Source organism: Falco peregrinus, chromosome 5 (genome assembly GCF_023634155.1).
Source record: "Falco peregrinus isolate bFalPer1 chromosome 5, bFalPer1.pri, whole genome shotgun sequence".
In the NCBI taxonomy this organism is placed as follows: domain Eukaryota; kingdom Metazoa; phylum Chordata; class Aves; order Falconiformes; family Falconidae; genus Falco; species Falco peregrinus.
The window spans coordinates 109,385,061-109,595,893 of record NC_073725.1 but is presented as its reverse complement, the minus strand read 5'-3'; the positions used below and the strand labels follow the sequence as shown (position 1 = coordinate 109,595,893).

Sequence of the window (210,833 nt, the reverse complement as noted above, 5' to 3'; positions counted from 1 at the left end):
CCCATGCGGCCACCCACGGGGCAGGACCCGTGCCCCACCGGCCCGGGCACGGTGCAGCCACCCTGGGACAGGACTCTGCACCCCCCCGCATCGCCCCGCAGGGTGCAGCCACCCACGGGACAGGATGCCTGCCGGACTGCCCAGCAGGAGAAGGGAGACGTCGTGGCGAGTTCCGCTGTCAGAAATGGCTGTAGGCACGACTTGGGCTATCACAGCCGCACAAAGGATTTGCCAGTCTGGCAGGAACACGTGCTGGGCTGTAGCAACAGGTTATGCCATTGGGCAAGTACAGTGGCAAAGGCACAGCGACTGGGATACTCATTTCTCTACCATGGGTAGAATTAATTATAAAACAACAAAGGCCGAACAGGGCAGACGCCTCTCTTGTTGGAGCACTGCAATTCCTAAGCAGCGCTGTACAGGCGGCATGACCGTGCCCCTGCGTTACCCCCATCGGCAGTTACATCCATCGGCAGGAGGGCATGCCTGGCTCCCCAGCTGCTTCGCCCTCCTTCGGTGCTGCAAACGCAGCCCAGGGTTTCTTCCAGTGTCAGAAATAATTGGCAATAAACCGATAAGCAAATGCCAAACATAATAAAACAATTATGTGTGTTGGAGCGCTCCACGAGGTTTAGAACATAGAGCAACATCTTTGCTCACAGCTGCAGGGTTTTTTGAAGCTACTTTCAACTTCTGCCAGTGTTTCTCGAGTTGTCCTGGTGCATATAACCCGTCATCTCTTTCATAAATTGTATCATGTCTGAATACTGCCTCTTACTCATGAAACTGCCTTAGCCATTTTTTTTTTTCAGGGTTCTGACACCGGAGCCACTCATGCCTGAGGTGCTGGGATGTATTTGTCCCACAAGCATCGATATGACACAGTCACCTGAATCTAAGAAGCAGCGAGTCAATGTCCTCAGCCGATGGTATTTATGTGAAATTCCTTTGGCTTTTTATTTTCAGAATTCCTCAGGAAAGTTTTTTTGTTGACAGCAAATAAATACCTGGTTGGCCTAAGCCAGAAAATACCCACACGGCCATTCCATAATCAGCATATCAGCACTGGTGCAGCATCAGGGTTTTATGTTCCTCTGAAGCCATGTCAGCTGCATGTGCTGAAGCTCATTTAAAATCTGCATCTGTCGTTTTTAGGTCCTACTCAGGGCTGCCTGTGATCTTAACATTGTTTTCAACTGGTGCAAAACACACCATTGTCCTCAGTAGATTTGGACCATGCAGCCTCAGGATTAAAACCTCCAAGCAACCTCATTTAGTGTGAAATACACTTCCCCTCTGTTACCTGCTAACATAGATAAGTGGTAGGCTGGCAGCAGCTAAGGACACAGAGGAGAGCATCTCTGCTTCATACTGGCCCAGCCATGGACTGGTGGAGCAGAGGAGAGCTGGCAGGCACAACTGCCGCATTGGCTTTCCCTTTTCATTTCCAACTTCTACCTGAAACCTGAGAGTTTAGCTGGTTTTTTTTCAGGAATGTGCTACACTGGCAAATTCTAGTATTACACCCCAAAGGGTTCATTAAAATTCAGGTAGTTACTTCATGATGAATTGTGCAGACACTGAGAGGTGCCGCTGACAGGTGTCCTCAGTGGAAGAAGGTACATCTGATGAAGAACAGAGTAAAGAGGTTGGCAGTGTCACTGATAGTCACTTGAAGTCAGTAATATTTCCTCAGAGTTACTTTTAATCCCTCAGCTCAGGTGTCCCTGGGAGTTAATGTGCTGTAGCCAGTGCACTAGGAAGGCAGAAAAATAGATCATAAATGAGGGATGAATTAACCAAATCCTCTTCCAACTCAAACCGTACTACAGCTCTATGGTGGGAATCTTGCATCAGCTCAGAATACCTTGAAACCCAGCAGGGGGTGAGTTGATGCAGAAGTAGCGTGTCCCCCCCAGGCCTGCCAGGGGGGCTTCCCTGGACCTCACCCTCAGGCACGCTCTGCTGAGGTAGCAGAGCTGTCTCCTGCTCCTGGTCTCCTCAGGCTCTGGTGGCCTTCAAAACAGTGCCTCCCCAATGAATTTATTGAGAAAGTCCACATTAAAATGACAGTAGCTGCAGCCCACCATTTCCAGATGAAATGAATGTGAAAACAAAAATTCAGGGCTGTTTCCATAAAGCTGAATTCTCACGTAGCGGTGTCTTTACTCTTGCACTGGATTTACACTGCTGCACCGCCACGACCATCTCTGTGTGACCTGGAACATTTTTAGGGCATTTAAACATCCTGATTCTTTTTAAAACCCAAGTGAGGAAAATAAAAGCATTGTCTCTCAGATTCTCCACCACACTATGTTTTTAAGTATTAGTATTTCTTCTCAAATCTGTTGCCTTTTGCCTTTTTTTTTTTTTTTCTTTTGTCTCCCCCTGTTAGGTACTATTGCTAAAGCCATCCATTTACAACTGATTCATCAAGAAGGTATTTTTAATACTAAATACTGGCATGTTTTCTTTCACCTCACACTTTCTGAGCCTTCATTGTGCTCAGGTTTTTCTCTGCAGCTCCGGACTTGAACAAATTAGCTACTCTTTGGTGCTCCTCCCTTTCCAAAGCTGAAATCTGCATGTAAAGACTTGCTCTGAGGACATGGAGCTTCAGTCCACATTCTGAATATTGCTGGGCTTACAAGTAAATTGTGAGACCTGACCAGTTTGGGAGATTAACAGAGATGAGCTGATAAACTTGGCATAGTGCAAGTGACTTCATCGGGTAATTATTTGTTTTCTAGGTCATTCTTAAAATGAAGATGTGTTGCTAGGTTTCACACTTTGTTGTTTGGAAAAACTGCTCAAGATGCAAAGGCAAATACCCAGCAGCCCTTATAACTATCGCAATAGCTATTTCAAAAGCATTTCTGCACAGTTCCAGAAAACTGGCATGGCTTGTCAAAGCTAAGGTTCCCGTCATCATTCAAGGTAATGATGCAGCATAATAAAAGCTTGTAGTGAGTGAGGAGTGCAACCTGGCCCATGCCCATCGCCTCCTCCTGAGCACAACCAGAGGCCACTGCCCACTTCGGGCACTGCTCACTGTCCCCAAACACCAGCAGTGCAAAGGCTTATCTGTTACCCCACTGATTTGAGGTGTCACAGCCAAGTGCGTTTATAGTGCTATATACTTTTCACAATAGATGGAGAAGACATCTTGGTCTCTTTTTTCCTGCTGAGACGTTAAAGCTAACTGGTGAGCACAGGGTGGTAGGACTACACGGGAGCCATCTTGAATACTAAATAGAGTTGGATAGTGTTTCTGCTTGTGGGAGTTAACCCACAGACAAATTTTCCCCAGTGCAAAAATCACAGCAAAGGCAAAGCTCTCCAGCGCTAGTTTTTTTCTAACCTGAGTCCAGACCCCAAAGTACATAGGCACTCTATCCAATGCTGCAAAATGTTCAGGTATCTGAAGGCATAGTCCGATTCCAACAAGCTGAATTTTTCTGAAAATCCCAGCTGAATGAGTGTGGAAAGCCAACCTAACCTGTGCCTAAAATTCAATGACTACAGACATAAGAATCCTTAGAAATGCCTTTCTTTTTATATCTTATTTAGATTAGTTCAAGTGTACAAAAATAAGCTGGTACAGCACACCATTGTTTCATTCTCTTTTTATCCACTGCATTTGTGTACAGCTCAGCTATAGCAAACATCAGAACAACAACAAAAAAATCTTTAAACTGGCCCTGAAACAGCCATAAGAAACCCTAGCGAGCAGTCCCCAAATCTTTCTTCGTTTTCTAATTAAGAAAAAAGAAAAATTACTTCAGAGGCAAGAACACTTTGGGACTGGCTAGATGTTTGAGTAAGTTACGGTAATGACTGTTCTTAAACAAAACATGCTTCAAAAAAAGAACCTGAAAGGCTCGAGTGGCTTGAAAATACTTATTTTCAAGAGTTTGGCGAGTTCCTGGCAGAAAGCTGTTGGAGGTAACATCTGCATGCAAGAAAGAAATGAGCAGAGGAATTAAGAGATGTCTGTCACAAAACCAAATTCTTAAGATGACTAAGCATCAGGAGAAAGAGGTGACTTAACTTTAGACATTTGATGGAATGCCTGGGCTGGATTTGGGAGAGCATACAACAACCACAAGGATTGCTCCTTGACCCAAGTGGTTGGTTACCCAGGCTGATAAACACTTGGCCCACTGCCAGGAGCTGCAAAGAAGGAGTGGTTGGAGGGTCGAAGTAATAGCATGTGTGGCACATCATCTGCCAGGCATACCTGGGAGCAGATGCTCAGGATATTTCCTTACTGTGCCAGGAGGGAGCAACTCAGAGAGGAAGGGAGGATTTTTTGCCCCCCTCAAACATCTTCTTTTTCCCCCTCCCCCCTGCACTGCAAGCACAGCACCTCCCTAAGAGCCATCTACAGCTTCTCTAGACCGTGCTGTGCCCTCTCGCTTTTCAACATTTTTCTTCCTTGGTCTCATTCACCGGAGGAAGCTGCTCCTGTGCGGCTGCAGAAAGGGCCAGGTCATCCCAAGTGGCTGACCTCTTCCCAACTGAACTGCAGTGAAGGACCATGTTTATGCTTCATGCTGCTGAAAATGTTCCCTTTTAAATCATCTGATTTTAAATCTGATTGACAAGCAGTACATGAGCTACCATTACTCACTCTCTTTTGATGAGGTAAGCACACCCTCATTTGGATTTAAACCAAGTCTGTTTCATTTTAAGTAAATCATTTAGGCACATGTTCAAATTGGAAAAAAACCCAAGAGCCTGCACAGCAGGGTGTACCAGTAGAACCAAGCAGATCCTTGCAATGCCATTTCTCTCTCTGTCCGTACGCTGCCCCCCTCCCCCCACCTTCTTCACTTTCCTGCTATAACTCAAAGGGTCCCAGATGCCAAAGATCACCTGCAGGGCAGTAATATAGTTATGCAGACACACAGAAATGCGGCGTATACTTTAGCTGGGACTGATTTTGCTTTTCTCTGTACAAGTAAGAAATATGTCTACATACTTCCACCAGTCTGAGAAAAGAAGTTTGTGTATTTTCCCTCTTATAAGCTCTGAAGTGAGACACAGACAGCCACAGCCTGCTTTTGGCTGCACTGTTACGTGCAGCAGGAATTTCACGGAAGTCATTGAGTTACTCCAAATTCACGTGACATGGGTGAAATCAGTGGGTCAGAGTTTTGGCCCCAGAGAGGATGCTCTTCTGACACCAATGGGACACACAGCAGCTTCGGTGTCTCTCTGCAATACCCTGCAACGTGCCAGCATCCCAGGATGCTGCTGGCACCTCCTCTTCCATCATTTTTGCTGAAGAGCTAATCTGGGAGAAACGGTGAGGCAGCATGTCTGCATTCAGATGATTTCCTCACTGCTAGAACACCTTCCTGGCAATGCCAGTTTCCCTAACAGGAAGCAAGCCTCTGGGAAGTACGTCAGATTTTCTTTCACTTCAAGGCAAGGCTCATGTAAAAGTCACTTTCAAAAGTTTCTTTCTACTTCCAAGGAAGCACACTTCTGTGGCATCTCACATCTGAGCCAGAATTTGATCTATTTTGAGTGACTTAATGTCACTTGATAGATGATGCACAAGTTTAAAATAGAGCATTTTCCCCACATCAGAGAAGCCAAACTGTAAATTACACCTCTTGCTGATGCGATCACATGCCCATTGTGCTGCTAAGTAGCTCAACAAGGTGGGAAATGGCTGTTAGTCCTTCTCCACTCATTTTGCCCTGTTCTAAACATAGTATTCCTCAGTGCCAATTTTCTAGATCAGATTAAGGAAAAACTTAAAAAAAACCCAACCCAACCCAAAATCTAACTGTAGCATTATTGTCATTAATTTAAAAGCTAATCAACTAAATAATTCACAGTAGCTCTGAGCTCGTTGTTATTTTCCTCTGTTACATAAATCTAAGAGCCCCCAGTGGCAAAAGCATCAGATTTAAATAAAGGAAAGGCGGCTGGTGAAGCTGTGTAAACTGGTGGCAAAGCAAAATGACAACATTTGGAAGAGGTGGAAGCGCACAGAGAGGTCACAGCATGCAGGGACAGAGCTGCCAGCCAGCTCACTGACAGTGGTATTGTAAACGGTGTGATCCAGAACCCAGCTGAATTAGTCTGTGCTATGAGCTCTGAACTAATGAGTTATGGAACAGTAAGATATGGGGTTTGGAGAATGTTATTTCAATTTATGTCGTTTGGGAATTGACAGATTACACTGTCATCTGCTATAATTCCTGTATTAATTACTAATATCTTGAATTCCCATTAAATTTGTATTATTCCTAATTAAAACGTTTTATGAAAGTAAAACGTAGTATGGTGGTCAATGTCAGCAGCTGGTAACTGAGACAGGGCTCTGCTTTAGCACTTGGAAATGTTACTGTGTGGATTTCAGATTGTAAGAGCACGTTCCTATTTTATACATCTGGTTAGAAATAAATAGACTTATACCTTAGTCTTTGTCCTTTGATGCCTGTCCCTCTGCTCTAGCCTTCAAATAACGCTGCCTTTCCAGAACTGATTAAAAACACCTGCTATAAAAAAAACCCAACGCAACAACCGAAACCCAAAGAAGACAACTCTAGGCAACTAAAAGAACTTAAGTTGTTTCAAAAGGGATAACTCTAATTTGTTGATATGGGCAGCATTTTCCTTGGATGTTATAAAATCCACAATTAAAATATAATAAAATGCCTCACCGCTCAGTTCAGAGCCCCCATGGGAGGGTTCAGGAAAACAAGGAAAGAGAGTGCCAAGTTAATTGCACCTTGTTGAATGTAACCATTTCAACAAATAGACCTTAATGGGGTACTTTCTGTAGCTACTGCAGTTTTATATGTCAATTATTTTCCAAAGTGCCTTTTGTGTATCTGCAAAGCAGACGCAGGAGTGTATTCATGCAGGGTGTACACTCACGAGCTGCGTAGCAGGCATCTATTCATACTAGTTATAGACAAATATAACTGTATTGTCTGCACTGGAGATACTACTGGTGCACAGCAAGTCCAATCTCTGGACTTGTTATTAATTTAAAAGAGACCTACTTAAAAAGCAAGAATGAGCCTACATTTACACTGATAAAAAAACAGAGATGCAGTACTTCAGAAGCACATGCTTTGCTGCTATAAACATAATTAATCCCCTAGAAAGATAAAAGCAGACATGCCACAGCTTTCCCTAAGCAATGTCTGTGGGACCAGATGCCTCCATCCATAGTGTCAGCCCGCCAGACTGGCCGCTAGGACCGTGCAAAGGAAGAGGTGCACTTTCTTCTTAGAACATGCCCCATTTCTTTTGGTAGATAACTAGGGCTCCCCATATGAAGGGGGGGCCATCAAGAACACTTAAAAAACAAAAGGCATTGGCAAAAATACAAACAAAAACAGAATTAGGGTTTTGCTTTTTTTTTCTGTCAGGAAAGACTACAAGCTGGCCAAAGCATAAGCTACATTTTTCATCACCATATCTGGAAAAAAACTTGTAGATGGAAGGGAAGAGCTGGAAGCCAGAGATAGCCTGATGTGAAACCACATCCAAGGAACTGCAGCCCTCTATCGTCCTGTCATGAAGAAATTCACACTACTGTACAGGTAACATCATTCAACATGTAGCACAAATAAAAGAAATGTTAATGGTCCTGTTCTTGACTGGAATACCTACAATTCCTATAGGCCGTAATGAATGCAAATTATATGGCAATTATAGCCCATCGTTACGATGAGAAGGTCCAGTGACAAAGTGCTACCATAAATGAAAACCCATATCACGTATGATGCCAAGAACATCACCAGCATTCTCCATTTCCATCTAAGCATACCTTCCAGGCAGATATCCCATATATATCCCAGATCTGTTTTTAAAAAGATGCTCCACTTATCTGTCACTTCACTGAAACCAGCTCTATTTTTTACATCATTTTGACTATTAGTTTTTAAGAGTACAGCATTTATCAGTGTTTCACCCATATGTTTTGCTCTTGCAACCTCTGTTTCTTTCCCGTCTTCCCAAGCTCTTCTTGCTTCCCAGCTTCCCATGCTCAGCTCAGCACAAGGGACCAGGTTTTAGTCATCTGGAAAGCGTCTCTTTGTCCCGGAGATGTATGCTCCCAGGCACGCTGCAGTGCCACTCACAACATTTCTAAATCAGTCATCAGCCTCATCTTTACCTGTTAGCGCTGAATATTGAACTTTTACTGCTGTAGGCCTTTTGCAGAGGGGCAATGTCACATTGCTTCCTGAAGACACTCTTATGGAGAGAAGAGAAAACCAAATGTTTTACTTGGCCAGCTGATTATGTACTGCTATGTAACATCTTTAAAATGATAGTTTATTCTAAGTATAGAATCATATAATCGTTTAGGTTGGAAAAGACCCTTAAGATCATCAAGTCCAACGGTAAATCTAACACTGCCAAGTCCACCACTAAACCACGTGCCCAAGTGCCACGTCTACACATCTTTTAAATATCTCCAGGGATGGTGACTCAACCATCTGACATCAACTTCCCTGGGCAGCTTGTTCTAGTGTTTGACAGTATAATTCAGTACAAAGAAATAAACATTAAGGAAAATTAAATTAAACTAACTGGAATCATCAAGCTGGGCTTTGAACATGTGTTTATGAATAAGATGTCAGAAATTAGGACCAAAGAAAGCAGAGTTTTGACCAGAAGTATCTGTCTCAAACTGCAACACTGATTAGGCAAACCACAGGCCAATTTCTGCAAACAGTTCTGTATTTGAATGACTTCAAAGATCTTATTGACATGAGTAAAATTTCTTACCTAAGTGTCTGCAAGATCATGCAGGAGCCAGCATGGCTGGAGAAGTGTTTTATTTTGCCTCTTAACTATTGCTAGTCCAGTAACAAAGGGGATACCGTCTCCTAGTTTGACATAACCAGATAACAAACACATTAATTTGACATTTGTCATGGCATTTAACTTTAACACCTGTCTCACGGAAGCTTATATTCATTCCTGGGAATGGCTCTGGATTGTGGGTGCTTTGTGTTTTGAATTTCCACTCCGGCTCTGGATGTTTAGTAGTGCTGAAGCCAGTGGGAGCTGCAGGTATACAGTACATCCAATGAATGTAGGGACACACACCCATAAGCCAGGTATGAAGAATATGCTCTGAAATGGCTTTTTGGCAGGTCGTTGCAATGCACTCAAATAGGAGGAGGTCCAAGAAAATCATAATTTCCTATTCTATGCTCTAGAATATTCTTCTCAGCAATAGATGTATTAAAAAAACAATTGTGTGAGTTATTTCGGAGACAGGACTAGATTTCAATTTCATGGAACCCTTCAAATAATATACCCCGTATCCTCTCTAGTAGTTGGATGACTATATGCTTTCTGGAGAAGGAAAAGTACCTTCTTTCCCTTCTCTACAGCTCAACACATTTCCCAAGCAAAGATTTTTTTTACCTACCGTGGTTTTGGTCTGGTGTAAAGAGTCAAGCAGTAGTAACTCAAGGTGGTGCTCACCAACAACTCACCCACTCAGGCATCGCAGCCCAGTTATCTGAGGGGAAAGTTGGCCAAAGCCAAGACCTTGCTGTTATCTGTACGGGGTGACCCAGCCACCTCTGGAGCCTGTACAGTTAGAGAGAAAGATCTCAAAAGTAGAGGGGGAAATCAGACCTCGGTGCAGTACCTTTGAAAATCTCTCCCCAAAGGCGTAACTCTAAAAGCCGTTAATGGGGTAAAGAACTTTCACTATTTGAAGTATCTTTATTGCATCACTTTCCCTTGAGAAAAATAGCACCCAGCTGTGAAATGGAAGACAGTTAATGGACTGCAGCAGCAGGAGCAGAAATCAAATATATTTTCTTCTGTAAGTACAAAAGGAAGCAGAAAAGGGCCAGCACAGGCACTACCCATGGAGGCTAACTGCTGCTCCAGTTCCTCAGACAACACATCAGTTTTACAGCTTCTCATGGAGCTTGGCCTGTGACCCATGCAGGTGCTGTCCCCTTGGAGAAGGATTATTCCTCCCTGAATAACTTGCCTGAAAGACTCACACCAAATGGCTGTGCACAAAGATACCTGAACAGGCTGGAGGGGACTTACTGGTACAGGGATAGAGGACCGATGGACAGAGTCTCTGGGGCGCAGGCTGCCCCTCCAGCCTCCCCCGTGGTCACAGACCTGTGCCCAGCCCTGGGTCACTGAAGGGCCGGTTGGAAGGATGCACCTGGGGGACACAGTGCAACATCCCACTGGACTATCAGGTTTCCCAGAGCTTGGCTCAGCTACTCCCGGACTCTCTGGGTAACATCTCCCACTTTGCTACTTCCCCAGCCAGTTCAGGCAGAATTGCTAGTGTGCAATGGCCTCTCCACCCACTGCCCGCCTGTGATAACGTCTCTGTTAAAGGCACCCTCGGGCAGCACATTTCTTCTACTTGCACCACGTTGAAACCTGCTGCCCCACCGCCCCAAACCAGCCCCTAAGATAAGGAAACCTGTACAACAGCTGAGCTCTGGCCATTAGCAAAGAGGCACACCAGGCTGGAGGACCACAACTGACCTTGCTTCAACAGCTCTTGTCAGCCAACTCCACTGCCGGTTGATCTAACAGGAAAGAGAGCATTACCCTGAACGTGGCACATACAACTTTTATATCTTGTTCTCCACAGCTTCTTTCCAGCAGAATAAAGCCAGGATAACTGACTGAATTACTCAAGCGGCTGTGGCTGTTACCTTGATGCTGCAGTGCAAGCAAACAGAAAGGAAATACTCCAGTGGCAGTGTAGGAAGGAGAGAAGAGAATGAGTTTCCCACCCAAGTCTTGGAAGGTGAGGCAAAGCCAGGAGGATTCCTGCTTTTAGAAGATTCATACACATTTTTAACGAACTAGCATATACAGGAACTGTAATAGGTATCTTGAGATCTTCTGCTGACTTAGAAGATACGGACCAGAAGATTGCAATTTGCATGGAGGTGCTTGTATTTATTCCCTTTAGAAAAGAGCTGAGATTGAATCATCGGTATCTTCAGCCTGGGAACAAATGTCACTCTGGAGGAAATGACGGATGATGAGAAAGAAGGAGACAGACTGATGGAAAAAATATAAACCCCATGGCTTTTATATGCAAAATAGAAAAATGGGAATATAAGCTGTATTTATTACATGGTCCAAACACCTACCATGTGCCAAAATTCTCCACACAAATGAAATTAAGAGTCTTTTTTTACTGTTTCTGTAAACAAGCAAATACATTGTCAGCTCCAAGCTCCCTAGAGTATATGTGCTAGCTATAGACAGCTGTGTCTGCACATCACTGTTACAGATTTTTCTATGCCAGTGATTCAACTGAAACTTCCACATTATCCCAGATACTGGTAAAATACACAGGAAAAGGGATGGCTTTTCCCAGCTTTCCTACCTAGTTCTGCAGCAGAGTCTGGTTACAGAGTAATTTCCCGATGAGAACAACTGAGGTGAGAGTGAGAAGTAAGACAGTTAATTAGAAAACAGAATTTGTGACATACCCTTGGAGACATCTCAATGAGACTTCATACCGTGGCCTCCTCACTTCCCTACTTCAAGAGTTTGTACTCTACTAAACTATTTACAGTTTACGTAAACTAAGAACAAGTGGAACCAGACTGTTTTGAGACAGAGATGCTGAGGTTGCCCTGTCCTCCCTCTCCACATCATAGATGATGTTTCTGGTGACGCTTGATCCCATGCAGTTATCCTTGAGGAGCTGAATTTTTCTTCTATTCCCTTTTTTTCCTGCTGTTCCCTCATGCTGCTTGCCTGTCCAGTACACCTTTAAAAGGCCCAACCCCACCTTTAAACTTGCATGTGACCATAAGTAGAGCTTTCATAGTTCAACTTCTGCCATAATTCTTTCTCCAGCGTGTTTACATTCCTCATATTCCCACTCCAAACGCCTCACGGCATGACCCCTGCTCTGTGACCATACCTAGGCTATAAAAACATCTCAGGGCACACTTCTTTCTTAGAGATTTTCTGTCTCCCTGCCACGGGATCAGCAGGAGTGGCTGGGCTTGCCTGCCCCAGCACGCTTTCCTGCAGAATCACCACAGCCACACAGCACCGTGAGATTTTGAATTATATCCTGAGCCCTTTGCTTGGGCAGCACAGGGGGAATTGCCACTTTGTGCTACAAGCAGTCAAACCTTGTGGACTTGTGCGTGCGGACAAAGCTTCTGCGCTCCTGGGAGCTGGATTGTCTCTCTGTGTGACATGCAGCCATTTACCACTCCCCTCTCTGTCCCCTCTTTTCATTATGCTGATGTTACAGGAGGAAAAAAAAAAAAAAAAAAGAGGGAAAAAGAGAGAGAAGACAACAGGTTTTGTGCAAATTGGGTGGCTCAAGAATTTGGGCAGTAATTAGGAAATCTGCAAAATGCAGCAGTTGGTGGTGGGAACTCACCTATTTCCCTTATAGGTTACCCATAACTGGGTGCCTTGCACATGCTCCAAACCCCCTTTTGCTGTTGTTAACATTCTTGTTGCCAGTAGCAGAGCTTCTCTGTTTCACTGTTATTCCAGCAAAACTCCACTCACCCACCACCTTGGATTTGTTACGCTATATATTGGGAGGTATGGATGGGGCAAGGGCGGTTCCCGTCGCCCTGAGACCAGCCAGCCCCAGCTGCCGGGACAGGTCTCCCTTAAGCTACCAGGTAATCTAAAGTACTGGAAGGTGGGAAAGCAAACAGAGGACAACCCCTGGTCGCTGCACGCCAGGAGAGGGAAGCTGCAGCTGCCAAGGAAGACCTGTCATCACAGAGGGAATGCAGATGAAAAGACAGAGCTCAGCAGAGTGGAGAAGTGGGAGGACCTGACCAGTGAGCCACAGCTGCGTTGGAACAGAGATGCCTCCACACCTACTTTGTTGAAAGCCAGTAGGTCTTGCATCACTATAAATGGGTTTAATCATATATTCAATTGCCAAATGATTCCTCCAAATGTTTGGTTGTTAAAAAAAGAAAAAAAAACAACTCCAAGGAAAAAAGGTTTGTGGGTGCAAGGTATTTCAGAGCAAAGTCACTGAAGTTAATCCTCACCACCTGTGATGAGGACAAGCCTTTTTTACCAGTATATTGTGAGCCTTCCAAGTGCTTTGCTGACATTTTTGACCTATTGCTTAACGCTCCTCTCTCAGGCAGTTGCATCTGTCCTGCCAGTAACTAAGGAAATAGCATCTGTAATAAGAAGGCTGCCTTACATCGATGATGGTGTCAATTGTGGCAGCTCACCACAAGGAGGGATTTTTTAATTTATTTTTTTTTTAGAATAGGGACAGCATAAGATTAATAAGGGATTTATCCAGGTTTTGGACAAAAATAAGCTTTATTTGAGACTGATTTTGTAAAGGCAAAAGTGTCAGGTAGTAGTTCTTCCCTCTCCTTATAGCATCATTGATTCAATACACATTCGCCTGGCTTCTTAAGAACATTATGAACTGTAATTTCTTCAGAGTAATGAGATTTAACCATCCCTTTCATAATTACACATACTCCCTTGCCTCAGGGCATTTCCAATTGAAGGTAAACATGATCAGACCTGAGACAAGAGTGCAGGAAAAGGAGGGTGTGGAAATTATTAACAAGGAGACAAAAGTAAGAGCAAGTGCTCAAAGAGCCCAGCTTTTCTAGAAGGATTATCAAAAACAAAAAAATAATTTAAGTGTGGGAACACAGAACATGCCAGGAGAGTGCAGGGCAGTTATGACAGAAGGAGCAACTGTGCAGTTCCCACAGGTGGCTGTAATAATGAAGACAATTTTTATACACTAGTTGATCTTTTGAAAGACAAGAAAAAGAGGACATGAATAAAGGAACAATGGGGGAGATGATGTCAGAAAGAGACAAAAGGGAAAAAAAATGTCTCTTGGATTTCAAGTAATGACTGTAGCAGGAAAAGCTTGAAAAAATACCATCATCTGTTTGGTTTTCACCAATGGTTGCCATTCCCTGCTGGCACCGGTCCCAGAGCACTACCTGAGTCTCTGGGTAGGTCCTAGTAACATAATAACTGGGACAAAGCGCCCTACGGTGCCAATTGTGGGGAAATGAGTGCCCTAAGTGCAGCGTGGGATCCTCCCCGCACTCTGCTCCAACTGGAGCCGATTGTGCTGGTGGCAGAGGACAGTGGACAGTAAGAGACTTCAAGATGCATTTCTGTGGCCTCTCAAGTCCCTGTGACACACGTGTCCTGCAAAGGGCCAGCCTGTCCATCCCTGCACAGGAGCTGGGTAACACTTCCATCTGGTGGGCAGCCTGGCAGACCAATGCTATTTTGTACCAAGGTCTGGGCCACAGGCTGCCTTTGACTTCTCACCATTTCGTGAGAAGTTCCTTAAAATGTTGGTATCCAATTCTTCTGTGTAAGTATGGTGGGGATCAGCTCATCTGGGAGAAAAGCTCTCAGGTTTCTACCTAGGTATCCAAATTCGAAAAGTTTTATTTGATAGCGTCTATCATAATGGATGCGATTCCTTGGAACTCAGATACATCACCCAGGAATGCTAAAGTGGGGTTTAGGTAGGTCTCATTGGCTTGGATGGGTTTTAGATCTAAGCCAGATTGTTTCCTAATTCCAGTAATCTAATCCAAATTTCAGATGAAAGATGATCAGGGAAAATTCATGACCTACAAGCTACGTAAAAATGACCTTAAACTTTCTGTGCTATAGTATACTCAGTATACATAGCCTACATCAGAGAAAAGAGCCACTCTTTTTCAAAGTGTTGAAACTCATCCTGGAGAAAAAAAGGAACTGTGTGATTGCTTTGGAAATACCCAAAGAGGGTTGTAGGAGAAGAGGTTTCTCCCATCTCTTCTACACAACAGCCACAATAAATCATGGAGGAACAGTCTGTCAACGTCAACACAATACAGATTGCAAGAATGAGCTGGACGCTCTTTCCCTGTTTGTCACAGCCGTGAGCATTAAAATTTAACTTGTTATTGCTGGGTACAGTATGTATGTCTCAAGTCCTCTTCTGCTTCAAGCCTCTATACCTAGATTGTCAAAAGAAATACCCCCCCCTCACCCACAAACCAAAAAGCAAATACCCAAGTCCCAGTGCAAGAACAAGATTAAATACCCAAATCCCAGTCCCTGAAGGGAGCTAATGTCTTCATCCACTGGTTTCCAAACAGCCTTTTAACAGAGTGAATCTGGCAGTTGACTTAAGGCGACCTCTATCATCTGCAAGGAAAATTCCCAAAGAGCTGTATCAGCTGATGAACTAGCACAAACGCTCGGGTTACCCTGGCTTGGGGGGAGGGAGAGGGTTAAGGGCAGGAAGGAAGAGAGATACATCTTCAGATTTCAGATTTACTCTGTTATTCAAATCCACCTTCTGTGTAGCCCTCAAAATTACAGTTGCCAGAGCTGCTACCCCTTTCATTTTGACCACTGCCATTTTAAATGCTGCTCTTTCCTTTCCAGACAACCCTTGCTCTTTCCAGCAGAATGTGAAAGGCAGAAAGTGCTACCACAAAGGAAAAGCAACTTCCAGGTGGCAAGCTGCCACCCCCAGTGAGGAGACCTTGGTCCCAGGCTTCCACAGCAAAGCTGCTGCTCTTCAATGCTCCGCCTGTATGGTGCCATCCCACATGCCCCACACAATGCTGCCACGAGGTCTGAGGGAGCAAACCTTTAAACTAGCAGGCACAGCCGACTTGCAAAAGCACAGATGCATAGGAACTGCAGTGCTAGCAGGGACAGCAGTGAGTGGGTAGCAAAGGTGAAACTGAAATAAGCTGTAAATGCAGAAACTTGCTTCTGAGCAAGCTGTATGGACCATGTTTATTGGTGAGCCCGCAGAGGGCAATGTAGTGCATGGGGCTGAGCAGTTCCAGCTGCCAGATTGCTACAAGCTAAAATAAACATACCAGTGTTTCAGACGGGTGGGCTGGTACCATCTAGGGATTAAACCAAAAAAAGGGCTAATCTTGAGGTAAATAGCAATGGCAAAGGATTAATAGGCACTGCATGGATTCCTGATCCTTCTTTCTCTGGTAAGTATCAAGATTGTCCTGAAAGTTGCTGTGTCCTTGAACACAGAGTTTTAGGAGCATCTTGTTCTACCCTCAACACAAGCCAAGAAAGCCCAAGAGGATCATGCTGGCTGGAATAACTTGCTGGGTGTTTTGAGCATGTTTACCCCCGTTTCTATGCTGGTGGGAGAAATAGGAATAGTGTGTATTTATCTTTAACAGAGAAACTCTCTCATCAAATTTTGAGTTGATTATTAAAATTTGAATGCTGTTTAGAAAAGCAAAAGTCTATAACAAGTCATTTTAAAGCATGATTAAAACAGTCTTTGCATCCCTTTCCAGCACTTCAGCTCCTGGACCGTGCTTCAGACAGCCCATGCAAGGAGCGTCAGCTCAGCAGCTCTCAGAGATTTCAAGAAGACCAGAAAGTAATGAAATAGAGAAGGCAAAAAAAAAAAAAATGTGATTTGGCCAGCATGGATAAGCTTCCAAAATCCAGGCCAGAATTAAGCACATTCAGCTCATTTGTAGGAGTCAAATGACACAAAGATAGCTCGCCTCCTTCTCTATGTACATTTGCTCCAGACAGTAAGTAGCTCAGAGAGATGCAATTTATGCATCTCTGTCATTAATTGTGGAGGCAAACAGCACTTCCCACTCTGATGAGCGACTGTGGTAAGCGTAGGAAGGAGGCTGATTACTTGTTTTTGCAGACCAGGAATAAGCCAGGCACTGCAGAAGAGATGTTGCAGAAATTGCCTAAGACAGAAAAGTTTAATGAAGGTCTGCAGAAGCTGGCACCAGGTGAAAAGCGTAAGACCTTGCTCGCAGAGGTGCATGGGGTGTCCCCCCCTATATGAGGAGCAATGGGAGGGTCACCTACATCCCACTACATGTTCTGAAAAATCTGCTCAGAGATTGTTTGACCTGGGCACCCAAAATGAGGAAGGATTAAAATCTCCCTCTTTGCTTTAGCTCCTTCTCTCTAAAATGGGTGTCAAAAGACCCCTTCCTTCCACAGGGATGAAAATAAGCTGTTGAGAAACACCAGTGCATTTACTGTGTGCCTTAGCCCGAAGGATTTGGTAGTTGTCCACAGTCACAATGGATGCAGGAGGTATCACTCAAGTCACCCACTGCTCCTGCAGAGAAAAAAAATACTAACTGCTTAGCCAGGGTTGTTCATTGCTGCTCTGGTTGGTTCAGTGATAGCCGCCATTCTCACAAATCCTGTAAAGTCATATGATGCACAACAGCTGAAGGAAGTCCTGGGAAAATGTATATTGCAAGAAAAGTTACAATCTGGAATGCATACACAGTCCTGGGATCAGCCAGTTATTAACAGCTAATGCATTTCCTGCAGCTGCACAACACGTCATCTGACATATCCATATTTCACAGGGATCTTTTTCCCTGGTAATTGCAGTGTCATTGAAAGGCTACAGTCTGCTGTGCCTCTTGGAAAGCATATACATTGATTGAGAAGTATCAGGGTCTTCTATACATTTCAGGGGGAACAGGAAACCTGTAGCTATTGCATGGGGTGTTGCCATTATGGGGTTAATTGGGCATTAACAACTGAGGCACAGCAGCATTTTCTGGGGATTAATGACCATCTGGGAGAAACTGATGGCCTAGAAAACCTATGTTTAGGACTTGTTCTTTCTCAAGGTCATTAATATGGCTGCAAGGTAGAGCTGGATCAGAGCCCAAATACCCCTTCAAAAGCCTCCTCTGACCCCCAAGGAGTCAGTGCTTGGCTCTGTGGCTTGTGGTTTGCAGCCATCTGCTGATAAACTGATACTGGTGAGAGTTCCAAAAGCATTCAGAAGCCATTGTTTGACTAAGGGGTAAAGGGTTCATGCATCAGGTACATTTTGATCTTTTCAATTTATTACATCCATCAGTTAATTTGTTTTACAATAAAGGTTTTTCCCTTGAGGTCATAAGCAGCTATGTTGCTGGTGTCAGTCCCCAAATGTGCCAGTACCATGGTGTCTCAGAGTTCTGTCTGCTGTACCTGCCAGCAAGAGATGCTTCACAAAAAAAGTGGAAGTTGCAGGATAAACCTTCTAATTTCATACCAAAGCAAGAAAATATTTCTGTTTGGGTAAGTTATGTTTTCAATATTTTTATACACATACATATATGCATACAGAAAGAAAGAGGAAGAGAGAAATGATGCAATGATGATGAGGTCCACAGATGTCTGATCATTCTGTACCTTGCAAAATGTTTAGATTACGTTATGTCTCTACAGCTTCCCAAGACAGGTGATGCAGCATGGCTCTGTTTTCAAATAGGCTTGACAGTTACAAACACCTTCTTGCTCCCTTTGAAACAAAACTCCACCACTTCCTTTCTGAAGTTACTTCTGTCATGCATGTATTTCAAAGCTTACCTATAAATCATTTTGCCTCTCCATCTCTGGAGGTCTTCTACACATTTGGCTGTAGGAAGCAAAGAGTTTCATGGGGGTATGGAAGCGAAGGCCCATGCCTTTTCCTATGGGCCTGTTGGCACAGAAACTCTCAACAGGCACATCAGTATTGTCCTCCTAACCTACACTAAGAACTATTCATCAGATGGAAGCACTCTGCCACCAAGTGCCCAGTTAACATAGCTCTGTCTCTCTTCCATTCTTATCTCAGCTTTACATCATTTTATGTCACCATCCTCAGCTCTTGTCTGATCCATGTGAGAGGACCTCTGCTCAGCACACAGACACATGGTGCAAAGCTGCTGATGCTTTCCCTCTGGTCCTGAGTGCCTCTGCTACGTTAGGCTGCCCCAAAAAAGTTCTGGAGGTATTTATAGGGGCAGAGGAGTTCCCCTAGCTGCCCTCCCTGTCCTGCTGGAGATTAGGCCTCTTGTTCACCTTTCTGTAATAGTATTAGCTGAAATGAATACGCTCTAGCTTTTCAGCTGCCTCTGTTCATCGCCTGCTGCATTAACTGAGACAGTGAATTAGTTTATCCCAGCAGGACTCTCCAGAGATTACCTGAAATTGCTTTTTACTTGACTACTTTATGACTCTCAATTGCTTCCAGTCAGGCAATTTTCCAAGCTCTTTTTTTTTAAAATCAGAACACACTTTATTATTCCTTTGCCCTTTATCTCCTATTTTGTCATTCAGAATTTTATTTCTGAAGTGTTTCACCTTGCTCTCCTGACAGGCAGGGCTGCTGTTGGACACTGCCATCCATGCTGCATGGTGGAGTCCTAAACCAGTAAGAAGTCCTGAACTGGGGGTAAGAAACTTGACAATTGCCAAGATGGTTATCAGCATTTAAACACTATTAATTCCCGTCTGCTAGTAGCCTGACAAAAACTGCACGTGTAGATTGAACAAATCCACTTCCCATACCAGTGAAGAAAGCACAGTTGAGCAAAGTGAATAATAAGGCTTCCCAAAATTTTAAACTTAGTTTTGTTCAAGTTATAAGCAGCTGGGTAGTATGACACATTTAGAGCCCATTTCTGCTTGATCAGAAGCAGCAGTTGTTTGGAAGATAATAATGGATCATATCAAAAGCAATCCCCCTAAACCAATTTTTTTCCCCAGAAGTGATCAGTTAGGTTTGAATAGCTCCAGACTTTAGAAAAGTATGTATTTGTCCATTATTTGGCCTTAGCCTCTAGGTACAGGCAAGTCTGGCCTTAAGCCCAAATGATGCATTCAGCTAGCACCCTGCTCCATCATTATTCACTCTAGCTTCTCCCTTGCTCACCAGCATTCGCCCAGACATCGAAAAATTTTATGATTATGAGCAAAAATACATGACTTCCAACATTTTAAACCTGGGACCTTTTAGTATATTCCAGCTACTGACAATACTGTTGAACACAGCTATCTTCTGCACGGTAACTCCCAGTGTGGGCAAGCTGTGCTTTGAGAGTGAGGACCAGCATCTTTTGCTGATAACAAGTTTTGTTATCAAATAATCTGAGTGTTTGCCATACACCCATAGGGCAATTTAAGTATTGTCTCCTGTAATGTATAGCCTATGTCCTAAGACCCTTATAGGCTTAACCAAAACCCTACGTGCTCATGCTCTGTTCCTCTGAAGCTGAACAGAGATAGCATTGTTATTAATTACAAATCTGTTAAACCAAGTAAACCAGTATTTTCAGTGTTATATTAACTCTTTTCTTACATTTATTTTGATTGCTAAAAATCTTTAGCAGTAAAAACAGGAGGAGAAAGTGGAAACAGCAATGCAAATAACCAAAACATCTCCCCATCCCTCCACCCCAGGGAAGCATCCTGGCCCCCGTGAAACACACATCAAAAATTCTCATTTTTCAAGTGGATGCTTTTCCAGCCTTAGTCTTTATGGGCTGAATTAAATTGTAACTATTCAACTAAGCAGAGAATATTACAGCATGTTCTGACTATTTTTGAATGTCTGATACTAAATTTCATTGTCTCTTTTTAAAAAAAAATATCAAGAAATAGATTTAAGAACATAAGCTAACATTTCTCAGATACTGGGAAAATAAAAATTTTCTACCTTGTCTCTTTATACCTTGTCTACTATGTCAAGGTCTTGGTCATCCCTGCCAGCCTACATTTTTTCCAGAGAGCCCTGTTTTCCTATAATGTCCTAAATTGCATTGACAATCTGTTTAGAGCAACCAAATTAATCTGTGACAAATGCAATTCCTCCAAGTGAAAAAAACAACTTAATGTTCTGGAGCTTATTTATGTTATTTCTTTATACTGAGCACATTCAAATAATAGCAAAAGTCTTTGTGTTATCATAACATAAGTAAGAATAGTAAACAATCTCTCTTTTTCTACCCATTTAGTCCTCGCTATCCATTTGTGGTCAAAGCATCTACCTGTAGGCATAGCTGTCAAAACATACAGCAACTTGCCTTTGCTCACATGGATGGCTGGAGTAAAGGGGAGGAGGACTGGATTAATCCTAAACAGCACTAGTTACAGAGCAGATGTGCTGCTGTGCCAGGGCACAGGATGGAGCAGCTCAAGCCCCGATTTTAGCTTTGTGCTTGTTAGCTATTCTCAAGTTGGGCAGACATAACTAAGCAAGAATATTCAAGATGACAATTACAGATGACCCATCATGATTAACTCGATGGCTTTTAACCATTGCTTGAATTAACATGATTACTTCTATTCAAGCTTTTGTGGCTAGTCTAAACCACTTCTTTAGGATATGCAAAGCTGATATTTAAGCCTTGCTGTTGCTTTGCAAGGTTATTTGCAAGTTTTATAGAGACTGTGACTCACAAAGGGCAACAGCACTTTATAATAAGCACGTGCCCTTTGACAAGCTTATTCTGTGGCTGTTGTGTTGTTCTAATTAGATTTTGTTGAGGTTAGTAGTCCAGGAACTGTGGTCAAAGGGAAGCATCAGTGATTTAACTACACAGTGCAGAAGATTCTCTTTGTAATCATCATGTGGCACGCACCTTTCTTTAGCTAGCTGGCCACCAGTTCTGTTCAAAGCCATGCATGCATAAACACGAGTAACAAAATAGTTACCCCTTTTACCAGTTGCAAAACTGCCTATCCATTAAATTTGCTGGGTTTATATTAAGGATTTGGTATTTTGAAAGAGAGCATCTTATCAAGGACAGGTAAGCAAGGAACTGAAACATCTAGCAGATATGCCTAGTTACATCTGCCTGACAAAGCCACAGTTCTGTCAAATTGACTAGTGCCTACTGAATAGCACACTATCGGTGGCCCTTCATTCAGTTTTCACGTAACACGTGTGTTACTGTTTCCCCTTGGGTATTTCAGGCCTCTCTCCTGAAGCATAAGGAGGTGATGAACAAGCCACTTCCCTGCTGCAGATCTCCGCTTCAGGATCTGTGCTGCGTTTGCTTGCATGTACACTTTTAGTAGCAGACGAGGGGAACTCCTGCATATGCTGATTTATGTTTCTGTCTTTGGTAAGACATTATTGCAGAGGAGATTGGAACCCAGCTCTAGCCCCATCAGTGTGTCGCTTATGCCCTCTTAAAGCTCATGTTTCTCTCAACTCAGTTGGAATTTGATCGTTTTGACCTTTTCCAACCCTAAAATGCAGCGCTCCACAAAAAACCTAGAAGTTACAGACATTGAGAAAAACAGAACAAGGGACAGATTATTTGGGCTCCTGTTTCAGTCACACTGATTTGCCTTATAGTAGTTGAAAAAATTGAAGTCTGTGTTGAAGCAAAAATAGCTTTTTATAGTTCCTATTATCATCCCATTTTTAATAAATGGTCTGAACAAGGATTCACAGCTACACCCAGTGCTTTGACACAGCAGCAGCCTGCAGCTCTTTTCTCAGGTCTCCACTAGCCCTGCTGGCATCAGTGCTTTGCCTGGGGGAAGGTTACAGCCTCACCCCAGGGCTGTGTGAAAAGACAGGCAGAAACACACAGAATCATACAATAATTTTGTTTGGAAGGGACCTTTAACGGTCATCTGGTCCAACTCTTCCTAGGAGCACACCACCATACCACCTCTCTGGGCAACCTGTTCCAACATTTCACCACCCTCAGCGTAAAAAGTTTTGTCCTTGTATCTAGTCTAAATCTACTGTCTTTTAGTTTAAAACCATCACCCCTTGTCCTATCACTACAGGCCCCACTAAAAAAAGTATCTCTCCCCATCTTTCTATAAGCCCCCTCTAAGTACTGAAAGGCCACAATAAGGTCTCCCTAGAGTCTGCTCTTCTCCAGGCTGAACAGCCCCAACCTTCTAAGCCTGTACTCATAGGAGAGTGTTCCATCCCTCTGATCATTTTTGTGGCCTTCTTTTGGACCTGCTTTAGCAGGTCCATGTCTTTCCTGTACTGGGGGCTCCAGAGCTGGATGCAGAACTGGTGGGGCTCACCAGAGCAGAGTAGAGGGAATCACCTCTCTTGACCTGCCAAGCACACTTCTTTTGATGCAGCCCAGGACACGGTTGGCTTTCTGGCCTGCGAGCGCACATTGCTGGTTCATGCCCAGCTGTTCATCCACCAGTACCCCCAAGCCCTTCCTGGCAGGGCAGCTCTCAGTCCCTTCCTCCCCCAGCCTGTACTGATACTGGGCATTGCCCTGACCCTGATGCAGAACCTTGCACTTGGCCTTCTCAAACCTCATGAGGTTCACATGGGCCGCTTCTCCAACTTGACCAGGTCCCCCTGGATAGCACTCAGTCCCTCAGGCACATCAGCTGCACCACTCAGTTTAATGTTGTCTGCAAACTTGCTGAGAGTGCACTCGATTCCACTATCTTAGGTTATTGATGAAGCTATTAAACAGTACTGCTCCCAAGAGGGGCCCCTGAGGGACACCACTTGTCACTGATCTCCATCCAAACAGAGCTGTTGACCACTACCTTCTGGATACAGCCATCTGACCAATTCCCCGTCTAACAGTCCTCCCATCAGATCCATATCTGTCTAATGTAGAGAGAAGGATGTTGTGTCAAAGGCCTTACAGGAGGCCAGATATGTGACATCTGTAGCTCTTCCCTTGTCTACTGACATAGTCACTCTGCTATAGAAGGCCACTAACTTGGTCATGCAAGACTTGCCCTTGGTGAAGCCATGCTGGCAGTCTTGAGTCGCCTCCCTGTCCCCCACATGCCTTAGAATAGCTTCTAGGAGCTTTCCAGGCACAGAGGAAAGGCTGAAAGATCAGTAGCTCCCAAGATCCTCCTACCTACACCTTTTAAAAATTTAGTGACCTCCACACCTAAAAAGGTGTGACAGATTGATTCATTACAACTGCAGCTGCAGAGACTCTGTATCTTAAGGACCTATTACTGATAGATGATAAGGAGCATAATAGGTTACAACATCTCTAAACAAGGACATGTAACACTGTAATACTTTCAAAATTACAAAGTTGAATGATATTAGAGCATCTTACCGAGTGATATGATCCATGTCAAACAACCAAGTTATACTGGTCCCATTGTGTCACAGCCCTCTCAAAACTAGCCGGCTGCAACAAGGCTTTTACCATCAGCTTACCAGATTAACTTCAGTAAGTAGTTGTCACACTTTGCTCCACCACAGCCATCAATTCCCCACAAGGTTTCAACAGTTTGTCTACTGTTTGTGCTGTTTCTTCATACTCTTCAGGCCAGCCCCTCCGTTTATTGCCTCTGTTGCATCCTCCTCCTTGTCTCCTACATCCAGGGCACACACACTCTCTCCTCCTTCTACTTTTTCCAGGTCTCTCTTCCTTGAGGGCTTTTCTTCTATCCCCCTTAGAGCTATTTAACTACTTAGCAGGAACCAGCCACAGCTGCACATTATCCATCCACATCAGCCAGCCCACCGCCCCTGAAGCCAGCCCACAGCTGTGTAATATCAATGTTAATTAACCCAGCTTCATTTCTCTGCAATTCCCCCCCTCCCTTTTTTTTTTTAACATTTCATACCTTATGTTTTTAACAATCATCACAACGTTTTCACAAATAAACTTTTCATACAGTTCGGACAACTTGTTCCTGAACTCTTTTTTTCTTCTTAACATTTCATGCCTTATGTATTTAACAATCAGCACAACCTTTTCACAAATAAACTTCTCATACAGTCCAGACAATTTGTCCCTGAACTCATACACATATTTCTTCTTCACTTTTATCTTGGGCTTTTCAGCTTCTGTGGGCTGATCACCTTTCTTCTCATCTGCTTTCTTGACATCTGGGATTTTGTTTTCTTCAGAGGGAAGTTCTAATGAGCTTATAGTATGTCGTCCTTTCACCTCCTGGGTCACACCGGACAGTAACCTGAATGAGCTTTCAACAGCAGCAGATCTAGAATACAGCACTAATACATTATTCTGTGTCCTGAAAAACTTTTCAACATCCTTGTGGTCACCCATTTCTTCTACAAGTGGAGACACCTTCAACAAGCACATAAACACCGGCAAGAATACCACCAGGCCAAGGAGCAGCAGCAGCAATGGCAGGAGCCGCCCGCGGCACCGTGCTGCTTCCACGCCTTCCCCCAGCACAGCCATCACCGCTGTCTGGCCGGACCCGTCTCTGGACTCACCGCTGCTGCGGGCCGCTGCCATGTCTGGCCGTGTACTCTGCCGCTATCGCCCGTTACCCTCAGCCTCTTAACTCCACGGCAGTCAGGCTTCCTTCTTGATCCCAACGGCTCACCTTTACCGGCGTCTGATCCAGATCCCCAGGCTCTTCCCGCCTATCTCAACGTGATCTGGATTGCAGGCTATCCCTGCCTGTCTCCGCTACGTTGGGCACCGCCGTCACTGTTCAAAACTTCAGATGTCCCCCGGCACAGCCGTCACCACTGTCATCGCTCACTACACTCAGTCTCATAATCTGATGGTCCCGAGGTCGATCCTCACGCGGGGCACCAATTGTCGCAGCGCTCTCAAAACCAGCCGGCTGCAACAAGGCTTTTACCATCCCATCCCAGGTTAACTTCAGTAAGTAGCTGTCACGCCTTGCCCCGGCACAGCCATCATCATTGTATAAGCTGGTAAAAGCAAATGCAGGAAGCATTTTTAAAAAGCCAAACCCCTGAATGTTACTTGGCAGCTGTCACGGACTAATCTCACCAGCGTGTTTTAATGGACACAACGACTGACAAACCACTGCGTGCAGTTGGATGGATCCCAGCACAAACACCCCCGATGTATAACCCCGTGCAAGAGGGGTCATAAGAACTGAGGAAGGATTCTCCCCAAAGCTGGTTTAATCTTGATGATTTGTATACGTGGTTGATAGTGGCACAGCATTGAGGGAAGGGGGGGGAGAAAAAACAACAGGTAACCAGGGCTCATGCTTGCTTTCCTCATAGAATTAGAAGGCTTGCTGTGATTTACCATGGTATTGGCAAATCCAAGCGACAGGACCCCTGAGCTGACGTGGTGGATGGTATACAAGAGCAGTGTCGCGAGGCAGAGGAGATACAGTCTGGCAACTCCTCTGCTCCTTTGTAATTTCTATTAACTGAAACAGCTCCCGTCAGCAGGCCATTACCAATAGTGCCAAAATAGAAAAGTCTAGCTCTAATGGGACAAAACTTAGATACGTGGTCTGAGCACATGCACGGTGAAATAGACAACACTAGAAAGTATTTAGGGGCCATAATACTTTGTTGTTTTACTGTGCTGCACTAGGTACCACAAAGTTAAGAGGTGTCTGAGGTAAGCCTTGGCAAATCACAATTTGATTAATGTGTACAGAGAAAGGAAGAGCCCACCAAAGATACTGCTTGTGACAGTTTCTTATAAAAGGCTTATGTCTCTTGCAGAAGATTTCCTGAGAGAGGGAAAATTGCCTGCAGAAAGTAGAGCTTTATCAGATCTTTCTTTTCAGTACACCCAACTTACACAGGGCTTCCAATCAAGGCTTGATTAATGCAGCACATCCCACTTTCTACTTAAGGACACAAAAAGATAAGAGGCTTATTTTTATTTTTAGTCAATAACTCATTCTTACCTTGCATCTATTTAGAAATATAGAAAGAGAAACAAACTGCTCAGATGTCTTTTTGGAGTTTTCAAAACCAGAAATAAATTATATTGAACCATCATGCTGATTCACACTTGGTCTTACTTTTGTTCCCTTTTGATGGAATGGGTCTGATGAACTGCATTTCACATGCCCTGAGAGCATCTATGCCTTTTTTCCATTTGATTTGATTTGTTTATCTGGAAATAAACACTTTAGTGCATTGTGTGTTTGCTAACTGGGGTTTGTGCTGCTTCTTCTCCGCCCTAGAACTTGGTGCGCTGGAGGGGAGGCTCCAACTCTACAACATCGCAGTAAATCCATGTTAGGGAACAAGAAGCCGAGAGCAAAAATGGACTCCTAAAATCCTCCCATGGAGAAAACAAAACAGCACACATTTTGCCACTTCAAGAACATCCCGCTCTTGGGTTAGATTAGCACTGCTAGCTCTGTTTTCACTGCACTATTCCTAAAATGCCTCCTGGCTCATTGCAGAATCATTGCAAACAGGGGAGCAAGGAGGGGCAGGGGCAAAAGCCCACAAAGTGTTGGTAATTGCAGATTCCTTGCTGAGGGGCACTGAGGCACCCTTTGGCTGTCTAGAAAGTTTTTGCAGAGAAATTTGCTGCCCACCAGCTCTCATTGGCAATGCCAAGCCTGGTGAACCCTACAGATTATCCTACTATTCCATGTAAGGTTTAATGACACTGCAACAAGGCAACTTAGAACCATCAAAAGAAACTTTATGTCCGTGTAGTGGTGCTCTCCCTCCCCCTGCTATCCCGACCTAACCATCAATGACTGTATTCAGCTCTAAGTGGAGTCAGGAGTTTGTCTTGAGCAGCACGTCTGTCTCACAAAACAGATAATAGATGCAGTGCAACAAGCAGACCCAACTGAGTGATGCCCAGGGTGAAGTGGGAGTCTCGTAGCCTGGTGTTGCTTCAGCGGAGGCAGGAAGACTCCCGCACATCTGTGCCCCTAAATCTGTATCTGTACCGAATCCTCCCCACTCTGTGCTGAACAGTTGGGCCCAACTGATCTTCCTGAATGGACACCTTGTTAAGTGCCAATTGACACACAATAATTGACTTAGTTCCACCTCACCGCATGTGTAAAATCAGAGGAGGGACAGGTGGGGCTGGGGAAGGGGAGCAGGGAATGGGGCCAGCAGCAGGGCTGGGGATGTGCGAGGAGAGGGAGGGACGTTGAAGGTGGGGGAAGGGGCCGGGGATGGGATAGGGACACAGTGGGAAGGGGGATGAAGAAGGGTGTGAGGGCACACACCTGGGTGGGCAGGTAAAGGAGAGCCCCTTGCCTGTGGGGTGACACAGGAGGACAGGAAGGTTGTGCCGCGGCACCATGGCTTGTGGCCTCAAGTGCTGGGAGAATTTGGGCAGGAGCAAGGCCATACCCTGGCTGCAGGTGGGGTTGCCCATGGTCACGATGGCACCTTGACACCTGGGGCAGTGCCACCCCTCTTTTCTACCCCTGATGCAGGGGGGAGTGCTGCCTGGCTGTGGGCTGCACCCGCTGTCCCTGATGGGAATATCCTTTGCTGTCACTTGTGCCCATTCCTGAAGGACTGCACTCCATGGGAAGGACCCACACTGGAGAAGTTAATGAAGGACTGTCTCCTATGAGTGGGCCCCCATGCCAGAGCAGGGTGAGGAGGAAGGAGTGACAGAGAAAATGTGTAATAAACTGATGGCAATCCCCATTCCGCATCCTACTGTGCTACTTGGGAGGAGAAGGTATAGAAGTCAAAATGAAGTTAAGCTTGGGAAGAAGGGAGGGGTGGGGGGAAGGTGTTTTTAATATTTGTTCTTATTTCTTATTATCCTATTCTGATTTTGATTGGCGATAGATGATTTCCCCAAGCTGGGTGACCTCCCTGTCCTTACCTCAACCCACGAGTCTTTTGTTGTCTTTTCTCCCCCTTGTCCATTTGAGGAGGGGGAGAGATGGAGTGGCTTGGTGGGCACTTGGTAGCTAGCCAAGGTCAACCCACCACACCACCCTTCTTGGGAGCATGTTTCTCAAAGACACAGTCCTCCCAGAACCTCAGTGTAGCTCTTTTATGGCTGCCAGATATATTGGGAGGGTGACTGTCCCCAACCCCTCCAGCTTTTGCAGGGTCAGGAGTCAGGAGTGGAGGAGATCCTGACCCAAAACAATCCCAAGAGTGAGGTCAGCACTGGAGCCAGAGTGACTTCACACCCACTTGAAACACCTCCCCATGTCAGGGGATCAGAGGTGTCACTTGGGTCCTTCCTTTCCCTTCTCTCCCCAGCAAAACAGCTCAGATCCCTCCATTTCTCCCTGGTTTGTGGCGTGCTCCATCCTTCATCCCACTCAGCAGCCCCATGCTGGTCTGTTCCAGGCTGTCACTGCCCTTCTGCCAGGGACAGACCCTGGCCACAGACATGCTGACATGTGGGAGAGGTTGGCGAAGGAATTGCTTCTCCTGACACACCAGGAGAGATTGGCCAGTGCCCAGGAAAAGGGATAGTCTTCTTGGACGCTATATGGGGTCTTTGCAGTGCATTGGGGTGTTTCCTGGGAGGACCTCGTGATGAGGAAGGAAGGTGAGAGCCACATGCAGCTGGGAAAGTTTGTAGCTATTTAATGTAGTGGTTTTCCAGAGTAAACCCTTGTTGGTGCTGATAGGTCCAGGATGGGACATGAGATGAGCAGGGAGACTTGGCAGCGATGGATCTTGTTGCTGTGTGGGCAGCCAGGCCTCAAATGATGGATTCCTGGGTCTCCCATGTGGCTTCGTTACCTTTCCTGTAACGGGGGGCTGCCATGAGCCACGCTAGGGGCTGGGGAGTTCATCTTTGCAGAGCTGCTGCTGCTGCGACCCCTGGGCCTGACCCATCTGCCCATAAAGCTCAGAACTGTTGGTGGGAGGGAGACCTCACCTGCGCTTCCACCACCAAAACCCCACAGCAGAGGCTGTGGCCACAAGAACCAGCACTACGATGGCAATGCCAACAGTTGGAGCTGCGCTGTGATTTACTGGGACAGGGAGAGAACAGGGCAGCTCTGTGAGTGTGGCAGCACCAGGCAGGAGCTACCCCTTGCAGGGCCAGTGGCTGTTACCTGCACCCTGTGCCCTGTCCCTGTCCCCATGGGTGGCACCTACCCCATGGGATAAGGAGGCTGCGGCTGCCCAGGCTGCTGTGGCGCACACGGCAGGCATAGCTGTGCCCATCATGGGGGGTCACAGCCAGGATGCTGCGGAGCTGGTAGGTGAGGTCAGCGTTGGGCAGGATGGCGCTGGTGTTGAGTGCTGGGCCTGGTGGCACCTCCTGGCCATCCCGCAGCCAGGCCACACTGATGGGCCGTGGATAAAAGCCGGTGACGCGGCAAACCAGAAGGAGCTGGGCTGGGCTGGGTGTGCGGGCGAAGACCACGGCCACGGGTGGCACTGGTGGGTGAGAGTCAAATGATGGGGGGAGCCCCAGTGGGGCACCACTTGTCCCCAGTGTGCAGGGGGCTTTGGGGTGGCCATGCCAGGGTCAGGGTTGTCTCACCTTGTCTCTCCAGATCAGCTCTCCCATACCTGCACAAGCTGAGGATATGGCTCTGGCAGGAAATGGAGAGGATGTGCTCCAGGAGCCCTATGATGGCCTTGTTGGTGAGGGACTTGCTGACCAACTCTGCTAGCAGGGATGACTGCTGGGGCTTCCAGCGCTGCCTCTCCATCTCGAAAGTTATAAGGTCTCTGCCGCTCTCCCCGACATCCATGAAGCTCCAGCTTGTCCTATTGGGGTACAGCCCACAGCCCCCACGGACCTGGACCACAAATGGATCTGCCAAGAGTAGAGCCAGTGGAGAGGTCCCATGACTGTGTGGAACATGTGTGGCATGAGGTCGGGTGTGGCTGGAGACACATGCAGGCGTGCAATGGGCAGCAAGGTGCAGTGGGAAGCAGGACATGGGGCCATGCTTCAGGAAGCCCTGGGACACCCTGCAAGCCCTTAGTCCCCCTGAAAGGCTGGAGTGCATATGGGGCCAGTTAGCACAGGCTGGCTCAAACAGAATGTTGTCCCCCAAAATATTTGCCCCAGACTTTCTCTTTCCTTGATTTGTGCTATGTGGGTCCTGCAGTCCCAGTAAATGTAGTGGCAGGTCCCCGGTGTGCAGAGGGGGTCTCCTGTGGCAGATGTCAGGAGTCTTGAGGGGTGTTTTTAGTGTGTTACCCCCGCCCCCCTGCTCGCCGTGTGCCCTGGCAGCTGCAGCGTTTCCCAATACCCATTCAGGAGCTGTTGCACCCTCTGAGACCCCGCAAAGGCCACCCCAGTGGGGAGGAGGGCACAACCAGAATCCTGGGAAAAGGGCTGAAGCTCTGGCTGGGGTCATCCCTGTACTTACAGTCCAGTTGCGCCTGCTGGGCTGTTTCATGCACGAATCGGACCATACTGCGCAGAAAGAGTTTGGAGTGGGATTTGATCTTCCCTACATCACCTTCAGCTGCAGCCTGGCTGGCCCAGGGCCAGTAGAAATGGATGCTCCAGTTGGCAGGATCCAGTGTATAGATGGGCACGTCCCCCAGGAAGGCCACCCCGGACACCTCAGCAGAGCTGATGTTGGTGAAGGAGCTGGTCTGGAGCAGCTGGAAAACTTGTGTCTGCGCTGGGAAAGAGGATTGAGGTGGGAAAGGCTGCAGGAAAGATGATATGGGGGTGGGAGGGTACTGGAGGGGAAATGGGATTCAAATTACATATAAGGCAGTAATTTTTTACAGTGTGGGTGGTGAAACACTGGCACAGGTTGCCCAAAGATGTGGTAGATGCCCCATCCTTGGAAACATTCAAGGTCAGGTCGGATGGGGCTCTGAGCAACCTGATCTAGTTGAAGATGTCCCTGCCCATTGCAAGGGTGTTGGACTAGTTGACCTTTAAGGTCCCTTCCAACTCAAACTGTTCTCTGATTCTGTGCCCTTCAGCCCGCTCAGGGTTGCTTTGCTGTTTGAATTTCCTCTCCCTCTGCTGCTCTTTTTCCTTCTCCATTTTACTTTCAAGATGTTTATCTCCCTCACAGTAGTTCAGGCACCTCATCCCCTCACTGCCTCCTTCCTGCCCAGCACCTGCTGTCTGGCCGTGCAGAGCAGCTGGGGGGGCACCTCAGTGCTCGTTTGGGGTGATGCTTCCCCCAGAAGAAGCACCCACGCCAGGACCTGAATCTGCTAGAGACCTGCACGTGGGCACAGAGGATGTGGAGGCTGGAGGAGGGGAAAGGGCATTTCATCCAGGTTTGAGGGCTCCTGGGCATCAGGAGCTCAAGGAGACTGGACCCAGCCAGAGGCAGCAGAGTAGCGCAGCCCAGAGATCAGTCCTGTGTTCCTATGTTATCTGCTTCTGCCCAACCCTGCCCCCCCTACTCCCCCCCCCCCGGAAATGTGAAGTCTTATGGGGTTGGGGTGAAATGTTCTGTGTGACGGCAGCACCCGAAACACACTCTCACAGGTGCAGCTCCTCAACGAACAAGGAGCTGCTGGAAGGGGCCTACAGTACCACGTGGGGCTCAGACACCCCTGGCACCCATGGGCTCCCTGCAGCAGGAAGGAACCTTTGGGGGAACCCCAACACCCCGGGCCTGGCTGGGGTCCCCTGGCCTCACTTATGCTTGGGTACGCGAGCCCCTGTGCTGGAGCTGGTGGGGCATGAAGCCCCAAGCTGGAGGCAGGAACAGAGAGGGTGAGCAGGGCAGGACACCTTTGGGTGCTGTGTGGTGAGGGGTGACCCTTTGATGCTAGGGATCACACATCACCCGCCCCTCCTCCCCCCCCCCCCCCCGCCCGGCTCCCAGCAGGTGACAGTGGCCTGGCTGTTTCTCCCCTGAGGAACCTGTGGGGTCCTCTAATGGGGGGGAGAGGCTGGGGTGCATCAGGGCTCCCACTTACCCTCTGGGTCTCCCTGCATCCCAGGGAGGAGGAGAGGGAGAAAGAGGAAGAGGAGGAGATGAGGGGGCTGCATGGTGCATGTGGCAAGGCTGAAGCAGAAGCAGCAGTGACTGTGGGGGAGGAGGAACCTCAAGCGTCCCACGCTTCAGCCCAGCCCAGCAGTCGTGACGGTGGCTCTCCACCAATGGGACTGGTGCAGATGTGTTGGGGAGGCACCCAGAGGTCCTGAGCTGGGGGCACGTGGGATGGAGGAAAGCTGAAATAAGGTCTTGAGCATGAAGTGCCATGACAGGCTAGGGCTGGAGAGAGCCTGGCCAGGAGGAGAGGCAGGTAAAGGGAGGCCCAGGAGATTAAACTAGGAGAAAATGGGTGCTCAAGGACCCGAGCTGGGTCTACCTGCTCCCTCTCCCCACTGATGGTACCTTGCCCCTATCCATTTTCTTATGGCATGCATCAGCTCTGATTGACGTGATGATGGCTTTTGAGTTTCAGCCCTGACTGGAGAAAGATGGCTGATGTCCTTACAGACCTTGCACAGGGAGAAAGGCTACTTTGGATCCTCCACAGCACCTCCAGCTCAGGTTCCTCCTGCACCACCTGCCTAACCCTGGGGACGGGGCTTCCCAGGGAGGGGGTGATAAGCAGGTCCCATCGGGCCATGGCTGCAGGAACAGTGCTGGAGAGTTCCAGCTCACCCATAAATGCCCCCAGGAGAGGGCCTGGGGCTGGGCTGTAGCCTGGCACTTCCCTTTTCTTCCCACCATCTTTGATGGGGAACCATGTCCCCCTCCCCAAGTGCCCCCTGGGTGTGGGAACAGGAATGGTGAGGGCCATCCCCCTGCTCTGTCCCCATTGTCACCAGTGCCCGGTGCTGCTGGAGGGACCATGGGGTGACCAGAGCCAGCCTGACACCCACAATATCTCCTACCCACTGCTCGTGCCTGGCTGTCCCCTGGGGCCTCCCCTCACCCTGCAGTTTCTCTTCTCCTTTCCAGGGGATGTCCACGTTGGGGGTGAAGGCAGAACTGAAACAACAGCTGAGGGGAAGTTTGAGGGGGTGTGATCTGGTACCTTCCAAACACTGAACCCCTTCCCTTCCATGGAGCTGTCTCATGGAGAAGTAGGGATGCTGTGGTGTCCTGGCAGGCCCAGAAATAGCACCAACGGTCCCAGTTCCCTGGCAGCTCTACTCAGCATCACCCAGGGGATGCCCAGCCGTGCCGTTACAGTACCCACACTCTTGCCGGCAGGACCACCAACGCTGGGGTCAGAGGAGAGTGGCTGGTGGGATGGCAAAGTGCAGCCATGGGGTGGCCAGTGAGGGAAGGGGCAGGGGCGCTTTTGTCCACACAGTCCTAGGAGGTGACCATTTGTCCTCTTGGGCCCCTCTAAGGTGACCGTTGGCCACTTCTTGCTGAGCAGCTGGTAGGCCATTAGCAGGCCTTTGGCTTGTGCAGGTGCATGTGAGGTCACTGGAGGCTGAGTAGCTGTTGGGACTGGTGCAGGAACCTGGCTGTGTGGGTGTCATGATGTGTTAAGCCCTCTCTGAGTTTTCTCCAGATGTCTCCCACTCTTGCAGTGGACCAGAATTTCTGCTTTAGCTCTTCCTCATTGTCTTGGTTTCAGCTGGGATAGATTTAGTTTTCTTCTTAGAGCTAGTACAGTGTGGTGGTTTGGCTCTGATGTGAGAACAATGTTGATAGGACACTGATGTTTTTAGTTGTTGCTGGGTCATGTTTATACTAAGTCAAGGACTTTTTGGTTTCTTGGGCCCTGCTAGAGAGAAGGCTGGAGGGGCATGGGTAAACGGGGAGGGGACGCAGCCAGGACAGCTGACCCAAACTAGCCAAAGGGATATGCCATACCATATGATGTCATGCTGAGTACATAAACTGAGGGAAGAAGAAAGAAGTGGGGGACATTCAGCATTACGACTTTTGCCTTCCCGAGTAACCGTTATGCATGATGGAGCCCTGCTTTCCTGGGGATGGCTGAGCAGCTGCCTGCCGATGGGAAGTAGTGAATGAATTCCTTGTTTTGCTTTGCTTGCATATGCAGCTTTTGCTTTACCTATTAAATTGTTCTTATCTCAATCCTCGAGTTTTACATTCCTTTCTAATTCTCCTCCCCATCCCTCTGGGTGAGGGGGAGTGAGCAAGTGGCTGCGTGGGGCTGGGTTGTCAGCCAGGGTTAAACCGCGACACTCAACTCTATTAAATGTACTTGTCCTCATGTTTTTCTTGTTTTATTTTCATTTTCTTAGTTGCTGTAGAAGTCATAACGTCTTCCTCCTCGATATTGTTACTTCCTTTGGTCAGCAAGAGACCAAAGAGGTCTGGGGGCTGTTTGTCCATACAGACCATTGGTCTCTACAGTCCCCTCATGTGACTCTTGGTCCTCAGAGTCTGCCCCCAGGTCACCATTGGGCCCCACAGTTCCCTCAGGTGACATTGGTTCTTACAGTCCTCCCAGGTGACCACTGATTCTCACTGTCCACCCCCCAGGTGACTGTATGACTTTGCAGTTCTACTACATGTGATCATTGGTCCTCCCAGACCATGCAGGTAATACTGGTCCTTGCAGTCCCCCCTCAGGTGAGGGCTGTAACCCCCTTGAGCCCAGAGCTGCACCTGGGTGGGTTGGAGTGGTATGGGCAGGGCTGCAGTGCCTCTGGGTGCTGCGCTGGGTGTGTGGGCATCAGCACCCACTGGGCTGGGCTGGAATGTCTGAAAAGACCTCTTGAGATGTCTGTTTGTGTGTGTGTTATTGTAGGGTCTCAGGGGCTGTGAACACACACTTGCAGACACCTCCCTGGTACTGGGTGTTTGGGTGTGTGCAATTTTAGTGTCTCTTAGGAGGTCATGCACTTGACCACCTTTTCTTACCAAATTTGCCCACCAGTGGCATCTGTTCTCCAGATTTAGTGGATGAGCTTCATCCTGCCATATCCTGTGAATGCTGCAGGGTGTTTCACTCCGTTTGGGAGATGAATTGCCCCCTGTGCCCTGTTGGTGCTGAGTCTGTGGGCTCCCAGCCCTGCCCACAGCTGAGTTTCATCTGTCTGTCCTAGCTCAGCAAAGGGCTGGGAGAGACTCAGCATCACTCCTCCTGCAGCAAGATCCTTGAGCCCCACAGAGGTGGCTGGTGACTGGCTGTCAGGGAAGTTCAGTTCTGCCCACAGCGCTGTGGTTCACAGGGTTTGGCCAGGGGAGAGCAAACCCTGGTGGAGTTATAGTGGATGTGGCCACAGGCCAACTGGGTTTCCTTCTGACTCATCTGATAGTTGGCTCGCACATGGCTGATGAAACTTTGCCAGGAAGTTGTTCTGAGAAACCAAATCTTTTGAAGCCGTGCGTTCAAGTGTGGGGTTGGTTGGGAGCACAAACTAAATCCCTTCCTGTGCCTGTCTGAACTCCACTGTCTCCAAAGGGAGCTGGCTTTCTTCTCCTTAATCAGGAGGCTTGGGGCCACTTTGCCCCTTTGTGCACAGTTGCTTATTTCCACAAAATATGTAAGAACATGTTTGTACATACGCAAACTCACTTTTACTTTTTTTTTTTTCTTGCTTTGGTGTTTCATGCAATTAGCACCAATAATTCAGTGGTGCTCCAGCTTCATTTGCAGCTGGTAAAAACCTCCCCAAGCCCATGCAAATCCCGAGAAAAGACGTGTACTTAGTGAAAACACGAACATTTTAATTTCATTTTATACACATCTTCAGCTCCCATAGATTACATCAGCGTTTCAGTGTTACTCAGCACTTCGTAAAATGGTTTGTGGCCAGGTGCTGTTAGTCTGGGTGGAACAGTTCTATCTATGCACACGTTTCTGGAATATGGTTAATAAAGGCAGCTTTTAGGAAAAATTACTAGAAAGCGACAGTAGAAGGGCACAGCTTACCGCTTACTGATAAATGTGTTATTGTACCAGAACTGGAAGAAACTGCCACTGGACATTGGGGTGCCCTAAAGATCCTCAGCGGGTGCGTGAGGCAGTGCCATGAGGTAAAAAGAGGTGATTGTGTGTAACGAGCGAGGAGGTCTCAGACTTGCATCCTTGTCTGCTTAGCAAATTGAAGTGGACCAGAAGCCCCCCCAGGTTTCCCTGCTGCATCTCCATGTTGAGTTGATCTCACTCTTGTCTTTGCCCAGAATTTTGTCAAAGCAGAAAAAGGCAGAGTTTTTGTCGCTGTGAAGGTGGTGGAAGGAACCGGGGACTGTTGGCTCCCTACCGAGCTAAGCTTCCTTGTTCAGGATGGAGTTCCTGGACTCTGATTCTGCCATCTGCCGGTGCTTTCTGAAACGAGATGGGGACGGCTCATGGGTATTCCATGGGAAAGACTGTAGGGATGCAGACAGCAGCCGGCAGGGCCGGCGGAGGAGCTTTGTTGCTAAAGTGCATCAATGCCCTGGGGCATTTCCTTCCCCCCTCTCCCAGTGTTGCTTTGGAGAAGAAGAGGTCTCACCTGCATCTCCTCACCCAAAGCACCGTGATGACAGCCACAGCCAGGGCTGCCAGCAACCCGGCTCCAAGCCCTGCAATCAGCACCACCTGTGAGTTACCTGAGAAACAAGAGCAGAGGCTGCCATGAGCTTTCCTGGCTTTGTTCCATCCTGTGAGGCAGAGTGGCTCAGGACCCCCATCCCTGTCCCCATGGGTGGCACCTACCCCATGGGATAAGGAGGCTGCGGCTGCCCAGGCTGCTGTGGCGCACACGGCAGGCATAGCTGTGCCCATCATGGGGGGTCACAGCCAGGATGCTGCGGAGCTGGTAGGTGAGGTCAGCGTTGGGCAGGATGGCGCTGGTGTTGAGTGCTGGGCCTGGTGGCACCTCCTGGCCATCCCGCAGCCAGGCCACACTGATGGGCCGTGGATAAAAGCCGGTGACGCGGCAAACCAGAAGGAGCTGGGCTGGGCTGGGTGTGCGGGCGAAGACCACGGCCACGGGTGGCACTGGTGGGTGAGAGTCAAATGATGGGGGGAGCCCCAGTGGGGCACCACTTGTCCCCAGTGTGCAGGGGGCTTTGGGGTGGCCATGCCAGGGTCAGGGTTGTCTCACCTTGTCTCTCCAGAGCTGCCTTCCCATACTGCACTAACATCTCCATGTCGTCGACACAAGTATCGTTGAAGAAGACTTCCAGCAGCTCACTGAAGGCGGTGTAGTTCTGGAGAATGGCCAGGACGTATCGTGACAGGTCAGTGTCTTGGGAGAGGACCCAGGTGCCATTGTCTGTGTTGAAGCTGAGGAAGTCCTGGCCGTTGTAACCCACATAGGTGAAGGCCTGGGAGGTCCTGTTTGGGTAGAGCTTGCAGCCCGCCATGCATTGGGCCACAAACGGGTCTGGAGGGGCAGAGGAGAGAAAGGTTGCATGAACTGAAAGGGCTAGAACTGCTGTCCTGTGGATGTGGTCAGCGTATCCTATGCAGCACCAGCACTCCTGGGTCCTTCCCCACTTCCCAGATGCTGCTGGGGGGGGGGCACGGGCACAGAGAAAGCCGGCTACTCACAGGGCACGTCCTTCTGCATAGCACCTTCATTGATCAGGTGGCTGAACCGCTGCAAATAGATCTTGATCATGTTCTGAATGGTGTCCCAGTCACTGCGGCGCAGGGCTGGGCGCACCCAGGGCTGGTAGAAGCGGATGGCCCAAGTGTGCTTATCCAGAGAACCAAGCTCGATGTCTTCCAGGAAGCCCAGCCCCTCTGTGTCCACAAAGGAGGTATTTTGGAAGGTGGAGGTCTGGAGCAGCCGGACAGTGAAAGTCCCTAAATAAGACAGGGGAGATGGGAGTGGGAGGAGAGGACTGGGGAAAACGGAGGGGCTGAGGGATGGGCCCTCAGGGCTGCAGTGACCTGTAAGCCCCCCATAAGCACCCTGCATCCTTAGAAGCTGCAGCTCCCACCCCCTGCACTCACCTGGGGTGGCTGCATCCCTGCCAGGGAGATGTGGAGCCAAGGGACAAGGAGGGGTGAGGAGTCAAGTGCCCAAGGTGAGTGGGTGGCAGGAAGCTCCTCAGCCACGGGGTCCCTTGGGGGCTTGGGAGCAGGTGTGGATGAGTCAGGGCTCCCACTTACCCTCCAGGTCTGCCCATGTCCCAGAGAGGAGAAGGAGGTATAGGAGAAGGAGGCCGTGGCGAAGGGGCTGCATGGTGCCAGCAGCAAAGTCCTGAGTGTGCAGTAGTGGGTGCAGGGGCAGGACGAAGGTGCTGTGGCAGACGTGGCTGCACACTTTTCAGGGTGGCTCTGGCTGGGCAGTTCTGCTCGTGCCCCTTGCAGCCAATGGGGCTGGCACTGAGGTTTTGGGCAGGGCCCTGAGGTTCCCACTCGGAGTGGGCTGCTCTGGAGCATCCTGAATATGGCTGTGAGTGCTGGGGGAATTTGGGTGTGAGTGAGGCCATCCCACTGGCGGCAGGAGGGGTCCCTCATGGCTGCAGCAGCACCTTGACGATCACGGCACTGCAGGTGACCCAACCCCTCTTTTCTATCCCCATTACAGGTGGAGGTGCCACCTGGCAGTGGGCTGCATCCACTGTCCCTGACAGGAATGTCCCTCACTGCCACTTTTGCCCAGCATGTCAGACACTGCGTAGCACAGACACCTCCATCTGCTCTGTGCTGCCTACTTAACTGGGTAGGTTTGCCCAACATGGCTGTCTTCCCTGCCTTCCTTGCAACAAGCCAAACCCTGTTACCACAGCCCAGCCTGGCCACATGCCTGAGTTCCCCATGCCACCAGGTTGTGCACTGGCCCCATGCTTCTCTATCACCTGGTCATCCCAGCCAGGCCATGCTGATGGGCCACAAGTAGTAGCCCGTGATGTGGCAAACCAACAGGAGCAGAGCTGGGCCAGGCATGCAGGTGAAGACCACGACAATGGACAGCTCTAGAGGCCAAGAGTGAGGAGAGCTGGTGATATCTGGCCCCTCAGGACTGATGTCCTGATCCTGGGGAAGGGGATTCCTAGGGAGGAGGTGATGAGCAGTTCCAGTGTGGCCCACAGCTGTGGGGTCAGGGATGGGTGCAGGCAGGGCTGGAGGAAGCAGCTCCTCCAGGAGCTCCTTTCAGGGTGCAGGAAGCGGGTGGTTCGGAGCAGCTGTAGTCTGATGGTCCCCACGGGGAGACATGGGCTGTGGGGCCTGGAAGGGATGGTTTCCCACAGACGTCATCAGACACTTGGAACTGTGGCATTTGGCCAGGCAGGATTCTCAAGCTGGAATAGGGATGAGACGATGGCCCCCACCCCAAGGCTCATTCCAGCAGGGTGTAGTGGATGAATAGCTTCTCTATTTCCATGGAACTCCATCCATACCATGTGTCCTGGGATCTGTTCCTCTGCTTCCCTGCACCCCACAGTGCTGGAGAGTTCCTCCCCCAGGAGAGGGCCTGGGGCTGGGCTGTAGCCTGGCACTTCCCTTTTCTTCCCACCATCTTTGATGGGGAACCATGTCCCCCTCCCCAAGTGCCCCCTGGGTGTGGGAACAGGAATGGTGAGGGCCACCCCCCTGCTCTGTCCCCATTGTCACCAGTGCCCGGTGCTGCTGGAGGGACCATGGGGTGACCAGAGCCAGCCTGACACCCACAATATCTCCTACCCACTGCTCGTGCCTGGCTGTCCCCTGGGGCCTCCCCTCACCCTGCAGTTTCTCTTCTCCTTTCCAGGGGATGTCCACGTTGGGGGTGAAGGCAGAACTGAAACAATAGCTGAGAGGAAATTTGAGCTGGGGTGCCCTGATAACCTCCAAACATAACCAGGTTGGCCGTGTCCCCTCTGCAATGCGACAGGGTGCCATGTGAGCCCTCCAAGCATAACTGGAACCAAGTGTCCCCGCTCCATGTCTCCATATTGGCTGTCCTGATCTCTGGTGGGGACATGGGGAAGGCCCATATGGAGCTGCTATGGGCTGAGCTCCAATACCCCATGACACTGGGTTAAGTATGGGGAGACAAGGACACTGAACCCCTTCCCTTCCATGGAGCTGTCTCATGGAGAAGTAGGGATGCTGTGGTGTCCTGGCAGGCCCAGAAATAGCACCAACGGTCCCAGTTCCCTGGCAGCTCTACTCAGCATCACCCAGGGGATGCCCAGCCGTGCCGTTACAGTACCCACACTCTTGCCGGCAGGACCACCAACGCTGGGGTCAGAGGAGAGTGGCTGGTGGGATGGCAAAGTGCAGCCATGGGGTGGCCAGTGAGGGAAGGGGCAGGGGCGCTTTTGTCCACACAGTCCTAGGAGGTGACCATTTGTCCTCTTGGGCCCCTCTAAGGTAACCGTTGGCCACTTCTTGCTGAGCAGCTGGTAGGCCATTAGCAGGCCTTTGGCTTGTGCAGGTGCATGTGAGGTCACTGGAGGCTGAGTAGCTGTTGGGACTGGTGCAGGAACCTGGCTGTGTGGGTACCTGTGGTGTCACTGGTACCTCTCCTCCCACTTTCCAGTCTTCTCTCCTCAGGTTACGGTTGTTTCCTTTGATGCAGCGGCATCAGCATGAGAGGTTGTGCTCAGAGCACAGTTGTTTCTTTTGGCCTCTCCTGATTCCTTAAACTTTTCTTCTGCTGATTCTTCCTTCTTGCTTGTTTTTTTTGCTTCAGGATGGGTCCCCTTACCATTCACAGCCCCTTTGGGGAAGTACCTTTTCTGGCATGGTCTTACAGGCCACAGTTCCTTTGGGGTGTACCTGCTGTTCCATGGAGTACCTCCTGCTGCTCTGACCTGGCTGTTGCTTATTCTGGGTGTTTACTTCCTATTCCTAAATATGTTGTCACAGAACTCCTACAACCTCCTCTTCTTTAATGGAGGTGAACTGACTGGAATCGGCCATCATCAGCACTGGGCCCTTAATGATCTCCTTCCTCAGAGGTCACCCTGGTAGCCCTCCCCCTACCCGCAAAGCCTTGCCAATTAACACCAAATAAAATTCCTTACAGCAGTACAGCTACAATGGCTTGAACTGGATGACTATTTGGCTGAAATTTTATTGGGGTTATTACATATTCACCATAGTAGGATAAAAGTTACATTTTTTGAGGAACTGCAGTGCATTTCTGCCTTTCTAATTTAGCTGAAAGATAGCTTGGTGATAACAGCTGTCACTAATAAACCTCATCCTAACCCCACCTCCTCTTGGGAATTGCTTTTAACTGAGACTCTTGGCCTTAGCTCCCATTTGTGCTACACAGGAGCTATGTCACAGCTCTGTCTGTGGCCAGGCTTGTACTTTTTAATTCCTGAAGCCGGTCCTGTTACATCAGCTTGACTGGATCAGAATTGTCACCTCAGATTGGCTGGGCTGTCGCTGTACTCCTGGCTGATGCTGATTAATCTCCAGTGCTGATTCTTACTCTGAATTTGCTGATTTGACTTCCTGGCTTGTTCTTGGTGATGTAGCAACATTCCTTCCTTGCCGTGATCCTCAGTTCCTCGCTCACCTCCCTTTGTTAAGCAGTCTGTCCTTGACACCATAACTGTCAATGTAATACCTGGGTTTACTCTAGGACTGCTTAAAGAGCTTTTGTACCTCAACAGTGATTTATTCATAGATCTTGGCCATTTGGTCGGTGCTGGAGCTACATCAGCTTAACAACAGATGGAAACCTGATTCTTTGTCCTCAGTGATGCTAAGCTATTTTGTCCTTTTTGTGAAATGAGACATTTCTCCCAGGGGTTTAAGTGATCCAAACTATAAACTGGTTTTATATCACGTTAAGTACGCTGTCCAACTAGTCAAATTGGCTTTAAATCACTGATAGGTTGAGAAGTCTTGCACTTTCAAAATTATTTTTCCCAAGAATGGGAGGAATCGTACCGAAGAGCTGCCTGCCTCTCTCCACTAAGCGTTGATGGAGCCTTCACAGATACAACTTGCTGTGTTTCTCTTATTAGCACATACAAAACTTTGAATGGGTTTGGTAGTACAGAACACTTAATTGCTTCCCTCATATTTCTTGGTTAAAGTTTGCTGAAGAAACACAGAAACTTAATTATTCTAAGTTGGATGTTTCACAGTTGATTAAGACACCTCAAGGGGGAAACTAGCATCAGAGAGCAGTATAGACTATTTGCCTCCTCTGTACTCATAGAATCATAGAATTGTTTAGTTTGGAAAAGACCTTTAAGATCATTGAGTCCAACCATTAACCCAGCACTGCCAAGTCCATCACCAAACCATGTCCCTAAGTGCTACATCTACATGTCCTTTAAATAACCCTTTCAGTGAAGATTTTTTTTTCCCTAACATCCAATCTAAACCTCCCCCAGCACAACTTGAGGCCATTTCCTCTCATTCTATCACTTGAGACTTGGGACAAGACACCAACCCCCACCTAACTGCAACATCCTTTCAGGTAGTTGTAGAGAATGAGAAGGTCTCCCCCAACCTCCTTTTCTCCAGACTAAACACCCCTAGTTCCCTCAGGCACTCCTCGCAGGACTTGTTCTTTAGACCCTTCACCAGCTTTTGTTGCCCTTCTCTGGACATGCTCCAGCACCTCTACTTCCCTCTTGTAGTGAGGCTCTCCAAACCAAACACAGTATTTGAGGTACAGCCTCACCAGTACTGAGTATAGGGGGGAAAATCACTTCCCTAGTCCTGCTAGCCACGTTATTTGTGACACAAGCCAGGATGCTGTTGGCCTTCTTGGCTGTCTGCACACACTGTTGGATCATATTCAGCCAACACTCCCAGGTCCTTTTCCACTGGGCAACTTTTTAGCCACTCTGTAGAGGAATGGAGGCAGTGGGTTGGTTAGCACTGATAACACGCAGCTGTGGCCTTGCTTCAAAGGCAGTGGGTTGATTGACATGGATGATGTGCAGCTGTAGCTCGTTCTGCAAAGTGGTTAAATAGCTCCGGGGGGGGGGGGGGGGGGGGGGGGGGGGGGGAGAAGGAGTCTGGAGAAGGATCAGTGTGGTCTGGCTTCTGGAGGATGGAGAAACAGCATGGATGGCAGAATCTGACCAATGATATAAGCCTTATTGCAGCTTGCTAGTTTGTCTGTGCTACAACAACTGGTGCTGGGTGTGAGGCAAACTGATTTGGACCCAGACAGCAATGCCGCTCTTCCCTGAGCCTGTAGTGCTGCGTGGGGTTGTTGTGATCCAAGTGCAGGACCTGGCACTTCTCCTTACTGAACTCCATATGGGTGGCCTTGGCTCATTGGTCCAGGCTGCCCAGACCCCTCTGCAGAGCCTTTCTACCCTCAAGCAGATCTACACTCCCCCCCAGCTTGCTGTCATCTACACAGTTACTGAGGGTGCACTTGATTCCCCTCATCCATGTGACTGATAAAGATATTAAACAGGACTGTTGCTGACACTGAGCCCTGGGGAACGCCACGTGTGCCCAGCTGCCAACCAAATTTAATTCCATTCACCACCGCTCCCTGGGTCCAGCTATCCAGCCAGTTTTTAACCTAGTGAAGTTTATGTCCATCCATAAGCCATGATCAGCCAGTTTCTCTAGGGGAATGCTGTGGGAAATGGTGTCAAAGGCTTTACTAAAGTCCAGGTGAACAATATCCACAGCCTTTCCCTCATCCACTAGGCAGCTCGTTGTGTCATAGAAGGAGATCAGGTTAGTCAAGCAGGACCTGCTTGACTTATGTTTTGTTTCATTGACTTTATGTTTTGACTTATTGTAGAGGACTTCTAGAGGAATGAAGGCAGGTTAATTAACATTGATATTACACAGCTGTGGGCTGGCTTCAGGGGCGGTGGGCTGGCTGATGTGGATAATGTGCAGCTGTGGCTGGTTCCTGCTAAGCAGTTAAATAGCTCTAAGGGGGATGAAGAGGAGCGTTAGAGGAAGAGGGACCTGGAAGAAGTAGAGGGAGGAGAGAGTGTGCCTTGGATATAGGAAGGATAAGGAGAGCCCCCAGGAGAAGCGGGGGGCCCAGATGAGGAGAGGCTGGTTGGGAGAGAGCTGGAGAAGGAAGAACTCAGATGCAGCAGAGACAAGAAGCAGGGTGGGCTGACCTGAAGAGAACTGAGAAACAGCACGGCAAGTAGATGAACTTTTGAAACCTTGTGGGGGATTGGTGGCTGTGCGGGGGCAAGGTGTGGGAGTTACTTATTGAAGTTAGCCTGGGATGGGGTGGTAAAAGCCTTGTTGCAGCCGCCTAGTTTTGAGAGTGCTGTGATAACTTATGACTTGTGTTTCATAAGCTCATGCTTACGGGGCCTGATCACCTGATTGCCCTGTACCTGCTGTGTGATGGTGCTCAGGATGATCTGCTCCATCACCTTCCCTGGCACCCAGGTCAGACAAACAAGCCTGTAGTTCCCCAGATCCTCCTTCCAGCCCTTCTTGTAGGTGAGCATCACATTTGCTAACCTCCAATCAACCAGGACCTCCCTGGTTAGCCAGGACAGTTGATAAATATTTGATGAGTGCTCGAGCACTGGTTGCTGTAGAAATGGGAGCTTAGTGCAGAAGTCAGGGGCAAACAAATGCCAGTCACGAAGCCTTCAAAGTGAGAAAAGCAAGATGTATAATTAGCAGATTATTCAGATAATTAAAATCCCCCCAAAAGCTTCAGTGCTGAAGCATCCAGTTTAGACGTGCATGTCATCCGTTTTGTACCTCATTGATCTGGTTTTAGGCAAGGCAGAAGTGTAGAATGAAGGCAGGTGGAGTGACTGTCACCACTGTCGGGAGCTGCTGGGCTCTGTGCGTGCCCCAGGAGCAGCCAAAAGCCTTGGCCACAGATGGAACTGGGACTTGAGATTCAGGGTATGTACATACAGATACGCATTATCTATATGTACACACGCACATGCATGCAGTTTGCATCACGGGTGATGCATTGTGGAAGCTGCGCTGCTGCAGCAGCTGTGCTGGCATTGCATGTCGGCTGCGCCCTGCGGTAAAGATACAGGTAGAGATGCTGCTTTTGTTACGCTGTTTCCTCAGACAGCTCAACTCAGCTGGTAGAAGTGTATCTGTACCTCCTCTAGGGGTTCCACTGGCAGAGCTAAGCTGGCTTTGAGATACAATTTGTATTTATCTATTTATTTAACATTCATGATGAACATAGCTGCTCCAGCAAAGCTTTACAGGGTAGCCTTGACCTTGATAACAATATGACCGCTGTACCGCTAACCTTTGCGCAGTGCCATATTTTAGGCAGGGCTCACCCCGTTTTTAATGGAACGTATTCAATGTAACGTAGTATTGCAATCTGTCAGTCAGTAAAAATGCTATTTTCTCCACAGGCTATATGGGTGCTCACCTGTTACGACAATATTGAAATGATGCCAGTTGCATTATGTTTGTAAACAGTGCCAGATTGGGACTGCATGCCCCTTTCTGTAGGATCATGTCTGTTGAGGGATGTGAGCATCATTCAATTAACCAGCTCCCTTTGTTTTCCCTAAATTTCTCCTTGGCATTTACTCCTGGGGAAGCAGATCCTGCAGGCAGCTTTATTTGTAGCTCAGGAAAAAGACACACTTTAATATGCTTATGGATTATTTATCATCAACTTGCCTGCCTCTAGAAGGAAGCTGCAGACGTTGTGATGGGTGGAGGATGACTGCCAGATTTGCTGCGGTTTCTGTAAGTGGCATTCTCCATCTCTGGACAGAGAGACACGGTGTAATTTCTTGTGGCTGTGCCATGCAGCGGAGCTCTGATCTCTCGCTCCTTAATCTCTCTGCAGATAACCGTTGCCTTTTAAAGGAGGTTTTGCATGATCACGTACTGGAGTTGCTGTACCGTGGTACTTAGCAATGGTTCAGATGAGACCCAGGTCCGCAGCCTCCCGCGCCTGGTTCTCTGGGGGTAAAAGCACTGCAGCATCAGGTCGGGGCTGTGTCTAGCAAAAAGCCCCCAAATAATTTAGTTGCAAATTATGTATACACATCCAGGGATGAGGATACTAATGAATTCACATTAATAGAGAGCTTTGACATTTAAACTGACCTCTGGTAACAGCTACCCCTTATTTATACTAATATGGTTTTGAATTGATTCCAGTGTATTATCACTAAAGGGACATCTTGTTAGATAAGAATATTAACCTGCTCCCTGGAGAACAGAGCTCAGCATTGTCGTCTTGTTTGTTAACCTAGTTCACTTCTCACCGTGGACTTACACTGTCCCCATCTGCCTCGTGTTCCTTTTAAACAAAGCTCCAGATAAATGACTCCAGATAGACGTAATTTTCCTCCGGCTTGTCGGTGCCGATGTCTCCTCGGTGCCCGTGGCGAGGAGGGCTTCCTCAGCCCCTGGCTGCCTCCTGGCTCTGCGGGAGCAGCGCTGGCTGTGGGGCCAGGGGAGCTGGCAGGGGCTGCGGGTGGTGGCACCACGATGGCTGGGGTGCAGCGGTGGGGCCATGCCGTCACCTCGCTGCTTGGAGGACTGCGGGGAGACTGATGGGGGGTGGGTGAGGGCCTGATGGCTGAGACCCTGCTAATCTGGCTAATCCCCCGCTGGGTGTGTGGCAATAGGAAATGACTTTTTCTCCGTAATCAGATGAATGAACACAAAATGTGACTGTTCCCTACTGGCTATGTTGTATTAAGTGCTGAAAAAACCCCGGCACTTAAATAACAGCTCCAGAAATCAATCTCAGTAGCTACTTTACTGGGCTTCCCCGCCCGCCCCCCCCCCCCCCCCCCCCCCCAGTATACAGTGAAGATATAGAAGCTTAAAACTGCAGTAAAATAAGTCAGAGGATGAATATTCTGCTTTCAGACATTGACTTCTATTATTTTTTTTTAGGAGAAGGAGGAAATTTCTGTATGTAATTTAAAGCATTGTGTATTATAAAGTGACAAGTAACTTTGGCAGTAGAAAAATAACTGGTGTGTGTTTAATTTGTTCTTTAATATTTCTGGCTAAGGAATGAATCTTCTCTTTGCACCATGAGGCTCAACTATAGGTTTTAACAAACATAATTTGGGATCAGTTCAGAAAAAGCAATGTCTGCTTGCAGTAAGGAACGATCTCCTAATCAAGAGACAGAGCCGTGGAGGAAATCCTGCTCTTTCCGAGCTAGCAGCTTTATGAAACTTGCCGTTCAAGATGCTTGATAGAATTGATAAGTCTATGGAATTAGCTAAAGAAGATTATGGATTTTGGGTTAGGATAGCTTCCAAGATTGGTCCAACCTGAACCTGCACCAGAACTGGGCACAGCCACTTTCTTCCCCAGAGTGGGCTGCATCGCCAGGCCTTTGTGTCTCTGTGCCCTGGTGCGCCAGGTGGATCAGGCGTGGTGGGGAAATGGAAGCCAAGCTTTCTGCCACCCCTAGTGAAAGGTTACTGCCCACCCCCACCACTAAACATGTTGCCAGATGTAACTGGTGGTTGTCAATTCAGAGTTACTTTTACTTCCCACCCCCTCAAAAAAAAAAAAGTAAACCTCCAGGCTTATCAGAAGAAAAGCAGAAAAATGTCAGTTTTACTGTGCTGAGAGTGATGGTGGAGAGATGCACTGCTCGGTCGATGTGTCCCACTACGGACAGCCAGGCTTATGGCTGCGTGCAGGCACTGGCCTCATCCGGGCAGGGATCAGTCAGGTTCAGCTGCTCCATGCGGACATAAACGCGAGTGCTCTCAACAGAGGCTTTGCGGAACGGTGGGACTTTATTAATTTAATCTGGTAATTGGTATTTTAAGATGTGGTCCACACTCTCAAAGCTCCGCTGCTCTTACACTGTCTTCCAAATGCTGCTGCTTACTGGAAATAAACAGCAAAATGCTGCCCTCTAGTACAAATCCGCACGTATAGGTTAGGTAGGGGACAGTACATTTGCAGGCGTACTTGTTCTGAAGAATAAGGACACAATTAATTACTACTTTGTGGTTTAGAACTGTGTACTTGCATTTTCATGTCTTGCTGATCACTGTGTACCCTCAGGTGGTAACCATTTGTATCTGCTGGGTGGAAGGAGGGGGGGTTTGTTTTCAGCTCTACTGTGTGTTCGTGGGAGAGGTGATCTGTTTTAGAGCTTTTAGACTGCTTTCTGGACAAGAGTCTGCCATGCTGCCATCTCCCAGTTGAACGAGGATGGCTCAGACTGCAATGCTTGAGCGAGCCTGTCTGCTCTCTGCCAGCGCCGTGGGAGTGCCACAGAGCTGTATGACCCACGGAGCTTTTGCTGCTGGTTGTTCTAATGAGGTAATATCCCTGGCAGGGCAGTTCCCCGTCCAGGTGGTGCAGTTAATGTAACGCCCATGGCCAAAGAGACCGGCGCTGCTGAGGAGGGGCGATCCCCTATCTCTGCTGGTGCCGAGCACAGCGGGGCTGTTGGGAGGTGTGCGTGTGGCAGCAGGAGATGCCTCAGGTAGGTCAGTCACATGCCAGCTGAAAGAGTGGCTGTGTGAAGCCCGAGGTCCCTCTTGAGCAGGTTTGGCACCTGTTACTCTGCAGCAAAACAGCCACGTGCAGTGAGCAAATGCTCCTGCAAGCAACAATTACTACTTTCTGTAATTATAACAGCTTCTTGCTGTCCAAATACCCAGTGCTGCTGGCAACCACGTTTATAACTTCTTCCATAGAACAGCATTTCTGCTTGGGTAGGAGCATCCCACGCTGGCCTTTGAGAGCAGTATAACCTCCTGGTGAGAAACGGCAAACCAGGAATGACTTGGCAGGGTACCTGAAGGGGAGAACAGCCACGTTTGCTGCTCTCCCTGGCAGCAGCTGGCAGGACACTGTCTGTTCCCCCTCTGATAGGGGCTTGTCTAAGAGTGTGTGGTGGTAACTAAGCAAACCCCGTCTGTGTTCTGACTATTCCAGCCTCAAGCTGCTGCGTGCTTAGATGGCATTACTTGAGCTATAAGGTACAATAATACAATAAGCTATAGCTGTTCTCTAGAAGAATTACAAAGGCAGCATTTTTTTTTTTTGTCTCTATGACATCTCACTGGGGGTAGGTGGCTGGTGTGTGACAGCTTTCTCCTGCTCTTTCAGCAGGATTAAGTCTGAAACTACCCAAAAGCTATAGGGGGCTGAGAGTTCTGTAGCCATGTGTAACTGTTGGACAAACTGACACTCACCAGTACATTTTTTTTTTTTGATTGCTCAGTGATTGAGAAAAAAAAATACTTTGCAATAGTGTTACAAGATGCAGAAAGCTTTTGAAGAAGCAATTGCTATTATAGGAGCCTTGCAGTAATTACATTGGGTTTTCTTTCTCGTTAATGGTTAAAAATCAAAATTCAGAAGTATGTATTGCAACAAAGCAGGATCTAGTTTTGAGCCCTTTTTACAGCAAGTAGAAGCTGTCACAGGTGCTGCATTAAAAACAAATGAAACCAGAAGAAAGATTTTGTGTGGGGCAGCTAAGCATGCTTCCTCTGGGGTGGACCAGGCAAGTGGCACTAGTGCTCCCTGGGGTTGTTACCTGATGGTTTTCTCCTGGTAAGCTGCTGTGATCATGCTGCGTATTTCTATTACCAACATCCCCAGGCAGTGTGCTGCGGCTGCTGCAGGTCAGTCAGCCTCTACCTTATGCTTATACTGCTTCAGGATGAAGGTGCAGCGTGACCAGTGAAGCCTGACTGCTGAGAAAGACGGGCTTTATAAAAGGAAAGCAGTAAGAACAGCACTGAGTGGTTCCCCACAACAGCTACTGTTACACTATGAATCTGCTTTTGCCTAACTCTTCATTTTGTTTAATCCTCCTAAATTATTTGTGTTATTTTTGTAAATGATCAAGGCTTACAGGATTTTTTTTACTGTAGTGTTTAATTGTATGTTACCAGAAAAAAAAAAAATCATAAAGCCATGAATGAAAGTTTAACGTAACTTTCTTTTAATTGAAGACAAATAAAAGAACCAAGGGCTCAAACACTGTTTTAAAAAGACATCATCTGTTCCCCAATGTCTTCTCTCAAGCAAAATATACAGCATATATATATATAAACATAACTACAATTCAAGTACCAGACAGAATTTACATTTTCCCAAATAGAGAAAATAATGCACAGGATTCACACACCTTAAACCCAACCATGCAGAAAGGAACACTGCCAATCAGTCAGCAGTTGGACATAATTAATCACACTACGGTGTAGTATTCTGAAGTATCGACGTAGTTGCAATGCAGAACACATAGCACTTGTGAGTTTTCGGTTTATAACATTTAACCCTGCTTTGAAGTCCAACTCTGTTCAGAGGCTTATTTGTCTAAGATCTGTTCAAATTTAGGGTTAATAAAAGAAAATCCATCAAATGCAGACTGATCCATGGACTCAATCAGGTTTTTGTCACTGTAAGACAATTTTGGCTTCTCACTCAGGAATTCTCTGTCAAAGTTGTTGTAGTCGCTTGCTGACTTCTGTTAAACAGAGGGAAGATAGAGAAAAACTTTGTCATTTCTTCTAGAACAAATTGCTAGACACAAAAGCTGAGGAAGTTACTTCTTGAGCTCCCGCTGTCCCTCCCCCTTACAGAATGATATAGGGTTTGCCTATTTTAACACCACTCTAAGATGAGAACTGGAGAATTGCTTATTGTTAGTTGAAAACAAATAGCACCAGGTCAGGTTTCGCAGAATTACCCAAAGACTGGCTACTGACAGAAGCAATGCAGCAGTTACATGTAAGCCCAACGTTTCTTGCTGTTAACCAAGGATTTCTAATTCCTGAAAGCATTTTCTGGTCTGTACTTGTTCAGAGAAGGAAGCGATGCTCTATTGCAGGTGCTTTGTGTCTGGATAAAATATTTGTGCGTGTTTCATAAAAATTCATGTTACTAAAGACCATATTTTACACTCTGAACCTCCAGAGGTTACTGTCTGTAGGATCATTATGTTTCCAGAGTTCCCATTTCTATGGGAACATGAAGCCTTCTCTTCCTGAAAGGGACAGCTCTCCTCCATCAAGTACATAAGTACCTTTGTAAAGAGGCTGTGTTGCCTCCTGATCATTTTACTTGTACCGGTAACAGGGTGGAGGAAAACTGGTTTGGATTTTTAACCAGGTGAGACAAAGCAGCAGCAGCCCACGATGATACAGACCGTGAGTAAACAGTCTGCTCTTCAGGTGTTTTTTTCAGGTAACATTAGGCATGAACATTATAAATAGTTGTAAGGTCAGTAGTGTAGAGAATGTATCTCTTTGCCTACTTGGAGACTCTCGGATGAGTTTGAAACCGCACAGATTTAATGCTTGTACAGAAAGCCTGCAGGCATGGCGTTACAGAAGAGGAAAAATGCAAGAAACTATCAACATTTGTAATGCTGAGGAGAATGAGTACCAGAACTGATTTTCCTGAAGATTGTATTAGTAAAGAAGCTCCTTGAGAGCCTATAGGAACACAGTCTTAATAGGAAGACTTCAGGGCAGCTGGAGGAACACAGTGCCCCTTTTTATAACTGAACCATGAACCATCCAAGAACAATGGGGTTTGAGACATTTTATAAATGTGAAACATAACTGTGAGGAGAAAATTACAGTAGGGTAGTTTGAGCAAGTTGGAGAAATCGCCCCTTGCCCCTAGGCTGACATCTGCGATACTGCCTCAGAACAAGGAATAACCCACGTACCACTTTCGGCCTGAAAGGAGGGTCCACCTCCCTCTTCTCTAGCGCCGTCCAGTTGATGGTTTTGAAGAAAGGGTGGTCTCTGATATTCCCAGTGACCCCAAGTCGTCTTGTTGGATCCCTTTCAAATAGCTGCAAGAGAAGATACTGGTAAGGCCTTACACCTGCTCAGAAGGTAGGTGGCAGTGGAAGAATGAGGGGTGTACTGCTGAAAGTACAGCTACAACAAGTTCTTACCAGTAACAACTTGAATAAAGTTGCTAACGGTAAACGGACCATTAGTAATTCATCTTATCTGGCTTTCCCTTTGGAAAAACAATTTTCTTGCTGAAAACCAGCTCCTTTTAAAAGCCCAGGTTTCTCCCTTCCTGGACACACACAGTGCCATGACCCACTGGTTGATCAGTCCTACCTTTTCTAATACATCTTTTGATTCCTTGGTAATCCAGCGTGGGTAGTGAGGGGTGTCCACTCGGATTGACTCAAACAATTCATCTTCATCATCCCCATGGAAAGGGGATTGTCCAATAAGCATCTCGTACAGCAGGACCCCAAATGACCACCAGTCCACAGAGAACGTGTACCGCAAACCTTGCAGGATCTTGTTCCACAGAAGAAAGAAATACAAGTAATTAGGAAAAGGCAGCAATGTATACCAAAAAAACAGAGAAGGGATTTTAAGAGAGAAGAGAATCTTTAATAACTAGGGTATGGGGGGTGGTGGAAGGTGGGGGGATGTGGAAATCCAGTTATTTGAAAAGTTGTTGGCACCGATGCACATCTGTAGTGTTATCCTTGGCTGCTGTTTGTGGAAATGGGGACAGGTCTTCACTTTCCCGCAGACATTTTCTCCATTAACTTTAAATAACCATATACTTGCAAAACATCTTTTCTAGTCACTTTACAAGATGCAGGGAGAAACGAGTAGCAATGAAAAGCAGAGAACTACCAAACAGACTTTGACATTGTTTATAGCTTTAGAAACTAACTACCTTAGCTGGACTGTTTTGCAAACCAGATTAAAAAACCCAACTATACAACACTGGGACTTTAACTTAGTGAGATTCTCCTTAGAAGCTGCTTTTGCTTGGAATTTTGGTGGTTTGCATGGACACAAGTCTGTTCACCATCTGCACACAGATCTGTTTTGCAGGAGCCCCACGTGTCTGAGCTGTAAAGGCATAAGGGACAAATAGCTGTTCAAAACCTGAACGTTTTAACATTTGAAAAAAGAGGATTTTTTAAACTTGCAGTTATAGAATAGTTACAGATCTCAAGTACCTTCTACGGAGAACTCTGATTTAACGGATATTTTTTCTGTGCTACTTAAGACTTCTGAATTTCTGAGCTGTTAGTCTACTAAGGGTGATTAATCACAACAGCCGTTCCAACATCAGTGTATTCAATCCATCGCAGCGGTAGGTGGCAGTGGCATACTGACCTCGGGAGCGATGTAGTCTGGGGTCCCACAGAAAGTGCTTGCCTTGTTCTCACCGACAACGTTTTCTTTGCACATTCCAAAATCGGCTATTTTGATGTGGCCTTCTTTATCAAGCATCACATTGTCCAGTTTTAGGTCTCTGCAAAGTGTTTAAAAAACAAAAGTTATGTTTCGAGGACAAGTGAGTCATTTTCGCATTCACATGCATACTGACAAACACCTACCCTAATCATACAAAGAGGCTTTTCAAGAAAATAATTATCCATCAAAACGATATGTACAAAAGAGTACTTTTGTGCTTTGAAGGTGGTAGGGAGAAGGGAAAAATTCTCCGTTGTCAGAGTAAATGAGAGGCTGAGGTATATATATAGCGTGTGACCTTATAATCCTCAACATTTGCTTTCAGATCCAAAAGCACGCCCAGTGCTTCTGTTGCTTCTGGAAGGAGGTGTGAGCTAATGCCCCACCAGCTGACACAGCACTGGTGCACCAGCTCCGTAGCTCAAAGGAAGGATTGTTGGCTTCTTGGAGCCTTTGGCAGGAGCGTGAGTGTTTGAAGCCTGCCTGACTTCCACGCTACCTGTTCCTAGTTACAGCGCAAGGGGGTTCATGTGCTGTGGCCACGGTCTGTGAGGTGTTCTGTTACATCTTTTTTTCAGAGCAACACTATTCAATTGAGTAGGAACTTTTTAACAGCAGTTTCCAAAAGCTACATTCCCTCCCTTTGACTGTTATGCAGTTTTTGTCCATCTGGCTGCAAAAGCACATACCAGGGAGGGCAGGCTGAAGAGAAACTAAAAAGCCCTTCTGCTTACCAATAACAACTTGAATAGAGCAGATAATTTTATGTGAGAACAGGGCAGTCTTCTCCTTGGTAACTTAAGTCCCCAGTATTGGCTTCTTACACTGCTCAAGGGTAAGCTGAAGCTCAAACCACGAGTCCCTGATCTAACGGAGCACACCCGGAGAGAGAAGGAAACTCGAGGGGGACACACACCTTATTGTGCTCCACAGCTGCCTGACAGGGGCTGTAGGCAGGTGGGGGTGGGTCTCTTCTCCCCAGTAACAAGCAACAGGACAAGAGGAAACAGCCTCAGGTTACGCCAGGTGAGGTTTAGATTGGATATTAGGAGAAAAATTTTCATGGAAAGGGTGGTCAAGCACTGGCACAGGCTGCCCAGGGAGGCGGTGGAGTCACCATCCCTGGAGGTGTTGAAAAAACCACGTAGACACAGTGCTTAGGGACACAGTTCAGTGGTGGGCTTGGCAGTGCTGGGGTTAACGGCTGGACTTGATCTCAAAGGTCCTTTCTAACCTAAATGATTCTGTAGTAAATCCTTCTGTGTTTGCACAGCAGGTGCTGTTCACCTGAGTAAACTGAGTATATTTGAGATGGGAAATACTCACGGTAATGGCGCACTGCACTTACCTAGCTACAACAGGTTCTAAAATCTGTTGTAGGGATATGCACTTACATACAATGCCTACCTAAAACTGCTCCAGGTGAGGTTCTGTGGGTATACTGGTAATTATCCTGTGTGAGATGGGGGGAAAAAAAATGTACCTTTGGTTTTGCTGGTGTCTTGTTGGAAAACGGTCACTGTTTCTCTGAAAGTATTTCATACTGTGAAATCTCCCTCCAGGAACATTTTAATTTAATGTAGGGAAACTTAACAGCAAGCCTAAAAATGGTCTAGAAACTCTGGGATGGAAGGATTTTGTGCTGATGGCAACATATCCTGAAGTTTGATCCTTTCCTGTACAAGAACTGGCAGGAGGCAGTGGGAATACGGTTGGGCTCACAGAGTACCTTCCTGGCGTATGGCTGTCTGCTCCGAGAGGCAGCCAGGCTTGTAGGAATCAGCTTTCTTCACCAAGGAGGATTCCTGTAACGTTCTTTCTCTTTACAGACACTATTTTACTCATCTTTTAACTTCAGAAAATTGCTTTAAAGGACAGATGCCCCAACCGGTGTTTCCTGTTTCTTTCTATAAAGGGAGATGGACAATACCAGATATTTTGGGGCACGTTTACCTAAGGCCTTGCGTGACTCGTGCTGAAGCACACAGCCGTTACTCTTTGTACCTGTTTGTTACAGAGGTAAGAGCTACCTGAGCAAGTAGTTACACTAAATGGTGCTGTGAAGATGAGGGTGGGGTGAAAAGGCTGGAGAAAGGAAATTGAGAGTACTACTGCATTACAATAAACTCATCTCTTGCAGTGTGGGTATTTACAGCAAGAACCACTTGATCAGGATCTGGCCACTGATGTTTCAACCTGGTGAGGCAGAAGCATCAATGCTGTGGTTTCAGCAGAAGGCAAAAGCAGACAACTGTTACCTCAGTGGTTTTTACACGGCCAGTAGGAACAGAGAGCCTCAAGGACCCTCTCCCTTGCTTCCAAACTAAATAGACCCACGATCTGAAGGCAGTGTTTAAAAATAACTGAAACAAAACTGCTTTTGTGTAACATAAATAACTTTTCACCATTCTAGTTGCCAAGGAAAAGACACCGATATAGATGTCTCTCAGGCATGTTAATGCCCTTGGAATTACATCGCATCTCTGACAGCTTGCACTTGTTACATCAATCAGTAATTCAGAGATGCACAAAGGGCTGAGAGAACTCACAGGTCCCACACTGGAGCTAGCTGGTACTCACCTATAAATAATGCCTTTGCTGTGAAGAAACTGTAGACCACATAAAATTTCAGCTCCGTAAAACCTGAAAAGACCAAAACATTTTTTTAAGCTGTCTTGCTCAGTTAAAACATAGTCAATGCAGCTGGCCAAAAGAGCTGCTGTAAGCATCTCTTCATGGAGTGAGAAGTACTGTATGCTTCCTTAAATATATTGGTATTTATATAGCTGGATGCTGCGATCTACAAGTTGATCCCCTCACCAAGCATCTGTAGTATCTAATACCAAACAGCAGAGGGGACAGACAGCAACTTGCCTTAACGGCTTCATTCCACTTCCACGAGGAATGCTGTCTGTCCCTTTGTCTTTGCACATTTCTAGTGATATACACATGCTTTTTGCAGGGCAGCTATTGGGAGCTCGGTGCTCACAGGACTGCTTTAGGAGGGACTGGGCACACACCTTGCCTATCTCTCTCTGCATCTGCCCAGCTGCAGCAGACAGACTGCAAATTTAGCATCTCTTCAAGGGCATTCTCCTCAAAAAAGGGAGGTGATAATCCAGAGGATAGGAAGGAAAATGCTGTAAGAATGTTTCTCCCCACCTGTGAAATGTATTTTTAATTGAGCAAATACAAAACTATTTCCACTTCTGTACAGCAAAATGAATGTTGACCCAAAACTTCAGAAATAGGTACAGAGGCTGCCAGATGCACAGATTTTTGGTAGAATGCAGGTAAGCTGGAGGGGCTTTGTCCAGATTTTTGCTGGGGAGAGTGGGAAGGGAGCTTGCCCTCACCTAGGACCCTGGCTGCTACCTAGCCATTATTTATGCCAGACCCCTTGATCCAATCCCACCCAGTGCTCCCTAGTGCGCAGGAACAGCAGTAGTTTTCCAGCCTGGTTATACAATAGCACTGGTGCTTACAGGTAGGTCCGCTACCCTGCGCTGTTACTTTTAGGGTCTTGCATGCACCCATTCAATGACACAATTAAAACCCTTGTGCTTTTTGGTTAAAGAGGTAGAAACTGACCTAAACCTAAAAATACTACGATAGGTAAAGTAACAATAATACAGTATTTTTGCATCTTTTAAGTCTTCAGCTCCAGTGATCTTTAAGCTGTAGGTAACTGACACAATCGCACTTGCTAAACAAAGTGCTGACCCGCTTTATTAGTCTCTTGGGGAACGTACAGGTTATCCTTCCATACTATCATGTCAACTTAGCAATACTAGTAAATAATGTGTTGGGGTTTTTTTCCCCCCCCTCATGCTGTTTTCCAATTTTGCCACAAAAATACTGTCCCAAAGGGCACGGAAGATGTACTACTTGCTTTTCATTGCTGAATCATGTTGCAGTTTACTTGGCATCTCTAGGTACAAGCATCCCATAAAGTAAAGTAAAACACCACACTGCTATGTAAGTTAAGAAAACCTAACTCCACACATCATTAAGTGAGCTTCTTCATTGTATTCAACCAGTGCCTAGAAATACCTTCTCAATCATCAGCCACTGAAACTTGAGTGCGGGTAAGTGGTGCAGAACTAGAAGTAGTAAAACCACAGAGACCGAAATAATTAATGGAGATAAGGAATGAAGGGTTGTGGACTTACGTTGCTCTGTAGAGATCAAAACGCCCCTTGTCTTGTATGTGGAACATCAGGTCTCCCCCATTCAGGAACTCCATAACAAAGAACAAATGATCCTGTTTGCAAGTAACCAGAGAATGGAAAAGTTACGGATGTTATTGCAGCCACGTATGAAGTAGCGACGTGCCTGCTGGGGACCGAGCAGCTATTTTGCTCTGCTCCTGAAGTATTTATCTATTTCATGCACCCCTAGGAGTGTATGAGGCTCCCACAGAGTCAAGTACCCTGGTCTTGTATTGTAAAGCTAAATAGCTGGTCTTGCACTCTATGGGTTTCTAGACTTTATAAAAATACACGTTTAAATAGACTTACTGACTTCTACCTGTGAGAGTCACCCTTTTTCCCCCTCACCGAGGGTAAAGCACAGATCAAGGATTTAAATTAAACTGCCCTTTATTCCAGATGGCATAGATGTTTTTCTGATCTTATTCTGTTCTCATCAATGTATGTGGGGGGTCACGCTCATATTTACTTTCCACAAGGCCTGTGAACTATTGCACAGAGCGCAAGAAAAGGAAATTTAATTCTTGCAGCACTATGTTACTTTCACTTGACTGCTGTTAACAACATCCATTAGAGGAGTAAATCTGTTGTGTTGATTACACCAATGGGCTTTTTCTTACCTTTGTCTGAAATGTGCAGTAAAGATGTGTGAGAAATGGATTTTCCCACGCAAGTGCGAGTACCCGCTTTTCCACCATGGTACATTCCACATCGTCATCAATTAGCACCACATCTTTTTTCAGAGCTTTGATAGCAAAGAATTCATTCTTCCCTTTCAGCTCAGCAAGCAGAACCTACAGAAAAACAGAAGATGAGATTACACCACACATAGGGAAGAGTGTTGCTGATGGCATCAGTAAAGGATAGCCAAAGGTGTTTATTGCAGGTGCAATGACAATTAGGAAAAACGTTTAAATGGGAAAGATAAGTGAGTTTTGGGAAGGTGAAGTTGTTAGGCACAGAGGTGAGGAGACAGGGCTCAAGGACCACAGAACACAGGCACAGTAGCTTCCAGGGCAGTTTTTCTGTCAATGTTTTGTGAGCATATAAACAGAAGGCACGTAAAGCCTGTTCCTTCACTACAGCTGTAGTTTCACAGACAGTCGTGGACAGGCTCTGTGGAGGTCATGCTGCTCCCCCACGTCTCCCCCTGCCGCTGTGCTGGAGCACGGAGGTGCTCTCTACACAGAGCATGCAAGAAACCCCAACCCTTTGCACTGTGGTGCCTGAGGGGCCACTCCTCTGCCTCGACACTAAATCCTGAAAAGTTGTTCTGCATTATGAATCACTTGAGTTTAGATAAGATTCAGGCAATGAATTTCTAGTTTCTTTGACAAAGAAGGCTATATTTGATTCTGTTAAAAGATTATAGAATCATGGAATCATTTAGGTTGGAAAAGACCTTTAAGATCACAAGGGCAACCGTTCACCCAGCACTGCTGAGCCCACCACTGAACCATGTCCCTAAGCACCGCATCTATGCGTTTCTTCAATACCTCCAGGGATGGTGACTCCACCGCCTCCCTGGGCAGCCTGTGCCAGTGCTTGACCACCCTTTCCATGAAAATTTTTCTCCTAATATCCAATCTAAACCTCACCTGGCATAACCTGAGGCTGTTTCCTCTTGTCCTGTTGCTTGTTACTGGGGAGAAGAGACCCACCCACCCCCGCCTACAGCCCCTGTCAGGCAGCTGTAGAGCACAATAAGGTTCCCCCTGAGCCTCCTTTTCTCCAGGCTGAAAAACCCCAGTGCCCTCGGCTGCTCCTCAAAGGTTTGTGCATCAGACCCTTAACCAGCCCCGTTGCCCTTCTCTGGGCACGCTCCAGCACCTACATGTCCCTCTTGAAGTGAGTGGCCCGAAACTGAACACAGGATCGAGGTGCAGCAACCTCTACCCAAGCCACTGTAAGACCTTTACGGTTAATCGAAATAGCCCATCACATTGCAAAGATCAAGCAAGGCAGTCACCTTAAGGTCTATTAAGTTTGTTACATACCTTTCCAAAACTTCCTTTCCCTAGTACTTTATGGAAGACAAAGCTGTCTATGTTGAATTTCCTCCTGCTTGCAATTCGCGATGCTGTCTTGGCTGTGCTTCCCTCCCAGAGTTTATCGTACTCACTGTTATCTGCTAATCGAAACAGGGAGTTTAAAGTTCAATATACACAGAAATACTGCATGACTCAGATCCCCCGCTAAGAATTAAGTACTGACATGCTATTTCAATGCATCCGCTGCTGGAACACTGGTGAATCTAAACATAAGGGTCAACTCCTGTAGTTTATAATACAGTTTAAATTACTCAAGCATACTTGGTAGTGTTGGATTTGAATTTAATCTGATTTTTATAATGCCTAAGTATTGCTTAAACCCCGTATCAGAAACAATCAAAGGACCTTACTTTCCCCTATGACTAAGATATAGGGCATAATTTGGAGAGAAAGATACTTGACAAGGATTGCTTGTAAACAAATTATTTATCTTCCTTTAGCAGAAGAGGATAGTCCCTCAGCCTAAGCAGAGAGGCCATAATAAAAACATGATTTATGCCCAATGCTGCCTCAGCAGCGTGATCATACAGGTTAATCCCAATTATATCCTAAAATTATTAACTGTACTTTTTTTTGACCTCCACTGCATAGATCTGCTGGGTCACTAACAAGACACTGATGATAATCATGAGATGATACCGTGCATGCCCCATAAGCTGCCCAGCATCTGTGATGACCCAGGGAGGAATCACAGCAGCTGCTCCCTGACTTAGTACTAACCCAAACCACCTCTGCAAGAGTAGTTTGATTTTTTCCCCCCCTCTGCCTAGCAAACTGGATCAAGTACGATAAATAATACAAAAATAATTTTCTTACTGGGCATTTGAACAGAATTAGTTCAACGTATGGATGAATATAGAAAATCCTGTACCACTCCAAACCCACACATCATCTCTTACTGAGCCTGGTGATTTCCATCCGGTAAAAAGTTACTTGTACTGTTGCATTTATTTCTGCATAAATTATCACAGGTTAGCCGTTACAAAAATAAGGCTTATACGATGCCAGAATTCTTTAGCAATAGTAAAAAACAAATACAAAACCTTAGTCTGAACCTGTGGAGATAGGATTCCAGGCACTACTTAAACTATCTCAGCCATTTAATCTCAAGTAGTATTTTGGCTACTTACATCCTCAAACAGATAGCACTTGTCATTGGTTTCTAATGGTTTGTGAACAAATTGATGGAATTAACAACGCGCACGGCATTTCAGTTACAGGAGGGAGGGAAGCGTGTAGCGCACGTCTGGTTAGCGAGGCATGCCCCGGTCCCATTGTGGGGAACTGCACTGCGGTGAGCAAGGCAAGCATTTTGCAGAAAGGTGAGCAGGCTCATGGACTACAAACAACAGGTATTTGTAACGTAAGCATTTTGTGTGGCTGGGAGAAGGTAAAAAGAAATACGTGCTTTTTTTTTTTTTTTTTTTTTTAAACAGTGCTTATTACAAAAAAAATTGCCTAATACAAGGTAAGAATGAATAAATACTTCGATTGTTAGCTTGTGTAGTCCCATAGGTAGATGGCCAAATTAAAACACTGTAGTTTTTCTCACCTGTTGTGTCTCCTCCTGGAGCCCTAGGTTTCTTATCAAAATCTTGATAAATACCGACACTTTCTACAGATCCAGAATCAGACCTTCGTGTAGATTTCTGAGGAGGAGAGGAACAGCAGAAATTATATTTGCGTTATTACTTCAGAAATACTGGTAACAATAGCTGTTAAATGTAACATGATGACAGGACATACTTTTCTATTTGACTATTAACCCCTAGTACATATCTTTTCTCAAGAAGTCTGGTTCATAGACTATTTAGCCATATTCTTTACAGCTCCAGATCAGCCCATTGCTCTTCCTTCACTGCAAGAAAATAAGTCATTGAAATTCCTGAACCGTCTATGCTGTATTTGTTTGTTGCAAAATTATTAAAGGTATAATGGTTTGAATCCACAGCGGGAAGAACTTGAACTGTGGGAAATGTACCCTTGGACACGTGTTCATTTGAAAGAGGAGATAGAAATCACTGTCATGTTAGACATGCTGAAGTCATATCTGTGTGTGACATCCGCCTTGAGCACAAGGAAACAAATTATATGTATGGAAGACCCCTGAGATCAAATTTTAGTAATGAAAAGATCCAAGCTTTTCTGTGTTATAAGAGCTGGCGCAACAGCTCTCACTGTTTTCAAAGTAAATAGCCTGTGAAAGCTTAGGAACACCCAGCTCAGAGGAAGTACTGTTGGCTTTTGTGATACATTTTCCTATTTTATTTCAGAGCTTGTGTCTGAATCTTTATTTGCAAGTCAGAAGTCGACCACAACAGACAGCCAGGCTGCAGCAGGAGACGAACAATGTAAAACTATGGGGCCAGTGTCAATTCCAGGGGTGTTTTCTGTGTGTATATCCCAGATTAACAAAAATTGAGGATATCTGGTATATTGCTTATTTATTTAATTTTAGCATTCAAGTGGAATTCTAAAGTTGAAGCATGGAAAAACAGACTTCAGTGTTATGATACCACAGTTTAAACAAACAGAAAGGGAAAGAATAACCTTGGCACCACAGAACAAAGCTGGATTTCAGGAAACCACACACACCTTTTTTTTAAAAAAATCTCTGTTAGGTGGGATTTCCACCACACCCCTGCACTCCCTCATTTCAACTTTAGGCTACTGACTTGTTAGTCTCTTTATGGGTCACATTAAAAAGAGAAAACCTTTTCAAATTCAGTTTCCCATAAAAGTGATATGGAAAAGACGAAGTAGAAGCCCCAAAAGCCTGGAAACAACTAATTACCTGACAAACGGCAACAAAGCATACCTGGCTAACTTGATTTAAAGCTTCAGCTAGCAACTTCTGGTTTATTCCACATAAGTTTGCCACCTTCTTCTGGCATTTATGATGCACATTCATGCCACATTCTAAAAGAAACGTAAAGATGATTATACAACCACCAGGAAAATACTGTCCAACTTTAAGACAAAAAGGGCTCTTTCTCTGGGCAGCTCAGAAACCTTGTTAAAAGCCCAGACTGGACGTGGATCTGTCATTGTTAATAAAACTGCAATTTTAATCTTCAACTCAATGGAATCTACAAAAATTGTTCGAAAGGAAAAAACCTGAAAATGTTACTTTATTCTCAAAATCTGTTACAATAATCTTGTCTTTTTGTGGGATAATTAGAAAAGCAGTATTTAGAGTAAACACTTTAAATACACTTTAGGTGCTACCTTGACTCAGAGTCACCAAATTTCAGCTATTCCCAAAGTAGTGATTCTGATTATACTCAGGATTACACCTCCGCAGCATGTTTTCTGACTCCATTAGAAGCTCATCACCTTGGCTGAGCTGTCACGCAAGCCAGGTGCTTATTTGACTCTCTCTAGGACAAAAGCTTTTTTCAACCACGCACGGATGAGATGAATCCCATTCTATATAGCACATCCAGAAATGCACAGTGTGTAGCAGGGGGTGGAACGCTGGAAAAGCATGGAGAGGTCCCAGCTGCCCTCCCTGCTCCTCCATACCTTCACATTTGAGTCCTTGTTTGACCAGCCCCCAGAGCAGGCTGCCGCAGTGGTCACAGAAGGTAGGGCTCATGTAGTTGTAAACTTTGAAGCGATGAGGCATGTCTATGTTGAAACGTTCCTTCTGAAACTGAGGACGGGGACAGGGGTTGAGGCACTCTACCCAAACCACAAGCAGCTTCTTACAGAAAACTGCTTAGGTGTTACAAAGCTACAACAATTTTATCTCGCACACCCCAGAATTAACATCCCTCATCCAGCAGGGAAGGAATCTGCCCATCAAAAATGACCCCCTTGCAGGGCTTTGAACTGCTACTCTTGCTTGAGAGTTTCATCCACCACAGGTTACATGCAGTCTTCAAGAGAAGACAGTACCTTGGGTTGCATAGCCAAGCACCTCCCAAACGGACTTGGCTATTTCTATACAAGGTTTTGTTAGTTCAGGAGTGTTTCATTATATAATTACACTCTAAAGATATCGTGCCAGCTCTTACCATTGTGTCTCTGCTGTTGGCTGCAGTACCAGTACACCTCCCAATGATTTTATCAATACATTTCTTATGAATAGCAGCATTGCATTCTTCAAGACAAGCACAAAAAAAAAAAGAAAATATTTCTTCAGATAATAAATACACAGGATGAGGTGTTCATAGCATGAGGCTTTTCATAGCATAATGTGAAAGCCACGCTCGTTTCTATCATACTATATACACCAAAATGTTTCTTTTCTATCGAGATGATTATCTTTTTTAAGCTGATTGCCTCCATTTTCTTTTATCATAAACTCTGTTTCTAAACTAAATCTGCCCCTATTAGGTAAGGCCACCAGCTTTTGATAACAGAGGGACAATATTAAGCTTTTTAGTTTTACCCTTTGATATCTCCCCTACTGTTAGGAGTAATGCAGAGACCTGTGCTAAGTCAAAAGTGACTTTCAATTCAGCTGAAACCCCTCAATAGTTGTAATACATTTTAGAAAAGGTTTCACAAAAAAACTGCTGTCATAAATAAGTGCCAGTTTTCAACAGCGTTACACACTTAAGAGAATAGCAAAGTCTAGATCTTGATACTGAAAACTCAGCTAGGAATCATAATCAGATGGCCTTAGGTTATCATGCAAAACTGATGTTTGACATCTACTACTACCTGTGGTGATGGTGCACTGTGCCATGCATATTTACAGAAGATTTTTTCAACAGTAACTATTAGACCTACAGTTTCACGTGAAAAGTAGTACAAGAAAAAGGTAAGAATCAACTTACGTCTACATTTGTATCCCTGCTTGTTGAGTCCCCTGAAAAACAAATTATAAAGAAGGAGATTAAAAATGTATGTTTGCTGGAATAAAAGGTGTGCATGGTTTTTTCATTTTTTATTTTTACAATGTAAACCAATCGATCCTTTGTCTATGGGAATATTTGTTCCAATTAATCAATTGGTCTAAATTCTGCTATTCAGAATCCTCTGTCTTAGGAAAGCAGGGTGTTTTGATAGACCAGCATATTAGGAGGGAAACGCAGAAAAGACAAGGTTTCAATCACATGGGAAATCCTCCTGATCCGACTTACTATGAAAATGGCCTTACCGTGAGAGGGATCCAGCTTCTTGCTCTCTATGGGTCTCTACTCTGCTGTCAGCTGCTTCACATCTCAAAGTTTGAGCATTATTTTCTCAGATCCACCCATCTCATTCTCTTGTGAAAAGAGCTGCTGTTGATTACGGGTCAGCTCTCACTTGATGCTAGTGAATTTTTGCCCATAATTTCAGGGGCAAAAATGTTCAAGTTCTATTTTTAACGTGAAAGAGACAACACAATTGAAATTATGTATTTACTAAGAGTATTGTCTTAGGTATTACTCTTAGTAAATACATAATTTCAATTTCCCAACACAGATGAATTTACAGGAAGCGAATTTTGCAATTATTTGGCTCCTGGCAGAACAAGGGGAAGCTTAAGGTTTCCTTCTTACCACACAAAGTCTTTGCAGACGGAGCAAAAGGTAGGTTGTCCAAAGAAGGTAGCAATAAACTCATGATTTTTGATGTAGTGGATTTTGGCTTGCTTGATAGCTCCTCTCCTGTTGATAGTTACTGTCCCCTCCTCTTCCCTCATTGACTGTTTGCAGTCTAGGGGGGAGACAAGATGACACACTTTAATATTTGCTTCTCCAAAAAGTTCAGTTTGTTTTCCCGTTTCAGACTTGTCTTGCTCTTTATTTTACATTTGCACTCTGCAGACTTTCAGTCCAGCCAGGATGGAAGACAGGCACGCACTGCTCCGAAGGTGGTCCCTGTCCCGGTCTGCAAGCGCCACCCTCTCCTGCTCCTTCAGCAGAAGCCTTCAGCAAGTGAGCTGGGAGGCAGAAGCAGGAATGGAGTACAGTCTTGCTAAAGAAATGACAGCCACAGTTGTTTCTGGAAAAAATATAAGCTCCTCTACATCATGTGATTTATGTGCAAGAGAAATAAACATTTTTATCAGAAGCAGGAGGGTCTGCTTCAGCAGGAGCCTTTTCATGATGCTACCTCATGTGCCCTCCTGAACCAGGACTACAGCAGAGAGGCAGGTGAAGCGCTGCAGGGACCTCCTGAGTTACCACAGGACCACACCACTGTAAGATGTGTCTCTTCATGCCTCCAGGATCATTAAGCATAGAGGACAAATGAGATTTTCAACTTTTCCGTTAAGCTATCTCAAAATGTTGATGCTCTATCTCAAACATGTCTCAGTCTCATTCCTCTCCCCTCCTAGCCCCCACGTGGTTACAGTATATAGTACTGTATAATACTACAGTAATAGTAGTACATACTATAGTATACACTGAAGCATCTAATACTATGTTACATAGAAATTACATATAGCATTAGCCAAGAAATAACAAAAAAATTCTCAAGCTCTGAGTCCAGCTGGCTCAATATAGGTCCTTCATTAGAGGTTACAGTTATTTCCACTCATTTCCAAGGAAGCTTCAGAGTTTCTCTTACAAAAATTAGTATTTTGTGTCTCCATCTTTCAGCCACAACTCGAACTACATAGTCTTTTACATTTTGAAAATAATAGGAGTATGTAACAGAGGTAACTCCATGAAGGTATATCAAGAGAGACTGGGTAACTGGTAATTAAACCCAAGGAAACATTTCTTGTCAATAGAGAGGAGCTGCTGAGGGACAATCCCATCCAGCAGGAAAAGATAAAACATTTGAATCAGCAACAAGGAGCTGATCAACTGCTGAGTGTATCAGCTCTGGCCAGCAGCTTGTCAGTCCCTGTCTGGAATGATGACATGGAAGAAACACGGACATGGTTGAGAGGTTGAAAGTGCTGCGAAGTTTAAGGTAGCAGGAGATTGCTGTTTGCAGGGGGGAGTTTCCACAACAACGGAGTAAGGAAAAATGCAGAGGGGCACTTTTCCCACTGTCAGTACAATCGGGTTTTAGTTGCTGTATTGCATTGCTGCCTTTTGTCAATGTCAGTGGGAGCTTTGCTTTTTATACTGATAGAAACAGATTTATTTCCTTTGCCAAGTCACACTAACCTCAATGCCTGAGCTTACTACAAAGCTACCCGGGAGCTCTGTTTTTCTTGTTGCTAGCTGCGCTTGGGTTTTGTCATTTTATTAGCTGGCTGCCGTCACTGCTATTCCAACAGACTGCTGAACCTGGAACACAATCTATCATTAGATACCATTTTGAGTATCCTGGACTGATTTATCAGTCACAGCCAACAGCAGCCAGACTGCAGCAGCATGTACTGTCTTCGAAAAGAAAGGACAACATTAGCTCAGATACTAAGGAAAGATTAAGCATATTAGTGAAAAGAAAGATCAAAAAAGGTCCCTGGGTTTTACCACTAGGTATTAATGCACTTTTCTGAGAAACTGGCCATCTGGTTCAGAGAAAAACCCATCCTGCCTCCCCCTGAAAAGAGCTTGCAACGTGCACTGTGACACCCTGGCACTACGTATGCCACTGAGTTACCTTTTCTCCTCCAGGAACAGGATTCATTTCTGCTGGCCAAACAAGCTACTGAGTTCACCCAACAAAAACTCCCATCAGCTGCTGCACCTCAGCCCCTCAGTCTGCAAATAGTACTATCTCTTTGTTCAATCCTGCTGAGCAAATACACAGACCTCACCCACTGGTCCTTAAATGCTTCAGGGAAACCGCACACTGAAATGTGCGTGCAAGGAAAACAAGGTTGTTGAGAGTCAGTAATACTTCATATTGTTTGCTGATGAAAAGGACGTGTTCATAAGGGTGATTTAATCAGTAACAACAACAAAGCAGAGAAGGCGTGTTGCTTTATAGCATGTATACTGAGGACATAACCTGTGATGGAGCAGATTAAGGGACGAAAGCCTACCCAAAGTCTGCAACACAAGCAAAGCGAGTGTTCGGTGAGGAACTAACAGGATTCACCAGGTGAACAAGACGTGGCTTCTCCTCATGCTGAAATACTTGTAGCAAGTTAGTGTCACTGATATTGTGCGCAAAAGCCTGACAAAACTTGATCAGGATATGGGAAACTGTGGGGTTTCCTCCCTGTCTGGAACACCGATATCAAAATAGATATATGTGAGACTGGCTTCTACTTTTTTGAGAGGATAGTTAATAAACTAATCAACCAGTTTGCACAAAGAAAAAGGGAAAACCCCACTCTCCTTAAACATACCTTAACTGTGAAGAATCCTTGAGCACAGCAAAACTTAAACTCTGCCTGTGAGAACACAGTGTCTTCACAGCCAGCTGCCTTATTTAATACCTTTGCCAAAACCAACCAATACATCAAAGTTTAGCTAAAAATATTTTTGTATGCTTCAGAAGAAGCTGAGAGGTTTGGACAGCAGCTGTAAGTCAAGTGCACCTGAAGCAGAGATGGCTCTGAAACGATAGTATAGTTCCTTTCAATTTACTATGGGCATGTTTAACAAGTTCTCTTTAACGTGTAAATTACCTTTACATGTGTATTGCTCCAGAAAAGTTTTAAGAAGTTCAGCCAACCATGGACTCAACTGGGGAATAAAGGCTTTACTTCCAAGATGCAAAGAGAATTAACAGTTGTCCCAACAACTGTATGGATGCAGGGTGGGGATGGGGCGGGAAGGAAGAAACACAAAGGGAAAGCCTTTGCTTCCCCTTCCGAGCAAGCCAGGTTTTCCACAGATGAAACGCTTGTTCTGGGCCAGCACACGATCAGGAAGAGTCATGTACAAAACAGCTGAATTAGCAACTAGAATCCAGGCAATCTCTGCAGCCCGGACCTGAAAGCAACCATTTTGGACCCAGCACACACCACTAAACACAATTTATTTCCTCTGTTGAGAACTGTGGTTAATATTTATCACTGACACTGTTCACGTATTTCAAGGTCCCAAAACCTGCAGCTGGCCTGACAAAAGCACCCAGAACTCCTCGGTGCCATATATTCGTTAAGAAACCATTAAGCATGCCTGTGAATCGGCAGGGCAGTTCTCCAGAAGTGCTGTAAACACACCGCCGTAGACACTATTTAATTGCAGCACCAGGCCCTCAGAATATTTCACAGTCCTTATAGCCACTTAACATAACATGCAATCCATAGCCTGGAAAACATTTGCTAAAACAATATTGCTAGGACTGTGCTGAAGCGTAATAAACCCCAAGGTGAGATTCAAATTGTCTCAACTGAACCTCCAAAGTTCAAGGACAAAAGGAAACAGCCTTCAGAATAACCCCACTAGATTTTTTAAAAGGAAGAACAGAAAAATTATTTACCATCTTCAGAGTTCATTTTTCATTTTAACTTGCTCATTTCACAGTTCTGTTTGTGAACAGAGGAAAGATAACAGTACTACTGTCAGAAACTGAGAACCGGGACAGGCAAAGTATTTTCTGAGCTAACTGGCTGCTCAAGTTGAGATTTGCCTGAAACTTTATAATAAATTACAAAACCCACAAACACTTCTACTCAGTGTCTCCTTCTGCCATTCTACAGCCTTGCACTTGGCTTTGTTTGAAAGTTAAGCGCACCTTCACGTCAGGAAAAATATTAATCTCATTGAGCAATCATTAAAAAGGAAAGCTTATTTCTCACAAAGGACGCTTTCCTGGTATGAACTGTCTCAAGGGAAAATTGCTCTTTAACCTGGTCCTGGAGGGGATTGCTTACAGATCATCTGTCCAAAAAAACCCACAAAAACAAACAAAAAATCCTCCAACCAAAACCCCACCAACAAACAATTTACAGAAATACAATTTTCCTGAAAATCTAGGTTTCTGTGTCATGAACTTGCCATGTTAAATAATTTTTGGTTTTGTGATCATCACGATGTTTCATCTACAGGCAGAGTACCAATATTGCTATGTACTTCTCACTCTTTTTCTTTAAACCATTTCCTCCGTTCTCAATAATTGCAGATTTTACACTGCTGGCGTTTAAGTAGCAATACCAATAATTTGCTGTTGTAGAAGCCAATACCACTTGCTCTCAAAGCTGGCACAGTCTAAAATTACCTGCCTTGGCCCCAAGCAGTTATACTACAGGCTTTAGCACCAGCGATCAGAAACAGCGCTATAAACTTAGCGACATCTTTACAAAAAGGTCTGTACGCTACCTGCGATAGCGTACGCATTCCTACTGTATGAAAAACTAGAAGTACGTCACGCTCTGTTCTGCACAGAGACTGGGACACCCACGGGATACAGGCTCCTCGCCTGATCCTCTAAATGAATGAATGAATGAAGTTGTGCCTTGGCCACCGAGCCGGCATCTACTTCTGTTTTGACCGACACGTAGCAGAGCACTGAGGTGGACTGCTCTGCAGCTACTTTTTAGCACGACTCTACTGAACTAGTCTTTCACAGGCATTGACGAAATCAATGGTCTTTTAGAAAAGTGCTAAAACAAAACACCAGTTTTAACAAGCCTTGCCTTTCAATCCAGGAGAGAAAAAACGCCTGTTCACACTGCAGTCTTTGTAGCACTTCCACCATCTGCAAAGCTGCTGTGCCAGCACAGGCTGTGCTCAGCCATACAGAGCGTCTTTTATATTAAATTTCAGTGTTCTGGTTAACGCTTCTGCGATACCTGGTATCTCATTTGTTGTGGTAAAACAGAGAATAAACCAGAAAACAGAGTTTCTCTTTTTTAAATCACAAAGACAGTAAAACCAACCTTTAAGAATACAGCATCTAAGTCAAATTGCTCGTGAGCATATAAACTAAATCAAACTCTCTCTGTTCTACACAACACGTTAACTACCTTACCAACCAAATACACTGCCAACTTTGTGTTTATGAAATTAGAACATCTGCAAATCTTTGATTTGTTTTTAAGAAAATTAAGCTGGAAAATGTTTTTATTAAAGTCATGCAATCACACTTCTAGATGCAGATTAAAGCAGATGCTAGGTGTCACTGATTAACTATCTCATCTGCCAAATTTCTAGAAATGGTATTTTCTCAGTTAAATGATTAAATCACACCAACTTCTCCATTCATAATTAAAAGGCCCACTTTGGGCTTTTCAGCCCTCATCATTATCATTTACTAATAATGTGACAACCCTTCTGCAACACACCTCATCCATAGAAAAACTTTCTTCAAATCTTAATTTAGACCCATACACTATGCACACCATGATAGCAAATCTGTTATTTACAGATTATTTTTCACAGATGCCTCAGAAAAAAATGTAAAGTCCCATGCTTCCCCAACACTAATCTCGACATGCACAGAGAAAAACATCCTCAAAATAGATGCAGCGCTCTGGTTAGCGTTCCTTTCCCAGAAGTCAGAGACTTGAGCTATCAGAAGTTTACGTGCAAATTACTCACCTCCTGATACGTCTAATAGCATTTTAAGGAAAGTGTTCACTAACCCTTTTGCCGGGAAGCTGAAGCCAGCGAAACAGCAATTCCAAATTCAAACCCAAGACACAAACGTACTTCCAAAAGCCTCCAAAGCTGCTAACCCTGCACAGGACACTCAGCAGTACAGCAAGCCACCCCTGTGATCATGGGTTTTCTTACTCGCTAAGGTCATTAAGGACATTTGAATAAACAATGATCAAGCAAAGCATTAAAGGTATTGCAACTCCCACCTATTAAAACTAAAGCTGCTTTACAGAATTATAACCTAGTTTCAATACTGCAATAAGAGAAGGAGGGGCAGAAAGAAAAGATTCTGAAATGAAAATGGAGGTCGATACCCTGTTCTCATGTTTCACACATCAGATAAAAAACTTTTAAATTTCCAGCACAAACTTATTTTCTAATCACAGGACAGAAGACAAAAAAGTTCTTTGACAGCTCTAAGTCAGGGCTCTGTGGTCCCTGTTTTACAGGGTCTAGAAATAAAAAGAAAAACCTCTAAGACTGGGAAGAATTTTCATATATAGCCCCAAATTAACTGCCCAGGCCCCAATAAAAAAAAAAAAAAACCAACAAAAAAGGTCTCAGTGTAGCCTATCATGGAGCAAATTTTAATACCAGTTTATTCTGTGAAAATATTTCTCTAATAATAAACCAGATAATGGAGCAATAACACATTCACTTCTCCATACTGCTGCCTACCATTGAAGCAGAGCAGAGGAAAGCAGTTTCCTCTGAAGAGGGCAAAATGCTTGCTACTTGGAAGGAAGGTTTGAAAAACAACAGATTTAGTTTGCAAAACAGGCCAAAGAAAGAATTAGTCACCTCTGCAAAGTGCTTGGAGGTTTTCAAACAAAAGGTAGCACCTATAACTCAAAGATACTAACAGTGTTAGCAATACCTTCAAATAAACTAGGGAATGACTGAAATACCAGTTTCAGAACAAGCTTTTTTTAGTATTTTAGAAACACAGCTACCATACAGCTCTGTATGGAAAGACGTGTCGGACAGAAAACAAAATGGCACGTGCATAGGAAGGAATGTGAACTGTCTCTGAGCTTTCAACTATTAATTAAGGGTTTTAGCAATGTGAAGAATGGAAGCTAATACAAGCATCCTTGTAACTCACTAACAAAATTCTCTGCTCTACGACTGCTAACTCCTAATTTAACTAAAGAAAACATTTACAGCAGCGCAATGACGAGCCAAAAATCCTGCCATGTTTGCCTATTTAGCAGTATAACAGATAGGGACGTGAGGGAGGCCTATAATTTTGAGGAGGGCATGACAGAATGTAGTGATGTTTGATGCGAATACTGCAAATATCAGATTGAATTACTTTCCTTTACAAAATGTAGATGTATAAATGTCTTGAAAGGGAGTTTCCACTGCCTCTGTGGTTCAGTTACCGGCGACTGTTTTTCTATACAGTAGAAGGTAAATAGGAATCTGTTGCAAAGAAGGTCTAACAAGTGCATTAACATGCCAATCTTAACTCACCAATTAAAGTATGATTGCAAGACTTAATGATCTGTTTGGTATTTAGGCTTCATTCACTACCATCTGCATTCCCTAATAAAGGCAATGAAAAGAATTTCAAGAACAATGTAGCTATCTTTCGATCAATAACTAGGTACAATTATTTCAGGACTTCCAACACACAAGTATATTATTCTTCTATTAACAGCTAATAGCAAATTATGGAAGTTTTCCACTTGCACCATCTCTACTGTTCCTCATGTCTGTGTGGAGAGGAGAAAATATGCTTCAGTCTCATCAAATAATAACAGGGAATATTGAAATTGGGTTTATACGGTTTTGGATGAGAAACTTCTACATTTCCTGGACAAATGGACTGATGTATGTCTCATTAAACAGGTAAGATTGTCACAGTACCACTGCCCCAGGAAACTGCCTTGCACAGGAAAACCACGACAAAGTCCAAGACAAAGGTTTTCTAATATAATGGCTCACAGCAGTCTGAATGCCAACCAGAGGATTACTGGTACATAAACAGTGAGCAGTTAATCTTTGGAGAAATGCTCTTACTTACACGCTCTTCAGAGTCACACAATCTTTTGAGATTTTGCTTTAAAAAGTTAACTTTTCTAAAGGAGACCAAAATAATAAGCATATAGGCTGGTTTTTTTGCCATTGCAAAGATAAAATGTCAGCTCTGAAATGTCACCTACTGCCTATCACACCCTATCTTTAGTAGCTTTTCTAGTAACTGCTACACAGACTGCACATATGGTACAAAAATGTACGGTACCTTCACAATTAATTTATTCTATGAGAGCAGAACTATGTTCCCTCTATATACCTGTGGGGAAAAACATCCCAGCAATGCTTTAAAATTCACTGCTTATGCTTTCCACTTACTGTTTACAAACACACAGTATTAAACCATGTAAGACCACTAATACAGGCTAATACAGCAGACCAGTTCAATTCCCAAGAAATAATGGTTTTATGACTTCTAGTATGGTTTTATGACTTCTAGTACAGGAAAGTTTTAACCACTAGCTAAGCAAGTTGTGAGGTTTACATAATTTCTTTAGGAAAGGATTCCCCAGATACACAAATCCCAGCCAAAATATTTGTTTTTATTACTGTACTTAAAGCTTTCCCCCTCATAATTAATTATCTTCTCTTACCTCCTAGTTTCTTTTGCAGGTAGTGTATGTAGATTTCTGACATACAGGTTGTTCACTTTTTAAACTGATATGGCAGAACATTAACTATTCACTCATTGCTACTATCAGTTTCCATGATTAGTGAGTATGGCATCTGAATCCCAGGAAACTCAGACCCAGTTCTCCAATCCACAAGAAGTTTTCCACATAAGCTAGAAGAAGAGGTTTTACTTCTTTGCACCTAAAAAGGAACTCAGTATCTTTTCTATCACATCAAAACACGAGGACAGACACATCACAAACCCCGAAGTGGCTAAATGCAACAGCAATACAAGGCACAAAGGCATTTAGAAATAAGCAAATCCAGCCACAACTCCACATAACAAAAAGTACCTACAAAACAAGCTAATAAAATTAGAAAATTTCACTCAGTACACCAGGTGATTTTTTGTGAGCTATATCCTGTGTCCTACAAAAGTAATGTGAAAAGAAGTTTTATTTTCATATAACAGTTGGTATTACCTGCGTCTTCCAAAAAATACTGCACAGCCATCAGCACCTTCCCCTGAGGCTGCAGGTCAAGCTATGGAAAAAAAGATACAAACAGTGAAGTATGCATTTGACTGAAACTCTCAGGAATTTAAATAGCTCCTTCTAGGGAATCAAAGTATAACATTCAATAACTATTTGATTACAAACTGCTTCCATATCTCACTGCTGCAGCTGACTCAGGGGCTTTTTTTCTATTGTTTTTACTAATGTGCTGGCTGCATTGCTTTGATACCTACCCAAAAGTTCAGTGCAGTCAAAGTTCATACTGGTTTTGCATGTCCCTTTCCCATTTCTGCAAAGACGTTTGTTGGCTTCTGTTTTTACTATTAGTAAACTCAACTTGCACAGGAACCCAGTTTTAAAAGAAAACGTCTATACAATCCTTTATATGTTTATTGAGAGTACAAACCATACAGATATCAAATACTGTTGCCTGTAATCACAAAAACAGTAGTAATCATCAATGTTTATTTTCCTTTCCCCCTCAAACCATTACATATGGTTTCTGTGGCAAGTTCTACAGACCAGCAAAACCAAATGCCTTTTAAGCCAACAGCTGAGGTCAGTCCCTGTGCTCAGAAAGTAGTCGCTAATTCTTAAAATGCTGCCTTAATAAAAAGCAAGAAGCTATTAAGCATGAAGGAGTCTGATTCAGTCTTCACTTCAGCACGGAGCAAAGTATCCCTGGGTTAACAGTAAATACAACTTGGGAGAAAAAGAAACCCAAACCAATCACAATTACATTAGAACACCCGTGCACATATCCCCACAAATCCCATTATCCTACTGGGTTTATGACTAAGTTTTCATTTTTAAGGCAAGGTCTGACACTCAAAACATTTGTCCGACAATGCTTACAGAAGGCAAAGACCCCAGTTACAGCTACTACTGATGGGCTGTTTCCCCACACACAAAATTAACCTTATGGGCTATAGTAAGCAAACTAACGTCTCTTTGCCGGGCATGATGGTCTGGCTGTCCAAGTCATGACTGAGGTCATACAGAGGAAGTTTAACGCTGATGGATGTCTACGTGGTTCCTGTTCTACAGATAATAAGCAGAGGAATTCAGACCACTGAACTGGCTAAATTTGATCACTAAAACTAGAACTGATCAGTATTAGTTTTAACTACTCTTCTGAACTATTGCTTTTGTCTCAGAATTCAAGTTAAGGTGTGGAATAAAAAGCGCATGACTTCAGAATGTAACAGGTGAATACCAACCACTGAGATCCTACTGACCTAACAAAATCTGTAAGCCTCTTCAATATCAAGCACCCCTTTAAGAAAGGTGTTTTCCGAGATCTGCTCGGTGAGATAGATTTGCACATACTCTGAGCAAAATCCTGCCATTTCCAGCAAAAAAATGGACTTAAGAGAGAACAGGAGGGTTTTTTTACAAAGTATTTCCATACTAAGCTAAGCAACAACTGGGCACCCCCTGCTATTCTCCTATTCATATCCAGCATTCAAGAAAAGCATTCATAGATCCCAAAGAGAGTTCATGTATGCATCCCCCACCAAGGAAGAACCACCATTGCCAGCCATGTGAGAAACAAGATGCTCATCAAACTGGACGTAACCAGGAACTCTGTTAGTACCTGCTCACCTTGCTTTAGCCCTCCCAGTGACAATGTTTTCTCCTGTAAGGTTCATGTTCTGGGCATGTTCAACAACACTCTAGTCCAGAAGGCTTTGAATACAAGACTATGTGTGAGATCTTAAGGAAATCTGCTCACATTTAGCAAATACTTCCTTAAGAAGCACTAACTATACTCCAAAAACAGTGATGGGCAGTTCCTGTATTAGCAAACACATGCCGTTTCTGGATAAGCCATCTGGAGTACAGCTTTACACACAACTGAATGATGGGCAAGATGATATTTATAGCACCTTTGCACCTAGCTAGACAGCTCTTACCCAAATTATAGGATATCCTGATATTTTTCCCTGAATCTTATTTCTGCATATGCAGAAACGTTGAGTATCAGGACACTAGAGTTGCTTCAGGATTTTATAGAGCTCTGAGACAATAATGCCTCATCACATTCTCACAACCCTTTTCGTTGGGCCAGGATCTCAGCAACTTCAGTTGGGTCTGAAAGTTGAAAGCTAGAGAATAGGATTTTGTAAAGATGACATCATTAAACCCTTAATTCATTAAAAGCTCTTCACAACACATCACTAAATGAATGAAACAGCATTTGGCATTTCAGATTGCTGGGCTCAGGGTTTTGATCCTCCCTGCTTCTGTACTTTCCCCTCTCTCTAGACGTACAAAATAAAAAATATTCTGTATTTTAAATTTTCTATTTATTTGAGGTTTATAGTGCTAATTGAAATTCATTGATACATGATTATTTAAAAGCTGTTGTGTGGGTTTATGTAGTTCGACAACTAATAATAACTATTGGCATTTAGACTAAACGTATATTTCTAAATTTAAAGCTACCTTAAGCCCTAACTTTACCTCCCCTGTTACATTTCTGAGATTGTCATTTGCTCCTGATTCACACTGAGTACGATTGTGAGTATCACTCTGCAAGATGCCATACACCTTGACTTTGTGTATGAACAATTGTTTGAGATCCAGAAGCAAGAAAAGATACCAGGATAACAAAAATGGGTATTAAAGGATCCCCATTATAGCAGAATAAGCCAACTAAAATTTATTGTAAAAATAAATAAAATAAAATTCCAAGTTTATATGCCTTAGAATAAGGTTCACCTTTCCTTTTCTCTGGATGAATTGCAATGATCAGATCCAGATTAAACATCTGCTATTTGCCATGACAACTGCTAAGCTTTATAAAATAGGCACTCAACGTGATATATGCCATTCTTTCAACACTAATGCATGGATTTTATTGTCCATTTCCTGAACTTTGATTGTATATTATCTGCTTTAAAAATCCTGCTAAAATAATTGTCTTACAAGTGCTGCCACACATGCTGAAGGGATCGAACACTCATAGTCTAAAAGGCACAAGGCACCCATTCAGCTTGAAAGAAACGTAACTAGGTCAGCAAGTTCAAGGACTTAACCTTCTTCCTTACCCAGAATTCTGCTTTGCCATTGCCTTTCTTGCACCGCTCTGCCAGGACGGACACACCTACAGTCACTTCAGATAATGGCTCTTCTGCTGCTTTCATGAGAACAATCTGAATCACCCGTCCTTCATAGATGTGGGCGTCAAAAGTTGATTTCCATTCTGGATACATGGTAGGTTTCTTCTGAACTAGAGTTTTTCCTCTCTCTGAAAGCCATAAAAACAGGACAGAAGCTGTAAAATCAAATAATGTAGATCTAGAATTTAAACTTAACAAAACGTAACAAAAGAGAGATTCCCTCTACTGAAACCAAAAGCAGACTTACTACTTCCTGCACTGTGGTCAGGACAAAGTTTAAATATTCAGTTCAAACATTCATGACTTGGAAGACAAAGCTCACCCTGACAAACAGGGTATGCAAAGGCAGTGAAAATGTTAAAATGCAGCCAAGAGAGACCTGGAGGAACAAATCCCACTCTGGAATTCAGAAGCTGGTTTAGTCAGTCACAATTTGACAGGGAATATATATATGCATGGCTCCTTCCTGGTGTAAATCTCCATGATGTGCTGTCTGATCAGAGTGAATACTACTACTATAAGATAAATTAAGGTAAGTCTTACACTGACCAATTTTAAATTGAAACCAGTAGCTGGGAGATTAAAGGCTCCACATTTCATTAATCTGCTTCCAAGTTATTCCAACATATCACTTCTATTCATAAGTCACTCTCCTTGGCATTGTACTCTGTCTCTGCCACGAGTGCTATTTTTGAAAAGATATTACAAGGCCTTATCTGTCCTCTCTAGCACATGCAGACCTTGTGTAGTTAAAGAATAAGGAAAAGGCTGACAGGACCTGAAAAACATTTTTTTTTTTTTGTAACGTTTACCCAGCCTCCCATAAAAGCATCTCTTCAGACTGCTTTCTTAGGAGTTTTACAGTACTTCACAATTCTTATTTGATGTTTTTTTTTCCTTCTTGCCAAGAAAGGTTGGGCCAGATGATCCTTAAGGTCCCTTGCAACCTGGTAGTCTATGATTCTAACACACAGCTTCAGTCTTCGTTGTTACCAGTTAAGCTAATTTCTTCCTGCCCTTACCTGAGGCACAGAAAACAGCCGGTGATTGCACCATCTATAACAAGCACTAGCGTATTTCCAGATCTGGGACTCTTAGTATTCTCATCAACACATCCAGAATGATACTGCCTCCTAAGCAATCACATCCAGCTCTTCAGAGTGACTCTGGCACACCGTGCCTCCTCCCCATGTTTTCCTCTGCGATTTGCTGCTAAGCCAATTATTTCCTCTTTGTGCTCAGGCAGCTGAACATAATTTTCTATATTCTGCAAAATTTCTGCTATTTTTCAAGATCACGTGCTGCAAGAAAAGTGCTTTATAAGTGCCTCTCCAGCTCTGAATGATCCATTTTTCCCCTAAGTGTGTAATATGTTCTTATAATATCAAAGCAGTAGCAAAGCAGATTAAATATTTGGACCCTTCCCCAAGAAGCTGCAGTGTGGCCTGTCTCCAAAAATTAGCACCGGAATTGACATTCACTTCAACAAAGGAAGAAATAAATACTTAGTATTTAAAAATCTTCCTGGAAACTCAAGGCAAAGTTTACGTTCATTCATTAATAAGTAACTTGATGCACTCCACTGAGTTGTGCTGAGCTATCCAAACAGGAGTAGCAAGCAGTGTCCTTGCACTTCTTTATTAGGGAATGCCTGCCAGCAGCAGCATTACAAATCACAACTTTGACAAGCCAACCTAAGCCTGCTTGCCAAAAGGCATCCTGAAATGCTCAGAAACAGCCACCTGAGGACCTCCTCCATTTCAAAGCAAACATGCACATTCCTCCTCTACTCGATCAAAAGCTTTTATCTCGAATTTGGTAAATTCTGCAGACAGGGAAACACAAGTTCTTAGTGCAAACCTACTCCCAGAGCCCTGTACTTGATATACTTAACTATGAAAAAAATTGGAAATATCGTGGTGAAAATACATAGGGAAAGCTCAAAGGAAACAGAATTTAGAGATTATTAGGACAGGCAAAGGCGCAGGGGGATTAAAAGTAGGCTGTCTGCACAGCAAGGCTTTTACACTATCCTATTTTTTGGGTTGCTAAAGCCAGATCCTTTCATCAAAAAGACACGCTGCAGGAGGCATCCTTGGGACTATGAGAAATTGCCCCTATCTGCAGAACTTTTGACAATAATTTAGGGTTTGCAGAAACAGCAGCAGTTTATAGAAGAGTTGGTAATACCCTTTGTAGGATTCTTAGAGGGGGAGAGAACTATTTCAGTCTGTTTGCCTGACTCTCCCTATTCTGATGTCCCAATTAACATATTCTTTGATCAGTTACTATACACATTTTTAGCTCATGTAAAATATAAAGAAGTCTGGCAACAACTTCCAGCTTGCCATGCTGCTTTTGTAATTAAAACCACACTAATCAAGATTTGTCACGGATCACACTGCCTGCCTGCACATGAATACTCAAGAGTCAGCAAAGAACAGACTTTAGGCAGGAGCACTGTTCTTACCCCTCCTGGATTTGAGCCTCCTTTGTTTCTCCACTAACGCTACTGCCTTCAAAACATTTGATGTTTGCAGATTGGCTTAATGCCTTATCATTAAGCAAAACGGCTCCCTGTACAATAAGCTTCTCCTTGATGATGTTTCAGCATGCAAATCTAACAAAAAGTTATTCCAGATCTTGTCAACCTGATAACAGAAGCATCAATTTGTTTTCCTGATTACCCCAATCCGTCACTGCTCCAAGGTTCACTGCACGCTCCTCCCCCATTTTTTAGTACTTCAAAAAGACACATGCAAACAAAGAGGAGAAATGTTGGTACAATGTACAATTCTAGTTTTCAAAAGCAGACAACTGAGGAAAAAAAAAAAAAAGTGGATTTATTTAGACCACTTCCACCTCTCCACATTTTCTGGCAGTTGCAACACTCTCAACACCATTTCTTCAGAGGTTCTCCCAACAGACCAGGAAACTGCTTCTTTGGAGCTTAACCCATCTGCTTAATGACAACATTTTCTGGAAGGGGCACTGCAACCCGGTGTTTAAAGTCTAAATGCAGCTTTTAGTTCAGTGATAAGGGGAAAGCCCAATCATGTTGTGAGGAAGAAGAAAATTCACCCTTTCTTGCATTCTTCGATGTTTTGTGAAGTATTGAGCCATGATGCAGGATTAGAGGGCGGCAGTCTAACCCAGCACAGCAACTCCCTCTCATCCTGTTTGGCTGCAGTGGTATATTCCAGCTCAATGTCACAAATTGTTATAAACCTTCGGGCCATTTTCTGTAAAGTAGTGGTCTTTGACGGCTGAGGGCCTGCTGAACAGGGAGGTGTTAACAAGACCTTGGGTGCAGTCATTCCAAGCAAATAATTCTGCCAAAACGCCTCAGTTACTACAACAACAACTACACTTGTTATTATCACCTGTCCTCATAAAGTTCACTAATTACTCTGTGCTTGAGGATGGTTCCCTCAAACCTGCTGCGGTTCAGATTGCTCTCAGGGCACCCCGCTGCACCACCCTCTCCCCTGCAGAGCCTCTGCAAGCAGTTCTGTCGCTGGGACCAGAGAACAATGCTCTAACACCGACCTTTGTCATGCAGAATTCACAACTGGCCTTCACCCATGAAAAAGTGACATTTCAGCTGTTTCACCCTGTATTTCATGAATAGCTTTGTGATGGTGGTGAAGTGAGAAACCAGAAGCTTAGACTTCAACCTATCAAGTGCTGAGCGCTCTGGCCACAAGACAAGAAAGCGCTGATAAAGAAGTTGTGTTTTAAGGCGGGGGTAGAGACAGTCACCATTATTTCTCCTGTTCTAAAAGAAAAGCTCCCACTGAAGTGCTTGGCATGACAGGAGCAGCAGGACCCGCTACCATTTGCAGACTAAGGACTGCAGTACTTCTCAAAAGCTTACTCATACTCAGAAAAGCATCACCATTCGTAACCTCACCTGTAGTCAACGCTTCCTTCATCTTGATAGCACAGAAAGGCTGCAGTTGTTCCCCATGATTCTGCATAGGTCCCAGCTCAAACGAGTTGAAAGAGATCCGTAAGAAGGGGGCCATTGCTCCCAACGATGCACGACCTAAGTGGAAAGAAGTAAATAAAAATCACACAATAAAAGACCTGGTCTGGGACTTGTAAGAAAGCGATACACATCTCAGCAGCCATCATAGCTGACAGAACCCAGGCTCTAAAGTTTGCAAGTCTTGAATGTGGCTTTGAGACCACAAGCCTGATGTAAAACTGGCACATATTGAAACAAAAAAGGTGACACGTACAATCAAAGACTGAATCTAAGACACCCTTTTAACCATATCCTCTTAAAAGTAAGTAGCAGTGATGCTTTTAACTTCCATCTTGCTCAATTTTGAAACACAGGGGCCCTATTCATTAACACAGAAGTATACAGGCATTCTTATCAAATAAGTAGTTCACAAACTAACAGAGATATTTTTTTTTAAACAGTTTTTCCCCCTCACACCTTAAATGAAGGGTGCGTCGGGGAAAAAAAGGGAGGAAGAAAAGTGTTGTCTTTTCCACATGTTCCTTTCCCAGTATTTCTTGCAATGCAAGGAGGGAGAACTAGAAGCAAAATTCATCATTTTAAGTTCACAGTATTCTGTTGCTCTTTGGGTATACATTATTTTCCTCTTTAATTGCTTCTCAGCCTCAAAAAATCCCCAACAGAATTCTAGGTGTCTTAATAAGTAATCAAATGATAAAAGGAACGATTTTGGTTAGTTTTATTTTTAAATATTATCTGAGAAACTACTGAACCAACATACCATTTCTGGACACCGCAGCAAAACCCACTACTAGATGTACAGTAAGAGGAACCAACCCTCAAGCATGTTCAAGTAATTGCACTGCATATGAGCACTTGGATCAACATTAACAACCTGAGTAATTGGTCCACACACGAGTTTACACTTAGTTCCTCACTTAGATAAATGCACACTTAGAGAAATTTCTGAAACCTAGAGAATTCACTGGATAAATCGAGTGCATTTTATTTTTCATACTTAACATGGAAAACAATGTGTGTTCCAAATCCCACCACCAAACTGAAACAAGTATGATAACACATGCTACTCCAGCACTGCTTTCAGGTGGCAGTGTACTAATCCTAGAAGCATCGCAGAGCTCGTGGTTCAAACTGTGAGTCTCCACACCTGCACGTACCAGGCAAAGGGAAGAGGGAGAGGTAGAAAAAACTCCAGCGCTACTGTGTCACCTGGCCTAAACCATCAGGAATTGCAAGAATCCAACACAGCTGTAATTTCTAAGTCAGCAAAGTGATGTTTCACTACAGTCTTCCCTCATTCTTAAGAGCTCCTGAACTTAGAGCAGATTTCTGTTTACAGTTCGCAGCACCTTCAGCAATGGAGCTAATCAGTCCCGTAGCTTTTATGTCAATATTGTTTTGCGATGCAAAAATTACTTATTCGAAGGGTAAGAGAAAACAAGGGAATGCTAGTGCAATCAGAGAATGAGGGATGCAGGGAAGGAGGGAGCAGGAGAAAAGAGTTAAAGTAACAGGAAGAGATGATGAAAAACAATAAAGAATTGAAACGGGGCTGAGATGGCATTTTGACTGTGGATTGTTAACCAGCTCAGTCAAGCAGCACTAGGAAGAACACTTCAAGCAAACCTGCATATGCTTGCATTTTTTTTAATGTAAAGACATCGACCTGAGAAGCAATTAACATTCCTGTTACACCTCTTAAGGCCCAGAGCAGCCATTTGGATAAAAGTCTGTGAAATCAGTCTTTGCAGCAAGACAGCATATGGCTCCTGACACCATTATTTGCACATCACGCAATCTCCCTGCGTGGAGACCTAGAAAAATTTTATGACTCTAACATTTATTGAGCTAGTTTTTATTAACTGACTGTTCCCCTACCTTCTTTTCTGTATGGTAAGACAAAGTCAGAAAGCAGGTTTAGGATTACTTGGCACCACTGCCTATCCCAGTGAAGAACTGAAAGCCACGACTATAATTCACATTCGCACAGATGGTCACCCAGGCTCACGATAAAGTAACAGCCCTCCCCCATTAATCCACTGGGTATTGCAGCTTGGAGCACCGTATGATGAGGCTGGAAATTAGGATGACCTCCCAAAGACAGAAAAAGAGACAGCTTTTGTAAAAATTAACAAATACCATCAGATACCTCACTTTCACAAACGCAACGTAAATGCAACGTTCATCAAGAGTTTTAATAGGGAATGTATTTTAGCTGCCAAAGAGACCTTTTGCTCACTACATTCAGAACTACCGCCAAGTGACCAGCTACATGAATTGCCAACACCAGATCACATATCATCTGTACTCAATACGGATGTAAAAGAAAGCAGATTGCATCATCAGTCACCCCTGGGGAAACAGCTTTAAGACCCAATTAGGCCATAGGTGGAAACAAGCTGGGTCACTCAGCATGCAGCTCCCACTGGAAAGTTTATTTGACAGAATCACAGGACTGCAGGATGATTCTGGCTGGAAGGAACAGCCCCAGCTAGGAGTCACAATTTCCAGTAAGTCTGGGACTACACTAACAGAAAATTGGAAAGCACAAAGCTAAACTAACAATTGCACTGATTTCACTCACAGCATCTGACTCAAGCCAACGTTAGTCCTGAAACAGAACACAAGGCTTTGGCATTTACTACTTTAACTCCAAATTAACAGATGTAATAGACACAGGTACACTGCATATGCATTTTGAATAATTCCACAATCTTCCTCATTTCTGATGGCCAAATACATTTGAAGGCCCCGTTTTCAACTCTGCTTCTTAGTTTTAAATATGGTTATTTGTTTTAGTTTCATTGTACTTGGCTTCAGTGCAATCACAAACACTCACTCAGAAATGCTACACAGAAGCAATTAAACAGTTGGGAGAAAACACCATTATCCCAGAATTTCTGATGGTGTTCAAATATGCTTAGTCCAAGGTCACTGTGAAAACCAGAAGATATCTTTTTGCCTTTCCATTTAATAGCTTAAAAAAAGCCCACAACAAACTCAACAGCTTACCTTCACAGAACAAACCACCTGTTCTCGCCAAGTTTCTCTACCCTTATACATTATGTTTTTTTCACAGAAGTAGAGATTTTAAATGGCTTCATGCAAAATCTCACTATACATTGTAGACTATTCTGTCATGCAGGGAGGTTAATTGAGAAAGGAGGGTTTGGATTTGCTCCTCAGATACATTTTCCAGTCCTTGTCTATGCTATGAGGTACAGTGAGGTAGCTGACAAGAATCAGCTGTACTACTGTAAATAAAACCATACCCCACTAAAACTGGTTTTGGCAGGGAAACTTGATGAAAGTGATTAATTTAATTCAACAAAGTGCCTCAAAATCCCTGCTTAATACATCCATCCAAAATTTTGTCACATTTGAAAAGTAAAAACACTGAAAGCAACACATATGTTTTACTTGTTGCATTTCAGACGAGTCCCTCTCTGGTGTCCACGACTATTTCAGCAGCGATGAAACGAGTGCCGACTCTAGTTTTAAAAGCAGTATCTGTCAAGAACTAAAACTGCTATAAAACACCAGCTAAGAATTGCAGGCGATTTTACAATCTACTCATACAATCTGTATTGCTGCTATGAAGTATTAAAGCCAAACTGCTTTCCCTAAAGGGTGTGATTTTATCCAAACCAAATGGTGGAAAAACTGAGAAACGAACTCCAAAAATCCTGCAAGTCTAAATTACAGGTTCAGCATTTCAAACAGTTTCAAAGTTATGTGTTATCTAAAAAAAAGCTAGGGGAAAAAATCTTCTAGTAACATTATTCTATACGAAGTACGTGGTGATAGCCACACTGATTCAGAGTTGACCATCAGATGCTGTCCAGCACAACATTTCTTTTGTCAAGGATCCCCGATCTGCCCTGTTGCAAGATAAAACCACGATCTATGCTACCTGAGATAGATTCTGCAAAATCCACAGTAATTTCCATGAAGCTTCAAAATTTAGAGCTTTTGACTATTTAATACGGAAAGAAAATAAACAGTGTTACTATCAACTATAATACACATGGAGCAAGAGGCAGGGGAAAATTGAAACATCTTCATTCACATCATCATTGTCAACATCTGCTGGATGAACAAATATCAGATGTCACATGGACGTGTTTGAAATCTTCAAAATAAATTAGAATCTTAAACATTCCTAAGAGGACTTTATCAAGATTTGCTAGCACAAAATTCAACTAGATTAAAAATCTTCACACAGATACGAGGGACAAAGAGTAAATCCCGTCGTTTCTCTCCTTCCAACAGCGCACAGCAGCTGTCGGGGGCTCACGCTGCAACCAAGGTGTTCCTTGTCTGGGTTCCTTTGTAGCTGCAATTCTGCCTTCTTACAAACAGTGAGGGCAAGTCACCCTAACACCATCCAGAAACAAAGACACAGTTGTGACTTTTACACAAAGCGGGAAGTAACATCAAAGCAGTGGATCATCTGGAGGAAACACTGACGCTGGCCAACAACAGAGCTCTGAAGAGACTGAAAAATGAACGGGCCCAAACAGAGCACAGACTGTTCCATCGCTGATACAGGATGATATAGCCAAGAGAAATACAAACGAGAAAACTCCCCTGCTGATTTGAGCCTCTGATTTCCTTGTAGTAGCCTGTAAAACATTTTGCAAAGGGACATAAAGCTGCACACGCAGCTCACAGCTTTTCGGCACTGTCTCACAGAAATGCCCTGGTTGGCATGCAGCGCCTGCTTTCTGCTTAGCTCCTTGCTGCAGCTGCTCCCAGGACCACACAAATGCTTTGGGGAACACCAGCGCTGGTAGCCAGCACCACATGCAGCTGACCAATCGGTGTTCTTGCCTAAAAGATGCAGCCGTAAATTTTTTTCAAGATGCAAAAATATAGATGATTTCCAACTTGCAGGTATCTTTTTTGACACGAGGGTTTCCTGTCCTCCATTCTGGCAATGGACAAGGCATTCAAGAAAGACAGCAACAAACTATTGCCCAACTTATTGCCCCCAGAGCACTTTCACAGACATGAACAGGGACTTCCTTCCTCTTTGTATATGGCCTACAAAGGTGATTATGCTACTTTTGTGGCGATAATACAAGAAATCCTGCAAGTAGAAATACTGGAAGTGTGATTAGCATCCTTCTGTGCACATTGTTCTAATCTAAACACAATCTAAATTGCTCATGTGCATGTTGTGTTTTTATTGTTCCCAAGTATGCTGCTTCATGCTTATGTTACAGAAAAACTCACACGAAGTGGACAGGTTGGCTATGGTTCTTGAAGAACTCCCTTTACAGGTATTCTTTCAGCTGATGATCAAAATAATCCCATCTGCAAGAAAGAAGAAACAATACCTATGCTGCAGGACATTTTACTGGACCGCAGTAATAATGACGCTAACTACTGTCTAACACTGCACACTGACAACTCTACAGAGAATTTTAGCAGGTTCTGTTGCAATCCCATGCCTCTATTTGATGTTCTGTAGGAAGAAGTCAGTCTAAAAATGAAGTCAAGTTTAGAAGAGGCTTATGATAATTTTCTGTTATCAACCTTATCAAGAACATACACCACAGCATTTTTTATCAGCTGGACTGCCCTAGGCACTACTGACTATTGCACTATGGCTACCCAGCTAAAGCCTGAAAAACGTACTTAAAACCAACAGCACATCGCTACACATCACGATGCTCAATGCTCACAGCTGCCAGAGATGGCAAGAAACATTATCTGCAGGTGCTGCCTGGAAAGCTTAAAATCCACAGAGGGTTTGAAAGTGTTGTCAAAAAAAATTAAAAAAAAAAAAAAAAATGGGCTAGACTCATGCATTGCATGTAGGTCCCTGCAGGAAAAGGAGAATTCTCCAAAAGTACTGCTCCTGCATCAGCGTCACTCTCACTTTTATTTAGGTTTAGCCATTTGTCATTTAGGTTTAGCCATTAATGTGCAACTATTTCCTATGAATAATTTAATTTAATCCAGTTATTAATTTGATTCATCTCTGTATAGAATCCAAGAATGGTAATAAGAAACATGAAGCTTCTCAGCAACATACGCTATTTTATGGAGAAGATTTCACAAACAAAGTAAAAATAAACCTTAATATTACAACTGCAGGACTATATGCTTATGAAAGAAAAATATATTCATTAGGTAATACTTAACAGAACAGTTATTTTCAGGAAGTCAAGCGTGAAAAGAGCATCTTTAAAACAGTCCAACAGCCCAATCACCTGCAACTTCTGCGGTAAATTTTCTAAACCAGTGTTATCTTCATAAATTGCTTTTAAATAATTACACAACAGGACTATGAAAAGTGAGAAAAGATGACAAGAAATTTAGCACCCCAATTCAACTTACTTGCTGTTAAAATTTATTGTCAAATGAAATTTTTTTCCAGTTCATGATTTCAAAATGACATTTCTATACATTAAATTCTAGTATAAATGATTGTGAGTTTAGGGGTTTACTTTGTCTTTTTTTAAATAGTACATGTAGAGTCGTTCACAGAGTCCTACAAACCTAACTTGGAAAAAGTGTAGTTACCATTTCCTTCTTTCCCTACCCAGTATTTTCTTTCAGATACTTCTGCTTTTGTTGGGTTAGGACAAGGCTAGAAACAGAAACAATGACATAATAAGATCTGTTGCTGTTTGTGTTGCAATAGTCTGGAGAAAATCCATCTAGATAAGCCATGTAGCAAGAGATGTTCCTTGGTTTCATCCCACTCGGCCAGAAACACAGATAATTCCGAGTTTCCATGCCTTTTTTGCATGCTCAGCAGTCTCAAAACTGCCTGAATTTATGGCTGCTGTATAAATTGTTGACATTTCCCCATCACTCTCAATCAAAATTACTGATGCTTTCCCTATCATTATGATGAGAAACTTTTCAAAATACAAGCATCAGAAACCTTTTCCTGAACAGGCCATCTCTTTCCATCTTGGCAGTGCAACCTCCCGAGAAGCTTGAGGGGAATGCAGATAGCAGGCAAGCCAGAACTCAGGCAGACCTGATTTTATGGGTTTTTCAGAAGACATGCAGCCCACTTTATTTGAGGATACGATAACATATGATTAGCTCAATAACAACAGTTGACTGTTCTTAAAGTTGTTTCAAGAGCATCGCGGAAGACAAATCTGGGTTTTACGCTAAAAGATCAGTAAGTTGAGGAAATTTTGGACTCTGAAATAGACAGGCTGTTACGCAGCATATGCTGCATGATAAAAAAAAATTACACTGAATGTCCTTTTTTTGGAAAGGGAAAAAGAACATTTGGAGCAACAAAGTTAGCTTCTTTGATATTCCACAGCTACTACTTGGGGAGGAAAGGGGGGAAGTACTGTCAGCTGCTTTTTCTTTAGAAGTGCATAAGAAATAGCCATTTAAATACTTTTTTTTTTTTTTTTTTAAGCTCTTGAGTTCTCCTTCCTCTTTGAATGCACAGGACTAAAGAGTATATAAAAGCACTGTAGGCACACTGTTTTTCACCATTACCAAAATCAAGTTTGAAACAAAAGCACAGATGAATCCTCTTCATTAATGTCAAACTCAAACATCAGACTTTAAAAACATACAAGAGAAGAAACACTGCCTGAAGCCCAGAGGCTTTGTTCATTATTTCTAATAGCATAAGCTGATATAATTTGCTAAGTAGCAACTGCAACAACATGGAAGGATTAATAAATAGGGCTGGCTAGCCAGATCCTTATGAAGCTCTAGGTGAGTAAACAATTCATTAAATATCAAATCACATTATGAAATGGAAGCATGTCCAAAATACTAGATAGGAGGCAAACCATGTTTTTACTCTACGCATGCATGCTTTAAGACTAATTAGGAAGCTTTTTTATTGTTGTTGTTGTTGTTGACATGGGGGAGTAAGTAGGGGTTCCTGCCCCCCCTCCGCAATTTAATAACAATCCCCTCTATGTGAGAGGAAAAAAAATATTAGGTGAAAGGGATGAAACTACACCTCTTCTTGCCTGGGGTAATACACCCTGGAGCCAAGCCATACACCAGTTCTGGCTCTGTGTCACTATACAGAGCACTGGATGCCTTCTGCACGTCTGAGCCCCCGACTAGCCCTCAGCTCCCACTTCCTCAACAACGTTCAAGGAATTTGCCAGTATTTAGTCAGCATGACTAAATTGCAAAACTGTACTTCAAGTTTATCATGTGAATACAAGTTCTCCAAAGGAAGCACAAGATTCTGCAAGAGAGTTCACAGACATTTTTGGAACAACCAGTACACTAGGAAAGCTGAGCTACTCACACAGCTTTCAGGATTACCAAACCAGAGAAAAACTGCCAAAGAAAATCCAGTATTTTGTACATTATCTGTTTAGGTATGACCATAATCAAGTGGGCAGGGATCCACATTCAGGCATACTCCATTAGCATCCTTTACCAAGGAGTTAGATACCAAGCAAGCCCACACTTCACCTCACTCCTGCTGGGCACTTTCCTCTGGGATTCTGTATAACATTTGAGATTTTCTTTCTGATATATGATCACACACACAAAGCTGCTTATTCTCTGTGCGATTATATGTTTCCTGGAAATTGAGATGTATTTCCCAAAAAGAACAGCACAAAATGCCAACAACATATTTTCCAACCAAACAGAAAACAACATAATACTTCAGCTAAACTTTTACAACACAATATATATCCTTTCTCCTCAAAAGACTGAGTTTTTGGTTTTGTTTTTATTTCCACTGAAGAGGAAAAGTTCTTTCCCTCTAATGCTGTTAACAGCCAAATGCCATAAAGACATATGTTAATTACAGTTTAATAAAAAAAGGAAATTGGAAATTTGTCTTATTTCAAATGTACTGTGTTAACGTCTCTATATGAACAATGAAGAAGCAAAAAAGGAAATGGAGAAACTTGGCATTCAACAGAAATACAAAAAATGCCTCCTAAAACATTCCCCATTAGAGAATAATTTTACATTGCACTTTTGAACACATCAGCAGATTATGCAAGCTAAGTGCCTCTCAAAGAGCACAAGCCTCCAAGCCAGAAATTTATACTACTGCCAGCACTATGACTTAATCCTCCAAGTATCTGGAAAGCTAGAATATTCATTAGCTGAGAGAACTGTATCATCATTCATATATGCTGGAAATCTGCTGCTCAGATAACCTCCTCAGAGGAAACACAGTTCAGTTCATGGATGCATGATTTTGATCAAGGCTTTTAAAGTAAAAGGACACAAGAGTTGCAAATCCAAAGTTTTGCTCATTAACTGCGTATTGAGTTGTAGGAATAGATCCAGTCCTCCCTCCTGACTGCATCTGACGTTACTGGGGTTGTTCTGTGTGAGTTATTTGTGAAGCCATTTTTACCCTCCCTGAGGGCCACAAACATACTTAGTCACTTCAGTCAGACATTAGACAGCAAAACGGGCTGAATCTACCTTGCTGAGCATGATGCTCCCCCTCCTTGCTATTTCCTGGTACTCAAATGCTGCTCAGGATAGGCAGGAATCATCCTTTTATCCTGGTTTTGGTTTTTTGTTTGTTTGTTTTTTGTTTTTTGTTTTTTTTTTAAATACCTAGAATGTGAAGGCCAAAAACCACAGAAGAAATACAAATAACCAATAAAAGTCAAATTAATCAAGATTTTTTCTGTGATTTAATAACTGAAACAGACATGGCTCATTAACAGCAACTTGAATTAAAGAATACAGGGATCTTAAGAGAGATTTGGGTTATTTAAAGGTAGCAAAAATTCTACAGTACGAGTTGTACTGTAAACGCAGCATGAGATGTACTATTTAATACGATTTTTAATTCCTTCCTTTTAAATCCTCCAGATAAGAAATTAACAGCAAACCTTGATTTTTTCACCTTGTCCTGAATTCTGTGATTTGAACATATAAACTCCACACGCTGTGATGACATGGCTGCCGTCTTTATCTAAACACTCAGATACGTGTCTGCTAATAGCCACTTAAAGTAATTTTCCCACTAAATTAATAAAACCGTACCATTTTAGTACATTTATTAGGGAGGAAAACCTTAAGCATTGAGCTTTAGATGAGCCAGAATCTTGTTTGTAGACATAATCACAGCAGGACATGCTCAACTATTTTAGGTTTTGAGAGAGTAAGAAGTCCTGTGGACTGGGTGCTGTCAAGAACACCCTCTGGTCACCTTCCGAAATGCTCTTCCTACTACCTGAAAGGCTCAGGTTTCAGGAGGAGGAGTGCAGATCAAATTATTAGATGCGCATTGTCTGTCATGGCTTTTTCCAGCTTCCACTTCGGTGGTCGTCCTACTAAAAACTGGAGAATCGTTTAAAAATGAGATGTTTGGTTTGCATATATACCCACTAACTTTGCTTAACAACACTGCAGGTCAGCATCTGTTCTGTTTCTTCACTGGGTCATTGCACTAATAAATAAAAGTGCAAGATAAAGAAGACTCAAAGTTTATCACTTATCTAAAAAAATACATTCAGGAAGAGAAAACGTATGCAACTGACTTGAAAGAGTACCTGTAGATTACCCCAAAAAGTAACTGCACACAAACTCTTTGATTACAGTGGTACCCTCATGTCCCAGCAGTTAGCCCACAGAAGCAATGGAGTATTCAGTGATTTTCCTACGGAGAAGCTCTCCTGGCTCATTACAGCCTGTTATTTCCTCCATCACTAAATGGGTAAATGGTTGGTAAATGGTCTTGGTTACTTCCCTGCACCTTCCAATTATTTCTGACTTTTTGCTGTACATTTCTTTGCCCATAAAAATGCTTCTTTACGATAATTTTTATAGCAATCTTTTGACAGAAAAAAATCACAAACTTCTGTCACTGAATAGTACCTGCAGTATCATGTCATGGTTGGGAAGCATACCATTAGGACATGTTATTTCTGTTCTATCATTAAGTGGTGCTATATCATTAAGATGGTGTACGGCTGCTAACTGGCACAGAAAAACTCAAGAGAAAAACCAACCAGCTGTAAACCACACCACTCCTACAGCAACAGCATACACTGTGTGTACAATATTCTTCCCAATCTTCACAGCACAGTCGTACTTTTAAAAGGGACGGGCAGGTAACGGACTTAAGTACAGCAGCGAAGCACACGGGGACCAAAATGCTCCTAGTAGTTCCAAATGCAAACGTTCCCACTTGCAAGCAGAGAAGATCCCTTTCTTAACTCTCGGCATGGAAAGACTGCATGTCCCCAGGCAGCCGAGTGGGAAATTCTCTTTCCACATGGTGTAATTTGTTTGAGTAGATCTACCCTTAATGTTCTGCCCAGTGCTGCCTCCGAATCTTTCCTCTGTGTATTAGCTCCATCCACACTGCCTTGATTCTTTCCCTCCTTGAATGCCAAGTAGCTCTTTCATACTATTTACTATGCAGCTTGCTTAATCGCGGCGTACTTGATTACCCCAGCGTTTTGTGTATCTGAAATACCTTGCACTTCCACGCAGCAGTGGCCGTATCCTGCGTCTCACACAAACACAGCTCCAACAAGCGAGCAAGTGGGTGCTGGCAAGGAGCTCTCCTGTTAAGCCACATCCCTAGCACAAGTTTAGCCCAAAAGGTTTCTGCCTGACAGTTTACAGCGCTCCGCACTCCACAGGAGGTTGGCTTTTCCCCACAGGTCTGGATATTTGCTCCCACCACAGCACTTTAAGTGCAAAAATCCTCTTCTAATACTGCTTTTTCCACGTTACCAACTACTGCTGAACCCACAGACATGTTATATGACCAGGACTGAGAGGCTGAAGAATTGCTAAAAAACCTAAAAAGAGGTAAGCAGATGCCCGCAACCCACTTCTTATGAAAAGTTAGTCCACATCATGGATAATTTGAGAGTCCCCTGTACTGAGTAAACAAAAGTTAAATCAGCTTTGGCCCAATTCATTTTAACTCTGTGGGAAAGCTGCAGGCAGCTACATTTCCACCCTTTAACAGACAAACCCATTCTGCCTCCGTGGGACTATTAAAAAAAATAATATTTACTAATACACAGCTGTATCGAAAAATGTATTTGCTTGTATTGTGAAAAACCTTAATTAAAAAGCAGTTTTGCAAATACAGGTTTTATGCCTCTGTAATATATCTCCTTGTCCAAGATGCAGTTCTCCAATTAGAGCATTAGGGGTTTCTTAACTGTTCTAAAACTAATCCATCTCTAAAATATCTCTAAAAATCATGTCTAAAAATAAAGCTATGAAACCTATTTCTGACAGAAAATGTCAGAATTATAAAAACCATCACTTACAATTCATCTGAGGAAATGTGAAGGGAGAAAAGAACCTCACGTTATTCTCTTGCAGCTGTCAGTGCCCTCTGCTCACCTAAGATGTGTGCTGAGAAACAATGGTTATTGGTGAGATATGCAAATACATATCATATGAATAAAGATCAGGTATCCCAAGGAAGAACAATTATTTTCATAATTATCTCCCCTCACTAGCATTTTGTTCCACTGAAGGTCCAAGGGTTTTTCAGCTTTAAAGATAAGAGAAAAATATTTGCAGAAAGCAATCATGATATTCAGCATATATTCATTGAATATATTAAAAATGTGATACAATCTTGACTAACAAACATATATAAATAAGTATAGCAGCTCCTTGGACAAAAGGCAAAGCTGACCTTCCGTATGAACTTGTGTGTAGGTGAAACTGAGGAAAATGTCTCCAATATTACTGATGAAACATGCAGTAATTGCTCAGTGGTTTTATAGAAATATTTCCCTTATTTTGTTAGAATTATGGATTATACTGGGTATTAAAAAAAATACACGTAGTAACAACTTACACATCTCAAACAAATGATACAGACTCTTTAAGCTGCTTTCACTTCCTCTTCCCAAGGAACAGTGGAAAAGGAAAATGGAGAATAAACACTGTGTTGCTGACTTCAGGCATTACCCGCAAAAACTACGCCTAAACTTCTAGAACGTCTGTATCTGCCTTACCATTCTTTACAGGTCAAAAGGGTACTTACAAAATAAAAAAACCCAAGTGCTTCTCAAGGAAGAAACAGGAAAAATTGGTTAATACTGATTCTTTCCTGCCACCACAAATCAACACATTTTTCTAGCAATAGCATTCATTTACAATGGCAGATAGACAGTGCAAGACACCCAACTAGCATAAGCAAATTAAGAGAACGTGAAATAGTTCCTTTAAAGAAAATGGTGCTAATTCTTATCAGCCTGCATTAATGCATTGTATTAATCACACAGTAAACTGGATTTATATACTGACCTTTCTTAAAATGCTTAACGTTAACCAAAAGGCTCAGTGTAGTGTAGATAAACATTAGTAGGCTTGTATAAATTGGCGTATTAGGAGTTAGATAAGTTTACATCCCTAGCTATTCCAGACTCTTAAAATTTCCCAAGGTTGTTACTTTGGAAAGAGTCAGATACAACAAGTAAAAAATACCCCAAGTATTTAGTACTGTTCTGGAGCAACGATGCATAGTGTCAGTACTGCCTAAGAAACAGATTCTTCATCCACCTTGAATCAAGTCTTTGAACAAGAAATGAAAGTAGAAACATTCTAAGCATTAATCTGTAATGTTGCAGAAAACAAACGCTGTTTAGGAGACCTGACCAGTGCTAGGGTAGAGTAGTTCCCACAGTCACTGCTTATAACTTCCAACTACAGGCTGAAATTTAGGACAAGCAAGTAAAATAAACTCTGCCTACAGAAGAGAACACACTCTTTGGTTTGGTTTTTTTTTTTCTGTTTTTGGGCTCTTGCATAATATTAAATAAACCTTCAGTAGCTATGCAATGGAAATATTTTATTTCTGCTCTCCCAGCAGAAAATTGTGAGATTCTCTAACCAATTTGCAGTAGCAAGTTTAAAAGATAAAGTTAAAATTCTTCCAGCATCACCTAGTGAAGTTACAACAGCTACACAAAGAAACAGTTATTCCAGACACTTACGCAGACTCAGAGCTCAGTGGAACACAGTATTAACGTTTATGATCTTGGCATCAGAGTCAAAAGAACAAGGTTCAGACTTATAAACCATTTACTGCTATCCTCCACGCCTCCATTCCTGTTTACTATCACCATACACCTACCCAAAATGAAGCTGACCAAATGGATAGCAAAAGGCTTGTCCAGTAGCAGCAAGATAACATCATATCCAAGTCTTACCAGTCAGACTTTTACAATTTCCTTCAAAATCAATCAACAGGAATAGTCAATATTACACTTTAAGCAAGGTGTCAGGGTGGCCAGTTAGAGGTTCCCAACAGCAATCCTACTTGCTTTTTGAGGCAACGCATCACTGAACTTACACTCAGTAGTAACTCATCCTGTCTCCTACAGCAAGCGGAACCAATTCTTGCTGTAATCTTGGGAAGATGCATTACTCATGCAGGTTAATTCCACGATCCACAATCAGATGGGGGAAAAGCGTATTAGGAGTCCTCCTCGATATGAGTCATTTGTGCAGAAACTCCCAACTTCCTCACTTACTCATAAACCAAGGACCAAGAGTGCTGAGTAAGTATATAGCTCAGAATTGCAGGGACAGGTAATCTGCCATTACAAATACTTATTAAAAGTTCCAAAGTTCTCTTTCAAAGCACTTTTTTCAAATCTGAAACAAAAGAAGCAAACGATTTCCAAGGGGCATCTCAAGCAGCTTGTAGACTGTCTACTCAGCTTGGAAATAGTTATTTCTAAAATTATTAGCAAGAATAATATACATGGTTTGTTTTTTGTTTTTTTTTTTTTCAAAAAGCTGTTCCTCTCCAGGGCCTTGCAATAAGTTTGTTCCAAATGGCCTAAAACCAAAAAGTGATTTTATGATTACGGCACAAGTTAAAAAATCCTCCTTACCAAGCCAAGAGCTGTTCAAGATATTTAGGGCTCGGTATGTTTCATACTGTAAGGATTATCTAAAACTTTATAGCAGCCAGCAATATATAGCACAAATTACTGTAAGATCATTTTTAATATGGTATCATACCAAATGCACATACTAGGTCCGCTTCAATTTCTTGCACAGATTTTAAATGCAATTACAAGCACTTTGTAATAATGCTGTTGGGAACTACTGTGGCTCCAAACGCTTCCTACAAAAGATCACGAACAATGTCCTGAAGGTCAGGAGCTGCACGAGGGCTCATGGGGTGCTGGATGTTGGAACAAACCAAAACGACAACCTGTTAAAGAACTGAAGGGCAGATGAATGTAACTACATGTTAGTTTTGCATGCAAAGACTGTAGGCCAAGCTTGATGAGATGTTAATAGCGCTTCAGTTGACAAGTTCTCCATTTATATCTTACACAGTGTTAAGTAAAACCTATTTATCCTACAAAACTGCCACCCCACAAAACCCCAAGCTTCCCCTCCCAGTACCTTCGCAATAAATAATACTAAGTAAAACCACCTAAATATAAGGAATGATAGTGTGGAAATACCCAGGGAAGTGGAAAAAGAGAACTTAAAATACAAATTTATTTTATTATATTTTCTTCCTGGTGTATTACCAGCATTAGGCAAAGTACATTTTAGCAGAGTTTCTTACGTTATCTGCTCAACTACCTGGCTAGAAGGTATCCGAAGATAGTCATAATTCAGAACAGACAAATGGCAAGACCAGGCTTAAAACATGCTCATTCTTTTATCCATTTCCTTACATACAAGAGAGGAATTCTTTTGATAGAAGTTTCACAACACCTCATCCAGATCCTTTACCTTGAGGGACAGTACAACTAAGGTTCTTTGTTTTCCATCCTGGTACAAATGCCTAGCTTGCCTTAGGTTCAGCAGGCATCTCTCAGTAGGAAACAAGAGCAGCATTCTTTCAGGTTTCAACATTCCTTGGACTTGTTACAAACAATGACTGAAACCTCATTTTCATGTCCAAACATAAACAAGAACAGGGAGAGATTAGATTACAGAGGAGCAATCAGTGACTTCTGCTACTACAGAGCAGAGGGTTAGTATACATAAAGTAGACAAGGTCCCAAGTGAAATTGTACTGCTTTCCTTTGAGTTTGACCTTGAATGCACCATGACCTTGAGAAATCCTTTAATATGTCTGTTTCTTAGTTTGCTCTAATAAAACAATATACATATATACACATATTTGCAGAGTGCTTTAATTATAAAGACTAGCAAAACTGTAATATTAAATTAAAACTGTAATATTAAAACCAGAATTTGTTAACACCAACTCTCAGCTCAGTTTGGAATGAGGAGATGAATTTATGGCTCATACTTAGAGATGAAGGCAAAATTACTGGGGTTGATTCAATCCCACAAATAACAGCTACATGGAAGAGCCCGTATTTTAAAAATCCAGCTTGTCAGTCACAGCCATGTCTGCAGAACATCACAAGTCATCTAACTGGTGAAGGAATCGCAGCTAGAGAGCAGTAGCCATGGGGTGTGTGTGTGGGGGGGGGGTCGTTGCAGCATTAACCAGCTGTCAAAATACAGTTCAGCTCTATGGGAACCCACCAAACGTTCCCAGACATTCTGCCTGTAAGTTTACAAACATTCCATAAATTATGTTTAAGCATCTAACAGGAGAGAGATGCTCAGACACCACATTGAGGGCCAACAGTATATGCAACACAAAATATGACTTAAGATCACCTAACAGAGATAACCAGCTTCCCAAGAACTCTATTGTTTCTTCATTGCCATCTAGTAGGTGAAGTAAATGTTTTGGACCACATGTGTTCAGTGCGAAGTCAGTAACAGCCAACCCACAGAGCAAAGAGGGGAGATGTAGATGCACAACAAATGACACAAACACGTTCGGAAGCCAAAAGCATTGAGAGAGTTCAGAAAACTGCATGACAATGGTATCTAGCAAGGGACTGGGGGGAAGGCAACAGGTGGGATAGAAAGATGGAGAGGAACTTCAAAATTACTCCTTTTGCTGCTAGCTTTCACCTATGTATTAATCATCCAGGGGACAAACCTTGATGGCCTGGATTTCAGGATACAGACAGCACATGTAAGAGTTTTCCATCTCCAGCAAACTAGCAGATTGTAGATACGGAGTTCTGAATTATCAGAGATTTTGGTCTTGCTTATCTTTTTCAAGTAACAAGCCATCATTAAATATATTTAGAAGAATTACTTTCAGCACAGCTCAGTTAGCTCCTATCACTTCTGGAGTGGTTTAACCACTCCTTTTGGCACTGGACATAAATATTCCTGCTCAAGCAAGCTGTGGGAGTTCATGGGAACACACAGTTTATTAAAAAAACAGTAAAGAACAAGGAGCAACAACACCATGAGTGGACTAAAATGATACCAAAATTTTTTATCAGACAATTCCTAATTTCAAAACCTAGGAATTAAGTAGTCTGGAACAAGAGCTCAGTTGTGCTACAACTTGGGAATCAAGCACTCCAAAATTGAAGGGAATAAATAGCTCATGTGTAAATGTTTGGACCACAAGACATCACCAACTTCATTTTTCATGCTCCCTTGAGGTTGCAGCATCCCTGTCAGGATGCATTCCAGGGACCATGACTAGCCGCTTCAGTTGAGCTCCTAAATAAGTACATGTCTTCTTAGGAGGAGGTATATGCCAAAAAACATGCCAAGAATGGATATGGTGGGTACAACAGCTCTGACTAGAATCCCAGCTCCTCAGCAGGTTCAGCAAAACCAAACGGTAACCTGCAAGCTTGGAGACTGGAGTAACGGGCCATTCCTGCTGCACTGAGGGAGATGAAGGGAAGGATTGGTCCTGGGCTGCAAAGACAGGGAGAGCCCCCAAGAGTTGGGCTGTTATGACACCAGTACGACCTGCTGCGTACCAGCCAGGCTAACCTTACAGTGCTGACACATGCACAGTATGCCAAACCATGCCTGTATCAATACCCCCAGCAGTCTGCTGCTCCAGGCAGCTACTAACTTCACCAAGGACAATGTCTTGCAGCCTTCGAACCCTATGTAAATCCCAATCCCAGCAGCTGCAGAAACAGAGGAGGTGCTTTGGGTTTGTTTTCTTCCTCTTTGTTCAAAGGAATGAGCGGAGAAGTTTATCTTCAGGTTTCATCACTCATCTTCCTGGCTGCAAAAGGCTATTATTCATGGGACTTCGCCCTGTCCAGCCTCACTGTCTGAGCTCTTTCCCAAGCTCCAAAATCCAAGCTGTGGCTTCTAGAAGCATTTTTAAGTAGAAGAAAATAAACTAAGATTTAAAAAGATAAATTGAAATAATAATAATAAAAAAATCATCAAGCCAGCAGATCACTTTTGCTGCGGCCCGAAGATTTCTACAACAACTTAAAACTTCTGGAGCTTGAAGCTAATTTGAGTAACTTAGTTGACCCTGTCTTTCTGCTGAACATATTTTATATGCAACCCGTAGGACCAGATTTTTAGAAGAAAAGCTTAAATTCAAAGGTCCACTGCACACCCATGGAGGAGTGTGCCACTCGCTGAGGCAAGGTCAAGTTTAGATTTTTCAGAGCCCAGCATTTTCATGTCTCATAATGCTTTGCCAATGGGAACACATTTCTAGGGGGAAAAATGGTGACAATAAAACTCAGTAACATTGAGGGCTTTGTGGCAGATGTCTGGAATATCATGAACAACACTATGGTCATTCTCAGTCTGTTGCTCGTGCAAGAATTCTGAATGGACAAGCGAACTTCGGCAGGAGGTCTTTCAGCTGATCTTTTTCTTCCACAAGTGCTCCACTTCAAGACCACTTAAAAAAAAGCTCCATTAGTCAAGGCCATTTTCCCCACTCTCCTCCTCCATCTTTTTCCCAACTCTCCTCCTCCATCTTTTTGTGAGGGCAGCTGGGGGCTTTCTTCCAGAAGTAACAAAAAACTAAAAGCAGCAACCCAGATATTTACAGTATTTTTAAATCTTCCACCAGGTGCCCATCATTATTTGAGTTATGGAATTTCATTAGATGAATCACTGGCTCATTTCCAAACAATAGTTCCTCTTTTGCCAGGAAGCTGAAGGACGGTGCCTTTTGAGAAAACACTAAGCAACTTTTCAGAAAGCTGACTGACACTTGATTGTGTTTATTCCACAGGCATTATCTGAATATCACACAAATATTGCAGTGCGGCATCAAAAAGATAAAGATCTGGATACTTGTAGTTTAACCTCTATAAGCACATACTTCTTTCAGATTGCTCCTCTTCCTTTGCAAATACATTTCTGAACGATGACACAGTAAAAAGATATTATAATGCAGAAGTAGTCAATAGGTGGTTCCCATGTTCTGTGTACTTATGTATAGGATTACAAATTAAGTCATGACATCTGTTACCCAAATGATTCATTCAAAATGGCAGTAATAGCCTCTGACATGCATTACAGGCGCGACTGCTAGCAAACTCCATTGAGGTTGCTTAACATCTCTGATTAGTAGATGTGTTTTCAGTTACTTACAACTATGCCCAATTTTAATTACCACACCAAAGTTCCACTGACTTTGCAGGTTTTCTGCCTTGGAGGGACAAATGAGTTTTTAAGTTTCATCCAAAAAATTTCAGCTCTTCATTAGGACATGGCTAGAAATCACCTGGAATGTACTCTGGAGACATGGGTATAGTGAAAAACAAAATGTGAGACTAGCATCTTAAACAGATTAGAATCTTCTACTTTTCCTGTAACAATTTCTCTTCTTTAAAATTAGGATAATTCCATCTCTCAATGACACTGTGAAAATTACCTGGAAAAAAAATTGAGTTACTCTAATCACAAACACAATACAAAGGACAAGAAAATTACTGACACTATCTTCAGAGCACTTTAAGCAAACAAAGACAGAAAATTAAAAATAAGATGAAATTCCCACAGAATTAAAGGACAGTAACAACAAAAACCCCCACCTTCCTCCAGCCTTTACATATTTAAGGAAGCTACCACGTAACTATAGGCTGGCCCAGTTGTAGTTCACATATTAATCTTCATTTGGGCATTTTCCAACATTTCATCAACTCACTTATTTGGCAGGCAATGGGATACATGATATACACACCATGTCTGGAACTAGCACAATTCTGGCTCAGTGGGTCCTTGCAGCATGTCATGAAATAAAAGGACCTGTTCTACCAAAGGACAGAAGGACATCATTTCTATCCCACTGTACTCCTTGTTCCCAGTGACCTTGTTAAGCCATTATCTTCCTTTCTAAGTGGAAATCTGGAAGTTTGCCACTTCAAATAGCTGCATAATAAATGAAATTGTCTGCCAAGAGTACTCACCTGTCATACCCATTTTCATACTTGGCAAGGATTTCATTCTATCTTCTAAAACGCTTGGATATGGGCCACATTAACTACGCTTAGGCAAGACAGAAACAGTCACATCATCAGAAGAGTATCTGGAATTTTTCCTTGAAGACACAAAGTAGTAGATGAGTAATGTGCTAACCCAACAAGTCACCAGGTTTGTCTTTCTCAGGAAGCCCAGCACAACAATCTATGCTTCCTACCTGTTTCTAGTATGGCCTAACCACAAAAATTTAACTCTAATGAGTTAAACTCTAGTAACTCTATTTTACAGACTCACCGTTTACCTCTTTTTCTGATTTTTCTTCAGTAGTATCTGCCGAGACATACAAGTTTTCCTTTAGATAGCCTACGACTTTTAAGAACCAGGCTATGGCAAATCTAAGTCACAGTGACAGAATCCTTCAGGGGGTAGACGCAGCGCTTGCGCCTGCCAGGACATCACAGCTGACAACCGAGCGAAACTCAGAACAATCCATCTAAATGAGCCTTGTAGCTTGAAAACTTTTCCTGCTTTTCCAGATACACTGGGCAAAGCCACAGGAGACAATCTTTCCACATTCTAAATTGAACAGCAATCAAACTGAACTGCATGATCCTCATTCTCTCAATCATTCACACTGAAGTCAAGAATAATTATTTGAAACAGTACATGTGGCTCTTGACAAAGAGGCACAAGCTTCTTGCAACTGCTGTAATTTTACTGCACCTAAATAAGCCGAACTCTGACAATAACAAGAATATGAACAACAGAAAACAAGTCAGAGGGCAGACAAAAGAGCAAGCTTTATGTTTCATACAAAGCAGCACCAGGAATCTATTCCTTGTTCACAAAGAGCCAGCTCAGAGGCTGAAAGCAAAATTATTAATGTTGTGCTTTCATAGAGAAGAGTCGGGATTTAGCGATAAATACAACCTTGCAAAATGAAGTAAAGCACGTGTTTGCTTGCACTAATCTAAGAGACCTTTTTCAATTTGAATCTATGAAAAGTTGTATTAGCCCCTGAGAATAATCCAGGACATTGAATGTTTCCACAGGCGATGGGGGGTGTGGGGTGTGTTTGTGGAAAGAAAAAAAAAAACCAACAAAAACCTCACCCCAAAAAAGTAGATCAAAGCATATAGTAAAGCCTCAGCTATCAAACTCTGGAGCCATAACAAAGGCTTTATAATCTCAAAAAGATTAAATGGTTGCCATTTTAAAGTGTTTGTGTGAGTGAGAGATAAATGAGAACATGGTAAAGGTCCAAAATATACCGGCTGAATAAAACCCAATCTGTTACATTTTCCAAGACAACACTCAGCTCTATGAACTGTATTGGAAAAACCATGGTGAGTCTAGCCAATTTTTCCCTGAACAGGAAAACCTCAGCCCTGTATATCAATGACAAGAAGAGCCAAAGAGTGTAACAAAGACCCTTTCAAACACGGGAAAATCTAAGAAGGACAAAACAGCTCTGTGAAAGAACCAACATTTCTATACCCTAAGACATTTCCAAAGGTGGGGTTTTATAGGAATACATGACTTTAGTTGTATACCCTTACACTTGACAGTAATGTCAGATCATGCCTTTTAAAGCATTTCACTAAATAAAACAAGCGTTAACTGTGACAGACTCAAAATAAAGAACTGTACACACTTGCAGAATCATTTGATCACAGTACAATTGCTCTGAATTTTACATTGAATATCCACAGGTCTGTTGACTTTACAAAGCAATTTTGAAAGGGGGGAAAACCTCCAGCTATACACAATTTCTGAATGTCAGCTCACTGTACTACCTCCTATATTGCAAGCTACTGAACAAACACCCATTGAGAAAGTTAATACAAAACTTCAGCAATTAAAAGAAAAATCTTTTAAGTTGCTTCTTGGAAGAGATTCGGGCAAGCAAACTAATTATTGTGACAGATCCTGGAAACATCTGATCGCAAACTGCAGAGGACCTGACAATAGCACAATTTGGTTCAGAAGAAGTGCGGGGGAAAAGCACACATTCCCACTCCCTCTGAATGACCGAGACTCCATTTTGGACAAAATACACTTTACCTCATTACATTTTTTCTCTGGATTTTTTACCATCCATTTCTAAATAAACCAGATACTAAAGTAGTACACATTTTCAGAGACTATCCGTTTGTTTTTTCTCCAAAACTGGGACACCTGTAAAACCAGTAGTTTTTCATATAACAAATTACGGGTACAGAAATATGACTTAATGACTGATCTCAGAAATCCATTAAAATGCTGTACAGTGCTTCCTGCTAGTATTACTATTGGAATTGATTATTTATTTTAATAATGGACTCTCTGTGGAAACATTGTTTCCCAGGAACACAAGCGAATTCCTATCAGTCCCTGGAAGGAATAAAGAGAATCAAAGTAACCCGGTAAAGTTTCTTAAAATCAATTTTTGACTGTTTCCTACTCATATATCCTGACATGACAGAAACCAAGTGTGAAGGAAGAGTGAGCTGGGCAACAGAAAAACAAAGCTTTTTTGAGTTTTGTCATTTAAAAGGTTTCACAGCAGACCTTTTTTTGCATAAAATGCCTTTGAAAGACAAAAGTTTTGAACTGCAGCTGGCTTCTCAGCAAAGCACAGAAATAAAAGGCACAGGACAAGAAAGCAGAGCACAGGAATACAAAGTAGAAAAGTGAAAGATCACTTTGAAACAATTCTGCAAAATATGCTCGATTAAGACTGATGTCACCAGAATATGCCATGTGAAAATGTGTTTTAAAATACAGAATTTAAAGTGTCAAATTAATTCCTCTCTTGCTTAAAGCAATATCAAAATTATGTTTTGCTATTTTCAGCCCTTAACAACAAAGGGTTTGGTTGGGGTTTTTTTCCAGAGTTTTGGCAGGGTGGGTGGGCATGACACACATCCCTTACCAGGGTCAATGGTACTGGTTAAAACAATTGTAGCAGAAGGAAAAAGTTGTTGCCTTCATTAACATTTAAATCAAATGGGCTGTTCGGCTGAAGTCAGGGAAATCCCATTCTTGAAACAAAGCCTGCAGCATGAAGTATCAATGTGAGAGTTTACTTATTTCTATGTCAGTGATGGTGCTACTATGCCACCTAAATTATAGCCATATGGAGATCTTCATAAGTACGTCTACAGCAACAGAAAAACTGTTTTAACTGCACTTAATCTTTTTTTACTCAAATATTGTTTGAAGTCTAGTGAGCCCAAGTAACTCAAGTCACCAATTCCTTCCTGATATGATGGGCTGTAGAGTATTCCGAGTATGTGTGGGCAAACCAAAGTCTAACAGCAACAGATAAACCTTGATTGTCTTTGCACCAGGAAAAGGCTCTAGGCACAGTGACGTACAGAGGTTTCTGGCTTTTGGTTGGGCTATGAAGTGAAACAGCATTTTGCTTTGCCTGCTGGGTGACTTCTAGCACTGTTAGCACTGGATGTAACTAACAGGACAAAGTTCATCTGCAATCCCTTCTCAGGCCCCCTGACTTCTCTCATAAGTGCAGCTGCAAGCCCCTTATGCTGCTTTAAGACGCTTTAAGTAACATGCCAGCCACATCACTGCTACCAGTTCAACCCTTTCTACTGACCTATAAAGAATGCAATGTTTTGATTTGCACAGTTGAAACACACAACCAAACGTCTTAAAAACAGTTTCAAAGTCAAAGCTTACATTATTTTTATTTATTTAATTTTTTTTAGTATTATGTATATAGCAACACATGAAAACTCAGAGCCTGGCCAGAGCATTAGTGTTGTGCTTCAAAAGGCCAAGCTTCAACACATAAATGATGCGGGAATCAGCTTAGAAATACATTTATCAAATGCATAGTCAGAGACAACCAGCCTCTGGATTCCATGATCCGCATTAAAGGAACAGAAGCAATCAGTCTACTCCCTCTTAATACATTGCTCGCTAGGAACATTTTTACTTACTTGCAGCTCTTATTATCGCTTAGCTGTAAGAACAAACATTTTCACCACAGGTTATTTATGAATGTCATATGCACCTGATGTCTTGTGGCACTATACATTTGCAAAGAAAAAAGCAATTGTACTGTTTGAGTTTGTGGGGAGAGGCAACTAACGGACACATGGTGCAAAGGTTCTTTAGTCACCCCCCTCCACCTCCAGCTATCCAACTCAAGTTGAACAAAAATGACAAGTGTTAATTCTATACAGCATGGGAATATTGAGACAAGTTTACGAAAAATGCTGCAACAGCTGCAGTCACTGCATTGCACATACAGACATAGAGGCCGAGAGGACAGGCTTGTATCTCCCATTCTTTGATCTACAACTTGTGACTCCACCAAACACGCAACAAGGACTTCCCATACCTTCTGCCTTCCCTGCTACTGTGTTGCTTCTCCAACGGGAAAGGGTGTTGCTCACTGAGAACCAGAATATGCCTTTCTTACAGTTTATCAGATCAAGCTTTCAGAAGATCCAAAAAGAGAATTTCTGTTTAGCTGAGTGTGAAGATTTGCAAGCTCAGCCAACTATAATCTCAAATAAACACGAGGATGACAAAATGTTGCTATTCTGGTTTTCTGCAATTGCTTCCACAGAGAAGCAGCCAGTATCACAACATGGCTCCAAGTGACACCAAGCAAGAGTCTAACTGGAATCTGTGGAAAGATTAAATGAACCAAAAAGAAGTTTTCCAGCTTCTTTTCCAAGATGACAAAACCCTCTCTGTTACTCTGTTCATTTTCTCCCCATCTTATTAACACACCTGTGTGGGCACAAAAGACATGAATTCTTCATGCAGAACCTAACTTCAATGAACAGAAACCTCTCTAACTTTATAATACATCATAAAGTCCCAAAGAATGTAAAAGAAAACTTAGAAAGTCTCAAGACTATTTGCTTTTCCCTGAGACGTTGGCAGGAACGCTTACCTCATCTTTGTTCCAGCCTTGATGCAATATTGTACACTGTCAATTACATGGAAATTTCTCCAGTTTCCAACCGAGAAGGGTTCAGGCTGTGTACTGCTAGAAGTGGCTGCTGCTTTGCAGCACATGGCTGAGCTCAGCATGGTCAGATCCTACTGTCGGTCTCCTGGAGGAGAGCTATGGGATGTAAGCCCACCAGATGGCTCAGCACTTGCCCCGCATGAGATGGGGCTGGCAGCAAGCCATGTAAGATGACAGCCCACAGTGGGGTCCCCCAACCACGCATCCACACATAGGCTATTGCAATAGGAAAACCAAGGAAAACACTGAAGAAAATGTGATCCAAACGACACAACACATTAGGAGCCAAGCAGAAGCAGAACAATTCTGCTATCCAGTACTGAAGCACTTTTGCTGTCATATCTCTCCAGAGTCCCACATCCAGCTCCAACCATTCCCCCCTCCGCTTCCCTCCATTGCTTCATGCGTTGAGCACAGATGGTCGATAGAGCTATGCTATGGTATTTACACACAGGCTTTAAAAGACTTACGAAGTACAGAAACTGATGTACTGCAAAGTGTATCTTTTTAGTAGCTTTGCAGATGTTCTAACAAATTCCTTTGGGAGATTTAATGGTTAAGCAATTCAGTAGGAGTATTAAGCGGACTTTGGAAAGTCAGACCCTGATCAGAAGATCATAAGTCTTCATTTACTTATTGCAGCTTCATCCCCTAGAATTTCAAATAAGAGCTAAAAGACCACAGGAATAACACCAAAAGCACAGAGACACAAACAAGCATGTTTTCAAGTTGCCTTTCACTCTCACTTACTAGGTAGGAGGGTGCTCGTAGTAACTAAAGTAAAACTAAATCCAGCAGAACAAGGATATACATTCTTCCATCTTGGTCTGCCTGGGACACCTTGCCTACAGCAAACGTTTTCAATTACATGAGTCTGGCATCCTTTTTTGTGCTTTTAAGATAAAACACTAGATATGGCTGTCTTTGCTTTGAAGTATTTGAATGCTCACACTACTGCCTTAGCACAGTGGTGGAGAAGCATTAAGTGTTCATCCTAGCTTGGAGAGCTGTTAATTCAAAACAGAGCTGTATGACTCTCCCGGTTTGACTAAAGCAAACAAAGAAAACATCCCTCTGTTGAGAATCACTCAAAAATTTTTCTAGTACAAGGATCAGCTTACTCACTGGAAACCTGCATGAAGTATTAGCAAAAAAAAATCAGATTTCAGAGAGGGGGGCGGCGGGCAGGCCAGGCTGACATATGGACCAAAACCATAATACAAGTAGATAATTTTTTATCTAGACTAGAAATAACGCTGAAATCCCCCCAAAGCCCCCAATATAAGACTTGTTTGTCAATGGGATGAAGTCTTCATGAATTTAAAAAAAACTCAAGAATTCAAGCGTACCATCATTATGCGTGTGTGTGTATAAAAATACTTTTAAATAATTTAGAGCCTTTTCCTCACCACCTATAGAAGTGTACAGCATTTTTCCAGCAAATGTCAACCCAGTAATTGACAGTTAATTTTTTTTCCTACTGACTGACTTACATTACAGTCATCACATATGTTATTATAAAGTCTTGTAACAAAAAAAAAAAAAAAAAGAGAGAGAGAAGAAAAAAAGAGTAATTTTCTGTTTGACTGCGTCCCTTTGACAAAACCGAATACATGCTATGTCATGGCTTTCAGCGTATTTTTAGCTTAAGAAAAGATTTCCATTTTAGGTCATTACAGCCAAAGAGTACTGCTGATCAGTAAAATCAGTTTTGTTATCAACCAGATAAAGCTCAGCTCCTTGCTGCTCTGGTAATTAATTTCTCATTTTATTTCATGTGGCCGGAAGGGGTAGAAAGCTTTCTTCCTGGGTATCTTTCCATTTAAGAGTCCTAAATCATTTCACAAGTTTCACCTATCAATCAAGTTGAAATTTGCTCTAACAGCAGCAGCAGAACTTGTATCCACACAAGTGGCAAATCAGTTTACAAGTGTTTCAAATGACTGTGTTTGCAGAAGCTTCTGTATTTAACTACTTCAGTGTGAGAACAGACTTAAAAGCGGAATGCTACAAATGCTTAGACAAGGCTTAGCTATGATAAGCTGACTCAATTTGGACAAAGCAAAACTGGTGAACTGCATTTATAATAACGTTACCCAATTTAACTAAATATATTTTGGGCTAGCTACATTAAATGCTCATATAAGACCTCATTTTCTTCAGGGAGAAGATGGTGATTGATTGGTGAGTTAGCTATAATCACACGTTACAGAAGATGAACTGCTAGCTCATCCGTATGAAAAGAAATATCATTAAAATAAAGAGTTCTCCAGCTTTTTATGCAGCATTAAATATTTACCCGCAGCAAAAAGCATTGGAAAGTGCTGGGAAAGCCCTATCACTGTTTTAACAGCCTGGAAAGACCACAAAAAAAGAGAAAAATTTAGTTCTTCTGAAAGTACATCAAATTATGCTCCATGATCCAAAAACAAGTCTCAACCTGACTTTATGTTTCAGCACTGATGTTCATACTTCTTACAAGTTTTAAAAATAGATTTAACCTAATCTCTAGTACATTTAGAAATGCAGTAATTTATACATTAAAAATGCCTTTATGTTCTCATAAATACATATTTCATTTATGTTTTACTTATATATTCACCAAATGCACTAATGTGCACTTCAGTTAAGCAGTACTTGGAATCTAGTATGCTATTTTAATATATGCTTGAAACTCAACTGTGAATAAGATATATGCTAACTCCGTACAAGAAATGTGAGAGTGCTTTTCAGTCAAAATTTGGCCCTTCAAGGAAACAGATACTAGGGTTAGCATATATATTAAATTTCTAAGACTTCTTGTCAAGATTTTCTTTTTAAAAGGAGGAAGAAATGCTACCTGTCGCATTCAAAATCAAAATAGAGATCTGAGAAGTTGAACACATTGCTGCAAGGAGTTAGCAGCTCCCTGCCTCAGAGTTTTGAAATTAGGCTCACACAATGCAAAGCTCTAACGACGGAAAGATTGGGCTCAGTTATTAACTAGTAAGAGAACAAGGAAACAAGCAACAGAACAACACACAAAAAGTAGGAGATTAAAACTTAAAGTGGATTTTGGTCACAACAGGTCCTTTGATTTGTCCTTTCCTCCAACTAGGAGATAAAATCTAAAAGAACTCAACATAAGAAGAGACAATAAAAGGCTGGCCTGTTTTGGCATCTCTTCCCATTCCTTAAATATATATCTATATAAACTTCCAAGAAAATACACATTTCTCTTTGCTTCAACTGCCACCCACTGGAAAAGGAAAGCAACATTAATTCCAAATTGCAATACCCTAAATAGGTCAGAAAACCAATCTGACGGATACTAGTACGGACTGCAATAAAACTCTGGGATTGCCTTGAAAATCTTAGTGGCACTGCTAGAAATAGGCAAGCTTGCAAATTAAACTGAAACAGAAAAGAGAATACAGCAACAGTCCAGAGCTCTGCTTCTCTCCCTGCCCCAGCCTCCAGCCGGCAGGCATGTGGGCTGTGTTGCAGAAGGTTTGGAGAGGAGCTGGAGCTCATGAGGACGAAGCGAGAGTAACGGGGCTGGCAGCACCCCTCTGACAAACATGCTGCAACAAGGATGAGCAGCATCACGTAGCCTGGCAGTTCTCGTTGCTGCGCACTGCTCCTACTGCACTCCAGGTCTATCTCCATACACGGATTGCTGCTCTTTCTCCCACCTGCTCTTGGCCTTACAACAGTAATCCATCAGCTTCCTCGCCTAAATGGCAGCTTCAGCATTCCAGCTTTCGCTCATGGGCAATCCCCCATATTCCCTTCAACGGACACATGAAGTGTCTGTGGTGCAAGACGTTGGTGGTGCAGATCCACTAACTTATTAAGCAACAGAGCAATGTGGAAAGGCTCGCTGAAAAAACAGTATAGGCTGCAACAGAGCATTATCATCCACTTCCGATGAAATTCGTTCTACCTTTAGATAAAATAAACATAGACTTTGCCCAAAAGTGCTTACCTAGGATAGCAATATGAGATATTTGCATTCAAAAGCATGCATGTCAGATGCAATGACAGCAGTAAAAACAGCATGTGGCACAAATGCATTGAAACTCACCCTTCACTGAAACTGACTGTCCCCCAGATATGCAATTCTGGTGAACCTGTGCTGAGGCTGCGATGGCTCAGCCAGGGAAGTCAGCAATCACAGCTGAGATCATTGGGCAAGCAAACCTGAATGATATGGACACACCCTGGCGCCCTGGAGAAAAAGTCCAGCCTCTGTTAAAATGAGACCAAATAAACGGGCAGACTTAAGATTCCAGAGATCTTTCCATATTTAAGATATTCTCAAGTGTATATGCAATAAAGCAAGTTTTGCCAACAGAATAGCTACTCTGCAATTATGGATGAGCTGAGAGCTATACATTGATTGCAGATTCCCTCACTGTAAGGCTCTAAGGAAACCAGAGGAAGGAAAAAAAGTCTAAGCACCTAATGCAAGCACTGTGGGGATTAACAGACAGACCTATAAATCCTTTGATCCAAATCACACGTTTCTTCAAAAGGGCCTGTAGAAAAAAAAAAAAATATCTACCAGGAAAAAATACCTGGCAATGTCCCTTCATGAAATTTCTCTTTGGCTGTTGCAAAGGTGAGGAGTCCCATGGCGGAACAGCTTCACTAGACTTGCACAACAGGGGATGCTTCTTTCACTGGGCAGCCAAGGCCAAGATACCTGCCAAAATTGTAATATTGCTTCCAGTTGTATCTTCTGCAGTTCCCCAATGCCCTTTTTTCTAGGCAGGACACAAGTGCTGTCTACTGACCCCTGGTTTCACCTATCCTTCCCTAACCCCTGTGCTAGGTTTGAAGGAACTAGGTAACTGGGAATGCTGGAGTCTCCTTTTCAGCCGAGAGAATGGGAAATGACGTGTTCAAGTGCTGATGGCTCACTGCATTCAGATCAAAGCAGAAGTGGATGCATTTTAGCTCTTAACCTGAAAGAGTTTAGGTCTGTATTAAGAAGCTTTTGCCCCTGGGATGCTGCTTCTTAGATAAACTTGTCAAACAGAAATCCTAAGTGTCAGCTCCTGTCTGATATCGAGGAACACAAGTAAATGTAATGAGAGAGCTCACATCATTTCCTGACAGACAAATCTACTCAGGATATTTGGCAGGCGGCACCCTCAAGTCATCAGTAAGACTATTGGAGTTCAGTGAAGGCCACAGTCATCGGCCAACAGGCACACAAGGAAACAGCTAAACACTTGTTGAGCAATTCACAGCTCAGCATGAACACAGCATTAACGGACCAGCACACGGGATGTGAAGAAACGTAATCGTCATTGCTCAGCAAATGCAAGAACCAGACTATTAAAAAAAAAAACCCCAAATGTAAAAAAAACCCCAGACCAGGTATCTATCAATACTGAAAGCATCTATAATCAAACCTACTCCTTCATGAGCAGAGACACACTAGTGTGACTAAGGGTTTCAGATCCAGGTTTTTGTTTTTTTTTTTATTTAATCTATATAAGGAACAGGGTTTGTTAGCAAAATGAAAGATCCTGGCAGCACCTACTTGATGCAAGACAGCCATCTGTGCCCTCTTTTGCAGGAATATACATTAAATACATTTTTTGAAATAAGAAAGAATAAATCTTACTTTCACAGGAGTTTTCCAGTAAAATACTCTGACACACGTAGTAAGTGAAGCATTTTCTTCAGTTCAACAAGTGCTAACAAAATCATTAAGGTACAAAATACTCACTTTGGTTACATAGTCCTGCCAGCAAAATTCAGTCACCCAGAGGCATTATGAAACATATAAAAATCTTGAGACAAAATGTACAGGGCAGTCAGTGTCATATCTTAAACACGACAGCCTTCCAAAGTTACTGCACTGTGTCTATTTATCTTAATTTTCCTTGAGAATACAAGTTCAGAGTATATAATGGGCCCTACTTGCTACTGGCTGGACCGTATCTTCCTACTAATTTTTCACACAGAGGGCTTTTTGAAACAGAGGGACTGTTCCTTTTAAGAAAGAAACACAAGATTCCTCTTTTGTTCAAACAAGAATCGAAAACAGTCTCCTAGAAAACCATAGTTCAGTCATCAAACAATGTGTTAGCAATAGCTTAGCTACACTGCCTAGCTACTCACTGGGGAATTTCCCAAAAAAAGGCAGACTGCAGAAGCCAAGCATAACCTTCAGTTTGGCTGCTAGACATTTTTGATCATCTTTTCAAGGATCTATCTACTAGTTTGAGCATCTAAATCTTAACAAAACCTGCCTATACATTAAAAAAATAAAAAAAGGTTTTACTATCAGAAAGACAAATCTGGTATCACAACCCAAAAATCCTTCTTCCCTTAAGCTGTTCCTCGTATTGATTACTGATATATTCAGTGCACTGAAGTAATTAGGTATCATTGGGATGATGGGGAAACAAACACTTAGATTTCATGAGTCCCTTAGGTAGAAAAAACATGGCAAAACTTAAACTGCACTTTCTCAAGAAACCAGAGAATACGATAAAAAATTAAATATTACAAACAAGAATTTTATTAGATCTTCAATAAGTAGGTGTTGATTGGGGGCAGAAGGGCAAGATTTGCAAACACTCAGAAAGTAACTTGGCACTTGGGTGCTAAAAAACCACGCCATTTTTGCTGTCATCTCATCATTACAAATTTGTCACACAACAATTAGGCTAAACCAACACAGTCTGGGCTTTCAGCTCCAAGTCACTAGCATGCACAACTTCATAGCTCAGGGGTGGAGAAAAAAGCTGAGGTGGAAGTTTAGATTTATTGCATATGTTTCAAGATATGCTATGTTTATAGCACGTAGCCAGGATTAAACCAAGTCTATAAATACTTACAATTCATTTATGAGACTGCAAAGGACTAAACATAACGCAAATCAAAGCCATTCATGCACAAACACGCATCCCGTTTTAGAGGTTTTCAGCCACCCAGGAGATGAGAGACAAGATACTAATTCAGACAACTCCTCTGAGCCCAGTGAGGTGGAATGGACTTCAGCCCACATGCACCTCTTCCGAAACGAGAAGCATCCTTACTGTTTGGGAAGAGCTTGCTTTAGCAGGGTCTCTTTACCACAGGCACATACAATGCCTAGTGCAACAATACCTTAACCTATTCATTAATCAGTCTCCTAGGAGCTATCCCAGCTCTACTCTCACTACCAATGGCTAAAAGTGAAACCGCTCGCTCGATTACATCTCAACCAAACAAGACCATAGTTGGCTCACACCTCTAAAGAAAAGCATTAGGAATAGCAGAATAGGAATATATGTTGCGTATCTGTTTTGTTCTCAAAAGTTGGTAGCACCTTGGAACTCAAAATCTGGTTCTGGGGCATACAGAGAGGTGCTGCTTTTTTTCTTCACACCCCCCCCCCCCCCCCCCCTTTTTCTTTCTCTCTAGGTTTGATGGCTGGCTGATCAAATGGGAAGAGATGGCAAGCACACACCCTCTTCCCTTAGCAATCAGGCAAGCACCACAGAAGGCTTAAAAGCTTAACATGTAGTTTCATTAAGTTATCTGTAATGGTTACTCTCAGAATTTATGTATTGTGATTATTATCATATGAACACCAACTATGCTTAAATATACTTTTCCAGATAGAGCATTACACTCAGTGGCAAAGAAATTACCAGGAAACACATTTTCAGTAAGAGAATACTGTAAAAAGTATTCTGTGGTTTTATACACTTTCTTAGCTTAAGAAATATTTTTAAAGAATTGATTTTATGGCCTGCCTCTTTGATTTGCAGCTACTGATACACGTCTGTGCTGCAACACGTTCATCTTTTAGACAGAAACTGTCAAATCTATAACCAATCAGAAAAGACCAACCACTAATTTAATAGGTTCAAAACATAACTTACTTCATGGATGTCAGGGCACCCTTCTGTCACTGAAAGGTAGACATAATGTTCCACTTGCATACATTTTAAGGGGAAAAAAAACCCACCCGCCAACAGAAAATAATATGAAGCTCACAGATAAACACATCAGATTTCTGTTCTCTGTATCAGCGTTACTTGTAATAACAGACTCTGGTCTAGATCAGACCAGAAATAAATCTTGCACCACTCTTGCCAAGTACAGATCTGTGAGCTCCCCAGTATTCCTGTGCCAGTTCTCTCATTTCTCTACCCTTCCTGGTGTCTCTGGTAACAGGAGCAGCACACTGGTGCAGCTTCCAGTCATAAAGGCAGTATGTATAATCTAGGTGGCCCTATAGAGCTAAAGGCAGTACACTATTTCCTACAGAGCAGATTCTTGCAAAATTAAATCTCACAAAAGCTAATGGGGTGGCTCTGGCTGACAGAGGTAATGCTCCTTAGGAAAGTGTAAAAACTCTTACAGGTAGAAAGAGTTTAAAATGTATGAATGAAAATGAAAGGCAAAAATTTTAAATGAGAACATAAGTCATTTCAGCATTATTTTACCAAGGACCATGCTATGGTCCCACCTCCTAAAGCAGTGCAGCTGCAGAGCAAGAGGTGATGAAGGGGCTCCTCTTTCTGAGAGCAGCAGCCAGAGCTGAGCTCCGGCTACGGACAGGCAAAGCATCCACAGGGCAGAGGATCTGTGCCTCTGCACAGAAGCACGATGACAGTGAAGTCCTTCAAATGGAAACAAGGGTGGATGGTTAATTTAAACTGTTAGGCTCTGAAGTACTCAATATGACATGAACTTTAATTCTAATGGCTGTGTCTTTTAGACAGCAAAATAGACTGAGAGGCCTGAAAGCTTCTATGCTTTTCCCAAGAAATCAGTTATTTTAATAACATGTGATCTTTCCAGGTTTTATTATTTCCTTGATCTATACAGCGCTAAATAGCCAAGTTCTCCTTGAGAGAATCTTCTAAAGATTTCTCTTTAACAAAAGTAGCTACAAGGTTTCCTAAGTTTTCTAGCTTAGAAATAGATCCTAGCTTAAAATAATTCCTTTTTTACAGAGTATCTTTTCAACTATGCTGTGTGATCAAAAAGTCAAAATTATTATGCTATTTCACTGTTCCATTCAATCAAAAAATTATGATCCTACTGTATAATTATGCCTAATGAAAAGTTAGGTTATAATTCATGAAAATCAAAATGGAAAAAAGGTCTGAGAATGAGCTCTCGTCTGGTGAGAACAATACATCTTCCTGATCAATTATCTCACACACAGTCACTGAGCAGAATTACCTTATGACACATTCACTAACCACACACACACCATATCTGTGTTAACAGAATATAGTTTTCTATATGTTTGTATCAACCACTGAGTGGCAGCAATTCCTTCATATCTAAATCTGAATGACAAGATGTAGGATGAAAATTTCAAAGCACTGCTGACTCTTAATTCTTTTATGCTACCTCTAAATTCTTTTATGTTTCACATTACATACAACCATACAAATAATAGCTAGTGAAATGCCTTGCTATGTGTTTCAACTGTTAAACTGTCAAAGTTTCAAAAGTTAGGTACTTCATTCTGATAATCATACTTCCTTAGAATTTTACTATGTTCAATTTTACACAAAGATAACTTTGAGTAAAACTATGAGGATCAAGGAAATTGAAAATGCCAGCATTTAATGATTTCTTATCTAAAGCACAGACCTGCATTTTATTACGAAACCCAACGTGGGGGTGAGAAACTTTAAAAATCATGAAAAATCCAAGTCCGTGTTTTGCAGCCTCATGTTTGCTTCTTTCACCAGTATTTGCAGGTTCCCATAGTAGTGTCACCATGGGGTGACTGAAATGTGTCAGTCCAAAGACAATTATCTAATTTTTTTTAATACATCCATTTTCAGGAACTACAATAAACAGGAAATGCTGCATGTACACTTTTTAAAAAAGATGTTTATGAATTATTGCTTAACCACTTAAGAGGCACTTCATAGTACCTTGTTCAGAAAGCTTTATCGGTTCTACTCGGTTGTAGCTTCCTATTTGATCGGTACAATGCTACCCCCGCATTATTTGCTAGGCAGAACACTGAAGAGGTTATTTGCTGGCTTATTACATTGTTAATAGACTAATGACTGTACCAGGCCAAGGCCCAAATAAGATCTAAAAGAAACTAAACACAGAAGTTCGTCCAGGATTTTGACACAGAGTATCTGCACAGATGTTAAGCTGTCATTCAGGCTTGAAACCTGTCTCTAAAATTAGGAAAAGATCCCGTGCAGGAATTGATTACCCCCACGGTCTTCCCTGCAGATTCAGCTCTGTTCTGGGAAGCATCCAGCTGCCAAGAGACGGGGCACGGGGCAGTACCATCCTTGCAAATAAATCTGCTGGGCCAGATACACACTCTGCCCTGTGCTACTTGAACAATCTAGAAGCGAAGCGGCACACCAGACAGAGCCCACGAGTAAGCAGATGTCAGACGTAACCACCGAACGCCGCCATTCAATCGTTTTAATATCTCCTACGCTAACGCAAACAGCAAATCTAGCCATGAAAAGCCGAAAACTGCTTTTTAAGAGATGCACGCCTGGCATGTACACAAAAGCAACAGGCATTCCTGCTCCTTCATTTCTCATTGTCTGTCGCCATTCGGCTGGAAACGCGGCCGTCTGAAAGGTCGCGTGTTTTATCTGCTTCGAGCTCACTGTGGTGCGGGAGGCAGAAACAAGAGTATCAACGCGGCTGGGTGGAGGGAGAAAAAAGAAATAAATAGTTGGCGTTATCAAACTTGGCGTTTCTACTACGGGGAAACTCGGTGTTTCTGTGCAGGACCACTCGGTCCCGTCACCTCCTCACCGGGGGCGCAGCCCTCGCCCCCATCCCGCTCGTCCCGCCGGAGCCGGACGGGCTGTCCCCGCGCGAGGGGCGAGGGGGCCGGCACCAGCCCCGGCACCGCCAAGCCCGCCGCCGGGCAGGGCTCGGCGGACAAAGCCGGCGGGCGGGCCGGCCCCGGGCTCCCACCGCAGCCCCCCGCCGCGGGGCGCGCAGCCCAACATGGAGGCGCGCCCGAGGAGGAAGCCCCGCAGCGGCCGGCGCCCCGCGGCCGGAGGCTGCCCCGCCGGGAGGCGCTGCCCGGCCCGCCCGCCCCTCACGCCCGCCCCACCGGGACACACGCCGCAGCGGCGGGTTGAGCCCGGCGGCCGGGCCAGGCGCCCATCTCCCCGCCGGGAGCCCCACGGAAGCCGGAGGGAGCCCGAGCCCGTATCGCTTCCTCATTCACCCCGCGCCAGGCGGGGCAGGAACTGCCGAGCGGAGGGAGCCCCCGCGCCGGGGGCAGGTACCGGCACTCACCCGCTTCCAGGCGAGCCGTCGGGGGCCGGGGCCGCCGCTGAGTTTCGGGCGCTGTCCCGAGACCGAGCGAGAGCCGGAGGGGAGGGAGCGCGCCGGGGAGCGACTGACTGAGCGGTGAGTGAGCAGCGGGTGCCCCCCGCCGCCGCCACGGCCGGGCCCGGCGCTCCCCGCCCCGCGCTCCCCGCCCCGCGCTCCGCCCACGGGGCGCCACCGCGGGCCCCGCGCTCACCTGCTGCTGCCGCCGCGGCCGCCCCCGCGCCGCCGGCCCCGCCCCGGAGGTGTTGAGGGAGGCGGTGGCGGGCGCAGCCCCGTCCCTTCGCCGCGGCCCCGGCGCCTCCCGCCGCTTCGCTCCCTTGTTCGCGTCGAGAGGCGGCGGCGTGTGGGAGCGCCCGGGCCCTGCGGCAGCGCGGGGAGCCCCGGGCCAGCCGGTCGCCAGCGCAGCGTGCCTCGGCGGGTGGCGGCCGAAGGGCGCCTGGCGCGGCGCCGAGGTGGGGAGGCTGTGGCCGGAGCGGTGTTGGTGCTGCGGGCGCCGGGCCCCGTTTGAGGCGAGGAAATGATTTTTTTAATTTTTCCCCAGAATTGTGGGTTTTGGGGTTTTTTTGGTTTGCTGGTCACCAAGATGTGAAGAGCATCTGGGTATGAGGAGCTGGGCCGGTGAACGCTCAAGCCGGCCCAGGAGCAGCGCATCGGTTTCCTCAGGTGCTTGCTGCACTTTCAGGCATTTATTTAAAATATTTTTTCAGTAGCTTAAAAGTCACGGATGTCATTTTAGCAATGGGGCCAAAGCTGCGTAGCGTAGGCTGCTAGCTGGCAAGCACTGGTGTCACCTCAGTGCCTTTACTTACTGCAGAGGTGGCTTCTGCTGATGTGGCCTTTGTGGGGCCTGTGGGTCGCGGCCAGGGCTCTCTCCCAGCCTGCTCTGCTCCGGCTAATGGGGCTTGTTTTTTCTTGAAGCCTTTGGAGCTACAATCGTCAGTGTTAAAATGAGATGTTTTGGGGATAGGTTGCAGCATGGCAATGCATGAAGTGTAAGAACCAGCAAAACCACTGCCATGGTCCTGTAGCAATCCAAAGCAGACCTTTGTCATCATTTTTTCGCTCATACAGGTCAGGTGTAATTACTGTCATGTTTTCATCTTCAGTGATCTCATTCTGCCTTAGCTGAAAACGGTGAAGAAACTCCCAGGGGCTTTTTGTGCCTCCGTGGGGCTGTGGTAACCGGGTGTTTCTCCAGGCAGGTGCCAGGCCCTGGCGTGCAGCTGAGGGTGTCAGAGCGTTGCTGGAGGCTGTGACCCAGCTGTTAGATGGCTGCAAAGTCATCTCTAAAAAGCCAGGTTCCACCTGTTGGAGTCTGGCTTCTTTCCAGAGCATTTTTACTTGATATTCATAAGGTAACATGGAAGTTCCTCGCTTGTTCTGTCTGACATCCAATCTGAAAGGTTGTAATGTGTATATAGATCAGCCTCGTCAATAGTTCAGTTATATACGGACAGTTCAATTTGAGCTTGCCATTACCTGAGAGCTCTAGTGGATATAACGATAATCATAGTTTGGGTGAAAGCAATGGAGCAGAGATGTCTTGGGTAGTTTCCTTTTTACTTCTGTTGCAAATTATATAGCATTTTGTACAGATATAGGCTCTTATCACGTCTAAAGAAGTGTGGGCTTTTTTGATTGGAAAATAGAAATATTTTCATGCTTTGGAACAGAACGTAATCTGATTAACTGTAATGCTATAATAAATTGCATGAAGACCCTCATTTAATACTATGTAGATTGCCGTTATGCTGAAACCTGAGGAACTTTATATGCTTGATCAATTAATGAATGTAGTGTTATAAAAGCAAAACTAAAACTAGTTTGAATAAGAGGCGGGGAAAAAGCAGAAGCTAACTGTGGCCAAGCAGTTTTCCTCATTTCAATACTTCCAGCGAAGTTTGTCAAAACAGAAAGTGCTTTAAAATGCACTTCATTTAATTTCATATTCTTTGGGTATTTAATGGAGTGTAAGTGGTCAGAGAGAGTCCATTTTGGTTTGTGATCTTACCATATAATGTTGCAGCAAGCCATTTGTTAACTACTGATGCGTTTCAATTATTTAGAACATCACTTTAGTCCAGATCTTTCTGAAACAAGTAGTCTTGTTTGGACTGTGAAATTTTTGCAAGGCCTAGTGAGATTTGTCTTTGTTCAGTCAGTTCAAGTTGAGTAAGGATGGAGCAAAGATGTAAAAACTTGATCCACAGGACATAAATGAAGGATCTTCTCAACTAATACACAAATGTGGCTTTAGAAATCTGAGATGTTTCCTGGTACTGAGGCTTCCTTGCTGACTGATTGTTTTCTGTAATTCTGCTTTTAAAACTCGGCAGTGCAAAACGTGTGGTAATGCTCTTACACTTGGAGATTGTCTTTCATCAGAATAGATTCTAATGCAGCTCAGAAGGCTTAATTAACATATTTTACAGGCACTGGACTTGAGATGGGGATGAAAATTGGTTCTTACTGAACAGCCTTTAGCAGTGCTCTGTGTCAGCTTCTAGGTAAATGGTAAGGCATGCTGGATTTCATTGAGATGACAGGCTAACTATTGGAAAATAGAAGGCCGATCACAAAAAGTGGGATGTGAAGACGGATGGGGCATTGGGACGTGGGCGTTACTGTCAGTGATCCATTTTTCTGAAATGTGCCGTTAGATATTTTGTTTTAAACCAATTTAAGACTGTGTTCTTTCTAAGTTTCATCTCGAGTAGCTGGATCAACAGCCCAATACCTCGCTAACCTATGGTAAAGCTTTGCTTTGGTACAGGAAAAATTTGCAGGGGTAAGAGATGAACTACCAGGGCCTCCTGCAGCTGGATTTCATCTTGAAATTTCCCATCCAGAAAACCTGCTTTGCCTGGGGCTGCTTAATTCTCATCATATGACATGATTATGGTAAGGGGTGATGTGACTTTGAGCCCTTTCAAGTGCATAGATTAAGAAAAAAAAAAAAAAAAAGTGGGAAGAAACTCTCTGCAGCAAATACAAGTGAAATATTTGTAGTGGAAGTTAAGAACTTGTTCCCTGAAGATTTCAGAGCTAGACTGGTACAGAATTTTCTAAATGTGTGTAATCACCTTTTGTGAGCTGAACCGCTGTATCTACAGTACCTGTTACCTCGAGCAAGCAAACCTGATTTTAATTCTGATGGCGGATACATGATTTATGCAAAGATGATTACTTATGCAGAAGTGTCATTTCAGAACAGAAAACAATCATGACTGTTATTGCCAAGTTCTTTTTCACGGCCCTGCTTTGTAACAGGACTTCATTGGTCTTTCTTTCCCAAGCCTAACCACCCAATGCCTGCTCTCGTTTCCTCTTTTCTGATAGTAGTGGGGGTGTGAAAAGGAGAGTCTGGTGGTGATGGGAGTTTCCACCCATTACCTTCTACATGGGTCTGTGGCCTACTGTGTAGATTCACTTTTTGAAGGGTTTTGAACATTATGTGTTGTCATTTATTCAGCTTTTGCTTAAGGTTGAGGTCAAAGTCTTGCGTTCTGTGTAATGCTTTTCCTCCAGCTTTTCATACTGTTCTCCTCAAAGGACATGAGCTCTTTATGGATTAGCAATGACACAGATGCTGAGTTTGGTCATATGAAAGTCTGGCTGCCATATACATTTGGACCGATGTCCAACTGAAAGAGAAATTAGCCTTACTTTACAGAAGTCTTGCAACATTAGAGATCCTTTCAATAATGATATGAATTAATTTCTACTGCTCATATTTGCAGTTTTTATGTTGACTAAGGAAGGGTTTCTTCTTTGTATTGACATGCCATTTATTGTGACTTGCAGCTGAGTTGGTCTTTCCTAATTTTTCAGAGTATGCTTCTGTGCATGTTGCACATGACAAGCTGCTGTGCCTGTGTAGAGCTGTAACTGGGTCAGGAAGACTGTCTGCAGGTGAGACGCTGGGGTTAGGCACTACATCTAGGAGGAGCTATCATTTCTTTATTTAAACTTATTGTGCTTCAGAACTTGCAGTTGCATAATGTTCTGTGCTTAAAGTTTAAATAAAATGATGGATTTATTTTGTTTTTCCTCAAGGATTTGATCAGATGTATAAGTTAGTCAATGCTTCTGTGGAAGATTCTGATGTTAGATGCAAGCATGCAAATTTCTACGTATTTGTACAGCAAATTATTGCAGAGTGGTTTTTGTTATCAGATGTGAGTGTTAAGAATTTGAGATTAAAAATGAGATACTCTTTATGTCCCAACCACTCTGCAGTTTTACTCATTTGAAGGAGCTTTTATATGATTCACTTATAAACCAGGCAAGAAAATAGCTTCCTGACAGTTTTGCTGAAATGCCTGCCTAGAGCATTGCCAGTTCTTGTGATGTTTGATGGTTTTAAAGCCCTACTGCCTTGAGAAAGTAATTACATTAAAATCTTGGGCAGTTATTCCTCTTTCTTAAATAAAATCTATTTTATATGTTTGTATAGCAGATTTGCAAATGTAATCTCAGAGTTCCTAAAAGATTGAAAAATCTGGGATACATATAAAAGGAACCAAAAAGTATCTCAAGGTCTTAAAATACCCCCCTGCTGCCTTTTGTTGAGGGTAGGAGACAGATTCTTGCATTTTGAACGTTTGAGACTGTAGTAGTAGATTTTGTTTCATTAATGCTTTTCGGAAGAATTTAAAGAAAGTATTTCATGGTGTTTACTGCACATACACCCTTACACTGGGTTTCAACATGCCAGCTGCCAGCGTTGATTTTGAGCAATGTAAGTGTTCTACTTCCCCTTATGATAGCTTTACTTTGGAAAGTTAATATGATGGTAGAACAAGGAAGTGTATGTATTGATGCAATTTTCCTGCTCAGCACAGTCCTACTAATAGTTGGTTTTGCATTCCTGGGAGTATTGAAGAAAACAGCGCTGTGAAAGAGCTTTAAAAACTCTTTTTTTTTTTTTTTTTTTTTTTAAACAATTCCATTTGATTTTTGGTGTTCGTGTAAGCTTTAGGAGATAAAGATTCTGTTTGTGCACAGAGCAGAGGCACCACAGAGGGAGACAATTCACAGTTCTGTGCACTGGCTTGGGCAAGGGGGAGTGATGGTTTAGGGTTTTTCCCGAAATTCCTTTTAATTTGCAGCTGAAGTTGTCTCATCAATCAATGAGAACAAGCTGGAGACCATCATGTCAATGAATTTAGGCCATTGCATGACTTCAGCTGTAGTACCTCATGCTTTTGTGGCTCACCTGAGTGAAGTCTCAGCAACTACCATGCAATCACCTGAGGCATACAGATCTGCTGAATATGGCTTTTGCTTTAAAGGTGATGTTTCAAGAGTGTCGGGTATCAAGAGCTGACATCCAGGACATTCTGTCAAATGTTAGTATCTGATGAAGTGGTAAGGTATCAAGAAAATGCACATGGGTTTTGTTTTGCTTTTGACCCTATGTTATTTATGAATATTTCTAGGGACTATAGTTTGTTGTGTTCCTTGTGAATCTTGGAGGGTTAGAATAGGAGGTGAAGGCCTGCTGGGCAGGCTGCTGGTCTGTCGCTCAGAGTGGCAGGGAGGTATGGCTGTTCCGGGAGAGCATGTGAGCGTGGTTGCTCTCTGCTGTCCGCTCCTGCTGTGCTTTACCCCCATCTCCCCTACAGCTGGCAGTGGGCAGGAGGGAGGGGAAGGACTGCTTGCTCTGTCCTCTCTCTGTGAATGAGCAGGGTATGCAAGGCACAGTAGTAAGAGCTGTGGTATCTGGACCATCCTACCTCTGGGACAAAGGGCTAGTGTTATTTTTCAGACTATTGTCAGAAGTTATTAGCCAAAGGGTTTTTTTTTTTCTTTTAATCAGTGTAAATGGTTATAAAAAAAATGCAAACTGCAGGGGCATTAGTGTGGGGGGATTTTTTTTTTTGTCTGCTTAAAAAGCTTCAGCTATACTACCAAACTGTGCAAACAATAACACGGATCAGTTCCACGTTGTGACTGGAACAAGGCTTTGTTTGCAGAAAGAAAAATATGCCCTATTGTGACCTGGTGTGAGGATATGGGAGCAAATGAATCCTAATTTTATTTGTCAGTTGTGTAATTTTAAAGCATAGTTTGACCACTGCAAATGAACAGCTTACCTTTGACAGCTAGTCCTACTAACTAACTTCTAATTCTCAAGTATTAATTCTTTCCTACTTGGGCTATAGTCTTGGGTATTTATCCTTGTTAAAGTTATGATTAATAATGTTGGGTTTGTGTGTTCCAGGCTGTCCACCTTAATCAATCTACTTGCCTGTACTTGGGCATATTTTATTGAGAACATTATTGTGTTATGATAGTCATTTAGTATGATTTATTTTTATTGGTACAGCAAGTGCTCCTATCAAAAGCTGAGCATAGTATCGGTGAAACAAGCTAGTATGCAAAATAAATCCTAGTGAACCTTTAAAATGAAAGCAAACATCAATAATGAAACTACAGACTGTGTGTGTTTGCCCAGGAGGAGGGTGGAAGATTGAAGTCAGCAGCCCTAGGCATGTCACAGTTTTGTTGAACCACATAAGGAGAATTTGGTTTAGTTGATATCTGGCACAGATGTTGAGTCATGCAGCTTCAGACAGAGATGTCAACATGCTTCTCTTCCCCACATTGCATGGTGGGTAGAGGGAGGGTGTTTGGTGGAAATAGTAGCTCTGCATTGGGCTTGCCAATTAATGGGTGAACCAAACTCCTATTACTTGTGCTTGTTTACTGCTGTTGGTAGCAGGGTGAGGGGCAGGATTTGACGCAGCTGTTTAAAATCTGGTAAAATAATAAAGATACTGAGAATATGTACTCTAGTTTTCAGTAATGGGCTAAAAATTGTTTATTTCCCTGAGGACTTAACTGTGTAAAAGTAAACTGAGGCTGCTAGCAGCAGAATCGAAGAGGAAAAGCCCATCTACAGCAGAGGTACTTCGCAAATGTGTCAGAAGATAGGTTATATTGTTAGAGGACCAGAGCCAGTATTCCAGACATATTTCCTGAATAAATTCTACTGTGTCTGTGACCTATTTGTAAGTGGGGCATTGGTGTAACTCAGCAGTCTGTTAGGTCTCTTGTCAAAGAAAGTTAATTTGGGGGACATTAGAGTTCTTCTGTTGAAAAGAGGCTGTAAAGTTGCTGCTTTTTGATGCAAGTATGGTGTCTTGTGTCTGCTGAATACTAATGTATGGCCTGGCTGTTCTGCACTTTGAAAGTGTTTATGGGGTCACACCCATATTTCCAGTTGGTGTTGATCTGACCCTGGATGTGTTTGAAGGTAATGCCCCTTGGGAAACATTTTTAAGTCTATGTGACTTAAATCAGTTGGTCTGTGATCCCTTTTATTTTTGTAAACTAATCATTTTAAGCATAATTAATTTTTTAAAGAGAAATATTAAGATGTACGTACTATTACATATAATTACATATTTTAAGATTTACATATTTTATGTTCTACAGTGTACCTGAATATGCATGATCAGTCATGCCTGGATCACCTATAATTCACCTGAATGTTTCAGATCTTTTAGTAGGCTTAGTGTCCTGGACAGCCACAGGACTGTGAGGTTCCCATTTTAGTTGACCTTCCGAGGAAAATCAGGTAAATGTGACATTTGGAAATACTTCCCTGAATTTGATCTACCCTCAAAACTGTTGCATTTGGTTTTCTACTGAGAAAAAAAAATAGTTGCAATGTAAGCAGAAATAAAAGGAAAATGCTTTTTTTGAATTGTCACAATTGAGTTGTTCTGGATAAAATCTATATTCTCTTTATGGGTTTTCATTTCTTCTATTATTTAGGAAGTAGGAAGGTAAATACGCACACAGGTATTATAACATCTTTTTCTGTAATGTGTTTTTATCTTGCAGGGTTTTTTATAATGAATTATAGGCCTTTTTTTTGTTTTTTAGAAAAGCAAGAGAGAAATACTAGTATTTCAGTAATTCTAAACCCATTCAAAAAGGTAAAAGTACTTCACCTGTTTGTGAGACTTAAAGTACACAAGTGTGTCGCTAAAAAGTGATTACTTTGTATAGAGGTATAATAGCGCTTCTAGACTACACTTCATTTATGCTTTAAGAAGTACGAAGTTGTTAATGTGGGTTTAGGCACCCTGAGGAATTATGATGATTAATAGCACTGACATTCTGTTGGATCTCTGGAAAAAAAAATTAAAATTCTTTGTGTTTGTTTTAGATAATTATGCTGTATACATATATGAGGTATTCTGTGGTGGGTTTTTTTGTTTTTTTTTTCATCTTAGGAATGGATAAGAATGACTGAATTTTTAGTGTTTAAGTAACTTCCATGTTGGAAAATGGGTTGTAGGGATATATTCAATTTCAGATTCCTTTTTTAAAATAGTTCTTTCCTAGGCTTCTTCAGAAAGCAGGGTTCTTTTAACAGCAATTCAGAGCACCTGACCCAAATTCCTGTTCTGAGTTACCCTATGGAGGACTGTTACTTTGCATTTAGAGGGAAAGTATGGTGCTTAAAGCAAATGGTCAGAATGCCGCCTTATATCTCCTCTGGAAAAAAAAAAATCTGTTTCTTTAGCTACAACATTGACTTGAATTGTTTGATAATCAATATGTATAAAACCAGTTTCATTCAATTTATTTGAGAATAGCCAGAAAGTCTGAGCAGAGCTATTTCTGTGTACATATGTACTTCACACACAAACTTATGAAGGTGAAGGTAGGTGATCCTTATCCTGTGGAGGTGCTGTTTGCTGTTGTGGGTATTTAAGCATCTTGAGTGTGACTTAACTGGTTGGGTGCTTTCATGAATTAAAAAAGAAACTGCTAAATATCTGCTTACTGTGTCTACATGGTTCTTAACACAGGGTGAACTGACTTAACAGCTTACTGCTGCTGAAATGGGGAGTCTTGTCATCCTCCATCTTCTTGTTCCTGTTTTCCTGCCTACTTGTTCTCACAAAGTACTTTGTGCCAGCTTTGATGCTTGCTGGAATATGCCATGCTTTGATTTAACTCATTAAAATGTCATCACACTGTTCCAGAAAGAAACCCAACATCAAAACCAAACAAACATGGTCAATTTTATGCCTCTTTATTGAATGATATAGGGTCAATGAAGGGTTTCTGTGCTTGAGAAAAATGTAGGACAAGTGGAGAACACAATAGGAGGAAGGCAGCAAAATTCTCCCTTTTGGACAGCTGGAGCTGTTACGATGATTGTGGCATATACGAAAGAGCCGAAAATACAATGTTTTCATTAAATTAGGTTTCAGTTACATGTGGAGTTCAAGTAGTTAAATTGCATTTGGTCCATGTGTTTTTGGGCATGTGCAAACAAGCATGAATTATAAGTATGATGTATGTAAGTGTACACTGAAGTAGAAAAGTGCGTGTAGTCACATACACTGCAATGGCTTCTTTGAAGTTAAGAGCATTTGTGTGTCCCTAGGTGTGAGTCTTCAAGCTGATCAGAGAGCTGACTGCTGCATTTGACCGATCCAGCTGTAAACACCAAATAATCTATTTTCAGGATCCAGATTGCTTTTCTCATGAATTGAGTTCTGACTTCCGATACGTGGAGATAAGAGGAAGAAAGGATTTTGAAGTGCTATTCCCATTCAGAAACATTTAAGTCTTGAGTTTAAAAATATTAATGCAGAAAATGGTCACAGCCATCTTATATCCCATATTGAAAAGATTTAATTCCTTGAATCCAGGAGAATGCTGTGGGAAATGTGTCAAAGGCTTTACTGAAGTCTAGGTAGGCAACATCCACAGCCTTTCCCTCATACTCTAAGCAGATCATCTTGTCACAGAAGGAGATCAGGTTCATCAAGCAGGACCTGCCTTTCATAACCCCATGCTGGCTGGGCCTGATCCCCTGGTTGTACTGCAAGTGCTGTGTGATGGCACTCAGGATGATCTGAAATATAATAGCATAGCAGAAAGCTTTAATGGCATCCTAATCTGAACTCAAACCTATTTTATTTCCAGGTAGTAATCAAACAGAGACTCAAGCACTGAGGTCTGCTCCCAGGCAGAGCCACATGCTTTCAACCAGCTTCGCACGTAGGTTCAAATGTTCCAGCTTTGGTGTGTCTATTCTTTACCTTGTTGTTTTATTCTCTGAGACTTTCCCTGCTGGTTTTGTCCTCTTGGAAATATTCTCAGTTGCTTATTCCTTATGTTGTTGTTGTTTGTATGCTTCTATATTCCATTGCCCTTTCTTCCTTGTCTTTTCCTTTTACTCTGTTCCTCTTTGCTCCTTCTTTTTCATAGGTATTTCTTAATATACAGTATACCTTTAGCTTTAGTCCAGTGTTTGGTGGACAAATAGTCATGAGACAGAAATCTGCAGATGGCTTAAAAAGATGTTCCTGTCAGAGTCAAAATATTTAACTCTTTAATTACTTCTAGACATAGTGCCTCTAGAGCTGATAAATATTGCCAGAATGGTGGTGTGGCAGTGGGCTGTGTGGCTTCTTTTTACAAAGCATTACTTTAACTTCAACCTGACAACTTTCAGGAGAAATGAAGTCTGCTGAGAACAGCTTTTATTGTTTTCATTGCTGTGTTAATCTGTAAGCCACATTTAGTAAAGATCTGTGCTTGTGCCAGAACAGGGAGGCTGTTTTGAACTAGTTGAAGGAATCCTTCCTGAGTGCTCTCTAGCCAGGTCTGGGTGAATTTATTGCAATAAATGCAAATTGTCACTTGGTTTTTTTGCCTCCATACCAAACGTGAAGATGAAATGTCAAGATGTTCAGAGAAGAAATTGTGTGTGCTCTGGGGCACATTATTTGAAAGTGAATATATTGTTTATGCAAGTTGTTCTTCAAATGTTTTAATACTGTGATGCTTAAATCATAATATTTTTCAAGAGGTTATGATTTTAATTATCAATCCTTTATGTAGTCAGGGAAGGAATACAAATAATTAGTAACTTATAAAATATCCTAATAAAAAGAAGTGCATAAGTACAGTTATCACAAACTAAAAATGCAAAAATATAACTGATTCTTCTGAATTCCTTGTAGGTGCTTATCAAATTTTAGAAAATGTTCAGTTTGAGAGTTCAAATGCTTTAGTGAGAAATAAGTTAAATACTTGTAGTGAACTAATCTGTAGGCACAACAGGAACTTGATAGTGTAGTAGGTGGTAAGATTCATTTATGATAAGTTATAATGGAATTCCCCTGGAACTATGTATTCCACCTACTTGAGTGCACAGTATTTCAAAAGAGTAACAGTATGCAGCAAATGCCAAGACACAAAAAAGTTGGCAGGTTATTGTAAAACATGGGACTAAGTATATGACTAAGCCACTGTTTCTAACTATCTCTGTTGTTCTAGTGTACATTGTGGTCTATACATGTTGAATTTCTGTGGTTCACCTCTTGTGTAATAGCTGTTCATTTAAACATTTTTATTTGTCCAGAATATAGAGCCTGCGTATATTTTAATTTCAAGTATGGGATCTGCACAAAACAGGAAGTGCTGCATCTCCTTCTTGAGATGAAGTCACATTTATTGTATGTGGTAATTGTGGTGATATGTTTGAATGTTATTTTCAAAATTACTTTTTTTCTCCCTATTTTAAAATTATAGGTAGGCAGTGATTCTGGAGCCATTCCAAAGGATTGGGATGTTGGAGGGGAAGGGAGAGAGTAATGGTTGGTTTGAGCCACTTGGAACAAATTTCTTGTCGGTACTGGAATTTTAATACAGTATTCAACATGCATATGGGGAATATTTAGTATGCTTTTTACCTATGCTTACCTGATGAAAACTACATAGTGAAAAGACACATAGAATGTGATTGCAGGTTTCTAAAGCAATAGTGTGGTGGTTTTGAGGGCCTTCTCTCTTCAGGATATTACATCTAACTGAAATGGTTTTAGCTGATAGCAGTTTTCTGGTCAGTGTGACACAATTTGTTAATTTACTAAGTTGTTAGCAATGAACTTAGTATTTCAGCACATTTGTCAACAGAAATAAATTGTGCGCTCTGAAACTCGTATTTCTGAATTACATGCAAAGGATTTCTCTGTGGGGGTAGTAATGCATTATCTGCAATGACATAAGAAAGTGGCATAGAAGAAGTAGTCTTTGTTTTGCTGAGCAATAACAAAATTGAAAGGAAGAGTGATAAGAGTGTCTGCTAGGATGACCTATTCACTGCATTATATATGAAAAACCCAAATTGTTTACATTAGTGGATGAAGAGAGAACTTTTTCACAGCTTAAATTCTTTTGACAAATCTTTTTTTTTTTTTTTTCCCCCCTATATGCAAGATTTGCTTAAGGAATTCTAAGGGAGCTCATAAAACTGGCCCAGAAAGACATTTGTAGTAATATCAGAAACGGGAGGGGGAAATCTGATGCTGATCTCTTTTTCTTGAGAAGAGTGAACTACTGATAACTATGACAAGGTTGACTGGAATGTTGTCCCATTCGGGACAATCTGATTGATTGCTCTCTCATCTCTTAACTGTCTATGTAGATTGAGGGGCACTTCTTTGGGCATTTGGAATAATTATAATTTTAAATGAATCCCCTTTTTAATACTCGTAATATTCTGGTTTTGGCAAAATGCATCATGTACATTTTAGTTACAGCAATTGGAAAAACCTCAGTAAACAGTCCTGCTAGGCAGTGATTTGTTGCCAGGAAATGTACTCTTTTTTTTTTTTTTTTTTTTTTTTTTTTATAGCTTCATTAAAAGAAAGTTACAAAAATACTTCATTGAAGATACTGCAGCAACATAAAAACATAAAAAAACCCTGCCAAAACCAAACAAAACCAAAAACCCCTAAAGAAACCCTTGGCTAAACACTTGACAGTGTGCGATTATAATTTCACATCTGGAATTGTGCCGTGATAGACAAAGAGTCATTCCAGATCATTTTGCTTTTCTTGTTTTGATGTGAGTACAAAGCTGTTCTGATCTTGGAAATACTACATGGGATACAAGTCTTGGCTCAAATTTCAGTAGCAGGTAGTACCTTTTTCTGAGAAGCTTGATAAATCAGTGAACTGAATTGTGGTGTACATGTTAATACAACTAATTAGACTTGTATTGACATCTTCAATATAGTGTTACTATCAAGGAAAACTAATGTAGACTGATATATCTACTTCGTAGAGAGGCTTCAAACTGTTATTTTTAGGAACTTACACCACAGTACAGAGGCATCCCCATCTTATTATAAAGATTTCTATTGAAAATCTGCCTTATTTCCAGATATATGTGTGTGTACACTAACGATGGTTATTACTTTCACATGTGTGTGTATAAAATTGTACGTTTCCTCAGTTTTACTCTGCAAGCTGCTGAAAGTTTTGCTGTGATCCAGAGAGGCATGTAAGCTGTCTACCTGAGGTTGGAGCGCAGCTCTGAACTGAGCACCACATTGTTTTGCTTTACGATACTGATTAATGTGTGCAGGTGGTGTAGTAGGTAATTTTATTGTCACATGTCTGGCGTAAGCTGGTGGAAAGAAACTTTAGTTTCACATGGAGTAGACTGAAAGGATTGGGCTCATCTTTAACTCTCCAGCTAAATATGTTGTTATTACAGATATGAGGAAGTGGTGCAGTTTGGTAAAGGTGGTAGGTGTTTTTATCTAAGCATATATTAATGTACTTGGATATATTGAGTGGGTGGGAGGGTTTGTAGGGGTGATAGGAGAGTGTAACGGTGTGAGAATAATGGTGCGGTTGAACTGTTGAGAGGAATGGCTTGTACTGTTCTCTCTGGGGACTGGTTGTGGCTGGCTAATACACCCATATCGAGCCCCAAACCTCTATATAAAAGAATATTTTTAACAGATTATTTAACAGAATATTTTTCTCTTGAGTCTGACCAATGGATATAGATTTGTGTGTTTCTAACCGTTCTGACTTGAAGGGTTAGAAAATGTGAAGAAACTGACTTCGGTAGGATAATTAAGACTATTAACTAACTTGACCAAAGCGGCAGTTTAATTTATGTTCTCGTGCTAGTTTCTAATGTCTTCATATCATGCTTCTACCCTGTTTTGTAGAAATTTTTGGTATTTCAGAACATATTTAAGAGAAGAAGCATGCTTTTCTTTGAGGTTCTTATTCATGTTTTATTTAACACTGCAGATGATATGCTGGTTGCATCAATGTTGTGCCTGATTTAGGAGAAATCGTCTTCTGTGAGTCCAATAAGATGGAATGTGTTTTAGAGGATAAAGGTATCTGGAGACTAGGAGAGCTGTTATGTGATCTCTTGCTTTCTCTGTAAGATGAAAATAATACTAGTTAGCTATTGTTTTAAGTGCATTGCTGTCTCCAGAAGATTTCTTCTGGATATATTATCCTTACTGTTATATATTAATAGATTAAGTTCATCTGCAGGGCAAGTAAAATGAACTGCAAAGATAAAGAAACCACGCCTGGGTCTGCAATGGCTGAAATTGCTTAAGTTTTGAACTGCTGCTGTTCTGCAGTGCTCATCTATAGAGCTTGCAGAACATGCTATGTCTTGTTGCTGATAAACGTGCATTTCAGAATAGCTTGCTACATATAGAGGATTGTTGCATATATAGCATAAAATAATTTGATGTTTGCTGATTACATTTTCATTAAAAGGGTTATATATATTGTAAGGATTATAATTTGTTTGGGTTTTTTTTTTTTCCAGAAAACCTGTTAAGTGTTGTAGAGAGTGCAAAAATGGAGTGGATGCTCAGCTGTCTGCATTTTTGTGACTTTGTCCTCTGCTTATTACTAGTATACGATCTGGCACTTATAACCTTGGTAATTTCAAACTTTGTTCTGGACCATTTACTGTCCCAATACAAGTTCTGATGAAATTCAGCCACTCTTAAGTGAGGTCCTAAAGTAGCAGGGTTTCCAGGCTTTGAATCCAGGAGATAGAAGATAGAGAAGAGGGTCTGAAAAGCATGCCTCTAAGGAAGGGGGTCTTACTATTATGTCAATATCTAGGTCCCATTTTGGACAACACTGCAGATTAGCCAGGTGAAACACTTAAAGTATGTGATCCAGCTTAGTCTTCAGGGTCATTGTTCTTCATTGAGGAACAAAAATTTACTTCACTGAGGAAAACCATAATAAAGAGCAGTTAAAATGGAGATCATTGGGCAGTATCAATGTCCAATTCTGCTGAAAACTTCATTTCAAAGTGTTGAAATCCAGTGTAACTTAGTAAGCTACAGTGTTTTGTTAGCTCAAGCATATGTGAAATACAGGTAAGGAACTTCAGATGCAAAATCATTCGTGTAAATAGTCCCCAGGGGATATGAAGGAATGCAGTCCTTGGTGAAGGCAAACAACATATTTAGACAAAAGGTCATGTGCTAATGACCTTTTCTTGTTGTTTATTTGCATTATAAGTGAAACATCTGAAATTAGATGCTCTGTAGAAAATTATCCAAGGCAGTGGTTCTCAGGCACGTATTAAAATACATTTTGTACCACAAGGAAGTTTGAAGTCAAAAGGAAATAAAGCATAGAGTTCACTTCCATAGCTGCTAAAGCTGCTTTTCTCTGTCAGGTAGAATCACTGTTCCTGGAAGTGTTTTAAAAACCTGTAGATGTGGCACGGAGGGACGTGGTTTAGTGGTGGACTTGGCAGCGCTGGGTTAACAGTTGGACTTGATGATCTTTAAGGTCTTTTCCACCCTAAATGATTCTGTGATTCATCACTTGGCATGTAACACTTTACAAATAATCAATTGCAAAATCAGAATTATTTCCATCATGAAGCAGAAGCTGCTTATCTTTGTTTCACAGAAGGACTTTGGCTTGCAATTCTGTTGTTTTCCCTGAAGGGAAAGCTGTCTTGTATAGTCGTTGCAAATGTAGCTGCAGGGCAGGGGAAAAAAATAATCAAATTTGTCTTTGACAGCAGAACAGTAACAGAAGGAACTGTATTTGTCCCACTTAAAGGATATTAAAATAATTAGTTGTCTTGAGATAAGTTGTCCTTATGAGATGGATATCTTGATGAATAAAGAGGTTGAATCGCATTTAAATGTGAAAATTCTTTTGCATCCATATTATTGTGCTTCCTTTCATTGTCCTGTGTTCTTTCCAGGCATTCTTTGATTCTGTCTGTTACTGTATTTTTGGGTTTGGGTTTTTTTTTTTTTCTTAGTTGTTGAATAAGGTTTTGGAGAACGGGATGACATATTTTCCTTTACCGAGTCCACAATAATAGTTTAAACATTACTCTCTTCTTTCAGTAGTGCACAGAAGAGGTCAAGGGAGTTCACTGGCCCTTCTTGCAGCTAGGGCATGTTTTGCATGTCCTTGTGTTCCATGCCTTCTACTTGTGATCAGCTGCTGTGCTGTAAGATGCTTTCCTCAAGAGTTCAAATAAACCCCAAGCCTCATAAATAGGGAGCAAGGTGACTGTTTAACAAGAAATACTACTGTTTTCCTAATCCTATTATGTTCTTTGCAAAGTACATTTGATTTCCTAACCACTCATGTGGACCTCTTTATTTTCTGTTTGTGCTGTACTGTAAGCAGAAGAAATACATTTGAAAGAGTAAAGGAAAAATAAAATCAGAATGTTACATGGTGTTACATTCAAACCTTGTGAGCCTTTACAGACATGTAGAAGAACATATTTTTATGTCATTCCCCCCTATGGTGTTTGCTTTCACAGTTGTTGCCAAATGACTGCCAAATTTCAGCTTGAAAAAGGCACAACATCACAGCTGATATTTTCACTGTTCAAGTTATTAGAAACTAAGACTAAAAAACCAAAAATATAAAAAATATGAAAAGTGTGGATTTCTTTATTTTTATAAACCTTTGGAATGTGTTTGGGTCAGCTTTATGCTTTTACTCTGCAGGTGTTGTAGCTAGAAGCTTATTTTCAATGACAACTGACATGCTTATGTGATCATTTAAACTTGACATCTAAGTTTTTGGGAGGAAAAAATCTTCCGTTTTTAATGTTGTTTACTGTAGTTGTGCCTGAAGGAGTCCTTTTCATCCAACCCTGTGTAAAAAAATTCATTATGTGAAAGGACGTGACAACTGTAAGGGGGGAGGAAAGAGTAGAATGTATGACTGACTGACCAAGACAATGCATGGCATGGAGCGGACATGTTAATATTATAGCTTCTTCAATCTGAGGCGTAAATTTATTTAGGAGAGGCTAACATAAATAAAGAAGGATGGATATCCTTTGGTAAGGGAACAGGTGAATGGACATAACTGGTGAGGGGAGGCAAGTGAGGAGTAAAGTTTATATCAATATCTTGATAATGATGTAGGGAGAGATTTGGGATAAATCTGCAGTTTAGGACAGAGAAAATCTAGCTCAAGCTAGAGCAACCTGAGACTGTCTTTATGGCCCTTCTGTAAAAGATTTTGCTGGCTGGAGATTTGAAATATTTTCCTCCAGGCAAGGTATTAGTTTCAGGGGAAAAATTTATAAAACCCAGAATATCTTGCAGCAAAATCACAGACCTGGGTACTACTGATGCAGATTGTTAGGTCTTTTGCATGGAAAGGCTTTTAAAAGGAACTGGGCACTAACTTTTTTCTTTGCATTACTTGTGATCTATTTGCTTACTTTAGGCTCCTTAGTACTGAAAGTGCCAGCTCTAGGATTCTTCAAGAATAAATTGAATATGCATTATTGTTATTTCTCTATACTTGCATTTAAAGGACAAAGGTTTGGCTTAACAAAATCTTTCTTCTAAGTATTGCCTAGACAAAATTTGTTACACAAATATCTAGAGTCTTTAAAAATCTCATTTCTTCTCACTCATACACTTTTCAAAGAACACTAAAATATTCTTTTTGTAGTCCTTCACTTAGTACAGAGTCTTCCAGAAATGTTTGATTAGGCCAGTGATTATTAAAAAACATTGTTTTTGTCCGGTTTCTATATCCTATTGAAGCAGAAGTCAGTAGGGAATTTGGTTGTTCTTTCTCTTGAGTGTTTAGGGTTGACAGGAATGCTTTATGAACTTAGATCAGATTAATAACTATTTCCTTTATCCTGTCTGTCCAAATTGTCATGAAAGCTTTATATTCTGTTCCTGTGCATGAACGCACTTTTTCAAAAGGGATAAATGGGTTTGATTCGGATTTCTTAATGAAACTAACTCAGTAACATTGAAAATTACTTTTAATTATTGCCATTAAAACCTAGTAGCAAATGTCATGACCAAGTGGAGGTTTCCTAATGTGTAGAACTAGAGCCCTGTACAGTGCTGTGGAATGGGTTACCAGAGACTAAACTGTAGATCTAAGGAGCTGAAGGTGACAGAGGAGTTTCCGTGCTGTTAGTGACAATTCCATCATTTGATTTCAATGATGCAGAGTAATTTCCTTTAAAAACCACTAAGCCTATAAAGAGGTCAGGTGCTGAGCTGAGTGGATGATCTGCTGAGATGAAAAGTGAAGAATATCCCTGAGTTTGGTAACTGTTTTATTTGTCTAACCTGTAGAGGATAATAAAGCGAAGACTGATATATTCAGCCATAATTATGGCAATTGGGATTAGAATCTTCTGATGCTTTCATAGTAAAGAATAGAATAAACTATAATGCAAGTTATATGGCCAAAATATTTCACAGCTAACTGTGCAGTGTTACTGTCCTGATTTTTCCTTTCTTGTGGTTTCGCCGTGGTGGATCATTCTGTCTCCAGCTTCAGTACTTGTGCAACTCTATTTTGTCTTCTAAATGGGCCATGTACTGTCCTCCACACTAGCAGTGGAACAGTCACCCACATCTTTGTCAGTGTGCATTGGACACCTTTTAAGGTGCAAATCAATATACTGTGAGCAGTTAAATTTATACTATTTGCGTTTAAGTTTTTCTTTATGAGGAAAGAAAGTTTTTCTTACTTTGAAAAAACTTGAGTGCTTTATTGTGAGCAAGCAAATAATGTGATAACATGCATACTGGGCAAACTGTCCTAGCCATATATGTTCATAAATGCATTGTTATATATCAACACAACAAGTATGAAAGTGTTTCTATCACTATATATATCAATAGCTGAGACTGGATTTGGAGGACATTGTAATTTACTGCTACTAATATCATACATAACTTTGAAGAATATTTAATTTTCTATCAGTGTTCCTTTAATCAGTTTCTGCAACAAAAACTGTTTTAAAGTGTCTGAAGTTATATGAAAGAGTAAATTCCCGATCAAAATACCTGTCATAGAGGGTTTTCTAACTTCCTTGTTTGTCTGACAGCAATTCAGTGTGGTTGATGATGCTGACTGAAGTGTGATTCCTGGGTTTCTTTCCTTTTTTTTTTTTTTTTTTTTTTTCCTTCCCCCCCCCTCTCTTTTTTTGATGTTCCTGGTTTCATGTGGGTACTCCTATTGATGGACTGATTCTTCTGGTAAGGGATTTCCATACTGTGACTCAGGTGCAGTGCAAGCAATGTGACAATTACAGGAAAATACCTGTTAGGATCAGGTAAGTTGGTATTTACATTGTTTATACCTTCAGCTGAGAAGCCTTACAAGTCTTAAAGCCTCCTTTCACCTGAGATTAGTTGGAGCACATACTTAAATGAGCAGTGTTCAGAGATCCTAATCTGGGTTGAGGAACAAAATGTATAAGCTAATGCTCATACTGCGTGGGCAGTAGTTGTGGCTGCACCTGAAAGCAGTTTCATACCTGCAGCACTTCTCCTCCCACTGCCTGTTCAGCTGCTTTTTTTGTCTAGAATGGTCTGGCCATGGAGATTGAGGACATACATGTCCTTGGACTTGAAAACAGCTGCCCGGAGCCCCAACGTCTTTGTGATCCAAATTTCTTAGGTCTTTGTGAGACTTCTCCTTTATGCCCATGCTTCTGTTTCACTACACAATAAAATGTGTCGCTGCTGCTGCTTGATTCAGGCTGTTGTTGACCCCTCAAAGTGTGCTGCAGTGACTCTACTGGCCAGCAAAGTGGCACCAGTGCCATCATCCAGCTAGAAGAGGTTTTTCCCACATCAGGTTAGAAGTCCTATGTAGTCATCAAGGAATTTCTGCCCAGCTCTGCTGTGTACCTTGTTTTCTGTTCAAATCTTGGTTTTCTTGAAGTTTTACATGAAATGAATTGCACTGCTTAAAACAATGTCAGGAAAACACTAGAGTAGAACCAGAGTCCTGGTCCTGTACTGCATGTTCTTGTCATTTGCATCAGCCTCGGTTTGTAAAACTGACTGCATGCTTGTGAATTGTCTGGGATTTGTTTTGGTGGAAGGCAGCATAGTTTTTTGCTCCAGTTTTGTTGATTCCTGCAGTGTAGTTCATGGACAGTCTGAAGGTCTTTAAGTTAAAAGTAATAAAGAAAGGTAAGGTTGGTTTGTATTCAGATGCTTGGAAAAACTTTTCTATTACTTGCAGACCTCTTTAAGCAGTTAGTTTCCAGATTAATCTTGATGTAGGCCAAATGTTAACATGCACAACTGACAAATAAGTACCCAAGCAAGTCAGAGTATTTTTTGGCCTTACTTGATTTTAACTCATCAGCTATTTCTTTATTATTGATGAGCCAGGCACCGGAGGGAGTCCTTATTTCTGCACAAAACTAATTCCTTCTGTTTTCATTTGTTTTGTTCGCTTATTTTCACTTGTACCCCAAACAGAGACAAAGCTTCGTGCCTCTAGGTTACATCTTTCTGCTTTTCTTTCTGTTCTGAATCACTGTTGGAGAGAAGTTGTGGACTGTGTCCTGGCAGATTCTGGTGACTGTTGCCGTTCTGCTGCACAGGGAAGCCTGCATGACATTGCTGTCCTGGAGCTGTGTCAAACACACCATGGATACTTTGTAATTTGAATGCTAAAACTGAGATCTGCCCAAGTATTTCCTAGTAAGAGCCAAGAGGTAGAAATACAGAAAACAAACCCAAACCAGCCTTTCAAGCAGTGTCAAGAAGTTTTTGTAAAATTTGCCACAGGCAAAATCTGTCGTCTTCATTTTATAACATGTTTGGCTTTTCTGTGAAGTCAGATATTGGAGCTCTCTGCCTTTGATTTTTTTTTTTTTTTTTTTTCTTGGAAACAGAGGGGGGGACTTTATATATGATGGCTTCAGAAGGTTAAGAAGCAAGCATTTCACTGTCCTGGATAAACCTGGCATTGAAAATATGTTTGTACAGCTGTCACCTTTGTCCCTTAAGCTATTCTCTTCTGTGGTCAGTGGGTGTTTCTCATGTGTCTGTTGGATGACAGCTCGGGAAGGGACACACCTTGTGGGAAAAGATTCTTTATGTCTGTGCCCTTTTGACACTGTTCTGAGAAGAGCAATGTCCAGAAAACCTTTCTGAGAGAGTTCTTTGCTGAATAAAAATTATTTTTTTATCAGACAGCATCTAAAATGCAAATGTGTAGATCAAAACTAAGTTACAGGAAGACATTTGGTTAAAACATGGAAGAATCGCTTTTTTTATAAAGTGCATTTAAGTTTGTGTATGCTGAAAAAGGTTTCAAAATTACATTTATATTGTCTAGACCTTTGTGCGCTGTTGCAAATTCAGTGCAACCACCTTCCAGCTAGATAGTTTATGAAAATAAATGCCTGAAAGTGGATTCTCAAGCCTTCCTTGTAAGTGATGTCAACTTCATCTGTCAGCACTAAAAATACAAATTGGCAGAGTTAAGCAGTTTGGCATTAAGGAGTAAAATCAGAACTAATCCCCAGAATGAAAGCTTTTTTGCCCATTTATATTCTTATTCTGTTTCTGTTTGAAGTGACTGGTCAGAAAATTTTAGTATGCTAATTATGTATCTTTCTAGTTTTCTGTGACCCTGTCCTACTTCCTTCTTGTACAACAGAAGTTAAACACAGACCTTTATATCTTGGGGATTTCTGCAAAGATACTCTTTACAGAAAGCAATGCCTAGGAAAATAATTGAAATGTTTTGGATCAATCTTTAGTGAAATTATCTACTTTTTCTTTCCCACTGTCCTGGTTTAAAACTGTTATACAGTACAGCTGTGTGGAAGTAGTGGTTTGGTAAATAGAGATGCTTAGAAATAGCTAATTTTTCTCTAATACTACTACTGCAAATTGCATGCTGCTTTTTTTAGTTCTACTTTCATATTTTGCTAGAGCATGACAAGCAAAAGAAAAATATGAGCATTCCAGAGAAATAGGTGTTGAGTCTGTTCTCTTTTTTTGTAGTTGTTGTAGTTTGACGTTTTTCTTGCTTCTCCTCATGCTGCTCTCAAATGCTTTTTGTCCATTGGCACTTAAACAGAAGGAGAGGCAATCATAACAGGATGCAGAACACATTCTCAAGATTTTGGACAGTTGAAATTGCAGTTAATTGCAGCGAAGCAGTGGAACTTTTGATGCCTTCAGGAGTTCTGGGCATGGTGCATGAATTTATACAAAAGCTGAGATCTGTCTTTTCCAATAACGAATGTATATTATGCAGGGGATTAAATGGGATCATTCTCTTCATATGTGTTTTGTCTGTTCATTTGCAAATGCACCAGCTGTAATTTATTGGAAATCTCATCTTGGTGTACCCTTTCAAAGAACAGTGGAAAGCCCAGGTTAATGCAGTCTGTGCTGTCAACAGGCTGAGAAGTTCCATGAACTTTTATGAAGTTTTATGAAAAATCTTAAGAGCAGTGGTTGAGGGGTTTCACCAGGTGGGCTTTTTGGTTTGTGATGATTTGATTGTTTTGGTGGTTTGTGTTTTGTTTTGTTTGGTTGGGGTTTTTTTCTAAGCCCCTTCATTCTGCTATAACCTGGCTTGGTAAATTATTCCATGTAAAACTCAGGATTCATTACCATTTGAAGTTAAATTTTGGAACACTTTACCAGGTGTGTAACCTGCTGTCATTAATTTGAAACGAGTCAAATTTCACTTTCTTTTTAAAGATAGCAACGACATTTTCTGCTGTTCTGGCTGGATGAATATCTATACTTGGAATAAAGTGATACAAAGGGCTCAGATAACCTTGCAATGTCTTCTAAGAGTTTGTATTGTGTGACTTGCTGTGTGTTGGAGGTGCTAGGAAAGCAGGTTTGTTAACTGCTCTTGTCAACAAGAGTTGTTTAGAGTCAAGGGTTATACAGATTAATCATGTAATTATTAGCTATGCTCAAGGCAAGTAGTTAAGGACAACTCTGATACCACTGCGTAAATAACTAGAGGGAAACCTAGAGCTAATAAAATGTCTCTGCTGATGGTGAATAGTACTACATCACTGACCAAATCTGATCGAGGAATTCCTAACGGCTTTCTATTTTTAGCCCTTGAAAGAGGGGTGTGACCATAGACACACACTGATGACTAAACCTTTTGGAGTGCTTTGTGGGGCTATAAATACGAAGTGCACTATTTCGGTTGCAGTACCTGTGAAATGGATCTGAGAGAGAGTGAGAGAGAAGTTCTCTGCCAGTAAGACCAATATTCCTGTCTGACGCCTGTTTTGAGGTTGCCAACGTGTCGTGGTGCTGTGCTGCTGAACTGCATTTATGTGCAGTTCAATGCAGCAGATGCAACCAAGGCTCTTTTGATTTTTAAATAGTTACTTCTAAGGGAAATGTTAACCAGTGAGAGTTTCTAAAGAATTTTGGCACAAACAGGTGGCAGAGTGTTTCCAAACATTTCAAACAGACCAGACCTGCAATGAAGAACATTACTGTCCTTTACAGTATATATTGTGTATGGTCTTAAAATTAAATTTGCTTTTTACAAGCTTGTAGAGTGTAGGTCAGCACAGCAATCAAGTCTTTTCTTTTTTTTTTTTTTTTTTTTGGTGTTGGAGTGTCACTAGAGATTTAAAAGTGTTAGGCAAGCATTATAGATCATAGTAAACCTAGTTAATGTGAAGTGCAGGGGTAGCACTCCATAATTATTGCAGGTATTTTTTCATTATCCTTGAATATTTTTTAAATTCAGTTGGGGTAGGTGGGGGTGGGGGGAGGGGAATAGAAGTAGACATGTCACTTCCTTGCTCTTATCCTGTAATGTTCTTCTACCACTCTCACCACCCCCTACTACCCTGCCTACAATTTAGCCTATATGTATTCATATTCTTAACCTTTTACTAGATTGACTGCTTCTGTGGGCAGAGTCAAGCAAAAGGCACAGTAAAGATAATTGACCTACAGAGCTGTTTTGTCTTACTGCTCTCTTTAATGAGGTACAATCTTGCTGTGGGGTGAATAATGCAAGGCTGTTCTGTGAGCACTGACAGGATAAACACGCTTAATGTTGCCAATAAGAACAAAGGAAAATGTTCTCTTTGTAGATGTTGAGCCTTGTTCTGATGCTCTCAGCTTTGTAAAGGATCTTCTGAAAGCTCCCAACACAGATCCAGGCGAGCAGCTTCTAAATTCAAGGCACGTGTAACCATCTGTGCTGCTTTGAACAGATTGTGTATACCTTTGACAGCTTCTGGATCCTGAAATAGCAAAAGAAACAGACAAAAGTTCAGATTTTTGACTTGGTCACTGTGCTGTGTTGGGTTCTTTTTGGCAGCATTGTACAGCAGGAGCTAAACCAACTGCAGGATGGGAGAATCTTTTGAAGTCTTTGAAGACAGAGGTTATGTCTCCATGTTCTGGAGATTAGTATGAGGTTTTGACAGTCATCCTTAAAGGAATATGAACTATGGGACATTTGAGGAAAGAGCCAAGGGACTGGTGGGAACAGTTTTCTGGGCAAGTGCAGCTGCAAAAACATGAAGCTGATTCTCCCTAATGATTTGGAAGAAAATATTGGTGGTTTCCTTTTGCAGCAAATCTTGCGATGTGTAAATGGAAAAGAGAAAGACAAGGGAGCCTTTAACCTGCCCAGCAGTATTTCTGAAGGCAGTTTGTTAAAACGTGAGTCATATGATGTTAGCACGGATTTTTTTTTTCTTTGATTTTTTTCTCTTAATTTCTATTCTGACAGCTTAAATCTGGGTGGGAGAATTTCTCTCTCTGGCTCCCACCTTTTCTTGTTCTGCAGTAGCTGAAACAAAACACTTGAAACAATTTTCTTAATAGATGAAAGGAAGACTTCCCCTGTCATCTCTGCTGAAGGCCTGTACTTCAGGATTCCAATAAGAGTTATTTCTTTGCTATCATTAAGATTCATGATGCCCTCTTCTCTTTGTAGAGGTCCCTTTTGTGATAAAGGTATGATGCCCTAACAAAAAAATCAAGTCCCACAGCATTCTCCTGGAGGATCTGGCTGCTCATGGCTTGCATGGGTATACTTACGCTAGGTAAAAAGCTGGCTGGATGGCCAAGCCCAAAGAATAGTAGTAAATGGAGTGACATCCTGCTGGCAGCTGGTCACAAGTGGCGTTCCCTGGGGCTCAGTATGGGGGCCAGCACTGCTTTGAATCTTTATCACCGTTCTGGATGAGGGGATCGAGTGCCACCCCTCTGTAAGTTTGCTGATGACACCAAGTTGGGGAAGGGGGGGAACGTGGATGTGCTGGAGGGCAGGAGGCTCTGCAGAGGGGTCTGGACAGGTTGGACCGATGGGCCAAGGTCAACTGTATGAGGTTCAGCAAGGCTGAGCGCTGGGTCCTGCACTGGGTGGGGGCACAACAACCCCCCACAGCGCTACAGGCTGGGGGCAGAGTGGCGGGGAAGCTGCCTGGTGGGAAAGGGTCTGGGGGCACTGGTTGATGGCTGGCTGAACACGAGCCGGCAGTGTGCCCAGCTGGCCAAGAAGGCCAACAGCGTCCTGGCTTGTAACCAAACCAGCATGGCCAACAGGACAAGGGCAGCAATTGTCCCCCTGTCCTCGGCGCCAGCGAGGTTGCACCTCGAATCCTGTGTTCTGTTTAGGGCCTCTTGCTTCAAAGGGGACATCGAGGTGCTGGAGCATGTCCAGAGATGGGCAATGGGGCTGGGGAAGGGTCTGGAGCAAAAGTGTGATGGGGGACAGCTGAGGGCAGCGGAGGTGTTCAGGCTGGAGAAAAGGAGGCTCAGGGGGGACCTTATTGTGCTCGACAGCTGCCTGACAGGGGCTGTAGGCGGGGGTGGGTGGGTCTCTTCTCCCCAGTAACAAGCAACAGGACAAGAGGAGACAGCTTCAAGTTACACCAGGGGAGATTTAGATAGGATATTAAGGAAAAATTTCTCTGTTGTAGGGTAGTCAAGCATTGGCACGGGCTGCCCGGGGAGGGGGTAGAGCCATCGTCCCTAGAGGCGTTTTTCACACACGTAGACATGGTGCTTAGGGACATGGTTTGGTGGTGGACTTGGCAGTGCTGGGTTAACAGTTGGCCTTGATGATCTAAAAGGACTTTTCCAACTAAATGGTTCTGTGATTCTCTAATGCTGCTGCTTTCAGTCTTGCCCTCTTTATATTTTTATAGCAAGATACAGTAACAGGTAGGTACATTAAAGAAGGAATGGAAATTAGCCCTACCTGAAGGTGGTGGATGGGGAGGTTGGGACCAACCCCAAACTTTTAGAGGAATTAATGGCTTTACTCAAGTGCTGTAAGTTCTCCTTTTTGTCACTTTGGCCCTAAATCTTTCTGAGTAACAAAATGAAAGCAGTTTTTAGTTCTGCTCTACACAGAATCCATTCCTAGAGAAGGGAAGAAAATGAAAAACACAAGTGCATTTTAAAATTACAGTTCTCTGAGGTAAAGTGCCAGTGTCACTAACCACATTCAACAACATTATTAGCTGGAGCAACGGAGGTAAAAGCAACATAAAAGGGAAGCCTTTTGCCCCTCAGACCACACAATTATTGAAATGGTTAGTTTGAGGCATTTTAAAGCTAGGAATTAAGAAATTATTGGAATGTCAGTACCTTTCCATAATACCAAAGTCACAGGGGCTGGTTTGTGTGTGAGTAAGATGGAGCCTGTCATTTTCAGAGGTCTAGTCATAATGTGGAATGAGCTGGTGGATTTTATCCCATTCTCTGCTGATCATATTATCTTTCTCAAGAACAATCATGATCTAGCAAGTTTAGCGCTTTCTGATCAGGTGAGACTGTGGATTTGGGCAGCAGAGATCACAAAGTTTGTTATAAAATGAAGTACTTTGTGTGCTGTGCCTATACTCCTTAGTACCTTGAATGAGGTTTCCACCATTTAGTATTGCAAACCATGTGCAGCTAAGATCAGATCTTAGCTGGAAAGGGGATTTTTTTGCTGCCGGTTGGAAATAGACAGTAAAAAACCCTTTCTCTCTTGCATGATCTAGGACTTCATACCTCCAGAATCTATTCCAGTTCCTAGAGTCTTCTCTGAATTGAATTAATGAATTATCCTCCCTGTTGTCTCACCCTACAGCTCCTCCACTGCAACATCTAATGCCTGTCACTGAGGACAATAATATTAGCTAGTTTATGCCTTTGATGTAATAATGTCAACTTTTGCTAAGATGGCTAGACTTGTTATTTCGTGAGCTACTGACTTGGTTAGCAGACCTGCCCTAAGAGTTAGCTTTCCTCAGTTCAGCAGCTATTCTCATGTGTTGCAGGGAGTGTTGCTCTATACCAGACTGTTGAAACCACCACTAAAAAAATGTGTGCGAAGTATGTGTATGTGGAGGCCTTTTGATTAAAAAAAAGCTCAGATCCTTTCACTGATCCCGTTTACAGCACAGTACTATGAATAGTTGTTCTCATAAATGCCACAAATTCTGTCCATTGACACACTTGGGCACAACAGCTGACCTAGCTCTAGCTGCTTTAACTGACTTTGCTGCTAATGTGTCATGAAACTCTGTGAGGCCTTTACTGAAGGTTCATGGTATTGTTTCAGTTTTCGTTTTTCTTGGAAGATTCTTATTGTATCTTTGTTCAGTCATTGGAAAACTATCTCCGGAGCTGCAGGAAAACACCTGGAAATCATGGTAATTGTCTCCATCACAACATCCTACTGTACTGGACTGCATTTGAAGAGTCCTTTCTGAATTTAGAATGCAGAGCTTTGAGCCCTACTGTTTGAAGAAGGATATGATGTCAGAATAATACATGTTAAAATATGTTAGAAGGAAAACGTGTGACACCTTAGATAAGGTATAAATTAAGAATTATCCCAATTATTGGAAATCTGACATTACAGAAAACAATACATATGAACATTTTTCATATTGAGGTAAGTGGGGCCAACGTATTGGCTAAAATGATACATTAGTGTACAAAGTGTGCTCACGGCAAACTGCAGTCTTTGAGTGTTTTTCTGTTGGTTTCCAAATTGTTGGGTCAATATTTAAGGGAATTAAGTCACCCAACAGAGTGAATGTTTGGAAGGACTCAACTGTTTGTAGTGAATACTATTTAATTTCTTGTATCATTCAATGCGTTGCAGCTGTATTACATTATCAGAGAGGGACAGCTCCAGTTGTGGATAGCAAGGTGGTTTATTATAACAGTATGAGAACAAATGGGCAGAGGTCGGATTAACCTTTGTTCTGAAGTGCCCTCTAGAAGGCCACCTTAGAAATGCTAACAAAGATGTAACTCCTCATTTTCTACAAACTAATCTTTCTAAGATACTTCTATAGGAAAGGAAGTTGTTCTGGGATTTCAGATTAACTCAATTGTTGCATGCCACAATTTATTTTGCCATGGTGTTTTTCATACACATATATTTTCTACTTGCTGCACTTCCCTGCTAATTTATCTATGCTGGCCTGGCAGAGTGCAGATCCATAAAATATGAGGCATCTTAGCAGGAGAAATTGTAATTTGAGAATGTGGATTAAGCTGTACTTTTCCAAAGGTATGAATTAGGATTATGTGGCTAAAGCTGTTACTGTTGCAGTGTTGAGCCAGACACAGTGAGTGCAAAGCCTGGGCTACAGTTTCCACTTAATACTTCGGTTTTCTGTTGAGCCTGAATGATGAATACTCTTATCTCTACTATGATCCTATTGTTATCTCAGCATTTGTGTAGACAGTCTTCCTTGAGTAAAAGGTGGGGAGGTAGAATATAAAAAAGCCCTAGATGCATGAGCAAAATACCTTTTGTTTTCACAGTATGCAAAAGCCATGGCATTTCTTCTTTTCGGGTGAGTTTTCTATTTGAGGAGTGCTATGAAGAGGTTTAATGGCTTTCTGTTTGTTCTCTTTTGTACAGTCATATAGTCCTTCCTATCTTTTCCCTTGGCATTAGAGAACAGCTTCTTGCTGTTTGTGGAGGTGCTAATCGGTGGGTTACATTAGCACAATGTTTCTTAATATATAGCGAGAACATTTTGCGATGTGAATTCTATTTCACCATGCAGAGTACATCACAGAGTGTCTTTAAAATGCAATTAAGGACTGCAAAGCCTGATACATCAGCTGCCTGGGGAAGCAAAGTTTACTTTGTTAGGAAGCAAAGAAAGAACATTGTGAGTGGTGTGTTCAAAGTGAGGATTTTTAAAAAAATTTTTTAGAAGTAGAAGCAAGTAAACTTCAAGTACAGTTGAACACCTGCCTAGCAGAACTGTTCTTCACCATTTGGAATGTTATTAGCCACTGTTGGAGTATTGTCTTAGATCTCCAGCACTTCAGTAGTGTTTAGCATCTGATTTAGGCCGTAAACATATGCAAATTTATACTGGTACTTTACAAATTGTACTCTAACTTTGCAAAGGATCACTGTTCCCTGCTAGATTGACCAGAATTACCCATCCTTCATTTTGTGGTATCTTTACGTTTTCATTAGAATAAGCTTTAACACTCTCATCTGCTCTGTCTCTCTCTTCCTCCCTCCCTGCCCTGCCCTGCAAGAAATTGCTTGTGTATCCTTTATGGTACTAACACCCTCTTCCTTCTGCAAGAAATGGTTTGGTTTTTTGCTTTAACAGACTTTCTATACTTAATTATGATAATAAGAAATAATGTAGCAAAACCACTTGGCTTGTGACTGTGAGACTACCAGCTGTTTCCTGTGAAGGTTAGAGGAATGTAAAATCCATTTCTGTTTTCTCGAGTCTGCCCTGTGTTAATGCTGACAATTCTACTACAAGTACTTCATTTGTTTCTTAAAAAATAAAAATTGTCTTTGAGAGATGGTGATAACTGGCACAAAATTGATTCTTGGCAATACTTGAGGAGCACTTCTTGCAAGGGTTGGATTAAATGCTTAGAGAAGAAAAAAGGTATTAATGCTAAACCTTTAATATACAAAAAAATCTAGATCTTTTAGATGAAACATTGTCTTGTAGCTCAGTAATCTTGATTAGAACATGATAGGAAGCAGATCTGAGATACTGAATTTATTAGAGACTAAATCAGCTTTGAACACTTCCGGTCACGCTATAGGTGTTTCTAAGAAGAGTGATAGTTGGGACAAAACTTGTAACTTAATTTTCTGAATGAAGTTTAATGATCTCTATACACACACAAAATTTATGAAACTTTTTTCCAGCCTTTTCACAAAGTACTTGTTCCAGCAGACATTTTTTGGATGCCTTTCAACTTCCTTCATAAGTTACCTTTCTGCCTGACTGATTTCCTCAGTTAAGGTAGCCATGTATTTTGTGAGTGGTACTGTGTTTTCCTTGTTAGAATCACACGCCTAACCATGCTATTTTTATTTGTTTAGGGCAGTCACACAGTAAAGAAAGATGAATAATACTAAAAATGAAAGAATTCTGGAGAGACTTTAATGCAGTTAATTCAAAGCTAACTTACCTTTATCTGTCTTCTATATTTGATGGGTTGGTGTGGATCTTTTATGCAGTCTGAAATTTTAGCTGCCAACATCCTCAACTGATTTTACAAAGTTTGAAGAAAAATGATAGCAAAGAAAGAGGCAAATGAAAAGTTATAATCATGTATGAATAAAAGGATGTATTATTAGATGGTCATTAATTTGTTATTTGAAATGGGAATGTCCCTAGATAAATTTAAATTGCCCTTCATTACTTATTTCTATTGCTTCGTTACTGGTCTTATTTACCTCATTACTTTTTTCTGTTAACTTTAAAAAGCATCTTGAATTAGTTATGAAACCTGTTCTTTAAGAAAAGTTTTTGTATTTAGCTTTCAGCGTGCTCTATTTCTAGCAATTATGCTAATGGTTTTGCTGAATAAAATGTCTTGAATGTCTTAGAACTATACTTCTCTTGAAGGAGCTAAGCCTCTGTTGTGCTGAACAGTCCCAGGTACTATATTGCATAGCAGGACATGGACAAAGCCATATTTAAATGCAGAATAACTGCAGAGAAAACATGTCTTTACTGCAGAGGTGAGAGCACGTGATTAATGAGCTGGAAGATTTGCCACAGCTGGGCTCTGCAGCAATGCTTCTCATACCCACTGTAGGTTAAAAGTCTCATTTGCTCCACTTCACTGGCACACATGAAAACACCTAAGCCTGGTGCCATCACACCCCTCCTACTATACTAGGATTGTTTCTACCACAAATTACAGGGTCGTGACTGACCAAGAAGGGCAGGGCTTGGTCTCTTGTACCTTTTTATGGCATTGCAAATAGCTATGCAATCATCCTGGAGTAACAGTGCAAGAATACAAATTACAGACTAACCCAGTCTGCTGGTGTCTCAGTGCAAGCGCTTGTTTATATCTGCTTCACTCTGCTAGTTGTTTCACAAAAGGCGTACGGACATAAAGGCAATGGCAAAGGGTCAAAGAGGTCTTGTGTAGGTGTAAGGTGCATTTAGTAGGTATTGTTGAAGTTACTAGTGAAATAAGCTACCTGGGAATTAACCATTGGTATTGCATCAGTGTACAGCAGTTCAAAAACAGTACAAAGCTCCTTCTCCAATTTGAACTGCAGATGAGTATGGGGAAGCAGACAGTAATTAATGGAAGTGAAATTTAGTCAGAAGAATCATCAGTTTCCAGGAAATGCCAGCAAAGCTGTGCCTCTGCTTTCTGATCTGGTGCAGATGCAAAAGCGTCGCTTATGTTCAGGTCTGTAAGTAGTTATTACAGAGGTGGGAAGGAAAGGATCAAAGATCCATGGGTGAAAGTTCATGTAAGTGTTGAGGCCTGCTTGATAAGGTTAAGAGGTTAAAAAAAAAAATTCTGACTCACAAAATAGATACAGTACCAATCTTAAAAGCATCTGCTTTCTCAGATGGTATTAGTAGTCTTGGTCTTCTGATACTTGGTGTAAATAATGACCGTACATCTCTGCATAATCGTTAACTGCATACACTGTATAGGAAGATCACATTTCCACTCTCTTGCCCTAAGGTTAGTTGGAATGAGAACGTGCTGTTTTCTGCCCACCAAGGTAAAAACAAAAGGCCTGATTTTTCTTCTAGCCCCTGGGAAAATCAGAAGCCTGTGCATAAAAGTCAGCTAGAATAACTAGCACTAGTTTGAAGCCCCTGAGAATGGTGGAAGACTCCAACTCAAAGATACTGTGTTGTGGCGCTGGTGGAGATGACAGTCATTTTGAAGCCTGGAGCATCACAACCCAAACAATCACTCAAGAAGAAAAAGTGTTGGCTTGGAACAAACCAGAAGTATTGCAAATGACTGCTTTGAATCTCCTGGTAAGTTCCATCTTCTGTCATAAGACTGCAAGGTGTTACAATATGTGCTATTTATTTTTAGGTTTAATACAGCAGGAAGGTTTAAAGCATTAAAACTTTCTTACATGGATTTAAGTTCTGTGGAGAAAAAATTCTGTCCTCTAGTTTGTGACTAAAGCTTTGTTTTCAAGAACAGGCAGCAAATAGCCATATTTGGAGAGTGGGCATCGAGTGTGGGGTTACTTCTGGTTTCATTTAGCTATATGTTAGAGATGCACATGATCTTTTCAGTTGTGTATTCAGATCTTTCTGTACTATAATGGACTTGAACACACAGAACAGTGGCATTTTGCCCATTTCCCGTGTATACTGGTGCCCGGAAAGCACATCTTTTATTCTGTAAAGTATCAGTGTATGAAACATTACCCAAAACAATTTATAAAGGAATTGGCATTAACTGGATTTTGCAGTTACAAGCTACTAAATCGACCCAATATTTAAAATCTCTTAAGAATTGGAGAGGGAGGGAAAATGATTGACAGTTTAAACACAATAGAGAAAAATAAGACAGTTTCCTACTAGCATTTTGCAAAAATGTTTAAATCTTCCATCTGTCTGTCTTTTTCTCAAACATGTATGAATAGGTCTACTAACTTTTAAATTGTGCATGCAAAAATCATCTAGATCAGAAGCTTTCCTGAAGCTTATATTTTCTGTTGTCGATGTAGAGCTTCTGGCAGGAGATGTGAGGGGGGTGTGTGCATGGAGAAAGTTGTTGGTGTTGCTTAGGACACTAATTCTGATGTGCTGTATGCTGTTCTTTCCTGCTTATGTATCAACTTTTTAAAAAAAACTTCATTTTAATTATCCTTGTTGTAAGGAGCCAGCTTTACTTTCCCAAACTTGTGAACGGATTGGCATTCTGCTTTGAGCCTGTAACTTGGTTACAGTCACACCTAATTCTGAGATTTTCTGCTGTGGTGCTTTGGGAGTGTTACAGTTTCTTGAATTTACACAAAGATATTAATTTCTAATTCTGATAACTCCAACAGTAAAGGTTTCATTTGTTTGGTTGGGGGGATAGGGAACAAAAATTCCCTTCAGAAATATAGCCAAGCTGAAAAAAGGTTGAAAGATGCAGTGATTTATAGCCTTACTAGAACAAAATTATGTGAGGCTACGTGGCCTTTAATATCAGGTATATTGCCTCAGCTGTGACATCATGTTTCAGATCTCTCAGTCCCTAATTTCTCTAAAATACACGGGTGTATTGTCAACAGTTCTTAGTCTATTCTGGTTACAATGGAACATTTTAGCAAGATTTCACCAATCACTACCATGGGAAGTGGTCTATTTTAGCTCTTAGCCAAGTTATTTCTGAGAACAATCATACTTCTTTAAAACACAGGTTTTACATCTTGTTACTATTCTCAGATAGCAGTTTTCATAGAAATCTTTGTGGAGCTATACAAATGCTAGTCAAACTCTAAGTAACTTCTCTATTTATTCAGAACTGAAGATTTGTAGCAAGACTATTTTTCTTTTTTTAGGAGCAAGTGTACATCTTTCCTTAAAATCAAGTTTTTGACTGCTGTGTGAGAGTTGAGCTGGCCCAGACTGATCAGGGTGAGGTGTGGCCTCTGCACATGTCCTGTGTTTGATGTCTTCTGTCCAAGTTCTTTGCATGTTTACAGCTATTGCAGGATTTTAATACCTAGTTGTGTTTCTGTTGGCGGCATGTGCCTTCATAATAGCATGTGTCTGCATATGACTTTTCAGGACTGTAAGTGGTCCACTCTGACCTTAAGTGCATCACGTAGAGGTGAAAATCTGAGTGAAACAGCTGTCTCATGAAGTATCTGGTCCTCTTCTGATACAGTTATGATCTTGCCATCAGTTGTTTCACTATTTACTTCCGGTTTTGCCTATGTGAAGGAAGCTTTCTTGTGATATGCTGAGATTTTGCAAAGAAAAATGTAACAGCTAATTAAGAGGTTTATCTCAGAAATATTTCTAATTTCAATAATAAAAAAGCATGTTTGTGTAGAGCTTACTTATGTAAAAGTCTACTGTAAATAACTGTAAAGGAAGAAACACAATGACTTGTCGGTTTCATTACCTTTAATTTATCACTGTATGTTAAATTGCTAATATATAACTGCTTCAGAGGCTTGAGTAATATTAGTGATATGCGATCAGGGAAGAATGCTGCCATCCTTATCAAGCAAGCATGTGAGCTTTTTGTGAGTGACTGTTATGCCAGAAGACACTGCTTTCCAACTGAAAGCTATGAATAACTGCAGTCATTAGTAGTGCTGAGGAACTTCTTGAAAAATTTTAAGCATTTAAATCAAGACATCTTGAAGAGCTATTAATATGGACCATTATCTTCTCACTTCTTTTGTATTTTCTGATTAAATAATAGCGGGTGACAAAAGTCATTACCAGTAAAATGACGGCGTAGCTGCAGAGCAATGTTTGACAACTGCTGTTTCTTTCAACTGTTCAAGTTCTTGACTAGCTGTGTGAAGACTGGATTCTGCCAATACTGGGTTTCTACTGTTTATGTAGGAAATTTATTTTTTTGAGTCAAAATATCCATGAGATGTAGCTCTACAAAGAAGTGCACAAAAAACTGAGAAGATGAAGGAAACTGATAGTGTTCTTTTAGTTGAGGTCATTGATCTCTGCAGTTTCAGTTCTAGGGCAGCAAGGCAAAGGACCCACATATAAGAAGATGTCTGCATTCCAGAGACAGCTTCTGTACACTGTCAGGCTTGGGAAGTTTGGGTCCAAATGACTAAATAGGCTCAAGTAAGCAGTTAGATGAGGGATTGCACTCAGAACCCGGATAGTTACCAAATTAGCCCGGTTTCCTTTGGGGAAAAAAAAAAAGAGGAAGAAGAAAGATCTAGTATCACATTTTGTGACTGATGTCTGATGTTCTCAAGCCCCACAGATGGAATATGACTGTAAATGCAAATTCACAACCCAATCCCCAGAGAGAAACGGGAAAGCATTGTGGATCGTTTATACTGCATCCATCACTGATGCCATAGCTGTCACTTCCTATTTGTTTTATAAAGAGATCTGCTTAAGGGATAAAGCTGGAAAAGGAATTCAAGGCAATGATTAGCAGCAAACTTTACAAAAGGAGGTCTACTTGTCCCTCTCTCTGAGTCCTTACTTCAAAACCAACAAGCTTTGTGCTACTTCTAGGCTGCAAAATGTGATGTATCCTGTGCTGAGCTTACCGTGACACACAGGATGACTTTTTATTGTTATTCTCGTAACAGCCATGCTTTAAGAAACCTCAGAAAGAAATGTTTTCTTATCTATCGTAAAATCCAAACCTTTTTAATAGCTATCAAAACTCTTAATCCTTCCATGAAGCAGTCAGACAAGAACTGTGGTTTCCATTTAAGAAAAAAAAACAACAACGCAGTTTGCCCAAAAGTAATGGAGAGAAGCAGCAGATTCAGTAATAGAATACACCCGCCACCAAGAGTGCTTTCTTGCTAGGCCCTATAAACTTTGTTTTAAAACAAATGTTTCTGCATCTTTTTAAGTCAGTAAAATATAAAGCAGTACCAAATTTACTTGGCATACTTGTACTTTTTATGTAAGTCAGATTTTTTGCCTTTCTGACTTGAAGGCTATGGGATTGTTTCCAAACAGTCTGATGCTTTAAGGGTCAGGAGCCTTATAAAGAACAAACAAGAGACTAAATTTTGCTTTTGCTTACACTGGGTTCATGCCAGAATAACTTAACTGCTGTTACCGGAGTTACTTACCCTTGTGCAAATCCAGAGTAATAGAATAAATCTTATCTTGCTGCAAGGAGGACAAAAAGTAAGAAATGTATTTGTCAGGTGTTTTCTTTTGTTAAGCCAGGCAACAATGAAACTGCTCTTACCTGCTGGTTTTGCTCTATCTTTACCTGTAGTTGTCCTTCTGAATTTGTCTTGATGCTCCTTGGAATACCAAGACCTCAGAGTTTAAGGAAACACTCTAGAAAAGGGGTTTGGCATGGAGAAGAGTCTTCTACATTGTGGGGAAACGTTCTTAATGAACAAAAGGGATAAATCCACTTAATCACGTAATCTTTGACAATCACTTGCCTCACATTTGCTCACGTCTGTTTTCTTTGACAGCATGATCCTGAACAGAGGAGGCTATTTCTCAGCAGGTGTATCTTCATTCTGGTGCTTCATCTAGGATTTTAAGCAGCAGATTGTCTCACGGTGTAAGTACTTGCAGCTTGTGACTGGTTCAGAGGCTAACATTCCCTATTTTATAACGACCCCTTGAAGCAGGGTCCCAGTTGACTGCCTGCTGTAGTTGCTATGCCACAATGCCTAAGTGTGGCTTCTGCTGTCACCCCGTTTCTATAGTAGAATCTGGGTGTGAACAAAATTAAATTGTAGAGTCACGAAGCAAATAAACTTCTTACTTAAGAAAGGTACTTTAATCATATGAATCCTTTCTTATCCTGCTGTTTCTAGACATTTTGAAGTGTCTTGCTAAGGAGATTAGAATCAGAATAATTAGATTGGCAGAGAGATCAAGTCCAGCCTCCCACTTGAAGCAGGACCAGCCTCAAGTATCTAGGATGTGGGGGAAAATCCATTGCTTTTTCCATTTCTGAGTAGTGGGGAGGAAAAGCATAGATAAACTTGTATGTTTTGTTAGAACAATGACATCCGCTTTTACCCTGTTTTCCCCATTGCATTTAAACTTGCTTTCAAACTCTTACTTTTCCTGACAAAGAACATCAAAGAAGATGTTTAATTACAACTGTCCCGATGGCTGTAACTTTTTTGTTTCAGCAGTAGTAGAAACTGTTAGTGAGAGGGGCTATTGGAAGACTTTTATGTTGTTTTCCCATGTTCTCAAAACCAGTGCCTTGAGAAAGCATCAGTTTTAATTATTATGTAAATAATAAAAGTACCCAAATGAAAGTTCAAATTTCATTATGTAAATAGCAGAAGTTGTAGAAAACTTCAGAAATTACACTGTGATGTCTTGTACACTTTAAGAACACCCCTTGGCATTTTTCCAGTTCACAAGTGACAAATTCAGTCAACAAGGTTTAGAAAATACATACTACATATTTAACAGCCATAAGGAATCCAAGCTGACAACCTATAAATTTTCATAGGTTAATAGGTCTTAAAAACAATTTCAGTACAGTGGTTCTGGAATTAACTTTTAAATAATTGTACAACTGTCTCGGCAACTGGAAAATTTGACTGGTATGTTTAGGCTGACAGTGGAATATGTCTAAGAAGCAGAGCTACAGAAACAGAAATTTGTCATTTCAAAGTTTTAGTTGGATCATGGACAGATTTTAAAGTTCAGACCTGTTTAATGTGAGAGTTACCCTAGCACATAAACTGTCCGGCCCTCTCAAAGACCATCAGGAAGAAACAGCAAAACCAATATTTTTGCTGAAGGTGTTGTATGGTCTTGGAAGAGTCACTAAACCTCACATGATAGTTCTCTTCTGCAATAATGAACTTGTCTGCTACGACAGGCTGAGCTTCTTTATTAAAACTGGATGTAAGTATACATGCCAAGAGATCTTGCCATTTTGCAAAGACAGGTTGTAGCTTTGGCCATATTCAACCTGAAAAATAAAAGCTAGCTGTCATTAACCTTACTGGCCCTCCTCCCTAAAATGGTTTCTATCTAAAGCTGAAACACTCACATGAGTAGGCAGTGGTATCAAGACAGGGGCAAGGTTGTGGGTGTTGAAAACAGATGCAGCCTGCAAAAATACTTTAATAATATGCTTTTAATTCTGCTTAGGAGCTGGCTACATATTTGGACCTTATCTTGGGAGTGAAGAGGAGCCCCCAGGCTCTCACCCACACTTGTTTATCACACAACCCTTTGACATTCTCCTCATAACAGGTGTGTGTGTGTAAGAATACTTTCTGAGGTGGAACTCTAAGCAACATCTCAAAACACTGGTGCAGGTGAGGGACCTGCTAAGCCTCAAAGAGTATTTTTTGCCAGATCTACAGTGTGGCTGTATCTGTGCAGATTATCAAACAGTAAAGAGGGAGAGCAAGGGAAGGCTTTTTCAGAGTCTTCAAGAACTTACTTAAACAGTAAATATAAGATTTTAATACTTTTTTGTGGACACCGAAATAACTCCAGAAGAAGCTGAAGAGGAGAAGGCTGATGAGATTCTGAAGGGATTTCTCACTGCTCAGACATCAGGTCAAACCTAGCAGCATCCCTGGGGCCAGGCAAGCAGAGATGTAGTTCTGTGTACAGTTTCCTTACTTTCAAGTCTCATGATGGTTTAGAATATGTAAAAGGATTTTTTTAATACTATTGACACCACTAAGATTATGTAAACCTCGATAATTTTACTGAGAATAGATTCTAATCCAGAGTTCTTACCATCTTTTAGTTTCTGATATGCTAATTTAATGCACCGTTGGTTTTGATGGGTTGCCATCAAGTAAGGGACGCCAAAAAGACGTTTAAAAATACATAGTGCTCAGACAAGCTGTTTATAGCACCTAAGAGATCTTCAATCCTGCCCTGAATTAGAAAGCATACATTTCATTTGTATCTAAAAATGGTCAAGTGTGTATGTCCTGTTCCTGGTTTTGTTGCTTGGTTGTTTTTTTTATTTAAAAATCTGAACAGAAAGAAAGGGTGGTTTTCTCCCAGGAGCTGTCTTGGAAAAATTAATAACAAATGTTTAGCTGGAAGCATAAGCTTTGTGGGTTAGGTTGAGTAACTCTAGAAAAGTGTGATGTAATCAGCTATGCTGAGCATTTAGATTTTCTCCATGTGGATCACATGCAGTCTTACACCTTTTAGTTCAGTGGCCTGTGTACAGACTGCCAATCAAGACTGAAAATATGGTACGTGTTTATTCCTGTGCAGGAATAAAATTAAACTCACAGGCTTGATGGATCTATGTATGATACTAGGAAAATACTTTAATAGAGAGTGCCCCACAAATGGTACTGTGTACTGGTACCCTTATAAGTGTGTTGTTTTGCCTATGAAAATGTAATGTAAGTGAAACTATTACCTTTTGATTTCAACTGTTTGCTCTGTGAACGGGGCAATTTCAGTCTGCCATTCGAGAAATTTTAGAATAATGTAGCCTGCTGTATGCCTGGAGTTAATTCAGTGGATTGTGCTCTTTGATCATGAGGTAAGCTTTCAAGTGCCATATTGATTGTCCATGTTGGCAAGCCAAAGAAGCTTCCAGTGTTAGGTGCTTTTTATAATATGAGCACATCTACGTATGATTTACATTCTGTCACTAGGATAAAAGAAGTCACGCTCTTAACTGACTTAGAGCTATACAGCCTTTAAAAGTAGGCCAGTCCCCAGAGTTTTGAGATACCACAAAAAAGATGAAAAACTTTAGGAGCCTTGTTACAGTCTTTTAATAGCCAGCAGCAGAAGTGGGTGGGGTAGGATTGCAACTGGAAAACGTTGTCTTTGGGTTTTTTCTTTCTTTTTTTTTTTTTCCCACTGTGTAATTATTTATTAGAAAACCATTCATTCTCCTGAACTGCTGGGGTATAAACTCTTCCCACCTCAACTGGGTACAGCAGTCAATTCCCCCAGGTGTTTGCAGTGGCTGGAACTAGTGTGTCAGGGTATCAGCTGAAGGTAATAGAGGTTTTGGGTGATAAAAGGAGCTTTGTGGATCACAATACTGGGTTGAAAGATTAAAGGTATTTAAAGTCTTCCAACCAGGATGCCTAAATCCATGAAAACTGTACACTGGAATGTTTTAAAGTGTTAATGAATTACAAGTAAGAAACCTCATTTTAAGTGCATGCTCACTCATGGATGCAGATACTGAAGCTAATGCTACAAAACCAGTGCTAATAAATGTGTGGTAAAACTATGAATGTCGCTCATATGCCATTTCTGATGGGGGGAGAGGTGGGAAAGGTAAAATTTCCTAACAGTGGTGTGAGTTTAAAAGTTGGGAAACTATGATCAAGTTAACAAAAATAAATAGCTGCTCTGGAGTTGAGCTGAGTTCTCAGAGCCGCGATCAGCCGTGTTCTGAGAGTTCAGACACTGGCAGTGAATCAAATATTTCTTCTTTCTCCAGCACCAGTAGTCCTAACATGCCTCTTTGGGGAAGAAGTGTTTTTTCACTTTGAACATATGCCATTATCTTAAGCTAACTGAATGCTTTATGAACATTTCCAAAAAGGACACGTCTTATGTTGAAGAAGGCCAAGAATGCAACTTCATTTCCTCTTCCAAAGTTTAATCTAAAAAATGTATTTGCTTTTTTGTACAGATTTAATTTGGAGCACATATGTATGACATATGTGACATCATCAAATAGTTACCTGATGCTCGTCAAAACAGTGGGAACAAAACAATAACTTCAAGGTACGTATGGGTAACTGTGCTGAGTGTATGAGTTTGCATCCAGAGCTGGCAGTTCAATTTTGCAACAGTAATGTCCGTTAAGAGAAATGGCCACGGTAGTGGCTTTACAGTGGAGGCCTAGATTTTATGAATATTCATATCACCTTTGTGTATAGTGTATGATATAAGCATTTGAAGCATTAAAAGATAGTCACTCATGTGTATTTCAAACATCGTTATAAATTATCGTATCTTCCTGTGCCAGTGGGTAGGCATCAGTGTCATACATCACATTCCCAAGGAGCACAATGTGTTTCTCTGCAAACCATTGCTATTTTCTCTTCTGGCAAGTGGTAACCGCTGAGTTCTGGTGAAGTGATCTTTGTGCTATTGTGGGGATGCCATAAAAATGTCACTTACCAAAAAAACAATGACACCTTAAGTGGCTTGGCATTTGTATGCTACAAATTACATATGGTAAGTAGGTGGATTTGTGAGTTCAGCATTTAATGTAGAAAGTAATGTGTAAACAGTTAGTCGTCTGTGATTCTCTAGTTGGTGTGCTCCATAATGTTAGTGAAAGAAGAGACTTACAATAGGACAGCTCTGCAAGTAAGATTTCTGTTCCTGAGTACCATTTTTAGGTCATCTATTGATCTGTTTGTCGCAAAACAAAGTGCTCAACTGTGCACATCTTGTGAACTTTAAATAGCTTGGGACTGATTTTGCTTGAAAATAAGGAGTTACTTTATTGATTTCTATGGATTTAGCAGTGTAAACAAAATGGTTTCTGATCCTGTAATTTTTTACTTTGTTTTTTTCTTTAAGGTGGTTAAATGCAAATAACAAATTACTTGCTAAGAGCAAAACCAGGTGGTTGTGGACCGGCTGCTCATTACATAAGTGCTCAGATTAGACCAAAGGCTCAGACAGCAAAGCTTTAGTAGATGCACTTGTTTAAAATTTTGTAACTGAGTTCTGATCTCATCATATCTCTGCTAACCCATTCAAAGCTTTAGGTGATAACACTCATTTCTGTTTGTGTACTTGGCTTTGCACAGCAACAGCTGTATGTCTGGTTTTGCTACTCTGTTTATAACCTCTGGCAAAGGGCTAATGTGAAGATCTTGGGACAGTTCTTCTTTCAGTCGCTTTTACAGTCCACCTAAAAAAGGTGACGTAGGAAAGAAACTTTCTGGACTGTTCCTGTCAAAGAGAATCTAGTGCCTTTTTAGCTTAATTTTCATAGCAAGGGACTCGTGGCATCCAATACTTCTATAAAATTCACTGTATTTACTTGGTATCTTTAATTTCATTTAAAATTACATGAAGAAAGTAAAAATGATCCTTTCCTTTTGCAATGCATCTTTTTAGGAGCAGACAAAAAACTTTTTTGGCAGTGTTAAGAGTGCTTTATTTTTAATGTAATGATAAGTCAAAGTAAAGTTTAGAATTGCAGGCCTAGATATCTGAAATACAATCATCCATCAAAAGCCCTCAGTGGGACAATTACAGCCCCCACATCCTCCCACAGCAAGCCATGATTATAGGAGAAGAATTCTTGAGGGCTGCAGCTGAGATTAGACAATGTGGAGTACTCTTACTTCAGCCTTCACAAAATCACCTGGTACAAGTCTCACTAATGAGATAGGTGAGATTAACTGAACGTGTGTGTTCTACATTAGTACTGACTTCACATATTTTTGCAATTTATTTCAGCATCTGTCTTAATGATGTTTGTTTAAATTGGGTAGATCTAGTTCTTATGTGGTTTTCATGTTTTTTACAGAGCAAAACCAGCTTTAAATACTCCTGTATCAAATACAGTGCATGTCCAATACCTGCTCCTTACTGTCAGGTGCTGTCAGCATTGCTTTTCTACCTGACTCTTGTTTTTGTTCCATCCTTATGTTCTCCTTGCTTCTTGAAAGCTAAGACCCCTAGTGTCATCATTCCTTCCCAATGTTTTTAAGCAGTTTTTCCTTCCTACCTCTATTTCCACAACTCACTCTAGGATCTGATATCTGATCTTTCAGGCAATACACACCTTAGTGTGACTGACATGTATGTAAAGCAAGGGTAAATTAGGCCTAAGATGTTACTCTGGTTTAAACCAAGAGCATTGCGATTTGTTAATGCTCTGCACAGACTGCAGAGCCTTAAGGTGCCGGAAAAGATCCTCAGCAATAAATGATCAAGTCCAGAATCTTGCTGTGCTGTATCAGACCAGTCAAACTAGTGATGCTTCTGTGAGTTTCCTTTACAGGAAATGCTTCATGGGGAGCCTGAGCTCTGAATCAGATTTTTCTTTGTTGTTTTAGAAATTAATTGCAAAGGTGTGTATAAGAAGGTAGAAATTGCATGTTGGGGACAATAATATTACTAATAATGATAGAATCCTTCAGACACATGAATGAGAAGATGCAAGTATTTATTCCTTTGTGTCTTAAAGTGCATCAGGTCAAAATTTAAGCTATAGATGTATTGCATGGGAAACCATATGGCCACATCCATGCTTGGAAAGACATTTGACTGAGCTAAACTGATTTCTCAGCAAGCTAGTCCTTGCTGACTGCAGGATTTTGGGGATTATAACAGCAATGTAGACAAGGCTGTCATGTCCTTCAGCATTTTTAGCATGATGTAGGTATGAGCACAGGTGGGCAATTAAACACTTCATGCTTCATTTCCCACTGGGTGTCAGTTATCATTTCACTCCTGTGATCGGAAATAAGTATCAACAACAATGGAGTACCCTCCTCTGTGTTTCATAGTCAAAGGGAAGCATAGCAACATCTGAAAATGAGGCTTGTTTTCTTTGCATCAGGGGTGCTTTGACACCTTTTTCCTAGCCCAAAGGTAAAGTACATCTAATCCTTGCTTATTGTCAAGGATTTTTCCTCAGAGCTGCGCTCTCACATCTCTGGTGATGTGGATAATACTTTTGTTGCTGCTGCTGTTCTGGAGAAACTAAGGGATAAAGAACAACATGTTGTCCTCTTTTGGAAGTGGATGCCTGAATGAACAGAGAAGTCTCTTCAGAGAGTAGTGAAAGGCAGCAAATGGTGCTGAGTAATATTGCCTTTGTTCACAGAAAAAGTACAGTAAGAAAAAAAATGTAGAACTGTAAATGCATTCTAGTACAATATGGAACAATCCTGATTTAAAAAAGAAGCAACAGGAGCAACTCCAGAAAAGATCTGAGATTTTGGGTGATTCTGCAGATTATTTTTTTTAATTTTTTTTTTAACAGATAGTATGGGTGCAGTTGTAGGGAGTTGGTTGTAATATAAAGTACTGCTTGTAGAGAATCATAGATCTTGTGTGTTCTAAGTTTTCATTTTTAAAGCACAATTATATGCAATAGCAGAGAGACTAATTTAACATGTACAGCACAGATAATTTCCATGCTGTGCTATAAAACAAAGGATAGTGAAATCCTGGTTTGCTGTGACATGGGTGCAGAGCCTCCAGACTGACAATTTGGGTGCAAGAAGCTGAGGGGTTTTTTTTGTTTAAATCATCAGCTCATTTTCATAAAGGTAGCCTGACATGGTTCAGGAATGTAAGAGCAAAGATGTTCTCCCCTGAAAAACGCATTCTCCTAGCTTGGTGTTACCCAATATGACTTAGCTCTTGTCTGGCAAAGTTCGGTGAGTAGAAGAAGGGAATAGGTCTTATTCTGAGATTTTTGAAAGGAGCTGATTTTTGTATTGGCTTTAGAGTTTGTTTTTATTCCTGTCCCATAAAAGCTGCTTTTACATGGGAGCCTGAGGAGAGCTCGCTCCGGATGAAAGGAAGTGATGGAATGTATCTGAGAGAGCAGCCAATTTTGATGTCTTTTTCTTGCTGATGGTATGAGCAGTTAAATCTTTTAAAAAAGTGGTGCTGCTTTCTTCTTAGCCCTATCGGCTGTACAATGCGTCTCCGTCCTTTGTGAATGTATCATACTTAATCATCTGCCAGAATCTCTTTCATTAAATTCCTTTAAGAACAAATCACTCTTCTATGAAGTTTGGAGGATCATGTGCAGCTTGGGTTTCCCCTGGTACTTTCGGGTTGCTTTTGATCATCATCTTAGTATACTGGATTAGATTGCCTTTATGTGCTGCTTAGTGACACGAGGGCAGCCTCACATGGCTGTTGGAATATTCATGTTTCATTACATATAGAAACATTTATTGCTGTTGAATAACCGGAGGGACCCACGGTGGTGGTTTTCCCCTTAAAATAATCACTGGGCTCTACGTGCTCGAGGTACGTGGTCTTGTGTTTGGTTTAGTGATCTAAAATAGGAAACTTGGGGAGGAACATGTGCAAGTCAGTTTGTGAGGCATTAGCAAAATCCAGCTCATGCTGATGGGAATTATAAAACTGATAGTGTTGTGATTCCTAAGTATATTTCTAATGAATGTGGCATGCTATCTGTTCACATGAGTAATATTTCTTACCCATCAAAACCTGTTGGCCCATGCTGAGTTCTGGACTGACACAGCTGACTGGTTCTGGTGCCTGATCTTGGTGGCTGGCACTAAAAAGCTCCTCTCAGTGAAACACTGGAATTTGTAGTCTGAATGCCTTCACTGGTGGACAGGCTGTGGGAAAGGAACATGCAGTTGAATGTTAACTTGAAATCGTTACCCTTTAGAGTATCTCAGTCTGCCTCCAGAAGACAATGCCACATTGTAAATGAAGCATGTTAGTTGCCATTCAGACCTTGTAAGGTGTAAGCAGAATGAATATTTTCATCTTTGTGCCAGTTTAATTTGAAGCACTTTTTGAGTGAGGGCTGTGGGGGAAGAGTATGCACTTTGTGTGGAGTAAGGGTATAATTTGTTCAGTAATTTGATCATTTCATTAATCTAGGCATGTGCTTAGATGCACTTACCATTCCAGTATTCAGACGCAGAAACCTTACAGCAGCAGGGGAGGTATTAATATTGTTTAATATCTTTTCTTCCTTAAATTCATAGGCTTACACACTTTTCATAGTTGAACTTCTCTGTTTTACAGTTGTCCACCTTGACTTGTCTTGAATAAGAAAGCAATGTAGTTGCAAAGAGATGTTATTATCTATCTCTAAATGGACCAAAAAGCCAAATCATCCAGACAGCAGTTACTCTCCATGTTTGATAGCTAAGGAGCCCTTGGTGGTGTGAAGCGTTGTTTCTGGCATCTGAAGCTCAAAGAGCCTGAAGTGTTACTTCATAAAGGATTTTGACAAACTGTCTTGGGTAGGGAACCAACAGGGTACACCTGAATATCTGTGGTGTTACCTTTATTGGCTAGAGTTGCACAGGTGTTGCTCATGATTAAACAATTGAAGCTTCTTGAAGTTATTGGCAGGTACCCACACAGAAGGATCTGCACTGACTTAGGCTATCTACTGTTGCAGTCAATTGCTGTGTCTGCAGCGATCACCCTGCTTCCCAGCCAGCTGAGGCTGAGGAAAGCTACAGTGAATGAATAACCCCCTGCCTTGGCTCTTGGTTGTTACCATTTGCCATTTCATGTGAATGTACAATCTGTATTACTAGTACAATGACTTGACAAAGCCTTCCCTGCTTTGTACTGTAGGTGATCAACAAAATCAAGGGCACCATGCATCAGTTAGCAGGGAGCTCAATGAGAAGGGTGGGAAAAGCAACAAACAGCTCTTTTTTTTTTTTTTTTTAACTTCCTTGCCCTTCTTTCTCATCTTTGTTTTAACTGTTTTTTTCTTGTTCTGTTTTCCAGGAATGTATTTTCTTTTGCACTTTGCAGATATAATTTCTTGGTAATAGTTTTTCCTGCTTTAACTCCATTCACAGTAATTTCAGCACAGTAAAACAACAGAATGTGTATTTTATTAAAACTTGAAACTTTGTTTACAGAGGTGATAATTTCTGGTAGTTAACACACAACATTGAGTGGGAGTTTGCCTCAGTACCATGGCCAATTATCACTTCTCTGATAAGCTTACTCTGTTTTGCTTCATATCTCCACCACCTGTGATTTCAAAGAATATTTCATGATATATATTGTCAGAACATTCTTCTGGGAGGAGAAAGAGCTAAACAGTTTCAACAGTGTTGGACAACAGGTTTGAATTTTTAAGTAGAAAACGTATTACATCTGCTTAGTTTGTTTCCTAGTTTTCTCAGCATCAAGTGTTTATCACTTAGCTCTTTCAGGGAGCTCGTTGCTATTTATTATTCACATTTGTAATTCTTCAGAGGTTGCAGACTTAAGGGACAAGATCATTCTTGCTTTTTTTTTTAATGGTCATTTGTTCCAATTTCCTTCTCTTCTAGTCATCTCCCTCCCCGCCCCCAATAATTTCTGTTATGCAATCAAAACTCTATCTCATCCATGTGCTAACATTCAGACTGGCTGATCTGAGACAGTCTACTCGTTGTTTTTTATCAGCAGCTGCATTTGTAACATGATCCCAGTTGCCCTTTTAATAAGAAGATGTGAAAAGCTATTTACACCTAATCTACTTAGCTAATTTTCATACTTTTCACTTTGTATCAAGGGATATGACTTTGCTGTTGTAGTACTGTCTGCCTTTTAGCTATGTATCTAAATTCTTTCAGACTATGCTGTCACTTCACGTTTACAACCATCATCTATTGCCTGCAAGCCTTAGTCTCTTTGCTTTCTTTCCTTTTCACATTTCAAGTATGTAATGATTTATTTTATTTTGCTTGATATTATTTGTGAGAAATAATCTCATATCTTGTGATATGAGATTATCTTGCAGGATCTCAGCTTGCTTTTCACACAAATGGATTTCAATAGTTCTTCCCGTTTCGTATTATCAACTGTAATTCTTAATATTTAAATGTCTCCTTCAAACCTAACACTCTACATAATTATACTTTATAACTCTCTTTACTTTTGCAAGGGATTGAGCAAGTGTATGAACACTTATTTAGGTTTTCATTACTTTGGTCTTATGGTAGTAACAAATTGTCTCTATCAGAAGTCATCATCGTGAAGAGGTTGCAAAGGTAAAACCAGAATGAATTTCTGTACATGTAATTACATGTTGAAGAGCATTCATGCACAATTTGAAGAGTGTATATACAGAAAAGTCTGTAATTGTTAGTGGGTTTTCAGCTTTATGGTGGATTTATTTTGGTGATTTCACTATCTCTGCCAAAGATAAAGTATACTTCATTTGTGTTGGAGAAAGGGTTTATTATCTTCAGTGCTGTAGCTGTGATCAATAGTGGTCATTTAAAATCTGTATGGCAAAGGAATCTTAATTAGGCCCCATGTAATAAGGTCAAGTTGACTGTCAGGGTGCTGTGTAACTGAAGAAATTATTCTCTCCGACGCTTCAATTTGTCATTCATTACAGCTATGTAATTCCAAGTTGCAAAGATGAGAAGTCATGCAGAAAATCTGTGACAGAATTTTTAGACTGCTTCTAAAGCCTTGCACACTGAAGATCTATAAATCTTACTAAATTAATGAGTAAAGGGAATTTCATGGAGTATTAATGATAACAAAATGACATTATCATTCTTTTATGTTTTTATGCAAGGCACTTACACAGAGTAAATGAGAATATGTAATAGGAAGATTTAATTGATTAAAACCTCTGTGCAGTAAGCTTCGGTTTGAGCTGCATGCCATTAAATACTGAACTCTTGATTGCTGTTCAACAAAATCAATACAGAAGTCTGTAGTGAATCTTGTGCCTGCAGCAGTAATACAGTTTGACAGTAAAAGTCAATGCCCAGTCCCAAAGCCTAGCATTTAATAGTATCCGTGGTTTATGTCTTCTTTTGATTCTTATAGTCCTTAAGGATATCTTAAGGTTAATTTTCTGCCTCTGTCTGGATCCAGGGAGGTCAGTGACTTAGAGAAACATGGTTTTTTTTCTGCTTGTTCTGTATTGTGTATGGGTCACTGCAACTAGAATTCATAACTGTTGCTTGTAAAAATGCTGCTTGAGGCATTAACCCAAACACATCTCAAGACAGAAGTACCATTACCCAGGTAATGAATGGGCAGAAGTGGTCCTTTCACAGAACCAAGCACGGTATTCCATGGTTTAATTTTTTAAAAATCAGTCTTCTGAGAGTAACAACCACAAGGTGTTTGTTGGGTTTTTTTAAAGTCTGTAATAACTTTATTGATTTTTTTAATATTATATTTTATTTATATTTGTATATAATATATTTTCATATAACTGACTTATTTTGGTCAGCTTTCATATATCTTGTAGAAATACCAGGACTGGAGGTTGGTTACAAGTATATCCTGTGTTGTCTTAAACTATTTAACACCAATGTACAAAGTATGTGAGAATTTCACTAATTCATAATTTAGTAAATGGGCATTTTATAATTTGCTTAAAATAAAATTGTATCTTATATTCATCAGTCAGGGAAGTTATAAGAGCTATGTGCCCTTTCATTTCAGCAACTATTATTTCCTTTTGCAAAACAATCCCATGCATATTTATGAATGTTTTATAGGTTAGAAGCGTAACTCAGTTCTCAGTATTTCACAGCGAGTCTCCAAAGTTTTTGCTGTTAAATAGTTTATTTTTGCATATGTATACAGTACACTTTTCCTTTTATAATGGAAAATACTTAAAATGCAGATGAGTGCTTGAATTCACAGGTCTTGAACTCCACTGGGAATCAAGCCTGGTGCCTTGACTCACAGCTATCTCTCTAACCAGTAAGTAGTATTTCCTCCTGAATGGTGAACTACTAAACCCAAAGTGAAATGACATTTACGAACCTAACAAACAGTCCATTTTCAAGTTGCAGCAGAAATCTTATACTCATTTGGTAAGTCGCAGAGCATGCTGAGAAAAAATAAGAGGAGGCGGGGGGAGAAATTTCGATGTCCATACACGGTAAAGAATTTCTGAGAATTGCTTTGGAATTACTGCTGAATCACTCTCAAAATGCTTGGGAGAGACCTCTGAAAAATGCACAGTGATGTGAAGCAAATTAGCTGCAAATATCTGTCCTGCCACCAAAAGGTATGTCTTTAAAAAAGACAATAATAAATGCATATAATTTTCTCACTCTAAATTTTACAGAGCAGTTGCAATTTTTATTGAGAGACAGAAAGGTAAGGTTAGAGAAGCAGTCTAGATGTTTACCTAGGGTTTATTTAATTGTAAAACCCGCAAATGCTATGTCTGGTAGTGTGCATGGGTAATAGCATGCAAAATTACATCCTTGTGCTGCTTTTGTTTTGATGCACTCTTAAGCCATGACAGTATAGCTATGGCTGGTGAAAGTATACCCCACACATGCACAGCTTATTTTGTATATTTACAGTAGAAAAAGAAATATTTCTGATGGTGTGACTTACTTTGGTTGTTCCAGTGATGATAAAGTGGGACAAAATTTTGAAAGTGAGACTTGTGTTTTTATTAAGCCAACTTGTTTCTCTTTGTTAATCCAAGAGAATACAATGCCTCTCCCATAAACTCCTGCTTTGCTTATTCACAGATTAACCTAAACAGCAAAGGAATGCTCTTGCCTGAATCATCAGTCTCTTCAGAATCTGTCTGCATCGTCTGTTACAGCAAACCCCATGACACAAACACAAGCCTACAATGATGTAACTGTGGCAAGTGGTACCTAATTCTGTGTTCATGTCTTAATCCAATCAACTGGTACACAGTAATTCCCAGACATAACTGGATTATCAACACAGTCAACCTTCTATCCAGTCACAGTTTAAAATTAATCACATTACAAGACCATAGTAAAGGCACTTAGATGTTGTAGTAGAGGCACTTAAAACACTCTTGGTTAAACAGTTTGATTAATTGGAACATCTTTGAACAGACACTGATGGCTGTGGACTGAGATTCTGTTTAATTGTGTGCGAATATTACTGCTTCTTTCTGTGTCAAGATAGGCCTGTTTGTTTCATGGAAGGAGTTTTTTGGGGTTTTTATCTCCATCAATAGAGTGCCAGTCATGCTGAAGGACTCGTATTGTTCCCACCCACCAGCTTCTGTTTAGAAAAGAACTATAAATTTTACAATTTTCAGCAGATCCATGGTAGTGGCATTATGATAAAAATGCAGTTTCTGAAGAAAAGAAATTTTCTGAACCTAGAGCTGCATTTTCATCTGGGATTCTTCCGACTAGAAATGAGAGGTCATCCAAGAGGAAAGTGAGTTTAACTGGTACCTACTTAAATTTTCAGGCTGCTGGCTTGGCTACCATCTAATATGTCAAGTTCAGACAAGAGTTACTTCATCTTTAAGAATTGCCCCAGAACAGTACCTTTATATATACTACCATACGGTGTTGAACGTCAGCAGAGGTCAATACAGTCTCCAGATTGGCTTTGCAGCAATATTGCAAATACTGAGAACACAATGCATGAGTTCCCGTACAAGCAAAATATAATCTAGTAACCTTACAATAGTCAGAATTGATAGTTCAGGTTTACCGAATTTTCCATGTATTTGAAGTCTCTGCAGGTACTGAAAAAACAGCTCAATAACTGTGTAACTGAAAAGTTATGATACCTACTGATTTAACACTGTTAATGAAAGGGCTTCCTGAAGCTTTTCCAGGAATTGCGTCCCAGTAATGAATGCCTTCAGCTCTTAAGACCTGCTGTATCCACAACACTTAACTCTTACAGAGTAATGGGTATTTTTTGCTTCGTCAATGTGTCAATAGTGACATTAAAGCAAACTTAGAGGGTTTTTGGTGAAGACTTCAAATAGCAGGAGCCTAACTGTTCGCTCAACAAATTCAACATAGTATGTCACTTGAGTAGTATCAGTTTAATGTTTTTAAAGTTGAAGTTCACAGCTATTATCAGGGTGAACACGATTGCTTGGGTGGCTGGGCAAAGTTTGAGACAGTATATGGGGCTGCAGTTTTAACTTTTTTAAAGAACTTTGTATTTTTGTTAATTGCATAAGTTACTAGAACGTGCTTCAGTCCGTATATACTACAACTTCTGGGTACTTTAGCTTAAAAAAACCTACAGACATGCTAATTTTAAACTCCCATTTTAGAAGTGTAGATTTAATTGTGAATTGAATTCTTTACTAAGTAGTGAGCCTTTATTAACTTGGATTCACTAATTCTAGATCCTGGCCAAGCTGCAAGTGATGAGATGCAGATCCTTGCAAAGTGCCTGATGGCTGATAAAATATTTGTGGGAGGTTTGTTTTTCTAGACATGGGTAAGTTTGTGTCTGTACCAGCAACATTACCGGTATCGGTATCTGCTCAGAAGCCTGCCTGAAGTAATTTGCTCTTAGAAAGGCTAGAACAGCTTTTATTCCATTGTGAGCAGTTACAGCGGGCTTTTCTGCAGCTCTCAGGTCTGAGAACACCTCAGGGAAGGGGCCACTAGTTCTGATAACTAAGTGTAAAATTAAAACCTTGTGGATTCCACCTCTGAAATATGTGGTGGCTCATAAAAATACTCTGTGTACAAGGAATGGATCTGAGCATACTGATGACTGTCTCTTTGGTTTGCCTCACCAGATGTGGACATCTTCTGTGTGGAACAGCCAGCCTGTGTGGCTAGCTGTAGGAGTGAACAGCACTGAACAGCAGTGCACACCTGAATGTGACTCGGCTTGTGGCAGTAGCTACTGATGCCCCATCACTAATAAAAACATATCGCTATTAACAGAGATGTGATAGAAGTGCAGGAAGGAGTGCTAGAAAAGTACTGTCTGCATGCAAAAAAAGCTTTTTAATCTACTGTCATCACGCCTGAAGAATTTGATGAAAATAGAGGCAGAAAGCCAGCAAGATAAAAATCAGTACTTCCTGCGCATTGTTCGTTCTGTTACAGTCTTTTTTTACAGGTCTTTTACCACACATTATTATCAAATACTTAATAATAAGTGTTAAATTAATTTTGGGGTAACTTCTGAGAAATTATTTTACAGAATTAGCAGCTGGAAGAATGTGCTGCCTGTTAATTATTTACATTATCTATTCCAGAATAACAGCTGGCAAGCAACAGAGTCTAGAACAAAGTCCAGTACTCAGATAAATGCCATGGTTATATAGGTATAGAAGCATAGTATGTAATCTCTTAAAGCCAGTGCCTTCAGAAGTGATTAAATAATACATGATGTAGGGACTGATTTAGAGTACATCCTGTATTGCTATGTCTTAAGTAAATGGGAAGTACTTCTCTCCGTGCAGGTGTACACAAGATCTCTAATGCTTACAGTTTTGTAATGTGACAGAAAGGAGCTAAAGAGTCACTGCATGGGTAGTGAGTCAAAAAATCAGTCAGTCAAGACAGCTGTCATCCTGGAAATGTGACTGTCCTGGCTGATTTTGAGAAGAATAATATAAAAATACTAATTGTGAAATCTCCATTGGTGTGCTGATATGTGCAGATTTGTCCCCCATTTCTTCAACAGTGTATGAACATGAATTGCTAAGTAACAGCATCCTCATTCCCGGTAGTGGGAGTATGACTTACTACCAGAACTGCTTTTAGTTCTGGACTTGATTGCTGTTTTGCTGAGAAGGCAAAACAGTAAACTAAAACTATATATTTTGTCCTTTCAGTGTCTAACCCTTTTCAGTCTGTTTCCCAGGGTGCCAGGTTTCAGTCTTCCCAATTTCCTCTTGATGCCTTCAGAACATGTGTTCCCATGGGAGTATTGTGAGAAGTTCTACATGTGCTCACCCTTTGCTTGGGGACGCAGCATTAGCAGGTCCTGTGAGGTCTTGATCCATAATGAGTCATTTGACCCCTCTCATATTTTGCCTAAGAGAATGGAAGCATCACGCAGACATCCTTTTAAGGAGCCAGCATGCTCCTTCAGTGACAACAAGGAAGACAGCTGACAAGCTGTGGCTCTTAAAACCTCTATGCCGTGTTTTTTTAAGAGGAAGCCATTCACTCTTAGGCTCTCTACACTATTTCCGTATCTAAATGCAACTTACAGTTTCACTTAATTAAATATGCTTTATTTCCTCTTCTGCCCTGCCAAGATGTAGTGTTTGACCAGTGGAAATACTGTGTTTTCCCCAGGGGCAAATACATTCTTGTGAAGGACAAAGTATCTGGGAAACATTGGGACGAAAAGGAAGTTTAGGAATTTTTAATGGCATAGTTTTCACAAAAAATCCCAAGATGTTTCTTAATCTTACAAAGAAATGGTCTGCTTCATTCCCCCCCACCCCACATGATTCATCATTTTGCAACTTGTACTTGGTTATGCAGAGATATACTGCATTATATGCTTACAGAGAAAAAGCAGCTTAAGTTACAGGCTGAAAATACTAGGGAAAAGCAATCATAAGATAACAGTAAGATGACCTGATTGAATACAGTGCCGTTTGTAGCATTTGACTGTCATGCTTCTATTTGCTTGTCTTCCTTGAGCATTCTGACATTTAATCAATATTGATGTGATGCCCTGAATGTGCAGAGGATTGGATAAAGTGCCAACATGACTATATGCCTTTTGGCAGAACTGAATGGGCTCAAAAAAGAACATTTGGCTTTCTTAAGTTGTACAGATTTTCACTAGGTATAATCTTTTCTCAAAAAGGGAGGAACTAATAATGAAGTAATATTTTGAGAGCTATGAGCAAGATTTTGCTATTTTTGGTACACACGCAGAAGAAAGTGATAACAGTGCACATTAATGCCATTCATTGTTATCTATGTTGACAATATAGTCACAAATTTTCTACTGTTTGCAGTAAAATTCTGGCTAACATGCACTGCTTAATGACTGTAAAAATCCTCTCCTGCACTACCAAGGGAAGATTGGGAAGTCTTGCTGTTTCATCTATTGTCTATTCATCTCACAAAGTGCACTGGAGTAATTAGACTGAAATTTCCTATTTACTCACAAACCAGCAGAGATTGGGCAGTAACACTGGGAACTGTCCCAAAATTGCCCAACTAGTTCTGGTGCTGTCAGCGTAATTCAGTCTCTGTAGCAGTCCAGTGCTGCCAGTTTTTGCATATTGCTAGGCAAATTTACTGCAGCAATAGTTGTAGAGGAGAGTTGTGTGAAACTTCCCTGGCCCCCACCGGTGTTACTGGTGGGTTTAAAAAAATAGCAGTTCTTGGCCCCATACTGCCTTGGCAATCCCATCTAGTTTTCCCTTTAATGTTTTCCACATATGGTTGTGAAATCCAGTGTCTGACTTCTTTTCTAAATATAGAATCGTCATTCTTTAAAAAATGATTGATGCAATAAGTCTCACTTGCTTTCAAAATCTTCCTCCTTTTGCAATATAATGAAGTATTAAACATTCTTCTGTTGTCCATTTCCACAGTCACTTTTGAAGTAACTTTATTCTTTGTTTTTGTTTTACTGTATATTGAGAAGTATCTCCTTTACAGTTTTGAAACAAAAAGTGTAAGAGTAACGAGCACTTCCCTTTACCAGTGGAAGAGTAGCCATGCATGAGTAGCCTGTGCCCCACTATTAGGATAGGGCTTGTTTTTTCCACAGCTGTGCTTGTTACTTTGTTTGCATTTGAACAAAAGCAGTGATGATGGTATTAGCAAAGAGCAAGCTTACTGTTTTCTTAGCTACATTTTGAGCCTTTCTGTCTTCTACTGCACTACCCAGCTGTAACCCTCTTTACATGTTTCTACATTACTAAGGTGATCAAATTTGATTTACCTTTAAATGAATGATTTAGCGTTCTCTCTCTTCAATGGTGCAAGGATTTTGTCTCAAAGGTGAAAAGTGGCTGAACCTAAGTCTGGATTGTGAAAAAGCAAGTAAAATGAATGAGTTTGACACCCCCACCCCCCACCCCCCCCAAATCTTCATGTGTGTGTCGGCTACAAAAAAAAAAAGGAAACAGCCTGTGATTTTAGAAATATACTTAGAACAAAATTTTGGGTTTTGAACAGCTTCTGCCACTTTGGCAGTGTTCTCCATTGTCAAATTTACAATTCTTATTACATAACTATTCAGAAAGAATTCCACCGGTGTAGATTTCAGTTTTCACAGCCTGTAACTTCTGCAAACTGCTCCACTTCTTTTGGTACAGGAAAGACTATGTAATGTCCACTAGGGAAGCAAACCAGTAAATGGCACTTCAAAGCAAACAGGTTCATTCATAAAGAGAAGGAATTTTACAAGTCTGGAACTAGCAGTCACAACTGATGATGGTCTTTAAGAAGCAGACCGTTCTTCTTGAGCGGTCCAGGGGAGGTAGAAAAATATAAAAATATTTTTAAATTGCCTATTTATTTAAATCATACTCAACAGATTTCATCTTGCTAATGTAAATGTTATTTTGAATAAATAAAAGCAAGTTTGAAAAAACAATATGCAAGGACAAAAGCAATTTTGAATAGACTGGTGAAAAATCAAGATTTAAGTAACAAAAAGGATTGTTTACTTTCTGTCATGATGGATTACCAAGGCACCTCAGATTTTGGGCCTATATTGTTGCAAATTTTGTATTCTGTATCTGTATAACAGAATTAGTTATACTGTTTAGTATCATGGTTAAAAGAGCTCACTTTGACGATAATCACATGCAATTAGTGATATAACTGTGAGGAAAACTGCCAGAATGGCAGTAACAAAATAAGGCTAATTTCTTACATAATTTCCTGACTAGCACTTTCCCAGGCTGCAGTAAACCTGTGTATAGCATTTGAAAACATTAGCAACAACATTACAGAACAAAGCCTAGTAGGATTTGGTATCTGAGAGGGGATGAAGTGATTAAAGTCAAAGTCTGAGGATACAGTGTCAGTGGAACAGTCAGAAGGGACATCTATTCCTAAATGTTTCCATAGGAATGTGGCAAGGTTCTCTGTGTGTCTGTGAGGGAAAGGATTTCAAGAGTCAGTTTGCCACGAACAATTTCCTGCTTTTCTTATCGAACTCTTAGCAAGACTGATAACATAATAGTAATTTTGCATGCAGATGGAAAGGATCTTGTTTCATAACAGACATTAAATGTTAGGAGTATGGTGTGGGTAGGTGATGATATGCATTGCTGGTTTAGTCTCAGACATGTGGTCAGCTCCTTTTGTTTGAACCTCTCCACATTCTTCAGGATGTGAGTGGGAGTATCCTACCATAAATGAAAACCTTGGACGACTCTTGTGACATCTCTTACAATAAGCCTCTGATATTATTGGTTTCTAAGAAAGGAATTTTAAATTTATGTTTAGGTAGGGTGGACATGGGGATCTAAAAATGCATGGTGAAGTACACAGTGCTTTTTTGACATCTCGTTATGAAAAACTGTGGTACCATGACCTGCAAGCTGCAGAGTAGTGAGTAAAGGTAATAGTAACAGATTATGGTTCCAGATCTCTAGTGTGTTCTATGCTGTGCCTTTAGCTTTCTAACATAATGTTTATAAAGTCAGGAAGATGAAATTTCTTGCATTTCATGGTATTTATCTGATGCAAGTAACAGTAAAAGATGCAGTGGCAGACTGTGAGAGCCAGGGTATGGCTTTCCTTACCAGGCATGTATGTTGCTGTGTGTGAAGCCCAGTGTTTGAGAGAGGGATATCCAGCACCTTGGATCACCACGGTATAGCAGTTCTGTCCGCTGCTCATCCAGAGTTTTTCCCTTTTAGCAAGGACAATAAATTTACTCAAGGATTTTGAGCTTAGCTAAACCTGAGGAGGCCTGTTTTTGTTTTGATTGGGTTACTTTTGCTTTCTTATGGGTTTTTATATTCTTATGGCTTATAGAATTGACTGTGTTCAGTTTCAACTTCTCTTCCACTGGGTAACAAGTCAAACTAGGACTCTTGGTAGGGATGCAGACTTTCTGGTAAAATGGAGTATCTGATAGGATACATAGGTCTTTTCATAGCATAAATTCTTAGGAATGTAAGAAGTATAGAGAATATAAAGATACCAGCATCAAGATGCCCATGCGGTTCTCATATGATTATCAGGGGAAATAAACACAGCCCATTAAATATGTCTGGAGTGCCTTCCTCATCATGTTGAAGATATACCTCCCATATGAGTAAACTGCCTAATAATTTGTCTGAGTGTCTTGGTACTTTTCACCAGGATGTAGGCATGTTCTGGACTGCATTAATAGACAGCAGCATCTTCTGTTCTAACAGGCAAATTTTTATCCTCTGCAACAAACCATGAACCTGCAAAGAGAGAGAGGAAGCAAAAATGCATAGCCCAGCTGAGGCAACAGTTGATTGCTGCTGTTATCTTTAGAGGTTTATTCCAATCGTGAATTTAGCCCAATATACTTGTTGCTTAAAAAAAACCCCAAACAATCAGCCCTTTCCAACTAAATCTTAGTAGTGAGAGTAGATGTGTTAATCTCTCTCTTTTTTTTCCCTCCAAACTAAGACAAAGTGTTGACACATTGTGGTTCAATTGTAATACGGTTACAACTTGGCTGAACAGAGGGAAGTATTTCTTTCTATTTGACTGCTTAGCACACAAACTTAGAATGATTGGCAAGGCTGAGAAGGATTATGTCTTTAAGAGAAAATATAACACAACAGCTTATTTAGTAGAGAGGCAAGAGGGAAGTTCTACTTTACAATCTTCTTAAGGGACAAGGTTGGGGAAATCCCCTAACATTGTTAGCACGACGCAGGATCTTGTGTCTGAAGACTTGCAGAAAGGTGTCTCATGTGACTACTAATTTCACTTGTCTTTTCTATTTGTCCTCCACCAGAACAGTGATGTTTGGGGACAGCTGGTGTCCTTAGACCTAAGCCATCCTGTGTGTGTTTGATCCATGCAAGTCTGCAGGCTGAGCCAGCTAGGATGGCAGTGAAGCTGAATTTGGGGAGCAGAGTCTTATTCCTAATGAACTGAGGACAGCAGGACTTGTCAAGGTGAGATCTCTTATGCCCTTGGGCCTCCTTGAGCTAGGAGGGAGTAATTGTACTTTTGTTTGAAAAGCAAAACGTGCACTGAAGTCATGTATTCAATTCAAATGAAGGCAGTGAAGTTCAGTAACTTGACTATATGGACATCTGGATTAGAGGCAGAGATTATTTTGACTTTCAGTATTGTTCCCATATATTGAAAAGTTGGTTTTAGGTGACCTCCCACTAAAAGGCAAATAGGCCTTTTTGGGAGCTCTCCTTTTTCCTTATTGGTAGTTGAGAGGTGTCTGTGGGGCACAGTGTTAAGTTGTGCTTCTTGTATTGCTACTGAGGTTTTTTTTTTTCTAATTGGATTTCAGTTTTTTGTATTGAAAGTGAAGTTTAACTGTTGCAGGATAATGTGGGAATTTCTGAAACTGGATACATAAACATATGCTGGGATTCTTTTATTTAAAAGATTCCTTGCTTACCACTAAAGAATAAGAGGAGTCAAAAAAACGTACTTCATTTAGCTGTAACTGTCATGAATGCCAGAGGAGGTCCCATAAAGGGGGATGGAGATATTTTTATTCTGTCAATTTGTCAGACTAATTGCTGCCTTGCTCAGAGGGGTTATTTCTGTGAAGAATGGAAGTCAGCTCTCAAGAGAGATGGAAATGAATGACATGAAGAGATATCTGACTCATTCTGTTCTACAGGTGATCACGCCCAATATTACATAATATCGTACAGACGTAATTTGAAGTGTATAGTGACTCACAAATTCTTCATTCTCAGTCTTTATGAGGCATTCCATTAAGTTACTCTTCTCCTATTAGATGCTGAATTACTGAAAGGAGGAAAAATACTCCATTTTGTCAGGAGTAAGTATAACTCCTGCATATCTCCATTGACTTGAAAAGTAAGTCTCCAGGTGGCTCAAAGAAGAAAATGGAAAGAGAAACTGGAATATTTTACAGGAATATCTTGTGTTCGGTTCACTTTGAGAAACTGAACTCCTCTAATGCGTGTTTCAGAAGCACTTGCCAGTTGAGTCCTTCCATTCTGTGTATTTTACAGCATTCATTGAGTTGATTTGAAAAGGCTTAAGGCCATTCAGTGTGCAAACAAGTCATGCTGAGGTCAAAGCAAGTTTAGTAACACTTCTTAATTCTAAAAGATAGGAGGATCATTCTTTAGAGTACTCATCAGCTGTGAACTGTTCTAATGAACAGAGCCTTATTACTATATGACTATTAAAGCAAATACTGTTTGTGAACATATGTGTTTCTATAGCAAGTAGAAGTCTCTTTTGCAGGCTTTCAGCACCTCTGTGTCTTTCAAACACATTTTTTCACCAAGGGAAGTAGCTTGGAGCTTGTAGAGTGATTCTTTAGTGCGAAGATACCAAGTACTAGCTAGTTGAGATTTTTCAAGTGCAACTGCTCCCAGCTGCAAAATCTATTTCTTTAACTATGGCTCTTATGCTCTAAAGAACACTTCTGTATGTTCACTAGTAATGTGTTAGTCAACATCAAACCTGCAGCAGCAAGTATAACTGTAGGGTTAATCTTACAGAATGCATAGGAAGGAGGAAAAAACGTGTGTGTTGCTTCAGCACCTACTCATCGCCACCTTTATAATTCAGTTTTGTAGGTTAGGATTTGAGATGTACTACCATCCAGAAACAGTACTCATCGTAGTGATAGTTGAAATTGCATGTATCTGACATGAACAATAAATGAAGGCAGTTAATATTTTACAAGGTAAACAATCCGCAAGAGAACTTCTTATTTGTGATTATTGCTGACACCATAAACTTTCCACAGAGACAGAGAGATCTTCTATTATAGTTTCCTCGTTTTATATATTGATAGGCTTCCAAAGCACACAGTGATTAGATAAATTGTTTATTCAGTTCTCAAAGTGAGGGGCTGATACAAAGTTTCCTGAGCAGTTGAGAGAGGTAGGGCAGGGACTGTTAAGCAATTCATAGTGAAAAGGGTGGGAATTTCTAACCTTGAGGAAGGCATGGCAGACACCATCTTCAGTTGAACATATATAAATACATGCAAAGGAAATACTTTAGTATTTAGAATACACAGGACAGTAAAGGTTATGCAGAATTGATTCTGTACATGTTTAAGGAATGTGCAAATTTCGCAAGAACTGCAAGCAAGGAGCTTGCCAGTTCCAGTGGGAAACCTACTGTAATTTATTAATTCTCCCAGATTAAATAACTTGGGGGCTTTAGCTCACAGATTTAAAAATTGCAAAGCAAACAAGGGAAGTGTAAAGCTTACTGGAAGCAGACAGCATTGTGCAGGACACTAGTTTTTGCTCTTCTAATCAATATACGCTGTTTCTTAATATACCGCAAATTATGCAGTGTAATAATTTGACACTTTTTTGAAAACTTAGCACTACTCCATCCTTAATACTTTACTATTTGACTTGTATATTTGCTGCATTTTTTTTGCTTTTCCTTTGAGTTGAATGCTTATTTACATTACGTTTTACATTTAAGGAAGTTTCAGTCTTCCATATACTTAATACATAAGATCTTTCAATAAATAAAAGTTTAATTTGAAAGGCAGCAAATTGATAAGGCAGCAAAACCAGCTGATCGAATTACATATAAACAGTGCATTAAAGGCCAGTGCACTGTGAAGATGTGTGAGGCAAAATTATTGCTAACACTACAAAGTCAAAGGCTACTCTGGAAAGGCAAGAGATTGTATTTTTCAAATACTGCGTATCACAGAAAAAAACACTCCTCTGCATTCTTCAGAAAGCCTCTTTTTTCCTCCATCCCAAAGAAATGATGTAAATTAAATCCTTACTGGACTAACAATGCAGCCAGAAAAAAAAATGCAAATTTTTGCTTAACCATTTAACATGCCCAGAGAGATTAACTCAGCCCACAAGGCCTGAGGAAACTAATCTAAAAAGCCCTCTGGGGTCACTTTGGTTGGAAGGAAGAGAAACTGGCACAGCAGTAAAATCCTTGTGTGTCCTTTGGTGGTAAATGGCCTGTTAATCCCTCCTTTTGCTTCCTGCAGTTCTGTACTGAATTGGAATTTTTACATCCTCAGGCCCAGATACGTCAGTGATCTGAGAGGGGTGCTCAGACGAGGGAAGAAAGCATAACGAGATACAGTGCGCAGTCTGGTAAGTCTCCATGTGACTCTTTGCTTTGACCCCAACCTAGTTATTTCTGTAAAGGAACAAGCTTTATATGATCAGGACCAGAGAGACAGATCTCTTCTATGCATAATTTTTGAAAAAGAAACAAAAAAAATTAAAACCAGACAACATAATTTGCCTTGTGCTGGCACAATTCTTCTAAGCAGTATAAAGAAAACAATCTTTTGTGACCCCAGGAATAGTTTGTCCTCGTTAATGAAATGGCAGAGTGTGGACTGTAGCAGAGGCTGAGCAGTTCTGTTAAGCATCATGCTCCCTAGAAAGCATGATATTGTGACAAGTGAGCTCTGCAAAACCCATACTGTACCCACTCATCTCCTTTACTAGAAACCACATGTCCAGCCGTGGGACAGCATCATGCTGCAGGCCAGAGGGATGGGAAGAGGAATGCGTATCCATCTTTTAATGCAGTCCATGCTGTTGGGCGGGCCTGCTGCCCTCAGAGCCTCTCCATCCAGCTGCAGAGGCACCGAGCAGAGCTTGAGCGCATGAGCAGCAGCATTTGGCTGCTCCCTATGGGTGTCAGGAATCCTGCTTGGTCTCTGTGGACTGAATCAACTGGACAGGGTGCCATCGAGGGGAAAGGTTGCTCAGCCAGCACCAGAGTTTTTGAGTATTTGTTTTCTTTGTTTCTTAAATCAGTCCTGACTGCAAAGCGAAAAGCTTTTTCAGCAGCTGCAGAAATCTACAGTCTTTAGCGCACAGCCTAGTCCGTCATTTTGTGTTACATCATGCACTATTCTAGGAGGTATCAGGCAGCGGCAGAGAACTTTGCATATGATTTCATAGCACAGTTGGTTTTCAAACCCAGTTCCTCAAGGGACCTTTAAGGAAAAGGAAACCCACAAAAATAAAATGAAGATATTAAGATATATTAAAAACTTTCAAGTGCAGTATTTATTTGGAGTAATAACATGCAAATTTGCTACTGATCCTTTATATGGATTGAGTTTGGTTCTGCAATGAGATCTTTGTTTTAGAACATCTGAGAAGTCACAACTGATCAGGCTTGTTGCAAGGTCTCGCGGCTGATTTAATAGCTTCCTGCTTCCCAGTCTCACTTTGTCATTAATTTGGGAATTTTTGTCTTGAAGGAAAGTAGCTGTAATGTTTTACCTGAAGCAGATTTCCCCTCTGAGTGAGGTGATACTATGGAAGGTCTTTAATTGCCCTTAACAGGTTTTAAATTTTCTGACTATCAATTTATGCAAAGGTTGTGATTTGAAGTAAATGTCCACCTTTCATCTTGAAGTACTTTGTTAATGGGGTAATGAAATACAGTTAACTCAAGTGGAACTGAGATATTGAAACATGAAGATTTTTTGTTTCGAAAGCCTGAAGGAACAGTCCCAACTCACTCAAAGGTCTGTATATACGGCTGTCTGGCCTTTTCGGACTAGTTCAGCTTTGGAGTAGGTTGAAGAGGTTCTCTCTGCCACAGAAGTTTGTCCTGGTTTCAGCTGGGACAGCGTTTTTTATTCTTCTCAGTAGCTGGTACAATGCCTTGTTTAGGAGAAATATGTTGATAGGACACTGATGTTTTTAGTTGTTGCTGGGTCATGTTTATACTAAGTCAAGGACTTTTTGGTTTCTTGGGCCCTGCTAGAGAGAAGGCTGGACGGGCACAAGAAACTAGGAGGGGACACAGCCAGGACAGCTGACCCAAACTAGCCGAAGGGACATGCCATACTATAGGATATCATGCTCAGTATATAAACTGGGGGAGGGTGGGGGTGGTTGGTTGGCGGTTGGCCAGGGCCTGTTGATCAGTACTTGGGGACCAGTTAGGCATCATTCAGCAGGCGGTGATCAACTGTGTTGTGCATCACTTGGGGTATTTTTGTTGGTTTTATTTTTTTTTTTCTCTTTTCCCTTTGGATTTTATTGCTCTCCCCTTCTGTCTCCTTTTCATTATTATTATTACTATTGTTATATGTTTAAATCTTATTTCAATTGTCAGATTGTTCTTATCTCAACCTTCGAGTTCTACAGTTTTTCCCAATTCTCTTCCCCATTCCATGGGGAGTGAGCAAGTGGCTATGTGGTACTTAGTTGCCAGCTGGTGTTAAACCACAACAAGGTTCCGCATACCTCTAATAATAACAAGGATTTATCCCATTGTCCCAAGCCAAGGAGTGTGTCTTTTGTGCTGGAGGAACATCCAGCCCCTGGAAGACCTTTGTAGTAGCTAATCTTGCCTCCTTTGCTGTTAAGGAAAGTGAACTATTTTAGGGTATGGTGCCACAAGCAGGTGCCTCAGGACAACCAAAAGGGGTATATGTTGCAGTGGGAGGATGCAGGAATGCTCTAAGTGGGCATCACCTGCTGTGGGAATTGGAGAGCAATTGTTTTGACTGCACGTTCTCATGAAGCTTTCTTGACACTGTATGCCAGGCATTCAGTAACTTGGTCCTCCTTGGAGTTATACCTATTCTCAAAATACATTACTAAAAAATAAGCATTTTCTCTAACTCAGTTGTTAAGCCTGCTCACGCACAGTTGCGAATAAAATCATGTTAGCTGATAGGTCAATTTATAAGTTTGAAATACTGCTCTTACTCTGATTTTTGACTTGTCTTGGCCATGTTACTGTTATGAGTTGGCCTATTCTAACTATTGTTCTGACATAACCTGCCATAGAATGTGAAAGATGCTCCTGGAGTGAAAATACTTCCAGTCTAACCTCAGGCATGTGCCGAGGGGACTAGCCGGGGTGTCTGGCTGCCCCAAAGGCCGTTTGCCATCTAGTGGCTTAGAAGTATTAATGCCAAAAGTGTGTAAGTGCCAAAGATGGTTCTTATTAAAAATCATTGAAGTTACAGTTGTTTCTCTTCTTTTTCCACAGCCCTGTGCCTTGCAGCTGTTTCTGTTTCAGCTTTATGAGGTGACAAGCCAAACTGTCCAACAAAACATCACTAGTTGTCGCTCAGCGATGCCCATGGCAGATGCCTGAAAAGGTTGGACTATTGCCTCCAGTTAGCACACTGATTTGTCCTGCGTTATTCCTTGAAGTTCCCTACTTTTATCATGAAAATGTTTGTGTATATAGGGAGAGAATAACACGAATCCTTGCTGGAGTGTTGGTAGATGCTGCATGCTATAAGCTCAGCTGCATTTTTGTTCCTCTGTGCAGCATATCTGGTAATTTGTCGTGGTTTTTAATCCCCACGCTTCCACTACCCCTACTGACATCAGCACAAGCTGTAACATACTACACGTCCTTCGATTTCCGCTGTCACCATTACTGCCACTAAGAAAAGCTCCTCAGAGCCCGAGTTAGGACATTTTAAATTGCCTTTTCCATTTGAGAACTGAAAAACGGCCTAAAGGAGAGAGGAGGTGGTGATGTTGCTCTAGCTAGAATACACTTCTATAACCCAAAATCTCTGAGATCTCTTCTTGTCTCCACAATTAACAAAGACAGATTAGTTTCTTTTCTCTGTCCCCATCTCCCTGTCTTTACAGTGGGGTAATTATCTCTTTCAGTTAGGTTTTTACAGGTTGGGTGTTCCCACTTAAACATCCCACTTAGCATCACACTTAAAAGGATTCATAGGATATACTCCGCTGCCACATACATCCACATCTATACATCATTTCCAGATTACTTAAATAATGTTAACAGGAAAAATGACCAAAGGAAAAAAAAAATAATCTGAGAACTTTACTGTGAAGATGGAAAGAATAAAGCGGTGGGTTGTAATGCCTCAGGGGAGGGGTGTGTGTGTCACGCAGAAGACAGCATTGGTGGAGAGAAGGCTTCCTTGCATGAGCTTGAAGAATTTTTTGCTTACCTAGCTTCTCTTAAGGTTTAAGCTGTTGCTGTTCAGGATGCTGTATAACAAAGCTGAAATCAGGAGGGGCTCGGGTACCTCCTCCCCTGCCCCCCGCCGCTCCGAACAGCTGCTGTTAGACAGAAGTTGTAGTTTCATCATAGCATTACTAAGAAAAATGTGACTTCTGAGCTGGAAGTGCTGTGCTTTTGGAGGGAATGTTCTGTTAACACACCAAGGTACAATTTTTTTATGTATTGCTGCTTAAATAATCATCTGAAATAGTCTGGAACTACAGTGCTGATTTATACGGAGTTTAAAGTCTTAACTGTTTGGAAGCCTTCAAGTCAGTTTAGTATTAAATTCAAGTCTGTTACAATTAAATTGTGGCTTTTTTATTTGAAGGGTTCTTTTGTTTGATTGTTTGGGTTTTCTTTTTTAACACAGAATGAAGTAAGGTGTGTTCTTCTGGCAGTGAGGGTGTTTTACCTTAGCTGTGGGTGTCTTTCTCCGAGTGTCAGGGGACTGGTGGGTTTGCCCTCAGTTTAGAAAGGAATTGGTGAAACTGGCATGGGCATTTTTCAGAAATCTCTGGAAAATAGCGCTTGTCAGAAACTGCTGTTTAACATGGTATCTTGTTGTAACCCAGTGTGCAGTGTTGGGGGTTGTTTTAGTGGGATACCTGCTTGCGAAGCAAAAAGCTGACGCTGAACGGTAGTTTGAGCCGGCTGGCGCGCCCAGTTATTTTGAAAGTGAACAACTACAGTCGCTAGCACGGCACAGCGGACAGGTCTACCCCGTTGCCCGGGGCGCGGCCGGACGGGCAGAGCGGCAGCTCCCGCTCCCCGCGGGCTGCCAGCTCCGCGCCCGCGTCCCGCTCCGCGCCCGTGTCCCGCCCCGCGCTGACGAGATCGCGGCGCGACGGCGCCATTTCCTGCCGGCGGGGCAGGGCGGGCAGGCGATGGCTTCGCAGGACGTGCTCAGCCAGACCGCCCGGCTGGCCTCCTCCAGCGCCGTGCTGCAGGTGCGGGGCCGCCCCGGGCCGCCTCCCCCCTCCTCCTCCTCCTCCTCCTCCTCCTCCTCCTCCTCCTCCTCCTCCTCCTCCGCGGTGCCTGGCGGGAGCCGCCGCAGCCCCGCTGGGCCCGCAGGTGTTTCCCGTGCGGCTTCCTTCGCAGGTGCTGTTCCGGGGGGTCACCTTCGGGCTGAACGCCTTCACTCTGCGCTACCTCTCCAGGGAGCTCATCGGCGTGGTCAACGTGAGGTGAGGAGGCGGCTGGAGAGCAGCCGGGCCTGGGAGCCCCCGTCCCGCATCCCCATCCCGAGCGCGGCTCGCCTGAGCCCGCCGCCCGCGGGGCTGCCCCGGCAGCGGGGCTGCGGCGTGAGGCGGCTTCTGGGAGAGCGTGTGTGGTGCGGGATGTCGGGGCTGGGGGCTGTGTCGGTAATAATGCTTTTATAGCGCTGGTTCATTTACTGTTGCGTACAGCGTGCGGTCGCTGAATGTCTCCCGAGTTGTTCTTTGGCCTGAAACAGAGGGACTGCTGGCCTGGCCTACCTGTCGGCCTGCAGTGGAAAAGCTAGACACTACTGCTTATTATACGCTGTTGCTATGTGATAAATTTTGCAACTGCGTTTTTTGTTTATAGCATGCATGAAGTATTTTTGCCATTTGAATAATCACTTTCTCCTCCTTTTATGGTGATAGTTTACCTCACATCACCGTGTTTTCTTTGTGTATCCATTAGGTTTTTTTGTCAGGTAGTCCTGTGTAAAAACTGTGAGCAATGCTTCTGTGCAAAAGTTTCCAGAAGGAGTATGTAAAGAAACTGTTTTCTCTTCTTTTTTTCCTCCCCCCGTTTTAGGCTAACTCTGCTGTATTCAACAGTTGTCTTCCTTGCCAGGGAGGCATTTCGCAGAGCTTGCTTGAGTGGAAGTACAAAGCGAAACTGGACCAAAACAATTAATCTATTGTGGCTGACGTAAGATAACTTCAAAAATTTACTTCTGTGGAACTTATTTCTAATTCTTATCTGAAAGCTCACAAAATGAGAGCATGTATTTATTTACTGAGGTTATTATTTCAGCACTGAGCATTTAGTAGCCGCATTCATGTTTCGGCACTGATGCAGGAAGCTGGTCAAGTCTGTTGCTTTAGCATTTATGGACTTGATCTCTTTTCGGAGCACGTGGGAAAGCGCGTGGCCGAAGGCGTTAATAGGAGCCGTTTGCTCTGTCTGTTACCCTGGAGTTTTATTTATGTTGTAGCTGTTAAAGGAAAATCCTGTTGCACAAATACTTAGACTTTTCTTTTTTCTTCCTGTGCCTGCTCAGTCTTGCTCTTTTATTACTTGATGTGCATTTATGACGCTGCTTTAGATATTTTTTTCCCCTTCAAACGAATTTTTTTCAAAGTCCTGAGCCCTTACATGGTTTAATGGCATGGCAACATAAATGTTTGTGTTGGGTAGGAGAAATGTGAAAAGGTTGGAATGAAGCAACAGGGAGTAAGTGCAACTACTTGTTTCAACTGCAGTGCTGTTTCTAGCAAAAAGTGGATAGCTTTCCAGAGTGTAATCGCACATTGCATGTTAGTGGGTTTTATGATGTGTTTTTCCCTTCTGGTTCCTGGATACATCTTTCTGCTACTTCCCTTCTGTCAGATCTAGCAGCTGTGCAGCTGGAATTAGGTGGGCTGGGAGGTAAGTTTACCTGCGTGGTATGGTGGAAAACTACCCCTGCATGACAAAATAGCAGTCTTCCATTGGACCACCCTACTGATGTTACCTCAGACTGCACAGCATTAAGTAGATCTGGCCCGGGAATTGCAGGGTTATGCATGGTTGTCTGCATCCAGGTATAAAGAAGAGGGACTGTCATTTTCAGGGATAGGTTTAACAGTAATATTGTAAATACATTAGATAGATCTGTTCTCTTAGCCGTATTATAGTCAGTTTTCTGCTATTTGATAGCCATTAATAGGCATTAAATGGTAGAGTTAACAATGATGGTGTGCACCTTTTCTTTTTAAATTTTTCCTTGTAGAGAAGCATAATTTAAAATGAAGATTAACTTTCTTGAAGGATCTGAAACACAGGAGCTTGGTGTCAAATACCCTAGGGATCTGATAATGGGAGGGTCAAATAGATCCTGCTGCAATGACGTAAAACTTTCTGCACTCTGCTAGAAGTTTCGTGTTCCTGAAGCAGTGTCAACAGAAGGTAATACACGTCTGCACTCCTGTGCCTAGTTTGACTTCTTAGCTAGTCACTGATCGAAGTGGCTCTGAGCTACAGTAGAGCATTGTCAACTGGCATACCTGAGGTGCAGGCATGCATTTTCTTCTGCTCGCTCTGCTGTCGCTGTCTGGAGAACCAGTGATTTCTGGAAGGGTGAGATCAGCAGTTGAGTGGTGGTATCTTTATCTGTTAGAGCAAGATCCACCAAAGCTTGCTTGCCTAATCCCTGGTAACCACAGACAATAAAAATAGTGGCCGTGAGGGGTTTGCAGTATGACAGGGACCAGAATTGTTCAGTCTTAGGGAACAAGAAATGCAGATAGTTGACCTAACTTGATAACAAATACGTTATGTGCTTGAGTAGAAAACAGACGAGTTGGGGAAATGTTTTCTGTGTCTTGTAGAGAGTGCCTTAAAAATGTTCATTACAAAATAAAAAGAAATGTATTCTTGGTATAGTAAAAGTAGAAATTAAAGAAACTTATTCCTTGAGGCCTTTTTTTTTTTTTTGAAAGTTATGGCTATGTGTGACGTCTGAATCTACATTTCTTTTTTTATGCTAAAGTAACATTTCTATTGATTTGTTTTTTACGTTAACTTTTCAGAGTCCCATTTGGTATGTTTTGGTCTATTTTCTTGGGCTTAGTCTGGCTACACTTTCTTGAAGTACCTGATCCTTCTGTGGTTCCTCATTATCAGGCTGGTGTGGTGGCATTTGGTCTTTCTGCAATTATTGAACTTCTGGGAGAACCATTCTGGGTTTTAGCACAAGCTCATTTGTTTGTGAGACTTAAGGTTAGTAAAGTACACGGGGTGTATATGTGTGTGGAGAATTATCTTTATGGAGAAGAAATTACTGAACTAGATCTTTGTGTATTCAAGCATATTAAAAAAATGTGTGTATTGTTTAGTACTGTATGACATAGTTGTAACATAGATATAAATTTGTACCTATTAAAGCTAGGAAGTTGGTTTATTTAGAAGTTATCACCTTACTGATCATTAAGTACTTTATCGTGAGTTTTAATCCAAGGGAGAGAGACAGCTTCCACAGTTTTGCATTTTGGTTGATTGTTAGTGTGAAACTGTGAAATGCAACAATTGAAAACCTGATTGTGTGAAACAAAACTTCCCCTTTTGTCCTGTACAAAAGGACTGGCAAAGTGCAGTGGAGGGATTGTGAAATGCAAGAATGGAAAATTTACAGAGAAATCACAATCTGAGATGGCCATCTCAGCAAAGAGACTCTGATAAAGTGTCAGTGACTTCAAAAGTCTTGTATTTCTGCATAAATTCTGTGTGTGAAACTAATGTATTTTGAAGTTGGGTGTGTGGTTAAATTTGCATTAAAATAAACATCCATGATTTTCTCTTTCTTAAAGGTAATTGCTGAAAGCCTTTCAGTAGTGTCAAAATGCATTTTGACAGTTATTTTAGTAGTCCTTTATCCTCAGTGGGGCCTCTACATTTTTTCCTTGGCTCAGGTAAGTTTCCTGCACTCTCTTTTTCTATGAATTTGTGATCCGTGTGAACTTTTATTTGCTTTTGGTATTTAGCCTGAGAAATAACTTGGGGGAAGTGAAAGAAAATGCCCCTGGGAGGTTTGACCTCGAGCAATTTGGTGGAGGTACAAGAAAGCACGTTCTGTTTGTGAAGGCACATTTTGCAGTTCAGGTTATGTTATTCTGTATATGCTTTATGTTGACTCTTACGGTGAGTTACACATTGTAATGCTTGAAGACTGTTCACCACCTGGCTTCAGAATTAATGTTAGACTTTGGATTTTGTTGTGTAGAGAATATAGTCACATGTAACTTTATCAGCCTGTACCACCAACCTCGATCACCTTATCAGAAGGTGCTAATCATGTTTAATGTATTCAGGTTAAAGCTTTTTCTTTACTACAATAAAGAAGGGATATATTGGTGTCTGAGAAATAGGGTTGTGGCCTGTGCACTGTCAGTTCACCTAGAAATAAACACGTGACCCATTTCAAATGTGCACATAAAGTTATTTTTTTTCCCCAGTTTTTGCAGCGGCTGTATATAGGTAACTTTTATGTATATACGCACCCCTATATATATATATACACACCTTATATATATATATATACATACACACACATCTATATATAGGTAGCTTATAACAGCTCAAAGTTGGAGGAAAGGCAGATCAGGGGACACCTTATTGCTGTCTATAACTACTTGAAAGGAGGTTGTAGCGAGGTGGGTGTTGGTCTCTTCTCCCACATAACAAGCAATAGGACAAGAGGAAACTGCCTCAAGTTGCGCCAGGGGAGGTTTAGATTGGATATTAAGAAAAATTTCTTTACTGAAAGGGTGGTCGAGCATTGGAATGGGCTGCCCAGGGGAGTGGTGGAGTTGTCATCGCTGGAGATATTTAAAAGACCTGTAGATTTGTGGTGCTGAAGGACATGGTTTAGTGGTGGACTTGGCAGTGCTGGGTTAGTGGTTGAACTTGCTGATCTTAAAAGGTCTTTTCTAACATAAACAATTCCATGATTCTATGAATTAAGATATATAGACAGTGTTGACTGGGTGAATAATTGCTTTACAATTGGACTTCAAATAATCATTTTAGAAGTGCTGGGTAGAACATAAAAGTTAGCAAAGGGTTGTGATAAGCTACAGATTAAAAAAAAAAGAAATAGATTAATAGCATTCTTGAGAGGTGTTGAAGTCTTTAATATTTGACAGGAGTAAGGACTACTTACTAAATTTTCCCTAAATTTGGAACTCTAGTGTATAATTCTAGCAGTAATTCTACGTTTGTGAGTTAATTTTATATCACTGTTAGCTTTTCTTCTTTCTTTCCCTATCTTTCCAGCTTTTGTATGCCAGTGTTCTGGTAATGTGCTATGTTATTTATTTTGGGATGTTTCTGGGATCTCCTGAAGCCACAAAGAAGTCATTTCCTGTTGCTAGATTGAAAGCTCTATTACCTAACTTGGTGGAAGATGAGGTAGGTTTTTCTTGATATTATTTCTTGATTATTTTTTTTTTAAGTCTTTCTTGAGAGAGATTTGAAAATTAATTTGAGATAGTGGAGTTACTTGAGTGATTTTGGGGATATCTGCACTGTAGAAGATATGTGCAAATAAGGGGGAAATGACATACAAATTCTGTTTGTAGCTTACGTTAGTAAAGTCTTTGTCAGAAAAATGTTATGAAACTTGACCTCTTTGTGGTGATGGACTTGCTGATGACCTACCTTTTAGTATCGTTGCACAAACCATTAACTGGAGATAGAACATCTGCAGTGTGCAGTTGAATGACCAAGTATCACTGGATCCAAGGCAGGAAAGGAGCTAGAACCATTTTCCCTTGGATTTTGGTACTTGACTTTTCCACAAAATAAACCTGGTGGTGGTACACGGCATGCTACAGATACTCAAATATTTCTCAAAAGAAAATGAGGCAAATGAGGAAGAAGACATTTTGGAAAAAGATGTACAGATTGAAATAAGGGCAGTTCTTGGTTGCAAGACTCCTAAGTACAGTTTGAAGACCATTAGACGGTTGACACCCACAGTGTAGGTGGAAGTTACATTGGTGTGCTAAACAGGTAAAACAGGTAAAGAGGTTGGGGTTTTTTTCGGTCTCTAACTTTGATTAGTATTTTCTGTAGAAAGCTTTTTTGGGTACTTTATCTGCAACTACAGTAATTTTCAGCAAGGGAAGAAAGAAGTCTTTGTAGATTAGAGTGATATTGGTGCTTGAATTTAGCAATATTTTAGATTAGTTATTAGTAACTATGACATCGTGGGTTTTCTCATCAGTACAGTGAGAGCTAGTCTAGAGTATTGTACTGGTTTTGTATTTTTGGTATCTACTCTGTAGTTTCAATCATGTTTCTTACATTGCAGCACTTTTTTTTGCAGACCTTTGTTAACTGGAAGGAAGCACGGTTGACTTGGAGTTTCTTCAAACAATCCTTCTTGAAACAGATTTTGACAGAGGGTGAGGGCTAGTGAATACTATTTCCAAAATTGACTTAAAGCTTGAGCAATCACGTGTCTGTGTCTGTGTGTGACTTTCAGAGATTGTTGCCAGTAGACGTTACTAACCTGAATGAAGTTTTTGAGGGTATTCTGAACTAGGTGCGGTCCTGTTTGCCCCTCTGAGTATTTAAAATTGGAACTGTCTGAACAAGAACAAATTCCTCAATCTTTCCCAATACTTAAGTTCTTTATTTTGAACTTACAGGTGAACGATACGTGATGACTTTTTTGAACGTATTAAATTTTGGAGATCAGGGTAAGTGTGATGGTATTGCGGAATGGTGACATAGTTTTCTTAGTCACTGCTCTTCAGGTAGTTCTGGAAATTACAGAGTATTTGACGATAACTTGAAAATCTGAGAAGATTTCAAAGCCTTTCTGACTTCAAGATACATTTCGGGGAATGATTGATGTAGATATAGAAAATAATGTAAGGTCCTGGATTTTTATTTCAGTTTTTCTTTGGATCAAAACTTACTAATCGGACATGTGATACCATGTATGTGTTTTCATTTTTTAAAAAAAACACTTCAGTAATATCTGATGTATTATAGTTGTCTGTATTCAGTTTTTGTAATTCTGTTTTCTGTCTTTCCTTTTGAATCTGTGTTAGAGGTTATGGCAAGAACATAATTTTTGAGATGCAATGCTATAAACACTGAATTGTTCTGTAAAAGAATTCAGTATGGTTAATGCATGGCAGTAGCCATTCAGATGCCTGAGCTGGCAGCACTTTATATGACTTGGTCTTTTATAGCTTGGGGAGCGAAAATAGGCTGTAATTACTGACACACTGATAGAAGTTTCTTGGCTGGTTTGAATTACTTTTAATTGCTGGCAGTAGTATGTTCCCCCATAAATACTGAGTATATGCCCTTGCCACCTGTAACTGCAGTCACTTCTGATTCTCCTCCCTTGCAGAACAATTGAGCTGCCTCTTACTTGAAGGCTTTTTAAAAGAGCAATGAGTACAAAAATGCCTGTATTCTCAAAATGTTAAGAAATACTGGTTCCAAGTCCTAGGAAATGAGCCAGTACCTTGTTCTGTTACTTCCCTGTGACTGTGTAATGTGCTTATCCATATGCTTGACTTTGTGTACTCGCAGTGACTGTACACACACACACACACACAGAGGTTTGGAGCAGTATCTTGCCAAGGATGGAAGTGCCGGTAAAATTTCATGTAGGATTGCTCTTCCACTGCAGTGAAAGTGAAAAGAATGAAGAACATCTCACTAATATCTTCCGCTGTATCATTAAATCCTTACATTCCTGTTCTCATTCTGTGAAATTAATCAGGATCGTTTAACGTCCTCTGCAGTAAGAATTTTTAAATGTGGCTTGGTGCTGTTACGAGATTCACATCTCCGTAGTTGATGCTTTTGTCATAGCTTTGCCATCTATGAGCAAGCTCTTTGCTGTGATTGTCAGAATTTTTAAGGAACGCTGGTTTAATGTTCCACTAAATTCCACTTGCTTTCCCTTTGTTTGGTGGAAATGTTAAATTAGAATTTATGTAATTGTTAAAGACTTGGAACTAAAACTAATCTAAAAAATTTACAGGTTGCTGCTATGTTTTTTTTTCTTTTCTTTTTAAAGGTGTATATGATATTGTGAGTAATCTTGGTTCACTGGTGGCCAGGTTTATCTTCCTGCCTATTGAGGAGAGTTTTTATGTCTTTTTCGCTAAAGTGTTGGAAAGAGGGAAGACTGTAAAGGATCAGAAGCAGGTATGTTTATTTTGGATTAATTACATGTTAAATGCTTGATTTTTGTTACAGAAGTTGTGTTACAGAAGTGTGTGTTTAAATTTGAGTATAAAGGCTGTTAAAATTGAAAAGTTGCAGTGGCGAACAAAAATGTCAAGTGACACTGGGCTAAAAGTAAAAGAAAATAGGTAAAATGCAAATGAAATAGAAATTAAGACGTGCAGTGGCATAGTACGGTCTTGTATATAAGTGAAGTTAACATAATCTGCTGCAAACAGTGTGATGTAAACCCTACTGTACCATGTATTTCCAGATATACTTAGGAAATTATTTAAATCATGGAAGCTTGCCGTTTCTGTTTAATAAGTATTGTCTAAAAATATTTGATTTACTTGAAAATATAAGTAGTTGTTAAGTATTAAACAACAGTGTTTCCAAAGAGTGGAGTTTTGGCGAAGAAAAGAATTGTATTTTTCTGGAGCTTTTGAATTGTGTGTGGAGTATTAATGGTTAAATGAACAAGAGCTTTGTTCCACACGAAGAGTATTCATGCGTGCTCTAGGCAAGAAATTAATGATCATGACAACTTTTTTCAGTAATCCTCCTACTTGCACATCAGCACGCAGTTAAACAAATGCCATGTGTCAGGCCATTGGTGGGCTAAGGAAGTTGTAGGTCTATGTATGTTTTACATATAGTGTACCTGATACCTATAACTGGCAAAATAATTACAAGTTTTCACTCTACGTAGTGAGGTTACATTTTGTCACAAGAATTACAAGAATGCTTCTTGTAATGAGGTGGTAGAACTGACAAGTTACTTGTTCTGGTGTGGCAAATCTTGTGGTCCCATGCAGCAATAAAAATCTAACCCGCCTGTTGAGTCAAAGCTGTGGCCTTGGGCTGGTGCCGTGCTCTTCTTTGCCATTTACAAACCATTAAAACGGGTGCAAATGATGTTTGTGCATTTCCTTGAAAAGACATGTTCATAGCTAATATTTGTGTAGAATTTGTAGTATGTACAATGTAGAAAAGAATAATAAATACATGAAAATTTTTTGAAGTTAAGACGACATGTATGGATAATTAAATAGCAAAGGCTAAGTTTCACACCCTTTTACAGTGTACAAACTGGTGGGGTTTTTTCCTGCGGAGTAGCTTTTGAGTGTGAAAATAACCGTAGTATTGACTCAGATTCACATAACTGACTACATTTTTTTTCAGGATGATATTGCTATGGCTGCAAATGTATTAGAATTGCTGTTGAAACTTGTGCTTCTGATTGGCCTTACCATCACGGTGTTTGGCTATGCCTATTCTCAGCTGGCTCTGGATATTTATGGAGGCTCAATGCTGAGTTCTGGAACAGGTAAAGATTTATAGAGCTGGCAAAAAAGCCATTCTTTAAAAAGAGAAACTGCAGCTGTTATGAATTACTGGATAAATCAGCAGATTTTTTTTTTTTCCTTTGAAACTCCTATTGAAATCAGTGACTTCTGAAATATTCCTTCTGTAGCTGGACCCTGTGTAAATCTCAGTTCCTAGCTGATCTGTCTGGGTTAAGATTTAGCAGCTTCTCAGAGGAGGTTTTTTTGTTGCATTTCTGCTTGGAGATCTTGCCTGTGTGCCATTGTGGGAGAGTTCTAGCTTCATTTTCCGTTTCACATCTATTACAATGAAGAGAAAGTTACAGGGAAGATAAAAGCATGTGACAGTATATTGTGTTCAGGACAGTTGCACCTGTTAAGAGGTCTGTACCTTCAAGCCACAACCTTGGAATATTGCTTATTGGATATTAAAATTAATTGCAATTACCTCGTTCAGTGTTAAGATCATTTGATACATTCTAACTCCCAAGGACACACTTTTATTTTTAAGTATCAAGCATTGATATATTTTTGCTTTAGACCCTTATCTGTTATTTGGAAGCTGGCGCTTCATTTGTATAGTGATTTTTAGGAAAACCCTGTGTCTGCATAACCAGGAAAAGATGTTAATAACTTCTGCATGTTGTTTTGATTTGTCTTGTTGCTGGTTCTATCAGATATATTTTAATTTTGAAAGCAAATGTGGAAGTTAGTCATTCTGGACTCTGGCAGCCAACTCTTTTTTTATGAAGATGATGTATTCTGTCCCTCTTTCTCTTCAAGAATGAATGTCTGAGCCTAATCTTTTAGACATGTTTACTTGACTGGAAAGGACTGTGCTTAGGAATATGGATGCAAGTCAAGAGACTCATGAGTAATTTTTTTTTTTTTAACCTAATGGTAATGTGTGAAAATGAAATGTTGGAGCATGTGTACTGACTGACTTGACCGGGTATTAATGGTTATATTCATTTGGATATTTTTGTTCTTTCTGAGTGCTCTTTGGTCTAATGTTTTTATGCAAACTTGAAAAGAAGGTCTTCAGCTATGCCCCATGTCTGCAGTGTATTTACTGCTCACTGGGCAGTTGTTCTTTAGAACTGAAACAGAAGGAGACTGGGTAATGTGAACTACATTGCAGCCATCAAAAAGGAGTATTTGTGGATGCACACTAACTTGTAAAAAAAGCATGGGGTTTTTTCCTAGTGTTGTAATTAATAGAGGACAAGAAAAAGATTAAGGTCTGAATGGAGAATCTTGAAGTAACATATAGATTATCTCTGACCCATAAAAATCTGAGTATCATTTTTCATGTAGCAGTGTTGAATGTATTGTACAGCCTTTCCCTTTTTCTTGCTGTTGTGTTCAAAATATAAATTTTATTGCTTTTATTACCTCATAATGACTATTGGATTAATTTTCACAAATTTTGATACAATAGATGATTTGGGTTATGGTAAATACTAATTTTGAATTAGGAAATCGCTTAAAATACTTTTTTTGATGGGTATCTTTTCTGTTACTATAACAACTGCTACTCTTGGATATTTTCATGATTTTTTTTTTTGTCTAACAAACTTTTCTTTTGCCTTATTTGTGTTCTTGTCAAGGTGTCTAGACAGGAAAGGTGTTAAGTGAACTTAAGTTTTTGTTATTAGTGATAACATTGCAACTTTTAACTCTTGGTATCAGTGAGTATAAAACCAATGTGGTTTTATGTAAGAAATAATTATCTACTTACCATTCTAATGTGTTTCTTAGGTCCAGATCTCCTCCGATGTTACTCATTATATGTCCTATTTCTTGCTATCAATGGAGTAACAGAGTGTTTTACTTTTGCTTCGATGTGCAAAGAAGAGGTGGACAGGTAGGAAATAGTGTCCCCAGAATATTCCTGTAATTAATTTGCATGTGGTTTGCTTGGAGTTCAGTATGAGAACAGAACAGTTGTTCTGTGTGGATATGTGCTTGGAAATCTTGCAACTGTTAAATTTTTTCATGTGCTGTTACTGTACATCAGGTACGCTTCTGAGTGTTCCAAGTTGTGCGTCTGAATTCTGTGGTTTATGTACTTCAAGTAGGAGGATGGGCTAGATGACCTGAGGTCCCTTCCAGCCTGCTTTATTTCTTGATTCTGTGTTCATCCTGGGTTATTGACTTTGAAGCCTGGTTGCCTTCCCAGTGCTACCATCAAGCTTTTCTCGTTTATGTAGCGGCTGTCGCTAACAAGGCCTTTCCAAATTAATTTTGATGAGGTCTACTTTTTATAGTCGAAGTAGTATCGTCTTAAACTTAGCAAGGGCTGCTTTCATGACACCTTTAAAATGTACGGTTGTTTTCAAAGTTGCTGTTTAAAGCAGAAACTAAATAAAGCATCATCTTTTGCTGAGCATTATTTTTCTTTAATATATTCCTAAAATAGCAAAAAATCCACGTTTTTACATTACTGATCATTGTTACTAAATTTGACTTTCTGAAAAGAGTATACAGCTGATTAGTAAAACAGAATTTCCTTCACATAATGTAGTTCTTGATTTTTTTTTGATGTATTTTCCATTCTTGCAATGATTTTTTTGTTACCATCTTGCTTCTCAAATTTGTTGTCTCCCATTAGAAAATGGTAAAAGAATTTCTGTTGCTTGTTTTAGAAAATAAATTGTGGTATTTCTTCAAAGTTAGTAAATAAACACTGTAACTGTGTGCATTTTGAAATTGTTTCTTTTTTTCCTAGGTACAATTTTGTTATGCTGGCCTTGTCTTTCACATTTCTGTGCATCTCTTATTTCTTGACCCGCTGGCATGGCAGTGTAGGCTTTATCCTTGCCAACTGCTTTAACATGGGTATTCGAATAGCTCACAGCATCCACTATATCTATGATTACTTCAAAGAAAGCACTTACAGACCTTTGACAGGCTTGCTTCCATCACCGTTTTTGGTACTCGTTTATATCATAAGTGGAGTAATCACCGGTTTCTCAGAGGTAAGCATCTTTCTCAGATTTTGCTTTCACCGTGAAGGGTAGTGTCAAATGACTTTTGTGTCCTCAAGCAGAGAAATACTGTTAGCAAAAAAGGCTTACGAGGACAGGCTGGAAGACTTCCATTACAGGCAAGGCAACATATAATATTAAGAGATTTTATCTTTGATACAGTTTCTGTAGGTGTCAGAGAACTTTGTATCTAATAAGTAAAACAAAATTTAACACATTCCTGCTGTCTGTAGATAAATCCATGTCCTTAGTTGTTAATAATAATTGAAATTTTGCAGTAGCACAAAGAAATTGTTACTAAAAATTCTGTAATAAAAAAGTGATAGAGGAAAAAGAACCAAAACAAGAACAGAAACAAAAATTGCTAAGAGCACGTTTATCACGCTTATTCAGACTACAAGATCATAATTGCACAGACTAATTATTACTTATACAGTAGCATTTAAATATACAAAAAATTTATAGATTGAAAATCCATTATGCCTTGGAAAGGAGAGCTTTATGTTTTGGAGTGGGAGATACCCAGTTTCATTAGAAAATAGCTTAATGCATTGCTGCAAAGTAGCAGGCTTGCATGGTGGCATCAGCAGAGTTTTCCTAATATCTCAACATATTTCTGCATGCCAGATAACAGTAATTTCCACATTTACCAGCTACTACTCGATGCTCATTTTTTGTTGACAGAATTTTCTTAAGAAAGCAAGTGGTGTGACTACTAGAGATGATTTATTGTAGGATCCGTGCATGTGGCAAAACCATGCTCAGCTTGATGGTGGTGTTAGCATGATCAGGAGATGTGTTAGACCTTATTGAGACAGGAAATATACTTTGTGCTGACTATTTTTCCTTTAATTGCTTATTTCCTTTGTAGGTATTCTTCTGCTGCAGCAAGGGTTGGATGGCAAGGCTGATTCACGTTGGCATGGGCGCCCTGTGCTTTGCAGCAACCATCATTACTATGTTCTGCACAGAGACCAAGCTGATCCACTTTGCCAGAAGCCAGTTCCTCTATCGGTATATGAAGAAAGGAACATGAAATAGTCATGTGCAGAACAGTTCTTGTACATGCTTGCAGTAAAGGATGCAAGATCTGTGTAGAAGAAGGTTTGCACATGTGTTGATTGGAAGCATTGATAGTGAAGTGGCAATGTAAAAGGTTGCCAACTGAATATTACTTTGTCTTCTAAACTGGTCAGTACGGTGAAAGAGAGCTGAGTAATTTTCTCCTTATTCAGCACTCTTTTCTAAAGTTTTCTTCAAACAGCCTCTTTGGTAAGAGATGTAAGATACACGCTTCTGACATAACCGAGTTGACAGACGTCATGGAGAGAGCTCCTGTTCTTACCATTGGGAGAGCACATGTATGAAGGCATCATACGGTTTACATCTTAAGATGTAATTAAGAATGTCCTTATTTGGCATGGTTGGCTGCTTAACTGGTTAGAAAATAGTCTGACAAAAAAAAAAAAAAACAAACCACAACAAAACCCATAAAACAAAAGCTGAAGAAAACGGTAGCGCAAGGACCAATAGCAATGTGATGTTACTGAAGCAGAACATAATGTGGTGCAGAGAGATTGAGTTGTCAGTGTTTTGAATTGTAAAATGGAGATGTTTACATGCAGATTAATGGAATATGTAGCACGTGTCTGTGCTAGGTATGTAAGATTATTTCATTCAGTATATCATTCGTTTATGAGGGTATTAATTTGTCAAAAATACTCTGAAGCCTTAGCTAAATGAAAAAAGAGGTTTTGAGCAGCATTTTATAAAAGGTGTTAAGTACAATCACGCTGATGCTGAAGTTCCGGAAGGTTAATCATAAAGCTTCTTACTTTTGCTCCATTGTTCTTTGGTTTTCTCTGAGATTTTTATATGCCAGGATGAACAGATTTGTCTCAATAAAAATTATTTTGTCTTGTCGGTGAAATCAAATGTAAAAAGTTTAATAAGATTTCTTTCAAGGATTTATGCATATTGAAACTTTCATTATTGGATAGAAAAATGCTACTTTCTGTTGCAATCAGTTTTTCTCATGTCTTGTTTTTTTACTTGTTCAGTCTTAACCTTTGTATTGATCAGTTTTTTTTGAATTGTTGAAAACTTGGATGTTCAGAAGTTGTGAGATTAGATGTTAGGTTTACGATTGGTGTATTTTATTGCTGTTCTAAGATCTGAATTTGGCGGTTCCAGAATGTACAAGTAGCAGGTTTGTAGTGATCAGTATTCGTTTTGCAGTGTTTGGGTGGACCAAAAAACATCAAGCAATGAAAAATATGTGCTCAGACATGTACAGTTGAAAGCTTTTAGTTTAATTATGTAACAACTCTGCAGATCCTTAGACCGCTTAAAAAAATACTTCACTGTAATGGCATTGTGGAGTTCATCCTGGTAACCATAGCTCGGTGGGAAATGCTTTCCGGTGTCTGTTTTTGGTTTGGTACTGTTGGAAACATTTTCTAAACTCTGGTAACTTCCACTTGGAGAATATTGCCAGAGATACTGTATATGAGAATTTGGTGACTGAAAAATTAGCACAGAGAAGCCAAAATGTGATAGTGGAAGGAGAAAGATGCACTTCCTCAGCTCATGGTGGTGTCTCTATCGCCTGGCTGGAACGTAGTCGATAGAGACTTGCTGGATCTTCTGAAGTTCTGAAATCTATCAAAATACAACAAACTACATTGTTCTGTCCTGTTAAGTGAATTGGGTAGTTCTTTGCCTTTAACATTTTTCTGTTCTGAGTTGTCTTGCAGCTTTTTTTCTCATTTCTATCAGTTATGGAGTTCGTTTTGAAGTACAGCACCGTATATTACAGGGGGTTGAAACTTCTTTATTGTAAATTGTCAATGCGTACAGTTTCTTTTCCTTTATTTACTTGTTTATCATTTTTAAAAAAAGCAAGATGGTTGAACTTCCGGACTCTTTTTAGGGTCTGACTTTTTCTTCCTGACTTTGGGACCTTACTGTGGAAATACCTCTATCTGTACAGTGCCTTTTAGTAACTACTTGGAAGGAGAAATTTTGTATAGCCCTGAACTTAAAGTGCTTAGGAGAACGAAGAATTTTCCGTACCAATGAGCTTATGTCATGCTGTCTTGTCTAGTCTTTTGGTCTGGGCTGTACAGTAATACTACTACTGCTGCTAGTATTGTCATAAATAGGGTGATGTGAGATCTCACTGTTCAGCTAGTGAGCTGTGTTGTCTCTCAGATCCTTTTTCACATGAATGCTGTGTATGCATTTAAAGAATTTTCGGTTTTGAACTGATTGGATTTCATATTGGAATGGCTTATAAATATATCTTGCATCTCAACAAGTGAATACGATTTCATATGAATCAGGAAGACATTTAAGATGGCTTAATCATTGCTCATTTGCAAATTAAGGATACATCGCTCTTAAAGTTGATCTGTAAGCAGTTCGGTGCTGGTTGGTAGGGTTTTGTGGTTTTTAAAAAAATGTGGTTTATGTGGCAGGAAACTGCAAGGAGGGACAGGAAGTATAGGCCTATCAAGCTGGCTCCTGGTTTCTTATTTATCTGTGTGATCCTTCACGTAAAAGCTGTTAATTGCTTTCTTTCTAAAGAAGCAAACTGTCAAACTGGGAGACAAAATTGAGATTAAACTTGACCAAAGTTCCCTTTCGTTTACTGCTCTGCCAGTCTGTCAAAGGCACAGTGGGGTGCTTATCTATGAATTTCATGAAGCTGTTTTGCACTGTTTTGAAATCCTTTAGTTCAAGCCTAAGGAGAATTAAAGTGTTTTCTTAAAGAAAAACTATTATTTCATACATAGCGCTGTGGGTTTTTTAACAGTTGGATGAATGACGTTCAGATGACTGTAAGATATGATTATATAATAGGATAATGATGAATAAAATTTATTTCCCTTAAATTTTGTTTTTGTCTTCTAGTTGGGGCTTATTTGGAGTGTTATTTGTATCTTTGGTACATATGATCCTTAAATTTGGTTAGATTTTCTAGGATCTTTTATATTTAAATTCATGTATTAGCCTAGAAACTTATATACCATTTCCTAACACACACATTGATAAAATTTACTGTAGTATTTTTGTAAGAAGTGGCATCATTGTAGTCACGTTTTTTCCCCTCTTTGTTTTTGTTGAAATGTATGTTTGTATGGATTGGAATGACCAAGTTTCTTTGTGTGCTTTTAAACAATGCATTGCTGTGATAAAAGCTATTTAAATGGCCGGAATGAACCTGATAGTTAATGAATTTTGTTAGTTGGATTATGCTGCAAGTGCCAGTACAGGTGTTCGCTACTATCCAAGTAAGCAAAGTTCAACGGCTTGTTCTTTTCTAGTATTGTAAATATTTTATTTGTAGGGAAGTAGGGAGGGGGGAGCATATGTGCAGCTTTTTTTAATTTTTATTAGGGTTTTTTTTTGTTTGAGGGGTTTTTTTAGAAAAAAAAATAGGAGTTAAAGCTTTACCTTAATGGTTAATCTGCTTTAGTAGGCACAAAAGGCAATAGATGTAAGCTTGAATGCTTACCAGAGTTTACCAACCCTAAGAGGTGTTGACTTATTAGTTCATATGAAGGGTTGCCTGAGTAAGTACTTTGAGGTCAGCAAGGCCTAATTTGATGGCTTCTGGGTAAACTTTTAAATTATATTTGTGGATTTTGTATTTCTTGCTGTTTGAACATCATAGTTTTTTGTGGCTTAATTACCCGTATTTTAAAGATAATACTGAAGAGAGAGGATCTGAGGCTTTTTGAACTGTATCAACGCTTCAATACATCTGCTGAGATGTAATGATTTTGTTTGGCACCAAATACATAACTCATTTGCATTCTGATAGTGCTATGTAAATGTAGCTCATTTTCATTATAAGCTTAAAATGAAGTTTGAAGCTTTCCACATCTGATGTACAGCTGGGCCATGGAAACGAAGTGCAAGGCATGCTCCAAAAGCGTTAGCAGCTGGGGGATCTGAACAAAACAGTGATAGGAAGTGCCTGTCTCTTGCATTTTGGATTGCTTCCACAAAAAGATGTTTTGTTCTCTTGAGTTCGTGGACCAGAACTGTGGTTCATGCACTACCTTGTGATTTAGAAGGAGGAATGAACCCTTTTCAGCTGGGATGTCTGTAACTGCACACTGTGCGGTGAGCTTCATTGATGGGATTTGATGAGTGAATACTTGCATGTTTGGCCAAGGTAGGGTAGTTGCTTTTCTTTAATTGTGAGGAAAGGTAAAACAACTCTGTTTTGTGTCTTGTCAGGCTTACTCATTAGTTCTGGTAGGCGAGCATCTAACAGAGCTCTGCGTGTTGATTTGCTAGCTAGGTTTTGTGATTCACGGATCCGTCTGTGTTCTGCGTGACTTATTTCCAAAGTTTTATGCCATCTCACTGAATTGAGAAAGCGGAAAGGACTGTAACACAGCTGTCCTCTTGGTTATATCTGTAACCCTTTAAGACGACTGAAATAATTAAAGCTGTGTTGGGAAGAAAAAAAAGATTGAGTGTGATAGCAGTCCTTAACACAGATATATGAGTAGTTCTAATCCAATAGAATAATATTTTGTTCTTTGGAGAGACAGCTTCAAAAAGGGTAGAAGATAACATAGCTTGGGAGAAGACTGCAGTTTTGCCCATAACTTTCTTGAATGCAGGAATATTTCAGATACTTGCTCCCTCACAACTCCTCCATGAGAGGGAGGAGTGTGAGACAAGGCACTGAGGTGTTCCAGAGAGACTTGTGTCTCAGAGCAACTGAGCCATAGTTGTGCACTACCTGTGAGAGAGAGCATTGTGATCACTTGTGGATATCTTCAATTCCTTCCTTTTTTTGTTTGGCTTTTTTTTTTTTTTTCCCCTGACACTTTAGTTCATATATTGGTAAACCATTCATAACCAACTCCAGTGTGTAGATACTGCCTTTATTTGCTGGAAAGGTCAACCTAGTCAGTCTCAATGTAAAAATGTGGTAGGTCCGGTACCAGAGTCCTGTGCTGGGGTGGAATGAGGAACGTGTTGGTTGGCTAGCTGAAGGTTACGTTACCGCCTGCTTGCAAGCCCTGAGAGCAAGGAGTGAGCGAATTTAGGTTGCACAGAAAAATTTGTTCGTGGCTTCTTTTCGGTTTTGGATGCTTGACATGACAGTACTAATGTTTTCCTAATGGAAGGTGGTTTTGGGGGAATAATTTGACAAAACAAGTATCATACAGTGCACTCATGGTTTCTTTTATTTATGTAATGATTTTTAGCCATCTCTTGGCAGGGGTTGGGAGACGTTATGGTATGAGGAAAGGAAGAAGGGAAATGTGGCAGAGTACGGCACACGTGCAAGGAACATAGTGTCCCTCTGAGGAAAGAAAGGTCTGTAGTCTGGGTTCCTCCCATCTGAATGCATTTCTGTCACTGCACATGAGGCTCTTGAGTGTGTATCTGCACAAGTGCTTCTCTAGGCAAGTAGGGCACGCTCGGAAGAAGCAGTGCGTGCTCATGAAGTACGGTATACTTTGCTACAGACTGCTTGTCATTCTGCTTTGCTGGTCAAATAGGCTTTTTAGTATTCATTGAAAATTCAGGCAGTAGTGTGTGATAACACTCTTTAGCTCTCTAACAGTACTCCCCTTTGAGGCTGACTGGACTGTATATTAGCCTATGGAAACTGTGGGGTTTCCTGTGGTTCCTTCAGAACTGTGCTGACGGTTGTTGTGTTTTGGTTTCTGTTATCCCCCTCCCATGTCTGTCCCCCATCCCCCCCATTCCCTTCCCTCAGATGACTTTATTAGACTGTAGCTTTACACAAGTTTATCCTGGAGCTCTGCTAAAGCACGGGGCTAGGGTCAGGGAAGTGCTAGGGCTTTACTCAAGTCTTGCTCAGTGCAGAAAGGTTGGGTGAAGGCTGGATGGAACCTCCTCTGCCCAACAGGGGGTAGATGTCATCACCCATGGCCTGAATCTCACACTGCACAGCTGTGAGCACTTTGGCTCAGATTTCTAAGGAAAAGTTGAGAGCTGTGGAAGAAGTCCATAGTAAAGCCATGCAGGATAAGAAAGCTAGGATTGCTTTCTTGGAACAGTAGCTTAAAGATTCAGGAGTAAAACCACCTACAGGTACACATCTCTGAATGTAAATGGCAGCTCAGGAGCCCTGAAGGTCCTTTTTAGGGAGCTGCAGAGATTCTCTGCTGAACCATCTGCTAGTAGAGATGCTCGGAGTTTCACTTAGCGTCGTGGATATACTATGCTTGCTAGCTTAAGCTCCACTGGTTTTGTGCATTTAAAACAATATATGATTTATCCTTTTAAAGCTGAATACATCTTGCTTGTGGAATCTGTTTGCAATTGACAAAAGTTGCCTGAGTGAAATGGCTCGGAGGGAGGATTGCAAGTTTGTGGAGAGCGCAGGTGAACGAGGTCTTTTGGAGTGAAAGGCAGAGACTGAGAGCAGAAAAGCAGAATAACAGAAACTGAAAACAAATGCACAGTATGCAGGTATGGTAGCTGGGCGTTCAAGGCACTTAGCGTTCCACTGTGGCTGACTGCTCACCAGGTGGGGAGGAGAGGGAAGGACTTTCTCCCCATCCAGAGGAGAATTTAGGGACTTAGATCATCTGAAAGATATTCTGGTGTGGGAACAGGAAGCTTTCATGGCTGAAGATCCATTGAGGAAGGCTGGAAAAGCATTTGCAATGTGTCAAGAGCCTTACATCTAAGGCAACGTTAAGGTTGTTGCAGTATGGGCCTTGCGGAGAGCTGCAACCAATTTGACTAGTTGTTACAGTTCGGAAAAGGAAAATTAGTCTCCATAGGGTGAGAAAAGGTGGATTTGAATTCAGAGGTTGAATTATTGAACGAACAGGAATAGAATCAGAGTGGAAGAACAGAAGAAAGGTAGTGCAGAGTAGTGTGCTTGTGCTGCAAAAAGCCTGTCTTCAGCATTGGGTGATGAAGTGAGCCCAGATGGCACGTAATGAAGAACACACAAAAGGTTAGACAATAAAATCTCAAGCTGGGGAGTTAAATGGGCAGTTGAAAAAAGCTTAAGTGGCTTCAGGGTGGTAGTTGGAAGCAGTGTTGTGGATAGGATCATTCAGCTTGCTAGAGGAGTCCATTGATCTTTGAAAAGTGCATTGCAGGAAGAGCACGGTGTGGTTGGATTTGTCAGTGCAGAATTTAGCCCAGAAGACCTCAACCAGTGAGACTGAAGTGGAGATGGTACAATCTAGACAACTTTGGTGCAGGTATACCAAGTTACCTGGAAAACATTCCTTTCTTCTCCCTATACTTTGCATCAAGATTTAGACCGGTCCTCTTCTACTAACCAGGCTCTGCTGCTACTGCGGTTCTAGCCCATATGGGCAGCCTTGATGCAAGAGAATGAGAGAAACTCTGGGTGGTGGCAGATAAATCAAAAACGCTGACGCTCCCAGGAGAAGCTGTCACACCATATGGATGAAAACATTCATCTCTACTAAGGATCACAGGACACGGGGAGTACGTGGCAATGAAGGGTCAAGTTGTGGTGCAGACCGTGCTTTCCTCAACAAGATACACACTTCCTGAAGGAACTCGGAGTAGACATAGAGCAAGCAGTCAGCACAGCGTATCCTAGGATTAATGAATTGGGGAACAGAAGCGGAAACATCAAAGTTTTTTGCACCAATAATACACGGATTGCAAATAGTAGTGTATTAGTATGAATGCTCACTATTACAATAGTAGAAAATTTGATATATTAAGTATGGACTCGAATGAGCAAAGAAAGGCAATTGGCAAATACTGCTTACTTGCAAATCCACTTTAAACAAGGGGGTGTTTATATGATTTACTGCAATTTTGGGAAATGAAGAAATAGAAATGAAAAAAAGGGAGTATCTCTTCTGCTTGAGGAAGTGAAACTGCAGCCATTGAAAGAGTAATAGAAGACTGGGAAAAATAATTGTTTTCAGATTTGGAATTGGATTGACAAGCTGTTGCGAAGTGGGGACCAATATGGGGAAAGGCAGGCATGTGCTGTGGGAATGACAAAACACGAACAACCTTTGGTGACATGTGGCTCAGCCCCCAAGGATTATACAGGACTAAATGCGTGTGAAAAGGCACAGTCCGGCTGTAATTGTAGAAAAAGCTGGTTGCGCAGTGTATCAGGAAGATATAATAGGATGAAGAATAGACCAAAATGCAAAGACAGACCGATCTGGGAAGAAGTGATTTAAATTTCAGTTAAAGCTTTGAAAGACTGAATCAGAAGCACAGTAACTTAATATCCATTGTAAGTTCTTATGGTTTATTTTACAGGATGATGGTGCCAGCATTATCGGCTTGAAGAGGAGTAGGTCAGCACAGTGATGATGATGCTGACTTATTAATGTCCCTTAAAGCAAATGCAAGTGTAACTATAGAGGGACTCCAGGAGGGGTGAATAAAACAGAAGGGAAGAGGTAATGAAACTAGGGTAGAGGTAATGTTGAAGGAAGACAGTGGCTAAGTATTAGAGGAGGCTTGTATGTGTCTGGTAACCAAAGCTTGCTCCCTCCCTCCACTTTGTGTGTGTCTAATATTTTCAATTTTAACTACGATTTGAGTCGATCAACATGTTACTATTGGTAAAACTGACTGTGAAATTAATACCTCTCCTTAGAATAAAGGAAAGAATGGTAGAGATACCTGTAGTCTAGTAACATATCAGACTTGTTAACTACAAATTTTTTTCTGTGCAAAAGAAGAGTAAGAGTACACACTTACTTTGTGTAAGAGTTCAGAGCAAAGACTTCTGCATTGAGACTGTGCCAAGAAAACACAATGATTCCTGGTAGTTGTTGTTCTTTGCCTGCTGTGTTAGAACTGCCTTAACAATTATTTGTACTAAATACAAAACCGATTTGCTTGTTGGAAAGGGAAAAGTGGAAGCAGTGGGTATCAAGCAAATGGAGAACAGACATGAGCAGGTCACAGTATAATTTGAGATTACTGGCTAGAATATTGGCAAAAAAGGTTAAGAGTAACAAGTTTGCTGTCTGGATGCATCAATGCCTTACAAAGGTGGGAAGCTTGCTTGATGGATAGCTTCACCAAATTAAAAAATAATAGTGATAGTAATACTCTAATTTTTCTTCAATGATAACATAGTATTTCTCTGTCATTAGAAATTTCAAGCAACAGCGATGAACTGATAGTTAAAGAATGTCACTGCCATGAAATATTAGCTGAAGACATCCCTTAGCTACAAGCCAGATTTATGAAGGGAAAAAAAAAAAGTGAAATGAGCTTTACAGTCCTAAGAAAACAAGCTGAAATGGAAGTTATAGCTGCTCATGCAGAACTTGAACAAGTATTACATGCAATTACACTTGATCTTTAGCACTGTAATTAATAAATGTTTTGATGCCATATCTGTTACCAATAAATCACCTGGCCACTAACAAGAATAATTGTTTCCAAATGTCAAAATCTGTCGCTTTCTGTGCCTTTTGTTGCCATCACAAACTACTGATGTGTTGTAGGTTATGACAACATGCAGTGACTGCCAAATAAGTTTCACCCAGATGAATGTAAATGTGTATGTCAAACAAGTAAAATATGTGTAGAACATCATAGACCAAAGGAAATGTTTCTGTTACTACACAGGAAACATTAAACATCAGTGGAATCAAGTTTGCACTGTTGTATTTATAAATATTTATTAAAGTAGCAGGTTAAGTACCTTCTGGAGACTATTTCTTATAGAAGGCCAAGAGTGTCTGGCAAATTCACCTCTGAAATAATTTGTAAAACTGTGTGGTTTATTTTGTTCCCTGTTGTTTGTTCTCTGCGGCAAGGTGCGCAGGATCTATGTGACTGTGACAACTTTTACAAAGTTGGGACAGATGAAGGAATAGTGTTCTGCTGCTCCTGACGGGCCATGGCGTGCTGGTTATAGGTAAAAATGTGCTGTTCTTTTGATACATGCCTGGACTAACTCAACTTTTTTCATACTTCTTTTTTAGAAGGGCACTCGAGAAAGGCTCTATATAGGGTGCCTTTGCTGAACAGTATTGTTTTTGGCAAATTGAGACTGATTTTTAAAATATGCTTCAGGTTTCTTAATTTCTGTATGAGTAAAATAATTTGTTGCATGTCCCTCCCTGCTGCTCCGACTGACTCCAGAGTAGTACCTACTAGTTCTTTGATACACTGGCTGCCAACCGTTGCCAACAGCATCACCTTGGCAACAACAAGAAATTAGCCCCCCTGTATATTATGTCTCTTTGTTCCTACACTTTGCTCTCTTCTGATGCCATCCGTGTGTTCCTTCAAGTCCTTTTGCTGTATGGGCCATGGGACCCCAAGGAGATCTTTTTTGTGCTCTGAACCATGAAATGTTTACGTGCATGTTCCAGTTTATCATTCAGCTGAGCAGTGGTGTTTGAGCAAAGTCCATGTATAGCAACTCAGAACAGGATTTAGATACCATCAGTTGTACTTTGCTGCCTAAGTCTGGACTGACATATTTGTGTTCAAGGTAGGAAGGTGTTCAGCCTGCTCACAGCAAAGAAAAAGAAAAGACTAATTATTTTAAAAATACCTCCCTTTTTTGGGTATGAATTTTAAGTTCATAAGTTTTACAAATGATCTGGTGCTGAAGTAAAGTCTGGAAAAGAAAGGATCAAAGCCAGGTTGTGTTAAGCAAATATACTTTTCCAATAACAAATAGATTCTGTCACCTGAGTTGAAATACACCACCTAAAACTAGTTCCCTGGTAAGTCTGAACAATTTATGAAGGGTTCTGACTGGTTGTTTGGATATGTTTGGTTCCCCCCCCCCCCCCTCCCCCGCAGCTGTGAATTAGGTGGAAAAATACTGCAGCTGAACATAACATTGTTTTTTCCCTAGAAAATTCACTGCTGGCATTGCATTCAGCCTGGAAGAGTAAAGAGGTCATGACACAACATCTGTTTTGTGGAGAGCATAGTTATTACCACCAGTAACACTGCAAACACTGGAGTGGAAAAAATAACTCCAGAGCAGAGTTGCTGTAATAATGTCTTTTTGACCGTTCTGTGGATTGCGTTGGCTGGATTTCCCCTAGATGTATGTTTGGAAGGTAAGTTTGAACAAAATACTCGTGCTGCTCAAACATAAGGTGGAGCTGTTTCTTTGTGATAAAATTTCCACTTCATGATCTCCACAACTCTTTTCTTTTTTTGCTTACCACGTTTTCAGTGTTGCCAGTGATTTTACAGGCAGTATTCTGGAGGCGTGTGACTAAGGGTTCTTAAACTCCTGTAATGATTTACATTTGCCCTTAGATTTCATTTTTAGTTAATATGATCCATATGAGACATTAAGGGATTTCATCCTGTACTTAGCTTTGGTTAATCCCCCTCACCCTATTCCTAATCTGAACTGAGTTTGATTTCTGTACCGTGCTTCCTTGGGCTCGTTGTAACTGATAGCTTCTTGCCTTCTCCTTGGGAGTCTGGGTTTTTCAGTTTTTTAACTGTACCACAATATAAACTTGTTTCTGCACTGATGCATCGTACAGGCAAATCATAGGAAAAGCTTGTATGTAACTGTATGTTTAAAACATTGACACCACTGGACACCTGCTTTACCTGTTTGGATCCTGACCAACTTTTCGTATCTTTTTCTAAAGCCAAAGATAATTCCAGCCTCAAATAAAACTGTGATCTTGCAAAACAAGAAGTGCTGGTGACTACTTGGAGCTGCCAGGGGTTTTCTTGTTTCTCTCAGTCTCAATATCCCGGTCAGAGTTCAAGGAGTGTCTGGATGACGTTTAGTCATACGTTTTAGTTTTAGGTAGCCCCGCGAGGAGCAGGGGGTCGAACTCGCTGACCGTTATGGGTTCTCTCCAGCCTGAGATACTCTGTGGTTCTATGAACTATGTGGCAATGACAGCATGGGGAATTCTGTACTGATGCTTGCGAGGGGGGCGGCCCATTTTACGTGGGAATACACTTGGCCAGAAAAATCACAATTTGTCCTGGCCTACTTGGTAGATCAGATCACTGATGGGCCACTATGGGTATCCAGACAGGAAAAAATCCAGAATTGTTTTTTCTTTCTTCCTGATCACACTACTTTTTGTAGCTGTGCCAGCTATTCAAAACACCACCACTTGCTAGGTTTTTCTAACGAAAATGTTAGTGCCCCAGTAACAATGAAACAATTTAACAAATATTTTTCCTAGAGGGACAATTATTCTCTGCCCATCCTGGTCTTCAGTGTCATTTCCAGGTAGACCAGACTCCTTGAAGAAGCCTGCCATGTACAATCTCATCTTTACTCTGGCTTCTTTGGAGTATAGTTCTGTAAGTAAACAGGGCAAAAGTTGTTTTGCCACTGGAATTTGGAGACTATCATGCCTTCTGCAAAGTCAGAGTTAAATTCACTTCTTATGTGACTAGTAACTTACGCACATTTAGGAAAAAAGATCTTTATCTGTAGCCCTGGTACATTGGAAGACTTGTGAAAAGATACTAAGGGTGTTTTCCTGTGGATAGTTTGCTATTTGTTTCATTTAAAAATATTAGAAATACTAATAAATCACACCTGGAGTGTAACGAGTTTGTTAATCAGCTCCAAGCACTACCAATTTCACACAAGCCACAGCTTCTGGCAGTCTGCAGGAAGGGTGGTTCCCTGTACATTACATTGTCAGGATTATTATTAGAATTTTGAGACTGGCTACTCAAAATTAATCCACATTGAGAATGTTTTGAGAAGAAACATATAAAAAATACCCTCCCTTCAAAAATCTGTACATGATAAAGCAAATAGGTAAGTTCTAGTCCTGCAAACACAGAGGAGAGTTAACGGGGGAACAGACTATTCGTTTGTTTATGCCTGGTAGTGTCTCCTGAGATTCACAGTGATGCTGTTGTGTTTGATGTTAACAGAGATGATCTGTGTATCCCTCCCTAGAGAAAAAATCCAAACGATGCTCTGCATTTCCCTGTTTATTGCTAAAATAATATCAGAAGTGAGACTTGCTTTCCTTTTGTTGCTCTCCCTCATTTGTCCCTTTCCCCTCCATAGCATGCTGCTTCTCTTATTCCTTCTTTTCTTCCTGCTTTTTTTAAATAAAGTCTAGTTATGCTTGCCAAAGTACACCTACTGTTGTATAGCTTAGAGCTTGTGACTAAGAGAGTAGCTGAAATTATGAATTCCCCAAGCCATCTAACAGAGGGGCAAGCTGTCAGGACTTGGAGCAGTTGCTGAGTCTCTCTGGTAGGGACAGGAGTAGAGATCAGCATTTTGTATGTTCTGGTT

General features: G+C 41.6%; 4 protein-coding genes and 2 long non-coding RNA genes across 11 annotated transcripts; 3 read left to right on the top strand and 3 right to left on the bottom strand.

Moving 5' to 3' along the window:
* Positions 1-21,162: 21,162 nt before the first annotated feature.
* LOC101920701 (T-cell surface glycoprotein CD1b-3) lies at positions 21,163-32,488 on the bottom strand. 3 transcript variants are annotated; one of them, XM_005234559.4, is made up of 6 exons: positions 32,336-32,488; positions 30,805-31,065; positions 29,964-30,242; positions 29,573-29,857; positions 29,349-29,445; positions 29,031-29,214 (listed from the first exon to the last, which is right to left on the bottom strand). In XM_005234559.4, exons 1-6 carry the CDS (start codon positions 32,406-32,408, stop codon positions 29,169-29,171), a joined length of 1,041 nt encoding a protein of 346 aa, XP_005234616.2. In that variant the 5' UTR covers positions 32,409-32,488; the 3' UTR covers positions 29,031-29,168. The 3 variants fall into 3 exon arrangements, with proteins under 3 accessions (XP_055662448.1, XP_027638457.2, XP_005234616.2); XM_027782656.2 differs by lacking the exon at positions 29,349-29,445 and having other exon boundaries at positions 24,345-29,214; XM_055806473.1 differs by lacking the exons at positions 29,349-29,445; positions 29,573-29,857 and having other exon boundaries at positions 21,163-29,214.
* A 3,539-nt stretch (positions 32,489-36,027) lies between these two features.
* LOC101920529 (antigen-presenting glycoprotein CD1d) lies at positions 36,028-38,231 on the bottom strand. The gene is made up of 3 exons (XM_055805201.1): positions 37,844-38,231; positions 37,395-37,808; positions 36,028-37,288 (listed from the first exon to the last, which is right to left on the bottom strand). Exons 1-3 carry the CDS (start codon positions 38,214-38,216, stop codon positions 36,966-36,968), a joined length of 1,110 nt encoding a protein of 369 aa, XP_055661176.1. The 5' UTR covers positions 38,217-38,231; the 3' UTR covers positions 36,028-36,965.
* Positions 38,232-50,070: 11,839 nt separating this feature from the next.
* PRKCD (protein kinase C delta) lies at positions 50,071-117,922 on the bottom strand. 3 transcript variants are annotated; one of them, XM_055803726.1, is made up of 19 exons: positions 117,736-117,922; positions 86,529-86,609; positions 81,213-81,347; positions 77,228-77,427; positions 74,142-74,202; positions 65,104-65,260; positions 64,396-64,427; positions 63,628-63,713; positions 63,134-63,263; positions 62,427-62,527; positions 61,161-61,257; positions 59,555-59,688; positions 58,178-58,351; positions 57,519-57,610; positions 55,927-55,989; positions 53,266-53,404; positions 52,237-52,425; positions 51,828-51,956; positions 50,071-50,618 (listed from the first exon to the last, which is right to left on the bottom strand). In XM_055803726.1, exons 3-19 carry the CDS (start codon positions 81,325-81,327, stop codon positions 50,460-50,462), a joined length of 2,058 nt encoding a protein of 685 aa, XP_055659701.1. In that variant the 5' UTR covers positions 81,328-81,347; positions 86,529-86,609; positions 117,736-117,922; the 3' UTR covers positions 50,071-50,459. The 3 variants fall into 3 exon arrangements, with proteins under 3 accessions (XP_055659701.1, XP_055659700.1, XP_055659702.1); XM_055803725.1 differs by lacking the exon at positions 86,529-86,609; XM_055803727.1 differs by lacking the exon at positions 86,529-86,609 and having other exon boundaries at positions 59,555-59,685.
* A 686-nt stretch (positions 117,923-118,608) lies between these two features.
* LOC114011356 (uncharacterized) lies at positions 118,609-179,804 on the top strand. Its single transcript, XR_008747183.1, has 4 exons — positions 118,609-120,672; positions 121,603-121,683; positions 176,144-176,306; positions 179,375-179,804. It is a non-coding gene; the product is annotated as an uncharacterized LOC114011356 (long non-coding RNA).
* LOC114011348 (uncharacterized) lies at positions 149,098-158,530 on the top strand. The gene is made up of 4 exons (XR_003553200.2): positions 149,098-150,154; positions 154,288-154,379; positions 155,945-156,049; positions 158,436-158,530. It is a non-coding gene; the product is annotated as an uncharacterized LOC114011348 (long non-coding RNA).
* Positions 179,805-184,158: 4,354 nt separating the features above from the next.
* RFT1 (RFT1 homolog) lies at positions 184,159-206,991 on the top strand. Of its 2 annotated transcripts, XM_055803728.1 has the most exons (13): positions 184,159-184,283; positions 184,435-184,520; positions 185,119-185,235; positions 187,098-187,287; positions 187,875-187,976; positions 189,340-189,474; positions 190,394-190,472; positions 190,719-190,769; positions 192,113-192,243; positions 193,447-193,591; positions 195,351-195,456; positions 196,321-196,570; positions 197,451-206,991. In XM_055803728.1, exons 1-13 carry the CDS (start codon positions 184,221-184,223, stop codon positions 197,613-197,615), a joined length of 1,620 nt encoding a protein of 539 aa, XP_055659703.1. In that variant the 5' UTR covers positions 184,159-184,220; the 3' UTR covers positions 197,616-206,991. The 2 variants fall into 2 exon arrangements, with proteins under 2 accessions (XP_055659703.1, XP_055659704.1); XM_055803729.1 differs by lacking the exons at positions 184,159-184,283; positions 184,435-184,520 and adding an exon at positions 186,299-186,474 and having other exon boundaries at positions 185,117-185,235.
* The last annotated feature ends 3,842 nt before the right edge of the window (positions 206,992-210,833 follow it).

What these genes read in the sequence shown, in the direction of transcription:
- LOC101920701 (XM_027782656.2), bottom strand. Translation starts at nt 32,408, where the DNA reads ATGCAGCCCCCTCATCTCCTCCTCTTCCTCTTTCTCCCTCTCCTCCTC. An exon ending in GATGCAGGGAGACCCAGAGG is followed by an intron (nt 31,066 to 32,335) that starts GTAAGTGGGAGC and finishes CCTCTTTCCCAG; the next exon opens with CGCAGACACAAGTTTTCCAG. An exon ending in CAGCCTCCTTATCCCATGGG is followed by an intron (nt 29,215 to 29,572) that starts GTAGGTGCCACC and finishes CCCCCGTTACAG; the next exon opens with GAAAGGTAACGAAGCCACAT.
- LOC101920529 (XM_055805201.1), bottom strand. Translation starts at nt 38,216, where the DNA reads ATGCAGGGTGCTTATGGGGGGCTTACAGGTCACTGCAGCCCTGAGGGC. An exon ending in TATGCAGAAGGACGTGCCCT is followed by an intron (nt 37,809 to 37,843) that starts GTGAGTAGCCGG and finishes CCCGTGCCCCCC; the next exon opens with CCCCAGCAGCATCTGGGAAG. An exon ending in GGCAGCTCTGGAGAGACAAG is followed by an intron (nt 37,289 to 37,394) that starts GTGAGACAACCC and finishes CTCACCCACCAG; the next exon opens with TGCCACCCGTGGCCGTGGTC.
- PRKCD (XM_055803726.1), bottom strand. Translation starts at nt 81,327, where the DNA reads ATGGCCCCCTTCTTACGGATCTCTTTCAACTCGTTTGAGCTGGGACCT. An exon ending in GAAGGAAGCGTTGACTACAG is followed by an intron (nt 77,428 to 81,212) that starts GTGAGGTTACGA and finishes TATGGCTTTCAG; the next exon opens with AGAGAGGAAAAACTCTAGTT. An exon ending in CAAAAGATGTATTAGAAAAG is followed by an intron (nt 51,957 to 52,236) that starts GTAGGACTGATC and finishes CTTCTCTTGCAG; the next exon opens with CTATTTGAAAGGGATCCAAC.
- RFT1 (XM_055803728.1), top strand. Translation starts at nt 184,221, where the DNA reads ATGGCTTCGCAGGACGTGCTCAGCCAGACCGCCCGGCTGGCCTCCTCC. An exon ending in CTGTAAAGGATCAGAAGCAG is followed by an intron (nt 192,244 to 193,446) that starts GTATGTTTATTT and finishes ATTTTTTTTCAG; the next exon opens with GATGATATTGCTATGGCTGC. An exon ending in TGCAAAGAAGAGGTGGACAG is followed by an intron (nt 195,457 to 196,320) that starts GTAGGAAATAGT and finishes TTTTTTTCCTAG; the next exon opens with GTACAATTTTGTTATGCTGG.